Source organism: Halichoerus grypus, chromosome 10 (assembly GCF_964656455.1).
Source record: "Halichoerus grypus chromosome 10, mHalGry1.hap1.1, whole genome shotgun sequence".
Classification (NCBI taxonomy): Eukaryota; Metazoa; Chordata; class Mammalia; order Carnivora; family Phocidae; genus Halichoerus; species Halichoerus grypus.
Genome location: NC_135721.1, coordinates 48,138,052 through 48,416,754, shown reverse-complemented (window position 1 = coordinate 48,416,754; position 278,703 = coordinate 48,138,052). Strand labels below are relative to the sequence as shown.

General features: G+C 46.3%; 5 protein-coding genes, 2 long non-coding RNA genes and 1 pseudogene across 17 annotated transcripts; 7 read left to right on the top strand and 1 right to left on the bottom strand.

Annotated features, from left to right (window-relative positions):
- Positions 1-2,097: 2,097 nt before the first annotated feature.
- STAMBP (STAM binding protein) lies at positions 2,098-49,339 on the top strand. Of its 3 annotated transcripts, XR_013441734.1 has the most exons (11): positions 2,098-2,192; positions 4,076-4,293; positions 13,929-14,004; positions 14,292-14,387; positions 15,701-16,067; positions 18,249-18,373; positions 19,247-19,384; positions 24,326-24,438; positions 25,028-25,127; positions 26,487-26,653; positions 45,123-49,339. XR_013441734.1 is itself a non-coding variant. In XM_036084439.2 (10 exons), the coding sequence occupies exons 2-10, from the start codon at positions 4,091-4,093 to the stop codon at positions 26,541-26,543; spliced, it is 1,275 nt and encodes a 424-aa protein (XP_035940332.1). In that variant the 5' UTR covers positions 2,098-2,192; positions 4,076-4,090; the 3' UTR covers positions 26,544-27,147. The 3 variants fall into 3 exon arrangements, 2 of the variants coding, with proteins under 2 accessions (XP_035940332.1, XP_035940334.1); XM_036084439.2 differs by lacking the exon at positions 45,123-49,339 and having other exon boundaries at positions 26,487-27,147; XM_036084441.2 differs by lacking the exons at positions 2,098-2,192; positions 45,123-49,339 and adding an exon at positions 2,349-2,690 and having other exon boundaries at positions 26,487-27,147.
- A 4,774-nt stretch (positions 49,340-54,113) lies between these two features.
- ACTG2 (actin gamma 2, smooth muscle) lies at positions 54,114-78,080 on the top strand. The gene is made up of 9 exons (XM_078057446.1): positions 54,114-54,208; positions 63,228-63,389; positions 64,453-64,581; positions 70,201-70,311; positions 70,561-70,645; positions 72,077-72,238; positions 73,005-73,196; positions 75,104-75,285; positions 77,861-78,080. The coding sequence occupies exons 2-9, from the start codon at positions 63,264-63,266 to the stop codon at positions 78,002-78,004; spliced, it is 1,131 nt and encodes a 376-aa protein (XP_077913572.1). The 5' UTR covers positions 54,114-54,208; positions 63,228-63,263; the 3' UTR covers positions 78,005-78,080.
- A 5,124-nt stretch (positions 78,081-83,204) lies between these two features.
- Positions 83,205-111,895, top strand: DGUOK (deoxyguanosine kinase). Of its 4 annotated transcripts, none has more exons than XM_078056399.1 (7): positions 83,205-83,422; positions 94,330-94,442; positions 102,857-103,044; positions 106,020-106,167; positions 110,382-110,497; positions 111,127-111,258; positions 111,658-111,895. In XM_078056399.1, coding segments are annotated over exons 1-7 (882 nt in total). In that variant the 5' UTR covers positions 83,205-83,238; the 3' UTR covers positions 111,659-111,895. The 4 variants fall into 4 exon arrangements, with proteins under 4 accessions (XP_077912525.1, XP_035943551.1, XP_077912524.1 ...); XM_036087658.2 differs by having other exon boundaries at positions 83,207-83,422; positions 111,127-111,226; XM_078056398.1 differs by lacking the exon at positions 94,330-94,442 and adding an exon at positions 85,985-86,148 and having other exon boundaries at positions 83,209-83,422.
- A 10,235-nt stretch (positions 111,896-122,130) lies between these two features.
- LOC118532798 (uncharacterized) lies at positions 122,131-130,055 on the top strand. Its single transcript, XR_013442180.1, has 2 exons — positions 122,131-122,368; positions 129,776-130,055. It is a non-coding gene; the product is annotated as an uncharacterized LOC118532798 (long non-coding RNA).
- A 4,893-nt stretch (positions 130,056-134,948) lies between these two features.
- TET3 (tet methylcytosine dioxygenase 3) lies at positions 134,949-232,509 on the top strand. 4 transcript variants are annotated; one of them, XM_036087591.2, is made up of 12 exons: positions 134,949-135,140; positions 135,994-136,710; positions 151,006-151,062; positions 184,860-186,993; positions 203,287-203,377; positions 209,621-209,714; positions 214,520-214,728; positions 216,053-216,203; positions 218,745-218,834; positions 219,324-219,461; positions 223,886-224,222; positions 224,755-232,509. In XM_036087591.2, the coding sequence occupies exons 2-12, from the start codon at positions 136,408-136,410 to the stop codon at positions 226,530-226,532; spliced, it is 5,382 nt and encodes a 1,793-aa protein (XP_035943484.1). In that variant the 5' UTR covers positions 134,949-135,140; positions 135,994-136,407; the 3' UTR covers positions 226,533-232,509. The 4 variants fall into 4 exon arrangements, with proteins under 4 accessions (XP_035943484.1, XP_035943486.1, XP_035943488.1 ...); XM_036087593.2 differs by lacking the exon at positions 151,006-151,062; XM_036087595.2 differs by lacking the exons at positions 134,949-135,140; positions 135,994-136,710 and adding an exon at positions 150,577-150,693.
- A 14,414-nt stretch (positions 232,510-246,923) lies between these two features.
- Positions 246,924-249,071, top strand: LOC144379321 (formin-binding protein 1-like; annotated as a pseudogene).
- Positions 249,072-262,578: 13,507 nt separating this feature from the next.
- BOLA3 (bolA family member 3) lies at positions 262,579-271,710 on the bottom strand. Of its 2 annotated transcripts, XM_036087571.2 has the most exons (4): positions 271,573-271,710; positions 269,089-269,212; positions 267,206-267,294; positions 262,579-262,824 (listed from the first exon to the last, which is right to left on the bottom strand). In XM_036087571.2, exons 1-4 carry the CDS (start codon positions 271,624-271,626, stop codon positions 262,759-262,761), a joined length of 333 nt encoding a protein of 110 aa, XP_035943464.1. In that variant the 5' UTR covers positions 271,627-271,710; the 3' UTR covers positions 262,579-262,758. The 2 variants fall into 2 exon arrangements, with proteins under 2 accessions (XP_035943464.1, XP_035943465.1); XM_036087572.2 differs by lacking the exon at positions 267,206-267,294.
- Positions 271,711-271,713: 3 nt separating this feature from the next.
- LOC118532797 (uncharacterized) lies at positions 271,714-272,927 on the top strand. 2 transcript variants are annotated; one of them, XR_004915900.2, is made up of 3 exons: positions 271,714-271,956; positions 272,079-272,184; positions 272,391-272,927. It is a non-coding gene; the product is annotated as an uncharacterized LOC118532797 (long non-coding RNA). The 2 variants fall into 2 exon arrangements; XR_013441733.1 differs by lacking the exon at positions 271,714-271,956 and having other exon boundaries at positions 271,964-272,184.
- The last annotated feature ends 5,776 nt before the right edge of the window (positions 272,928-278,703 follow it).

Sequence of the window (278,703 nt, the reverse complement as noted above, 5' to 3'; positions counted from 1 at the left end):
AGTCTGTGACACTGAACTTTGCAAGAGGTCATTTGGAAACTGTTACATTCAGGGAAAATGTACTGACTAGGTGTGGGCACCAGAAAGAAAGAGCACCTCAATTCCTAGCTTAGCTTTGACCCACCAGGTGAGCTGCTGAAGCCTATCTGCTGACAGAATACCTTGATGCTTAGCTTCCAACCTTTGAGGTGGGAGTAACTAGAATATTCTCTTCAGTTATGCTAAGAGCCAACAGAATTCTTAATTTCCTGGTTGCACATACAAAAGTGTCCAGTTTTCAACTTTCCCAATTAATTAGGAAATGAAGAATGTCAGATGTTCACCTTGGCCAGTGTTTTCTTGCTTGTTGTTTCTGGTTCCTGTAAAGCCAAGAGTGCTGATCACTTGCCCCAGAGGCCAAAAACTCTTCAATATTTACAAATTCCCTCCCTGAATGAACCAGATCCTGCTTACTATATCCTCTTAGCCATTATCTTAAGAACTGCCATCACCTGGGCATACCTCCTTTCTAATATCCAGGACAGCCTGTGTGTGATGGTTGCTGTGTTTATGATTATTCACACCCCTCTTTTATGTGTTTCCCACTCATAGCTTCTTAAAGGCTTCTCATCATAGTCTTAACTTCTAGCATGTTCGTAAATTCTGTTAACTTGTTATATTAAACATTACAAAGAAGAGCTACTTTTTGGAAACTGTGCTTAATGGGAGCAGGTGTCTCTGTTCCCCCCACCAGCTCTGTTTCTGCCTGTACTTGCAGAATAACAATATCTACCTGCTGGATTTGTTCACGGCTCTATCCCTAACACCTAGAACAGAAACTGGCACATAGTAGATGCTCAACAAGTATTTACTGAGAGGTTGGATGGGTTGGATTTTGTTCTGTGTTGACTTCTGCCAGGACTTTGACTGCATTGTATGCCTTCCCTATGACCAGCACCCCCAGTGCCTCAATTCTTCAGGCGCTACACACTATTTTTACATTCTGAAGGGAATGAGTCAGTAGAGAAATATTGTGAAGACCCAGTAGGGTGCCCTTCCCTACACAGTGCCCCCAAACACTGGTCCTTTACAACTGTCTTGCCAGGGTTCTCTGCATGGGATCCAGGAGAATTGATAGTGGATCCTTGCACTGACATGCATACTTATGCTTGTAGGGGAGAAAGAATTTGGTAAGTGCTTTCAGCGTAAGTCTGAAAAGCCAATGACCACATAGAATCACTTTGGGAAAATCCCAAAGACAGATACACAACAGAGAGTCAGAGAAATTAGAGATCTGGACCCTGATCTAGCGGAAGGGGTAACACCAGTGCAGGGGCTTTAAGCAAGATCTTGAAGGATAGGTCATGTCATCACGTTAAGGAACTTACAGGGAGGGTCGCCAAGTTTGGTGGGTAAAGTATCCCGGAGAGCAGAAAGTTTCAGAGTGGTGACACACAAAATCTCCTGAGATAGAATTAATAGCAGGCTTGAAGGACCTTTTTGGAAAGAGTCTGTGCGTATATTCATACACACACCCATACACAGAATATGCCACTGTTTGTACTTGGTATAAATAACCGCCTGTCCTGGCTGCAGGGACGGGAACTGCATCATACAGATTTTTGTGTCTCCATTGCTTTGCACAGGGGCCCTTAGAAATTAAACACTCATTTTTAATAAATTGTATTGGTGTTCTAACATTAAAAGTTAGTCTTAAGTTCTTTTCTAGGCAATAGAAGCGATTGCCGAATACCTCAGGCTATCAATTTTGTGTAGGAATAAACATGCTGAAATTTTCAGGAGTTTTTTTTCACCGATTTAGAAACCCTGGTTAGTTCAGTCAGGTACTTGCATCACCAATCCCTTCTTGAATGTTGATTTGTGGATTTGTGTGAGTGTGGTATAGGGGTTATCTGGCAGGAAACTCGACTCCAAATCAAATTAATTCTAAAAATGTAAGTTACCTTGACCGTCGGTTCCTTTAACTACTTGCTTCCCCTTCTTCCTTGTTGCTTTTCCTTTACCAAGATGGCCGCCGTGGAGCTCTCTCCTCATTGGTCGGTTTTTTCGCAGGTCGAGGTTCTAACCCCGCCCACCAGCTTGCCACCCCGGGTCCTGTATTCTTGAGTGAAAGGGGTAGACCAGCTGGAGTGGGCGGGGCGCGCGCCGGATGTGACGTTTCCGGAGGCTCCGAGGGTCGTCCGCGGGGACAGGTGGGGAAGGGTCCCGGGAATGTGGTGGGCCTGGGGCCCTGAGCGTGGTCGGACTCTGAAGGGGAGCGGCCGCCGTGAGTGTGGGGCCTGCGGCCTTGTCCTCCCCCGCGCCCCTTGCCCGGCCCGCCGCGCGCGAGGCCATTGACGGCTCCGGTCCCAGCCAGGCCCAGCGCGTCCCCGCCTGCTGCTCTCTAAAGACCCGAAAACCTTGGATAATTTTGCTCTGGGTTGGCAACTTGGGCTTGAGGGCCTTCAAGAAGGGGGCCTGAAGCAGGTGTCAGGAGGTCCCTCGCCACTGAATACACCCCCTCCGCTCATTCCTGCAACTTCCTTTGACCTCCTCCTCATCGTTCCTCCTCAGTCTTTTATGCCACCTTCTCCCTTTTTTGCGGATGCCACATCTCCTCGGGAGTCTTGCTCAGCCCTCTAGTACCGGGCACCGCTCGCTGGCCTTGGGAGGGGGTTCCATTCTCGACCCTACAGATCCTCTCCCCAGAGGTACAGAGGCGCAACAAGCTTCTGTTAGCTTTAATGGGCTCTAGATCGAGTTTACTAATTAGGCAACCTGGGGAAGTTTTAGATTTGCTGAGCGGCTTTCTGAGCCTCTAAAACGGCTTTGGGGGAGATGGAATGCTTCTGCATCGCTCGTAGTCCGCACAGCTTTTGTACTATTCGTGAGGGTGTTTAGAGAGGAAGCTTGGGAGAAGTGTGACCTAGAGATAGAATTGGCCAAGGGAAGCCTCTCTGAGGGAGGGCTTGGAGTGGAAAACAGAAAAACAGTGGATAGACAAATGAAACACATGTGAGGATTTCTGGGCAGATCAGAATCCTGACTGAAGCAAAAGATCTCTCTTGGGAAGGAGTAAGGTTTAAGACTGAAAAGACAAAATGGGACCAGTTGACATGGGGCTTGAATTCCAAAATGGATTCTACTCTAGTTTGTATATTTTAGAGCATGCTGGCTAGGGTGTGCTGTAATTCGATGTGTAACAGATACCCAGATTCTTTTTAAAAATGATGTAGAGTGATATCTGATTGGGAGTTGGAATCTGATTCTAACAGCAACAGTATCTAGAAAGATTGTAGAATTACTGCAGTTTGAAACACAGGGAGGGAAAACTCTTAGGTTTTTTGTTGGTCTGTTTTTTTTGCGTTTCAATTTACCTTTGTGCCCTTTTGTTATTTGAAGAGTGCTTAGTCTTTGAAGATAGATTTGAGTAAGTTTTTTTAGATCTAAATTCCTTACCCTGATGTGATGAATGATGTTGTGGATTGAGTGGAAGAGTGGTTTAGTGAGCAGAACTGGGACTGTGAACATTCATTCCCAGACCAGTTCCCCTCACCTTGTGATCAGAGATGAAAAAGTACACCACAGAAAAATGTCATTTACTCTCATTATTAAATAAAAATGACCAAACTTGAAACCGGTTTACAATCATCAAGAAAGTTCATTGAGTATACTATGCCAAGTACTGGGATAGATGGAAGTGGGTAGCTGGTAGGAGAAATAATGCAAAAAATATAAGATACCTTCCATCCTTTTATGGTGCTGAGGGCAGGGCCCCCTAATGATAGGGAATGATTAATATGAAGGGTAGATCTGAACCCCCATTATAGTTTTACTCCCTGTACCACCTAATTATGGCACAGGTATTGTGGGCTTTTGAGTCAGCCAATGTTTTTATCTTTGTGATATGGACTTCCTCGAGGGTCTCAGCCTTCTTGTGGGAAAGAGACCTCATTTGATACAAGCCACAGCCTATGGTATTTCTCTCTTAATTTCTTCGTAAGGTAGAAGTTCGGCGATAAACCATACTGTGTGCTAGGCTGTGCTAGGGTGATGGGGACCATGGTGCTGATGCCACCTGTTTTTTCTGTCTCAGAACTTCTTGGTCCTGATGTCTGACCATGGAGATGTGAGCCTTCCACCCGAAGACCGGGTGAGGGCCCTCTCCCAGATGGGTAGCGCAGTGGAGATAAATGAAGACATTCCACCTCGACGGTACTTCCGCTCTGGAGTCGAGATTATCCGAATGGCATCCATTTACTCTGAGGAAGGCAACATTGAACATGCCTTCATCCTCTATAACAAGTATATCACGTAAGACACCTCCAGTTTCCTTTTTCTTTTCCGATGACTGATGGCTCACTCATTCTGCTCTTGTGCTCATTTATGCCGCTCAGAATTGCTAAAACTAGAGAACTTTACGACATCATTAGCATTAATCATTTTTGCAGGCAGCTCCTACATACTGACTGTCCTTGACATTCAAAGTCATGAGTACTGAAAGTGTTATTTTCATGACTCAGTGATTTCATGAGTAAGAGACCTAGCTTTTTGGCCTGTGCCCACATGGCCCAGCTGTTAGGCAAGAGAGAGGATGGTTAAACTACACATGTTTTGTATTGATGAATGTTTTTCCATCATCTCTTTATTAAGGAAGCTAATCATAGGATTATTGTTGAGGTTTAGCAGAGCCAAAATTCCTCACCTCTACTTCTTTTGTCACAAATTGAGTGATTCAGGAAAAAGGTTTTCTTCTTAACCTTTATCATAATCATGCAAATCATCAAATAAGTATTGACCACCTACAGTTTGTGTGGCTCACCATAAGACCTTTCCCTTGAGTTACTTAGCATCTTAGGGTAGGCAGCATAAATAGAAGATGGCGATGCATCTAATAGGGAACAACTTCTAAAGCCCCAATGATAATGAAATGATGTGTAATTTAGGAAGGGAATAATGTTAAAGGGTCTCATTTATAATCTCTAGCCTTGTTCTTTCATAATACCAGGACTTTTAGAAAAATAATGACTATAATGTGTTTGTATGACTCTTAATAGTTCAGAGTATTTCACCTGCATTGTTTCATTTGATGTTCATAGTTCTAAGTACATGAAGAAGGGCATATTGTCTTTCCATTCTACATGTGAGGAAGCAGGCTTTGGGTTTAGTGATATGCTTTGGTCCACACTTTAGAGTGAGAAAACTCAGATCTAACTTTTTTTTTTTTTTTTAAGTAGGCTCCACACAGGGCTTGAACTCAGGACCCTGAGCTGAGATCAAGAGTCGGATGCTCAACCAACTGAGCCACCCAGGCACCCCTAGATTTTCTGACTCTTAATTCAGGATTAATCTACAACATAGGTCTTGTTTTTTGTTTGTTTTCTTTTTGGTAATGTTCTGTGAGTTGAAGCTAGAGTTGAGACCATAGTTTTGAGCCACACTGACTATTTTTTGGTTATTTTTTATTTTGAATAAGTAACATGTACATATGGTAGAGAATTCAGAAGGTACGAAAAGGTATATATATTTAAAACCTAAGTCTCCTTATCCCTCCCTTTTCCCCACACTCTCAGTGCCCTTCCCCAGAGGCAGTCCCTCTTATTAGTTTCCTACGTGTTCTCCCAGAAATGATAAATGCATTTCAGTTGTATCACATTCAGTTTTTGATCACATGCTCTGCAGCAGGGTTTGTCAACCTTGGTATTGTTGATATTTGGGGCAGAATAGTTCTTTGTTGTGGGTGCTGTCCTGTGCATTGTAGAGTGTTTAGTAGCATCCCTGGTCTCTATCCACTAGATGCTAGTAGCACCCTTTACCCCCTCCCTGAGTTGTGACAACCAGAAATGTCTCCAGACATTACCTGATGGCCTCTAAGCGGCAAAATTGCCCAAGTTGAAAACCAGTGTTCTAAAGAAAAGTAGCCTAGAAGTGGACTTCCTGGGATTCGTACTGTGATTTTAGAGTCCCTTCGGTAGAAAAGGGACTGCTGTTGTCTCTTTATTTTTTAAGTTTAAAAGTAGTGCCTGTTTCCTCAGATCGTGCAGTTCATCCATGCCGTCATGCCTTGTTATGTGACCTCGGTGTTGATAAAGTTACATAGAATTATAGTTACATTTTTGCTTCTCTTTGCTGTTATGAGTTTTTCATTCCTCAGCACAGTGGGCACAAAACTTACTTTCCTGAGAGGTTTCTTTGACTACTGTCCCTTTCTTCTGCTGCTGGTAGAAATAATATTCTTGTATATTTCCAGTAATCTTGTAGAGAGTTCTCCCAGAATGAGCCCCCAGGGCACAATTCTTCAAAGAATCATGGTTGAGAAAGTTAAATAGAATCATGGAATCACTCTATCAAGTATTTTCTGGAGGACCTTCTGGGTTCTGTTGCCCCTCATAGAAAGTGCTTTGAGGGCAAGGACCATATTCATTCAACAAATATATATTGCGTACATCTGCTCTCTATTTGGCACTGCTCTAGGTCCTGGATGTATAGGAAGTAAAATGGCCCCTGCCCTTCTTAGTGTACCTTTCTAGTTATGGGAGAAGACAATAAACAGGTAAGGAAATAAATGTCACAGAGTAAAGCAAATGCTAGGAAAGCAACAAAGAGAGTGCTGTGACAGAGAATAACCAAGGGTATCAAATAGAGTAAGGTCTGTCTGAGCAGGTAAAATTTAAACTGAAACTTGAAGGATGCCACCGAGTTGGTCATTCCAAGAGCCTGGAGCAAACAAAGTGTTTAAAACAGGTGTTACTGTGTGTTCAGAAGCTCTTAAGTAGGAAATACCTTAGTGTGTTCTGAGGATTGAAAGAACATCATTGTGTTTGGAGTGTAGCAAGTGAGGAGGGAGAAGAAGATGAGGCTGGAGAGGCAAGTGGGGCCAAATCATGCAGGCCACAATTAGGAGTTTGCATTTTATCTTGACAGCATTAGAAAGCCATTGCAGAGTTTTAGGTGAGGTAATGACTTAATTTTACTTATATTCTAAAAATATAAATTTGGGCTACTATGTGGTAAATGGTGGAGGGTGTGTTAAGAGAAGGCAGGGAGATTAGTTAGGAAACTCTTATGGCAATTCAAGGGAGAGACCGATGGCAATGGCGTGAAGGAGTGTGGCAGCATGGAAAGAAGCAGGTGCATTGGGCATTCTGGAGGTAGAGTCCATGGGACTGACTGATAGTTTGGGAAGGATGATGGTGTCAATGTTGACCTCAGGTTTCTGCCCTGAGTAACTTCAGGATGTGCTGGCCCATTTACTGAGATGGGGAGAATGGTATAGAAAAGGGGTTGAGTAGGGAGGAGATTCAAGAATTCAGGCCTGGCTTCTTTGACATGTTAAGGTGTTAAGTTTAAGATGCCTGTGAGATATCCAGTAGGAAGTTGGACGTACCAGTCTGAATTGAGGAGAGGTCTGGGTTGGAGACACAAACCTGGAAGTCCTCGGCATTTGGGTGGTTCTGAAGCCACGAGAGCTGCTGAGATCTTCTGGCAGATAGGTCTTAATTGGGGGTCCAGGAACCCCACAGGGATTCATTGATGGAATGTAGGCTCCATGAACTCAGTTGGGAAAAACTTTTCTTGTTTACTAACCTCTAACTGAAATTTAGCATCTTCTTCCATTTTGCACAGTAGTATTAATAATATTTGTAATGTCACCAATAGGAATCGATATTTTTATATCGCATTATGATTGATGCTGATATCCCAAAATAGCATTTACACTTACCTCTACTTCTGAATTACAGTACAGTTATTAAAGCCACAATTAGATCCTGTTGTGTAATGTATTAACAATGTATCAGTAAAGAAGCACATAGTACTGTTTTTATATTTTGAAAACTGTATTTCAGGAGTATTGGTTTCTTTTGTAATCCTTCATATTTTATATTATATCTTTAAAAAATTATTCTGAGGAGTCCATAGGCTTCATCAGGTGCTAGGAGGATTCATGACACATTCAAAGATCAAGAAACCTTGACAATAAGACTGTAGAATGAGAAGAGCCTCGAGGTTGGTTAGGTAGGGAGGGCCAGCAGACGAGACTTGAAGGGAGATTTGAGAGTCAGGAGGAAATCCAGGCGAGAATGTTGTCATGGGAGCCAAAGGAGGCCAGTATTTGCAGGAGAGTGGCCAGCTGCGTCAGAATGGGTCAGATGGGGTGGGTGAGGTTTTGAGGTTGGTGTCGTGATGTCACTGGTGATCTTGGTAAGCAGTTTCACTAGAAGGACTAAGAAGACGTTAGATTGGAGTGGGCTGAAAGGTGAATGGACAGTAAGAAAGCAGAGACCATGAGTATAGTCCGGGGGTCAGCAAATTTTTTCTATAAAGGGCCAGATAATAAACATTTCTGGCATTGCAGGCCATTTGATCTGTTACAACCTCTGTAGTGTGATAACACACAAATGAATGGGTGTGGCTGTGTTCCAAGGAAACTTCATTTACAGATACAGATGGCAAGCCAGACTTGACCTACTCGTTGTACTTTGCCAAGCCCTGGCATAGATAACTCTTTGGAGGAGTTTGGGCAGAGAAATAAAGTAGAAAAATGAGGGAGTAATTGAAGGGGGACAAGGAGTGCATGAATGTGTGGTGTGTATTTTGAGATGGGAGATTCTAGAGCATATTTTTTGCTGATGGAAAGGAAGCTGTGGAGAAGGAGAAGCTGATGGTACAGCACAGAAAGAGAGCTTAACTGTAGCAATAAACTTGAATAGGCAAGAGGAGGTAGGATTAAGAGTACACAGATACTTAAATCGATTTTGTTCTGTGATTTGGGGTTACTTTGAGTGACACGAATATCCATGTTCACAGGGAGATCAGTATGGGAATCTGTCCCTGTATATGGGGGCCCACTGATGGGACATTTAATACGATGAAGTGGGCCTGCAGAAGAGCTCAGTGAGAAGGGGGTGGGATGTAGCAGCTCATTTATTTACTTTGTTAGATTTGGAGTTTAATTTGGGACTTTGTTGGATTGGCTTGACCTGAAGCAATAAATGTAGTTACTTCCATTTTTTCTTGCAGGTATCTTTAAGACCCTAATTCTGGTTTTGTGAACTGACAAGCCGTAGGAGTTGCGAAAAAGTTCTGGCTTAATATTCTCAGTCTGTTTTTCCACCGCATTTTCCTTGGTATATTCTTGTCAGTAACAGTGGCTCACTTACGCAATTATTACAACTGAGGAGAGAGGAGGGAGGGGAGCAGGCATCTACCTCACCACTCCTCTGCCTCCCCCACTATTGCAAGTCATTGTTCTAGACCTTTTGTGGATACTTTAATTCCGGATTTTAAAAGGCATGTTTGTTCTTTTCCTGGGGCAATTCAGGCATCTTAATGATCTGAAGCACATTTCCCTCTCAGAGGTTTTCCCTCCTGTAGGAATGCTTTGCCTTTTGCAGACCCCAGTATAGCAGGATCTTCAGCATATTAAATCAGTACATATTTTCATGATGAGCACAGACAATAATCCAGGCCGTGAATTCTTTCACAGCTTTTTATGGTCATTGACTAGGCTACATAGAAGGGAGTTACAGAGGACTTAGGCAATTCTTGTCTGCTGTGTGAGCCTCCTATAACAGAGACCTGCTTTCTGAAAATGGTCTGTCACCTGTATCAGAAATGTTTTCCTTGGGGCGCCTGGGTGGCTCAGTCTTTAAGCATCTGCCTTTGGCTCAGGTCATGATCCCAGGGTCCTGGGATTGAGCCCCGCATCGGGCTCCCTGCTCCGCGGGAAGCCTGCTTCTCCCTCTCCCACTCCCCCCTGCTTGTGTTCCCTCTCTCTCTGTGTCTCTCTCTGTCAAATAAATAAAATCTTAAAAAAAAAAAAAATGTTTTCCTCTGAGATTAGGGCTTATAGACTAGGATCTGTGATCATGCTCACTTTGCTGATAATTTCCAAGATTGGAAGAAATGAGAGGAGAGTCCTTCATCCATCCATGTTAGAGAATTTCTGCTTGACTCTTTGAATTAGTTATTTGTATAGAAAATTAATATTCATGATTAAAACAATTTTTTTTCAAACCATCCAGCAAGGGAAATACTAAAGTGAAAAGAAGAGTCACATCCACCAGAGATAACCACTGTTAATTTCTTGTGTGTACAGGAAAATGTTTATGTCCGTGCAAGCACATAGGCTCATGTGTTTATTCTTTTTTTTCTTAAAGCCTGAATGAGATCATACAGTATATTCTGTTCTACAACTTGCTTTCTTAACAGTCATATCCTTCCATATCAGGACATACTGATCCATCTCATTCTCCTCAGGGCCATTTCTTCTGCCTGGAACAGTTTTGTTCCAGATCTCTTCATGGTTTCCTCTCTTCCCGTCCTCAGTTAAATGCTATCTTCTCGGCGATGCTTTCCTTAGCTGCCCGATCTAAAATCTCACTCCCTCCCCTGTCACTTCCTGTTCCCCTTCCCTATTAATGTCTTTCTTCTAGCACTGATTATATTTTTTTCTTTTATTGTCTTTCCCCCCGCCACTGTAACACATATCCTATGGGGTGGGATTTATGACTGTTGTTCACTGCCCAATCCCCAGCCTTTACAAGAATGCCTGATCCCATAGTAGATGCTCAATAAATATCTGTTGAATGAATGAGTGAATGATTATGTTGTTTTTCGCATTTGGGTGCAACATAATTTTTTAAATAATCCCCTATTGATGGACATTTAAGTTTTTAGTTTTCTCTATTTTTATGACTAATGCTATATTGAATAGTCTTATACACATGTCTTTGTATTACTGTGTAGGATAAATTCCCAGAGGTGGACTTGTAAGTTTAAAGGATATACAGATTTTAAAATTTGAATAGTTGTCTCTCCTCCCCACCCCCAGCAAAATTGCAGTCCTGTGATAGTACAATGTATTATCAAATTACAGTTCTGTTAAAAGTGTATAAGGACACCCATTTCCTTACACCCCTGTGTACATTGGTTAACCTTTAAGCCTTTGCCAATCTGATAATATGGAAATGGTACCTCATCTTAATTTGCATTTCTTTTATCGTAAGTAAAGTTGAATACCATTTCGTATATTTACCTTTTGTATTTCCTTTTCTGTGTATCTCTTTTTATTTAGTTGAATACCATTTCATATATTTACCTTTTGTATTTCCTTTTCTGTGTATCTCTTTTTATCCCCATTGTCCTAAATATTGTTTTGCTTTTGTTTTTCCCTTTGCTTTGATACGTTTACCCTAAGTTGCAACGAGATCTAACCCCAGAGAACAGTATACCTCTGGGCCATGGGTATTCTATGCCTACAACGCTTCTAGCCCTGGTGTTACCATCTTCATCTGTTCTTGCTCACACTTTTTTATTTATTAGTAAAAACAATCATATAGCATACAAAGCAGTCATAGCAGATGGCTATGTGCTAGGCACTGTGCTCAGCACTTTTTTTTCTTTTTCTTATTTATTTATTTATTTGTTAGTTAGTTAGCCTATAATGTATTATTAGTTTCAGAGGTAGAGGTCAGTAATTCATCAGTCTTATATAACACCCAGTGCTCATTAAGCACTTTTTTTTTAATCTCTTTAAGTGTCCCAGCAACCTTATCAGGTAGTACTAGTTTGTCTCCATATATATAATATATATATGGAAACTGAAGGGTAATGAGACCGAGTAGCTTGCTGGAGTTCACACAGCTAGTCATGGCCAAGCCAGGATTTGAGTCCAGGCAGCGTGGCTCCAGAGCCTGCCTCCTCACCGCTGAGTACTTGCCTCCAGTACGGACAGTGGGTTGTGTTGCCTGTTCTGGTTTCAAGAGACCCTTCTGCCCATATGTTCCCCATTCAGAAAATTGACTACAGCTGCTGAAACAAGAGAAAGGTATTCATGTACACATCTAGAAGTTTTCCCTGTACTTAAAAACTAGATTCCATTCCATGGCTCGAAATCAAAATAATAGAAAGAAGTGTATGATGAGAGGTTTCCCTCCCACTCTTGTCCCATCTACTCTTATTTCCCCTGCCCTCTACTTCCCTTGGTTTCCTGTATTACTGTGTACTTAAAAGTAAAAGTGTATGGGGTTCCTGGGTGGCTCAGTTGTTAAGCATCTGCCTTCGGCTCAGGTCATGATCCCAGAGTCCTGGGATCGAGCCCCGCGTCGGGCTCCCTGCTCCGCGGGAAGCCTGCTTCTCCCTCTCCCACTCCCCCTGCTTGTGTTCCTGCTTTCGCTATCTCTGTCTCTGTCAAATAAATAAATAAAATCTTTTTTAAAAAAAAGGTAAAAGTGTATGTACATACACACATAGAATTGTCCCCCTTTCTTACATATCAGGTGGCATACTATATGCACTTTTGTGTACTTTGGGGTTTTTTTTTACTCAGCTCATCTGAAGGTTTTAAGACCATTTTATTCCTCAAATATTTATTGAGTGCCTCTTCATACAGGCACTATGCTGGCTTTAGAGGGACTTGCAAAGAAGCACAAGACACAGGAATCTCTGGCCTCGGGGACTTCACAGTTCTTCAGGTTGAGAGCACAAGTGAATATAAAGTGTGGTGGTCATGTGACATGGTACTGTCTTGGCTGATTCAGGCTTCCATACAAAGCACATTCAGCCTGCTAAAGTTACAAACAGGTACCTTGGTCTCATAGAGCCAAGAGAGAGTTACTGAATTATGGGTCTCTTGAACATTAAGAACTAGTCTTACTTATCTTAATATCTTCTTCAGGGCTTGATGGGTGGACAAATGAATCTGAATTTTAAATATAGACTTCAAGGAAACTGTTTTCTTTTTCCATGAACCCAAAGGGAAGAGGTTTAAAATCATTTTGATTTAAGAATTCATCCCTGCCTGAAGGGTCTTGTCAAATTGGATTGAAATGAAAATTTCATGTGCCTAATATAGAACCAAGGGAGGAGGCTCATTTAAAAAGAGTTTGCTTTGGTGGGGGTCGAATTCTTTCCCCTTACTGAGGCTTCCTCCTCCATTTACTCCTACCCATGGGCAGAAAGTGGAAAAGAGTCAGTTAGTCCCAACTATGGTATGGTATTTTAGAGCTGTGGGTAAGCTCCCCTCAATTGATTTGTTTTGGGTCTCAGCTTGTATTTATTACAATTTAGTTCTGTTGAAAGACATCTTTGTTCGGTACCCTTCCAACAGTCTGGGGGCATTCCAGGAGCCATATAGAGGCAGAATGATATAGTGGTGAGAAGAGTAGACTCTGGAACTGGCCTGCTGAATCTGCCACTTTGGGCTGTGACAAATTACTGAACTTCTATTTGTTTTCACTGTTCCCAAGTAGACATCATAAACGTTAGAGATCTGTGAATTGATTCAGTTTATTTTTCCCACTATGTTTTACAGCCATGGATGAAACTGAAAGAGAAAATCTAGCACTTAGTTTCTTTAAGAACTTTTCATCAGGACCATAATGCACATCACACATGGAACACGCACATACTACACACATACAACACATGTACTGTCTAAGCATCTCAGTGTTTAGTATGATGCAAGGAATATTCTGTTTTGAAGGCAAATGAATCCCAAAGAAAAAGAAGCCAAAGTTAAGGTCACAGGGCTAGAGTAGTCCTGGAACATGGGTTTTCTCAGCCTCCTGCTCTTGGTTGCCAAACCGTTATTTGAAGAAGAATTTGTGACCGAGGCCCTTTCCTTTGGAAGCCTGTCACGTCATAACAAGAAAAGAATCTCTTTGGAGGAATATTTTTGGGCACAGGGTAGGTTTGCTTTTCTTCCCCCCTCATCTTTTTAGTTGTGGGAGTCTCGTGCTTCCTGCACACCAGATTTGGGCGAGGAGGGAAACACACGGTTAGAGGTGGGTGGGGAACATGGTCACTGGGTGTGTGTGACCCCTCCCCTGCATGTCTGGAAACCCATCTCGTGGTGGCTGCAGGACAAGGAAGTTGCTTTTCTTCAGAGTCTGTTGGATATTTGGACATTGTCTTTGCATGATAATGACTCTGATCCGTTCTTTTAGGCTCTTTATTGAGAAACTCCCAAAGCATCGAGATTACAAATCGGCTGTCATTCCTGAAAAGAAAGACACAGTAAAGGTGGGTCTTCATTTTCACTGTTGCCCATCTAAAAGCTTCAAAGCAGCACAGACTAACTTCAAGGTAAAAGTAGTTGTGTCCGCATCTGAGCTTCAAATCCTGCACCGGGAGATAAGGCCATTTCACCAGATCAGTTATGAAGTAGCGGGTATGGTACAGTACGGGGTATTTTACATTGTTTTTAGAAACATTGTTGCCATTGCCAAGTTGACTTAAGTCTTTTTTACTTCTCTACTTAATTAGCTGGGAATTATTCTAATTCTCGGTTTTCTACTTTTGTGTCTCAGAAATTAAAGGAGATTGCATTTCCCAAAGCAGAAGAGCTGAAGGAAGAGCTATTAAAACGATATACCAAAGAATATATAGAATATAATGAAGAAAAGGTAAGTATATAAGGGCAAAAAAGAAAGAAAGAAATTATTTTGGTTTCTTAGGCTGTGCCCTGGCGTTGCAATACAATATTTTAGCAGATCCTGTGATTTTAGTGTCATATTTTACTTTTTTCAGCAAAGGCCAGAAACTCAAAAGAGGAGAACACAAGTGTTTAGGCTGAGGATTCTTTTTTTTTTTTTTTAAGATTTTATTTATTTATTTGACAGAGAGAGACACACCGAGAGAGGGAACACAAGCAGGGGTAGTGGGAGAGGGAGAAGCAGGCTTCCCGCGAAGCAGGGAGCCCGATGCGGGGCTCGATCCCAGGACCCTGGGACCATGACCTGAGCTGAAGGCAGACGCCCAATGACTGAGCCACCCAGGCGCCCCTAGGCTGAGGATTCTAACACAGATTTAGCCTACTTGTCTTACAAGGTGACTTGAGGGATAGAAAATCTTGTTTGCTATCTCTAGAGTGAGAACCTAAGAACAGTGAAAATTGTCACTAAAACATAAGTTTTTAGGTCAGCTAATTTTGGGGTGTTGATTCACATTTGGTTATACCTGTTTATAATAACTGATTGCTCTTCAATCTGTTTTCAAATGATTCTTGTTAGGGAGAGTTAGTTAAAGCACGTGGAGAAACTCCCAAGGCACGTCTGTGGTCTGTGTCAGATGTGAATACTCACTGCAGGTTGCAGGCCCTTCCACGTTATTTTGTAGTGCTCTGCTGAGCCCTGTTCTGAACTCTGATGCTGAAAATCAGCAGAGAGGTAAACAGCTATGAGGTGTCTATTTCTAAGGGACTGAGTGAGTGAAAACCTTATTGAAGGAGATTATTGCTTGATATTTCTTGTTAGTTTAAAATGTCACTCTGTATTGAACTAATCACCAGGACAATTTTGGAGGCTTCCTTTTGGGTTAAAATTCAGTAAAGACCCCCAATACAGCAGGGTCAAGTTTGGATTTGGTTCTATCTTGCAGCCTTACTTGGGATAAAGAAATGTATACACAGCACAGTTAGAGAATAAAACTGTAGGATACAGATTATGAGGTGCAGACGGTAAGTTGCATCAAGATTTCAGTAAAGACGAAAATGCATTAGTAAGAGCCATCGGGGAAGGGTGGTGAGGGGATTGGGACCTTCGCTGTCCCTGCAGAGTCGGGCTGCGGTGGCCGGCTAGATACAGGCAGTGAGGGAAGCACGAGGGCCGTGTCGGGAAATGGGGCCTGAGCAGTCACTCAGCTGCAGAGCCTTGTCCTCTGGAGGTGGGAAATCGCCCGAGTGTCATGTGTAAGCCTGACTCCTCTTCTTTCTTTGTAGAAGAGGGAAGCAGAAGAGCTGGCCCGGAGCGTGGCCATCCAGCAGGAGCTGGAGAAGGAGCGGCAGAGGGTGGCCCAGCAGAAGCAGCAGCAGCTGGAGCAGGAGCAGTTCCATGCCTTTGAGGAGATGATCCGGAACCAGGAGCTGGAAAAGGAGCGACGGAAAATCGTGCAGGAGTTTGGGAAGGTGGACCCTGGCCTCGGCGGCCCCCTGGTGCCGGACTTGGAGAGGCCCTCCCCAGATGCATTCCCCCCGGCCCCCGTGGCGTCCGCGCAGTCTCTGGACTATAATACGGCCGTGAGGCCTGCCAAGCCGCCCGTGGTGGACAGGTCCTTGAAACCTGGAGCATTGAGCAACTCAGAAAGTAGTGAGTCTGCTTGCTGCTGTCCTCTTCTGTCTCAGTGCCAGCCAGGCAGAGTGTCATTCTGGGGGCTTCAGCCCAAGATCACCTCCATGATCCCGCTCATTAGACCCTGGTCACAGAAGCCCCTTTGGTCAGTATTGTCATGCTGGGTCCTGTCACACTGGCTGTCGTGTGAAAGTGGCCGTTGCTTTAGCCATATAATTTACCTGGCGCAGGTTGCTTTTCTGAAGAGCTCATAATATCCTTGAAGGTCAGACCGTCAACTTTTAAGGATTATACAGAGATTCGAAATGTTCAGTGAACTAGAGTCCACTGTTGGCCCTGAAATTTATAGTACCACTTTATAATTCAACAATTGACTTTTAAAAACTGAAAACGGGCTACTGAGTTGCGCTTGCCTTGAAAATGTTCCCAATCCTTAAGGAGCTTGGTCAAGGGAAATACTATATGCAGTCGGTGATGATTCAGGCTAGCCATAAAAACTATTGGCAGTCTTTCTTCCTCTCACCACTGATAGGCCATCTGAGACAGTAACAGTAGCAGCAAAATGATGCATATACCTCGATGAGTAGAATAGATCATTTTGGGAGGGAACTGGCCTTCAGGTAGCATTTAAGGAAGTGAGCTTTGCAGAAGATCCACTTACAAGGACAACGTAAGAGTGGGCAGGGGGTGCCAGACTCTGAAGCCTGGCCTTTAGGATTTCTTCCCATGGACTTGGCAGGCTTGTCTCCCACTACTCTTCCTTCATCCATATTCTGTGCTCCGGTCAGATTGGGCTGTCACGTTCCCAGAGCAGCTCCTGGATTATCCTATCCAAGGAGGTTTGTTAACGTTTGCCCTGAACCTAAAACCTCTTTTCTCTATCTCTGCCTTCCCCTGCTTTTCTTGAAGTTTTGCCAGATCCCTTTCCTTTCGTTCAGATTGATGCTGTTCTCCCTAAGACTCCCAGAGCTCTTAATATCTGTAATGCAGTTGAGATCATTTCCCTGATAGTGTAGTCATTTGCCAGTAACTAGATTTTAACTTTTTCCTGTTTGGGGCTTGAGTCTTACTCATATTTGTGTTTCCTGTGATCTGAGCACGGTGTGCACACTGGTGTGCACTCGGGGAGTGGTTGTGGAATTGCAAAGAAAGGACTGTGCCGAGCCTTCCTTCAGAATCCTCAGATACCGCCATTAGACTGCCACGTGACTGCCTGCTCCCCGGTCTGTTACCTCCCCAGCAATTCAGAGCTTGCTGTTAAATGTGCAGAAACAGAACATCCTTTTCCTTTTTTTTTTTTTTTTTTTATGAAAATGTGGCCACGAAAGACACCCCCTAACTTGAGCCTGTGGTCTCTCTTGCAGGGCTTCTCCCTGGTGTCCAGCAACTGGGCCCATTCTTGGCATTCTGAACCAGGCTTATTAGCTGTTCTGTGCATTCATGCCTCTTTTGAGGACCAGAATGTGGGGGGTTTTTTGTTGTTTTGTTTTGGCATTTTAACGTTCTTCTAAATTGATAAATTCAGAATTAGTTACCCAAAGTATTTTCTGTTACCCAGAATGTATCTGGTGTATTTCTTTGAAAGTCCTACTCTCCAATATTCTTATCCGAGATAAAAGAGATTTTTTTTTTTTTTTTAAAGATTTTATTTATTTATTTGAGACAGAGAGAATGAGAGAGAGAGAGAGAGAGCACATGAGAGGGGGGAGGGTCAGAGGGAGAAGCAGGCTCCCTGCCGAGCAGGGAGCCCGATGCGGGACTCGATCCAGGGACTCCAGGATCATGACCTGAGCCGAAGGCAGTCGCTTAACCAACTGAGCCACCCAGGCGCCCCAAAAGAGAGATTTAAAATAAAAATAAAACTCAGTTGAATGAGGAGGCTATTTTTTTTTTTTTTTTTATCCTTTGTATAAGATTGTGATAGAGAATTCCTGAATAGCTCAGGAGCTTGTTTTAAGTAGTAGTTTACTCTTGTCTTAACTTGAATGGTTAAAGCCTCTTTTCTTAAAGTAATGTACTTGTAGTGGCTCTGGCCACAGCCCTCCTCCTTCTCATCCATTAGGATGAGATTCCCCACTCATTGTCCATAGTTCGGGAACCCCAGTGACTTGGCATTGCTCTCCCAGGGCTGCCAGCTCTGGGGTCTGCTTGGGAATGCTCTCCCCGTGGTCTCAGACTGCTCTCCTTTCTCCACGACAGCTCCTACGATCGATGGACTGCGCCATGTGGCGGTGCCCGAGAGGCTCTGCCCGCAGTTTCTCCAGCTAGCCAGTGCCAACACAGCCCGAGGAGTAGAGACATGTGGAATTCTCTGTGGAAAACTGGTAAAAAACAAGCACTTTCCTTAGCTGAGACTGTTCCTTTCCCCTTGGCTTCCTGTGACTCTCAGAGAAGATATCCAGGGTCAGTTACTGTTGGCGACGATCCCTCTGCAGAAGGAAGCGGGGATAGCATAATGCAAAGTTACTTTGAGTTTGGTGACCTTGCATTTCGTTGATTTTCACAGTCCCTTGAATTGAACGGATTATTTTCATGCTAGTAGTAAGAAATAAGTAATTCTAAACTTGGTAGGAAGAGCCAGCATTACCTGTATGTCAGTTTTTGAGTACCTCCTTTATGGTAGGCCTGGGAATATACAATATGTAAGGCACGTAACGTGTGTCCACAAAACGTACCGGAGCATTTTGGAGAGATGGGAGATATACCCCCAAAGATAAATAACACGCTGAATGGTATATGCGGTAGAGCGCTAGGAATTCAGAGGAAGGAAAGGTCATTGAATAGAGGCACTTGAAGAACTCATTGCTAACTGCTGAAGGCAGAAATGAGTGAAATGTAATAGACTGGAACTGAGCCTTAGAGAATGAGAAGGGCTAAGAGAAGCAGTAAGAGGGAAACTAACTTAGATTCGAGCAAAGGAAGAGAAATGGTACTATCCCAGAGCTTCTTGGTTTGGCTGCAGCTGGAAATGAAATTCCCACAGGGCTGTGGGTGCCGGCGGCTTTGCAGAGCACCCCGAGTGCGCATGAGCAGCCGAGGTTGGGAAGCACTGAGTGAGGGACTCGGGCACGAGTCCTCGTGCTGGCAAGGGAAGGGCCTTCGTTGTGTAGATGTTTACCTTGCCACCGCTGTGACAGAGTGGGGTTGCACAAGTGCCAAGGAGTGGTGACAAGCTGTTCTGTTTTCTCCTTTGACAGATGAGGAATGAGTTTACCATTACCCATGTTCTCATCCCCAAGCAAAGTGCCGGGTCTGATTATTGCCACACCGAGAACGAAGAAGAGCTCTTCCTCATACAGGATCAGCAGAGTCTCATCACACTGGGCTGGATCCATGTAAGCAATCCCGAGCTCCCCGAGCTCCCCGAGCGCCAGGCTCCTCCTCTCTCCCCATGTTATAAACACACTGCTTATTTCTTTCTTCGAGCAAAGTGAACTATATCCAGATTATTTAGGTAATTGTTTTTCCCTCTGTCGGATACACACTCGACTTCCCTAGCATACTCGACTGCTTCTACTCCGGTATTGATTTCTGGGAACTACTTAGGGCTTTTTAATTTTTTTAATTTTAAAAAACATTTTAATCAAAATGAACTTGTTTCCCTGAAGTCCCAGTTCCCCTGTGAGTGTGCGTGGCGACAGGACGCTGGCCTAGAGTATACGTGGGTAGTGACGGTACAGGCTCTGCCTGCTTCATACAAAGGATATTCCTGGAAGCTATATAAATCAAAATATTTTAATGAGCCAAGGAAGTTAATTCAGATGCTTGCATTCGGTCTTTGTTAAAGCAGCATACACCTTTATGTAAACCAGTTGGGTAACCAATATGGCGAATTTTCAAGTGTTTATTTATTGTGCGTAACCTTCTGGTGATATTTAGGTAAAATGTAATTCCATCCCTAAAGATCATTCTGCATTTTTCTTTCTATTCCTTTTCAACCCCTCACTGCACAGACCAAGCTACTTTTCGTGCTGTGTGAGAGGCTTACATACAAACGAGTCCGCTCGTTTCTGGATTTGGGGAGATTACACATACTTGTGTGTTAGACTCGGGAAATACTTACCCAGGAGGCAGTCCCATGTGCCTCTCCTGTCTGCATTCCATGACCTAAATGTTTGCCTTCTATTGGGTGCCCCCTATTATAGTATGTGGGAGGTAGAAAACTTGTTTCTTATCTGCCAGAGGATACAAATTTGAGTAAGATATGGTTTTAGTCTCATAAAGGAGATTAGACAAAGAGACAAGTAATCACTCTTCACATGAGGCAGAATGTGCCAAGTGCCTCCAGAGGTGTGAACAGCACTATGGAATTCAGAGGAGGGAAGGATTGCCCCTGGCTTGATTTACTAGAATTTTGACAAGATAGGCTAAGGGAGAATTCCATATGCAGGGAGCAGCATTGGAATAAGCAGACTGTGTTCCTGAGACATTGAGAGGTCTGGTTTGTTGGGGTTTACGGTTCATATCAGGAAACCGTTGTCGATAAGCTTTAACGTGATACATTGGAGCAATGTTCTGGGCGGGTCTTGGGTAGATAGGCAAAATAGTTCTGCTTTTTAGTAAGTGGAGAGCTTTTAAAGGTTTTTGAATAGAGCAGTGATATGATCAAAGCCATCCTTAGAATATCTAAAATAAAGGCAATTTTAAAGTAGGTCGAGGCAGGGAGATCATATAAGAGGTTAGGGTGGTGATAGAATCTACTGATGAGAGCTAGGGTGATGACATTGCATTTGGGAAGGAGATGAATGTAGGATTTCAGAGGATGTGAGGAATGAGTAAGAGGAAGATGAGTAAAAGCCACTGGTGACTTAGAGAGAAGGCCTGACTCATGGGGGTGGCAGTGATCATCCCATAAGCAGAAACAGGGGCTTCAGGAGGATAACTTCCTTTAGAAGTGGGGGAAATTGTGGGTTCAGTTTTGAGCATGTTGAATTTAAAGTATGTATGAGCATTCTGGTGGTGGAGGTAGTTATCAGGAAGTTGGAAATGTGGCTGGGACTTGGGAGCAAGGTCAGGGTGGGAAAGGGATTTGGGAGACCTCTGCATAGAGCTGACCTGGGGGGCCTTGGGACTGGAGGAGAATGGAGAGCAAGAAGAGATTCACCAGTAGTTGGGGGCAGGCTGCCCAGGGGAGCATAGGGAATGAAGCAAAGAGGTGGAAGAGCAGGGGGAGGGCAGTGTTACGGCACAGAAGCCAGAGGAGGAACGCTGTAGGGGTTGAAGAACTAGTGGGGATTGAGGTTATGCTGATAGTGAAATGTACACTATTTTTGGAAGAGTTTAGTTCACGGGGAAAGGGGGAAAAAAATGGGACGGTGATTTAAGGAGTAGCCAGGTTGAGAGAGTATTTGCTTGATTTATGGCTTAGCATGGAAGGTTTGAACATGTGTTTTGTTTCGATTTTGGTTTTTCTGAAACCTTTATATTGGAAATATATCACATAAGAAAGGACATAAACATAAATGTACACTTCAGTGAATCATGAAGCAAACATTTGTGTGCATACATGACCCATTTGAAGAACGAGAACATTGTAAGAGGCATGCTCCCACCCCGATGGTCTTGTCCTGTCACACTTCCCCTCTGATACAGGTAATCTCTCTCTTTTCTGGCTTTTCTGGAAATCCTTTGCTGTCTTTACAGTTTTACTACCTACATGTATATCCCTGAGGTAGGAAAGTATTCAATCAAAAGTACAAAAAGGGGGCTCATCTTCATATGCAGTAGAAAACACTCATCCTTCTGAGACAGAATCGAAGGAAGAATTCAGAAAGATACAGAGAGATTTTGGAGGTTCTGTGTGGAGGGGTTGATGAAATTCATTTGATTCAACACGGTTGCCATCTCAATGCACTGCCTGGCCAGAGGGGAGACAGGTGGTTTTAGGAACTGGAGGAGATGGGGGAATGTTCGGGGAATTACTGTTTAGACTGCAGGTAGAACTCAGCCCCAAATGAATAAAAGGATTTCTAAAACTGTGAGGTCCAGCTAGGAACAAATTTAGAGCTGAAGTTGATGGTATTTCAGCTTTTTTCCCCCTGTGATATTGCTGTACCATTGCTTCCTAACTGGGGATTAAAAACAGAAAAAAGCAGAGGTTTGCTCAGATCCTAAACTTGGCAAGAGGATTATGCAGATCAGTTCTTCCTTCTGTACTTTGCCAGCTATAAATCAGGTTCCCTGGTCCAAAAGTTTATATGGTCATGTATTGCTCACCAGCTACCGGGTACTGGGTGACCCTCCAGCCCAGTATTCGAGGCCGTCCTTGAACTTGCCTCAGCCCTGCCTTAGCCCACATTGCTGTCCCGTGGCTGGTCCGCTCCCATCCAGGCGCCGAGGCTGCCCCCAGCATTCAGTCTCCTTGTTCACTTCTGCTCCTTTGGTTTATTGTTTTCTCTTCATAAAAATGCCTTCCTCTGTCTCCAGCATGACAGACACAGCTGTTTTTTCAAGAAATTCAATTGTGAAGGGAAGGAGAAAGAGAAAGCACAATAGAAGGGAATAGAGGCTCAAGACAAGGTTTTTTGATTTAGTTTAACAATTATTTATTGAGCTTCTGCTGTGTGTCTCTATATTGTCTTTCTAGCTAAGCCAACTTTAGAAATCAGAGGACTAGATCAGCTTGTGTAGGCCTCGTTTATTCCCAGTTAAAATTCCTTGTTTTAACCGTGGGATGAAAGGTGTTGGCATAGGCCGTTTGTCCTGTAGGATCCTATAATTAGGTAGACACTATTTTTCTCTTGTGGTCACCAAAGTTCGTACTTGCCCCGCGAGGACCTATGTGTGGATTTGCTGTCAGCACTCAGCTAACATGTTCCTGGCCTGCAGACCTCTTCCACAGTGAGCTGGCCATGGCTTTCTGTGGAGGGGTGCTTCTCAGATGAGGCTGCATATAAGAATCATTGAATCAACTTCATTTCTATTATTATTATTATTATTATTGTTATTATCATAGGTGGGGAGAGGGGCAGAAAGAGAGAAAGAATCCCAAGCAGGTTCCACGCCCAGCATGGAGCCCAATGTGAGGCTTGATCTCACAACCCTGAGATCATGACCTGAGCCGAAATCAAGAGTCAGATGCTTAACTGATTGAGCCACCCAGGTGTCCCTGTATGAGCTTTTTAAAAAAAAAGTGTTTCAGGATGGATATTTCTAGGGGTGGGGCACAGGAGCCAATGCTTTTGACAGGCTCCTCGAGAGCTTCATTTTGTACACAGCTGTACAAAATTTGAGAACGCTGATCAAGTACACTTATTTATGTTTGGCCTTTCTGTCAGTGAAGGTTGGTAGTCTTTTTGAGTCCTACTGGGGCTGTCTTTTTCCATTCTTGTTATCTGTACTTACAGCCCTCTAAGATGAACATAAGGCATTATGCAACTCTTCATTTGTGTACAAACAGTGGTGTGCTCAATAAAACATTAAATGATTGAAAACAAAAACATTAAATGATTGAAAACAAATGAGATAAATTGAATGCACATTTCGATGGTGCTGTAACAGATTACCCTCAAATTTCAGTATCTTGGTCCTTTCCCCAAACAAGATAGGGTCTTTTGTGTGATTTAACTACCACTGTGCCCCCCTGCTTCTTACATCCTTGTATGGTATGCTTTAGCCATAGGACAACGTTTGCCATTTTTGTCTGTAGAGCTGCACACTCATGCTTGACCTTTTTTTTTTTTTTTTTTTTAATATTTTATTTATTTATTTGACAGAGAGAGACACAGCGAGAGAGGGAACACAAACAGGGGGAGTGGGAGAGGGAGAAGCAGGCTTCCCACAGAGCAGGGAGCCCGATGTGGGGCTGGATCCCAGGACCCTGGGATCATGACCTGAGCCGAAGGCAGACGCTTAATGACGGAGCCACCCAGGCGCCCCTCATGCTTGACCTTTTAACACCTCTCAGGAAGAAGAATCATTCACCCAACTGTGGTTTAAGTCCTTGACTTCCACCATGTTGAAGTATTGGACGGCATCTACCATCTATTCCAGAATGGATGACTCTCCATTGCAGAGAGAGAGCTTGTGAGGGGCCAAAAAAGTCTTGATGGTCAATTAGAAATGATCATTTCTTCACATACTCCTGTTAAGCTATACTTGTTTACAGTGCTCAAAAGTAATGAACTTCAGGCATACCCCGTCGTGACTGCCAATGGCTTTGTGCTGGAGAAGGGGATTGTGGCCAGCTGTTGAGAAGTCTTTGGCTCTGTTTCCTTCATGGGGTAGGCTTGGCTGTCTCCCTGAGGGGGATCTCAGACATGTTTTCCTCTTCTCAGACTCATCCCACACAGACTGCCTTCCTCTCCAGCGTTGACCTACACACTCATTGCTCCTACCAGATGATGTTGCCGGAGTCAATAGCCATTGTTTGCTCCCCCAAGTTCCAGGAGTAAGTCCATAGATGCGGTTCGGGGCAGTACACGGGGCTAGTGGGGAAAAGCCTCTGAGGAAAAGGTCTCTGTTTGGAGGACCTTGTTCTCGGTAAAATATGTAGATTGTGGTATTCATTGGCTGTTTTAAAAGGTTGCCTTTTAAGCACCATATCCTGATACACCTACTATGCTTGTTTAATGAAGATAATCGAAGCAACAATTTCGATGCTTTTCTAAGAAAAGGACATAAGAAATTTGAAGTGTTTGACTTGAAGCAAAAGGAATTTTAAGACTGATGTCAGATTAAAGAATTTCAGTCAAACAGATTATCTCAGCTAACTTCTTTTTCATTCTAAATCCTGTTATTTACTATGAATTCTCCCAGCACAGCTAGTGTGGTGGCAGTGATGAGTCATTCTCTAACTCTGATTCATTCACCAGAGAAGAGACCTATGTGCCAGCATACTTTTGAAGCTGTCTCAAAATGAACTCCGTGTGTGTGTGTGTGTGTGTGTGTGTGTGTAAGTGCACACGCATGCATCCATGTGTGTTTGAGACTAGGGAAACACCTTTGCTTGATTCTGGACCTGCTTTTTCTTATTGCAGAACTGGATTCTTTAAACTAACTGACCACGGACTAGAGGAGATTTCTTCCTGTCGCCAGAAAGGATTTCATCCACACAGCAAGGATCCACCTCTCTTCTGTGTATGTATCTATATAGAAGAAATTGGGGCTCTGCTTCAAGCAGGGAAGACAGTCTGAGCTGATGAGGTGCATTGTCCTTTCTGACCCACATAGAGGATCAGCCTTGTCACTTATCTTTGCAAATCTTCCTAAAAATGACATACGTGGGAAGCAGTGTGGGATAGGAATGGATTTGAGTTGTAGCTCTGCCATTTAAGGACTATCTTGGATTAGACTTAATCTTCCTGGGCCTCAGCCTACTCATCTGGAAAGGGGGATGATGATGATAATACCTACTTTATAGGGTTAATGAGAGGCTTAATTGAAGGAATATACAGAAAGTACCTGGCTTATTAAATGTTAGTATTTTTCCTTCATCAACACCAGTTGCTAAGCCTGTACTTCAATAAGAGATTTGAATTCAAAGGAAAAAAGCCACTTAAGATTGATAAGGTATATTTGATTCTGAAATTCTGCTTAAATAATAAGGATTTATTTTTATGACCTTCTTAGGAAGTTTTTTTTTTCCTAAGTTATATTCCATGAATAAAAAGTTTCAGTTGCTGATAAGATCAGTATGTTTCAATTTGCCCCTCAAATCTAGTAGATTGCTTCACTCCATGCTGGCCATGGAGTGTTATTTCTTTTGGGTTCACCAAAAAGTGACCAGTATAGAAAAGGGACTCAGAACCTTGTCACATGAAAGGAACTGGGGATGTTTAGAGGAGAAACCTCAGGGAGGATCTGAAAACCAACTTTAGGTATTAGAGGAATTATTGTATGAAAAGGTATCGAGTGCATTTCATAGGACTCCCAGAACTAAAACTAAGTCCTGATGGAATGACAGTTTTCAGCTGAGTTTTGAGAAAGAACTTCCTGACAGATCTGTTCAAAAATAGGTCAGTCTGCTTGGAATGTAATAAATGTCTAGGTATCAGGATGTTGAAATAGAGGCTGCGAAAGAAGTGCCCGCGTTTTCAGTTTTTCAGTTATAAAGGCCCCTTTTGCATGCCAAAACTGAGCATTCCCCAAGTGACAGTGGGTGCACTGTATTAGCTGGTTGACACAGTGACCCACCCCCAAAAAACTAATGAATTCAGCAATTCTTTCAAATAAATGTAAATTTCGTGACCGACTCTAGGATATACATCCAACTGAAAAGTAAATGAAGCTATGTGGGCCCACATTGATTGAGGCTACAGGTAGGGATTGGGGAGTCACTGATTCCCAGGCCCCTCACTGTAACTGCCATGTAAGTAGCAGTCTGGCTTCCAAACTGGAAACCACTAGCCAGAATAAGCATGTTAAATAAGAAGGTTTAAAAAGTGACTTCTTAGAATTTTCCAGGACTTTCCCTTTCTTTCTTTTCCCCCGTTGTAGAGCTGCAGCCACGTGACCGTTGTGGACAGAGCAGTGACCATCACAGACCTTCGATGAGAATTTGACTCGAACACTTCCCAAGAACTATAAAACCATATCAGTGTACTGTAGCCCCTTAATTTAAACTTTGCAGAAAGCTCTGGAAGCTTTTTTAGACAGAATTGAAAGTGAGTATCACCTGGGGGGGAACTGATTTTATATTTCTGGTTTAAAAAGGAATAATTGGCTGTATTTTTTAGGCAACTGTGGAAAACAGCATGATCATGCTAGACAACTTTTCAGTCTGTCTGCAATTATAACTTGAAAGAATGGTATAATGAACACTTAATCTATACCCTTTGTTCTAGATTCACCAGTTGTTAACATTTTTTTTCCTCTAAACTATCTTTCTAATTTCTCCATCAATTTGTTTATTGCTTACCTCTGAAATTATTAAGGGCATCTATGCAGAAATTTGGAAGCCATTTAGAAAATCTTTGGGTTTTCCTGTGGCTTATGACAATATTAATGAAGCTTATTACAAGGGTGAAGGGTAGCTCATTATGTCTGACCAGATGGTGAGGCCCGAAAACCCTAAAGAATGATTTTGTCAGGAAGTATTGTTATTTAACAAGTATTTCAGGATATTTTTTTCCTCTACAATAAAATAACAATTAACGTATTTTGTGTGTGTATGCTCTAGAGTGATCTGTTTGATCAAGTATTGTGGAAACAGGCTAACTAAAAGGTCTGGTTGTTTGGGGAAAGGTGAGGGAAAAATGGAATTTGAGCTGGGCTGACATTGAAGGTGTGTCCCAGTTCACTGTTAACTGCTCAGTGTCATTTGTCTGCCTGTTGCCATCTTCCAGAGCTGTGAAGTTCTCTGTTCTTTTGGTGTTGTCTCAAGTGGGTCATCCCATTCACTTCCTCCTTATGCCCTAAAACCTTTCAGCTAACGATAATAGAGCCTTTATTTGCAGTGCCAGGTTACGCTCCAGATGAGTGATTACGTTCCCTTGCCACCCCACCCTACCAATGTTATTATGTTGACTATGTTTTTCCGACTCAGGCAACATCTAGGAAGGTGTTTGAAGCTGCAGTTGGTTCTATATTTCTCTTTCTATGAGCTGAGCCTAGCGTTCTAAGGTGGCCTGGAAATAATGGGATTGTTAGTGACCCCTCAGGTGAGGGCAGGAGAGTAAATACCTTGTATAGGAGAAGAATGAGTTTTTATATTAAAATTCTATGGGAAAAAGTCTGCAAATGTATGAAGTTTTGCTTCATTTTGAAGTTTTGCTTCATTTTAATGTTTTGTGTCCTTGAATATATTATGTTCTTTATCACTTAGGTTAGTGTCCTTGAACTTTTCCCCTGGAAGAACCAAGTCTCTATTCTTCTCCTCGTGGGTTCTTAACCCCTAAAGTATCAGAAATTCTTTCTTCTGCAGTTCTGGTGTAGGGAATGTGGGGCCAAGGGAGTCTGGGGAGGAGTCTGGGCAAGAGTGCCTCTCCTCTCACTGCCTTCCTTTCCCTACTGTGGCCCCAGAGGCAGCCTGGACTGTCCCACCTTGCCTTAATAGTCCTATAACTGCCCCAGTCTGGGACTTTCCAGGAAATTCATCCTTTCTTTCCATGCTCAGGGCTACTGCTTAGTGTAGGGCCTTATTACCCCTTACTTGGACTAGTGCAATAATAGGCTTTTACCAGGTGTGTGTCTCTCTCTCTCTCTCTTTTTTTTCAGTATTTCTTGACTCTAGTCTGTTCTGCCTTGTACAGTCAGGAGAAGCTTCCCACATTACAGCCATGCTCATGTTTCCTGTCTTGCTCCAAAACCTGTAATAGCTTTGCATTGCCTAAAACTTAAATTTAGCTTTTATTCAGAACTTTCTGCATATGACCACATAACACTCTTGCCCCTGACTACACATTCAAATGCCTGGGGAGCATTTTAAAAAAAAAAAAATACTGATGCTTGTGCTCTACCCCACACTGATGAATTCTGAATCTCTGGAGTTAGGGCCCCAGACAGTGTTGTTGTTCTGTTTTCGTCTTTGTTTCCAAAGCTGCTAGGGTGCCGCCAGGGTTGAAAAGCACTGCACGGAGTCAGAGTTCAGGGAACACTATGCCTAAGAATTGTGAGCTCTCTCATCCATCTCTGCACTTCAGAGACATTTTGCAAATGTTTGTCAAACCAGAGTGAACTGAATATGCCATGTGTCACAACCACATCGGTCATTTACTTTTTACCAAACGGCCACACCTTTTCTGCCTCTGCACCTGTGTGCAAGGAATCCCAGAGGCTGCCAGGGGCGGGGAGCGGGGGCAGGAAACCAGTCTGCAAATGCTCTCTTTGCACCTGCTGCAGAGGCCGCTCTGCACGGGGGAGTTTCAGTGTCTCTTTCCCCGCCTAGCTCTGGGGGGAAAGCTGTGGTAGTAAGCCAGCCCACAAGGAAGCAGGGAGACCCTTGAAAGAGAAAAGGAGCCAGAGTTATAGGGAAAGGAGGGAATCGTTCCATATTGTGAATAAAAGGGAATCAGACCATGAAACATGAAGCAGCTTATACTGAAAGAGTAGCAACTGCTCAGTAAAGAGACCGATTCCTGGGCTCCTGAAAGCCTTTCTGCCTTCCCAAGCCACAGGAGCACCATGCTTACTGGTCTGGGCTGAGTGGAGAGAGAGGCTTACTCGTCTGGCTGCATCCCAGTTGGCTTCAGAGGCACAGACCTTCCAAAGTGCCATGGGCCGGGTACAGAGAGACTCTGGGGCAGCTGCTGGGTTTCTTCAGATGATCACTTTCACATACTCCAGTTAAATGCCACCAAAGAGGAAGAAGAAACCACGTGAGCCTTTATTTTGCTTTCTCGGGTAACAGACACTTTAAAAGGCAGCATGGGGAGAAGCATTCCCTAGTGGGGCTAGTGTGGTGGATATTTGTTGCTTGAGAGGCGAGGGTTTCAACTTTGATTCTGGCACCCCTGATTTTAAAATCATGGTGCCTATCCCCTTTGCCTGCTGATCACTTCTTCTGGGTTTCAGTTGCCCCAGGGGAAGGAAAAATTTTGCATGTGGGGGTTGGGAGGAACGGAAACCCGAGAGCAAAGCATGAATGACGTGAAAGCCCAGTGAATCCCACAACGTTGGGCTGTTTCAATAGCTTTTGAGAACAGTTTTTGGAACAGACCAGTTTTTCCCTAGAAAACAGTTTGTCAGTTGGTATTGTGCCTCCTGACCCCTCTCTCCTGACCCCCATATCTCAGTGTTTTAACCCCGCCTGGGTTTGGAGACCAGTTTGTGACCACGGGTGGAATTTCTGAGTCAAGGCTCACTTCATTTTGTGAGGAGCTTTGCCTGGGGCACTGAGAAAGCCTGTTTGGATCAGGACCACAGGAACATTATCCTCTAGAGAGGAAGTGCCAGATTGAACATGTAAGACTTTGCTTTTAGGCCCAGCTGTTTATTCACCCACAAGTCACTTAACTTCCCAAACTTCTTTAAAAATCTGTAAAATGGGATCTGTCTGATATACCTACCTCAAATGAGGACAAAATGAAATCCATGTGCAACTGTGAGAGTTGTAAAATGCTATAAAGATTGAAGGCACCTGTTATTTGTATCTCTGGAAATGCTAGAGATGAGGTGCCATTGCTCCTACCTACTAGACTTTTACAGCACCCACCTTCCGGCTACAAGACTCTTGAGGCAGATCCACTTTCTTTATCACTAGCTGGGCCTCAGCTCCAAATATCTTACCTGGTCTGTTCTGATATCCTGAGCTGGAAAACTGAGAATCTCAAGAACCAGAAGAAACAGTCCAAATTTCTATTCATTTCCCCTAAGATCGAGAGCAGAGCCAGGACCCAAGGAGATTGCGCCATATCTTTTATCTCTTGATTCCATCCCACTCCTCTTTGAACCTCCCACTCTTGTTGTTCCAACTACTTTTTGAGATGAAAGAAGAGGAAGAGAACCTTGACCCTCTTCACAAAGTCGCCACTCCTTAACCCAGGGTTGAGTTTTTTGTTAACCTTAGCCTACTTGGGGTTAGAAGCGGGCCATACGTATCATTGACTGTGCCTGTTAGATCCCGAATCCAGCCTGGTTGCAATGCACAACCACGGGCCCTTGTGTCCTTCTTTGGTGACCACACCTGCTTCCCTTAGGGTTTAGCTCAAGTTTCACCTCCTCTGGTGCCTTCTCTCACCTGTAAGTTCACTCTGGGAGCTTCCTTCTTTGAACTCCAGTGCCACTTTTAGGCAGTTTCCCGCAGCTTGATGAGTTGTTTTTTGCCATTTTGCAGTGTTTTCTCATTGTCTTCTTACATGGGTCGGGTCTGAACAATCATGTAAATTCTGTAAGGGTAGGACTCATGCTTGTTTTCCAGCACTATGTTGAGTGCCTTTCAGTCAGCATGGCACTTCCTTACTTTCTTCGGCTTAGCCCTTCTTGAAATCGAGTCCTTGGTGTTGAATTGTGTGTAAGGAAGCCAGCTGGACCTGTGTCCTGATTGAGAAGCTCTATCTCCACTTTGTGGGAAGCCATCTTAACGCCTTGCCTCAGATGTTGCTCTTTGGGCCTGTGCTGCCACCGCAGTGTCACCTTGTGCCAAAGGTCTGAATGTGAGCAAGCGCTCTCAGCAGAGGGAGCCAGCAGTTGGGCTCTCTTCCAACTGCCAGGACAGATGGTTATCCTGCCCAACAGGCTCATTCAGTGGATAGTCAAGAGAAGATGTGATGGAGGCTGAAAGGGGGGAGTTCAGAGAGGCAGGAGGAGACCAGGGGACAATGGCACCACTATCTTATCACAGAAGCCAAGGAAGGCAACAGTTTAAAACAAGGGGAGAGGAGTGGTGCCAAATGGCTCGGGAGAGGTTTTCTGGGCTAATGACCAAGATGAGTTCATGGGAGGTGGCCGCTGACAATGCTCTTCCCTGACACCCCATCACTCTACCACACCTCCTTTTTACTCTCCGAATAGCACTGTCATTAGCTAAAATCATACTGTTTATTCCTAGCTTCTGTATCCAAAGTATACTCTTGAAAACAACAACTTGGTCTTGTTCACTCTTGTGTTCTCAGCTCCCAGAACAGTGCCTGACACTCAAAAAGATAGGAATAAAGGCACAGACTTGTCCAAAGTCATCCAGCTAGTAAGTGGGAAATCTCTGGGGTTCTGGCGGCAGGGAATAGAATGGTAAATGTGTACACATTTTGAATAATGATTTTAAAGATTGTATAATTTAAAAATTAACAAGTTAGTCATAGACGATTACCTCTTAGAAGGTAAAAGAAGGAAAGCATATGAGAAGCTAAAAACTGCCTATTTACTTATTCAGAGATGAATGATAATACAATATCACAGACTAAACATCTGAAATTTCTACAAGCTGTACAAAGAAGGAAATTTAGAACTTTATTTATTTTTTTTATTTATTTGACAGAGAGAGAGACAGCTAGAGAGGGAACATGAGCAGGGGCAGAGGGAGAGGGAGAAGCAGGCCTCCCGCTGAGCAGGGAGCCCGACGCGGGGCTCAATCCCAGGACCCCGGGATCATGACCCGAGCCAAAGGCAGACGCTCAACGACTGAGCCACCCAGGCACCCCGAAATTTAGAACTTTAAATGCTTTAACTATTTAATGAGAAAGACTAAAAAATGAATTAAGCATTTGACTCAAATTAGAAAAAAAGAACAAAATATATAGTAGGAAAGCCAGGAGGAAAGAAACATGTATTAAAGTAGAAATTATTGAATTTTAAAATAGAGTAAATTCATAATATCATTTTTTGAAAAAGGAATAAAGTAGTCAAAGAGGAAAAAGAAAAACATATCCAAAATTAGAAATGAACAAGGGGATACAACAAATGTATAAGAAAGTACTACATGTAAGTAGGCTAATGAATTTGCTCCTCGGTGAAATAGGAGATTTTCTGGGAAAAAAAATTATATGTGTGAATGAAACCAAAATTCTCTTAATTATCTTAAGCTAAGTGGAAGACCTGAAAGATCAATAATCAATGAAGAAATGGAAAAAAGCATATGAGTGTTATCTCCATATGCTTTTCTGAATGAGTTCTTTCAAACTTTCAAGGAACAGGTAATTCTCATACCATTTTCTTTATCATATCACCATTCTGATTGTATGTAAGTATGTATGTATTTATTTATATTGAGTATAATTGACATATAACATTATATTAATTTCAGGTGTACCACATAATTATTTGATATTTGTATATATTGCAGAATGATCACAATAAGTCTAGTTAACATCCAGCGCTATATACATAGTTACAGTTTTTCCTTGTAGTGACAGTATGATTAATTATAGTTGCCAGATTGTACATTATATCCCCATGACTTATTTATTTTGGAAGTTTATACCTGTTGACCCCCTTTACCCATTTCACCCACCCCCGTCCTCCTCTGGCAGCCACGAATCTGTTCTCTGTACCTATGAGCTTGTTCTGTTTATTAAGATTCTACATATAAGTGAGATCATATGGTATTTGTCTCTCTCTGTCAGACTTATTCCCCTTAGCATAATGCCCTCAAGGTCCATCCATGTTGTTAAATGGCAAGATTTCATTCTTTTTAATGGCTGAAAAATAATCCATTGTGTACATGTGCATGCACATGCGTATCTCACAACATGTATGTGATTATATATATATATATATAAACAATTTTAAAATTCTGTCTTATGGCTGAATAATATACCATTGCATGCATATATATATACACATATATCACAATATATGTGTGATAGATATGTATCTATCACAATTTTTTAATCTATTCATCCATCAGTGGACATTTAGGTTGTTTCCATATGTTGGCTATCATAAATAATGCTGCAGTGAACATGGTGGGTGCATATATCTTTTTGAGCTAGTGTTTTCATTTTCTTCAGAAGTGGCTGCACCAACTTATATTCCCTCCAACAGTGCACAAGGGTTCCATTTTCTTAACATCCCTGGAATAAATCCTACTTGACCATGGTGTATGATCCTTTTAATGTATTGTTGAATTCACTTTGATAATATTTTGTTTAGGATTTTTGCATCTATGTTTATCAGGAAATTGGCCTTTAATTTTCCTTTCTTGTGGTGTCTTGTCTGGTTTTGATATCAGGTAATGCTGGCCTTTGTAAAATAAGTTTGAAAATGTTCCCTCCTATTCTGTTTTTTTGGAAGAATTTGAAAAGAATTGGTATTAATTCTTTGAAGGTTTGGTAGAACTTACCAGTGAAGCTATTTTGTCCTGGAATTTTGTTTGTAGGTAGTGTTTAAATTACTGATTCAATCTCCTTCCTAGTAATTAGTCTGTTGAGATTTTCTATTCATGATTCAGTCTTTGAAGAGTGTATGTTTCTAGGAATTTATCCATTTCTTTTACGTTGTCCAATTTGTTGATAGGTGATTGTAGTAGTCTCTTGTGATCATTTGTATTTCTGTGGTAGAAGTTGTAACATCTCCTCTTTCAATTCTGATTTTATTTATTTGAGCCTTTTCTCTTTTTTTCTTGATGACTCTAGCTAGGGGTTTGTCAGTTTTGTTTACCTTTTTTAAAAAAAAGCTCTTGGTTTCATTGATTTTTTTTCCTATATCTTTTTATTCTCTATTTCTGCTCTGACGTTTATTTTCTTTTTTCTAGTAACTTTGGACTTCATTTGTCTTCTTTTTCTAGTTCCTTGAGGTCTAAAGTTAGGTTGTGTGAGATTTTTCTTGTTTCTTAACATAGGCATTTTACCACTGTGAACTTCCCTCTAATAACTGCTTTTGCTGCATCCCGTAAGTTTTGGTATGTTGTATTTCCATTTGTCTCAAGGTGTATTTTGATTTTGCTTTTGATTTCTTCATTGATCCATTGGTTTTTCAGCAGCATGTTGTTTAATCTCCACGTATTCGTGAATTTTCTAGTTGTCTTCTTGTAATTGGTTTCTAGTTTCATACCATTGTGGTTGGAAGATGCTTGGTATGATTTCAGTCTTTTTAAATTTGTGAAGACTTGTTTTGTGGCTTAATATATGATCTATCCTGCAGAGTGTTCCATATACACTTGAGAAGAATGTGTATTCTGTTGCTTTGGGATGGAATGTTCTGCATATATCTGTTAAGTTCATCTGGTCTAAGTTTTGTTTAAAGCTGATGTTTCCTTATTGATATTCTGTCTGGATTTTATGTGTGTATTAAAGTCCTCTACTATTACTGTATTTACTACTATTTCTCTTTGTGAGGTGTGTTAATATTTGCTTTATATATTTAGATGCTCCCATGTTGCTGACATGAATATTTACATATGTTATAGTCTCTTGTTGGATTGACCCCTTCATCATTATGTAATGCCCTTCTTTATCTCTTATTACAGTCTTTGTTTTTTTTTTTTACAGTCTTTGTTTTAAAGTCATTTTGTCTGATATAAGTATCACTACACCAGCTTTCTTTTGGTTTCCATTGGCATGGCACATCTCTTTTTATCCCTTCATTTTCAATCTGTGTATGTCCTTACATCTGAAGTGAGTCTGTTGTAGGCAGCATATGGAAGGATCTTATCTTTTTATCCATTCAGCCACTCTATGTCTTTTGACTGGAGAATTTTGTCCCATTTACATTTAAAGTAATTATTATTGTGGCAAAAAAATCACATAACATAAAATTTGCCATCTTAACCATTTTTAAGTGTACAGTTGAGTAGTGTTATATAGTGTATACTCATATTCTTGTGAAACAGATCTCCAGAACTTTTATATCTTCAAAACTAAAACTCTGTACCCATTGAACATCTCTCCTTTCCCCCACCCCCCCACCCCAGGGTCACCACCCTTCTATTTTCTGTCTTAATGCATTTGACTTCTTTTGATACCTCATATAGATGGAATCATACAATATTTGTCTTTTTTGTAACTGGTTTGTTTTAGTTACCATAACATCCTCAAGGTTCATCTATGTTGTAGCATGTGTCAGAATTTCCTTCCTTTTTGAGGCTGAATAATATTCCATTGTATGTATATATCACATTTTGTTTATCTACTCATCCATTGATCGGCACTTAGGTTGGCTCCATTCTCAGTTCTTGTGAGTAGTGCTGCTGTGGACTTTGGTCTATAAATACCTCTTACTGTTTTAACTGTTGTAGAGCATAGGAAAATAAGAAAACCAACATAACTCATTTTTATGAACACAACCTAATAAATCATGTGGACACACACATACATACACTTCACACCAAGCTCAGTAATAGAGATACATAAATCCTAAATAAAGCACTAACAAATTTATCAATATAGTAAAGGAACATTAACTACCAGCATTTGTTGTCCATGCCATGATGCATTAGAACTTAGAACATATTAGTACTTTCGGGGCCCCTGGGTGGCTTAGTTGTTAAGCATCTGCCTTAGGCTCGGGACATGGTCATGGGGTCCTGGGATCAAGCCCTGCATCGGGCTCCCTGCTCAGCGGGAAGCCTGCTTCTCCCTCTCCCTCTTCCCCTGCTTGTGTTCCCTCTCTCGCTGTGTCTCTCTCTGTCAAATAAATAAATAAAATCTTAAAAAAAAAAAAAAAAAAGAACATATTAGTACTTGCTCATGATGCTCAGGTAGTAAGTGGTAGGCTAGGATGGCAACCCATGTCTGCCCAGCTCCAGAGCCCTGATGCATTTGGTGAGTTTGTTGAGAATGTAACAATGGCCCCATAAAAGAAATCCGCTAAAATCATATTTCGCAGAAGTAGGTCAAAGGAAAAAAACAGACCTAAGAGTCTCTACCTAATAAAGAACATTTGTTCTTTATTTTTGAAACTCCCCTAATAAATTAGGGGGGAAAAGAAGCTTCATTAACATGATAAATCTGAAAGAACACCCAGCATCATTCTTTTTTTTTTTTTATTCTATTGGAGTTAACTCATTGTTAAGTGTTACATTATTTTCAGGTGTACAATATTGTGTACAATAGTGATTCAACACATTCAGCATGCATCATTCTTTTTAAGATTTTATTTATTTGAGAGCGAGTATGAGTAAGCAGGGGAGGGGAGGAGCAGAGAGAGAGGAAGAAGCAGACTCCCCACTGAGCAGGGAGCCCGATGCAGGCTGATCCCAGGACCCCAGGATCACGACCTGAGCCAAAGGCAGATGCTTAACCAACTGAGCTACCCAAGCACCCCCAACATGCATCATTCTTAACAAAGAAATAATGTCAGGGATAAGGCAGACCCTTTCTAACCACTATTATCTCACAGTGTCCTGAAAGAATAATGTAGCCAATGTAATGAAGTGGATAAAGAGTTTACTGTTGGAAAGGAGACACAGTTTTTGGTTGCAAACTAAGTATCTACCTAGAAATCTAGAGATAATCAATCCTGAAAAATGGGTAGACCTAATAAAGAGCAGCAGTTGTCCACTAAAAGACATATATAAAACTTCTGAAATAGCTTTCCTAGTTCAAGAAACAACCAGTTAGGGGTGCCTGGGTGGCACAGTTGGTCGAGTGTCTGCCTTCAGCTCAGGTCATGATCTCAGGGACCTGGGATCGCCCTGTGTCAGGCTCCCTGCTTAGCAGGGAGTCTGCTTCTCCCTCTCTCTCTCCCTCTTCCCCTTCCTCCCACTTGTGCCTCATGCTCGCTCTCTCTCTCTCAAATAAATCTTAAAAAAAAAAGAAAGAAAGAAAGAAACAACCAGTTGCAGTTGGGGGAAAAAAATCTCATTCATCCTAGCAACCAAAACTATAAAATACCTTGGAACAAAATGAACAGGAAATGTGCAAGACTTAACAGGAAGAAAACTGAGCTTTACAGAAGGACATGAAGAAAATAAACGGGTAGGCAGATACGCGATATTCCATGAGGGGAAGACTTAGTGCTTTAAAGATGTTAATTCTTTTTTACTTGATCCATAAATTTAAATGCAAGTCAACAAAAATCTCATTTTTTTAAAGCAGGCTCCACGCCCAGCATGGAGCTCAATGCGGGGCTTGAACTCACCACCCTGAGGTCAAGACCTGAGCTGAGATCAAGAGTCAGATGCTTAACCAACTGGGCCATCCAGGCACCCCTCATTTTTTTTAACTTGGAAATATTATTCTAAAACTAATCTGGAATAAGTAAAATAACCATTTTTTAAAAATTGAAAGAAGATGAATGTTGGGGGAAATTTTATTACCAGATAGCTCTTATTATAAACTTGTAAGTTAAAATAATACCATACTGGTGCTACACTAATTTAAAAATTAGCAAACTTTATTGTTGAAGGAGTTAAGACTTGAAGAGATGAGTTGCCAAAGACCACAGAACTCTGAATGAGTGGTGTCAGACTTCCAAACCCACACTCTTACCACAATGCAACACTGCCTTCCTGAAATATACATAGATACATGTATTCATAAAACTATGAGAAAGAAGCACACCTAAATATGAATATTAGTTATCTGCAGATGATGGAATTATGGTGTGATTATTCTTTTTTTTCCCCTTCTATACTTTTTTTGAATTTTCCAAATATTCTACAGAGAACAATATTGCTTTTATAATTGGACAAAAAGGACAATGCCTGCTATTTTCAGAACCCAAACCTCCACTACCCCTTCAATGTGGGAATTCGGCCAAGATCTTATTCTTGGACAGCATCAGTGAAAGGGCCTTGGGAATGCTCTTGGGCGCAGCCGCAGAGGCATGTCATATATGGAAACCTTCCATTAGGATGACCTCACCACTGGAACCCATTCAACATAAAACTTGCCTGCAAGAGCTAGCAGAGATCTTTGGACAAAACCTGGAGGGTGGAGAGCCGAGAAAGAACTGACCTAAAGAAGAGAGAACTGGGCTCTTGGCCTGTAGAAGTCCCTGTATCCATCTGGGCTTAGCAGGTCTCTGTGATCAGTTCCTAGGGAAGGATTACTTTCCCCATCTCACTCTCCTCCAAAAAAGAACTCCCACAATGGCCAGAGGGTTATTTCTGTCTTTTTCCTGGGGCCTGAGTGAGACCTAGGTTGTTACTTGTGTTGGAGAAATAGTAATGGGTTATTAGTGGGTGAAAGAAGTGGAAACATCACCTAGACTAAAGGAAGTAGGACTATTCTTAGATATTCCTCAGTCGGTCCCTGTAGTTAGTTTCCCGATTCCTGGCAGTCTCCTCTCTTTACCTCACTTTGTCTTAAAAACAGCACTGGCCCCTTTGCCACCTTGAACAGCTCTTAACAGCCCTGCTTGCCATGCTTAAACATCTGTGTCTAGAACTCCTCTCACTCAGCTTAGTGTTCTATACTTCCCCCTTGGCTTTGGAGTTTTAAATTATTCTTAATTGAACCATGGTAGACTTGGGATAAGTTTACACAAATATTTTAGCTCCCAGTCCTAGTGTTGTTCTGTAAGCACAAAGCCTCTGATTATGACCCTTAGAACTTAAACGTGGCCTAGGAAGAGACCATATAACGAGAATAGAATGCTGTGTTAGTTTGAACTATTTTCATTGCACTGACAGAAAATTCAATTCAGATTGGTGTTCAGGCACAGCTGGATCCAGTGCCCACTGTCATCAAGACTCATTTTGTTTTTTATGTTTTGTTTTAAAGATTTTATTTTTGAGTAATCTCTACAACCCACGTGGGACTCGAACTCACAATCCTGAGATCAAGGGTTGCATGCTCCACTGACTGAGCCAGCCAGGCACCCCAAGACTCATTTTGTATTCCTCTCTTGGCTCCTATATACTCAGTGTTTGTTCATTTATATTTTGTGTGTGTGTGTGTGTGTGTTCATTTAAATAAGTTTTTCCAATAGAGTAGTTTCGTTGGCTATAGGTTTATATCCTATTGTCTTGGTAAGTCCAACAAGAAAAAGAGAACTTCTGTATCCAACAGTTCCAAAACAAATTCCTGGAATTGAGTTGTTCAGTCATGGCTTTGGTCATGACTTCATCCTAGGACCAGTCACTGTGGCCAGGGGGATAGACTGCTCTGATTGGCCAGGCCTGGGCCTTGTGCCTATACACCAACTGAACCACATGCACTGAGAGTGGGGGAGAATTCATTCTCCAAAGAAAAATCATGATGGCATTAAGAGCAGAAGGAGGAGTGGATGCTGGGCAAGCAAAAGGAACAGATGTCTACAATAGGTGCCGAGGAGGAAAAAGCGAGGTCTTACCATCGCCACTGTGGGCAGTATGACCTAAGGTGAGCAAGTTATTAAGATAGAAATGATACTCCAAGTACTATTGGCTCTAGATAATAACACCGCGTTATGGGGTAATGACCCCTTCACTCCCCAAAACATGGATCACACATCCAGGCCAGGGTCATTCATTCATTTAATTTGCATTTATTGAGCACCTATTGTGTGCAGAGCACTGTTCAAAGTACACAGAAGTAAATGCTGTGCTTTCTGTCTTCAAGGAGTGAATAGTGGCATTAGATAAAGGAGCCATGCTCTCATGAAAGAGCATAAGAGTAGGTTCTTCCTAAATGATGAGTGTACACAGGATGAGCAACAACTTTACATATGAGTGTTGAGGGAACCCAAGTAAGGGAGAAATGAATGTTTTCACTTCAGTTATACTCCACGTTTATAATTTCACTTATACCCTTTATAGTTATAATTTATTTGTACTCCACTTTAAATTCTTTAAACAAATATTTGTGCCCACTAAGTGTCAAGACCCCAGACTCTGGATACCTAGTAGAAAGGTTTTCCAGGATATGTGAAATATTAGAAAGAGAAGATAAATTGATTGAATGTGAGGGCAGATGAATCTAGAATACATTCCCACTATGGATGAGCCACATGATGTGTGATGTCATAAATAATACAAACATGTATATAATGAACCCAAACAACACATAGAGGGCTCTATTTTGCCATGTAAAAGTTGGCACAATATATAGTAAAATATGTATATATTATATATAACATATATAATATAGTGAAGTACAATATGTAGTAAAGCACAATATATAGTAATAGTAATTCTGCTGGAGCTCAGGTGGGTGCAGGCGGTGGGGCAGTATCTAGTTCAGCTCAGACAGCGAGCTGTCTGCTAATCCAGCTGAACCTAGATGCTGGACCGCATGGATTTTAAACAACTCCAAGTTCCTTTTCAGTGACAGTGAACTTGGAATTGTAATTTTTGGCAAGTGCTTGGGGTGCAGCTGCCAATCTTTATTGGTGGCTGAGTAAGGTCCGAGGCTCTCAACTTTCAAACTGTTTTTGTTTTGTTTTAACACAGCTCACCAAAATTTAGTAAGAGAGCCCGTGGGCCACTTACTACATCGATTCCCACTTCACAGCAGAAAAGGAACTTGCAGTAACCACAAAGGGTTTCTGTACAAGCAAATTTGGAGAGTCAAATTTTGGACAATGTGGTTGTCTCCTTATTTATGAGCTTGGGAATAACATGGGAATACCTACCCAGGTAATCATTTCAGTGTTCAAGGTTTTGATCTTGTAGCCCTTCTTTCTGTCCATAATTGGCTAGCAGAGTCTGTTGTATATACAAACCATTCTTTGTCCAGGAAAATAAAGCCCTATCATCAGAGTAAAAAAGAATATCTTCCTTCCTTCCTTTTTTTTTTTTTTTTTTTTTTAATAGCAAGGAGCTGTGCAACCAGCCCATCCAAAGATAGTATCAGGGGCGCCTGGGTGGCTCAGTTGGTTAAGCGACTGCCTTTGGCTCAGGTCATGATCCTGGAGTCCCAGGATCGAGCCCGCATCAGGCTCCCTGCTCAGCGGGGAGTCTGCTTCTCCCTCTGACCCTCCCCCCTCTCATGTGCTCTCTCTCTCTCTCTCATTCTCTTTCAAATAAATAAATAAAAAATCTTAAAAAAAAAAATAGTATCAGATTTTTTTTTTTAATGAGTGGAAAAGTACTGGTGTCAGAATTCAGCCTGGATCAGCCCTCAGGAAACCTGCACACCACCCCCCCCGCCCCTCTCTGGCCCATGAAGTAGAATAGCAGCACCAAAATCAATTCGTCCATGGCCCAGACTGAGGAAAGGTCAATAAAAGTTGCAGACAATTTGATATTATTCTTGCCACTGCAGGGCAGAAATTATGGCAGTGACCTGTGGTAGAATTGCTTTTGAAAGCCCATCTGTTCCTTATGTCAAATGTTCATCTGAGAATCCAGGGTTTTCACAACTTGTTAAAGAGCTGGCATAGAATTGGGGTAGAACGATCAATAAACAGACTTTTAATTTGAGTTAGAGGAGGCACAGGTTGTTCTTACTCAAGGGAAGATAAACTGGATTCTGGGTCTAGCTGAACAGAGCTAAGTCCAAAGAATAAAAACACAAATAATAAGCACAATCAATAAACAAAACTGGGGATGGGAGCCCACCATTCAGGAGAAGCATTAACAACTCCAGAGGCAAAAAGTCGCCCCCCGGGTGCTTTATTTAGATCAAGTTTTAAAACTGGGCAGTGAGTTGGGCTCTAGTCAGAGATCGGCCTCATATTTATAAAAATTGGGGCAGTTGACCTTGTTCTGTGAGAGCCAGAGGAAAAGAACTTCCTAGGGGTTTGGTCCCACACAAACTCACTTTCCAGGATAACAGCTCAAAAGCCTCTTCCCGGAGTCTGCTCTTGCTGCCAGATTCCATTCTCACCACAAGGTGTTATTGAAGTCAAGTATTTTTAAGACAGTGAAAAAATGTATTCTAAACTTTAACTTTTATGAGGTCTTGAGTGGCCTTTTTCTATTTTGGGCTTTCACAGTTTCTTCAGTTGATGTGGTCAAGGTTATTTTGGCGAGCCAAGACTTAAACCAAATGTAGGAAAAGAAGGACCTGCGTTTGCTGTAACATTTTGAAATTAAGACTCATTCTAAATTATTTGCCCTATGTTGTTATGGGAGAACCTCACCTTCAGACACTGCAAGTGATACTTCTGGTAGTTCTCAGCTGATCCCAAGTTGCAAGTATATTTTTCCCCTCAGCACTAGGGGAGGGCATAATGCTGAGGTCACGAGTGGGCTCCAGAGCCAGACTGACCTGGGATGGATTCCTGGCTTCCTCACTTACCGGCTATGTCACTTAACTAAGTGCCTTTACCCTCTCCAGCTTCAAAGTCCTCAATTTCATAAAATGTGAATACCAGGAGTAAATAAGTGAATGCATACACAGGGCTTAGTACAATTTGTGACACATAGATACAACTCAGTAAGTGGCAGTATTGATAATAGCAATCATAGTAATAACAATGAGGCCTAAGGCCAGTACTTTGCTGTGAATCACCCTTTGGGGACTCTAGCTCTGCAGAGGAAACATCCTTCTCTTGCCTAGAGAGATGGACAGAGGATCCTAACAGCCCACGGAGACCACAGCCCCTACTCACAAAATGAAGGTGGATGGTTCCTGCTTTCATTTAAAAGCCACCCTTCTGGGGACACATGGGTGTCTTAGTTGGTTAAGCATCTGCCTTTGGCTCAGGTCATGATCTCAGGGTCCTGGGGTCAATCCCCACGTCCAGCCCCACGTTGTAAGGCTCCCTGCTCAGCAGGGAGTCTGCTTCTCCCTCTCCTTCTTCCCCTCCCCCTCTACTTGTTTTCTCTCTCTCTCTCTCAAATAAATAAAATCTTTAAAAAAATGCCACCCTTCTGGGTGGGCAGGCCCAAGTGTCAGGTGGATCTTGACTTTTAAAATAACCGTCTAGCAGGGAGGCTATCAACCGTGCTTTTAAAGCCCTCTAGCCCCCCTTTCCCCTATTATTCTCCTCCAGCTTTTCCTGTCTGGGGATGAGGGTAGGGATTGATGGGAACGACAGGATGACTGTGGGAGTCAAGGGACTCTGTCGAGGGCACAGCCTGAAAATAAGTAAGGGAAAGAATAGGGATCCTGGGATACCTCCCAGGCCAGCCCAAGGTTTGGAACACTTAGAAAGTGGAAAGGGGTGTCATCTGTTTCTATCTCCTCCCGGATTAGGGTCATCTCAGAGGGCTGGAGGAAAAAGGAAGGACATGTGTCTTTTTACTTAGATGTATGGTAGATTTCAAAGTTCTCCCCTTTGGCTGTTACTTCATTTAGCACTGACTGTCAAATGCTGGCTTTCTTGTAGCGATCACGTGTGGAGTTTTCTGTGGGTCCCATGCAAACTGCACCTCCCTACCCAAGCTCACACTTCCTTGATATGGGAAGTCTGGCCTGGTTCAAACACTTTCATCCTCCCTTGTCCCTACCCTCTCCAGTGGTACAACCACAGCCTTTCTCTTGGGTGGAGTATTAGCAAGAAGGCTCCAGCCCAACCACATTCCCTGTGCCCATTGGTCCTATGAGGACACCCCAAAACTGAGGGTGTCCGGTCTACTCCACAGACTTCCCCACTGGCTGCTGTATTACTGTCTTCCCCCAGCACCTTCAGGTGGGCTCAGGGCAGTCCAGCACAGCCACTGCACGGGCAGACAGCCAAATGGAGAGTGAAAACTATTCTGGGCACCTAGATCTTCCAAACTGTCCTCTTGGAATCCCCCCTTACTTGGCGGGGATGCAGCCCTCTCTGCAGAGTAATAGGAAAATCCCCTCTCATTACAACACTGCTCTCCCCCAAGACTGAGGACTCGGCTGGGAAGACTCCGTCTCCCTCTCTCTCTGGCTTTCCCACATAGACACGTGTGGGGAACGAAACCAGAAAGGTGGCTGAGCTGCCTCTCAGTAAGGCCTGGGGGAGGGGTTGCGCTCCAGTTTTGGCCATCTCCTAGAGCCTGTTGTTTGCAGTTGGGGCCATAGCGACGATTTCAGGGAAACAAAAATGTTCACTCAACATTCTGTACCAGATAAGATTTAATCCTGTTCAAATACTCTACATCTTTCTTGGTTTTTGTGCCTTCTTCTTCTATCAGTTACTGAGAAAATTGTGTTACTCCCAGTATGATTGCAAATATATCTATTTCTCCTTTTTGTTTAGTTAATTTTTTCTCTCTCTCTGTCCATATATATATATATATATATATATATATATATGCTATTCGGTGCATACAAATGTGGAATTGTTATATCCTCTGGTGGACCGACCTTTTTATATTATAAAATGTCTCTTTCATTTATGACTGCTCTTTGCCTTAAAACATACGCTGTTTGATGTTGGTATGACTTTGTTTTGACTAGTGCTTCTTTCAGTTTTACTGAATCTTTGTATGTAAGGTGCATCTCTTATAAGTAGTGAATTGCCAATTTAATATCATCAAATATCCAGTTAAACAATCTTTATCTTTAAATAGGGATATTTACTCAGTTTAAATTTAGTGTAATTACTGATATATTTGTGTATAAGCTCACCACCTTACAATTTGTTTTCTACTTTTCCCTCTTCTTCCAAGATCAGTCTTTTCTGTTAAGGTCATTGCTGATTGGCTGGGACCCACCCCTCTTGTGGAGGATAATCTGCATTACTTGAAGTCTACTGATTTAAACATTAGTTTCATCTTGAAAATTCCTCCAGAGAAACACCTACACTAATGTTTGGCCAAATATCTGGGTACTGTGGTCTAGCCTAGTTGATACATAAAGGTGACCATCAGGTCCCAGTGGACCCAGAGTGTTTGACAGGCCCCTCCCCACAGTGGCTCTGATTTCCAGTGGTTTTCTCCCTTGCCCCAAAATTCTGCTAAAAGCACTTGTAAGCTTCTTAGTCTCTTAGTTACTACTTCTTGCTCAACTTCTTCTTTTTTTTTTTTTTAAGATTTTATTTTTAAGTCATCTCTACACCCCACATGGGGCTCGAACTCACAGCCCCGAGATCAAGAGTTGCATGCTCCACCGACTGAGCCAGCCCGGAGCCCCACTGCTTGATCAACTTCTTGGTCTCTGCCCTGTGCTGCTATAGTATGGGAAGATGTCTCAAGAGGAAGATGGCAGAGAATATCAGATTTACCCAAATGAGTTTCCTCTCTCTAGAAACCTGGCCTCTTATGTCCTACCTGCTTTGGTAGTTCTGGGTGCCTTCAAACAGGTACGCTTTCATATTTTATCCTAGTGGGAGGGTCATTGAGATGCTGAAATGGACATTTTAGGAAATCCAACTCCCAATGAATAACTCTTAAACTTAGAATGGAGCGATACTTCCTTAAGATGAAAAACAATGCAAATTATATTGAATAATACTAGAATAGGGTCCTCAGTGGTGTATTGGGAAAGAACATGCTTCAATATTACCTGTGTAGCTAACAAAGCACAGTCACCTGGATCCCCCTCAGATTTAATGAATGTGGAGGTTAGAGGAGATGGGTTGAGAATACCAAACTAGACGCATTTTCATTAAACACAAGGATGCCTTTTGTAACAAGGGCAAAATGTTAAACATTGTTCTGGAAGTTCTAAATAGTGTAATAAAAATAAGAAAATAAATAAAATGTAGAAATATTGGTTGAAATAAACATTTTCAGATGATACATTATCTAGAAAAAAACTTCAAACTAATGAGTTTAGTAAGATGACTAGATATATGTGTATATGTGTATATAATAATATACACGTGTATATTATAAATGTATATATTTCCTATACATCAGTAATGAGTTAGAATATATAACAAAAATGTCAATATAGCAGCAATAAAAATATAAAAAACCTCGTTAAGAAAACAGAACTCTGCAGAATCTATGTGATGAAATCTTCGTGATGTTATTGAGGAAGATAAAATTTTGAATAAGTGGAAAGACATAAATGAAGTCAAACAGCACAAAGATATAAACATTTTATCAGTTAGTATATAAATTCAATGTAACTCCAGTTAGGGGTCTCAATTTTTTCAGGGGATTTGGTGCAAGAATTTCACAAAATGATTTTAAAGCTTTTCTGGAAGAATAAATGAACAGTAACAACCAAGAAATGTTTGAAAGAGAGTAACAATACAATATTTATTTCTGCAGATATTAAAACCTAGAGCTATAATTAAAATGGTGAGATACTGGTACAGAAATAAGTAGGCAGATAAAAGAAGAGGGCAGAGTGCAGAAAGAGAGAACATTCAAATCATGGAGATGGTGTTGACTGGTTTATAAGTGATATTGTTTAGTTAACAAATAGTGTTTGGGTCGTAGCTCTTGGGGGAACAGGGAAGACAGGGAACCTTGAACCTATCTCATAGTTTACATTAGAATAGATTTCTGCTGGATTCAATAAAGATTTCAATATAAGAAATGAAATAACAAAAGTGCCAGAATAAAATGTAGGTGAATATTTACATAATTATGAGTTGAGGAATGACTTCTTTAAACATGGCCCAAAAATACATACCATGAAGGGTAAGACAGATATTTTTATGTCAAAAGTTAAAACTTTATCGGGATAGCATTTACCTTGGGAAGATTATTGACTAGGAGAAGTTACATGGAAAGTGGTTATGTGGGTATAAAGACTCAGTGCACACTTACAATATGTTTACTTGTCTGTATGTGTGTTATTCTTCAATTAAAAAAAAAATTTCAATAGAACTTCCAGTTGGAAAAAGATACCAAGAAAATAATTTTTGAAAAAATAACAAACTAGGAATAAAAATGTCAACATTCACAACATATAAAAGGTTAATTAATATCTTTAATATAGCAACAGTTATCGTAAATCAGTAAGAAAAGATTAAACACCCTAATAACAGTGAAAAATGCACAAAATTAGTACATATTGACAATAAACAAGAAAAGACGTGTAATGCACTAGTAACCAAATAAATGCAAATTTAAACCCCAGTATGACAATATTTTTTACCTATTAGATTACAAAGATTTAAAAGTTTGATGCTCTCTAGCTAGGTTGTAAGGAAAGTAGCAATCTTGTACTTGAGTGGAAGAATAAATTGCAATTACGTTCTGGAGGTCTGGCTTAGCAAAATGATTTATAATTAAAATGTGCATTCTCCTTGACCAAGAGATTTCTCTTTTTGGAATGATCTAAGGAGAGAGAATCCCAGAGGTTCACAAGCATAAGTGAAAACATATGCATTACAGTATTGTTTATAATAGTGACAAATTGGAAGCTAGTTAGACAGCCAGTCAGTAAAGGACTGGTTCAATAAATACATTGACATATATGCAATCCCAGGCCCCTGGGTGGCTTAGTCAGTTAAGCATCTGCCTTTGGCTCAGGTCGTGATCCCAGGGTCCTAGGGTCCTAGGTCCTGGGTCCTGGGATTGAGCCCTGAGGGGGGCTGCCTGCTCAGTGGCGAGTCTGCTTCTCCCTCTCCCCTTCCCCCCCACCCTGCTCTCTCTCTTAAATAAATGAATAAAATCTTTTTTAAAAGTTTAAAACGAAAAAAAAAATGAAATATATGCAACCAATAAAATAGATGTTGGTGAAAATATATATTTATGGACACAGAAAAAAGAAATTCCAAGACATTGTGTTAGGTGATAAAAATGGGGTTTCTTGATTTCTTCACGTAACTGATATTGAGTGCCCACGTACGTCAGGGCCTCCCCTAGTCACAAAGGGATACAGCAGTGAGGGGAAAAAAAGTAAAAGCAACTCCTGCCTTCCTGGAGCTAACGTTCTAGTGGCAGATGAAAGATGATAAAGTGAAATAAATTATGTAGTTATAAAGCTGTGTATGCAGGACAATACCATTTTTCTAAATGTGTATTTGTATTGAAAATGTCTGCAAAGAGTTTAATCCATAGTGACTTTTTGCATGCTGGGGATTTTTATTTTCCACTTCATACTTTTTTTCCTGAAGTGTTTTGAGTGAGTATTCCTTTTAAATCAGAAGAAAATAACTGAATTTCTATTTTGACAAAAATAAAATGGCAAAAAGAGTGAATAAATGGTATTAGCTGTTGCCTTCCCTCAAAGAAATTAAAAGATCAACAACTGTCAAGTGGAAGAGATTTTTTGACATTAAAAAGAAGTGCTCGGGGGCCCTGGGTGGCTCAGTCGGTTAAGCCTCAGACTCTTGATTTCAGCTCAGGTCATGATCTCAGGGTCATGAGATCCAACCCCACCTCGGGCTCCGTGTGAGGTGTGGAGCCTGCTTAAAATTCTCTCTCTCCCTCTCCCTCTGTCCCCCATCCTGCTCGCATGTGCTCTCTATCTCTCTCTATATATATAAAATAAAAAAAATAAAAATAAAAATAAACACGCAAATACAAATCAAAACCACAGTGATGTGGAGTAGCATTGCTGGTGGAAATGCAAGATGGTGCACCAATTTTGGAAGCCAGTTTGGAAGTTTCTCGCAAAACGAAGCATACCCTCACATATTACCCAGCAGTCGCACTCTTTGGTACACATATGGGTTGAAAATTCACAGCTACACAAATACCTGCTCAAGGATGTTTGGAGAAGCTTTATTCATAATTGACAAAACTTGGAAGCAGTGGGTGAATGGATACATAAACTGGTACATCCAGACAGTGGACTGTTATTTAGCACTAAAAAGAAATGAGCTATCAAACCATAAAAAGACACGAAAGGAGCCTTAAATGCGTATGACTAAGTGAAAAAAGCCAGTCTAAAAAGCCTAGAAAAAATAAAAATAAAGAGGCTACAGACTGTGTGACATTCTGGAAAATCAACACTATGGAGACAATGACAAAATCAGTGATTGCCAGGAGTTGGGGTGCGTGGAGAGAGATGAATGGATGGAACGCAGGGGATTTTTAGGACAGCAAAACTATCCTGACACTGTAATGATGGATACATGTCATCATACATTTGTCAAAACCCATAGAATGTACATCAAAAGTGAACTCTAATGTAAACTGTGATCTTTGGGTTATAATGACATGTCAGCATAGGTTCATTGATTGTAAAAAATGTACCTGTCTGGTTGGAGATGCTGATTGTGGGGGAGGATATTCGTTGGCGGGGGGGGGGGGGTAAGGTGCGTGTGGTAAATCTCTGTACTTTTGCTCAGTTTTTCTGTAAACCTAAATCTACTCCAGAAAATAAAGTCTACTTAATTTTTTTTTTTTTTGGAACACACAGAGCTACCACCTCACACCCATTAGGATGGCTACTATCAAAAAATGTCAGTGAGGATGTAGAGAAACAAACACTTATACACTGAATGTGTAGCTGCTGTGGAAAACAGTGTGGTGGTTCCTAAAAATACTTAAATACCGCGTGATTCACGAAAGCCACTTCTGAGTATATACCCAAAAGAATTGAAAGCAGTGCCTTGAAGAGGTATTTGTTCATATTCATTCGCAGCAGTATTCACAGCAGACAAGAAGTAGAAATAACTCAGGTGTCCTTCCGTGGATGAATGAATGAATGTGGCAAATGCCTGCAGTGGAATATTATTCAGACTTAAAAGGGAAGGAAAGTCTGACACATGCTACCACATGCATGAATCTCAAGGACATGATGCTAAATGAAATGAGCCAGACACACGAAGACAAATACTGTATGATCCCACTTACAGGAGGTGCCCAGGATCGTCAAAGTCACACAGACAGAAAATAGGTGGTTGCCAGAGGCTGGGGAAAGTTGTTGTTTAATGGGTACAGAGTTTTATTTTTGCAAGATGAAAACATTCTGGACATGGTTTGCACAGCAAAGTGAATATATTTAACATTAGTAAACTGTACACTTAAAAATGGTTAAGATGGTACATGTTATGTTATGTGTAGTTTACCACAATTAAATATAAAAAGAGAATAAAAAAAATAAGTGCTCAGCATTCCTAAGAATGTTTTGAAACACAGACACCAAAAAAGAAAGACCTTTGATTAAACTTCAATAAGGCAAATGCTCCGAGACAAAATCAAAAGGCAAATGTTAAACTGGGAGGAAAATACATATTTGCAACCGTTGGGATAGGCAAAAGGCTAATAGTATCACTAATGAAACATACCAAGAACTCTTTTAATTCAAGAAGATTAAAATGAACCATCCAATGGAAAAATAGACATGAACCAGCCATTCTCAGAGAAAGACCAAAAAAAAAAAAAAAAAGTTAATGCCAAATGTGTTCATTCTCATTAGTTACCAAATAATTATACATTTTAATTAAATTTTATTTTTTTTTCTAAGTAGGCGCCACACCCAGCGTGGAGCCCAACGTAGGGCTTGAACTCACGACCTTGAGATCAAGACCTGAGCTGGGATCAAGAGTCGGATGTTTAACTGCCTGAGCCCCGCAGCTTCCCCTGAATTTTAATTTAAGGTACTGGGTACCTGGCTGGCTCAGTCAGTAGAGCATATGACTCTTGATCTCAGGGTCATGAGTTCAAGCCCCACATTGGGCATGAAACCTAATTAGAAAAAATAAAAAATAAAACGAGAAGGTGCTAAGTTTCTCCTTTTGAATTAGGAAAAAGTTAAAAGATAGCTAATTGCCACATGGTTCTTTCGGGCACAAGGAGAGACAGACGGCTCAGTTGAGCAACTGCCCACTGAAGCAAACAACTCAAGATGCAAACACCTATTTCTAATTTTTCTTTTTTTTAACCATTGTGTGTATTACTTTTATAATCAGGGAAAAAAATGAGTCATATGAAAATTAGCATGTTTCCAAATGTAATAAAGAAATGTAATGGACAGAAAAATCATTGAAAAAATCATTGCTATTCAGTGTCTGAAGTGTGTGAAGGAGGAGGTGGTCTCATACACTATTGACAGGAGTGTAAACTTGTACAACCTTTTCAGAAGACAATTTGTCAGTTTCCACCAATGTCTCAAATGTTCTTGCTTGATCAAACAATTCTGCTTTAAGAAAATTATCATATAGACACACTCACACATGCACACAAAAGCACATATATAAAGTTTTATTAATTACAACAATGTTTACATATGTAAAAAAATTGGAAATGACCCAAGAGTCCATCAATAGGATATAGTTTAAATAATTTATAATATATCCCAACTATGGAAAACTATGCAAGGGTTTAAAAAATGATATGAACTGGTTTGGAAAGACATCCAAGAATATTATTAAGAGGACATGGCAAGTTTCAGAACAGTTGTAAAAACATATGTTATAATTCCATCTTTATAAAGTAATATACAAATTGGTAGAAAAATCTGGAAAAAATCGGAAAGAATACACATGATACTGTTAACAATGGCCATCTCTGATTCAGGTTTGTGTGAGACTGCAGGAGATGTCTGCTTTCTAAAATATGCATTTTTGTACTCTTGAGGTTTTTTTGCATTGATTTTTGAAACGGGGTGGAGGGGGAGACAAATCTTAAGGGTGGGTTTCCTCATAGTATAAAAAATCGAGTACCTCTGATACCTGGTTTTGCCACCTGCCTCCCCCACCCCTCCTTCTCTCTGTTATAGTCAAGGTAGACTGCATCTCCTAAGAATTTCCTAAGAGCTTCACTTTATTCAGATAGCTTTCCTTTCTGATTTCTGGGCTCCTTGGACCCTGACTCAGGACCAAACCCCTTTGATTACAGGCTCTTTATTGTTTATCAGCTGACTGTGCCAACAAGGTGTGAACCTCCTGGCCTCAGTGCTGAATGCTTGGAAGGAAACGGAGCCAACCCCACGCTGTGAAGGGAAAGAATGCCCCCTTTATTTTATTTTTTTAAAGATTTTATTTATTTATTTGTCAGAGAGAGAGAGAGAGAGAGAGCACAAGCAGGGGGAGGGGCAGAGGGAGAGGGAGAAGCAGACTCCCCACTGAGCAGGGAGCCCGATGCGGGGCTCGATCCCAGGACCCTGGGATCATGACCTGAGCCGAAGGCAGACGCTTAACCGACTGAGCCATCCAGGCGTCCCACGATGCCCCTTTAGATTCCTGATCTGGGTGAGAGAGACTGGCGCCCTATCCCCACCCGTGGAGGGAGACTCAGAGGAAAAGCACATGACCCAGGCACTAGCTCTTCGTTGCCTCGGCCAGTGAGGACTGACAGCAGTCTGTCCCTGCTGGACAGCTCCCACCTCATCCGCTGCCTTGCATGCCCCACCAGCTAGTGAGGGCTTTTGCAGGGACCTAAAAGGCTCCGGGAAGCTTCCCATGAGGCCTGGAGTTTAGGCTTCACACTAAGCACTCAGGTCAGTTGTCAAAAGATAAGTATACCTCACGATGGCTACAGTGTCCCTTCCCCACGGGGACAATCAGAAGTCCTCATCTAAAGCCTTCCCTAATCTATCCTCTGGTTTCCATCACTCCTTATCCGTACTCCTGTTAATCCTCAATTCATAAGGAAGACAGACCTGCACCAGGCCATTGCTCCAGGCCACCAAAACCATGTAGAACTCTCATGCAGGGTCCCCAGTGTGGGTGCAGTTGTGCCTGTCTGGACAGCTCAAAGCTGAAGGGAAATACCATTTATACCTGGAAAAGAAATCCCACGTGCCCTGTTCACCTGCTGCCCCCCACACAAGCTCCTTAGTCTTGGGCTGAATCACGGGTGGAGGTGGGGGGTTCCCAGGACACCTTAAGCAGATATTCAGTGCATGCTTCTTCTGGTGAAGGGTAGGTATCCTGGGCACCCCCGGAGTTTCTGATTCCATCCGTCTGGGTGAAGCATGAGAATGTGCATTTCTAACAGGTTACCAGGTCATGCTGGTGCTGCCTTCCGCTCAGGCTGGGGACCACACTTGGGAAGCGCTGGATGGGGCAGAGTCAGGAAGGTCAGTCAGGAAGCCGTGTCAGGCCAGAGTCTGAAGCAGAGCGGGGCTAGCAGGGGTGGAAGGGAGGCTGCAGAGCTGAGGGGCATCTTGGAGGGGAGGGCCACCAGGAAGGGAGCCCAGCTGGTTGCGGAGCATGAGGGAGAGGGAGGGGTCTAGACTGACTTGGAGTTTCTAGCCTGAAGGGCCAAAGGGAAAGACTCTGAGGTAGGGAACCCAGGAGGCACAGTAGTGTTGAGGGGAGGGGACAAAGGTTCAGGTTTGGAGGGTCATCTGGGTGGGGATGTCCAAAAGGCACTTGGTAATTTCAGTCTGGATTAGGCGTCAGGTGTGAGGACTGTGGGAACGTGGAGCTGAGAGTACTCACCACAGAGCTGGTGGCTGATAGTGTGGGGAATGAAACAGTAGCCCAGGGAGAGTACACGAATTATGAAAAGAAGAGCAAGAACCACAGGACTGTGGAACATTCTACAAGCTGTGAGTCTTGTTAGGCGTGTTAAGGCAGCTCCCTCGGTCTGTAATTCCCCAAAATTAGGAACTGGCAGAGGGAATCCAGTAAGGAAAGGAAAATGGCAGGGGACAGTGAAGTTCCAGAGGTGGCTTAAGGTGTCCAGGTTGGACTCGGCCCAGCATTTAGAAGCTTGTGTGAGGGGCAGCGGGTGAGTGGGGCACATGGGATTTCTTTCCCAGCTATAGATGGCAATTTCCCTTCAGCTTTTAGCTGTCCTGGGCTGGTACCAGACCAGGCACAATGGCACCCACTTTGGGGCACAGCGTGGTTGTCCCAGGCCGACCCCAGGGTGGGGGGGCTGCAGGCAGCAGGGCCTGAGGAGGGAGGTGTGGAGGGAGGAGGCCCACTGCCATTCTTGGTATGGTTCTCTCTCCAGGAGCAGAGCTGCATCTGGCCTCTCTCTGGGCAGCTTATAAGGCCTGGTGTGAGTTTTGTTGATGCAAGTGCAGCAAAAAAGGAACAAATCCGCCAGCACCAGGGCTGTTGCCACTGGAGTCCTTTTGCATACATTTTTCAAATGATAATTCACTCTACCCAGCCCCCTTCCCCACCCCCCAAGGCCGATTTATTGAAAAAACCACCTTATATGGTAATATTGTTAACACACCGTCAGCTGGCCTTTTTAGGGACTCTGTTTAAAGAAGATCCGCCTCTGGGGTTTTATATTGCTCTGGTATTTGTGCCAAAGACACAGCAGCCCTCAGTCCCTGGGAGAAGGACTTCTCGTACACTCGGTGAGTACTGCACCGCTTCTGACAGCCCTTCCTTTCTGAGGCCGCCTGGCCCCCTGGGTGCGGGAGGCGCCTCCAGATTGGCCTGGCTTCCGTGACGCTGGCCCAGACCACGCGTGAAGGCATCGGTGGGCAGTGGTGCCTGCAAGCACGCTGCTGCCTTCCGGGAAAAGGCACTTCTGGCCACGGGGCATCCTGGCCAGCCCTTTGCTCGGGGGGGCGGGCGGGATAGAACACCTGTGGCCTCCCTCACCCAGCTCACCAGGGCCGGTGCAGATCTGTGTGCTCATGTCCTTTGTCATGACTCCGAATGTCTGGGAGGCTGTTTTAGGGGAGCAGATGCTTTGCGGGGAAAACAGCTTCTTCGCGGGGTTTTTGAATCAAAGCCAACAATGGTCCCAGTGTCTGTGAGATGTCTGTGTTGGGAGTAGGAGCGTCTTTTCTTCAGTCCCCTTGTGGGTCTCACCATCCTCTGCTCCATGCTCGGCTGAGATGGAGAATTTTTTCAATCCCTGAAGGCTCCAGGGTCACTGGGGGATGCGGAAAGTCAGGGCTGGAGCAGGGGCAAGTGTCCTGTGGCATCCAGCAGTTTTAGCTCTGGCAGGAACGAATGAACGAATCTGAGAGCCATCCAATTCATTCTGAAGACACTGAAGCCTAGAGAAGTTAAGTGTTGCCCAAAAGGCTCACAGGCAACTGTGAGACCGCCCGCCAATGCCCTGGTCCACCCTTCCCATCCCCCCAACACACACACACACACACACACACACACACACACACAATTAAGAGGGAAATGAGACCAAGGGGCTGTTTCCACTCTTGTGACCAGAGTCCGCTAACATCTGTTTATGGCTGAGGCAGCGTAGTGCAGTGCTGCAGGCCTTGGAGGCAGACTGCCCAGCTGCCAGAGTTACTGAGTGACCTCAGTTTTCTCACTTGGGAGTACTCATAATAACATCTACTCGGCAGTGCTGTTGTGGGGATTAAATGAGATGATACATTGACAGGGTGCTCAGCTCAACACTGTCAGGGCCCTGGCCCTGAGTGCTCAAACTTTAAGAATCACCTGGAGGACTTGTTAAAACATAGATTGTCCTACCTTCCAACCCAGATTCTGATTCAGTAGGCTGGAGTGGGGCCAGATAATTTACATTCCCAATAAGTTCCCATGTGATGCTGAGGCTGCAGGTCTGGGACCACACTTTGTACATGGAGGCTCTAAGCACTTGCTTTTACTATTTGAACAAGTTTAAACTTTGTGGCTAGCCCTTAGGGCCGAAAAGAGACGGAGCTTCCTCTGGCGGAGAGGGATGGGCACTGGAGAAATTGCAATGAACAGTGGACAGGTCCGGGACAGGTCTGGGACACCAAATAGGCAGTATGACATCATGACTTGAGGCTAGAGTTCTTTGCTCCTTCCCTTTGTTCATTCCACCAACATTTATTGAGTACTTACTATGTGCCAGGCACTGTTCCTACTCCTTAGGGACAGCGAAGGGGCATCTGCCATCACTGGGGAAGATGAACACACACACAAAGCCCAGGAGGAGCCCTCACCTAGCCCAGGAGTTATCAGGGAAGGCTTCCTGGAGGAAGGGGTACCTGAGCTGGGTCCTGAAGTAGGACTAGTCTCGGTGTCAGGGAAGCATGGTCTTTGGACTGTTTCAGTGTCTCAATTCCATTGAATTTAGATTTCAAGGCAGAAAGCATGGAGAACTAAGATCAGAGGGGCAGGCAGGGCGGGATTATGAGGGCTTCATACACTAAAGGATTAAGCAATGGGGGACCACAGGAGGGTGACCGCGAGAGACCTGCCCTTCGAAAGGACCACTCTCTGGCATCTGTGAGGAGAGTGGACTGGAACCGGACGAGAGCGCTCCCGCGGTGCGCGGGGGGGCCTGAGCGGCGGGCCAGGGGTGGCACCGAGGTAGAAATAAGAGAGCCTGACGATTGGTTGGGAGGGAGGTGGGAGGAGTCGGGTGTTGGGCGTGGCCTCCGGGGTGGGCGGTGCGATTCCAGGTGGAGGCTTGTGATGAGGGAGATGTGCCGGAGGTGGAGTGGAGGTGCCAAGGGGTCTGCGGTGCAGATGCCCCGCAGGCAGTTGGTTCTGAGGGTCTGGAGCTCAAGAGAGGGGGTCTGGACTGGAGCGGAGCCGGGAGAGCGAGTGAGAGGCCCAGGTAAAAGACAACAGGCCCAGATTCCTGCGGATCAGAAATACTACTAAACAGAAGTCATTTTTAATTTAATTAATTGTATATCAACCAAGTCAAGATAACATGATGTTGATTAGAGATGCTGCTAGAATTTTTCCACCGCAGGAGTGTTTTTAAATAATTTTCTCTATGCCAAGCTTTCTAATTGTGTGAATATCTGTGTGTATGCGGATTATTATAGGCGGCTGCTTAATGTCATTTGAAGCCCTCACTCCAAAATATTTCTCCAACTATTGCTTGAAGTCTCACCATCTGAGAGGCCTTCCTTTTAGGGCTTAAACTTTGCACTGAAATGAAGATGTCTTTGGAAGCTGGCATAAATTCAATCATCCCTTCAATAAGCATTGATTTGTGAAGTGGATGGTTCAGCTCCTTCCAATATGACAGACTTCATCCTGGGAACAAGTTCTGATGGAGAAGGGTAAGGGAGATCATAAGAACTATTATTTTTGCAGTCCTGTACAGCAGGGGTTGGCAAATTTTTTCTGAGGAGGGCCAGATAGTAAACATTTTAGGCTTTGTAAGTCTAAAGGTTTCTGTGGCAACTACTCGAGGCTGCCATCATAGAAATAGCAGCCATAGACAATATGTACATGAACAGGTGTGGCTGTGTTCCGATAAAACTTTATTTATAGGCATTGAAATTTGAATTTCCTGTAGTTTTCTTCGGTCATAGAATATTATTCTTTGGCTTTTTTTGCAACCATTGAAAAATGTCAAGGGGCGCCTGGCTGGCTCAGTCAGTAGAGCACACGACTCTTGATCTCGGGATCCTGCGTTTGAGCCCCATATTGGGGATGGAGTTCACTTAAAAAAATAATAAAAATTTAAGAAAAAAGAAAAATATCAAAATCATTCTTAGCTGGTGGGGCGTACAAAAACCAGCATTAGTTTGCCGGCCCCGATTTACAATTTATAGAGCATTTCCATTTCATTTCCATTACTTCATTTGCTCCATCATCCCAGGAGATAGATGTTACCCTTTCCATTTTCCACTTGAGGAAACTGAAGTCCAGAGGGGGAGACGGGGGACTGGGCCATGGGAAGGGGGTACTCTGAGAGAGGAGAAGGGCAAAGAAAGGGGAGCTGGAGGGAACTCTGAAGTCAAATCTTGTCTCCTTCAGAGTGACATGTTGGGGAGCTAACATCTCTGCCCTCATATTTGCCTGAGGGTGGCCAGGGAGATGAGCAAGTGAACAAATTCCTTGCACTCATTATGTCTTTCGGTTTTGGCCACTTTGAGGGGCGGAGGTAGAGCTGTGTTTGTAACTCTGTGAAGTCTTCTGTGAAGACCAGATGTAGTACGTGCTGAAAGAGCCAGAACAATTTGATTGAATTTCTCAGAGCAGAAAGTGGTTGTGACCCCAGGAAACCACAGTGACTTTGGCTCTGGTTCAGCTGACACGCTCGAGCCTAGCCACAGATTACCAGCAAGCAGCTGAGGAAAGTCTAGAATTTCTCCTGGCAGAGACATTCCAGGAGAGCCTGGCTCCACAGTAGAAGTCTCCTTCCCAGCCAGCGTGGGGACCCATGGAGGCCCCACTCCAGGCCAGCAGCCCCACCCCTGCCTTCACCTCTGTCACTTCTCATTTAGTTCTGACTCCAAAAAAGCAGATTTAAATCCACCTAAAGTGCTGCAGAACAGCATTGTTGACTTGACAGCTTCAAGTTGCTTTGTGGCTTGTCCCAGCCGCTGCTCTGCTTGGGAAACAAAGTCCGACCCTCTCTTTCTGTGTGGGGGGAGCTCAGGGGGAGACAAAAGGGTTCATTGAAAAGCCAGGCAGGCTTGAACTATAAATCACACCAGAGAGAGATGCTGAGGGGACCCTCGAGGGAGACAGTCCCAGAGGTGCAGCTTTGCCTCTTGGCTACCTTCGAGCTTTTGAGGTTGTTTTCCCCTCACTGCGGACCACCTGCTAGAACAGGGAAACACAACAGTCTGCTGAGCAGCTTGTGAAGAGAAAGAAAACTGCCCCCGTGTGATTCTAAATCAGGTCCGTGTGAGCGAGCTGTCATGAGACTGGACTGTGGGGACACAGGGATCCCAGGGGCAGAGCAGACCAGGTCGGGAGGGGGCCACTCAAGTGGTGGGATTGTCACGCAGCATTTACTGAGCACCTACTATGTGCTAGACACCAAGTTAGGTTTGGGGGCTATAAACATAAATCACAGACTATCCACATAAAACACAGATTTAGTCCTGGCATAGGAGGGGTGCAGGGGCTCAGAGAGAGAAATGAACACAGACCATTTTGTTTAGGCCTTTTGCTGCCAACAGCTCTAGAGAGACAGAGAGGCAGAGGCAAAAACACCAAACATGGAATAGTTAGGACAGCTTCACTAAGGTGGTGAGGAAGGTGTAGGCTTCAGGCTTTGGAACCTGTGCTGGTGGATGCCGGCCCTGCCTCTTCCAAGTTCTTTCACTTCTCTGAGACTGGGTTTCCAAATCTGCAAAATAGAAGTAAATATATCTTCCCTTGGGTTTTTTTTGTGTGTGTGTGAGAGAGAACTAAATAGATAATCTATGTGAAGAGCCCTACATTTTTCAAATTTAAAAATCATTTTTCCAAAAATGGAGACATGGGATATTCTGCTATGTTTCACCTAGCGATGCACCTTGCACCTTTTCTGTTGCATTAAATATTCTGCTCTCTCCTTTGTATGAGGGCCTCTGGCAGTTAGTTTACAAACCAATTTATTATGCAACAACTTCTTCTGTTTCTAATTTTGGTTATTTTAAGCTGTGATAAACTAGCTCTTAGCCAAATCTCTGTACTTGCCCGTGAGTATTCCCCAAGAATGAAGAGGGTCCTGGAAGTGCCTTTGTGGAGTCAAAAGACATGTACATTTTTAAGACTTTTGATAAGTTTTCTCGAGTTCCCCCTCTGAAAAGTAGTACAGTTTGACACTCATGAATGCAAACCCACCTCCCCACACCTTTGCCAGCAAGGGTGGCCCCAAGCACCGGACACAGTAGTCCAGCCAGAGGTGAGGTTGGCTTTTATGCTGGTCAGCAGAGTACTGCTAATCGTCCACAAGCTCACAGGTCCTGCTCACAGAGGCTGAACAAGAGCTCTCACAGTTTGCTCATTTAGACTCACGTACAGAACCTTGTATTTACCCTGTTCAATTTAATATTATTTGATTTGGTTCATTGTCTCTGTTTCTTGAGATCTTCTTGGGTTTTGATTCTTCCATGCACCATATTTAATATTACATTCTCTTCCAGCTCTGGAAATTTGATGGGCATGTGCTCCATATTCTCATCCAACATATTTATAAAAATGTGTGACAAAGGACCAAAAGTGGAGCCCTGAGGCCTATCACTGCCTCCAGGTTGATGATGACCCATTAGTTGACACCTTTCAGTGACAGTAACTCAGGCAGCTGTAAATGTGCCTAACTGATTGATTGTTCAGCGCACATGGCTTTGTCAACATGGATATCACAGGAGACCTTGTCCGATGCCATGATCAAGTTAAGCTCAATGCCTCCTACCCTCTCCTGCATTCCCAGCCCACAGCGGGAAGGAAAGGGGAGGCTGTCACTCTGCCAACATTTGTTCTTGGTAAACCCTTACTGATTATAAGAAATCACTGCTTCTTTAATAATGCTTTCTTTAACAGTGCCTTCTGGAAACCTGCCTAACTTGCATATCAAGAGCATCTGAGGTTTTAGAAATCTGCTTTCTTTCCCTTTTTGAACATTGGAACAAATTTGCACATCTTCAGTCTTCTGATATCCCTTCATCTTCCACTCTTCTAACATGGTAGGAAGTTAGGGATCTTCTCTGCCATCCAGAAACTGCTCAGACCAGAAACAATATTGTTTTAAGCAGCTAGGTAAAGGTGTTTTCTTTCAGTCTCCACATGGTCACAGACCTTTATTTCTCCTTACCAATGTTTGCTCTGTTTTTGTTCTTCTGCAAGTCCTTCTCCTCGAGATCCATTGATTCACTCATTCATTTTGATGACAAAGGTGTGTTTTTTTTTTTAAGATTTTATTTATTTAATTGACAGAGAGAGACACAGCGAGAGAGGAAACACAAGCAGGGGGAACGGGAGAGGGAGAAGCAGGCTTTCCGCCGAGCAGAGAGCCCGATGCGGGGCTCGATCCCAGGACCCTCAGGTCATGACCTGAGCCGAAGGCAGACGCTTAACGACTGAGCCATCCAGGCGCCCCATTAATGACAAAGGTTTAAGAGCCCACTCTGTGCCAGACATTGTGTTGGGCACACTGAGGAATCACTGGGGAACAGGACAGACCCAGCTCCAGCCTTTGCAGAGCTGCAAACGAGCTGGGATATGCAGAGTTGATCATGGCTTGTGCAAGTCCAAGGTGCTGGGGGCAAAGAAGAGGGGCCGCTGACAGACCGGTGGGCCAGAGGGGCCCCATGAAAATGCAGTGTCCATGCAGAGGCCGGGCAGGTGATAGGGGTTAGAGCAGCAAGCAGGTGGGGGGAGGGTGCTCCAGACCCTGCGTCTAAAAGTCCAGCAGGGAGAGAAGAGGACACAGTTCAGAGAATGGAAAGAAAAGTCCACATAGGCAGAGTAAGAGTCAAGAGGGGGCAATGGGGAAAGTGAGCCTGGAGACGCAGGCTGGGCCACACCCTGGGGGGCCGTGTGGCCTGAGTCAGAGAGCTGGGACTTGGATCCACGGCCATGGGGAGTCCTGGGGGGAACAGGGACAGAGGCAGAGCTGGATTCAGGAAGTCGCAGCGGCCTCTTCCTAGTGTACACTCTGCTTTGAACATAACAGGGAGAGCTCCCTTTGAGCCTTAAAGTTGTGTTACGAAGATTCGCTCAGCCTCGACTTGGCCTTTCTGACCTTGTGTTCACAGGCCTCTGGCTGTCTCCTCTCCGCTCTGTCCACCTTCAGCGTGAGGCCACGGAGGGGCCAGGGTCACAGGTCTCTGTAGCGCTTATCTCCTTCCACCTGTGGTCAAATATTCTGAATGAAGCTTCCACATGCCTTCCTCCTCGGCAGCCACCTTCCCCTTCCTCTGGACTGCTGAAAATTGGCCTCCCTGAGTCCTCGGCCAGCGCCTTTCCCATTTCCACCCTGTCCCCCCACCCCCACCCCCGGGCTCCCCAGGCTAGGAGGCTTCTGTTTTCTCCGTGGGGAGAGGATTCTTGCCTCCTTCCTCTCAGCCTGCCCTTCCTCCCCGAGGGGCTTCTGCCCTTAGGATTGAACATTTCACCTGTAACTACTGCATGATTTGTCCCTTAATGACATGTTATATTGTTTATTTTTATTATAAACTATACATGAATACAGTGTCTCTTGGAAAAAAATGAAAACATCACAGCTATAAAACCCCGCACGTCCTCTCCCAGGCCCCTGCCTCCTCCAGAGGTAATCAAGGGTGATCAGTTGGAGACTTGGTTTTTCAGAACTTTTTGCTGTAAGTTCATGTCCACAAAAAGAAAATGATGAAAAATACACAATATTGTTTTGTACTTTAAAAAGAATTCAATGTAGGGGTGCCTGGGTGGCTCAGTCAGTTAAGCGTCTGCCTTCGGCTCAGGTCATGATCCCAGGGTCCTGGGATCGAGTCCCACATTGGGCTCCTTGCTTGGCGGGGAACCTGCTTCTCCCTCTGCCTCTCCCCACTTTTTTTTGTGTACTCTCTCTGTCAAATAAATGAATACAATCTTTAAAAAAATAAAAAGAACTCACATAAATTGTTTTATGTTATACATTCTACTCTGCAACTTGTTTTGTTCACTCAGTAGAATGGTTTAGAAACCTATCCACCTTAATCCCTGTAGATCTGCCTGGCTCCTCTCCTGACTTCAGTGCAGAATCCCATAATTTGGAATAGTTCCAAGGTTTAAGTTTGTGTGTTTCTTGAGTCAGAGTGCCAGTTTCCCCCACCTTTGCCAACACCTATTGAATCTTAACAGTATGATGGGTGAAAATGGACTTATTTCACTTGTACTTCCCTGATAACTAGTGAGGCTGAGCATCTTTACATAGAGTTGTGGGGTATTTCTATTTCCTTTTCTGTCAATTAGCTGTTCATACCCCTTGTTTTTCTTTGGGCTGTTTACTTCTTTCTTATTGATTTGTAAGTGTTCATTTATTTTGTAAATAACCCTTGCTATATATACTGCAAATTTTTCAACTCCTTTCCTAAATTTCATGTCTTTAGAGATTCTTTCCATTTGATTAAAGCTTCATAGTCATTTCAGGCCCCTAAGAGACAGGTGAATTCATTTGCTAAGGGCTGCCATAACAAAGTACCATAGAGTGGGTGGCTTAAACAACACACATTTGTATTTTCACAGTTCTGGGGGTTAGAAGTCTGAGTTCAAGGTGCTGGCAGGGTTGGATTCCTCTGAGGCCCCTCTCCTTGGCCTGCAGATGGCTGCCCTCTTGCTGTGTCTTCACATGGTCTCCCTCTGTGCGTGTCTGTGTCCTTATTTCCTCATCCCATAAAGATAGCCATCCTATTACATTAGTCATATTGAACACCAGTCATGTTAGATTAATGACTTCATTTTACCTTAATTACCTCTCTAAAGACCCTATCGCCAAATACAGTCACACTCTGACATACTGGGGGTTAAGACGTCAACATATGCATGTGGGGAACGGGGTGGGGAGGACACAATTCAGCTCATGACAACAGGGTAGAGGGAAGAAGTCCACCTGCCAGGGAGTGGGAGTCCAGGTCCATGCCTGTCCCTCGTAGAACTGGGCCCTGGCTGGAGGTAGACTGGACTCAAGCTCCCAAACCAAGAATCCTGTCTCCAACATGATTTTGACAAGTGGCTGACTACTTTTCTTCTCCCCCTGCTCCCAAGGTGCTCCAGCCCCTGGTTCACTTGGCCACACTCACCATGTGTGAAGAGGAGACCACTGCACTCGTGTGTGACAATGGCTCTGGCCTGTGCAAGGCTGGCTTCGCGGGAGATGATGCGCCCCGGGCCGTCTTCCCCTCTATCGTGGGCCGCCCTCGCCACCAGGTGTGTGCTCATCTGGACCCAAGGCTTTGAGCCACTAGGAGAAAGCGCCGCATAGTGGACACTGGACTGAGCTCTGTGTGTGTGCACATGTGTGTGTGTGTGTGTGTGTGTGAGTTGTATTGAGTGTGTGTGTTGGGGGTGGGGACTCTCTTCTGATCAACTAACAGAGCAAGACCTTTCAAATAGCAATATCCAGGACCAAACCCAACACACTCCAGGCATGCAGGGATGGTATTATATCTGGCTTAAGTCTGTGAGATTGCTAGGTTTGGAAGAAACTTTTTTTTTTTAAGATTTTATTTATTTATTTGAGATAGAGAGAGAGAGAAGCAAGAGCAGGGGAGCAGAGAAGGAGAAGCAGTCTCCTTGCTGAGCACGGAGCCTGATGTGGGGCTCGATCCCAGGACCCTGGGATCATGACCTGAGCTGAAGGCAGATGCTCAACTGACTGAGCCACCCAGGCATCCCTGGAAGAAACTTTTTAAAAATACATGCAAGTAAACAAGACCCTTGCCTTTAAGAAATGTATACTCTGTGAACTAACTTGAGATCACAGTCTAGCATAGAGACAAAAGACTTCACCATGGGGAGTGCAAAGGAGGGAGAGATTAAGTCTGAGTGGAGGGACCTGGGAAGAAGAGGCTTTGTAGGAAAGGGATACCTGGGGATGAGGATCTCCACATATGGTGGGGGAGGGGGGGAGAGCAAGAGCCAAGATTTGGAGACGTAAAAATGAGAGCAGAGGGTATTTGAGGAGGACAAGTACAAGTCCTGTGTGTGTGAAGTAAGGAAGAAGTGAATGGAAGGCCCCACTCTCTCAGAAAATGATGTCATCTTAGGAGAGAGAAGAGAGCCGAGCCCACAGGAAAGTTTCCACCTTCTCTCCCCGCTGCCTCCACAGTCATGGGTGTCTGCCTCACCCTTGTCTCTTTCTGTCCTGTCTCCAGGGAAGACGGATGTCTGTCCTATCTGTATCCTTCTTCAGAGACCCTCTAATTCCTGGATCCTCCTAAGTGGAGCCCTCAGCCAACTCACTTCTCCTTCCTTGTCTTTTGCTTTGCAGGGTGTCATGGTGGGAATGGGCCAGAAAGACAGCTACGTCGGGGATGAGGCTCAGAGCAAACGAGGGATCCTAACTCTCAAGTACCCCATTGAGCACGGCATCATCACCAACTGGGACGACATGGAAAAGGTATTGGTGGACCCCCCTTTTAGTATAATAATGCATCATCATGACCCTCATCTTCCCCAGGCCTCTGCCCTGTCAACTGCCTCTAAAATGTGTCCCACGTCCTTCTTTCCTTCCTGTCCATCTGCATGGCTACTCTCCATGGGGCTGCCAACAGCTCTCATTGGATGGTTGCAATGGCGTCCTGATTTCCTTGTCTCCTGCCTCACCATCCAGTGAATTCTCTACGCTGCCACAAAGCTTGTCTTTCTAGAAACAGATCGTGTCACTCACCCCCTTGGGAATCTTCCGTAGCTCCTCATTAGCTGACAGTAGGTCCCTAACTCCCTGTCTGGCATCGGAGGGCCTGTCCCACCCAATGCCCAGCTTCATCCTCACAAGCAGCTCGCGCCGGAGAAGGGCTTGAGGCCACGGCTGCCTCTACAGTGCAAACAGCTTCTCTCCTTTCATTTCCCCTGCGGGACCTCAGGTAGGCGCATCGATGCCAGGTTGTTATGCTGATTCTCTAACGAAAATTCTAAGTAGGACTCTCTAGGGGTTTCTAGAAGCTTGTGTGTGTGTGTGTGTGTGTGTGCAAGAAAATGCGGGGGGGGCAATTTTTAAATGGTAGCTGGTGATCAACAAAATGATGTGTGTGCTAATAGAGCCCTCCTGATAGTCTTTTGCTAAATTCTGCTCACATTTGTGTGAGAGTCCTTGTTTCTGCAAGGAGTGCCTTTTGAAGTATAATAGAGTGCTTATCGAACAGACTGCAACCAGAAATAAAGAATGTTGCTGTGAAATCTGTAATGCACCCTGCTTTTCTCTAAATCCCAGACTCAGTCACTCTGGGTGTGAGATAGACACAATACCATAGCTTTCGCTTCGCACCATGGAGTGGCTAAGAGCACAGACCCCCGAGTCAGGGGCAGGGAGATCTGCGAGTGAGTCCTTTCTTCTGAGCCATTTGTGCAGATAAAAATACTTTTTTCATTAGGTTGCTTTGGAAATTGAATTTGGTACTCAGTATAATCCCAAGGCATGCTACATACTTCATGCTCAATAAATAGCATATATTATTCATATAGATCTAACAGTATCTAATTCAAAAACATAACAGACAAAATATTTTAGTATATATTTTAGCACAGTAGTAACAATGTATGAAGTCTTTATTTCTTAAAATATATTTTATTTATTTTAAAGATTTTATTTATTTATTTGAGAGAGAGAGAGAAAGCATGAACTGGGGGAGGGGCAAAGGGAGAAACAGACCACCCCCTCCCCCCCACAGCAGAGCAGGGAGCTGGACGTGGGACTTGATCCCAGGACCCTGGGATTATGACTAGAGCTGAAGGCAGACGCCTAATGGACTGAGCCACCCAGGTGCCTCATGTGTGAACTCTTTAAAGAAATTCCTAAAAATATATTATGTGCCTATGGCACCTGGGTGGCTCAGGTGGTTAAGCATCTGACTCTTCATCTCCACTCAGGTCAGGATCTCAGGTCATGATCTCAGGGTCATGAGATAGAGCCCTGCCTGGGGCTCCACGCTGGGTGTGGAGCCTGCTTAAGATTCTCTCTCTCCCTCTGCCCCTTCCCCCACCTCAAGTGCTCAAACGTGTGTGCATTCTCTCTCTCTCTCTAAATATATATATATGTATCTGTATATATATATACACATACACATATATATATATTTATGTATACTATGTGCTTTAAAGAAAAACACTATAGGGGAAAGCTGTCAAATCTTCTCAAATTAATTTTTAAGCTCATTGCCATTCCAGTAAAAAAACTCACAATTTTTAAAATTGTATATATTTAAGGTGTGACCTGATGACCTGATATACATTTATATGTGTAAGAGTCACCACATTCAAGTTCATTAATGTATCTATCACCTCACATAGTTACTTTTTTTCTTGTACTGAGAACACTTAAGATTTACCCTCTTAGCAAATTTCAAATACACCATGCTATACATTAAATCGCCAGAATATATTCATCCTGCATAGCTGAGACTTTGTATCCCTTGACCAATATCTCACTATCTCCCCTCCCCCCAGGTCTTGGTAAATACCATCCTATTTTCTGCTTCTATGAATTCAAATTTTTAAAAAATCACAATTTTTAATTCTGCAAAATAATCATAAGGTATGTCTGGAGAAATAAGGCAAAATTTATGAGAACAAAATGAGTGAAAAAAACTATGAGAGGAGACTTGCCATACCCACATATTAAAATATAATATAGTTATAAAAATTAAAACAGGTTGGGGGCACCTGGATAGCTCAGTCGTTGGGCATCTGCCTTCGGCTCAGGTCATGATCTCAGGGTCCTGGGATCGAGCCCCGCATCGGGCTCCCTGCTTGGCAGGAAGCCTGCTTCTCCTTCTCCCACTCCCCCTGCTTGTGTTCCCTCTCTTGCTGTGTCCCTCTGTGTCAAATAAATAAATAAAAATCTTAAAAAAATTAAAGCAGTTTGGTATCAGCACAAAAGTAAAGAGGAAATACATGATAAATGAAACTTTGAACACCAACGGGAGAAAAGGATTATTCAAGGAATTATTCCAGGACAACTGATGAGTTATTTTAGGGATAGGGAGTCTTCATTGCCTTTACCTCATACCATTTCACCAAACACATATCAGTTGAATATAAAAGTTAAATATAAAAATTCAAATGGTAAAAAAAATACAATATAGTAAGCATGAGCATTCATCAAATTTCTGGTGAAAGAAGTCTTAAAGGAAAAGATGACAAATGTGATTTCTTAAAAATCATGACTTCTAGTATGTGAAAAAAATAACCAAATTCAAAAGACAAACAACAAATTGCAAAAAAATTCATGAGTGAAATGAAGGTTAACATAAACAGCTAGTGTAAAGTGATCATTAAAAATACAAAGTCTTCACCAGACAAATAAACAAAGGCTATGATCAGATAATTTGCCAAATGGAAATTATAAAAAGTTGCAAATCTGAAAAAATTTAAACTCATTTGAAAGAAATGTAAATTTTCAAAGTGAAACAATGTTTCCCTATCAAATTATTTCATATATTAAGAGCAAGAGCCCTGAATGCAGGTACGGGTAAAACAGGCTTTCTTATTCTGGAGTAAAGAGTAATTTAACCTCTTTGTCGGTGATAGAAATCAGAAAGTCTTCCAATTGCCATGCTCTTTAGCCTAGTAATTCCACTTTAAAAATTATTTTCTTCGGAAACGTCCTGAATAGAAAAAAGAAAATGTAATATGCACAAAGATAACTATGACAGGATTATTTATAAACAAAAATCGAAGATACTGTTGATAGTAATATGAGTAAATACATGATGGTATATGATGAAATGTGTAGCATTAAAAATAAATGTTCAATTTATTAAACATAAATATTTACTATGGAGAAGGAATTTTTTTTAAAGATTTTATTTGAGAGAGAGAGAGTGAGCGAGAGAGCACAAGTGGAGGGATGGGGAGAGGGAGAAGGAGACTCCCTGCTGAGCAGGGAGCCTGACCCAGTACTCGATCCCAGGACCCTGGGGTCATGATCTGAGCTGAAGGCAGATGCTTAACTGACTGAGCCACCCAGGCGCCCTGGAAAAGGAAATCATTTATGTTACACTAACTGAAAAGTGGCAGGAAACAAAATTGAATATAAAAGTATAAAAATAACATAATAAATAAATACAAGCATATGAAATAATAAATGGTGATAGAAATAAATTTGAAAATACTTAAAGGTGAAAGGTTAGTAAGAAGAAAAAGCCAAAATGTTAACTATTTATTACTAGGTGATGGAAATGTGGGAGATTTTTACTCCTCTTAAAAATATTTTTTGGGGCGCCTGGGTGGCTCAGTCGGTTAAGTGACTGCCTTCGGCTCAGGTCATGATCCTGGAGTCCCGGGATCGAGTCCCACATCCGGCTTCCGGCTCGGCAGGAAGCCTGCTTCTCCCTTTCCCATTCCCCCTGCTTGTGTTCCCTCTCTCGCTGTCTCTCTCTCTGTCAAATAAATAAATAAAATCTTTAAAAATATATATATATATATTTTTTTCTAATTTAAAATTATCAACACCTTTCACTTTTAAAGCTCTAAAAAGTGAAATGAAATGTAGTGCAGGTGTTTGGGCCCAACGCCTAAGATTCTGGTTCACGGGTCCGGGATACAGCCTGGGGGCCTGCACCTATGACAGTCATCCCAGGTGATTCTGGTACAAAGCATCTGGGGCCCACATTTGAAGAAGTTCTGCCATCACTCAATTAGGATTAATTGCCATTCACATCTCCTATGAAACTTTCACAGACAGGACCTCTGCTTGCGCCATTTTCTCTGCCTCCGATGCCCTTCTCAGCTGCTGGAGACCCTCCTTTGCCTGCAGAGCCCACTCAAACCCCCCAGATAATGAACTGCCTCTTCTTTTACTCAAACTGTGAATGTGTTTTTGTATGTTGTCTTCTTGGGTGTTTTTCTCCCCTCCGGACTTTGAAACCAAGAGCAAGGGGCCATATCTGATTCATACCTGCCCTCATCACAGCTGGCGCCATCCTAGCCCAAAGCCAGGAGCCCACAAATATATGGGTACAACGGAGGCAGATGATCCTATGCCCCACCTCTGAGGAAATCAGAGCCCTATGTCCCTGCTGCTTTGCTGAATCCCTCTGAAATACAGACTCCTGTTGGGTCATCTTGGATCACTGGACACAGTGGGAAGAAATTACTTCCTCTAAAGCAGTGATTCTCAACAGGAGCAATTTTGCCTCCTGAGGGGGGAAGAGTTGGTGATGTCTGGAGACATTTTTGCTTGTCATTGCTGGAGAGGTGCTACTGGTATCTAGTGGGTGGAGGCCAGGAACGCCAAACATCCTAGAATGCACAGGGCAGCCCCCCACATCGCAGAATTATCCAACTTAAAAGTGTCAAAGTGCTGAGGTTGGGAAACCCTGCCCTAAAGCACCGGTCTGGCCAGTAATGAACAGCGACATTGGTTCAAGCATACCTGTCAGGTTCCCAGCAGGAGACAGCATACACTCAGCGGGTGTTTTGAAATTAAGAAAGGACTACTTAGAGAGGTGTGAGCAGAGTTATGGAACCAGAAAGGGAAGTTGAGGCACCCAAGTACTAGGGACAGCCTGAAGGATGGGGGTGAGGGAACGTCACTACAGCTGGAAGAGGGGCCATCCAATAGGAGCAGGGCTCATGGAGGGCCACACCATTGCTTGGAGAATTGCTTGACCTCTCTCCCTCTTCCCACCCTCCAGCCTCTTGCTGGTGACTTCTATCAGCCAAACATAGCCAGAAGCCAGGAAGCAAGGAAATACTGAGAGATACAACTGGCCTGGCCCCCCAGGGCAGAAAGTGGGGGAGAGACAGAAGAAGGGAAAAGACGGGGGGAAGTTCAAATAGAAGTAATCAATATGCTAAGTATATCGGCCCCAGGTCTGAGTCCTATCTGGGGCCCTGTTGAAAAGGAACATAATCTCTAAAGGTCAAGCAGAAATTCCCAGGACTCCAATCCGGGGGAGGTCTCTTCTCTAAAACCCAGCCTGTGCTGTGGACATTGTGTCATGCTCTCCCATCATGAGCATGCCAACTGGAATTTTCTAGGACTCTCCTTGGCTCATTTGACTTTTGTCTCAACCAGATCTGGCACCACTCATTCTACAATGAGCTGCGGGTAGCACCTGAGGAACACCCCACCCTGCTGACAGAGGCCCCCCTAAATCCCAAGGCCAACAGGGAGAAGATGACCCAGGTAAGAGACCAGGAGCTCTTAAACATGGGTACAAGAATGCAGCATGGATCCCTTCTCTCTTTCATGCATCAGTACAACAACAATTTTTGAAGACATGCTATGTATGCAGTCTATGCCAGGCCCTGTGGGAGGTGGGAGCGGGGTAAAAAGGCACAGCCCTTACCCTTAATAAGGTTACAAACCATCCTGGGGGCCAAGAGGTGCTGTGATTTCTGCCAGATCATCCTTTATCCTGCATTGTCCTTTCAGATCATGTTTGAGACCTTCAATGTCCCTGCCATGTACGTCGCCATTCAAGCTGTGCTCTCTCTCTATGCTTCTGGCCGCACAACAGGTGAGCAGCCTGTAATCTGATCCCTTCCTGACTCTGGGGGGCAGAAGAACCTGCAGAGGTTCCCGCTTAGGAGAATCAAAGGGACGGCCAAAGTCCACGGAAAACCCTGCATAGGGGTAACAGAAGGGAAGCCCATGTGGAATGTATTCGGGTCTACCTGGTAGAGCTGGCAAGAATTGATATGAGCAAAGCATGACTGGTACATCCAGCAGTCAGTCCCCAAGCTTACACACACTTTCCAACAATACTGGGATGTTTCTGCTCATGAACCTGTGATGGTGGCTATATATGTGCCCTTGGTATGGAAAGGTGCTCAGGGAAACAGAGGGAACTTCAAGATAAAGCAATTTCTAATGGGGACTTGACAGCTTCCATGAACATAGTTCAACATTCATTCATTCAAGTATTCATTATTCATTCATTCATCGGATATTTTTCCATTACTCCCTACCATGTGCCAAAGACTGCACAGGCCACGGGCACACACTGACAAGCAAGACAAGCCTACCATCAGAGAGCTAACAGTCTAGTGGGCGGGGGCAAACGCAAAAGGTGATTTCACTGCTGGTGACAAGGACAGTGATGGGGAATGTATGATGGTTCTATAATTTACTTATTTGTTTTACCATTTCTCTACTGCTGGACTTTATGGTTGTCTCCAGTTTTTTATTTTTTATTATAAAATATGCTGTGATCAGCATCCTTGTACAAGTATAAGCTACTGGTCCCTGGATATTTATTTTGCATCTGGCCTTTACTGAGCCATGTCTCAGTTGATTCTCTTGGGTCTTCTAGGTGTACGGCCTCATCATCTGCAAACAATGACAATTCTATTTCTTTTGATAATACCTCTTTTTCTATTTTCTGTCATATTGCATTGGCTAGAACATCTAGGACAATATTAAATAATACAACAATAATATTATACTGTTTCTCCATCAATTATGATATGGCTGTTGGATTGAGAGAGATTTATTATCATGTTGAAAAGCTCATTTCCCTCCATGGTTTAAGTTTCCTCAGTAGAGAATGTTAATTTTTTTTTCAAATTGGCTGGTTTTTATAGTCCCTTCCAGATCTAACATTCTCCATGCATGTGCATATGTGTTAGTTTAATGCCAGAAGGATATGCAAATTATCCAGCCTCCCTTAAAGAATGGGCAACTGAGATGCACATTGACAAATATGCGGTACTGTGAAAGTGTTTTAAGGAGTACAAGAAGGGAAGATGTTTTACTTGCCTTCCAGAAGGCTACAGTCTCATTTGGGAGAATAAATGATGTACACAAAAAATATTAGTGATGATCCTTAAGGTGGGTGAATTTTCTCAGCTGCTAGAGAAAAATATGGTAGTTGAAGACCATTTGGCAACTGGTCCCAGAAAGATGAAAGACAAGAAGTTTTCATAGGTCCTATCCCCTCTCTCCATAGGCATCGTGCTGGATTCAGGGGATGGTGTCACCCACAATGTCCCCATCTATGAGGGCTACGCACTGCCCCATGCCATCATGCGCCTTGACCTGGCTGGCCGTGACCTCACTGACTACCTCATGAAGATCCTCACAGAGAGAGGCTATTCCTTTGTGACCACAGGTATCCAGCCCCTTTCCTGATTCTGACTTGAGCTCAAACCAAATCTGCTAGGACCAGATGTTCTCTGATGAAAAGTCTGTGGCCCCCTGTCCTCAAACTCTCTTGAGATAGATGGGGAGGATTTTGGGCTGGGGCTGGGCCTCAGGACAAGACCAGATAGTCAAGGCTGCCTTACTTATGGAGGAAGTTTCCCAACTGAGATGCTCTCGGGATGGGGACAAGGCCTCCTTAAGTGCCCTTTCACAGCATTCCCTCCTTCCCCAGGGACCTGCTATCTCTGTCCATGTCTGCACCAGGATCCGAGCTGGTTTTTACAGGGTTAAATGGTAGAAAAATCTGATGATGCATTTTGTAACCGAAGGGCATTTATGGTTTGTCTGAGGACACATGGAATAAATAAGGTCTGAATTTCTAAGGAGAAGTTGTCATGCCTCAGTGCCCACCCCGGGCAAGAGATTTTAGGCAGGGGCTTTCCTAGATTCTGTAAGATCACAACAAATCCTCCATCTATACCGGAAATGTGTCCTGTGAGGCCCTCAGGAAGGCCTGTAGCTTTGTCAGGGCAGAGTAAAGACAGCAAGGAGAAAAACCCATGCAAAGTTTTGCCTGGGAATCAAGATTTTGAACTTGCACTTTAGGAAGAGGAATGAAAAATTAACATTTGTCCTAAAAATGAACCCAGAGTAGAAGAGGTTTTCATGGAGATCAAAATAGGACAAACTAACAGAACAGAGTATCTACTTTCTGTCATTTCTACTCTTTCTAGCTGAGCGAGAAATCGTGCGAGACATCAAGGAGAAGCTGTGCTATGTGGCCCTGGACTTTGAGAACGAGATGGCCACAGCAGCCTCCTCTTCCTCCCTGGAGAAGAGTTATGAGCTGCCAGATGGGCAGGTCATCACCATTGGCAACGAGCGCTTCCGCTGCCCCGAGACCCTCTTCCAGCCTTCCTTCATTGGTGAGGTGCTGCCTACTGTCCCTGCTAACTGGGAGGGGAGGGGAGAGGTACAGAGGGGGAAACACCGGGAGTCACGCACACTTTGTTTATAATTTATACACAGCCCATATTTTTCCAGGAAGGGCCAAAAACACATCAACAATACAACCAGATAAAATCTATTTATTTTTAAGATTTTATTTTTTTAAGTAAGCTCTACACCCAGCGTGGGGCTTGAACTCACAACCCCAAGATCAAGTGTCACATGGTCTACTGACTGAGCCAGACAGGCACCCCCGGTAAAATCTAATTTAAAATAAAAGGATAGGGAAATCAAAATAAAAGCAGAATAGGGAATATAACATAAACTAAGAATAAGGTTAATACACAAAACATTTCTTGGATCACTCAACATTTAGGTCACTGGGGCCAAAACCCACAGCGGTAAGCAGGATGGGTATGGGGTCAGACCTGGCCTCAGGTCCTGATTCTTCCCCTTTAAAGCCTGTCACTTTGGACATGTTGTCTTCTTCAAACCTCAGTTTTCTCATCTATAAAGTGGAAATAACGATTGGTGCCAACTAGATAGGGTTGCAACAAAGATTAAATAAGAGAAGATTTAGTACAGGACAACTGCTTTCTTGAGGAGTGTATAGGTATAGTTGGGCCTGCAAACAAATGTTAATAGACAGTGTAGTAGTTCACAGCAGCTGTGCAAAGTGATATAAGCCTAAGAAATCAGGAAAGGCTTCTTAGGGAAGGCCAACATTTGAACAGAATCTTGAAGAATGAGTATCATTTGAGGGTATCTGGGGACGGAAGGAGTGCAGGATAGGGAATGGCATACGAGGCAGATGGAAGGGTCCATGTAAAGACATGGAGGTGTGAAAGGTCGTGGTCTACTTGGGACACGATGGCAGAAATGTGGTGTGTGTGTGTGTGTGTGTGTGTGTGTGTGTGTGTGTGTGTTTGCACACAGGGGAAACTGGAGAGAGTGGCTGGGCCACACCAAGAGCATAGTGGTTAATCGTATCAGCAATGAGATCCCTGAAAATTTTTAGGCAGTAGTGTAGCAAGGTCAGGTTTGTATTTTAGGAAGGTTCCTCTAACCTCAGTGTGAAATTATGTCACATGGAGGAAAGACTAGAGGTGGGGGAGGCCAGGAAGCTGGGCATGAGCTGGTTTGGCATGCAGGCCTTTCACTGTGGAAGGCCCTGGGGCCAGGCTAAGGTAGCTAGATGTAACCTGTAGATAAGGGGGGGGTGCTGTCAAAGATGACGTGGTGGGTAGATCCATGCAATAGAATTTTTTTTTACAATAAAAGAGATTAACGCACCGACACACGCTCTAACATTAATGGACCTTGAAAACATTAGGTGAAATGTGAACATTAACATACCATTAAGTGAAAGGCACCAGACACAAAAGGCTACATATTGTAGGATTCCATTTATATGAAATGTCCAGAACAGGCCAATCTATAGAGATAGAAAATAAATTAGTGATCACCTAGGGCTGGGGAAGGGGTGAAGGGGAAGTTCGCAATGTCTGCTAACGGGTACAGAGTTTCTTTTTGGGGTGTTACAAATGTTCTAAAATTAGATTTTGGTAATGATTGCACAATCCATGAAACTACTAAAAATTACTGGACTTTAAAAGGATGAATATTATGATATATGAATTATAACTCAATAAAGCTTGGAAAAAGATGACTCATTGAAAGTGTTCCCTTAGAAATATACCCTCGCTGATCAGTGTGAAAGATCAATCAGAACAGGAGGAACCAAAAGCCAGTTAGAGGTCTGATCCTGTAATCCGTTTGGGAGGTGATTAAGGGTCTGAACTAAGACAGAAGGATCACTTGAGGAGCTGGAGGTGTGGGTATTTATGAATTAACAGGTGTTGATTGACCCTATGACCTGCACTAGGCATGGAGTCCGCCGGGATTCATGAAACCACCTACAATTCCATCATGAAGTGTGACATCGACATCCGCAAGGATTTATATGCCAACAATGTCCTCTCGGGGGGTACTACCATGTACCCTGGCATTGCTGACAGGATGCAGAAGGAGATCACAGCCCTGGCCCCCAGCACCATGAAGATCAAGGTGGGTTCTGCCCCAGTTCCCTCCATTCTGTTCTTTGGACAAACACCTGCCTACTTGGGAGATGCTCCAAGTCAGTCTGCGGGGCCCGTAGATTGGTGGTCTCCTGGTCTGGGACAGATTTCATCTCGGGGGATTATGTTCCTTGGGAACTGATGAGCTGGAGACATGTTTAGCATGAGATCTCAAATGTAATCATATGATGTCCTATGAGAAGGGGGTGAAAGAATTTGGGATGAAGAGAATATTGAGGGGGTTGAGGATGCAATCAGGAGGAGGGAAATAGAGGGGAAGAAAAGAAGGAAGCAACACTACAGCATCTTTAGACTTTAAAATGGATATGGGTGTTACCTCAGAGGAGGATGAAAGTTACAGAGAGAAAGTTTGGCAGGGGGCAGGCTGCTGGTTCAAACTCACAGGGATGGCACTTGATTCCTGGACAGCCTGTCATCTGTTGTCTGCTCTTGGCTTACGTCCTCCCCACGCAGCTGCTCACCAAGGCAGCTCACCTCACAAGCCTCGTCAGAATGGAGGCCCACTTGTCTTCCGCCTCTCTCCAGCCTCTGGTCCCCAAGCAACCATACGGAGCTTTTATTTATTTATTTATTTTAAGATTTTATTCATTCATTTGACAGAGAGAGAGAGCACAAGCAGGGGAATGGCAGGCAGAGGGAGAAGCAGGCTCCCCACTGAGCAGGGAGCCCAACGTGGGGCTCGATCCCAGGACCCTGGGACCATGACCCGAGCCAAAGGCACAAGCCCAACCGACTGAGCCACACAGGCGCCCCATACAGAGCTTTTTAGGGCTTCTAGGAATTTTGCTGCTAGCAGGTTTAGAAAAGGCGTTGGGAATCGAATAGAGATAACAAATAGGTTGAAAGTTACAAAGTCTCACAATAAAGTTGGTCTCTGGGAGTTGGCTTCATCTGAGGGAGTGTGTTATAAGAAACTTTTTCACAAAGGACGGCTGCCCCGGGCCTTCCCCCTGCCTAGCAGATGGTGCTCAGCAAAGGCAAGCAGAGCAGGTTACCAGAAAACAGGTGGGAGCCTGCGGGCCCTTCTCACCCAGATCCACTGGAGCAGCATGGCGGGGCATGGCGCCAGGCCCGAGGCAGGGGCTTTTTACCAGGACCATTTACCACATCTTGCCTCACCCCCAGATTCTGGCTCACCAGATCAGGGGGGCCCCCATCACCTTTACTGATAAACAAACTCCAGCGTTTTGATGCATATCCCAATTTGTGAGCCACTGCCCTGAGTTTAACAACATGTGCCAGCCTTTAAGGAGTTTAGAATCTAATCAGTACACATGCTCACTGAGAGGACAACGTAAATAAGACATGAGGAGGGGAAAGGGCACTTGAGGCAGGGGAAATAGAGCGAGCAAAGATGCCCCAGTGGGTATGTGTGTGCAGGTACGAACAGCCCAGCCAAACGGGACAGCCGGATTTGTGTAGAAGAACTGGGGAGATAAGACAGGTGTCGAAGATATGGAAGAAGAGAGGTGACGTGGGGTGGCATTGAGACGGGGGACCCCAGCCCAGGGAAGCCCAGACTCTTCTCACAACCAGAGCAGTACAGCAATAACGTGGCTGGGCTGGTCCTTGAGGTATCAGTCCAAAGAGTGACCCAGTGCCTCTGTCTGACTGAATAAAAAGATAACTTCTCAAGACTCTTCTTCTTCTGCAATTCCACGATCTCCACAATTTAGGAAAGATGTAGAGAGGATCTAAGGAGACAAAAACAATCAATTCAGTGTCTGGTTTATTCTGGCCCTGAATCCTTAGACCCTTTAGTAGCTGTCCCTCTGGATCCACTTGTAGGTGGAGTTGAAAGTTGTTTGACAGGACAACCAGCTTCTAGAGGCTAAGCTCAGGACTCGTGAGCTACCAGTGGCTATTGACAGATGAAGCTCCACACAGGGTCTGAGTGCGCTGGCTGACTCGGGATTGGAAGAAGCCCAGCCTCAGCCGCGCGTGCATCCAAACTCCAGGCAAAGACAGAGCGGCACTTTCCCTATAGGTGTTTGTATTGGTCATCTATTGCTGAGGAACAAGCAACTGTGAAATCTCAGGGACATAACTAAGTATTTTGTGTGTGTGCGTCTGCAGGTCAGTGGGAGTCAGCTGATCTAAGTCAGGCCTGGCTCAGCAGCTCTGCGGGTCTAGCCAGCTCAGGTCGGGTCTGTAGCTTTCATGCTGGGGCCCAGGCTGAAGGGCCAGCAGCTTCTCCAGGGAAGCCCTTGTCATCAGGATGGCAGAGGCTTAGCTGCAGGCCTGAGGCACATGTCAAGCTCCTGTTTGCGTCACGTCTGCTAACGTCACATCGGTCAAAGCAAATACAGGGCCCAGCCCAAAGTCACAGGGCGAAACAGTGCATCCTTCCCATGGGGGGAGGACGAGGCCGAGAGTAAAGATTTGGGCAACAATCTAATCTAACACAAGGTTTACCCTGTTTGTTTCTGACCTGGAGGCTGTCCTTATCTGGGGCAGCCCGGCACTGTGATGAGATGATCTCCTGGACCACCTCCCTATTCCCTTGGGTGCTAATTATGATTCACCACATTTATTCTTTGCAGATTATTGCTCCCCCAGAGCGGAAGTACTCGGTCTGGATTGGAGGCTCCATCCTGGCTTCTCTCTCCACCTTTCAGCAGATGTGGATCAGCAAGCCTGAGTATGATGAGGCAGGGCCCTCCATTGTCCACAGGAAGTGCTTCTAAAGTCAGAACAGATTCTCTGGGGATCCCCTGGAGACTGCTCTTACCAATCATGAAACATTAAAACCTGCAAGCCTTACTTCTCTGTGTGGGGCTTTTTTTCCGCCCTGGGCTTGTACACAGTGCTAAGGGCTTTTCACACCTTATTTCTCATCCACACAATGATCCTGTGAGATGCATATATTCCCACATTACACAAGAGGAAATTGAGGCTCAGAGAAGTTAAGAACGTGCTGAAGAGCACAGAACCAAGATTAAAAACCAAGTGTGTCTGACTCTAAAGCTAGTACTCCTACTGTACCACCCTGTTTCCCTTTCCTTGAACGTGAGTAAGAATGAGGGCTCGATGGCGCTTGGCGGGGGCGGCAGGTTAAGACACAAGGGCTTTCAGAGATCTAAGTCCTTGTACTCAAGGGCCATGCACAGAGAACATGACCGGAAAGAGAAACACAAGGTTTATAGGCTGCGACATATGAGTGGCTCAAACGCAATGTTTGAATTTGGGTGGTGGAAGGTCACAGTAGGCTCAAGATCTCTATGAGGGCTTTTGTTATTGAGGATTAGGCTGTATCTTTCCCCAAAACTAACCAAGAAAGGAGCAGCACCCTAGGAAGAATTTTTTTTTCTTTCCCTCCTCTCCTCCTCCTTCCTCTTCTTCTTCTTCTCACTTCTCCCCCTTTTGTTCTTGCTCTTCCTCTTCCCCTTCCTCTTCTTCTTCTCCTCCTCCATCCTCTCCTCCTCCTTCTTCTTTTCCTTCTCTTCCTCCTGCTGCTTCTTTTTTTTAAAAAGATTTTATTTATATATTTGACAGAGAGGCACAGTGAGAAAGGGAACACAAGCAGGGGGAGTGGGAGAGGGAGAAGCAGACTTCCCACCGAGCAGGGAGCCCAAAGCGGGGCTTGATCCCAGGACCCTGGGACCATGACCTGAGCCGAAGGCAGACTCTTAACGAGTGGGCCACCCAGGCGCCCCTCCTCCTCCTGCTTCTATCTCCCTCTCAGTCTCTCTCTTGTTATTTGCTCCCTACTCCCTGCCCTTGGTCAATTCTGTTAAATTTCACAAGTATTTGCTGAATTTTTGGCATCCATTATTACTGGGTAAGGCCACACAGGATTTACACATCCAGTAAAGATGATTCCTGCCCATCAAAGTCTCACTGCATAAAGCGGGGGGAGGACACAGGCAAGACAATGATTTGAGGTGAAACAGAAGCATCCACAAAATATGATGAGAAAACAAAGGGTAATAATAATAGCTAGCATTGGTCGAGTGCTTACAATATGTGAGGCCTTAGGTTAAGAGTTTTCCATGGATTTCCTCACTTAATCCTCACCCTAACCCTATTAGCAGGTACTAGTATCATTCCCATTTTATAGCTAGTTTACAAGTTAACTTGTTCACCCAGCTAGTTAATAGCAGAAGATTCCTACTTTTGCCTGGCATACCCTTTACTCTCTCTACCTACTCAAGTCCCAACCCTGATGCTCCCGAGCAGAACCCACTTGGCTGTGAGCCTTCCCAGACACACCTATTTGGAGACAGTGGAGCCCAGTGGAAGTGCACAGACCTTAACATCAAACATACTTCCTCTGCCATCCCTGCACTTGCCCTTGGGGGTAGGGTGGAGAAGCATGTTTTACAAAGATCCCTAGTGGACTTATGTCTTAAGATGGGTTTCCCAGAAGCAGACCCTGAAGTGAGGATACACAGGCAAGTGATTTAAGGAAGTGCTTGCAGGGGAAACCAGAGAGCAGAGTAAGAGAAGCAGCACAAGAAAGGGGAGGAAGCCCAGCAGGGGACCTCTCAGACAGAGTCCCACAAGGGTGGCTTCACCCTGGTCCCCAGGCAGCTCTGGTGTAAAAGCCTGACTGGATGCAACTGGGCTTTCACGCTGACCTATCAGTGATTGGAGAAGGCACACTCTGGGGGGAGGTAAAGTCCCATGCTTTCCACAGGGGCTGGGAAAGGGCTTCGGTAGGCCGAGGGCAGTCTTGCAAAGAAGAGCTTCAGTCACAGGCTGTTGGGAGAGAAAGCATGGGGAGGAGGCCAGAGGACAGCCACACACACACACACACATACACACACACACACACACACACAGGATGGGAGGAAATGTGGAGCACTGACAAATCCCTGCTGTAGAGGGGTGCATCAGAGTCTCCATGTGGGGGAAGATGGGGAGGCTGACCCATTGTTCCTTGCCCTGCCCCCACCCAGTCTTACCCCATTTTAAGAAGTGCGGTCCTTGAAGTCTTCAGGGGAAGTCAGGTCATACGCTGACAGTGGGGGGAGAGGGGGGAAACATGGGTAGGTTACAGTAGCTTGAGGAGAGAGGAAATACAACAGGCAGTCAACTAAAGATAAATAGCAAAAATGTCCCAGGCACTGAGGGTCAAGCTGAAGGCAGCCATTACTGATGATGGAAAGTGTACTGGGTGGTAGCTGTGTGGCAGGCAGTAAGTGCTACTTGTGGGTTATCTTTCTCAACCCTCACCCCCGGCTCTCAGGAGCCCACACTCTTAACTACTCCTTAAATGCTTCCCTTCATGATTAGGTGTATCAGTCAGAGTGCATTCAGGGAACCTCTTTAAAACAGAGGTTACTGAAATAGCCAGTAAACATATGAAAAAGTGTTTTGCTTCATTAATCATCAGGAAAATGCAGATTAAAACTATATATGGCAGCCTGGACAAAATGAAGAGCTGACAATACCAACTGTTGTTAAGAATGTGGGACAACCACAGTGCCCGCTCACGATGGTGGCAGTGTCGATTGGTACAAACACTGTAAAACTGTCTACTGCTTGGGAATGTTTACTAAAGCTGAACATACAAATAACCAATCACATAATTCCACTCACAGGTATTACCCAAGAGAACTGCATGCATAACTTTACCAAAAGACATATTCAAGAATATTCATGGCCACCGTCTTCATAATAGCCCCAATTTAGAAACTCTTAAATGTCCGGCAATAGCACAACAGATAAAATACATTGTGGTATAGCAATGTGTTGGAACACTATACGACAACGAGGATGAATTACAGCTATATATATAGCATGGATAAATTTCATAGATATAATATTGAATGAAAGAAGTACCTACTATATGATTCCATTTATATAAAGAACAGGCAAAACGATTGCTGTTAGAAGTCAGGCTATTGAGGGGCGCCTGGGTGGCTCAGATGGTTAAGCCTCTGCCTTCGGCTCAGGTCACGATCCCGGGGTCCTGGGATCGGGTCCCGCGTCGGGCTCCCTGCTCAGCGGGGAGCCTGCTTCTCCCTCTGCCGCTGCCTCTCTCTATCTCTCTCTCTGACTCTCATGAATAAATAAAACATTAAAAAAAAAAAGTCAGGCTATTGATTACTTCTTGTGGGTAGTAGCTGGCAGGACAAATGGATGCTGGAGATGCTAGCAATGCTCTATATCTTTATCTGAATCCAAGTAACGTACAGTTTGTCAAAATTTCATTAACCTGCATACTTATGATGCAAGCTCTTTTCTTCACTACATACTACACTTTACTATAAAGTCTAAAAAAAATAATAACTTTTAGTAACTCTAACTTTAAGGAGAAGTTTAGTTACCTGTCTGCACCTAACCTTCCTAACAACTTCCTCATTTAACCTTCACAATGACCCAGATGGCAGCAAAGGCAGAGAGACCTTCTGGGTGCTGAGAGCCTCTCTCAAACTTTTTTTTTTAAAGATTTTATTTATTTATTTGACGAGAGAGACACAAGCAGGGGAAGTGGGAGAGGGAGAAGCAGGCTTCCCGCTGAGCAGGGAGCCCGATGCGGGACTCCATCCCAGGATCCTGGGACCATGACCTGAGCCGAAGGCAGACACTTAACGACTGAGCCACCCAGGCGCCCCATCTCTCAAACTTTTTTTGATGAATATTTTCCAAGTCTGAGTTCACATTGATAAAGGAATATACGCAGTATTTTGACACGAAGGTGGCTGTGAGAATGGGAGCAGAGGATGGGACAGACTTTAGCTGTTCCAATATCCATTGGTGCTCCATCTAGATTATCCTAAATAAATTTATAACCTATATTTTTTAAAAATGTGCTTAATATACGAACATCACTTCAGCCATCCCATATAAACATCAGTATAAGAAAAAGGTCTTGTGCTTTTTATGCAAGACAGGTGTCCCAGCCACCGACCCCCCCCCCAACCCCTTGCAATCAGGTCCCTGTTTCCTAAAACCTCCCACCTCTGAGTGCTGCCTGAAGGCCGGTTTGACTGTTGGACTCCTGCTTTGACTCTTGTGGTTTCAACAGTGGAAGGTGGAAATACCCTCTAATAACATTTCATAAAGCGTTAGTTCTGAGGTCGTTATGACAACGGGGTGTGGCAGGACAAAGCCAGTCAGGGCCTCACCCGGGGGCAGCAGCTCAGAACTGTCCCTGCCCCTCGGCAGAGCAGAGCGCAGCTCTCCACCGACAGGGGGACTCCAGTTCTAAACACCAGCAAGTCTCTACCCGGGTTCTGCTCAGCCTTTGACAAATCCCATTCAGAATCCTCACCGCCCCAAACTGGCCCGCTCCTCACCCCCGCCGTGTTCACGCCCACAGGACCCAATCTATCTGGTTTAAACGAGTTCCACTCATGTCCTGAGCCTCCACCCACTTTAGCCTAATAAGATTTTTGGCTACTACGCAAATCGAGCGAACGTTTATTTATTCATTCAAAAGACAAAATAAGAGGTGGAGTGTAATGAACTAATTTGATTTATTCAGTAATGTGCCAGCATTGTGCTGCACGTCGCAGTGAATGGAAAAAAGTTAATTTGCGTACATCATCAGATTGTGTCATTTTCCTACTTAAAATAGTCCAGTTGCTACCCATATTAGAATAAAAAGCAAACACCTGGAAAAGCCTCGCTTACAATTACAGTTATTTTGATTTGTCTTTAGTTATGACTTAAAAGTTACACAAAAATACAAAGGTGATGAGATTGGTGAGTTTATGCCTCTTTTACGATGTTGCTGTTCGACAAAAACCGAGAGGCTTAGACCCCGTAACAACCGCAGGTACTAAGTCTCCCGCACCCCCCACACCGGAAGTCTGTCCCATCTAGCTTCGCTCATCCACAAACATCGCGAGAACAGAGCCGTCCCTTTGGCCCCACCCCCAGCCGGCTCGACCCCACCCACTTCTTGCCTGGCGATCTCCTGACGTCATAGGCGCGCCGGAGCGCTGGAACGGCTGTACCGAGGGCGGAAATGCTCTCGGCGGAAGTGGTAGCTGCGCAAGTTGTGGGTGGAATGACCGGGGGCCGGCTCCTTCGAAGGCTGTTGCGAGCACCTTCCAGCTCCATGGCCCAGAGCCCGGTCGGTGGCGTGTGCCCCTTGAGGGGCTTGCACGCGGAGCGCGGGCCTCGAAGGCTCTCCATCGAAGGAAATATTGGTAAGGGCCGGAAAGTGGCTGCAAGCCTAAGAGGCTGAGAAAGGGAGCTGGGCCCAGACCCCCCCCCCTCCCCCGCGGTCTGATGCCGCGGGGCCTTTCCCCTCCCAAAGAGGCCTTTGTTTCTTTGATTTTTAGGATGTCAGGCCTCAGTACTCCTCCACATCCACGAAGTCTGTAGCTAGGACAAGAGTTCTACCAGCTTGTTCTGATCGAAATGGATGCGAACAAGGAGCAGGGTGTAATTTCTTTGTTCTCCTAAGATAGGGTTGCCAGATTTAGGGGGGGGAAAAAGGTGCTCATTTAAAATAGGATTTCAGATAACGAATACTGTTTTAGTGTGTGTCCTATGCAATATTTGGGACATAAACTAGAAAAAAATTATTTATCTACAATTAAAATTTAACTAGTGTCCTGTATTTTCTCTGGCAGCCCTACCTTAAGAGTTCCTAAAGTTCAGTCATTAAAATACCACTTAACACTAATTTTACCGTGTCTCTCTTCTAGTCCCATATAATTTCTTATAAGAAACTCACTTTTTAAACTTAAAACATGTATTAAAAGTAACTTATAACAGTAGAGACCCAGTATCTTAAATAAAAAGTAATCATAAAACAAAATGAATGCAAAACACTTCAGTTTAATGTTACCAAATTCTGACTTGATGGTTTTACTAGCTAAGGTGCTGAGCCCTAAGGAGATTAGCAAGTGTTGAGTATTGAAGGCATTCTAGCAGCAAATTAAGAGTTTCTTATTTTATTCATTCAACAAATAACCCTTTGAGCAACTTCTGTTTGCCAGCACTGTTCTTGGCCCTGAGGATACAGCACCAAACAGAACAAATAAGAATCTCTCGTGGCACTCTAGTAGTGATAAATAATAAACAATATAAATTAAGTAAACAATGTATTAGATAGTAATGAGTGTGATGGGGAAAATTCAGGGATGAGTGATTGAGGGAAATGGCAGTTTTAAATAGGGTAGTCAAGACAGGCCTCACCGAGAAGGTGACATTGGAACAAAAACCAGAAGACAATGAGGGAATGAAACCATGTAGGTAACTGGGAGAAGAATCTTCCAGGCAGAGGGAAGACCAAGTGCAAAGGCCCTGAGGTGGATAGTGTGTTCCGGGAACAGGAGGAAAGCTGTTGTGGCTGGAGCAGAGTGAGCAAGGGGGAGAATGGAAGGAGATGAGGTGTGAAGGTAAGGAATGGCTGGATTGTATAGGCCTTTAGCCCGTGGTGGATTTTTACTTACCATTGGAAAAGGTTTGAGCTGTCAAGGGACATGATTTGACTTAAATTATGAAAAGGTGATTCTGGCTGATATGTTGAAAGTAGAAGGTGTCAGGAGGTTATTGCAATGATGAGTTGCCGTGAGTTGGAGCAGAGTGGTAATGGTGATGGTAAGAGGCAGTTGGGTTCCAGTTACAGTTTAAGGCAGGGCAAACTGGATTTGGTAACAGATGGGTGAATGTGAGATAAAGAGATCAATCATTTTGGCCTGAGCAACTTGAAAAATGGGAGTTCCAAATTTTCTTAAATGGAGAAGCATGGGAAAAGATACTCGGGGCAAGGGATGGTTTCAAGATTCTATCTTTAGGCATTTTAGGTTTTTATGTGCTTATTAGATATCTAAGTGGAGATGGTGAAGAGGCAGTTGGATATATAAGTCTGGAGTTCAGAGTCTCCCTGGACTGGAGGTATAAATGTAGATGGTATTTGAAGGCAGGAGACCTTGTGTGTTGATGGAAAGGAGATTGGGGAAGAAACCAGGCAAAAGAGACTGAAAGGGAATGACCACTGAGGTCAGAGCAAAACCAAAAGAGAATGATAACTTGGAAGCCAAATGAAGAAGGTGTTCAAGGGGTGGGAATGTTCAACTGTGTAATGCTGTTTAAGTAACAGAGCTTTTTGGTGAACTTGAGAAGAACAGTTTTTAGGGACAGTAGGGGTTAACGTCTGATCGGCATAGGTTCAAGGAAAATGGGAAGTGAGGAACTGGAGACAGTGGATTAAGACAACTGTTTGGAAGTTTTCCTAAAAAGGGAAGACATAGGGTGGTAACTGAAATGGGGAGGGTTTGAGGGAGTTGTTTTCAGTTTTTTCTTTTTGTAAGAGGAATTAGATCATGTTTGTAAGCTGGTGAAAATGGTCTAGTAGAGAGGGGAAAAAATTGGTGGAGCAGGAGACAGGGTATAATTACTGGAGTGATTTTAGTAAGCAAGAAGGAATGGAGTCTGTTGCCGAAGTGGAGAGAGGTTAGCCTAAGCTAGGAGCGCAGTCTATCACTAGTTAACAGTGTGAATGGCAACAGAAATGAGTACTGACTCGAGTAGGCGTGGTGGGAACATGGGGAAGGTCTTTTGGTTGTTTTCTCAGTGAAACAGGGAGAAGGCTCAGCTAAGCAGAATGAGCATGAAGAGAGAGGAAAGACATGAATTAGTCTAGCGAGTGAGCAAGAGAAATGTAGAGCTGCCAGTTAGCATTAAGGACCCACTTGGACTTAGTGGTCATGAATTTAAAGTGAGACCAGTCACCACATCTGTTTTTTGTGTTTCTCCAGCCAAATCAGAAACATCAGAAAGATTGAAAAGGGAGGGTCCTGCTCCCTGCCTCATGGTGTTAAAGATGTTCTTTGGGAAACATGCCTCTAAAGGAAGCTCTGTTCTCAGAGCCCAGAGAAGTACCAAAGTACTTCACACAATAAGTACTTGGACAGGCCATCAGGTGAAGTTTGAGCTCCCTCTCCCAATTTTCCTGACGTTTGCTTTTTAACCTTTCTAGATGGATATACTTCTTCCTTGCTTTTACTCGAATCAAGACTGACTGAGTACCTGCTATGAGGGTAGACTCCCTTGTGGTACAGTTCCTGTCCTTTAAGGAGCTCATAACCAGATGGGAGGAGCAGACTTCTAAATACAATTCCTATACCATGTGATGAGTGCCATAGTCGCTTGGGTATGGGAACTCAGAATCTCTGGGGTAGGAATTCTTGAGGGGGAGATGACGAAGGAATGTTCCAGGTACAGGAAGTCACATTTGCCAAGGCAAAAGCCTGAAGAAACATGCAATCTTAAGAACAGGGTTGTGCCTGGATGGCAGAACAAGAGGCTGGAAGGGTAGACTTACTAGATGTTGAACAGCCTGTGCAGCATGCTAGGAGTTTGTTGTGTAGGTGGTGAGAGGCTACTGAAGACTTGAGGCCGGCATGTGCCATGACCAGATTCATTTTTGTTTTTAAGATTTTATTTATTTATTTGAGAGAGAGAGAGAGTGAGAGAGAACATGAGCAGGGTGAAGGGCGGAGGGAGAAGCAGACTCCCCGCTGAGCAGGGAGCCCGATGTGGGGCTCGATCCCAGGACTCTGGGATCATAACCTGAGCCAAAAGGAGACACTTAATGACTGGGCCACCCAGATTCATTTTAAAAAAGAAATTGGCCAGAAGGAACAAACAGAAAGCTTCAAAAGCAGGCACTTTCTTTGTATGTCTTGTTTGCTGCAGTACCCATAGTACCATGCATCCGTTGTGTGGAGTGAATGAGCAGGAACAGAATTTGGAGTAGATAGTTTTGTGGCTGTCGTTGTAGTTGGAATGTGGGAAGATGCAGGGCTGGACAGAGGGAATGGAAGGACAGAGAAGAATGGAGGTTTGAGAGGGATTTTAGAAGTGGGATTGACAGGACTAGGTGGCCACTTGGAGGTGAGGGATAGAGGCATAGAGAATGACAGTGAGGTTATAGTTTGGACACTGACTGAAAACTGAGGATGGGAATAAAGGAAGAAGTCTGGGGACGTTAGAGTGATAGATTGGTTATCAGGTGCCTCTGAGACATACATAGATGTTCTGAGGTAGATTAGGACATGTGCCTGAAATCGAGAGAGATGGGACTGAGATTTCAGATATGGAAGTTGTTGATTGTGGGGGTAGTTGTTGAAGCCTTGGAAGTGAATGCACTTGCCCAAGGAAAATGTGACTAATGGCAAGTGGACTGGGGGCCCCTAATCTGGCTGTTTCTAGTTTTACCTCCTACTACTCTCCATCACCCCACACACCGTGATGACTGTCCTCAGGCAGAATTAGTCACTGCCTCCTCTGTGTGCTCTCCTAACATTTTGTACCCACAACTGCTGCAGCACTTGAGTTCTGTGAGGATTGTTTGCACATCCAACACCTTGCCTGGGTTGGCCACTTAGTGTCTTGCTCATCTTTGCATCAGCAGCACCTAACCCCCTGCCTGACCCGTTGTAGTTTTTCAGTGTTTATCAGATGCTTGACTCCTGTGCTGTGATACCATGTGGAAGTTAGTCATTGGTGCCCACGGAGGGAATATTTTAAGCTGCTTTAAAATCAAGGCAGGAGTGATCTTGTTCTCTAATCACAGGTGGCATCCCCAAACAAATCAGTACCCCTCCAGGACACCTGAATAAGGGAAGGTAAACCCCTGTCCTAACTGAAATTAGATATGTTTAGAGGGGCTTTTCTTGTAGTCATGCTGCTCTGAGTCCTGTTGATCTGATTCTGTAAGTGCAGACCACAACACGTAAGGAAAATGGGTCAGTGAGGTGGCACCTAATGGCGCCCGGTATGAGTTAAGAAGCCATATGCCATGTGTGATGGAAAATGAAAAGTTTGGTGCCTAGAATTCCTTAAGACCTAAGAAATAAAATACTTAGTCTATCTTCTAAGTGTATTCATGGCTACAGTGTATTATTGCCTTCCCAAACCAGTTATTTTATAATTACAGACCTCAACTGAAGAAAGGATTGCTGTATGAGATACTGGCAGTGAGTCATCTCAGACCATTCTCACTTTGATTTTCAAAGACCCAACCAAAAAAGAAGAAACTTTGTCACTTTTACAGTCTAGAGACTTCTACATAAAGTAGAGAGAGCTTCCCTAATAGTATGTTCCATACAGTCTAACGTTACTAATGTGCAGCTATTGCTTTTATTGCATATAAACAATTGGGCAAAGAATCCTAGGGGAAAAAAAGGCCTATTTATTCTAAACATTGTATATTGGAGTCTTTGTTTCTGTGATTCACCTCATTCCATCCATCTCCATTCCTGGTATCTGGCTGGATACTCAGGATGCAAAGGGAACAAGGTCAGTTTGTGTCTTCAAAAAGCAAGTGGAGAGAGTGACGGGTCACAAATAATTATAATGTAATACCTTGGTAAGTCAGGGCAGGCAGTGGTTACCTCTGCCCCTCGGGGTGAAGTGGACCAGAGAGAGTTCAAGAAGGCCTCACTGAGAAGGTGATAGTGAAAGGATGAATCGTATGCTGGGAGCTGAGAGCAACTTTTGTTGTTGTGAAGCATAGTTTCCCATGGGAAAAACAGTAAGAGGAATCAGAGCAAAAAGGTATTAAGTTTCTTTTAAGCCTGCTGAGTGATTTTTGTTAAGTTTGCCCAGAATGCTTTTGGGCTCAGAGCCTTTCTGATCCTGGGTACTTTGTTTCAGCGGTGGAGTATAAGCTCCTCGAGGGCAGGGTCTCCGCCTAGTTCATCGGTTTAATTACAGTACCTAGCACCTGGTAGCTCTTCCATAAACACCCAGTAAGTGAATGAGTAGATGGATACAGCATCAAACGTAAAGCCTAAAATACAGGCTTCACATGTTCTTTGGAAGACTTTTTTTTTTTTAAGATAGTTTTACATTTACTGCCTTAGTTTGCTTTTTGGTACAAGGTTTCAGAATTGGATTTTTGTCATGTTTTAAATTTTGTTCAGGCTAGGAAAATGCCTGGAGGTGATGGTACGTTTAAGAGGCTCACACAAAATACAACTGTATTACATTGAAAGTAATATATTATTCGGGGTGTGACATCAGATACTATCTAATTGCTCGGTTTTAGCAGAATGTAGCAATAGCAGGCATCATGGTTTGTAGGAACATTTGTGGAGAGAAAAAAATCATGACTTAGGAAAGGATGGAAATTAGCGACAGAACTCTTTGATGTAGCTTGTGGAATGACCGTCCTGGTGCTAATAAAAATCAACATGTTGTACTAATATACTCTAAGAAAGTACCTCCTACCCTTTTCCAAGTCATGGCACATATAATAAAGTTCAGTAAGAGCTAAGGTCTGAAAGGAAGGTTTGATTCTGAGATCTGATACCTCCCAAATCTCATGATATTAAAAAGTATATTGAGAGATAACAGTGAACCTGAGATCTAACTAAATTGTGATAATGATACCATAAGAAGCTGGTGCTCTGCCGAGAGACCAAAGGAAGGACTTCGTCTTGTTTGCCCAGTGCTGCATGAAGAGGAGTGGCTTTTGGTGGACATGAGTGTTCTGCTCCCTAGGAGGAGGCCAGTGTAGCAGGAAAGAAGCAGGCAGGGATGCCTGGGTGGCTCAGTCGTTAAGCGTCTGCCTTTGGCCCAGGTCATGATTCCAGGGTCCTGGGATCGGGTCCCACATCAGGCTCCTTGCTCAGCGGGGAGCCTGCTTCTCCCTCTGCCTGCCGCTCCCTCTGCTTGTGCTCTCATGCTGTCTCTCTGGCAAATAAAGTCTTAAAAAAAAGGAAAAAAGCAGACAACATCACTCTTAAGAAGCCCCTGGGAACACTTTAAAACACATGTCTTAAAAAATTAAACAAAAAAACAGGGGCGCCTGGGTGGCTCGGATAGTTAAGTGTCTGACTCTTGATTTTGGCTCAGGTCAAGATCTCAGAGTTGTGAGACAGAGCCCTGCATTGGGCTCTGTTCTCAGTGGGGAGTCAGCTTGAGATTTTCTCTCCCCACCCCCCTTTGCTCCTCCCCCCTCAAATAAGTAAATCTTTTTTTTTTTTTTTAAGATTTCATTTATTTATTTGACAAAGAGAGATAGCGAGAGCAGGAACACAGGAGGGGCAGTGGGAGAGGGAGAAGCAGGCTTCCCTTGGAGCAGGGAGCCCGATGCGGGGCTTGATCCCAGGACCCTGGGATCATGACCTGAGCCGAAGGCAGACTCCTAAGGACTGAGCCACCCAGGCGCCCCTCAAATAAGTAAATCTCAAACAACAACAATCAAAACCCAAGCAGGAAGAAAAAACTTATGCTTAGGTATTATGGCACTAAAAAGTGTTATGCTGTGTGTGGTTTTAATATGAATATATAACTTTGAATTATCTTTTAAAATTATTCCATATTTGTGGCTGGTGCCTGGCACAGCTGAGTTCCATTGGAATACAGCTTAAGAAATACTGCCCTATGGCAAATGACCCAGGCTCTCCGAGCGCAAGAGCAACCTGGATGGCACAGCACTTAGGACCTGCCACTACCATTTACTGTCATTCTTTGCTGAAACTGGCTCCTGATTACTAAACTGGCTTTCCAGAAGCTTTTGAATGGGCAGTGGGGTGCAGGGCAGAAGTATTGTCCTGGTGTAATTGTTCCAGTAATTGGAACTGTATATTTCCCATTACATCAAATTTGTTGGCATTCCGGGTTTTGTGTGTTTAAAAGGCATGAGTCGGTTCCTCAGAGTCCTGACTGCTTTTAGATGAACTAATAGTGTCTGATCTCAGAGGTGAAGCTGGCACTCCCTAACCCTCAGGGCCCTTCCTTTCCATCTGCAGTAGTTTCTTAGATTGTTTTTAACATTTAAAAAATGTAATTCTAACGATCATTCAATCCCAGCGATCTCAATTGCCTTAATCTTTCCCTATTAATTAAAATAGCTTTTTGACTGGTAGGCAGGGACCACGTTTTAGATTTAATCAACAACCTGCAGTCTAAATTATTTTAAAATAGGGGCTACTCAGAGCAGGCAGGCATATGATAATATATAAACTCAACCAATTTGTAATTCCTGTCAGTCTGTTAGGTACTTCATGGCAAGCCTATAGGCTTTTATTCAGTAGTCTGGTATATGGTTTTAAAACCTATATATATATTTTTAAAAACTACTTCTGTTGATTTTGATCAGATTGTTCTGGATAGCAACCTCAAATAGAAGTATGCATTAGGGGGCACCTGGGTGGCTCAGTCGTTAAGTGTCTGCCTTCAGCTCAGGTCATGATCCAAGGGTCCTGGGATCGAGCCCCGAATCGGGCTCCCTGCTCAGCCAGAAGCCTGCTTCTTCCTCTCCCACTCCCCCTGCGTGTGTTCCCTCTCTCGCTGTCTCTCTCTCTCTGTCAAACAAATAAATAAAATCTTAAAAAAAAAAAAAAAGTATGCATTAGGATCACTTGGGGCATACTTACAAATGTGGATTCCTGGGTCCCAACCCCAGAGAGTCAGATCCTGTTAAGAAACCAAAATTAAGACCCATGAAGCAATCAAAACACTTAAATGCTAAACATGTCATAAGCAGTTAATAAATATTGTTTGATTCAATTGCCCAGTGTGGTAGGACTTCCATGTGAGCTAGAGACATTCTAAACTTCATGGAAGAGGTGGGGCTTTAGGCTTGGTAGGGGGAAGGGGTTTAGACGCAGGCCAGGAAGAGCAGGGGAAGGCATTTATTCACTGATGTATGGGAAGAGCAGAGGCTGGGTGGATGTGCAAAGGCACACATGGGCTGGGTAGAGATGGAACTGAGAGAGGAGCATGACTGTACAGAACACACAGACTCGTGTTGTTTGTTCTTAGCTTCTGTTGTTCAGACAGGGGCTGGAGTGCTGTGTAATCAATGGCACACATTGGATATGTGGGCTCTTCGGAGACCTCCCCTCATACCTGATCAGTAGCTGTAAGTGGCTGATAGAATTGACTTGAAAGGTGCCTCCCTTCCTTCTTTTGGTTCCATTTGGGTTCCTCCTTAGGGTAGAACTTGCTTGAGAAAGACCATCTCTCATAGAAGGGATTGAACTCCAAACATACTCTTAAGTCATTTTTTGATTTTTAACAAATGTCAGTTTCAGAGGGAACCAAAATTAGTAGTGTATTAAGTGTTTTATTCAGTCAGGTCATTGTGCTGGGCTCTGATTCCACCCTGTGTGCCCTAGAGGAGCCCCATCTTCTACCTGGAGAAACTGAGTTACAATTGCAGTGATGAATTCTTACCCAGAAAGCCAGGCCAAATATAAAGGATGATTAGCTGATCCAGCTCAGAGGCATCAGGATCTGGAAAAGCTTTATACAGGGAGCACATCTGAGCAGAATCTTGAAGATTGAGTAGGAGTTGACCAGGTGAGGAGAGGAGGTGTTCCAGGAAATGGGAATGCATAGGCAAAATCACATTTGCAGGAAAGAACATGGCATGATTGGAGTTGCAAGGAGTTTGGTCAGCAGGAGCTCAGGGTTCCTAAAAGAAGCTGAGGCTGGAGAGGTACACGCAGGGGCCAGATCTTGCTGTGTCTCATAGACCATGCCAAAGGGTTGTATTTTTCGTGAAGGCAATAGGGTTTTAAGCAGTGTTATTTTGTGTTCACTGTGGCTGCAGTATGAATGATGGATTAAAGAGGGCAAAGCCAGAGTCAGAGAGGCAAGAGATGAGAGCTTGATCTTGAGCTTGGAGGTGGGAATGGAGAGAAAAGGACAGATGGGGGAAATGTAGAAGGCAGGTGCAAAAGGACTTGGTGGCTACTTGAGGTTTGGCAGAGGAAGGAGAAGTTCTGACAGTGAGCGATGCTGCTACCGTCCCCTGAGGTCTGGGGTATGGGAGGACGTTCAGTTTGCTGGGGACGATGATGACTTCATTCATGTAGGGAGCAGATTGACTTTGAGGTGTTTGTGGGACATCCAAGTGGAGGTGTTTGGAGAGCTCTTAGATAGTGAGTCTGGAGCTCATGGAAGGTAATGGGCCAGACATTGGCGTAAATGGGAAGAGATCATTTGTTGTACTAGATTGGTTTCATCTCCAAAATATTCCTCAAAGCAACCACTACTTTCCACCTCCTCTGCCATCCGTTGGTTCAGGCTGCAATTATCTTCTAATTGCTTTGCCTGCTTCTGTGTCAGTCTATTCTTACACAGCTGGCAGAGTGATCTTTTAAAAATGAGATGGAATCTTATCATTCCCTGCTTAAAATCCATTGCCACTGACTTCCCATTGCTCTTAGAATAGATTCAAACTTCTTAGCATGCTATGAGGTCGTGCCTGATCTGGCCTGGCCTGCCTACCTGCCTCTGCACACATCTTGAGCCACTCTCCCTCACTTGCCCATGCCTCTTCTAGGCCCATGCTTCTCTTCTGTCTCGTCCCACACCAGGTTCTTTCTCTTTTCCCTGCCTTTGTTTATGCGGCTCCCTCTGCCTGGATTACCCTTCCCCCTCGTCTGGCCTGGTTAACTCCTCACCTTTCAGATCTTACCTCAGGTAGCATTTTCTCCAGAGGAACCTTCCCCAGTCTCCTGAGCTGTATTAGAGCCATCCTGCATTTTTCTTTCCTAGCACTTAACACTTTGTTATTAGTTATTCCATGTTTGTTTAGTATCTCCCATACAAGCTCCATGAGGGCAAAAATCTGTCCTATGTTTGGTTTACCATTGTACCCCCAGTGCCGGACAGTCCTGAGCCCATAGTAAGCACTCCAATAAATACTGGTTAGGTTTGTTGAATGAATGAGGGTCATAATCTCAAATTTTCTTTCCTGAAAAACTTGCAGTTTTTACACTGCCACAGAATAAATATGATTCAAGCCTTACAACTTATGTAGCTGATTTCCTCTACATTGGGTAGTCCTCTTACATTTTCAGCTCTCATTAAATACTTGGCCTCTGGGAGGTTAGGGCAATAACATTGCAAGTTAGATCTTAAGGGTATTTTTCCTCCCTGTTGGCCTGCGTTCATTACGGTGACTGGTTAGTATGGCCTGCCCCATCATCATTTGGACACTGGTCTGGTGCTGAGTGTGGAAATTGGGAAAACTGGTACTTGTTGCCTTCAGTTGGGCCTCTGTGCCAGAGTTTAGTAGCAGCCTTCTCCTGCAGCCCTGATGTGGGAAGGGTCCCGATACATGCTGTTTGCATTGCAGCCGTGGGAAAGTCCACCTTTGTGAAGTTACTCATGAAAACTTACCCAGAGTGGCACATAGCTACAGAACCTGTAGCGACATGGCAGAGTGTCCAGGCTGTTGGCACCCAAAAAGTAAGTTTTCAGTTGTGGTGGGTAGTTGGCCAGCATGGGTGAATAAACTAATTGTCATAATCTGATTTGCTCTGAGTAGGTGAAACAGCCCAGTTTGAGTCTCTTTTTTTTAAAATCTTTTCATTCCAGAAAGCAGACCACATATGCCAGAGAGGATATGACTTGTTTGAATATGTTTAGTTTTGATTTTTGTGGTTTTTACATGTCTACATAAGTGACTGCCTCTGTTCTTTGTGGTTTCCCAAAGTATGTCCAGCTGTCCTGGCTTTGTCATTCCTACCCTTGAGTATATTACTGAAGCTGACCTTCAGGATTAAGAGCTAATTATAGTGATTTTAACTTATTTATGAAGTGTTAGAAATTGGAAGGGACTTCGCGAACATCTTGTCACACTCTGAGTCAATGCAGAAATAATAGCTAACGTTTATAAAGCACACACTTTGCCACATACCGTGCCAAGTGCTGCACATTTCACTTCTGCCTCGTGGCATAGGACCTAGTGTCAGGTCTACTGCTTTGGGAAGGGCCATCGCGTTGGTTTCAAAACCAGCCATATCCGTGTGAGTAGGGAAGGACCAGTTTGGACGTGAACCTTAGGGGTAGCTGAGGAAATGGCACTAAGTTGCCTCAGTCTCCACACACTCCTCCCGCAGCCACCAAGAACATTTCACTAAGTGGCTTGTTCTGGTTTTTAACAAAACTCTAATTGTTAGAAAGTTCTTGTATCAGCCACTTTGCGTCCCTGTGACTTTGAGTCATTGGTTTAAGTTCTGCTTCTTAAGTTTTTATCTTCTCTACATGACAACCCTTCGTATAGTTGAAGGTAATTCATGATTTGTTTGCTCTTTCTCCTCCTTGCGTCTTCTTTCAAGCCAAACACCCATTTTCCCCTAGACTGTTCCTCATTCTGAAGTAACTTTGTCTAGGTGATAAGCTCCAGTTGGTTAGTTTTCCACTTAGGCTAAGAGTGGTACTCTAAATCGTAAAGAGTATCATAGAACCTGTTCTAGGTGGCATTTTTCTGTTATTCCAGCTCAAAATTGTGCTACCTCTTTTGGCAGGCACATCATGCTTATTGTCATATGTTTTTTAAAATTGTCTCTGTGTATGTATGTATGTGTTTGTGAAGTTAATTTTCCATTTAGAAAATAAATTACATATCTTTCTCTGAGTATGCCATAGGTCACCTGTTGTGGGATTTAAAAATATGTCCACAGATTGTTTGTTGAACTTTCTTTTAAGAGGTAGACCCTAATTCTCTCCTTGAGTGGCTAGACTTAGCGACTTGATTCTGATGAATAGAATGTAGCAGGAATAACAGTGGGACTTGCTAGGGTAGGCCAAAAAAGACATTGTATCTTCTACCTTGATCTGTCTTGATCACTTCTGGCTCTGGAGATGCCAGCTGCCATGTCATGAAGCATCCTTTTCTGTGAAGAGGCCCATGAGGCAAGAGATTGAGTCCTCCTGCCCACAGCAGTGTGAGTGAGTCTTCTCGGAAGTGGATTCTTTGGCCCCAGTCAAGTCTTCAGATGACTGGCCTCAGCCAATATCCTGACTGAAACTTCATGAGAAACCCTGAGGCAGAACGAGCCAGCTAAGCTGTGTCCCGATTCCTCACCCATAGAAACTGAGATAATGAACATTTTTTGTTTAAGCCACTAAACTTTGGCACAATTTGTTATGCAGCAGTAGATATAGATAGCTAATACTCCCACAGTCCCGTTATCCAGAGGTAAATAGTTAACATTTTTGTTCTTTTGGATTTCTTTCTACTTAGGAGAAAATGTATATATTTATATACACCTGTATGAATGTATAAAACATATATACATTTACTTTTTTTTAAACAAAAATTGTAATTGTTTCCTGCATGGTTTTTGATATACAAGGTCTTCCCTTTGTAGTAATTTTAATGATTGCAGTATACTGCATAATATGATCCTTTAATTAATGTAATTGATATATTTAATTTAATTAATATATAATGTTACATGTACTATATGAATTTCTTCCTGTTATAAACAATGTTACAATGATGAATATCCTTGTAGCTACATCTTTTTTCTTGTTAACAGCTAAATTTTGTGTACTTTTGTATTTTCTTAAGATAATCTACAGTTGGAGTTTTAATGTCCAAAAATTGCACATCTTGTAGATTGCTGACACCTGTTATACTTCACAAACTTTTCCTTCAGAAAAGTTGTACCACTTTCCCCATACTTTTGGCAACACTGGGTACTGTTTTTCATTGTTGCTAATATGAGGGGCAAGAAAACAGTGTGTTATTTTGTTTTACATATCTTTGATTACCAATGAATTCAACATCTTTTTTATATTTATCAGCCATTTATTAGTATTCTTTAGTGAATTGCCTATTAAGACCTCTTGTTTTTTTCTCCCCCCTACTGTGATCTTCAAACTTTTGTAATGGCTTTATACGAACTCATTGTATGTTAAGTATCTTAAGTCTTTATCACATATTGCTGATCCTTTCCCCAGTTTGTCATTTTTCTTTTGTCTCTGTATATGATATATTTTGCAGTATAATACATTTAAGTTTTTATGTAGTCAAATCTGTCTTTTTCTTCATAATTACTGCCTTTGGTATTAAAGTTTTAAAAAGACTCTCACAATCCAAAATTATAAAAACATGCGCCTACATTTCTTTCTCTTGCTTTTATGGTTTTATTTTGCTCTTTATGTGACTTTAAAAGTTACAGGAGGCTAATTTTCCCCAAGTCATTATTTACTTTTCATAGTAGTATTCTTGTTTAGTTTATTCCTGAATGGTTATTTGATTCTTATTATTGTGACTGGGATCCGTTTTCCCATCATCTTTTCCAAATTGACTGTTTTAAAGGAAAGCAGTTACTTGTTATGTTTGTCTTGTAATATTATTGTTATTTTTTTTTTGTTTTATTTGCTTGAGGTTTCAGAAAATAACAGTTTTCCCTAAATACTTATCATTTGTAAGAGTTTTCCAATATCCATACTTCACTTCTATTTTCTTGTTTTATTGGGTGGAAGTTCCAGAGCAATACTAACTATAATAGCACTGATGGTAGTCAGCCTTATCTTGTTCTGTCTTTAATGAAATACCTCTAATGTATCAATGTAAGTTCTGTGATTGTTAACCGTTTCAATAGATCATGTGGAGGAAGTACCTTTCTAATTACTAGGATAGGAACTGTTTTCCTCAGGATCAGATGTTGAATTTTCATCGAAAGCCTTTTTAGTATCTAGTGAGATAACCATGGGGTTTTTCTTTTTTAATCTCTTAGTATTAGTCAGTAGATTTGATAATGGTGCCATCTGTACATTCTGGCATGAACCCTTTTGATCATGGTACACTATTCCATTAATTTGCTAATAGGTTGTTTGAAATTTTGCATGTATATTTATATATTTAATTGGTATTACTATTTTTTGACAGGTTTTACCATCGGGGTTATAAAATGAATTGAGAAGTTTTACACTTTTAGTGTAAGAATTATCTATTCTTTGAAGTTAGGATAGAAATCATTTTTTAAATAATACGGATTCAGTGCTGTTTGGGTGGAATAGTTGCTGGACAACTGTTCCTTCCTCAGCTATTATTCAGGGTTTGTGGTTTTTTGTTTTTTGTTTTTTTTTTTACACCTTCTTGAATCAATTTTGATAACCTTGTTTTCTTAGAAAATTGCCCTTCTATTGAGATTTTCAAATTTAATTGTATAAAAGTAGTACCTGTATTTTTTTAATAGTTTAATCCAGAATTACTGTGTTTTTTGTCTGATGTTGCTTGTTTGTGTTAATATTTGGGGAGGGATAGATTTGATAGATGATTGTTCTTTTTTAAAGACCCAGTTAATGGATTTTATTAATTCTGTGGGGACTTGCATTCTAATTCATTAATTTTGGCCTTTAAATTTACTCATTTCTTTCTAAGAACCTCTGTATTTTTAAAGCTCTTTAGGTTGAATGATTAGTTTGTGTATTTTTCTTTTTCTCTTTCCTTAATAATAAAAGCATTTGCAACTGAAAGTTTTCTTCATGGAATAAGCTTTGGCCTTGTCTTTTAGAGTTTGACATATAAGATTTTAACTGAAATACCGAATTTGTAATTGTAGTTTTTGATTTATTTTTTGCCCTAGAATTATTTTTAAGGTATTTTACATTTTCTTTTTTTTTTTTAATTTTTTTTTTTTTAAAGATCTTATTTATTTATTTGACGGAGAGAGACACAGTGAGAGAGGGAACACAAGCAGGGGGAGTGGGAGAGGGAGAAGCAGGCTTCCTGCGGAGCAAGGAGCCCGATGCAGGGCTTGATCCCAGGACCCTGGGATCATGACCTGAGCCGAAGGCAGCCGCTTAACCCACTGAACCACCCAGGCGCCCCAATTTTACATTTTCTGAGTAGATTTTGTGTGTGCATTATTTTTTTACTCTAATTTTATTTTGTTATGGTCAGACAGCATGGCTTATACAATTTTAATTGGGGGAACTTACTGAGGTCTTCTTCATGGCTTACGTATGATCGATTTTTGTGTATGACCAATTTTGGTAAATGTGCCATGGACTTTTAAGAAGAATATATATTATCTCTAAGGTATGGAATTGGTGTGACATATATTACAAATTCTAAGATGCCATTGATCGTAAGACACATAATCAATTTAATAATACTTCTAAGGAATAATAAAAATGTCTATTAAAGTTTAACTTAAACATTGTAAGATGTACATCAATTTCAGATATGTGAAAAATAATAATGACTTAATAACAATTAAAAATGAGCTCTCATTATTGGGGTCTACTTTTTATATTAAATTATGAGAAAAGTATGTTAAAGTTTGTGCTTTTTGTCCATTTCTCCTTGTATTTTTAATCGGCTCTGCTCTTATATTTCTAAATTTCAGGGCTTTATTACTGCACGTAAAAAGGTTCATGACTCCTTTGTGTAGTCTTTATTGGTTTATTAGTATAAAAAAACCCTCTTGTAGCATATAATGCTTTTTTTAAAATACAATTTTGCCACATCTGCTTTCTTTTTATTTGCATCTATTTGGTGGATTTCACTGTCCCTTTGTCCTTAACTAATACATGTCATTTTGTTTTAGGTATTTTTCTTACAGGATTTTTAGTTTTTACCCAGTGTTAGGGTTTGCCTTTCCTGGGAATTTTTCTCTTATTATAATTGTGTTTAACTTATTTCTATCACCTTATTTTGTGCTTTCATCTCCTTTTTTTTCCTTTTTTGCTATATTTAATATTTTCTTTCATTTTTCTCCCTTTCCTTATATGGTAAACTTACTATTTTTATCCTAACGGGAAACATGTAAATTAAAAATGTACATGTTTAAACCTATCTTTCAATGTTAATGGAGCCTCTGTGAAAGAGAAAAAGAAGCCAAAACAGAATTCTACTACTTTTTTATTACCTTCTTTGCCAGGTATATTGAAATTATCTGAAATTTTGTAGATCCAGAATGTTTTTACATTGTGAAATTTCTTTTTTAACAATAGAAATGTGGCACTCAATTTCATAGCCACATAAATAATAGTTCCTTAGTTACACCCTTAGTTATACTTCATTCTATTCTCCTGGTTGATCACTGACCACTGTTTTCTCATTTCCACATCTTCCCGTTTCTTAATTTTTCAGTTGGTTGAAATATATTTTAGAGATTTTTTTCAGAAAGGGCATGTGGGTGGTATAATTTGAGTGATTGCTTGTCTAAAAATGTCTTCCTTTTGCTCTGTAATATAAAAGGTAGTTTCTGTTGTAGAGAAGTATTACATGGTTCTGATCTTTTTTTTTTTAAATAAGTAATTCATGTGATTTCCCTGCTGTTAGATTTTTGTTTTGTTTTTTTGAATTGTCGGTATTTTGGTAGGATAGGTCCAGTTTTGGGTTCTTGTGTGTGCATGTGTGTGTGTGTGTTTATGAAAGCTGTATATATAAATATATATGAAATCTTTTCTGGTACTCTGAATTTTTCTGGTTGAAAGTCTCACATCTCAGAAATTTTCTTTAATTTTTTTCTTTTGTTTTAGCTTTTCTATCAGATCAATTCCTTCCTACTATAGCTTCTAGTTTTAAACTTTGTTCTTAAATACTTAGAGCTACTACATGGTTCTATTAGTGATTCTCAGTGATGATGAAATTTGATGAGAAGGAGACACACGCCTTATGAGTAATGGTCTTCCTCTGCTCATCTCTTTGCTGGGGGTGGCATTTCCCCTCTCTGTATTGGACTTTTGTCTCATGAGAAGGAACATCATTTCCTTAGGTACCTTTGTGTGAACTACAGGTACTGTGGAGTTGTGGATCATTTTAGCTCTTGTTTGGAAAGTTGTTTGTGATACAGAATTATATTAATTACTGTGAGGTGGAACACAAGTGACATTACATCTTGATATATCTTTCCAGAGGAAAGAAAGGAAAGGCAAAAAATACCCTAGCACGATACTACAGTGTACATTGGATCTCCTCCTTCTAACCTGTATGTCTTCATTTCTGTCCTAATTTTCTGGGTTTTTTTTTTTTCCTCTTAGTTTAAGGAAAATTTCTTGAGCTGATGTTCTGTATGACATTCACTAATTAGGTTTACTGCAGTGTACAATCTGCTAGTTACTGTCTTCATAGGGTGCTTTGTTTTGGCAATTGCATTTTTTTCTCCTCTAAGAATGTTCTTTTCATATTATTCCTGTTTTTATGACAGCCTGTTCTTATCAATGTGGCAGTCTCTTGAATCTCATTGAGATTTTTCTGTTTTCTTTTGTTTCTGGCAACAGCTCTGTCTCTTAAGGGGCTGCTTGTCCTGAGCAGATGCATTGGTTTTCTCCCTTTGAATTGCTGAATATTACTATATCCAGTCATTGTTCCTCTCTTTGCTTATATGTTTGAAGGGATGTTTGCATTTGTTCTGTAGCTGAGATGGGTTCTTTCAGAAATTGTGTAGGCTCTGAGCAGAGTTTTGTTCCAGAACAGTTTCCCTTTGGTAGCCCAAAGGCCGCTGATGGAAGAGCTCCCACCTAGTCAACCTAGTACATCTGTACACAGAGCACCTCACTCCCTTCCTGGGGCTTCCATACAGTCTCGTAACTGCGCTGCACCCCAAGGGCTCTCTACTCTCTCTGCTGACACCGTCAGAGACTCAAGTGGATTTAGATTTGTCCCCCTGCCTCTACTTCCAACTCTTAACCGGGGGTCATTTGTGAGACTGCTGTGTGTTTGCGGGTTGGAGAATTGGAAGGAGGGAAAACATCTTGTGATCCATTCTGCTCTACCTGCATTGCTCCCCATGAAGTCTTTCAAAGGGCTGGGATCCTTCTTTGGAATCTGTGGTTGATACTTGGCCAAACTGGACCACTTGTGGTTGTCTAACCTAGTTCCCCCTCCGTCTTTCCCTCCACCCCATATGTGCTCTTTGTCCCCATTTCTATCTGTGGAAATTCTATGCATCATTTACTTCCCAGCTTGTCTTTATATGGAGAAGCATTAGAATGAAGTTACAGGAAGCCAGGTTTGAGTCCCTGTTCTGCATTTACTCATCTTGAAACCTTGGACAAGTAAGTTACTTAACCTTTATGAGTGGATTTGCCCCTCAGGAAAATGAGCATGCAATAGTGCCCTCTTCATGAAGCTGTTTTGAAGATTAAATGACATAACAGCACAGTGAACACTGAAAATAAAACCCCTTACAGCGTCGAGCCTATGTAGCGCCTCATCCGTGTAGGCCTTCAGTTAATGGAGAGTGAATGGATTCACCTTTGTGCTGAGTCAGTGGCAGAGCCCAGGAAAGAGTCCAGGGCTCCTGAGTATCTCACACATGTTCCCACCTGCACATGCTGAGTAAGTGGGTCTTCAAATACATTTCATAAAGTCTCCAGAATGGAGGAGGAAGGTTTTGTTTGTTTGTTTTCATCCCTTCTTTGAGAGAGAGAGAGAATTCTATTTGGTTGGTTAGTTGGATTTTCAAATAATCTGTTGCGTTCTTGTCTGAGTTGAAGTTTTGTAAAGAAATAGCCACAGATGGAAGTTCAAAAGAGAGGCAACATAGTGTTAAAATGGGAAGATTTGATTCCAAGTAGTCTTAGATGGTTGTTGGTTAACTCCTCATCAGACAGACTCCACAAACCAGTCAGTGAATGTGCTGATTGTATGTGTGGTTCTTCCTCTGCTCTTCTCTGGTGTGTTGAAGGTGGCGTGTCCTCTCCCTCTCAAATTCTCATTTTATCAGGTAGGAAAATCTCTTCCTTGATTATATAGCTTTGACTAAACTGGGGGATATGATTATATCTCTTTAGTAGAAGGAAACTTTTGTAATTGCTTCCCTCATTGATTATTAAACCATGGTGTTGGGGACTAAACACCATGGGGTAAATATACCTTCTAGGAAATGCTCCTCTTTGTAATTTCCCTGTAGGCCTTCACTGCCCAAAGTCTTGGAAACTTGCTGGATATGATGTACCAGGAACCAGCACGATGGTCCTACACATTCCAGACATTTTCTTTTATGAGCCGCCTGAAAGTACAGCTGGAGCCCTTCCCTGAGAAACTGTTACAGGCCAAGAACGCAGTACAGATCTTTGAGAGGTCCGTGTACAGTGACAGGTAAGACCCTGAGCCCTTCACTGGCCACAAGCCCCATGCTCAGTGCTGCATGTTGTCCCTTCTTGCTCCGCTGTGGTTATTTATTTATTTTTTTTTTTTTAAGATTTTTATTTGAGAGAGAGCGTGAGAGTGGGGGAGGGTCAGAGGGAGAAGCAGACTTGCCGCTGAGCAGGGAGCCGGAAGCGGGACTTGATCCCGGGACTCCAGGATCATGACCTGAGTCGAAGGCAGTTGCTTAACCAACTGAGCCACCCAGGTGCCCTCAGCTGTGGTTATTGATAATTGTACTTTTTCATCATCCATTTACTTTTGAAGATGCTAAGTTGGTTACCCATTTACTTTCAAATTAGACAACCTAGTTCTATTTCTTAGTGTTCCCATAAAACCTCCTGGAGGGAAAAAAGAAGGGTACACTTGTAAGTGTCATGTAATTTTTTTTAACATTATCTCAAAACCATGCAAGATACATAGAACAAATCCTATAGGCTACATATTCCTTCTCTACCCCAAGAGACAGTTTACTCTTTATAAAAGCTGAATACGTGAATTACAAGTGGTTGAGCTGTAGATTTTGGTTCTTTTACAGTTGTTGGGTATACTACTGCATATTTTTCTCTCCGCTTTCCCTGGCCATGCCTCCTGGACTAGGAAGATGAATTACATATGACTGTCCTGGTTACTTGGAAATATAATCACCATGGGTTTTTTGATTTCCAGCCCTTTAGTGAATTAGGCATGTGAGAGACCCCTCAGAAAAAGAAACACTTTGTTTAGAAGCTACAAGATCTTAACATTTTCTTGTAAAGGAAGATATGAGAATTGATTTTGCTATAGGCAGCTACACATTCTAGATGTTTTCTTCAGAGGGGGCATTTTAGAGATAGAAAGGATAATTCATTATACATTCTAATCGTGATGGTAATTTAGACCCTTTCCCTTCTTTAAAACATTCATTCATTCATTCCTTTGTTCAGCACAGATTTGTTAAACCCCAAATGTTCAGGTACCGGGCTAGACCCTGGGGCTGCAGCAGTGAGCAAGGCAGACCCAGTTCCTGCTTTCAGGTCAACCCTAGTGTAACGGGGACTATGAGACCGCACACGTGCTCATATGTGTGTGATGTGTGTCCCAAAGGAGGAACACAAGTTGTTTGGGAGAGTGGATGACTAGGAGGAAGAAATCTAAATCTTTTCTGGTGGAGTTAAAAGCAACAATAGTATGTGGTTTTAGAACAGGAGCCCTGATGACTGGGTCCGTAAGCTCATTCTCTGCGGCACCAGCACGCAGTCTGCGGTTGTTCCCTCCCCATAGTCCTCTGCACCCCAGCTTTCTCCCACCCCGTCACCACCAGCTGTGGGGAAATAAGTGCTCATCCTCAAGAAAGGGGAGGGCCCCTCTTATAGGGCTTCTTAACAGATCCGTCATTTTTCTTTATAAAATTTTCTTTTTTTTTTTTAAGATTTTATTTATTTATTTAACAGAGAGAGACACAGCGAGAGAGGGAACACAAGCAGGGGGAGTGGGAGAGGGAGAAGCAGGCTTTCCGCTGAGCGGAGAGCCCGATGCAGGGCTCGATCCCAGGACCCTGGGATCATGACCTGAGCTGAAGGCAGACGCTTAACAACTGAGCCACCCAGGCGCCCCAAGATTTTAATTTCTAAGTTGCCTGTGAAGAAGCTGAAAATATTTTTCAGAAATTGAGTTACAAAAGTCATCTTTCCATGTTGCCTTCAGCTAGACGATAGCTAACCCATTCCAGACTGAGAAAGTTGACTTCGGGAGCTCCTAGATTAATTTCTTCACAGCCTAGCAAAGAAGTAGGTATAGTAACAAAGATGTCTTGAATACTTTGCACCAGTTACTCTTCCGAGCACCTTGTGAGTACTACATACAGTCCTCACAACAATGCTATGAGTCCAGTTCTACTGTTACCTCTTTGTACAGAGGAGGAAATGGGCTGAGGGAGTTTGATGACTTGCCCATGGCAACACAGTTTGTGAATTTGGGGGCCAGGTTCACACTCAGGAATGTGACGCTGCCACCCATTCTCTTAATCGCAACACTTGCAGCCTTGTGGTGTATACTTCCCTGGGCCATTTGTACACAAGGATTCTGAATTTCATTTTCCCAGAAGTGGCCAGTTGCTAAGCGTTGCCTTAGAAACTGGAGTTCATTGTTTAGGATGTAAATTGTGTTTTGTATCAAGATGCCTTAGGTTTGAAAGCAGAATTGACCCTTCTGAAGCAATGGGTTCTTGTTAGCTCTGATTTCCTATTTACCAGATGCTCCTTTAGTTGTGGAAGTAAGCAAGGGGCAAGCTCGTTTGATTTTTAGATTGAGCTTTCTTGCACCTGGATTAGAAGCTCAGCAGCAGACGAAGCAAGTGAGTAAGGGCTCCTGTGCGCTTTGGGGGAGGGTCTGCTTTCTTGGTAACGCTGCATTAAATAAGAAAGGCATCCCCTGCTCTGTAGGTGACACCACTTCAGTACATTTCCTTCTCCACTTATTGACCACACGAGAGGATGGATCAGCAGCCTGGAGACTGGGACCTCATAAGCCCGAGATGGTTTTTTTGGGTTAGGGGCTGGCTGCAATAATAAATAAATCTCAGAAGTGTGAGTTTGCATACACCGAATGCTATCTGTTCTCACTGGCCTCCAGCAGGGAGAATCGCTGGCGACCGAAGATTGTCTTTTCCACTGCCCCTCTTCTTCCAGTAGATTAATCCAGTTGGAGAGCTGTGATTTTGGCTTCTACAGTTGACATGCTATTTCCCATCTTACTGTTGAACAAGGAAGGAGATACAGGTTAAGAATTCAGATTTCTTAAAGATTGATGAGGAGCTAGAAAGGTTAAGTGGCTTGAACAGTCATGGAACAAGTTGGTTATTGATTTTTCTGCTTCTTTCCCTTTTGCTTTTCATTCCATTTCCCATTCTGATCCCCTCCCCCAATCCCACCTATATTTCCAACCAGGTATATCTTTGCGAAGAATCTTTTTGAAAATGGTTCCCTCAATGACATCGAATGGCATATCTATCAAGACTGGCATTCTTTTCTCCTGCAGGAGTTTGCCAGCCAGCTCAGATTACATGGCTTCATCTACCTCCAGGCTACTCCCCAGGTAATGCAGAACATCAAGCCTTAATCTTCAGGGCTGTCTGAAACCTAAGAGGTGACGTTCTCCAACACCCGATTTTCCGGTTGAAGAAAGGAGATGGCGGGTATTATGTGGAGCATGGAGAGCAGTGTGGGTCACACCCTCCCCTTTTGGCATCGAGCACCCTGTTTCCCACAGGCTTTCTGTGGCAGAGGGCTAAAGCGGATGACTGATAGAAAGGGTCCCTCTCGATGTAACAACAACATAGAGAAAATCGGGCATTGTCTTTTTCAGCCAGGGTTTGCAGATTGGCTCCTCTGGCCAGGTTACCTGTAGCCAACTGCCTTGGCTTTCCCTTTCCTCCAGCTGGGTCCTCAGAGTCTGATGGTCTTGATGGTTTCCTGAACAGGATGCCGGGAGGAAGTGGAGAGTTTCCTTACCTCACCCTGATACTAGCATAATTTACAGCTAGCTGTCTTTTGAGCCTTAAGGGTGCCACTGGTAAGTCAGGATGGACTACAGAAGTTACATTCCTTGACTTTCTGACTTGGACCCTGGAGCCAGCCTCATACAGAATAGGGTGATGTCACGGAAGAAGTCTCTGACTGGCAGTGACCGTGGACAGCCCCTAGCAGCCTTTCCCATGGAAGGGTCCTTGCTGTCAAATCCAGTGGCTCAGGCTAGTAGTCTCTAAGGGCTCTTCTGGAGTGGGATTCTGAGTCAGGGCTGGAGGTATTTTTTGAGAGGTGTGTTGCTCCTGGCTTTTGAGACCTATGTAATGGGTGGTCACGTGTCAGGTATACTGCATAATCTTAGGAGGAAAGCTCCCTTCTGACGGGAGGCCACGCTTTTTAGAGACAGGCCTGAGCCTTGTGGATGGAGCAGGCCTGAGAGCAGCCCAAGCAGGGCCAAAAGATAGTGGGGAGCCCAACACATGGGCTTGTAGTAGCTGGAGAGGAGAAGGCCGGCAAGAAAGTCTTCCTCACTTTTTTGTGCACTTGGAATGACTGTGAGAAGGGGACAGTGATGATGACAACAGTGGTGGCGATTATGATGACGATGAGGATGTGACTGATGTGTCTTCACGGAGAGACTAGCTGAGGTCTTTCAGCTGGGGTAGAATGAGGGGGTTTGAAGGGCTCTTGCAGCTTAATGGTAGAAAAAGCAAAAAAGCTTTAAGACTGGATGGGGATTTTGATGCTCTTTTGACGGTTTTAGAGCCAGAGACCCAGGAATGCTGATATCCTTGCCCAGAGTCACCCCTGACCCCTTCTGGGAGATTCAGAGGTAACGATATCCAAGGGAAGAGCAGAACAGAAGTGAACCACATCTCTGTGTGAAAAGCCATGCACTTGCCCCCATATTCTAATACAGAGCCCTGGAAAATACTGAGTTTAGAGCTTGTGAGATGGACCTAAGGAGGGCATTTTGCTCCTTTCTACCTGCTCTTCCCTAAGTTCTAAAAAGCAAGCAAACCAACATAAAAAAAATCAGTCAAAAGAGAGATGTCTGGGCCTCAGTGTCCCCACCCAGCCCCATGGAATCAGGAAGACTGCGCAGCCAGCCAGGCCTTGCCGGGGACTGTTGGCGACATGGGGTTTGGGCTTGGGAAGCACAGTGGCCAGACCCACCAGTAGAGTCACAGTCCAGTTGCTGTCCCAGCAGCCACTCCTCCTGGGCTGGTTGGTGAAGGGGGCAGGTCAGCAGGAGGGTCCCCCCTTATCATTCATAGCCCCACTGTCTTTCTTAGTCACATTCAGGTGTGTCCTCCCCATGACAACTGATCACAGCACACACAGGACTAGAGTACTGCTTGCACAGGACTTGTTAAAGAATTTGTTGTAACCCTACCAGTAAAACAAGAATTTTGCCAAATGCTCAAAATAGGAGCTTACCTATTAATCCTGCTCCTTGGAATTTACTCCATAAATATGCTCCCACACGGGCAAAGTGGCTCCTATGCAAGCCAGCACTGTTTGTAATAGCAGCTCATTGGAAACGCCCCAGGCGGTCACCGTCGGGCCGGTTGATTGTATTATGCTCTGTCCATACACGGGAAAACTCTGACGCCGTAAAAATGGGAAAGCACTATACTAACGGAACAGTCTCTAAGGCATTATTAAGTGAAGAAAAGCTGGCACAGTGTGTGTGATGGGACACCTTTTACAAGTGTGGTGTTTTTTTAAAAGGTGGGGTGAGGTGTATATGCATGAAATACTTCTGAAGGCACGCAAGGAGTTCCCATCGGTGGCGGGTGGCACGGAGGACTGCACTGCCAGAAGTCGGGGCTGGAGGGCCGTGTGCTGGGGGGGGGGCAAACAACGGGAAATGTTTTGAAGCCCTCAGCAGTGAAGGTGGGGTGTGGGGGCAGAAAGAGAGGGAAGAGAAAGCAGGTTCATGGTGAGGGAAAGTAGAAAAGGAAAAGATGAAAGCAGGAGGCAAAGGTGAATGGAGCTGGGGGACGAGGTCAGAACTGCAAGCCATGAATGAAGGCGGGCAACAGACACTTACTGACCACGGGCTCTGCCGGCCTAGTGCTCAGCCCCAAACAAGACAAGACTGTGGCCCCCAGCCGCCGTGCCCCCTGTGCACACCTCCCTCTGTCCCCTGCTACAGTGGAAATGCCACCGGTGGCCTGTGTTTCCCCAGGGCCTACCGAGGTGCTCGGGAGCTGGTACCAGAGATAAAGGGGGAGCTCCTGCCTCCTCCGGGGAACGCCTCTCTGACTGCTGGGGCCCAGTGGCTCCCTCCCTTATCTGGACTGCTGCCCTGAAGGTCCAGACCTCACAGTTTAGCACTTGATGCACTGTTCCGCATATTGTTTTATTTATTATCTAACTAAACTGTGAAGTCCCAAGGATAAGGACTTGATCTAAGTTTGGGATGATAAATGATTAGGGGAAAAGATTAGTGAGGAGTTAAGTGCTAAAAGTATTAACCTGTTAGATCTGTCTCCGTTAATCAATCTGAAAAGTTGGACATAAGCTCATAAATGAAATTTGTTTACATGATTTTGTCTCCTTAGAGGAAAGGTGGGATGCACAGCACGGACTCTGCATCTTCAGGAATATTGTGTGCTTCATTTGGGCCTAAAGTTTACATTGGGAATAAAGTTAAGTGTTTGAAAGAGGGTAGTCCTAGATCAGTGGATTAATCTACCTGTTCTTCCCAGGACAGATGACATTGAATGATGAAATGTTTGCCAGTTGGAGAGAGGAAGGGAAGCAGTCAGGCAAAAGAAACATTGGGAGCAGAAGTCTCAAGGCGGGAAAGAGGTCGGCCTGTCCCACGGGTCCAATCTGGCTGCCGCCCTGAGTCCAGGCAGGTGCTAAGGAACTTGAGGGTGGAGGGGTAGGAGAGGTGGCCAGAATCCGGGACAGCCTTGTGTGGCAGGTAAAGGAGAAGATGGCATTCTCTGAGCCAGCGTGCTTCAGACTTTTGTACCAGGTGAAGGCAGAATGGAATGATGCCCTCTTTGGAAAGGGGGAGGGAAGGAGAGTTAGTCTTAAGCCTCGCTTTTTTTTACTTCTTGGTTTTATCTTTGACCTATGTAGGGTTTGCCTTCTGCTCCAGAGTCAGTGAGTGACAGGCTATGAAAGACATGTTTCAGATTACTTACCATTTTGTAAATGTGATGCTCCTCATACTTCCTTGAACCTGGGGCTTTATGGCTACAGGCAGTAGGGAGCCTGGGAGGTGTTTGCAGCGAGGAGAGTGCTGCGGTTCTCTTGGATTGATGTGGAAGGGTGGGTGGAGGCGGCTCACTGGGAGGGGAGAGCTGCTGTGGCCAGGAACTTGACACACCTTAACCTTGGTGAGTCCTCTCAGCTTCCCGTGGGGTGAGTGGAGGGGAGGAATGGGAAGCCCATAAAGATTGCACCACTAGTACATGGTGAAGACAGGAAGTGAATCGTGGGTTTTTTTAAGGCCTGTGCTAATCCCATGCACTCACCGCCTCCAGAAAGAGAGCCAGAGGCTCTTGCCATGGTCTAGGTGAGAGGTGATGAGGACCTGAGGAAGGCAGAGGTGAGAGAGATTAAAAGCAGGGTAATTACAGCTTCCCAGGGTGGATGAAGTTTGCAGTTAACCTGTGATTGAATAAGGAAACAAGACCGGAGAAGCAAGGTCATGGCTTATCATTCCCAGATGTCACGAGTGGGTCCCCGAGCCCCCGAGGACCACATCGTCACAGCCAGGATAACACATGAGCTCAATGTGGCCTGGGGATTGTCTTTTAGGTTTGTTTGAAGAGACTCCACCAGAGGGCCAGGGAAGAGGAGAAAGGAGTTGAGCTGGAGTATCTCGAACAGCTTCACGGTCAGCACGAAGCCTGGCTTGTTCACAAGACAACCGAGTAAGTGGAGAAGACAGTACCACACAGACACCTGCCTCCCTACAGCCAGGTGCTCAGACACCAGCTCAACAGGCAGCCCCGTAAGAAGGTTCAGATGTACCAAGTGGTTAGAAATCCAACTGAGAAACTCAATATGAGATACAATGTGTATATTCTAAGAGGCATTTTATTAGGTTCTGTTTCTCCAGCTTTTTTGTTTTTTAATGTTTCCCTAGATTGAACATTGTGATTGATGATGGTGATAGAGTTGACCCAGGGTGAAGGGCTGAAAATTTTTAGAGAAATTGTCCATTTTACTAAGTTGACAGTCCTGATTTTGGCCTTTCCTCCCTTTGGGCTTGGTATGTAGTCCACTTAAAATGTTTGGGGCTCTGACCTTCAGTATCCATCTCAAGGCTAAAGAGAAATTTCAGCCTTCCTCTTTGCAGCCAACTTTATTAAGTTCTTTTTTTTTTTTAAACTGTAATTTACATGCAATTTCATTGAGAAGCCATGTGACTTTAGATCTGCTCTATGGATTATTAAGATGTCGTGAGTATGTGAAGGTTGATTGAGCTTTCTTTTTTCTGTCCGTGAAGGTTGATTCAGCTTTCTTTTTTCTGTCCCCTAAACTTTCATGCTTCTTACAGGCTCCACTTTGAGGCTCTGCTGAACATTCCAGTACTGGTGTTGGATGTCAATGAAGATTTTTCTGAGGAAGTAACCAAACAAGAAGAACTCATGAAAAAGGTGGAGGAGGAGGACCTTAACTCCTGCTTCTAGTGATTTTCCTTTATTGCACTTTTATCTTTGCTTCAGACTTCAATGTAATGGGTCTTGTGCTTTGTGCTTCAAATTGCATTTCACACTCCAAAGCCCGCGGGACCTTGTACAAGTTACAAATATCCCTATTCTCTAAAGCATTTTGGGCTAGTAATTGTTAAATAATTGACTTCCCAGCCAACTTCTCCTCAAAGGTATTTTTGAACTGGGGAAATGCAATTTCTGGATTCTCTTCCCAGCTCAGCCACTTCCACAATATGACCCTGCGCAGGTCCCATTTCCTCCCGATTTTTCCTAACTCATAACACCTGGGCGTGGTTGCATACCAGTGTGGGTGGACTATTAGAGAGTCTGCCGAAAATGTGAAATTTAACTTCTGGTTTTTCTCTTTCCCACAGGTAAACACCTTTGTAAAGAATCTGTAGCCAGTACCAGCTGTTCTTGCTGTGATCTGGGCTCTCTGACTTTCCAAAGCTGGAAAAATCCTGAGTCATGCACCTTGCCATCTTCTTTTACCCCTGGAGTCCTCTCTGACACTCAGGTCCATGGTTTGTGTTAGCCTTCGACTTTGCAATTACTGTCTTTTATATCTCAAGGACTTCTAAAATAAAGTGGAAGTTTTGCTTCTTTTGCTAATCCAGTTGTCGGTTTATCTCTTGGTCCTTGCTCTGAATTCCGCTCTAGACGAGCCATTTTCACCTGAGGACAGCCATAGCTTTTCTTCTTGACTCCTTCGCCACCCAGACTTCCTGTGTGCTCACTTGTTCCCTCTGACATGCCCGGGTAGGAATTGTCCCCAGGATTCCCAACCAAGCCCTGCCCTGGGCACGAAAGGGAAGTACAGGGGCTCAGGAGAGGGTGGACACTCGGTGCGAGCCCCCAGAGCTACGGAATGGAACCTGAACTCTAGGATGTTCTTTCTCTCTTCCCATCCAGCACTCTTGCTAGGGGGCATGGGGTGCTCAGACCTTTGTGCTAGAGCTGAAGAACCTGGGCGCCTGGGTGGCTCAGTCGTTAAGCGTCTGCCTTCGGCTCAGGTCATGATCCCAGGGTCCTGGGATCGAGTCCCACATCGGGCTCCCTGCTCGGCGGGAAGCCTGCTTCTCCCTCTCCCACTCCCCCTGCTTGCGTTCCTGCTCTCGCTATCTCTCTCTCTGTCAAATAAATAAATCAAATCTTTAAAAAAATAAAATAAAAATTAGAGCTGAAGAACCTGGACCAAAGGGAGAAACCGAATCAGGAGCCCCATAGTCCAGCATCTCGTGTTTAGGGTTCGGTCATCCTGGCACTCTGGCCTGCCCTAAATACTGTACCCAGTGAGTGTCAGGTGATCTCAATGGAGTGACTTCTGCAAAGACAGTTTTTCGTGCTGCACTTCAGGCTCCAAGGACAATTCATTGTTACGAGAGAAAAATGCATGGCTCTATAGAATTGAAGTGCTCCATTGCAAGAAGCCTGCAGGTCCATGATTCCCCAGGAGCGGGATTCCTGCACTGAGCCCTTGACAGTTGTGCAAGCACACAGGAAAATGAATCAGCTTGGGTGTCAGTGTCCCGGAAGACAGGAACCTGTGTCTTTCTTTATGTTTGGGAAAACAAGTGTGAGATTAGCTTCTGACAAATGCATGCCGTTGTGAAACAAAAGCACGGCATTTCTTTACTACTTAAATTTTTAACAGCTTTATTGAGATATAATTCATGTACCATACAATTCACCTAAGTAAAGCGTACAGTTCAGTGGTTTTTAGTATAGTCCATAGAGTTGTGCAACCATGACCACAATCAGTTCCAGAATGTCTTCAGCACCCCAAGAAAAATTGCCACCCAACTAGCAGTCACTCCCCGTCCCGTCACCCCCCTTCTCCCACCCCCAGTCCAGCTCGAGGCAGCCACCAATCGATTTTCTGTCTCTAGATTTGCTTCTTCTGGATATTTTATATAAATGGAATCACATAAGATGTGGCCTCTTATGAATGATTTCTTTCACTTTCAAGGGTTTCAAGGTTCAGCCATGTTGTACCATGCATCAGTACATCATTCTTTCTTATGAATAAGTATTTCATTGTATGGATATACCACATTTTGTTCATCCATTCACCTACTGATAGACATGTGGATTCTACTTTTTGGCTGTTATGAATAATGCTATGAAAATTCATATATAAGTTTTTAGATTTTAATTTTTCTTGGGTATATACCAAGGAATGGAATTACTGGGTCAAATGGTAACTCCATGTTTAACTTTTGGAGGAACTGCTAAACTTTTCCAAAGTGACTGCACCATTTTACATTCTCTGGAGCAATATATGAGGGCTCCAGTCTCCCCAGGTCCTTGCCAACACTTGCTCTCATTTTGATTATAGCCATCCTAGTATCCTGTCATGTTTTGATTTACATTGCCTGATGGCTAATGATGTTGAGCATCTTGTCATGTTCTTCCTGGTCATTTGTATTTCTTCTTTGGAAAAAACCTCTTCAAATCCTTTGTCCTTTTCTCAGTTAGGTTCTTTGGCTTTTTACTGTTGAGTTGTAAGAGACTTTAGATATTCTGGATACAAGTTTTTAGCAGAGACATGATTTATAAATATTTTCTCCCATTCCGTGGGGTGTATTTTGATAATGTGCTTTGAAGCACAAAAGTTTGTAATTTTGACGAGGTCTAGTTTAATCACTTGTGCTTTTGGTGTCATGTCTAGGAAAGTTTTGAACAACCCAAGGTGACAAACATTTGTTCCTGTGTTTTCTTCTAAGAGTTGTGTAGTTTTGGCTCTTAACATTAGGTCTGTGATTGATTTTGAGTTAATTTTGGTGTGTGGTGTAAGGAAGGGTTCAGTTTCATTCCTTTGCATGTGCATATCCAGTTGTCCCACCATTAGTTGGAAAGAATATTCTCTTCTCCCACTGAATTATCTTGTTACTCTTGTCGAAAATCTGACCCACTTGTTCTTGCGTCTGTTGGCTGCTTCAGGCTTCGGACAAGACCACGGATGAACATAAGATGTTAGGTACATTTTAGAAACTCAATGGTTTTGGTTCTTTAGCTTTGAGGGGCCCAAATGTTTAATTCCCATTTTCCAGGAACCACTAATGTAGAAATCACCTATAGACCCAGGATAAGAGCACGAGGCCCCCACGCTTCACTCAGTTAATCGGTCGTCAAACACTTGTATCTGCTGTCTGCTGGAGACCGAGGAGATAACAGTGAGCACGACAGAAGGCAGACCTTGTCCTTACCCTACAGAATTCATCATCTAATGGCGAACGTGAAAGACACTGAACAAGTAATTTCAGGTGTGGTGGGCAGTCCAAAAGGAGAAGTACAGGTGTTGGGGGGGGGCCTAGGACAGAAGGAACTAACATAACCTGGGACAGCCCCCCTAAGAAAGTGACAGTTGAGGGCGCCTGGGTGGCTCAGTTGGTTAAGCGACTGCCTTCGGCTCAGGTCATGATCCTGGAGTCCCTGGATCGAGTCCCGCATCGGGCTCCCTGCTCTGCAGGGAGTCTGCTTCTCCCTCTGACCCTTCCCCCTCTCATGTGCTCTCTCTCAAATAAATAAAATCTTTAAAAAAAAAAAAAAAAGAAAGTGACAGTTGATCTGAATTCTGAGGAATGAATGGGGCAGGGCATTCAGGCGGAGGGAAAAAGTCACACGCCAAGGCCTTCGTGTGAGAATGAGGCATTAGGCCCAGGTTGTCAAAACCAGATGAGTCTGGTGGTTTATAATTTAGGAATACACTGCTATCCTTCACACTCTCCACTTAGCCTGAAAACCCGGAAATCCAGCGTTTCTTTCCCTGTGTACACTTAGCCCTTTAGAAAGTGAATGTTCTGTAAGATAGTGCCATCGACAGTCTCACCTGGGTGAAATAATTTGCCATTTTCTAGATTGGTAGCTGAGAAAGTGGTTTAGTGATGAGCTGTAGTTCTGGACCTTAAGCATCCAAGGAGGGGTGGGTCTGGGAGGGGTGTTTAAACACAGAGACCAGGGCGCCTGGGTAGCTCAGTCGTTAAGCGTCTGCCTTCAGCTCAGGTCATGGTCCCAGGGTCCTGGGATCGAGCCCCGCATCGGGCTCCCTGCTCGGCGGGAAGCCTGCTTCTCCCTCTCCCACACCCCCTGCTTGTGTTCCCTCTCTCGCTGTGTCTCTGTCAAATAAATAAAAAATAAACACGGAGACCAGCTCTGCACAGTCAGGCCGGTCTGGTGGCTGTCCCCCTCCTCTTTTAGGCTGTCCACCAACGTCGCAGAACTTGGATTAATGCATAAAAATAGCTAGATTTCATTCTCGTTTATGATGTGGTAAAACCAGCTCTTCTGGAACCAAAATATTACCTTGATGGGTTTATAACATGAATTGAGATCGTGAAAGTTCTCAAGCTCTCAGGCTTTCAACACGAAGGGAGAAGGTGATAGTTCAGATAGAAGAGGCTCTTTGTTAGGGGCGCCTGGGTGGCTCAGTCGGTTAAGCGACTGCCTTCAGCTCAGGTCATGATCCCAGAGTCCTGGGATCGAGCCCCGCATCAGGCTCCCTGCTCCGCGGGAAGCCTGCTTCTCCCTCTCCCACTCCCCCTGCTGTGTTCCCTCTCTCGCTGTCTCTCTCTCTGTGTCAATTAAATAAATGAATAAAATCTTTAAAAAAAAAAGGCTCTTTGTTGAATGCAGACACTGAAGCAAGGGAAGAACAAGCACTTCAAACTGCAAAACTACTCAACTTTCAGCTGTCACTTTAAGGAGTGGGCAGCTTACATCTGGACCATTCTCCTTTGTTGGTCTCTTCTGGCTGTTCCATTATGTGGTGTCTCCCTTGGTTCATTTCTGTCTTTACCCACTGTTCTGAGTGATCTCTTACTCATTTTTTTTTTGCTGCCATATCAAGTTGCCACAATGTGGCTTAAAGCAGCACAAATTTAACTTCTAGTTCTATAGGTCAGCACGCTGCCTGAATCTCCTGAGCTAGAATCAAGATTATCAGCAGGGCTGCGTTCCTTTCTGGAGTTCTGGAGGAGAACCTGTTTCCTTGCCTTTCTTCTCGAGGCTGCCCACGTTCCTTGGCTTGTGGCCCCTTTCTTCCGTCTTCAAGATCAGCAAAGTCTCTGACGCTTCTTCTGTGGTCACAGTTTTCTCTGACCACAGCCAGGAAAGGTTCTCTGCTTTTAAGGACATGTGATTATACTGGGGCAGAATACTGTCCGCATCTCAGGATCTTTAGCCTTAATCCATCTGCGAAGATAACATATGTACAGGTGTCGGGGATCAGGATGTGGATGTCTTTGGAGGGCTGTTATTCACACTTGCAGAGATCTCAGTGTCATGGCTCCTACTATTATCATGGGGTGAAGACTTCTGAAGCACTTGCAAACATGGGAAATGTGAGTCATTTGTAATAGTGGAGGGGAATAGTACAAGAAACCCCTGTAACCCTATTACCCATACCCTGCCTGGCCCAATCAGCCTAAGATCACCAGGAACAAACCTGTAGTTTGACAAAATCCGATTCACTAATTCATTACGATGAAGGAGACCACACCAGAGGAGCTAGGGGTGTCTGACCAAACAGGAAAAGCGAGAATTACAGGATTTGGGGGAAGGATAGAGTTCAGGTCAAAATGTAAATGAAGCAGTGCTTTGATAGGCTCAAAGCAAAGCAGGTCTGTGTACAGGAGTCAACACCGGTCTGAACTGCACAGTAGACCCAGGTTCATTTCCGGCAGAAATACAAAGTTAAGGTAAATGTGGACTGTTGTGTTCAGAAGCCCCTTATCTGAAGCTCTGAACCGGAATTGCAAATCAAGACCGCTTCTCTGTGTCAAAGTGACTTAGATCCTCCTGGCAACAGAGGGGGTTGGTTTCATTTTTACTGATAAAACTTCAAACAGCGAAGTTTCTGATGGTCCATCATTTTAGAGAACAAGGTTTCTCAGTGAGTCAGAAAGCAGTAGTTTCGCAAAGAAGGGGGTGGTTATGACACTAGCCCTTGGGAGGAGTATTGTTCCGCGGTAACTTTGTAGCTGGCCTTACCTAGGGTCTGCCCTCCCAGCTTTGGTTTTCCTAGTCTGAGCTAAATTTTACTTTCTCACCCACTTCAGTTATCTATTCAGAGCCAATTTTGTGTCACCTAGGGCCACCTCACCCCTCTCAGATTGTTTTGAAGCAAATCCCAGACAGGAGGATGACTTTGAAAGCCAGCTCCGTCTGGACCTCTGGGCATCATTACCTGGCTATTCCTTCTGCTCAGCATGTGCAGAACAGTTCCCGCCTCCACCCCCCTCCCCCACCCCCCCACCCCCGCAACAAAGCCTGTTTCTCTGGCTTCTCCATTCACGTGAGGAGTCCTCTTCACCCTCCAGCTCTCTTCCTACACTCTTTCTCGCCAAATTCTGCTTGTTCCTCTCTGAAAGCTCCCAAATCTTCCCTGCACCTCAACGTCTGCTTCTCTGGCTGCAGGTGTGTAGTGGACGTTCCAGTCCAGTCTCCCGAATTCCTCGACTCCACGTCCTCTTCCATAGCAGTCGTAGGGCTCCCTTCCTAGCACGGCCGTGCCCGCCCCGTACTACCACCGGCAAGCCGCCTCAACTCAGCCATGTGCAGTCATCCCCCCTTATCCGCGGTTTCACTTCCCCGCAGTCTCGGTTACCAGCCGTCAGCCGTTTTCTGGAAGCACACGATCTTCCTGACGAGCTCTGGGAAAGTCCACAGTAGCCTGACGCTGCGTCACAGCGCCTACGTCATTGCCCTCACTTCACCGCATCGCGTGGGCATTTTCTCATCTCAGTGTCACCACGAGAAGGGTGAGCACAGCACAATAAGGTATTGTGAGCGAGAGTGCATTCACAAAACTCACACGGTTATAATTGTTCGATGTTGTTACTCACGATGAATTTGTTGTTAATCTCTTACTGTGCCTAATTTATAAATTAAACTTTATCAGAGGTACGTACATGTAGGAGTAAAAATAGTGTATGTAGGGTTTGGTACTACCTGTGGTTTCAGGTTTCCACCGGGGGTCTTGGAACGTATCCCCGTCAGACAAGGGGGAGACTACTGTACAAAGAAAACTGTGGTTTCTCTATAAAAGCGCAGCTTCCAGTCAGGTGTTCGGCGGCCCCTGCCACCCGATGACCGCCCCTCAGCCCTTTCTGTGGAGAGGTGTGGGAGCTGCCCTGTTATAACCTCACCTGCCACCCCTCCTCCCATAAACCCCACAAGACTACCTATGCTTCCAGAAGACATCTTGTGTTCCCCACATAATGAAATGCTTCTCTCTCCTCTTCTCCCACTCTTTTTTACTGAAAGAACTACTGATTGTGTCAGCCCCCAGTCTACTCCTCTCTCTCTGAGGCTCTACCCTGGCCCCACACAGGAGCCAGTGTTTGTGCTCTTGGACACACTGCTGACTCAGCTGTGTCCGACTCTGTATCGGACCTGAATGAAAGTTGTCTGGAGACCTCTCTTCCCTCCTGGGCTTTGCCATTTTTGACACAGACCCTGTCTTGGTGGCTTTAGCACAGTGCCTGGCATTTATCTATTTACTGCTATTTGGCGAGTGCCTAATATAGACTTGCTAAATAAATGAGTGAGGTAACTGGAGACATGACCTGCCCTTTCTGGGGTCATTGGGTTCGTGAGCTCCATGTTATAATCACCAAGTTACGAAGTGCCTTCTGCGTGCTGAGCACTACAAGGATGTGCAAAAAAACTACGAGGCCAGACCCCATCCTCAAGTTGTCAAGGGAGCCGATGATGACTGAATGCCTACTGTGTGCAGATACCCTGCCGAACACTTTCTAAATGGGATTTCATCCGCTCAGTAATCTTAGGAAGGAGGTTTAAGATGCCAGTTTTTACCAGTGAGGAGATAGCTCAGGGAAGTTAGAGAACTCACCTGGGGCTCCTGCACTAAGTGGTGGAGCTGGAGCTCAAACCCAGGTCCACCCTGATTCCAGAGTCTGTTCTGTTCCCACAACAAACTGCTTGTTAAGGGAGACAAAGCTAGACTTTCAGAAAAGAAGGCCAGCATGCATTTCTTTGGCCCCCTATTTAGATTTATCAGTCCACTTGGGTTGCTCAGGCAGGCAGAACTTCTAGCTTGCTAGCACTGCTAGGTGGGGCCCCCCAGGTGCATCCTAAATAAGCCTTTGGCCCCGCGGGTCCTGAGCAGGCAGACATGCTTCCAGTGGCCCAGATCTCCTCTTCCTGGCAACCGCACTTTCAAGGTGCTGAGTCCCTTCAGGCAGCAGGCATTGAGGTGCATTTGGAAACTCGGTGAAGATTCTGGGATGCCTTTACAAATGCCATTCTACCCAACTTCCTGGTCCAACCTGGATGTTGCTATCAGACAATTCTAAAACAGCTTTAATCATGTTCAATCTTCCCCTTTAAAAAGATTGGCATCTAAATGCAAAGTGGTATCCTGGATTGGAATCTGGAATAGAAAAAGGACATTAGTAGAAAAACTAGCGGAATCCAAATCAAACCTGGAGTTTAGTAAATAGTAATATCCCAGTGTCGGCTTCTTAGTTTTGACAAATGTAGCATACAATGCAAGATGTTAGCATCAGGGGAAACTGGGTGAGGGGTATATGGAAACTCTCTGTACTATCTTTGCAACTTTTCTCTCAATCTAAAATTATTCTAAAACTAGGGCACCTGGCTGGTTCAGTCAGTAGAGCATGTGACTCTTGATCTCGGGGCTATGGGGTCAAGCCCCACGTTGGGCATAGAGCTTACTTAAAAAAATTATTCCAAAATAAAAGTTTATTTAAAAAAGTGTTGGTGCCTCTTACAAGGTGATGACCAGGCTCCTGAACTGAGCTTTTGGGATCCTCCAACCTTAATCTTACCCTACTCTGTGAAAGAATCCTCTGTTCTAGCTAAATGGTTTTACTCACTGTCCTCTGCACAGTTTGTGCTCCCCTCACCCGTGCGTTGGCCATAACCATGCACCCTGCTGGACTGATAAACTGCCAAGGACTCGTCATGGTCCTTAATTGCAAACAGAAGCTGGTTACGATGGATCTAATGAAGCTCAAGCTTCAAGGCTGTCATTTGCAAGGTCCTGGAGTGTCCAGCGTGGCTGTTAGGAGAACGTGATCTCCCATAACTGCTCCTGCCACACAAAGTTCCTCACGGACCTGAGACTCTGGTAGGTATATCTTAGTTGCAGTCTCAGCCACATGCCCTTGACGCACCCGGCAGCTGCATGGGAATCTGAGAAAGTCAGTATCTGACTTTTCATCTTCACCGTGCCCAGGCTGGCTCTCCCTCCAACCACAGTGGGAAAGTCCCCGAGCACAGGAAGGGGATTCATTCACTGATTCGCCACAAAGTGGCAGATGTTCACTACAGGTGGGTTTTCTAGAGCTCTACACTAGGGACAGTGGGCCCAGCTGACACTTGTGAAACCAGCTTAGTTTGGCCCGGAGGCTGCATGGTCCACACTACACTCCTGCATTTGATTCATGAGGCCAGGGTCAAGGGGACTTCATCTCCTGAGAGCACTTGAATTGAAACCCTTACAGTGGAAAGGGTCCCTGTGCACAACTTCGGGAGCAGCAATGGAAGAGAGCAGCACTGGGGAGGCACAGCCTCCTCCGAAGCTGGGGGCCTTCCCCAAGGCAAGAGAACACCTGTGTTCTCTGTCTCCCTGGTGGCCCCGTCCCCCCTCCGGCCACCGCAGCTAGAAAACTGGGGGCAGCTGACTCCTCCCTCTCACTCATCCCTAACAGCTGGCTGATCATCTGGGGCTAGCAATTGCCCCCTACTCTTTCTCAGCTCTGTGTCACCAGCAAGCGCCACCTTCAGTGGCTGACCTCCTCCCCAGCTGGGCCAGGCGCCTTTGCGCTCCTACCGAGGGCCCTTCGCGTGTATCTCATGGTTGCCCTTGCCACCAAAGCATCAAAATAGTCTATTTCCCCGTCTCTTCAGTAGATCACTGGATACGTCATGCATCTTTGTATCTCCAGTGCCTGGCACATAGGAATGGGCAGCTCAATAACTATTAGACAAAAAGAAAGAAGGAAGACGGGAGAAGAGTAGGCTGAGCTTGAGGAGGGTCCCTGGACTAAGCAATGAAATGTCCCCGCCACTCCTACCCCTTTATGCTGCAAGCACCATGCTACATGCTCGCCAGGTCCCAGGCCAGCTCCCAGCCAGGCGCTGAGCAGCCTCTCCAGGGTGAAGGGTACAAGTAGAAGACAGGCAGGGAGCCCTTTGAGTCTGCTCTCGGACTCCCCCGAGCCAGGTGATCCTGGGGCCGCTGGGCACCAGGTAGGGCCTCATGAGGAAAGAATTGCAGGAGGCAGAAGAGGCCCCAGGCCCTGACTGGGTAAAACTGCAACATTAGCCCCAGATTGCCCTCCTCAGACTTCTTCTACACAAGAAAGATTTAAACCTAAGTCACTGTGGTTTGGGGTTTTATCATTGTATATAGCTCAACTAATAATCCGGGGGCTCTAAGCTTGCTGTGACATTCTCTCTTGCCTCCCTCTGGGGCCCTGCTTGCAGGACAGATGTGTGTCAGAGGCCTTGCAACTAGAAACCCTGGAGAATGTTACCTGGCACTGGAGACCCCCTGCAGTGGATAGATGGTTCCAGGGTCCCCGGTGCCAGAACGTGGGAGGAATGAGGAAAGAGGGTGGAGAGAAGCCATGTCACCCTGGGCAAGTCATCAGGCCTAGTTACTCTTTGGTTCCTTGCTTTGAAAACAAGAACGATGTTCTTCAAAATTCTTATAGCCTCAAGTTCAAAATTTTTGCCTTCCGAAGGAAAAAGTAGTACGGAAGAGATGGAGGGCTTGGGTTTAGGCGTCACACCTGGGCTCCAATCCCGGCGGGGCCGCTAACCGTTTGTGCAACTTTGACCAGTTCAGGAACCTCTCTGAGCCTCTGTTTTCCTTAAGTCTGAAAGTGAAACTATCTTTGCTCCCACTTTGCAGGGCCGTTCCAGGATTAGAAATACTGTAGACAAACTTCTGGGCACAGAGTAGCCACTCAGTAAGCGGAGCTGGTAGGTCTGTGTGGGTGGAGAGTCTTTCAGAGCGGCTAGCTGAGCTGAGCCGCGGCGGTGAGGCGAGGAACGTGATGGGAGGCAGGATGGCGAGGACAGACCAGGCAGGTAAGCAGTGTGGGCAAAGGAAGGAATACGTATGATGTGATGGTGAAGAGGGGCTACAGTGTGGTCCCAAGCGGGGAGAGACGATGTGTGCCTACGTGTGATGCCAGACAGACCGTACCCGGAGCTGCTTCCAGCAAAGGGCGCTGCATGGGTCCCATGGCATGTGAGCTGGGCACCACACGGGAGGAGGAGCTGTAGAGCAGAAGCCGGGATGACAGTGGCTGTGGAGTTAAGGCCATGGACAAAGGCAGGGAGCTAGGAACGTGTCCGGTGCGTTCTGGGGGCGGGGAGGGCAACGGCGGATGAGGAATGCTCAAAGGCTTTAAATGGAGCACTTGGGCCCCTCTTCTCTGCAAGGCCACGGCAGGCCGGCGAGCCTCCGATGCTCACGCTCCTACCTGCTTGCCCTCAGCACCGCTGTGTGGGCTGCGTCTGTGAGGCCGAGCCAGGACGCCTGGGGCTGGACTGAGCCTCTCAGGTCCCCCGGGAGACCCGGCAAAGGGGCTGATAGAGGACTTGTGTTCAGAAGGTGAAGGGCTTGGAGAGCAAGCAAGCAGGCATTCACTGCAGCTTCCTTCCCGCCTGGCGGCTGGCTGCGTGCCCTGAACTTGACCTCAGACGACCTGTGTGTTCCCTTCCTGGAAACGGTTCCATGGCCAGAAGCAGTGGAGCTTCGGCTTTGGCTTTGGCTTGCTTTCTCCTTCGGAGCAGAGACTTTGCCTCAGCCGGGACGGGCTGGGCTGTGGAAGCCTCCTCGTTACCTGAGCAGGACCTTGCTTTCCTCTCCGTCTCCTGCCTCCCAACCTGCCCTCCCTGCCTCCTGTCAGCCGGCATGGTTCTCCCTTTTGCATCCGCGACTTTAAGAGTGTGAGATCACTGCATAGATAAGGACATAAAGACCAAGGGGGAAGTGTGAAATGTCTTCCCCAGGCTCCTCGGGCGAGTTGCGAGTTACTACAGTTACTAGGGCGGAGCCGGGACCGCCTGGAGTTCTGACTCGGGCCAGTCTCTCCGTCCGGGCTGTGAGCTGCATAACTCCATACTCCTCAAATTCATTAAGGCAGGAGGTGTGGACCTCAGCTAATGTGCAAATCCAGATTAACGTCGGTGTCTCGAAATCCTTGTGTGAAAAAGCGAGTTTTGTTTCAGGCATTGTCCTTGTTAACAATACCTGATTGGTTGTTTTGTGAATTGGGTTGGCATAAAAAATAATTCCAGAAATGTTTGGATTTGTCCAGTGTCACTGATTAGTGTTGCCTTAGGAAACTAAATCCAGTATTAGCCCCACTAAGGGGAAGGAACCGCAAAATTTTCTCTTTAGTCAAATGCATAAGGTGTATATATAAGAGAGAGAGAGCATACTTAGCAAAGAAAGGGACTAATTTCTAATCAGCATACAAACTAGAATTTATTAATCCCAAATAGACTGCTTTGGTCCAAAGCCTTTTCAGACTTACCTTTGCAGCCAGTTTATAGGTCCCAGTAGAGAGCCAGGCTGTGTTCACCATTCAACAGGAATATGTTGAACATCTGGGTCCCAGGCACAGGGCAGGGTGCTGGGAATACACTGGGTAGGAAGACAGGCACACACGTATTTCACGAGTGACCTCTTCACTTAAAAAAAAAAGGTCTTATCTAGGCTTGAATACCATCTTAATCATCAGGTTTGGTTCTGAAAGATATTTTTGACTGTTTTCTAAAATTAAGCTCCTCTTCAAAGGATACAGAATGAATTCACTGATTGAAACGAAACTACCCAGAAAAAAAAAAAAAATGTAGCTTAGGCAAAGGCAATCTCAAAAGAGGAATTCCCAAGACATTTTAAGCAGTGGCCACGCAACCTCCCAAGGAGACGGTTAAATAGGAGCACATATTTGGAAGCGGTATGTATTTAAAATGCAAAGGTACATTTTCGTGAGAACAAGGTTTGGGCTTCTGGAAGCCAGCCACCTCTCAAAGCAAGATGACCAAATGGTCTGAACCAACTCAGATCTATTGGCTGCCGTCCACTGGCCATGAGCCCTTAGGCTAGGACTGTCCTGGGCACCCACATCTGACAGCACCTGCCTCCAGAATCTCCAAATCAAGTCAAATTACAAGACTGACAGAGCTTAGAAACAAACCTGCTTATTTGCATGGGTTCCCATGTTGCCAAGGATATTTCATTGATCAAAGATAATTGTTATCATCTGAGTTTCCAGGTTCTAACAAAGAGCTCATTCTATATGCTTTCTATTTCACACCGACCTTTCTCATTTGCCCTCTCCTGGAAGCCATACCCCAACTCTTGCGGTAGGCACCAAACATCCCCATTTTACAGATAGACAAACTAAGCTTTGGTTAGACGGTTTGCCTAAAGCACACAGCTACAGAGGGCCATTGATGGGGCTTGAAATCAGGTCTTACAGTTCCTCCACAACCAGACAGAGGCCTAAACTTCTGCCTAAAAGTGAGATGGCTTGGACAAGTGGTGGTTCCCCGCCTGGCTGCACGTTAGACCACACCCAGGTGTGGTTAGATGTTGCCAAGCACATGAGGCTTGGGGCCCCCACCCAGCTCCATTCAACCAGAATCTCTGGGTATGGGGCCTGGGCACCAGGAGTCCTGGAGTTCTCCGGGTCGCTGCAGTGTGCAAAGCCGCAATCATTCTGTTAGTAATCAGACTTGGCTTCCTTCTTTCCAAAGAAACTGCTTTGTGTTTGTCTTTTTTCAAAAATAATTTTCTATTTCTTGATTATAGGAATAATACTTTTTGTAGAAATTTTAGAAGAAAGGTATGAAGAGGAAAACAAAAAGCATCAAGAGATCCATTGTTAATACGGCAATGTATTCTCTTCCGATCTTTGTGCATATCTACTTACAAATGTATATGATTTCATATATTTCGTAAATGTTTTCCAATGTTGCCAAATATTTTTCAAAAACACTATTTTAACATTAAAACATAAAAGATGTTTTTAAGATTTATTTATTTATTTTAGTGGGGGCAGGGACTGGGGGAGAGAGAGTCTTAAGCGACTCTGCACTGAGCTCGGAGCCTGATGCAGGGCTTGATCTCATGACCCTGAGCTCAGGACCTGAGCTGAAACCAAGAGTAGGTCACTTAACCAACTGCGCCACCCAGGTGCCCTAAAACATAGGAGATTTTTAAAGATATGGTCCATGACATTAATAATGATTAACATTGGACTGCGGGTTCTTTTCAGATTTTCTTTTTGCTCATTTGTGTCTTCCTATTTTTCTATAACCTATAACCTATGTTTGTTTAACTTTTAAATTAATAAAATCATTATAATGGCTGCATCATGATTTAATGTACTCACATCCTATACCTTAATCATTCTTTAATGTTGGACATTTAGGTTGTTTCTCATTTTCTGTTCTTATAAGTAAGTCTTACATGACGATCCTTGTACCTAGATTTTTGTGCACCACTTTCTTAAAAGTGAAATTATTGAGCCAAAGGGTATAAACATTTTGAAAGTTATTGATAAACATTGCTAAATTGCTTCCCAGAAGGGTACACAAGGTGATGGTCCCCTCAGTGGCATACGTTGGGAAAGAGAATTGTTACAGTCTTTGCAAAATTGAGTATTTTCATTTTGTGATTTATCAGTTTGCTATGATTATTAATGAGGTTGGGCTTTTTATATCTTTATTGGCCATTTGTATTTCTTCTTTTGTGAATGTTCACATCCTTTGCCTTTCCCCCTCCTTTTGGATATTCATCTTTTTCCTTACACATTAAGAATACTAAGTATAGGGGTGCCTGGGTGACTCAGTCGGATGAGCATCTGCCTTCGGCTCGGGCCCTGATCCCAGGGTCCTGGGATCGAGCCCCGCATCTGGCTTCCTGCTCAGTGGGGAGCCTGCTTCTTCCCCTCCCTCTGCCTGCTGCTCCCCCTGTTTGTGCTCTCTTTCTGTCAAGTAAATAAAGATCTTAAAAAAAAAGAATACTAAGTATGTAACACTTTTCCTGTTCATTTGTTTTGTAAATATTTTCCCTAAATTTATCATTTAATTTATCATTTATCATCTCCTACAGGAACCTGACTTGAAATGATCAAAACTATAATACTTTTTAGTACACATTCCTTGAATTGCCCTACCTGATACATGATAATATGAGAAATACGTTGGTAGGCCCCACCTTCATAGGACAAAACATTTAAAAGCAAACAATATGGCATAGCCTCTCATAAAAAGACTGCCTCACCCCAAAATTAACAAAGAGATTTAGGGAGTCACGTCAACAGGGTAGGTCTTAGGAAGGTACCACTGGGCCTTAGGTGGCTGCCTAACTCCCAAACTCCCCTGGTCGCAGGCCTTGGGGACAGACTCTAATCCTGAGTAGGGTTGCTCCAGAATGTAGCATTTGGTATATACATATGCTAAAAAATAATATGTTGTTTCTCTGACATTCAAATTTAACCGGATGTCCTGTACTTATATTTGCTAAATCTGACAACCCTAATCCTGAGGTTTTCGTTCAGCGTTGATATCGGGCCCTACGTCCCAGATGTGCCCCGAGGAAGCAGGACACAGACCCTGCATCTCTGGCATATCACGTAAGGAATTTACCTGCCTGCCTCCAAGGAGGCTCTCATGGCCAAGGGGCAGCCTCCTCTCTGGGCCCCAGGGATATTTTCCAAAAAACCCACTGCATCAACTGTTCTCCACCCATTGGCACATACTTATAAACCTCAGCTCTTCCCCCAGGCCCTGTGGGTTGCTTCCAGCTTCCTGTGCATCATTGTTCTTCTCCCTCCTTTTTCTAGCAGCTGTGAGGTTCTCCTGGGGCTGGTGGATCTGGGCAGGCCCCACTGAGTGCCCATCATCCCCTCACTCAGGCGCCCTTTGCCCACTGCACCTTCCTGTTTGAGGGGCTAATCTGTTCCCTGTGGCCTCTCTCTGCCTTCACACCCCTTTTCTGTCTGAAAGGCTTTGATTCACTATAAATAATTGGATTGTTTTCCAAAAGCTAGATGTTCAAATTCATGCTTTATTGTGGTTTGAAATGGCCAAATGACAGGGGGATGTGGGTCATGGTCTAGTCCTGTCTCCGTTAGGACAACCCTACAGAATGGCAAGAAGAGGGAGGCATCAGCTCATACCCCGCCTCCCTGGCTTAGCAGGAACGATGCCAGAGTGACCTTGAATGACTCAGTGCATTAGTGCAGGTGTTCCCAAGAACGCCTCTCCTGCTCCGTGGGGAACCGCGGCAGCCTTTTTATCTCTAGCCCATTTATCCCTGAAGACTTCTAAAGCAGAGCTTCTCAATTTGTAGGGCGCCCAGGAATCACCTAGAAGTCTTGTTAGAACACAGAGACTGATTCAGCAGCTCTGGGGCCTCCTGAGATCTGCCCTCCTACCAAGCCTCCGTGCTGCTGCTGCTATGGACCCAAGACCACACTTGGAGTGGCAAGAGTTTGAAGCTTCTTCTCCCGCAGCCGCAGGATGGCCCAGGTGCCTGGTCTTTTCAAGTCCAGGGCTCTGGTGAAACTACCAGGCTCAGGAGGTCCGAATCCAAGGCAATGCGGTCCATGTCTGTGAGGAAGGAGCCCGCGGGGTGAGGGCAAGGAGGGCAGCAGGGGTGAGAGCTGGGTCACCACCCGAAGGCTGAGAGAGGGGACAAGCTCAGGACCGTTTAGAGTGGAGGTGGCAGGCGCTAGGGCTGCTTGAATATGTAGGGAAGGACGAGTTTGGAGGGCTCCCGTCTCCAGCTGGGAGGCTGCGGAGGGGCTCCCACTCAGTGCCACGTCTCATCCTGGGCACCTGCACATCATTACCTCCATTCTCTTAGGTAATACATAATATCCTCCCTGATTATTGTATAAATTTTAACTCTGGTTGTCATGGCTACATGTGGTTAAAATATTGTAAGACCCTTTCTCTGTGAAGGGAGAAGAGGAGGCAGGGGATGGGACGGGATGGAAGGAGGGGACCATCTGAGCGCCTACGACACGCCAAGGTCCGAGACAGGACATTGCCATAGCGTGGCTCCTTTGACCCCCTGCCAAGGACTCTGCAAAGGAAGGAGTATAAGTAGCATTTCGACAGATGGGAAGGAGGCTGGGAGAGGGGAATTACCTCGCCCACAGTCACAAACCAGTACACAGAGGAGCTGGAAATGGAGCCCAGGCACCCAGAGGGAGCATCTCAGGGTTTGGGGAAAGGGAAGGTGTGGGGGAGGGGCACACAAGGGCCAGGTGGAATGATCGGGTTTGGTAGGGGCTCTGAGGATGGGTTTGCCTGCACTGCACAGTTCCTGCAAATGGGGGCTGGACCCTCACCCATGAGGGATACAGGGAAGGGGAGCCTCGAGAATGAAAGGAGTTGATATCAAGTTCAGGTCTCAGATGGGACAGGCTCCTGCTCAGCGGAGATGGAATGGGCTGCATATGGAAACAAGGCAATGGGACAAACAGGTTGAAGTTGAAGCCGTCTTGTAAGGATGCTCAACTCTTCCTAAGAAGGCTTTGCAGCGCTCTGGCTGGATTCTTAAGATTTGTAGCTCAGGAATTTCATGATTTTTATACTACACATTTTCTATGCTTTCCTCTCCCCAACTCTCCACTTTTTTTTTTTTACAAGTTCCTTTTAGAAAGGCTGACCTTGCTCTTCTGAAAACCTCCTCTGTAAGCCCCCATGTAATCGATCCCTACCCTGTTGACGTGACTCCCTAAATCTCTCTTCAGTACTTCTCTCTACCCCACCTCACAACCCTCATAGAGGCCACCACCACTTTTTTCTCACCTGGGTTCTGGCAACAGCCTTCCCGCTGGGTTCTCTGCCTTCCTGCTGAGACTCTAATACACCCCCCATAGCTCAACCAGCACTGACCAAGATGTGGTCTCTCCACAGCACGGTACACGGGACAGACCCGGTGTCTGTCCCTGACAGACAACAACGTGATGGCAGGTGCAGTCTCGAGAGACCATCAAAGGCTTCCTGGAGTGTCACCTGAGTTTAGCCAGGAAGGATGAGTGGGAGTGAATGGCGAGAAGGCAGGAAATGCTTCTGCCATCATTCTGCTGTTTTAGAATTTTCCTTTAGCAGGCAGGCCCCTGGTGACACATATACCCTGAGTCCTTTCCTCTGCTGGATTCTTTCTCAAGTCACACATTCATTTCTACTGAGTTTGTCCCACTGCCACTCATCTCTTCCACATGCTTCCCTCCGCTCAGATTTCTTTGTCCCGGGTCTGAGTGTCTGAATCCTCTCTAGTGGGAGAAGTGACAACCCAATAGAATGGGAATCTCAGATACACATCCCCAGGAGGCGGAAGCACTCATGAAATGGGCAGAACTGATTGCACCCCTCAGATATCCACATCCACCTCCCCTGCAGATACTATTCCCTGTGTGTTACTAGTGCTGTTAACCAAATGTTTGCTTCTCCTTCCAGGCACATGGGAGCATCGCACCTACTGTGCTTCCTCGCCACCTTGTGACTTGCTTTGGCCAGTGAAATGAGAGCAGAAATGATGTGAATTGCTTCCAGGCAAACACTTTGGAAATTAGTGCTTGATTTGCCCCATCCTCATTTCCTGCCTTCAGGGTCGAGGAGGCAACATGTCCAGTTGTAGTTGCCCGTGTCCCCGAGTAGCTATGGGAAACGGAGCTCCTATTGACCCCCAGTGGACAGATTTCATGATTGAGAAATAAACGTTTATGTCAAACACTGAGACGTGGGGATTGTTTGTTATTATAGCGAAACCTAACAGGTCCTGTTACATCCGGTCAAATCAAGGTTTGGGGGGAGGTGTACCAAGGCCTTTATCCCTGTTGGGTATTCAGCAGCCTGAGTCTCAGAGTCCATCAAAGTTCCCACCCTCCTGCCCAGCCCCCTTAGGTTAGAAGGTTAGAAGATTTCCAGGTTATTTCATCTTTTTCCTATTATGGTGGGGGCCTCGCATTCTCCTTGCAAGTTATATAGTCTATTTGATTCAGCCTAAATTCAAAATGAAGTCACAGAAATAAAACACGAAAGCATTTGCTAAGCTACTCAAAAACATAGTCTAGATACCCTACACATGTCACACTAACCAATGCATGTCCAAAAGGAATCCACTGATGAATCTCCCTTCTCCCAGGAGCAAAAGGCCAGCTTCTGCCCCATATCAGCCCTGGCCCTGATAGGAGAATCACAGAGGTCCCGGATTATAGGCCCAATTGTGCCACCTGGTAGTGAATGACCTCGGACAAATTACCTCTCTGAGTCCCAGTTCCTTTATCTGTAAAATGGTGATAATAAGAAGAAAAGCTATGTCACAGAAAGAAAAGGAAAGTAACACTTGCCCTTGGTGTTATTAGCCACTATGCAGACAGAATGATAATGTATGTGGAAGTGCTTTGCAAAGGGAAAGCTCTATGCGAACAGTAGCTGATAACATTTTAAACCAATACATGATCAAAGAAGAAACACGTCCCCAAATAAACCTCCCAATGCCTTCAATCTTGAACACGAAGCCCAGGCGTGGACCTGGCTGTCTATTTACATTTCTGCAAAAAGTTCCATAGGACAAAGCTCCTTCTTCAAACAGAACAAATTGCTTATTAGCTAAAGAGAAGGAGCAGGGTCAAGCATCTCAGAGGTGAGGGACGCATGATCATTTGCAGGTTCCGCAAACAAGCAGCAGTGCTGATTCCACCAAGTGACTTCCAGAAGAACCACGCGGGCACATCCAACTCAACTTCCTGTGCTCTTTCGCCTGGTGCTGAAGCCACCGCAGTTCCTCCGTGGAGCTGGAAGTCCTCATTATTTCCCAGCCCCACCTCCATCCCCAAGCAGGGCAACGCCCCCTGCCCACCCTGCAGAGCGGGCAGCCCACTGGGCTTGTTTCCTTCGCGACGGGATTTCCCTTTCTAACCCTTGGGGCAGCTGCGGCAGCCAGGTCCTGACCTCATCGGAGCCCTGGCCTAAAAAGGCTCAGTCTTCGGTCGCTGGGGGGTGGGGCCCGCCCCGCTGCTTAATAAAGGGAGCCTCTCTCGGTCTCCCTCCTCTAAGCGCCTCGGGCCTGATCCCGGCCGCCGCCGGGGTGCTGAACTGGCTTCTTCTCAACCGCTGGCTTCCACGAGTCCAGTGCTTCCTCAACTTCGGCGGGCATCTCCCGAAGGGCTTGTTAAAACACAGCGCTGGGCCCCACCTCCAGTTTCTGCTCGAGTAGGTTTCGGGTGGGGCCCGAGAGCTGGCATTTCTAACAAGTTCCCAGGTGCTGGTGACGCTGCGTCTGGGGACCACGGTTAGCGAACCACTCACTGCCTCTAGCTTAATGCGGCCGCGGGACAGAGAGGCTCCGCGCCGTCCCAGCTGCTCTGCCGCCCTGAGTGCGAGGAAGGAGTAAGCCGGCTGCGCGCGAGGCTGCAGAGCCCAGAAGGCCCGCTGGAAAAAACCCCTTGGAGGCCTGTGGGTCTTCCGTGTCACTGGGATATGTCATTAATCAGGTTCTACTGACCTCGTTTCTTCATTCAACACATATTGATCCAGCGCTACGTCTAGGGTTACAAAGGTGGAAAGACGAGGTCCCAGCCCTCCAGGAGCTCATAGTAACTGGGAGGGAAATGTGCAAACAATTACAATGCTGATAAGATAACTGTGGCAAAGGGAGGGAGCTTCAAACTTCTGGGGTAGGGGTGGGGGTGGGTGGGGCTCTGGAATCCCAGGAGCTGGAAGAAGTTTCGCGGGAGAACCGGCATTTATGCGGAGACTTGCAGGATGAGTGGAAATTTGGCAAGTAGAAGGAGTAGCTGGAAGGGGGTTGGTGGTGAGGGGCGAAGGGGTTTCCCTAGGCACAGGGAATGAGCAAATGAGACTTGTCCAAGTGCAGGGTTCCAGAGGGAGAAGCCGCTGGGAAAGCACAGGCAGGTGTCGGTCTGGGCCCCGTTTCCCTCCCACCTCTCTGGTGGCTTCTTCTCAGTCTCTCTGGCTGGCCCCTTGTCAGCCGCTGTTCGTTGGGAGCTGGCGTTCCCTGGGGCTCTGTCCTGGCTGCCTTCTCCTCTCACACTCCGTGTCCACTACCCGTGAGCCCCTCCACATCTGAGGCCTCACTTACACGGTGCTCAGCAATGGGGCCCACGTGTGTGTTTCCAGCCCAGGCCCCATCCCTCAGCTCCACACGGACGCCTCCAGGTATCTCTCCTCCGGTACTCTGTCTTGGCGAATGGCACCAGCATCCACCTAGCTAGCTAAGCCAGGAGGTTTTGTGAAACAACCCCCTCATAGATAGCTGGTGGAGAGTACTTTGGCACAGGAAATTGCTCAGAATACGGGAGGAAAGATGCCAGGCTCAAATTCTGAACCTACCATTTACTAGCTGAGTGACCTTGGGCTAGTTACTTAATCTTTCTGTTTCTTTATCTGTAAAATGAGTTTCATGATAGTACCTAGTTCACAAGGTTGTTCTATGGATGAGACAGTAACTGTTCTCATTTATTATGCCCTATGAAGAAAAAAAAGAAGTAACTGATTTCAAGTAGCGCTGTCCAGAGAGCGGTAGGCCAAGTACTTGGATTCTCTCAGAGATGGTGAGTACCTTGTCCAAGGTCACTCTGCTAGCAAATGACACAGCCAGGTCTAGAACCCAGAATTTGCTGTCCCTAAGCCACCTGCCTCACCCCATTGTCACGCTATCTGGAGATTGTGTAACAAATAGGGAAATGCTTATGGTATAATGGTAAGTGAAAAGAAGGCAAGCAAATTGTGTAATCAGAGTGCGTACAGCCATGTTATTTAAAAACAAGGAACTAATCTACAAATAGAAAAGGCTAGAAGGAAATATACACATGGTTAAATGTGGTTGTATTTGGGTGATGTTTGTCTTCGAATTCTCTATATGTTCTACATTTTCTTTTATATAATTTTTATTAAAATAAAATTACTTAAAACATTAAACATTTATTACATTGACAACAATTTCAAGTCCACAACCTGTTCTCATATTTGGTTGAAAATTACACTAAGTATCTCTTCTCAGTTCTAGACTTACTTCCCCGAACAGAAACTCTTTAGTCCTCTCACACACCAAGGTAGGAAGTAAGTATTGCAGCCATGTTCCCCACCCACCCGCGGCTGACAACCTGGCCACTGGCGCACGCTGTCAAAAAAAGGCCTGCGAGGAGGGAAGTTCCAGGCAGAACCCCGGCTTCTCCTGCCGCCTAGGGCTTTCTGGACAGCGCTACTTGAGATCAGTTACTTTTTTTGTTTCTTCTAAATAGCCGGCCGAATGCTCTTTTTCCAGTTCTGGCTGAGTTGTTAGCTTCAGCCGGGCGGGGATGCCTGCCAGGTACCTGGCTCCCCGAGCACCGCCCAAACTGGTCAGGCCAGTCCGCCCCAAGGTTGTTTCTGCCAGGACTTGCCCGCGCGCGAGCGTGTGTGTGTGTGTGTGTGTGTGTGTGTGTGTGTGTTAGAGACCCACCCTTCTCCCCAGCAACCCAGGTAGGTGGAAGGCAGCTGCGGACAGCAGCCTGGCAGTCAGGCCAGATGGGTGGAGCTGAATTAATCTAACCTGGAATTTCAACTTGGCCTGCACAACAGGTGAGGGAAAAAAAAAAAGCAGCAGAGAGAACGGGCAGTTTGGCAACTTGGAAATATTCTTGTGCCTTGCTCCTTGTCCTCTGTCTGGAAAATAGCCCAGGGTGACTTTTCAAAGTGTGTGCACCCGCTAATGGGGCTTGGTTGCGCCACGGCCCCGTCGGAGGTTCTCTGAGCCCCTCCTGAACGCTGTCCTCCTCCGTTACCCTCCGCGACGCGCCCGTTCCCCCTCCTCTGGGAGGCAGGGCGGGGGTATCGGATTAGTCTTTGTTTTCGACGCGAAAGAGCCGAGCGCGGCGCGGGGGAGGCTCGCGATGGCAGGGCCCTGGGGTCCGCCTGAGTACGGCGCTCGGCCGTGACCCCTGCGAGGGTGCCCCGCAGCCGGCCCGCAGCCTCTGTCCCCGGGTAACCCCTCCTTGCCGGCCAGGCTGACTCGGTACGCAAACGCGCGATGTCCCCCATTGTCCTGCCTCGGAATGAGCGAGCGGCAGCCGGGAGAGGGGGGTCAGTCAGGCCCGGAGCTCAGTGCTCCCGGGGGCTCCGGGGCCGTCCCAGACCGCTCGGGCCCGCAGGGAGCGGCAGGAAGTGGGGACACCGGGGCCGGCTCGGCCGAGGGCCTAGGCTGGGAGGTCCGCGTGCCCCACCCCGCGCGGCCCGCCTCGCCCGCCCGGGCTGCAGAAGCGCCGGAGGGCGGGGGCCGCTAGCCCGAAGGGGGCAGCCGGGTCCTGGGAGGGCCGACGCGGGGGCGGGGAGGTACTGCAGGTGCAAAAGCGCGGTGGCGGAGCCGGGCCCTGCCGCCACCCGCTCGCGGGCTGCCCGCTCCGTCCCCTCCCCCTCCGCGGGAACAAACCCCCCCCCCATTCGAGCAGCCCCGGGCCGGGCGGAGGGGCGGCGGGGCCGGCGAGGCCGGCGGGGCTCGGCGGGGCCGCACGTGCGCGCCCTCCCGGGCGGGGGAGTCCCCGGGCGAGCACGTGCCGCGGCGCGCGGGGGGCGGGGAGTCCCGCGGACGCCTTCATTGCTGCTGCTGCTGCCGCCGCGGCCGCCGCTGCCTCTTCCTTCCTCCTGCGCCGTCCCCTCCTCGGCCCGGGCGGGGGGCTCCGCGCGCCGAGCTCGGCCCGGCCAGGCGCTCCGTGAGGCGGGCGCCCCAGGCGGCGGCGGCGGCCGCGACGGTGGTGGCGGCGGCAGCGCGGGCCGGGAAACTTTGCCCCTTTGTGCGCTCCGCCCCGGAGGCGGCGGGCAGGTCGGTGCAGTCGGTGCCTTTCCGGCTCCGGGGTGGGGGAGGGGCGGCGGGGAGGCGTGAGGGGGGGGCCCCCGGCCCGGGGAGGGGGGAGGAGGGGACGGCCCGGGGGCCGGCCGGGGGGGCCGCTACTTTGTTGCGGGGGACGAGGCGGGGGTGCTACGGGTCACAGTGTAGCGGAGCCGGGCGGGGGCGGCGGGGCGGGGCGGGGGCTGCGGAGCCGCCGGAGCCGAGCGGCCGAGGCCCCAGAACAAAGGAGCCCGAGCGGCGGCGCGCGCGCGGCCCGGCCCGAGCTGGAGCGCGCCCCCCCTCCCCGCGCCCCCTCGGCGGAGCGGGCCGCCCTCCCCCGTCTGGCCGGCGGGCGGGAGGGGGGGCGCGGCGGGGCGGCCGGCGCGGGCTACCCCGGGCGCGCCCCCGTCCAGGCCGCTTCCGTGCCGGGGGCGCTCGGGCAGCCCCGCCGAGTGAAGCTCTCAGCAAACTTTATTTTGAAAGCTCTGCTCCCTCGGGGAGGGCCCAGCGACCTCCGGTGAGGGGTGTGTGTGGGAATTTTGGTGAAACTCTCCCAAGCCCGTGGGGGTGGGGCAGAGGACAACTTTCTTAGAAATCTCACCTTGATCACCCCTTTAAATTCGTCGGGCAGGTTCCCTCAGCACCCCCATCGGGCGCTAGGCCTCCTCCCGCAGGCGGGGAGGGGGGGTGCTGGTGCGCCCCTGCCAGAGGTTCTGGGCAGGACTTTGTTTGAGCAAGCCCTTTCTCTTCCCCCATTTTCTCTTTTTCCAGAAGCAGGAAGAGGTAACATGTGAAAGTTGTCCCTGAGCTTCGAGTGATGCGCTTCCCCTTTCTGTCTCTGTTTTAGGCAGCGCTGCCTCCTCCATCATCCTGCCCCCGGAGGACAAGTACCAGGAGAAACTCCTCACCCTGCCCAGCCCCCACCACACACCCACCTGCTCACCTCATGCCTGGGTCCAGGGTGGGTGAGGGTGAAGAACCCACCCAGCCAAGATGATCCTTTCTCTGGGGACCGCTGCTGGTGTCCTGCCCCAGATCCTGGGCCCCAGCAGATGGGAGAGTGGCCCCCAACTGAGCCCTATCAGACTGCTGCAGAGGAGGTGAAGAGGCGCCTATCCTGGAGACTGGAGCTACTTGCCTTCATCCTTGTGCACTCTCGACTGTTTTAGGAGAGAAGGACCTGGTGGGGGCCTCGGCAGGCAGGCGGGAAGCTGGACCGTGGCTCTCCTCCGGCACCTATGCCCCTACCTCTGGCAGCAGCATGAGCCAGTTTCAGGTGCCCCTGGCGGTCCAGCCGGACCTGCCAGGCCTGTATGACTTCCCTCAGGGCCAGGTGATGGTAGGGGGTTTCCAGGGGCCTGGGCTCCCGATGGCTGGGAGCGAACCCCAACTCCGAGGGGGTGGAGATGGGCGAAAGAAACGAAAACGGTGTGGGACCTGTGAGCCGTGCCGGCGGCTGGAAAACTGTGGGGCCTGCACCAGCTGCACCAACCGCCGCACACACCAGATCTGCAAGCTGCGCAAGTGTGAGGTGCTCAAGAAGAAAGTGGGGCTTCTCAAGGAGGTAAGCTGGCCCTTGCTTGGCTGCCCTGCCCTTTCCACGAAGCTGATGTACTCTCAGGGTCTGGTCAGACGCCGGTGGGCCCGTTCTTCCATTCTCATCCTTTCGGTCTAACTTTGAATGGGGCCGTGGGTCGGAGCTGGCTTGCTCTCCTTTGCCGGGCTGACAGTTGGTAGGAGAGAAACCGGGTAGCAGGGGTCTCCGGCTAGCACTCTCATCTCCGATGTTTGCGTTTGATGCATCCAGCCTTATTTCTAGAAGTTTTTTGTCCTGCGTGAAGCCTCAGATGTACTTCCAGGTCACACCAATGCTTGGGTGACGTGGGGGAGTGATGGTGTCAAGTAAGGGGTGGAGACTGAGGGATTTGGAAAGAAAGATTTGGGGTGACAGGGCGGTTTTATGCTGCCCTGATGGAATGGGATGTGTCTTTTCCTAAGCTTTTTCTTGGGCACCATCATTCTTCTCAGAAAGACAGCAGGAGCGCCAGTTGGAACTGGGAATTTGATGACAACCCACGATTTGGGTTCCCCTACTGGACTGAGGTACTTCTGGAGGTCAAAGACTTTTCCTTATCTCTTGTGTTCTCAGGACCTGGCTCAGTTCCTTGACGTGTAGTTGGCACTCAGAGACTAACTGAATGAATGAATGAATGAATGAATGAATGAATGATGTGCTTTCGAGACACTGTCAAGCCCAGGAAAGAGTACTCCCTTTATTTGGAATAGGGGGATGGAGGGAGGAAAGGAGGAGCGGGGATGAGATGAAAGGGGGAAGTGGAGAGGTAGTGACCCTGTACTGGCCATCTTTCCCTTCTATTCTGGTGGCGGGCTGCCAGCACGAGGTTGGCGGCAGCCTGGATAGCGGAGAGTTGGCAGAAGTAGGGACGAGCGAAGCTGAGCAGCTCGGGAGGAGCGTGGAGCAGCTGAGGTCGCTGCAGGCAGCGGAACTGGCGCTGGACAGAGCCGGCGGCCTGCGCGGTCTGCGGGGCTCCTCTGCTCTGCCACTGATTTGTCCAAGGGCTCAGGCGCCTCGGGCCCCCTCTCCGGGCCTGTCTTCTCCCTGGGGAAATGGAGGGGTTGTGCTTGATGGCCTTTGAAGCCCTTTCCAGCTGGGCTGGGAGCCGCTGCGCTTCTGAGGGCTAGGGCACCTGTGGCTTCCATGGGCTGGCGGCTGGCGGTCGGGATTTCCCTGACCGCTGAGCGCCCAGCTGTGCCGTGAGCTTGGTGGGGCTGTGGTCCCGTGGCTGGGAAGAAAGCTCCAAGTGTTGGGGGCAGGGAAGTGGGTGTTGCTGGGATGTTTTTTACTCCTTTTCACCTTCTCTTGTCCACTCCCTGTGGAAGCTGCATGTCATGGCCCAGGACCACAGACTGTGCTCTATTTCCCCGGTTTCTGGTTAAAGCAGGCAGCTCCCCACCCCAGCCTGGGAGACAGTGTTCAGCCCCTGTGTGTTGCTGGTGTTGTGGGGAGTTGGCATCCTGCTGGCCCAGGGCCCTGTGGGTCATTTCTGAAAGCAGGGAAAAGAGCAGGGGTAGGCTTCACTCCTGGGCATGAGATTGGTGTTTTGGTGTAAGGAAGACCTGCTCAGTCTACTTTTAAAGCTAGGTTCCATTGCTTGCTTCTTTCAGGCGTTCACCGCCCCACCCCGCCGCCTCCCACCCCTTATGTTTCACTCCACTTCTCCCGTGATCAAACCTGAGTAGGGGGGTTGATCTTTCTAAGCTGGATGTTCCTGGAACCAGAGGCCCTGGTGAACCGTGTTTGAGCTTTTCTTAGAGCGGCACCAGTGCGGCCTACCTGAGTGAAAGGGGCAGAGAATGAGGCCAGGGTCCTGTCTTCCTTGTGCATAAGCTGCTGGCCTGGGCTGCCCGGTGATCATGGGTAAGATACAGGGATCTGGCTTGGCTGAGGCTTACAGACAGCCCTGCTGAGAGATCTGTATCCCTGGGGACGTCGCCGTGGCCAGCTGTCCCTCTAGGCCCCCAGGGTCTATGGCTGGTGGCCCGAGGTGTCCCAGGACAGAAGGTCCGCATACTGGCGTGTAGACCAGTGCTGGCCCACAACAGAGTTTTCCCAGTTTCTAGAGAAACAATGGAAAGGGGACAATGGAGTGAGCTAACTTTTTTGACCTGTTTTAAGGATAGGTCCTTTCTATTTGATGTTCAAAAGGTGCTTTCTTTTACGAAATGAAGGTGCTGGTAGAAAGTAGATCTATTTTTTTAAAAAAGTCTTTACTTGGTAAAATACAAGATGGTAGCTACTAGCTCTAGATCTACGACTTTTTTTTTTTTATTGGTTTGTGAAAGCTGAAAGCATGGGAACCACTGTCCAGGCCACGCTGCATTTAATGAACGCATCTCTCGCGTGGTCACGGAGCTGAGAAACGCCCCGAGAGGCTCCGCTTGAGTGATGGAGCCCGAGAGCCAGCCCAGCATTTACCAGCCCCAGCGGCACTGCTGGGACCTTATGCATCAGATGTGAGCAGCCTTGTAGCAGAGGGAATGTGTCCTGGGATTGGGGAGGTTGGGAAAGGGGGAGACATGTTACTGGCATCTGAGGGTGGTTTTTGGTTTTGGCTCAGGAATAGAACTTTAGAGTTGGGTCCTGATTCTTCAGGTGGGGCAAGACCCAGCATCCAGGAGTCTCTTGAGAACCAGTCCGTCTCCTTGTATCCCTGCTCCCTGGCATTTCTTCTTCTAGGCACCTTTTCCTTCTACCCGTCTCCACCTCCCCCTGCCTCCTTTGAGTTGTCTGCTGACAGCTGCCTTGTATCATTCTGTAAGCGGGGAACGTTATCTTGGGTTTCCCATCTTTCTTCCCTGCTCCTCACTCTTTATTGCTGTGTGTGTGTGTGTGTGTGTGTGTGTGTGTGTGTTTGTGGAAGGGGAGGTGCCATGGAGCCCCTTCACTCAGAGAAGAAGTTCAGCGTTTTAAGACTAGAGATAGCTCCCAGGGACGGGTCCTCCCGCCAGAGCCAGGTGACTGCCTCTCTGGGACTGAAAGTGAGGCCATCCACCTTGATGTGGTTCATTCCTGGACTGTGGTCTTCCTTCCTAATGGCAGGAAGGATTTCGATCCTAGGTTGATGTCTGAAGCTGTTAGTCTTCACATTCTTTTTACCTGAGTGGTGACTTGTAGCACAAAGGAGATGCCTAATTAGAAAAGTAGGGTTTGGTGGGTGTGGAGACAAAGTAGGCCTCAGACCCCAAAGCAAGCACTGTACTGCTTACTGTCTTGAGCATTGGTTTCTCTTTCTCTCGTTCTCTCCTTTTTTTTTTTTTTTAAAGTATGCTCCATGCCCAGCATGGAGCCCAATGCAGGGCTTGAACTCAAAACTCTGAGATCAAGATCTGAGTTGAGATCAAGAGTCGACACTTAACTGACTGAGCCACCCAGTTTCTCATTTGTCAGATGGAGCATCTGTTTCTCATTTGTCAGATGGAGTGACCCTTCTCTGCGGGGTTGTTGTGAGGATTAATGGAGATTAAAATATGCATAATGTCTGGCACATAGTAGGTAATCAATAGACAGTGACAAAACATTTCTAGAACACCTAGAGAAGATGCCTGGGAGTGAACCCCAACTCTGAGGGATGGCGATGGGTGAAAGAAACGGAGACAGCGTGGTATCTTCATGCATTAACAATTGTGTATTAGTCTCTGAGTCGTAATTGTAGAGATATAATAAAAATTAAATGTTTATCTCAAGACATCTTCTAGCTTGCTCACAGAAGAACCATGGAGCCAGGCAGAAGGAAGGAGGAGTTTGCAGCCTCTCTGCTGGGGGAGGAGGCTAGACACCCAGGGGCCAGGCGCTGCTGAGGTCTTGGGCCTGACTGAGAAGTTGCTCGTGGGTGAAGGCAGTAAACACCTGATAGGAAGGGTAGGAGAATAACTCTTAATGGAAAAAAACAAACAAATCCTGCTTAGAAAAACATACGTGTAAGGTGGGAAGCTTGACTGAGAACATTGTGGGTGAAAAATGAAGAGAAATGGGAATATATATATAGTGTGAGAACACTGTCTAGCCCTCAGCCAAGTGGATTCAGTGGCTCTCTCTGCCAGTTTTGAGACAAGATACCTCAGAATTGGGGATCCCTCCACAGTATCAGAATACCTATGAATTCTTGCCTTGCCTGTCGGTAGTTCTGTGTTTCTGAAGACAGAGGCTGTGAGGAGGGGTGCTTTCAGGCTGGCACCAGTTTGCACCAGCAAAGGGAGAAATGGTAGAAGAGAGGTGATCAGATCCTTCATAGAGAAAGGAACCCCATCTTAGCGTTTGGGAAGCCAGAGTGAAGGCTGGGCAAGAACAGGCATTTGCCACAGACTTTAGAAATTGTTTTTCAAATGCAAACGGTTTTTAACCCCATGGCCACAGACTCTAAAAGGGAAGTTAGCAGGAGGGATAGGACTGCTCTCTGAAAAGGAAATGCTGACAGTACAGCCCGGAATGGTGCCCCAAGGAGGGAGGTGGTGGGACTCAGGGAGAACTGAGCCGTCTGTGTGGCTACATGAGCTCTGTTCAGTGAGCGCAGATGGTGGAAGGCCACGCTCCGTATGTGGAAAGGGGGTGCGTGTCGCCGAAGGCAGATTCAGAAGTGGCCTGACCCCTGAAGAGGAGTGTCAGGAAGTCCAGTGGCCAGAATGTGCTGAGGCTGGTGGAAAATACTCAAGACAATAAATGTCTTTTATGTATTCCCAGGGCAAGAATGAGAAGGGAAGAGTAGGCTTACAACTTTGGGCGCATAACTGGGGACAGAGAACAGCCCCTGGACCCTGTGTTGTTGGGAGGAGTGAGCTTGGGGAGGACCCCAGTGGGTGTGCTTAGGAAAGGAGGGCCCTTCAGTTGCCTCAACCTGAGCGTGAGCCCTTCGCTCCCAATGTACGGAACCCCGTCACCCACGCTCGCAGAGTGACAATCTTTATGCAGTTATGGTGGTTGAAAGAGGGCTAAAAGACCGGAGACAGGCAAAAAGTCCCAATTTTTCAGAGAGATTTTGGAAAATTTAAGCACATAAGCTTGACATCAGTTTTCCATCGCTCTAGAGCAGGTTGTTAAAAAGGTAGTTTGTGAGACTAGAAAGGCAAGTGGTGAGCTCTGGTGAGGGGGTGGTCCTTGTGACTCTTTATAAAGCAGCCCGACCAAGTGAATAGATGTGGGTTTCTGCAGATAAACGATGGCATCTCCTGCAGCTTCTTGGACAGATCAGAGGGCCAGCTTTTTATTTAAAGTCATCCTGAAGAGAGGTCACTGGTGTAACTGCCTGGTTCAATCTTTTTATCAACCATGTGGATCAGGGATTCCACATTGCGATCCCCTGGGTTCCACTCCCAGGGATTCTGATTTAATTGGTCTGTGATGAACCCAATTGGGCTGGGGCTCCCCAGGTGTATCTAATGTGTAGTTAGGGTGGAAATTTGATGCAGATGAGAGACCGAGGTGATGAGCGCCGACCTGGGCTCTTCTAGTCAGGTTGCTTGCTCGCCCTGAGTCTCAGAGTATCTGAATGGTTCATGACCATGCATCCTTCTTGCCTATCCGCGGACCAGCAGCATCGGCATTACCTGGGAGCTTGTTAGAACTGCAGAATCTTGGGCCCTACCTAGGACATACTGAATCAGAATCTGTACTTCAACCAGATTCCCAAGTGATTTGTATGTCCATGAGAGTGTGAAGAGCTGATCTACAGCACTTGTGTGACTGGGAAAAGGGGGTGGAGCTTGGAGAAGGGGACAGAAGTAAGTCTGGATGAACAGGTAGAGAATTCCAGTTGCCAACAAGAATAAAGAAGATAACCCAATCCATTTCTTTTCTTTCTTTCTTTCTTTTTTTTTAAGATTTATTTATTTATTTTAGAGAGCGTGCATGCGCATGCACATACACAGGGTTGGGGGAGGGACAGAGGGAGAAGGAAAGAGAAACTTAAGCAGACTCCGAGCTGAGCGTGGAGCCCCACGGACACGGGGCTCGATCTCACGACCCTGAGATCACGACCCGAGTGGAAACCAAGAGTCAGACGCTTCACCAATTGAGCTACTCAGGTGGCCCCACCCCAACCCATTTCTTTACCCTGCAGGTCAGGGAGACAATAACCTCTTGAGATTTGCTTCAGGTTTATTCTTGTTCTTCTGGAGCCCATTAGCTTCTAGTCTAGTGAGTTATCAATAAAATCTCTTAAGAACTTGTGGAACTTGTGTGTGTGTTTTGAGAGTAGTCAGGAAAGGGCTCTCAGAAGATGTTTGCTGGTAAGTAGCCTGACTCAGGATCTCGGAGCCCATGAGCGAAGTAATTGGTGGTGGTTGTGAAGAGGAGTGGTATATGTTTGTAGAACCTTGGGTCTTATGGGAGGGTTTGGAGACTTACGGAGCAGAATGCATGTGTACCATCTTCCTAAGCTGTAGGTAGGGAGTAGGTGTGTCAGATCTGTGGGTGGGGTGGGGTGGTGATGGTGGTGGTGCAGGTATTAGGTTGAATGATAGAACAAGGGGCTAAGGAGATTGGGGTGGTCTGGAGCATTGGGCCCCAGCCAAACTTGATGGAATTTAATCAGTAAATCCAGAGTCTTGTACTTGTTTAAAAAAAGAAAAACTAATGCACAAGTAAGGAACCCTGGTTTCCTAGCAAGTAGGAAGAGCTGAAACTCTTAAAAGGGTTGTTGACAGCCTATCTCGAGATCCGTCAGAATGGTCACATGAAGGATAATTGAAGGAAACAGGGCTGTTCAACTTTGAAGTGAAGAATGCTAAGGTGAGTCTTATGTGAAAGAGGGAGTCAGTTTCCATGTGCACAGGAGTGTGCAGAACCTTTAGTAGTGGGTGGAAGTTATAAGCAGGGAGATTGAACCTATGTTAGAAAAAAGAATCGTCTAGGGGCGCCTGGCTGGCTCAGTCGGTGAGCATGCGACTCTTGATCTCGGGATTGTGAGTTCAAGCCCCACTTTGGGTGTAAAGCTTACTTTAAAAAAAGAAAAGAAAAAACAATTGTCTAACATTTACAGCTGTTCCAAAAATGAAGAGCCAGCCCTGAGAGGGCGTGTGCCTCCTGTGCCTGCGCGTGTCTGGGAGAGGCTGGGTGTTGACTGGTAGGGATGTTACGAGGACATCCTCTATCAGGTGCGGGCTTCCACGCGTGGTGTCTTCTGCTGAGGCTGTAAAGTATAACATCAGGTCTGTTTTCATGTTACTTAGACAATTACATTGCCGCAGAAACCTCTCTCTTAGGGCATAAAAGTTTTTGGTCAAGTTCTAGATGATCTTAGACCTGGACCTAATCTCAGACCTACGTTGGAATAGAGTGTGAATTTTCTGAAAATTTCTGCCAAATGATATGTGAAGGTTCAGGGGTGTGTTTTCTCAGGGGAGAGGGCCCATGGTTTTCAGCAGATTCTCTATAGTATTCGCGGCCTCCCCAAATTTAAGAAATGTTCTCTGTCTGAGCTGTCCAGTATGGTAGCCATTAGCCCTGTGTGGCTGTTTAAGTTTAAATTAATTAAAATGAAATAAAACCAAATTCAGTACCTCAGTTGCACCGGCTACCTTTCAGTTGCTCCATACCCACATGTGGCCGGCGCCTTGTGCATGGGACAGTGCAGATATAGAATGTTTCCGTTACTATGAAAAGTTCTGGTGAATATGGAGCTTCCCTGTGTGATCTCTGAACCCTCACTGAAACCTGTATCTGGGTTGGGGAAATAGTTGTTTCTGTTGGCTGCTCTCAGAAGAATATTTTGGACTGGGATCCCTGTCCCCACCCCACCCCCACGGTAAGCGGGGAGGGGTTTGGAGGGGGCTGGTGCTTTCCTAGGCTCTAACACACCCTGAAGCTCCTTGCCTCCCCTTGAAGGCATGGGCTGTGTTCTAATTACCTGCTATGGAGAAGGAATAACAACAGGAATGAGGCCTGGCTCCCCACCCAAAGGCTATCTCTGAAGCTCGCTAGAGGGAAGTGGCCTCTCCCACCCCCAGTCTTGACCAGTGGCCTTGGGGAGCCCTGCCTGTGTTTGCATCTAGCCCTGTTGTCTCCTCTTTGCCTTGGGCCTCTCATTCTGGAGAAGGCATTGTGGGGACCGACCGGTTGAAAGACCACATCAGGGGTCTCAGGAGTTGTCACTAAGCCCGTCCCCATCACTTCTTCACAGCTCCCTTGTGGATCGAAGGCAGCACGCTCAGGAAGAGAGGCACCCCTTCATCTCCCTTGAGCCCTACTCGGGCCTGGCCAGGCGCTCCTGGGGGAGTCGTTGAGAGCTGCAGGGGCCTCTACCTGAGGGTGGCCGAGCAGGGCAGAGGCTGCTGCCACACCCACGGTGGACACACCCTCTGGGGCCCTGTCTCCCGTCGTTTGCATAAGAAATCCGATAACCTAAGTTTTTCTTAGTGTTTGAGGGAGAAGAGAAAGCTGGCAGCTCAGTTGTGGGGTGACTGGCTGGCCTGCGGGTGACCACAGGTCTGGGGATTGCTCGCTGGCTCTTCCTCCGCCGCCGGCTCTGACCCGTGAAGTCCCCAGTCCAGTGTGCCCACCTCCGCACACCCAGCCGGGGAGCCTGCGGACGGAGGGTGTACCTGCCGCTGCCGGCAGGGCAGCACCTCGGGATCCTCCAAACGGAAGGGGAGCTGCACACGGAGGGGCTCGCTCTTGTCTCCTTTTCCTCTCTTTATGGGTTGCTCTGCTCGTTAAGGGTATGCATCCATGCCCCCAGCAAGGTGCGGGGCGGTGGGAAGTCCTGGTGCTAGGATGAGGAGGAGAGGCACCTTCCCGGAGTGTTTCTTTGGTGCTGGGACCGGCAGCGTCCCCGGTGCTGGGGGAGGGCTTTGGCTTCAGTGTCCCCGAGCAGGACGTCATCTGCTTTGACTTGGAGACCCGCGAGTCGCCTTCCCAGCCTCATTCAGCGAATCTCGCCTGGGACTGGCTGTGCGCAAGGCGCGCTCCGAGCCTCAGCGGCGGGGAAAGCGGAGGCGGCGCTTACTCGGTCCTTAATGAGCTCGCAGTCTGGGGAGGGAGACGAGCATGGAAACAAATAATTACAGTACAGTCTGTCAGGTCTGTAAGGGAGGGACGCCTCGAGGGCAGAGACCAGCCTTACTCACCTTTGGGCCCAGTGGGGAAGGGAGGGGACGTACTCTGAGAGTTTCAGTGTAGCCATAGGTGAAGGATGAGGGGGCTTCCAGGAGGAAGGGGGCATCTGCCCTGAGTCTGAGGTGTGTGGAGACGCTTCTCGAACGCTCAGGGCTGGTGGCAGGATGTGGAAGGACATGGACAGACTGCAGGGGGCCACCCGAGGGTACGCCCAGATCCTCCAGCTGGTGGGGAAGACACTTTGTGTGAATTCCTCTTGGAAGTCTTCCACGGGCGCTGTCCCCAGGTCTCTAAGCCACTCAGCATTCCTGTCCCACTTCTCAACGACCTCTTAAGGTCCCGTGTTGTTTGCTTGGATCCTGGGACATTTGGTGGCCCAAGGCTGTTGAATTTGGGGTGGGGAGATAGACTGTAAGACTTTCTTACTAGCTTCGAGGACGGCATGCGGGGTATGGGCAGAGCTCCAGCTGCTGCCGGGTAGCCTGGGGGGCCCAGGTGCATTCTGTTGGTGAGTTCGGAAGCAGGGGGCCGGCCGAGTTGTTGGCAGCCTCTGACTACATTCCCTCGGACATTGCTGGGTGCCTGGGTTCAGTCCATCTCTGCTGCGTCTCCAGGAGAAGCACCTTTTCTCCTCCTCCTCCTTCTCCTCCTCCTCTTCCTCCTCCTCCTTGTGATTGCTGTTGACACAGACTTCCGCTGCCAAAGCTAATTGTGAGGCCTGATCAGTGAATGAAGGCAAAGGCAGTTCCCATGACAACCGCAAAGAGTTTCAAATATAGGGGATGATGTGTGTGATGGGCTGCAATTACTTGGGTGGAAATTGATGCGTGGACACCGGGGACTTCAAACATAGGCTCTGAAGGTGGAGGAGGTATTGGGTTTCTTTGGCAGGATCCTTTGTGTGATGGAGAGGAAAGGAGAGGAGGGTATGACTTCCCCCCCAGTTGATTTCAGGGGCCTTCTGTGTGTGGTATGTTGGGCAAAACCCCGAAGGGGCTTTGGGAATGCATGACTCCAGCCGTTCTGGTGGGGGAGGCAGGACACCCAGACAGACAAATAGCAGTACCGAGTGTCAGATGAGAAACGTTAGAAGTGCTGTCGGCTGACAGAGGACTGGGGTAACCCTAGAAGGCTTCCTGGAGGAATCGGGTCTTGAACTGAGCTTTAAAGTAAAGCTTTGTGGGGAGTGACCTCATTCAGGACACAGCTGTGCCGGAGAAGAGAAGTTTGTCTATCTTCTGCCAACGTTAGAAGAGGTAGGTTGACATGAAAATCCTAGAACTACACAGAGCAGTCCGACTGTATCAGTGCAAGTGAGGGGACGGCAAGAGCCCTGCTCAGTCGTTTTCTCGTCGTGTGACCTTAGGCAAGGTGCTTAGTCTCCCTGTAAATGGATTTCTCTATCTGTAGAATAGGTGTGAATAATTCCTATTTCACTGGTTTGTTTTGAGGATTAAATAAGATATGCTACGTCATGCTCCAAGTGTGGGGCCCTACATGGGGTTGATGTTTGGTTGTGTTCCCGCACATGCTCCTGAATCTATGTCTGGATGTGTCCCCACCCCCCAGTCTTTGTATATCTGTGTGGTTTCTGGCCTGTGGGTACCCGTGTTACTGAAGTTCTCAGTGTTGGGGTAATTTGTGTGTTCTGAGAGTGAGTGAATCCATCTGCCTCTCCTCAGTGGGGATGGCTGTGGCCCTATTCCTCTTTTGGGAGTACGGTGGGACTGGGGTCATGACAGAAAGTAGGGAGGGGCCCCTCAGCCCCCAGAGGTCCCAAGTACCTCTGGGTCAGTCACTGAGAAGTCCAAAATGTCGAAAGAGAGGCCGGTAGAGAGGGAGAGGGTTTGTTGTGGGGTGTGGAGAGTGTCTCTGCTAGGAGCATGCACCTCTGTGACTCCTTGGAGCCCTGACATTCCAGGTTCCTCAGGAAAGGGCAGGAGGCCCGTGTGGGACAGAGACGGGGGCAGGTAGACTGCCCTGGGGACCATAGGCTCTTCTAGGATATCCCTGGGCTGCTTGGCGGAGCGGGGGGAGCCAGGACCTGTGGGTAGGGTAGGACTGAGTTAGCAGTGGAGTTGGGGGGGTGGGTCAGTCAGTCAGGGTGGCTCCTGCAGGCTGGGGAGGAAGACGTGCTGGTTGAATGAGGCTAAGGCTCAGCTGTAGTTCAGTTCGAACAGGTCTGCCCTCTCCAGAGAGCAGGTGTCCCTCTGATCCTTAGGGACCTCAAAGAGAAGGTCAACCAGGAGATTGGCCTCCACATTTCAGTGCCCAACCCCCTGCCTCCCCACCCGCCTTGCCTAGAAACTTAGCACAGCCTAGTAAAGTGGGGAAGATGGGGCCCCCGCCCACATGGGGAAGACCGCCGTGTAAATAAATAACTGCGCCTGGTTGTGACCGGTGCTCTGGGAGAGGCTGTGAGCTGCGCTGTGAGGCCCCGGAGGAGCGGGGGATGCCCGTGGGGGCTAGAGGAGCTGGGAGAGAGGCAGAGGGAGGGAACAGGCGGAGGAAGCCTAGCACCGGGCGGGGGAGGGGAAGGAGGAGGGGAATCCAGTCAAGGAGCAGCTTCCCGAAGTCTCTGAGGCATGAAAAACGTTACTATTCTCAGACCCATAGCTTGAAGGGAAGTGGTTAGGTTCAAATGACCCTATCCCTTTTTGCATTTCCCTGGGGTTGGCAGAGAGCGAGGGGGGTGAGAGAACTAGAATGAGCAAGGCCTAGATTGGAATTCTAGCTCACTCCTCACCAGCTGTGTGTTGCTGGGCAAGTGACTTAACATCTCTCGTCCGCTTCCCCATGAGAGGCAAGGTTGTGTGTGGAGTAAGTCAGACGCTCAGTCAGATGCTCCTACAGCGTAACTGGCACAGGGCCTGGGACGCAGCAGGGGCTTGATAAACTGTGGCAGCCGCAGCGGCAACAGTGTTAACTGTTACTGTCCAAGCAGTGTTAGTCACTCTTATCCAGCAGCCGACCGTGTGTGTGTCTGGGGCGGGGGGGCAGGGGTGCTGGGGACCAGAGTAAAGAGGGGACTTCTCTTGGCCTGGCCAAGGTAAGAGCTTTGGGGGTGCAGAAGCCGTTTCCCATCTCGAGCCGTGGTGTAGGACCCTGCTCCTTGCCTCGCCTTGTTGCCTACCCTGGAGAGGAGCCAGCAGGGCTGCCCTTTGTCCCCAGGGGTGAGGCAGGTGTGGGCCCTAGTGCTTCTTGGAGTCTCCTCACCAGAGGCCAAGGCAGCTCCTCCCATTCTGAGTATCAGCTTGGGACCCCATGGAGGGGGCAGCAACTGGGCAGGTCACTGAAACAGAGGCTCCCACACATCCTAACCAGTTCTACCAGTTACCTCTTCTCTGTGGCCTCAGCACCTTCATCTGTGAGATGAGAAGTAGCACACGGTGAGCTCCCCCCCGAAATTCAGAGTGATGGTGGCTCGCTCTGCTCGGTCATGTGGCGGGCGCCATGCTACCTTTCTTTGTAGAATCCTCCTGACTGTGCAGGGCTTAGCTGGTGTTTGTAGTTCCATTCTACAGAAGAGCCAAGTGAGGCTAAGAGAGGTAAAGTAACACGACCATGGTGCTGCCGCTGGCTGGTGATGGAGCCAGGAACTCAACCAGACGTGCGAGCACCAGAGTCTGTGGCTGTCCCCTTCCCAGGAGGTGGTAACTTCGGGGGTATTCAGCTACAGGGAGTGGATAGGGTGCAGCACGGTGTGCCCAGGAATGCCCAGGAAATGAAATCGAGGAGTGGTTTGTTAAGACCTTCCTCTCCCCATTCTCTTCTTTCTCCTCTTGCCATTCTTCTCTTCTCCTGGGTGTTGTAGCGTTCAAAGGCTCAGAGTCTGGGAGGTGGAAGCCAGACCTCTTGGGGTCTGGGTCACCTCTTCTCTTCAGCCTTTCCCAGGGATGGGAAGCCCTGAGGTCTGGGGGGCGCTGAGGACCTGGAGGGCCACCTTCTATGGCCTTTCTGAGAGAGGAGGAAACATCCTAGTGGTGGTGGCAGAGGCTGTCTGGATAGGGTGGGGTGTGTTCAGGCATGAGCGATGAGGGATCTAGGGTGAGGTGTGGGTGTTTGTGTGTATGGGGAGGGCAAGGCTGACTTGGTGAGGCTTTGAGCCACAGCAGTGTGGGCTTCAAGCAGTCTGTTTTCCGAGGTGGGCGCTAGAGGGAGGGAGGAGCAGGACTGTGTGTCATAGTTAAGAGTCTGGTCTGTAGAGCCAGATGGATCTGGCTTGGAGTCCCAGCCCTGCTGTGTTCTAGCTGTTGTCACCTTGGGTAAGTTCCTTTACTTGTCTCGCCTTGTTTCCTCATCTGCAAAAATGGGGTAAAGGTTCATACTGCCAAGACTTTTTTTTCTGTTTCTCCTTCCTGGAAGATGACGGAGGTTGTCAACTCCTCCTGCTCTTATCCTAGCACCTGGCACTGTTTTCGCTGCTGCTAGGATGAGGCAGTATGCTGGTGTCCTAGGGTGACAGAGGGGCTGGAGGGGGAATCCCACCAGTCCACCCCAGCTCGACCCCGGGCGCCGTCTGCCCTCTTTGACCCTGGAGATGCAGAGGACGCCCTGGGTATTACCTTCAGGGTCCCCTGCTCAGGAGGAAGCGGGGTGCCCCGGGATCCCCGGCCTGCCAGGGAGCGGCGGCAGACCTGGGCTGCAGCCAGCGCAGCACCGCGGCACCCTTGGCGGCGCCCCCGCCTCCCGGCTGGGCAGGTCCAGCACCCCCCGGCGGCCCTGCCCCCGCCGCCCGGCGGGCCGCGGGGATTGGCTGGCGAGCGCGCCGCCCCCTCCACACCAGCCTCGCCGGCGGCGGGGAGGGGAGCCAAGCCGGCAGCTGGCCGCCGCCTCCTCTGCAGTGCCTCCCTCCGTGTGCTCCGGCGGGGATAATGGGAGGCCCGCCGGCCGATGCACCAGAGGAGGCCGGCCGAGGTAGAGCGGGCAGGGCGGGGAGGGACGAGGCCAGACAGGACGCAGGAGGAGGGCCAGTGCCCTCCTGGATCTCGGGAGGGTGGAAAAAGGAGAAATGAAAACAAAAACACGGGAAGGCGAATGAGCCCATCCACCAAGAGCCTGGGCGGCAGCTGGAGCCAGGAAGATGGTCCCTGCTATCCTTTCTTTCCGCGGCCCCCTCCCTCCCGTTCTCCTCCTTCCCCGCCGCGGTGCTGGGGCTGTGCAGCCGAAGGACTTTGCTTCTTTCCTGCTGTCTGCCTGGCTCATCAGTCTTCCTGGCTTCTTTTGCAGGTGGAAATAAAGGCTGGTGAAGGAGCCGGGCCGTGGGGACAAGGGGCTGCTGTCAAGGTACCTTGTGTGTGTGTGTGTGTGTGTGTGTGTGCGCGCGCGCGCGCGCTTGTGTGTCTGCGCGCGCGCGTGTGTGTGTGCGCGTGTGTGGTGGGGGTGAAGTGTTTGACTGGATTGGATAAAAATAAAGGGTCTCCTCTGGTGATCCCTTAATCTCCCACTGTGTGTGTAGCAGCAGCTGAGGGGGAGGGGTGGCGGGGGTGTGGGCGACCAATGAATTCTCAGGCCTGTGTGGGTTTTGTTTGGATTCTTTTTGCTTTCTCAGCTGGATGGTTTGGGTGCTGTTGGGATTGGGTTTGTTGAACTGTTTTTTTTTTTTTTTAATACATGCAACCCACTCCCCACCCCTTGCCTCTGGAAATCTCTAGAGAATGTCCCTGGTGCTGTTGGTTTGCATCCAACCTGCAGAAATCCCGGGGTGCCCTGGGGGGGGGGGGTGAGGGGGGATTGTGCTCCTGAGTCTGAAGCTGATAGGGTGTCATTAGTCATGCTGCTGTCACCATGGAGATGGCTGGAGAGGAGAGGAGGTGGTGGGGGTGAGGATATTTTGGGTAGGGTGGGGGCTGATGCAACATCATGACTGGGAATCCGTCGGGCGGCTGTTGTTACTCTGTGCAGCTTGGTGTCTGGGGGACTGGGAAGGGAATGTTACCAGGTGCGTGGGAAGCAGAGAAGGGGGCACTGTGATCGTCTGAGGGCCGGGACTGGGGTATTTGGGGCAGAGCAGGGCAGAATCTGGTGGGGTCTCAGCCATTACTAGGGAATACAGATGTTCCTCTCGCCTTGGCAAGGACCAGGTTTCCTTGGGCTTTGCCCCTCTTTTCAGGGCTGGGGACCCGCTGAGTGTTTGGGATTACTCAGCAGTATCCTCTGCTGGCCCAGGGTGGGGAAAACAGAGCGGGAGGCAGCTTCATGTGGCTGCCTCTCAAGTTGAGAGCAGAGAGGCTGGAGAAGGAGTATGGGGACTATCAGGGCAGGGGCAGGATGGGGGGAGGGAGCCTGTCCCTGCCCCTGCCTCAGCCCTACTTTCCCCTTTGGCCCTCGGAGCCCTCCGGAGCTGTGGGAATCAGGTGGCTTGGGTAGCAGGTGGGCAAGCTGCTGAAGTCCCCGGAGGCTTTTAGACTTTGGTCCTTGGCAGTCCTCCTGCCGCTTCCTGGGAAAGCTGTGGGAAGCTCTGTGGAGGTGCTGGAAGTAGCACCCTGCCGCCTCACTGACTGGGTGGGGACGCTGGCGGGGAGGGGCTCTGCTTCCCCACGTGGGATGGGGGCTCCTGGGCGAGGCGGCTGCTGGGTGGGTCAGGAGCCGGGGTGGTTCCCTGGCCTCCTCCCAAGGAACTTGAGGCAAGGAAGTGCTTGGCAGAGGGCATGAATTTTGCTTCTGAAGCCCCGTTCTGGGGGAAGAAGAGCCAGGTGGCATTAGCTCCCCTGGGGAGCTGGGCAGGCCTTGGTGAGGCTGGGAGCAGTGGGCGGCCCCTGAGGGAAGCAGAGGGTGGTTGGTACTGGCGGTGCTGTGGGTGGGAAGGAGAGAGCTGTGAGCTCACTCGCTCCCTTCTCCAGAGCAGAGCCCCCGGTTCCACCTCCACTTCCTTCCCTGGCCTCCCACTGCTGCCTGGGGGAGCTGTAAGCAGTGTGTGTGCTGTTGAGGGCTGTGGGCACAGAGATCATGCCGTGCACCTGTTCTGCCCCCCACCCTGGGGAGAACAGGACAAGGGGATGAGGACAGATGGGCTCAGGGCGGAGGCAGCTCCCTCCCTCTCTGTGTTTCCGGCCTTGTCAGCCAGAGCTTCCCTCTCTGCTGGAGGAAGGCCTGCTGGCAGGTTTGTTTACTCCCCAAAGCACCCCCTCCTGCCTAGCGATGGCTTCTCTTCAGTTCTGTCCAAGCCCGTTCTCCATCTCTCCCTGCCTGTGTCCTGCTGGCCCTGCAGTGCTGCCGGAAGCTCTCAGCCTGATGCCTCAACCTTTGGTGCTGTGGGCATGCGGCAGAGGCTCCTTGAAAAAGCAGAGGAAGCCTTCTAAGCACATCTTCCTCCTTCCCCCTTCTCAGCGTAGGGCCTGAGCCGGCTGTGTTTTTGAAGTTCTGAGATTGTGTCTGTGCTTGTTTTTATTGTTGAGTTGTCTGTCTGAGAATCCTAGCCTCCTCTTGGCCTGGCTTGGGCATTGCCAACAAGCGCTCAGATCTGACACTCCCCCGCCCCCGCCTGCCCCCCCCATTCCTGGTGCCACCTTTCCCTCACATGGAGTTTCCTTAGGTGGCCAATCGGGTGTCGTGTCCCACATACCCCGATGAGGCAGTGTTACCAGATCCTCTTCCCTCAGCAAGTCGTGGTGTAGGAAGATGTGTCTGGTGCGTGAGCTCATTCTGAGATCAGGCCAAGACTCTGGGACACGGGACAAGGGGGCGTCACTTGTCCCAGTCTGTGTTCCCACAGGATGGGTGCAAGATGGGTAAACCTCATGGGTGAGTGGTGTGCAGCACGCAGTGGGAATACGCTCGTCTGCTGTGTGCAGTCCAGCCGGAGTTTCAGGCACATCCGTGCCGTAGGGTTTGTGTAATGCCTAGCACAGGCACAGAGCTGAGCTTGATAAACGCAATTTGTCATTTTGCTGGCTAGTGTGTTATGTGTCTACCCATGATAGCCCAAGGAACATGCCATAGCACACACTGTTGCCACCGCCTCCTTCTTGGCAGCCTGGACAGGAGTGAGTGCCCAGTGCCGAGAGCTCCAGGCCACCCCTGCTTTCGGGCTCCCACGCTGCTCCCACGCTCTGCCCCATGGGAATCCTTGACTGGCTGAGGATGTCTGGAAACTATTTTGGGACTGTGCCCGGGATCTCTGCCTCCTGTCTCTCCTTTGGACCACTGCAGAAATGCCCCTTTGTCGAGGATCTGTGATCCACACACCGTGGGTGACTCCTACTAGTTCTTCCTTGCCTGTTCTTCCTACTCTCCAGCCCTTGGTGAGGGTCTAGCAGAAACTCTTTTTCTCTGAGGTAAGTTTTCAAGCAGCAGTGAACTTGGGGAGATAAGGATGCAGGTGAGCGTGTCAGGCTAGAGCAGGAAGGGAACCAAACACAGAGTTGACTTTGGGAATGCTGAGAGAGAGAAGAGAGAGAGAGAGCGAGAGCTCGCTCGCGCTTCCCCCCCTCCATGCGTGATAAGGACAGTAGTTAGAGTCCCAGAGTTCAGCCCCACCTCCTTAGTGACCCCAGTGCCTTCTGAACCATTGAGAGGACAGTGCACGATAGATATGTGAGCGAGCCAAAGGGAGAGAGCCTTCCTGCCTGCCACAGTGCAGGGGCCCGGGAGCCGCCCGCAGGGATCACAGTGAGGGCTCCAGTGGCTCACTTGCTGGGTTTGCTGGGGAGGGGCCTAGGCTCCGGGCTCCCCCCCAGCTGCTAGAAATGATCTTTGTGGTCCTGCCAAGTCCCCTCCCATACCCCTGAGGCTGTAGCAAGGGGTTTGGCTCAGTGGAGGTGGGGGCAGGGAGCATGGGGAGGGGCTTTGGTTTGGCTCAGCTTCCGGGTCTCCCAGCTCTCTTTCCCACCCTGACCTCTTGGGCCTTTGGCCTCATTTCCTCTCGCACTCTTGCATCTGGCAGTCAGCTGAGGACTCCCCCTTGTTCCCAGCATGTGTGCAGCTTCTGAGAAGGAGGTGGCTTCCTTGGGGGTTAGTTTAGGAAGCCTTGGGACAAATAGGGGACCAGCATGGCCCAGATGGTGAAAATCTATTGATTATCGGGCGCCTGGGTGGCTCAGATGGTTAAGTGTCTGCCTTCGGCTCAGGTCATGATCTCAGGGTCTTGGGATCAGCCCCGCATCAGGCTCCCTACTCAGCGGGAAGCCTGCTTCTCTCTCTCCCTCTACTACTCCTCCCTGCTTGTACTCTCTCACTCTCTCTGTCGAATAAATAAATAAAATCTTTAAAAAAAAATCTATTGATTATCATGCTATCCAGGACTGTGATCCTACTTGTTTTATCTCCCCTTTTCCTCTCCCTTTGTCTTTCAACATTTATGAGCATTTACCATGTTCCAGGTACAGTACTAGATCCTGAAAAATAAGTCCTTATTTGTTCTTCACAGTACCACAGAAAGCAAGAGACATTGACAAAATTAGCAAAAATCCTAACTCAGACTGGGAAAACCAGCACTGGCAAGTTTTGTTTTTTATGCAGCGAAGGCTTTTGATCTTTGTGTTTGGGGCTGTGAACTTGCACGTGGCGGACCAAACCCTTTGCCCCCAGCTGTGCCTAGCTTCTAGCTCTTTATATTTGCTTTCATCACTGGCTCAGTGGACCTCAAGGGACTTTGCAGGAAGAATCCACATGCCAGCCTTGTTTTGAGTAAGTGTTTCTGGAATCTGGTGCTTGCAGATTAGGGTAGTGGGGTCAGGAATGAAATAGTTGGGAAGAAAGTTTAGTTTTGAAAGGAAAAATTGTTGGTTATAGATGTGGTGTGTCTGAGATTCAGGTAAAGCAGGACGGAAACACCATGCCCTGGCGGCCCACCTTGAATCCTGAATCACCTTCTACTCAGTGCGAGTGTGTGGGTCCTGCAGCCCGGCCTGCCTCGGGGTTCCCATGGAGACCACTGGCTAAAAGGAGGAAGCTGGGAAGTGCAATTGTCTAGTTTCTTCTCCTCTCTGTTCCCCACTCTGCTCCTGTGCATTAGGTGTGGGGGCACTTAATGTTCCAGGACTTTAGTTTTCTTTGTGAAATGAAGGGGTTACCAAAGTTAGTTTTTCTCAACCGAAATGTGGCAAAGTGCCAGTTTTCTTTTTTTTTTTTTTTCCTTCATTCCCAAAATGTTGCAGATGGAAGCATAGCCTTACTTTGTTTGTACAAGGAGTTTGCGGCTTGTGCCAGGCATGGCTCACCTTGGGAGCTCAGCACCATCCAGACCGGTCTGGGAGCCCCCGGGTGAGGCGTGTCCGGCGAACACGCTCTTGCTTGTTGTGGCAGGTGCAAATAGCTGGGATGGCTTTAGAAGTTGCGGTGGACTGGTGATCCACAGTTTACGGGCCATGTCTTCAACTGCATTATTTCTGAACTTTGCTTCTGGGAAAGCAGAGGGTCTCTGTTTTGACCCCCTCCTCCTGCCCCTTTCTGGACAGGACTTCCCCTCTCTTCTGTACCGTCCATCTGGAGGACGCGTGGAAGAGTAGAGATCTTACTATCCCAGAGATTCTTTCCAAGGACCTCGAAAGACTTACCTGCCTCTCAGCTTCTGTAGATAAGGATGCCTGCAGTTTGCCCTTTCTTCTCTGCGAGTCTCAGATTCTGATGGAGAGGAGTCAGAGCCTGGGGAGCCCCCTGAAGGGGCAGGAGTGTGTGTGTGTGTGTGTGTGTGTGTGTGCGCGTGCGCGCATGTGTACCGCGGGCCTTAGAGGAAGAGAACAGTTAAGGAGAGGCCAGGTCTCCTGTAGATGCCAGAGTGGACTTGGGCCCTACAAGATGCTAAAGCTCCATTGTCTCAGGCAGGGTACCTTGACTTTTGAGCTTTTTCCATGTGGCGGCTCTCAGTCTTCAGAGATCTAGCTCTTCTCATCTGGGGGCTGATCACAGACTGCGCTAGTTTCTGTGAGGACAAACATCCCAGTATTTTTGATGGCTATAGTTTGGACATTTTCCTTCCTACTTTATCCCGCTTTCCCCCTACACACTCTGTAAAACTTGTTTTTTTCTGTTGAGGATCTTTGGTCTTTTCATGTAGGATGCTAAAGACTAGACAAAAAATAAAAATAAAAATACCAATTTCCTACTACCGCAGCTGCCTCATCCTTGAGGAGAGTAGGGCAGGGGCTAAGGCATAGGTAACACTGTCCTGCCGCAGAAATATTCCTTAGGAGGCAAACATCCCAAGGACGGTAAGATTAGGGTCTGAGCAAATCCTGGTTACCTCTGTGGCCTGCAACTCTTGTGCCCTTGGTGCTTAAGTAATTGGATTTCTCAACCCCGCCTCCAAGCATTTTTCACATGTAATCCTAACCTCATGGGCTTTGCGAAGGAAACAAAGACATTGAAAGGGTTTGCAACTTGTCCCTGACAGTGAGCTCCTAAACTCCCTGCCCTATTGACTGAGTTTTCCTGCTTTGCCTCTTCCGCAGCAGGCACCCACGTCCCCTCCCCCTCAGTGTTCTCCTCCCCCAGAGTCTGCTCTTTTAGCCTGTGGGCCTTGGTTCCCAGCCCTGCTACACAGATGGAGTTTACTGAAGGAGCTATTTCTGCCCATCCACCGTCCTTTATCTTAGGAAGTTTTCATCCCTGATTCCTGCTGGTTCCTCTGCATAAGGTGGAGGGTATAGGGAGACCAGTAACTAGAGCAGAGGCAGAGACCCTGGAAGGGTTCTGGGCTGAGAGTCCTGTCTGCATCCCCAGACAGATTCTCTCTGCACCACCTTCTCCCTTGAGTGTGGGCCAAGGCCCAAGTCCCCTGGGCCAAATCATTTCTCTACTGGCTTGAACAAGTTCAAGCTGGGTACAGGGAGCACCCTCTGACCCCCAGGCTCTGCTGGACCCAGAGAGGGGAGGCTGCCTTTCCAAGTGGGATCGTTGTTACCCTACACCCTGAGCTGTGTGGGGGGGCACACAGAGGTGGATTTTCAGTGGAGTGGGGGAGGCTGTGCCCCAGAGATGTCCATTCTGTTTTTCCTGGTGCAACACATCCCTTTCTCTTCTCCTGCTGTGTTCTCCATCCTAGAACACTGTTCATGGCCTCAGCCTATGCCCACTCTCACCCCCTTGTGCTTTGAGCTTAGCCCTAAGTTCTAGACTGAGCAGAGGGGGCCTTTGAGGGGACTGCTTTGTGGGGTATAGGCCAGGGACTCCTTATGTCAGTTATCTAGGAGCTTATAAGATGCTGTGGGGCTGGCTGCTGGGCCACGATAGCCATCTGCTTTGGTCAGACCTGTGGGTTCCTCTCACACATTTAGGTAGAGTGGATGCAAGATGAGGGTGGTATGGGGTCCCAGAGATGAGTGTTGGAAACTCTGGGCAGGTGGTCCGTGTGGCATCCCTACCTCACTGGCCCTGCCACTTCTCCCTGATGTGATGGTTGAGCTATACGCTGACCTCTGCCCTGTGGCCTTTCTTCTCACTGTTATTTTTCCTCGGTTTCCTGGTTTCCAGCTGTGGGTTCCCGGTGGTGTCATTTGGACCCTGAGTAGTAGTTAGGGCTTAGCTCTGGGGTTGTGTGGTTGGAGTGGTACATGTTTTGGGGCTGTACTGGCAAGTGGTCCAGAGCACTCTGAACACTCGGCTGGGAGCCAGCGCCCAGGGCTCTGTGTCCACCCCTTGGGAAGCTCCTCTCCCACCCTTCCAGAGGCTGCCTCCTTCCTGTGGGGGCATGGGTCCCCCCTGGTCTCTGCCTGGCGTCTGGGGGTCATGGGACGTGGAGGAGGACCTGGGAGGGTGCCAGGGCACTTTGGCCCTAAACGCTCGCTGCCACCCCCACAGCCTCCACCTGGACAAGCACGCTGAAGCTTGCTTGAGAGAGTGCCTGGGGCCAGTCCCTCCGGTTCAGCTAGTTCAGTGGTTCTCCGTGCCGCTGCATACTAGAATCATCTGGGCAGCTTTTAAAAAAGAAAATATCAGTGCCGGGGCGCAGCCCCTGAGAGGCTGATGTAATTTGTCTGGAGTAGAGCCCGGGTGCTAGCATTTTTCAGGACTACTCAGGTGATGCAGGTGTGTGCTGCTTCATCCAGTTTGGCTTTCCTGTGTCTCCCTGATGCCCCAGAAGTTTTTTCTTGTCCATTGATAATTTTAGTAGTAATCGTAAAGAGTCGGGAAAAATGAAGACAGCAAGACATGTCAGGCAAAATACCGGATTGAATGTTCTGTTCCATGAAACTGGTCCATGAGTTCATATTTATCAAAACCAGAGTTTAAGAGGGAAGCTCTGTGGCAGAGGACAGAAACTGAGTGTTCTCCTCTGAGTTTTTAATTATTAAAAAAATTTTTTTATTGATATACAGCATACACACAAAAGGGTACATACTGTATGCAGCTGGGTGAGTTTTCACAGAGTAAACACACCTGCATAACGAGCCCCTGGCTCAGGAAACGAGGACTCTCACCCCATTGCCATCATCCAGGATTTCTGTGTCATTTGCACAAAGTCAGGTCAGGATATGCAATAGTACAGCACTGTGTGCTGGCTTCGGCCCCAGAGGGCTTCAGCTCATCCTCCGCCAGGAGCTGGGCTACGCGCTGTGTGGGGGTGCCTGAAGCTGAGTGGGTTTCACTGCCGAGAGGACACAGGGCCCAGGAGGCCCGCAAGCCCCTCCCCTGGGTAACCAGCTCCCCCCTCACCTGTAAAGTTCCTCCGCCACCTTGGCCGTGAGCCTTGCCCAGTCCTCGATCTTGGCTGAATCCAGAACTCTGTTACCATTTTTTGGCTTTTTAGTCTCTTTTTGTATTTTACAGATAATACATGTTCTCTGGAAAAATTAGAAAATAGAAATAGACAGAAGGGGAGGAATTTGCCCATAATTTCACAACCCAGTTAACCACTGTTCAGTAGTGTTCCTCCAGACTTGACTCTGTGCACACAGTTGACCCTTGAACAACATGGGTTTGAACTGTGTGGGTCCACTTATATGTGGATTTTTTTTTTCAGTAAATACATTATGGTACTGTCCATGTGTTTTTCTTATGATTTTCTTAACATTTTCTCAGCTGTCTTGTAAGGATACAGTAGGTCATACATATAATGTATCAAATATGTGGTCATCAGCTGTTTCTGTTATCAGTAAGGCTTCCTGCCAACGGTAGGCTATTAGTAGTTCACTTTTTGGGGAGTCAGAAGCTCTATGCAGATTTTCAACTGCATGGGGGTCAGGGCCCCTAACCTCAGGTTGTTCCAGAGTGAACTACTAATTTTCTGTTGTTTATAAAAACGGAGTCCTGCTGCGGTATAGCCCGCTTTACCCTCCATATTACTAGCTGTAGTGTTGTTGCTCGAGCACTTAACGTGTGTGTGGTGCGTGGGGCCAAGTTTCCATAGTTCTTGTGACAACTTCAAGGCAGGTGGTAGTAGCCCCCACCTTTCAGATAAGAAAACTGAGATTCAGGCCAGTGGTGTGACTGATACTTCTCCAGGAGGTGGAGCTGACTTCAGAGCCGATCCCCTTGTCAGTTGACTACCGCCTCTCTCCTAGGACTGTCCTTCCATGTTAAATTCATTTGGCAAATATTTAGTGAGCAGAGGCCATTGTTCTCCTTAGTGATGCCCCCCCCCCCTTTCACTCTAATATGAATGTCTCTAGTGTTTTACCCATAAGCATGGTATTGCTGATTGTTTGGGGTCTTTATGTCATGTTAGGGAATTCACCTCTTGCTTCATTTTATTAAGAAGTTTTTCCCTATTAGTAGTGGATGCTTCATTTTGTCACATCTATTTAACATGGTTTGAAGGTGAAACATTTCTCCTTTGCCTGTTAATAGGATGAATTGTGTTAATGCATTTCTTAATATTGCACTATCTTTACATTCCTTGAATATTCCATACTTGGTAATGGGGTTTTTTTTTTTTTTTTTTTAGCATGCTGTTTGATTTGTCAGCGTGGGAGTTTTGCATTTATTTTTGTGAAGGAGATTGACCTATAATTTCTGTGGCTGTTGTTACAAAACATTTACTTTGTGTTTTCTATGAAAGTGATCTCTTTTCAAATTTAATAGCATCATGGGTATAGGGTTATTGCCCTTAAGTTCCCTCAGTAGCTGTGATTTCTTTTCACTTTCTTAATTTCTAACATCATACATTAATTTCTTTTTTTATGTAACTTAAAAGCACATAGATTTGTCAGTTGTGCTTTCTGTTTTCTTTTCTTTTCTTTTTTCTTTCCCCCATGCCCAACGTGGGGCTTGAACTCACGACCCTGAGATCAAGAGTCACATACTCAACCGACTGAGCCAGCCAGGAGCCCCAGCTTTCTGTTTTCTAAAGCATGAATTTCTGCTTTAGTCTTTATTGTCTTCTTTTCCTTAGGTTTATTTGGTATGTGCTTTTTCTAGATTCTCTGTTGGATCTGTAAGACACTCTATTTTTTCTTTTTCTACTTTTTTTTTTTTTTATCATCACAGACACATTTAAAAATATGACTTTTTCTCTAAGTTCTCCTGTGGCCTCTTTTGCAGGTTTTGCTATTTCATGTGGGCTCGTGCTCTTGAGGAGATGCTGATGGCACACCCAATATGAGAGTACCATGTCCTGGTGCAGCCCAGCTCCCTCTCCTCCCAACAAGGGGGAATCACTAGCTGTGAAAGAATGGCGGGGCCAGAGAAGGCACTTGATTACTTTTAGGGGCTTTGTCTCCAAACCGCTGGGCAGGGACCTAGTAATAGCTTACCAGCTTAGCAGCCAGACCTGTGGGGGGAAAATTTTTTTTTTAACCTAAACAAGATCAGTTTGAATTTACTGCCTAGGACCAGAGAATATCCTAGGCCCATATAGAAGTTTTAGTAGTATTGAGAAAAGCCTCATGCATTAGCAGCAGAGGAAATGACAAGCTAAGGACAGTGAAGGGGAAGGGGCAGGGGGGGAGGGAGATAAAATTTTGACCCAGAGCTCATGGCCTAGCTGAGCTGGTCAAGGCTGCAGGTTCAAGTCTTGCTCTGTGCTTCTTTGATGCAGTTCTGGAAGATAAGGCCCAGCTGGTGCCCTGAGGCTGTGAAGAGTGTGCTAGGATGGACAGGACAGTAGGGTAAGAGCGAGGGATTCATAGCACCAGGAAAAACAGCATGGGCATCTCTGGGAGACAGTCTCCAGTGCTCCCCTGCAAATCCATTTCTTTATTCCCCCAGAACTCAGGGTATAGGGCAACAATGATCCCAACGGGGAAGGCACAGTTTCCCCTCTGCAGGTCCAGCAGAGTCTGGTGTGGTGGGGAGCCCTCTGCATTCCAGCCTGAACTTGTTGAAGCCAGCAGAGAAATTATTTGGCCCAGGGGTCACACTGGAGGGAGAAGGTGCTGCACATCGGGGGATAGATTTTCTTACCCTTTACCTTGACTCCATGGAGAGCAGTAGTAAAGGCCAGGGACAGAGAGATGGTGGATTTTGAGTTCAACCTAGAAACCACTAGCAATATTATTCTTTCTTTTCCCCAAATGGGCAATACATTTTTGGACTTTAAATAAAAATAAAAATAATACATGCCCATTTCACGAACTCAAAAAATATAAAAGTATATAAATTAGAAACTGAAAATTGCTATTTCTTCTCCATCCTGGTGTAATCTCTATTACCAATTTATACATATCTTTGCAGACTTTATTTTTTTTTTTAATATTCACACATACACACACACATGCATGCATGTACTTTTTTTTTTAAGATTTTATTTATTTATTTGACAGAGAGACACAGCGAGAGAGGGAACACAAGCAGGGGGAGTGGGAGAGGGAGAAGCAGGCTTCCTGCTGAGCAGGGAGCCCGATGCGGGGCTCGATCCCAGGACCCCAGCGACTGTGCCACCCAGGCGCCCCTCTTTGCAGACTTTAAAGTGAGTATATGAACTTACTTTTCCTGCAGTAATGTGTTTGTACAATCCTTTATTTTGGGTATTCTTTGATTTGCTCATTAATGTGTTGAGGGCATCTTTCCATGTCAGCACATCTGTCTTAGCCTTTTAAGGGCTATAGAGTCTTGCATTTTATAGGTTTATTGTAATTAAACTGATTCCCATTGATGGACATGTACAGTTCCAATTTTTGTGTAATTATAAATGATGTGGTAATTGACATATTTGTACATATATTTTTTGGCTATTTGTTCAAGATTTATATTTGTATACGATTTGATAGGGATTGAGTTTTTCCTGGATAGAAAGCCTATTATTTCCAGTCTGTTTATCAACTATTTATAGTTTCCCAAATGGTTTATAATTCTACCTTAAGCATTTTATAAATACATATTCATGGGCATCCTAGAGCCTCTCTTCAGTTCCATTGAATTGTCTGATTCTGTGTCAGTATTTTATGGTTTTCTTTTTAAGATTTTATTTATTTGAGAGAGAGAGAATGTGCACGGAGCATGGTGGGGGGAGGGGCTGAGGGAGAAGAGGACTCCCCACTGAGCAGGGAGCCTTACACGGGGCTCAATCCCAGGACCCTGGGATCATGACCTGAGCTGAAGGCAGAAGCTTAACCAGCTGAGCCACCCAGGCGCCCCAGTACTTTATTGTTTTAATTACAGCAGTTTTTATATAACAGTTGGGTTAAAAAAACCCAAAACTCATTTTTTCCACTTTTTTTTTTTTTTTGGCTTTTCTTTTATATTTCCTTTTCCAAATAAGCTTATAAACAACTTGTCAAATTCTGTGAAAAATATTGTGATTTTTCAATTGGAATCACATGGAATTTATAGATTATTTGGGGGAGAATGAGAGCTTTACAGGGAGTCTTCCTATCCAGGAAATGGGAAGTATATCTTTCCATCTCTTCTAGTCTTCTTTGTGTGTCCACCAGAGTTTTAAAGTTTTGGCTCTTACACATTTCTCATTAGGTTCATTTCTAAGATGTTGTAGGTCTTGTTATTACTGCGGTGAATGGGATCTTTTTCTGTTACACTTTTTTTAAGTTTTATTTACTTAAGTAATCTCGACACCCAACTTGGGGCTCGAACTCACAACCCCCAAGATCAAGAGTCATGCGCTCCCCTGACTGAGCCAGCCAGGCGCCCTTGTGTTACACTCTTTAACCTGTTCCTGCAGGTGTATTGGAAATGCTCTGGGTTTTGTCCCTGGCACTAGGCCCCAGCAGCCCCTCCTTCCCTCATCCCTGTGCATGAAGTCTGCACTTCCACAGCAGTACTTTAGGGCCTGGTATGAGTTCCTATGGGGAGGTGCTTGCTCCTCGTACTCCATTTCGTTTCCCAGTAGCTGGCACAAGGCCCGGCATGCAGTAAATCCTTTTAATAAATGCTGTAGAATCCACCTGATGAGAGAGACAATGAGCTTCACCTCCTCAAAGTGTGACAGCCTAGGCCAGTCTGAGGAGCAGAATCTAAAGCAGGCCTGGCTGCGAGCCTGGAGGCTGTGAGCCGGATAACAGACATGGGGCACTGGCCTGATCCCCACTGTAGAAAGAAGGTCCTGGGCTGTTTTCCCACAGGCAGACATCCGGGAGGAGCCCTGTGAACCCACACCCTGTCATTACCTGGGGACTAACAGCCCACTTGTCATTAACTCTCATTAGTACTAACTAGTAGGGAGCGTTGCCTTCTCAGTTCCCAGACACCTGAAGGTGGCCTAAAACACAAACTTACCTGCAGCTGCTCTTTGGGGATGAGGATTCTTGGAGGCTGGAAGTAGAGCTTACAAAGGCCACTGGTGAAATTGGTTCCACTTCTGTGTGCCCGGTTTCCTTTCTTGAGGCAGCATCTTTGTTCGTTGCCTGGCTATTCTCCGGAGTCTAAGACTCCCACAAGTGTCTTCTTAGGTAGAGCCTATCAACGCGCTAATCCTCCCTGTTGTGTTTGCATTTTATTTTTATTTATTTATTTTCTAAGTAGGCTCCATGCCCAGTGTGGAGCCCAGCTCGGGGCTTGAACTCATGACCCCGAGATCAAGACCTGAGCTGAGATCGAGAGTTGGGCGCTTAACCAACTGAGCCACCCAGGTGCCCCTGCATTTTAAACTTGTAATTGGGGATCGGGAGGCACTAGTTCTCGATGGAGCTGTCCAGTGCAAGCCCCTCTGTCCTGCCCCCCTGCCCCTCGCCCCATAACTGCAGGTTCCCGGTCTCTGCTGCCCCAAGAGCTGGGATGGAGTTGGAGCTGCCTGCCTGCCTAGGAAGGCTGTGTCTGCTGGGACCCATGAACAAGACCCCCCACCGACGCTTCCCTGGGAGATGTGGGAACCCCTGCTGCTGTTAAGCAGGGGCCAGATGCCTGCCTTTTGCCCTCCCTGAAAAGAAGGTGGGGAGAGGGGTCAACTTGGCTTGGGTTAGAGGTGGGCTGGGATCCGCTTCCCAGTCACCGTGAGGTCGTCCCGCATCTGTTTCAGTGTGTCACCAGGTTGTATTTGCAGCAGCAGTGAACAGTTCTCATTGAGCTGGCGGTCTGTGCTCCTTCTCCGCTTTCACGTTCAGGTGGCATAGCAGACGCGAGGGCTTTCTCCCGCTCCTCTGCTAGTGTATCCAAGTCCCCTGGGAACCAAGAGGTCGAGGAGGGAGGGGAAGTTCTGCTCTGGATCCCTACCCCACCCGCACCGTACTCCCTCTGCCCCTGCCCACCTGGGGGAGGGGAACAGCCCCAGGGCCGAAGGACATCCCCGTGGGCCCCGCCAGTACCAGACCAAGTCCTTGGGCCCCTGGTGGCAGCCGCGCTGCATCTCTGCCCGCTCTGGAGGAGCTACCCTCTCAAGGTGCCGAGCAGAAACTCTGACAGATGGACCTCCATGAACCTTCGGAGCGCTTCCAAATGCCTTCTCCTGGAGCAGAGCGCATTCTGGCAGGGAGGCTAGGACACAGGGCTGCTCAGGACTTCAGCTCCCCTGTTGGAGAAAGCCTTTTCCTACCCCTGCCTCCCCTGCCCACCTGTTGCCCTCTTTAAAGAGCAGAAGCACTGACCACTGACTGGTCGAGCCTGCACGTGCACATAGTGGGGGGTGGGTAGAAACAGACGGCTGTCCCCCTGCCAACCTGTAAGACCCCCAGTTCACCCAGTTTCTAAACCAGTCAAGACTTCCCTTTTTCTGCACTGACTCTCACTCCCATAGGGTTATCGGTGGGGTGGAGGCTTCTCAAAAGGTAGTTCGGGTACCACCTGGTTCCAGATCCCCTCTGTAGCCACACAGGGTTGATCTCTGAGGGTAGGACCTGGGGGTCTGCATCTGCAGCCAGCTTCCTCCAGGTGATTCCTGTGCCAGCTGGAGTTTGAGAACTGCCAGGCTGCAGAGTAAGGTAAAGGGGCTCTGTTTATTTGGGGCTCCAATACTTTTGACGAGGATTGAAAGGACATGCCTTTAAGACTGTGATTTGTGGAAAGGCCAAATATTATGCAAGGGCTTTTGAAAATCCAGGAGAGACTAAGCATCAAAGCTGTTAAATTTCAGATAAGGTCAAACCTGGAGATAGTTAAAAACTTTTTTGTTGTTGTCTGTTACAAAGAATGCAAATTCATTGCTGAAAAACTAGGAAGTTCACATAAGCACATAGAATAAAACATCTAGAATTTCACCACTTTAGAACTCTTGTTAAATATTTGGGTCTTTCTAGAACAATCATTCATATATATATATATATATATATATATATATATATATATATGGGTTTTTTTCATGTTAAATGTCTTTATTGATTTTCCCCCTGATTATCAACAAAATAATATATATTTATTATAAAATCTTTATTTTTAATTGGTATAAAAATTGGCGTAACATTTGATTTGCAAATCTCTTATTGCTATGTTTAGTTGGATCTGTACTTCTGTGTGAATATATTTTTATTTCCTTTGCCTATTTGTGTGTTTTTATGAATTTGTAAAAGGTTCATATATTAGGGGTATTCTTTATCAGACCTTGATAAATATTACAAATTTCTTTTAATTTTTTAATGTTTTATTTTGCTACACTTTTTTTGTACATGGTTATGTGATCAAATCTCATTCCAGTTCATCGGTTCATTTGTTTTGGTTGTACTAGACAGAACAGGCACTGCTTTTGCAAATTTTAAAAGGAATTGAAGGAGATGGGGCAGATAGGTACAGGACAGACCAGAACATTTTAATGTTCATCCACATCACCTGGGGATCTTTTTACGATGCATTTTCTGATTCAGCAGGTCTGGGGTGGGGCCTGAGATTCTGCATTCCTCACAAGCTCTCAGGTGATGCTGCTGCTGCTGGTTATGGGACCAGACTTTAAGTATCAAGGGCCCAGAAGTTTCTAACCCTGGCTGATCACAGAAGTACTTGAGCATTTTGGAATACAGAATTCTCTGGGCCTCACCCCAGAAATGTCAGGCTGTAGGACTGAGTCCCAGGTTGGCCACGTGTGGCTGGGTGACTTAGAGACACTGCTTGAGCCCCTCTGAGCCCTTGGATTCCTTGTCTGTGAAACAGAGAGATAGTGCTTACCTCATAGGGATCTGGGAGAATTAAATAAAAGAATAAAACCAATCATTTTTATGAGCTAGAAAAATAATGTAATAACTTTTGGGCCTGGTGCCCTTTTTGGGGGGAGGGTAGTTCTCTGATACATTTCTGCTTGTCTAGTGATTGATATTTTTAATATTTCTACCCCTTCCTAGAAAATTGTCCTTTCGTTAATATTTTCAAAGTTTTAGTAATGCACTTCATGCCTTATTCACTGATAATAGTTATATTCCTTTTCACATTTCTAATATTGTTTATTTATGTTTTTCTTTTTCAAATGATCAGCCTTGCCAGAAGTTTGTTTATTCTATTGGTCTTTTGGAGAGCCATCTCTTAGAATCCAATTATAAATACCACTACATTTTGTTTTCTAATCAACTATTTCTGTCTTTACTGATTCCTTTTTCCTACATTTTTATTTACTTTTTATTTTTTTTAAAAGTTTTATTTAAGTCATCTCTACACCCCACATGGGGCTTGAACTCACAACCCTGAGATCAAGAGTCACATGTTCCTCCGACTGAGCCAGCCAGGCATCCCTTTCCTACATTTTTAAAGTATTTTATTTTCTAGCTTCTTGGATGGAGACTTAATTTATTTTCCTTCATATTTAGTTAAAAGTATTTATAGAAGCAGCTTTAGAAGAATATAAAAGAATTTTTCCTCTGTTAATAGCTATTATTTTCATATGGACATTACTCCACACTTCAAATCTGTTAAGTGTGACTTTTTTCCACAGAAACAACTCTATTTTTATACTCAAATCAGTTTACATATTAATGATATTTCAAGTACATACTTACCCTGACACGGACAAGTAGCATACATAAATTGGAAATAAATGTAGTTGTGATTTTGATTTCTATTTTCCCCCTTGACCCTAGAGTTATTTGGGAGACTGACTTAGGATTTCCAGATGTCGTGTTCCTTTTGGTCAGAGAGGGCTGAAGGCTGCCCTCCCAGGGCTGTACTGTGTGTCTAGGCTGTGTTCTTTGTTCCTTGTGGGGCTGCGTGTTCTGGTGGAGTTCATGCACGCGTGTTGCTGAAGCTTCTGGTTAGCCTCTGGGGTGTGCAGGAGAGAAACCATCTGTGCCCTGTGCATGTGGAGGGAAGGGGACTTGGGAAGAGGAGAACAGGGTGGTCTGTTTTCTGAAGCTTTCCATTTCTCCTGACAACCTCCCGGACACTGTCCAGGTGGCCCCTTTCTTTCTTGCCTTCTGCTCTGAGGTTCTTGTCCGGTATCTGGGGTGGTGTCTGGGGCTCACTGTCCCTTGCTGTTTGGAAGATCTGGGGTCTGGGTGGAGGGAGGACTTGAGTCAGAGACCCTGAGTTCCAGAGCCCTCCTGCTGCTGCCGAGGAGCTGTCCTCTTCCTGTTTCCTGTTCCTTTTCTGTAAAATGTGGAGAATGTTATCTTCTTACAGAGACTAGGAGAGTCTTAGCAATCATCTAGTAACATAATTCTTTTAAAAACTATTTTATTTTTGGCATACTTTCAGAGTTTCAGAAAATTTGCAAGAATAGTACAAGGAATTCTCTTCACTCAGATTTCCAAATGTTAACATTTTACTACATGTGCTTTGTTTTCTTTTTCTAATTTTTATTTGAACCATTTGAAAGTAAGTAGCAGACATGCCTTTTCCTTCTAACCACTTGAGTGTGAATTTTCTCTTTTTTAAAAATTTTTAAAGATTTTATCTTTTAAGTAATCTCTACACCCAATGTGGGGCTTGAACTTACAGCCCCGACATCAAGAGTCGCATGCTCTACTGACTGAGCCAGCCAGGTGCCCTGAGTGTGGATTTTCTAAAATCACGTAAATAACTACAGGGCCACGACCAAACTTGGAAAATTAACATACATACAATATTGCTACAAACCTGATCTATAGACTTCACGAACACTAACATTATTAATGTACAGGTGTTATTCAGATTTTGCCCATTGTCACAACCCATTTTGGAAGGGGAAAAAAAACCCCACCAAGTTACACATATTCATTGCTCAGGTTTCTTAGTCTCCTTTATGTATGTATGTATGTATTTATTTAATTTATTAAAGATTTTATTTATTTGATAGAGAGAGACACAGTGAGAGAGGGAACACAAGCAGGAGGAGTGGGAGAGGGAGAAGCAGGCTTCCCGCTGAGCAGGGAGCCTGATGCGGGGCTCGATCCCAGGACCCTGGGATCGTGACCTGAGCCGAAGGCAGACGCTTAACGACTGAGCCACCCAGGCGCCCCGCGCAGCTATGTTCTCTTGTTTCTGCTTTTGTCCTAAAGCTTCTTACACAGATGGAGATACAGGTTTTCTCTAAAGGATTTTTTTAAATTACAATTTTATTGCAATGTAATTCACATCACATACTATTCACCCATGTAAAGTGTATGGGAAACACTATGGGAAAATACCTAGGATACAGTCAGGGAAGAAATGAGCATTTAAAAACCCCGAATAGGGGTGCCTGGGCCGCTCAGTCAGTTAGGCGTCTGCCTTCAGCTCAGGTCATGATCCCAGGGTCCTGGGATGGAGCCCCGCAGTGGGCTCCTTGCTCAGCGGGGGGCCTGCTTCTCTCTCTCCCCCTGCCTTTCCCCCAGCTTATGCTCTCTCTCTCCCTCCCTCAAATAAATAAAATTAAAAAGTCTTTAAAAAAAAAAAACCCCGAATATACTCAGTGACCCCAGTTTTATAAACTATATGCATATTGCGTGGGGGAGAAAAGGCACCACATGTAAACTGTAGTCCTCTCTGGGAAGTGGAAGCTCCTTGTTTTTACTTCTTTATTTTCCACTTCGCAGGGAGAGAGCCTCCTGTTCTTCCATCTCTTGCGGCCTCTCCTATGGAAACTCTTCTTTGCCTTTCTTGTCATTCTATTCTTAGGACCTTGCTTTATTCTTTTGGGTCATCCACCAGAGTTTTCCTTGGCTCTGTAATGACTTTTAGTGTGCCTGGGATAATTCTATCAGTAGCTGCACAAAGGCAGCTTCACTCAGAGATAAACTCGTAATTAATATCAGTTTTCATTGCTTTCATCACATTCTCAAAGCCACAGAGTCTATAACATAGATTTATGCTGCCGTACACATTTTAGAGATAGTGGTATGGGTCTGTCCGAAAGGAACTTTCCTTTGAATGAGATCTAGGATGAATCCAAACGTCTGTAGTAAAGTCTTTGCTCGTGAGGCAGAGATTGCTCATTCACTGTGGCCTCCCCAGTGCCTAAAAGTAACATTCATGTAGTAAGTTCTCAATACATGTTTGCTGGAAGCATACCTGTACATACGTATGTACGCTACATATGAAAGGCATGATGGTTATGATGTGCTGATAGCATCATTAGGTGAGATTTTAGTATTCTAGGGGGCCACTCTAGCTAGAACCTGCTTTTTAAAAAAACTAGCTTCCATCTTTTGTCCTTTGCCTGCATTGTTTTATGTATTTGTAGTCATGACTTTCATACAGCATGGTATTCTGCTGTTTCTACTGCTCATTTTATCAAACATATTTCCTTGGCATTCATAATTTATGGTTTTTGAGGACTATCTAATATTCCGATGAGTTGTATTATAATTTACCCAACTGTTCCCCTCATCCAGAGTTTTCAGTTTTCACTAATGTGTAGAAAAGATTTTTTGAAAAAAATGCCAATTTATAAACCTAAGTTCCTCGGAGCAAGATGGCAGGATCTATATTGCCTTTGATACATGTATCGGTCTACCTACCTACCTACCTACCTACCTACTTACTTGCTTATTTTTACCATTTGAACCACAAGAAAAGATTGAAGTAGTGAATTAGGCATGCTGGCCTGGGAGCTGGGGGCCGTGGGTTCAAGGCTCAGTGGATTGAATATGACTGACAGTGTGGGCTGGGGTGAAGGCAGAGGTGTGCTGGCCACTCAAGGAGCCTTGTACTGCAGTTATCCCAAGAGAGAAGTGAGGACAAAATGGAAAGAAGGCATATCTGAACTACTGTCAGGAGGAGCCGTTGACAGGACTAGGGTCTGCTTGCATATGGAAGCATAAAGGGGATGACATCAAAGGTGATGGGAGGTTTGAGCCAGGATATCCAGGAGAATAACTTTTCACATGAATTTTTAAAAATCAGTATTCAGAGTAGGAGTTGCTGGGAAAAAGGGGACAGGTGCTGTTAGGTTTTTTTTTTTTTTATGACTTTATTTTTAAGTAATCTCTACATCCAATGCGGAGCTCTCACTCAAGACCCCGAGATCAAGAGTCACATGCTCTTCAGACGGAGCCAGCTGGGTGCCCCCTCCCCCTGCAACCTGCCCACCAAGTTAGGTTTTAAATGTGTTGAGCTTACATTGCATCCAGGTAGAAATGTTTCTTGGAGTTGGAGAGCAGGCTGGGAGCTTGAGGAACAGTCCAGGAAAAAGGAAGCTTTAGGGTTATTGGTGTAGGCTGAGCTGTGGAGCCTTAGGCGGAGGGGAGGTTTCCAGGAGAACAGAGGGTGGAAGGGTGGAGAGTAGCTCTGTTGAGGGGATAAAGGAGGAAATGGAGAATGGAGGACCAAGATCTAGCAGCGTCACAGAAACTGGGAGGGAAGTAAGTGGGGGTGTGCCACAGGAAGGCCAGAGGGAGGAGGACTCCCACGGTCTTCCTCATCACCCCTGATCCTCAGAGAGCAGATCACGGATGCGGAGGGCCAGGGTTTCTATGCCCTTTTCTCTAACACTGCAGATAGGACTTCCGGATGAACATGTACAAGAACCCAGATACTGGCACCTTTCAGTTATCTGGGCTAACAGACCAGTAGTGCCTGTGGATAATGAGACTATACTGAGATGTGTGATTGTTTTTTTCCCTAGGAGTTTAGGATAAATAGAATTTATTCGATTTATTCGCACTCCCTAATTTCCTGTCACCAGGCTTCCCAAATGGCAGTTTCTCCCCCATTTCCAGTTCCTAGCCCACGGTGTGAAGTCGGTCTTATGACTGATGTTGGAGGCCCCTCTGCCACAAATTACTTTTCCTCCAGATTTTTGGGTGCTGGCTTAAAGATTCATTTCTTTGAATGAAAAAAAGGGTAAGTCCTCTTGAGTCCTTGAGAAAGGAGGAAGGGACGGGGGTAAACTCACCTGACGGGCGTCCAAGGGAGATGCTGAAATCCATGGTTTGTGAGACTCGCCTGCACGTGTGGGAGCTCATTCTCCAAAAGATGAGAAGCTTGGCCGCTGGGAGGCCGTGGGCATCTACACTCCCCTCCCATGTTCCATTGGCTTTTGCCACTCACCAGTGTTGAGCCTTGGAGTCTGGTTAACTGTCCCTCATTTATTTGCCCATCCACTAAAATGGATGTTGGAAGACTCGAAAAGGTTACATTTGAACATGACATTGCTTGTTTAATCCAGGATTTCGCCCCGGCCTCTCAAAACTGTTAGCTGCTCTCCTCCTCAGGGTTGTCCTCTGGCCCTCCCGAGGGGCCAGGAGGTTTTGTGGGCTTTGGGCACCTTTAGGGAACGTGCGTGGGGCCATTGGTCAGGGGTGGTGCTCAGTGGGCTGCGGTGGTGGCGGGTTTGCTTTCTCATTTGCTTCGCGGTCAGACTCGGGGGTGGGAGGTGGGTGGTGAGAAGCGGGTGTGGGCAGTCGGGTGGGTGGAGCCGTGGGAGTGCCTGGCCTCGCTGGGGGGTGATGGGGGCTCTTCGGGACGTGCACTGCGTGGCTCGGGCGATGGCCCCAGCGGCTGCTGGAGGGGTGCGCGCGCGCGCTTTCGTGCGTGTGTGTGTGTGTGTGTGTGCGCGTGTGTGTGTCTTGCTGTCTGGCCAAGGAGCCGCCTCTGCGTCCTGACCTGGTTCTCGTGCGCTGGCGGCTTCGAGGCAGCTGCTGCGCCTTTGGCCAGGCGGCTCAGTTTCCTCCCGGCTGACCCCGGCCGGCCGCCACCGGCTGCTCGAGGCGGGGGCTTCCGTCGGGAGAGCTGGCCGCCTTGGCCGAAGATCAGGAGACGGCGCCCGGCCTAGGCTCCCCACCACGCCACCAGCGCGCACCCCCTCCGGCTGCCTGCCGGGGTCGCTGGGGGGACGGGAGGGGGGAGGATCGCGCTGCCGGGAGAGGCGGCTTCCGCACCGTGCGCCTTGCAGGGCTTTACCTTGGACTTCGGGTGGGAGCACAGCGAGCCGTAGAGAACTTTTACTGGGTGGGGAACTTCAGCCTCTGCACCCCACTTCAACCAAACCCTGTCTAACCCCTCCCCCTCCCACAGTGCCGCTCATCTCGTAGGATTTTTCCTACTCTCTCCGTGTGTGTGTGTGTGTGTGTGTGTGTGTGTGTGTTGGGGGGATGGGTAACACAAACAACTCTCCAGCAACAGAAATAGCAAAAAGAAACTTCACCCACAAATTCCTCTCCGGGAAGCTCCCCGTCTAGTCTTGTTCCGAGGCCTGCATAGTGTATGCAAAGTTTCAGGTGTGTTGTCTGTACCATGTTCTTACACCTTCCCCTTAAGTAAAAATCTGATGCCTACAATAAAGTCTGGAGACTAGGAACAAGGAAATATTCCCATTCTGTACCACCCCGAGATGAGCATTGTTAACATTTCTGCATATTTTCCTTTGGTGTTTTGTGTGTACAAGCGTGTGTTGTGGATGGAATTGAATTCTTAAATTGGGCAATATTTTTAATCTTGTTTCTTTTCTCCACTTCAAATAGTGTATAAACACTTCCCCTGTCATAAAAACCCTCAGAAAGCATCTATTTATGAGTACATTCTTGAGTTTCTTTTTTCGTTTAAGACATTTTATCATTTTAAGCAGTTATACATCTACTGATAAAGTAGTATGTATTGTAATTTTTCTTATGTATTATTTGAAATGCATATTTGACCTAGTGTTTTATGTACATTAAACAGATAAAGCATGATAATGCACACGTGAAGTACCTACCCAAGATAAAAATTAGAACATGGCCAATATCGTTGAAATTATCTGGGTGTTTCCCCTAACCCTATACCCTTTCTTCACCTCCAGAGGTTACCACTCCCTTGAATTTTGTGTTTATCATTCCCTTGCTTTAAAGAAAAAAAGTTTTAATTACTTACATTTAGTTAAATCTTTTACAGTACATTTAATTTTATTTTTTGATTGATCTTTTTTGAATTGGTAGACTTTCAAGGCTTGCTTTTTTTTTTTTTTTTTTAGCTCAGTTTAGTCTGAGATTTGTTTGTGTTCCTGTGGTTCATTTGTTTGCACTGATATATAATATTCCATTGTCCCTCTGTGGTTGGTGGGCACTTAGAATATTTCCATGATTTGGCTTTTATGAGTAATGCTGCAGTGAACATTTGTGTACATATCTCATGCACATTTGCAGAGTTTCTCTGGGAGTGGAATTGCAAGACCATAGGGTAAATGTATGTTTAACATTAAAAGAAAGCACCACACACCTTTCAAAAATATTTCTTCTGTTTTGCCCTCTACCAATGGTATATGAGAAAAAAATTCCTGCTAACCTCCACCAGCACTTGGTATGAAACTAAAGTTTTCACCCCTTACTGTGTACCTGGTACTATTAAAAGTGTTCTTCATATGTTAATTTGTTTAATCATGACAACCTTGTGAGGTTAGGTACTATTATTAACCCCGGATATACAGATGAGGAAACAGAAGCACAGAGAGGTTAATTTTTAACCCCAGATTTACAGATAAAGAAATGAGACACAGAGAGGTTAACTAACTTGTGCAAGGCCACACAACTAGTAAGTGGTAAGGGCAGGATATGAGCTAAACATTCTTTTTTTCTTCATTTTGAGATCTTGTTCGTTTTATTAAAATTAAGTTATTAAAATAAATAGAGTAAGCTAGAATCCAGTTAACCAAGATTGTATTTCAAATGATATCTTAGCGTCCTGCTATACCATGAGTAAAATAAAGAGGTATGTTAATACATGTACAAAATAACACTTAGAATGAAAGAATGCATATTTATATGCTTTATTTTCCAAGGAAAGGTTGCCCATGGAAGAAAAGGCCTGAGACAAGTATTCATAAGAGAAGCAACAATATATGCTATGGACATCATACCAGTACTTATTTCAAAAATAGCCAGTTAGACCAGGAACAATTGAACATTGATGATTTTGCTCTAGTGTATACCAGGAGAATCGAACTAAACATTCTTGCTCTTAAATTATATATAGTGGATATAAAAAGAAATCTCACGGTGATCTTATTTTGTATTTCTCTGATTACTAAGAAGTTGAGTATTTTTTCTATGTTTATTCCCCATTTTCTTAAGAAGTTGAGTACTTTTTCATATGTTTATTCCCATTTTCTTTTCATGAAGAAAAACCAACATAACATTTTAAAACCATTTCCCTATTGTTGGGGCACTTAGGTTATTTGAATTCTTTATTATTAATGCTTCAGGGGAAATCTTTAGCACATGTAACTTTTTAATTTCTTATGTTGTCTTATTTATTTTGTTTCCATTTCCTGAAGTGAGATTAGGAATACTTAATGGTTAAAAATCACTGTGCTCTTCTGGATTGCTGTGTGATCCTGGGAAAGTTACTTAGCCTCTCTGTGTTCAGGGTCCTCATCTGTGGAGGTATATCTCTACCATGTAGGAGTTTATGATGATTGGAGGAGATAAGTGAGTGTGCAGTTATTAGCATGATACTCTAGGAGTGTTCCATCAAAGTTACTAGACTTTTCCTAGTTCCTCTTCTTTTCCTTTCTTCCTTGAAACCACATCGGTTACTGTTGGGTCAGAAGGCATGAACAGTCACAGCCCTGTGCTTCTGCCAGATATGGTGACCTCAGGAATTCCCTGAGGTCATTGGGTCTAATTCAGCTTTTTCCCAAGCATCACCCCAGCCATTGAGAGATCTGCTACATCTGTATCCAATTTGTAGTAGAAAAAAAATTAGATTTTAAAGTGTTTTATTGATATGTACATACTAACCACAAGAGCCGCTACCTCCCCCCACCTCACACAAGAACGCTCTTCGCCAATACATGACAGTCTCTAGAACTTAGACATAGCCCCCCAGGATTTGCTGTCTGCAGAGAGCGTGGGTGTGCAGAGTGTAGACCTGGGACAGGGCTAGCCAGCGTACACACCCCCACACTCAGACACATGCAGGCAAATGAGCACATCCCCTGAAAGGGCTCCCCTAAGAGTCTCTTTCCCCTCTCACAGATTTGTTTCATCAGTAAATCCCAGGAGAGGAGAATCCTCTTAAGAGATGAATAATTGATCACCTCTAGACAGAAGGTGCCATAAATACAGCCCCTGTGTTGAGAGGCGGTGGGGCCATCAGTTGGGGGAGGGGGAGGGGAGGAAGGACTTGGCAGCTGCTCTCTAGGACTGGGGGGGAAGGGCTTAGCTGGGAGGTCCAACCCCTGGAACAGCTGCTGGAGGGCAGAGGAGCTGAGCTGCTGGTGCGGGCTGCTGGGAAAGCGCTGGGTGGGATCTGCTGGCCAGCTCGGTGGGGAGCAGCCGCTACTATCTTGGAATCCCAGAAGAATTCATTCTTGGAGATTCCACTGTAGAGGATGCACCCTCGACCAGCCCTGCCTCCCAGCCACTGGCCTTCAGTGGAGGTTGACTGCAGACTCATCTGTCCTGGCTGGAAACACCTTCCCAGACACGTTTCTTCCAACATGGTGACCGGTCCGCAGAACAGCCCCCTGGACTCTGCCTCTTCTGACTTCCCCTTTCCTAGAGGCCCTAAGACGGTGTGGCCAGCGAGGACTTTGATCTCTCAAGATAGTAGTCTTTAACCTCCTTCCTTCTGTCTCCCTTTGATAGGGGATTGCTGATTTGGTTTCAGTGTGCTGATACTCTGAGAGCCAGGAAGGACTTGGGAAATCTGGTGTCTTTTCTGCCCCGCTCCCTGTGTTCTAGACAAAAATGAGATGTTTGGTGGTGGAGTTCCACACTTCTCTGGAGCCCCTCAGGTGGGGAGGGTGGACTGCTGTTGTTGAATACCCCAGCTGTGGGGGAGTGGGAGCAGAAGAAGGGAGTTGGCTGTAGAAGAAGAGATGCGTGGGACCTTGGGAGTCCTGAGCAGGCAGGGTGCAGGGACCAATCCCATTAGAGGTTCCTGGACCCTCAGAGGAAGACCTGGAGTCCCCTTAGGGTGAGAATCATGACTGGGATTGGTGTGCTGTATGCACGTGTCAGCTCTTCATGAAGTGGGGTGAGACATGGAGTCTCTGCTTGGATCCGAGAAGGGCATTTACTCTGCCTGTCTTCCAGTAACAAGCCCCTGTTGGCCCCCCATTGAGGGGAGAGCACCCCCAGCTTGGACAAGGCTCAGCCTGGGATGGGTCAGAGCCTTCCTGGTGACACTGTGAGGCAGGGAACCGACTGGGTAAGGTTGGGAGTGTGGATCCCAGTGAGGCCAAGGTGCGGTTTTGTACCTGGAAAGTGGCTGTAAAAAGGGACCCACTTTCGGTGAGCCTGTGCATGGAGGGGGCATTCGGGGCAGGCTGATCTGGGGATCAGTTGTGAGGTTCTCCAGTCACGTATGGCAGAGGTATTCGCCATGGCGCCGGCAGCCTTGCAGACCTCTGCGGCGCATGCTTTGTGACGGGGCCAGAGCAGAGTAGCAGCCACCAGCTCTGCCCAGAATTTCTCGGGCCCTGCTCTCCAGGGACAGGGCTGAAGAGGCGGGTACCAGCCAGGTCCTGGGAGGAAGAAGCAGCAGATCTTTTTGAACATATACTGAGTACTTGCTGCTAGGTCCTGAAGGTGTGATGGAAGCTTTAGTGTAGGAGCTTACAGTGTAGTTGGTCATACTCACAGGAAAAGATCCCCCACCAGAAGGGGGCTGTGTGTGGTGACTGTAGGATCTGGCTCAGACCCTGTGGTCAGCAGGTCTGGTGAGGGAGGACTTTATCAGGAGGCAGTTGATTCCGTTTCTTGTCTCAGCCCCTACATTTAATCATCTGCTTCCATAACCATGGCTCATTCTCATCTCTCGGCTGTTGCCTTAGTTCAGGCCCTTATCACTGATTTGGACATCCGTCTCCTAACTGGTCTTTAGGCCACCAGCCTTGTAGTCTGCAGTCTGAATTCTACAGGGACACCTGATTGCCCCTCCTAAAAGGTAAATCTGCTCCGTTTTGTTCATGCTGTGAGCCACACACCTGTCCTCCCATACTTTATACTCAAGCCGTGCTCAACAGCTTACCTTTCCCTGGGCCTCCACGCCTTCTCATGATTGGATGCTTTTGCATATGCTCCTCCCTCCATCTGGAATTCCTCCACCCCTCCCCCCTCCCAAATACCTGCCCATCTTTCAAGCCTTGTCCCCAAGGTTACTTTGAAGTGAGACTTGTTTTGTTTTGTTTTGTTAAGTAAACTACCCCAATGTGGGACTCGACCTCACGAGATGAAGAGTCTCTTGCTCTACCAACTGAGCCAGCCAGGCACCCCAAAGTGAGATCTTTCTTGACACACATGTCCACCTGCCCAAATAGAAATGACCCTCACCCTACGCCCTTGTGTAGACTGCTTTCACAGCACTGATAGGCTTTAGGGCATTTGTTTATAGTCTGTCTCTTTTCTTTTATTAACGTCTTGATGTTCCTGAAATAGAGTCTGGTCTTTATGCCACCCCAAAATTTAGTGGCATAAAGCAGTCATTTTATTATGCTCATGGAGCCTTTGGATTCAGAAGTCAGGAAGGACACAGCATGGGACACTTTTCTCTGGGCCTTGATGTTTAGGGCCTCAGCTGGGGAGGCTCAAAACCTGGAGGTAACTCGACCACTGGGCTTGAATCCTTGAAGGGCTCTTTCACACACACATTGGGCAGGTGATGGCAGCTGTTGGGGCTGGGACTTCCATTGGGAATGTCAGCTCAGACACCTACATGTGGCTTTTGTATGTAGTCTGGGCTTCCTCACAGCATGGTGGCTGAGCCCCAAGAATGTTCAGCTTTGAAAGCCATGTAGGGTCACTTCCATCACTCTCCCAAGCCCAGCCAGGTTCAGGAGAGGGAGCATAGACCCCACCTCTCCATGGGAGAAGTACATGTGGGATGGAGGGGTATAATATAGTCTGCCACACGCGCTAAGCACTTTGTGTGTGCAAATGACATTCTTCAATTCTGGAGGCTGAGCGTGGGTGGAATGGGAGGAGGAGTTACGAAGTGGTGCTGGGAGCCTTGAGGGAAGGTGAGGCATCATCAACAGAGGTAGTGGGTGGGGTGGGGCTGGGGGCACATGGAGTTGCTTGAAGAAGCCCTTGGCAAATTGACAATTAGAAAGTGTGCACACACACCAAGACTCAAATTAGGGGGGCAGGCATGGAGAGGGAGGAGATAGAGCAGAGGTGTTCTCATCTAGAATTGTTTGGGGTCACCTGTTTGGGTCTGGTGGTCAGGCGCATTGGAAGAACACAGGTGATGCTGGGGTCGGGAACATTGGCGAGTGTAAGAACGCTGTCCAGAATAGGAAATTGGAAAGGGGGCTGTTGCAGGTGGGGAGGGGACTTCACGTCTGTTTGAGACACTCTGCTCCTCAGTGGGCTTGTAGCGTGTCCCTGGGGGTGGAGCTAGCTGGAGGTCAGCTGAGAGGTCCAGACAAAATGCAAACATTGGGGAACATCCTTGGATGGCATTTGCTGGAGCCCAGAGGGGATCGAGGATTGAGGGAGATGGCATGGAGGGGTTTAGAGCTGGGGCATTTCTGAACTGAGACTTTGAAAGGGCCTCCCTCAACTAGCCTCCATCCTGTAGCATTGCCAGTAATCACCTGATAACTACCTTGTTCCTTTTTCTTTTTTTTTTTTTTTTTTTAAAGATTTTATTTATTTATTTGACAGAGAGAGACACAGTGAGAGAGGGAACACAGGCAGGGGGAGTGGGAGAGGGAGAAGCAGGCTTCCCACCGAGCAGGGAGCCCGATGCGGGGCTCGATCCTAGGACCCTGGGATCATGACCTGAGCTGAAGGCAGACACTTAACGACTGAGCCACCCAGGCGCCCCTACCTTGTTCCTTTTTCAAAGTCTCCCTTCGTAAGAACTTGCTGCCTCCTGCTTTTTAGGGGGACAAGGGTTGGTGCGTTAGCATTTCTAAGTGTTAAAAGTCTTCCCTAAATTGAACCCACGTGTCCCTCTCTAAAGCTTTACCCATTTTCCAATTCCATCCCTTGAAACGAGTCTAATTCTGTGCCAGACTGACAAACTTCAGGTGTGTAAAGACTTTCACGAGTTTTGTCTTCTTCAGAACCTAAAGGGACCTGTTCCTCTATGGTTTTGCACTGTCTTGCTTGCTCTGTGTCCCCTCAGGGGCAGCCCCGAGGGAAGCCCGGGTTCAGGTATGGTCTGTCTGGGCAGAGAGGGGCCGTCGCTGCCTGTGCTACGGGTCCTGTTCCAGTCAGGTCATGGCTGTGTGTGTGTCCAGCTATGGCTTGGGACCCGTTAGCAGACTATGAAATCAGCTTACAAAGTTGCAACTTACAAGAAACAGAGGGAGGGAGGGATTTGTGTATCTAGTAAGGGGAAATAGTATTTTGCCAACTTGTCATATATATAAATACATAACGGATCATGTTGTAAGATATATTTCTTACTGTGGATTATAGTAAAGAAGTTGCAAAAAACCCTGGGTTATAGGACCCTTTGAAGCTGCCAGATCATCATATTGTGTGTATCATCAGCTAGTCTTTCACCTCTCCTGATCCCTAAGACATTTTTATGTGCACTACTGCCATCTTTGATTTGCACATATATGGTTTGGGGACTAAGTATAAGACCCTATTTATCTTGTTAGATTTTTTTCTCTCCAGCTGTTGACCTTTTGGCACCTGGTCCTTTCATTCAACATGGCTTTATCCCTCTTATTTTCAACATCTGCCTATTTAATAAGTGTGCCTTGTCTATCATTATTGGTAAATAATAACAGGACAATTCTGAGGACAGAGCCCTATGGCAGACCACTAAAGACCCCCCCCCCCCCCAGGGGCGCCTGGATGGCTCAGATGGTTAAGCGTCTGCCTTTGGCCCAGGTCATGATCTCCAGGTCTTGGGATTGAGCCCCATGTTGGGCTCCCTGCTCAGCAAGGAGTCTGCTTCTCCCTCTTACGCTGCCTCTCCGCACTGCTCCTGCTCTCTCTCTCTCTCTCTCTCTCTCTCTCTGTATCTCTCTGTCTCAAATGAATAAATAAAAAATTCGTTTAAAAAAAAAAACTCCTCCCTTCCCCGCACCCGGGTTGCTACACCACTTGAGTTTGAGCATGGTCATTCTGCCAGTGGTGAGCCAGCCTGCCTGGCCTGTAATTCTCTACTGCTGGCCCTCAAAGGGGTCATGGCAGGCCTTAGGAAACGTAAACATCCATAGCCCAAGTCGCAAATGCAAATGCCTACAAGGGCTTGGCAAGTGACACAAATGAATGAAGTGATAACTAATTCAGGCAATTAATAAGTAATCTCTGACCCCTGGCCTTGGTGTCAAGAAAGCAGCATGGAATGGTGAGGCTGGGGACAGGCCCGAGCAGTAGCCACGGCTCGTCAGCCAGGTAGAAGTGTGGACCTTCAAGACAATCTCGGTTTCATGTAAAATTTGGTTTTTTAATATTGGCAAGACAAACAAGAATCTAACACTATGTAGGCCAAACAAAACAGATCTGTGGCTGATTTGGCTTATAGCCCTTGAGTTTGTGATCTATCAGACAGGACGTCTCCCAGTCTCCTGGTCCAAAAACCATACGACACAAAACAGTGAGGTTAGTTGGATGTTGATGGGTTGATGGCCTTTGTTGAACCTGGCTCCTTGTGGTTCCTTTAGTTACCCTCTCAGGAATCTTACTGGGGCTGGTCTTGCTCGGTGCACCAGAGTTGGGAATGATGCTTGCTCTTTTCTTGCTGGTGGCACCTTCTCTGGATGGCGTTTTTCTTCCAGGATCCCTGGCACATGTTGAGGAATGCATCAGTGGGATCCCCTGGCCGAGAAACTGGAATTTAGCATTTCTTAAAATCTCCCCGCACCCATCCTGGCTTCACTTCCCTCGTTTTTGTGTCCACTCTTCCCTTTCTTCTCTTTTTGGTCTAAAGAGCATTTTCTTTCCCAGGGAACTCAGAGGCCCAAGCGCCAGCCTAGCCCTTCCTTGTTCTTGTTCACAAACCAAAAATAACTTTTTAAATCCTTTTAGTTGTCTTGACCATTTTGGGGAAGCCTCAGCTCCTGCAGCATTAGTCTTCCTGACACTGTTTTTGTAAATCCACGCTACTCCCTCATGTTTCTTCAGGGTTATGCATGCTCCTTCTGTCTTTTACACATAAGCATGTAAAATTTGGCCACTTCAGACTTCGTTGCCTTTGCTGTCACCGTGGTTTAGGTTTCTGAGAAGGAAGGAAGGGACGACTGGGTGATCAACCACATTCCTAGAGGAAAGGTTTCGTTCCTAGTTCCACGTTCGGAGAGACAGTCAGGGAAAGGCAGCCTCGTCTGTGGCCGGTGGGGGATGGGAGGACTTTCACCGGGCTGAGAGAGTGTTCGTGCAGCAGCTGTGGGCAGGAGACGCCGAAGCGGTTAAGATACGGACCTTGTCATGAAGAAGCTCCCATCTGCTCGGGGAGGCAGCTGCTTGAATGATAGCAGGGGCCTGTGGAAAGTGCTGCTAAGGCATGTACAAGGTGCTGCAGGAGCCCAGGGGACAGGAGCCACAGGGCAGTCTGCCAGCCAGGTCAGGGAGGAGGTGCCATTGAGCTGGTACTTGAAGGATAAGCCAAGGTGGCCCCACAGAGGCTGGGAAGGGCATCCCAGGCAGTGAGCACCGCATGTGCAAAGCTCAGAAAAGCATGTTGGAAAAGCACAAGGGTCCTTTGTGGCCAGAATGGGGCAGCGATGAAGATGAGGTGGGAACCCTAGGCTAGGGTCTCTGCTCACCTTCCACTGGGCTGATCCCAAATCCCACCTTCCCACCGCTGCTTTGGAGCCCATGCATGATGGGCACCTTCCACAGTCTGGGGACTAGTATCAATTTAACCATCTGTTTAATCCACTCTATGCTACACCTTATAGAAAAGTTACAAAAAGAGTACTTGGGACTCCCACATACTAAAATTGTTCACATTTTGCTTTATTTGCTTTATCATTTTCTCTCTGTATGTATATTTTTTATATGCATATCATATTTTTCTGAACCACTTGAGGTTAAGTTAGAAATACTATGTTCCTTTATCCTGAATACTTCAGTGTGTGTGTGTGCGTGTGTGTGTGTGTGTGTGTGTCCTGAGGACAAAGACATTCTTTTACATAATCAGAGTAAAATGATTCAAGCCAAGAAGACTGAGATTGACACAGTGTGATCTTATCCGCGTCCATATTCAAATTGCATCAGATGTCCCATGGTGTACCTTCCAGCTGTTGTCCCCAGTCCGTGATCTAACGCATGAACGTGCATTTCTCTGTCTTGTCTCTTCAGTAAGCCCAAGATGTTTGCAGAGATGTTTGTCTTTCTTGTCTTTGAAATTTTTGAAGACAACAATCCAGGTGCTTTCTAACATGCCCTCCAGTTTGGGTTTATCTGATGTTTCCTCATAATTACATTTGGGTTGTACATTTTGGCTGGAGTTCTGTGTGAGTGATGTTATATCCTCAGTGTATCATATCAAGAGTCTCATGATGTTGGCCACAGTATTGGTGATGAGGAGTACTCTGATCATTTGGTTCAGGTGGTATCTGCCAGATTTCTCTTTGCTGTTTTAACTCGGTGATTTTCGAGGAGATATTTTGAGACCATGTCTATATCCTGTGCCCCATTAAGCTTTCACCTCCTAGTTGTGGCATCCACTGATGACTTTCCAAATCTATTGTCCCTTCTATATTTTTTTGTTGGCAGTCTACTGTAAGGAAGAGCTTTCCTTTCTAGAGGGATGAATTCTGCAAACTGAATTTCGCATCTTCGTATTAGTTTTTAACTTGCTGGGCTGAACACCCTGGCTCCTTCCTTTTTTTGCCCTCCCCCATCTGTGTGCTTTGCTGGACATCAGGTGTATAGTGGTGGTTCTTGGGCTTGAGAAGAGGCCTGGATCTTGGTCCAACTAGCAGCTTGCTTGTGACTGGCATGACTGGCTCGGCAGGGGGCTGAACGCACGTGATGTCCGATCATCAGGGTTTCTCTCCAGCCTGGCTGGGGCTGGGAGTGGGAATGTCATCTTGTCACCAGCTCTCAGAGCTCGGCCAGGGCTTAAGTGAGGACAGTAACAGGCAGAGAAAAAAACTGTGGGTTCCTTCCCACTGAAAAGCTCTGGCTGACCTCTGGTCCAGGCTGCATATGTCCCTCAAAGCTGCTCGCCCCCTCCACATATACCACACACTTAACGGCATATTGCTTCTTGGGGTGTTTGGTTAGCTTTCTCCCGACAAACACCAAAATCAGCATGGTCCCGGTGTCACTTTGGTCATTGCGAGTTAAAGATCTTTTTTGTGAGTCCTTAATAAATGCTTGGTGTCTGGGGAGCCTCGTCCGTATGATCGATCTTAGGCTCTAAAAGGATCTGAGAACATTCAGAATTCTGGATTAGGACATCTTAACGATCTGCCTTTCCTTTCTGTTGGTGCAGCTAGCTGGGCAAGGAGACCTGAAGATGAAGATGAGTTCAGGCTCGAGCTGTGTCAGGGCAGAGTGTGCAAGAAATGCAGGGTTTAGGTATGCATCTGCGTGGTGTGAAGCAGGACAGTGCTTCTCTACTATCATGGCTCATCTTTTTCCTTTTTTCTCTCTTTCTTTCTTCAGACAGGCTCAGAGCTCAGCCCAGTTGATGGACCTGTTCCAGGTCAGATGGACTCAGGGCCAGTGTACCATGGGGACTCACGGCAGCTAAGCGCCTCAGGGGCGCCGGTCAATGGTGCTAGAGAACCCGCTGGACCCAGTCTGCTGGGGGCTGGGGGTCCTTGGCGAGTAGACCAGAAGCCCAACTGGGACGGTGCCCCGGGCCCAGCTCACACTGCTCGCCTGGAAGATGCCCACGATCTGGTGGCCTTTTCGGCTGTGGCCGAAGCCGTGTCCTCTTACGGGGCCCTTAGCACCCGGCTCTATGAAACCTTCAACCGTGAGATGAGTCGCGAGGCTGGGAACAACAGCAGGGGAGCCCGGTCAGGGCCCGAGGGCTGCTCTGCTGGCAGCGAAGACCTGGACACGCTGCAGACGGCCCTGGCCCTCGCTCGGCATGGCATGAAGCCACCCAACTGCAACTGCGATGGCCCGGAGTGCCCTGACTACCTCGAGTGGCTGGAGGGGAAGATCAAGTCTGTGGTCGTGGACGGCGGGGAGGAGCGGCCCAGGCTCCCAGGGACTCTGCCTTCTGCTGAGGCTGGCCTCCCAGCGCCAAGCACCCGGCCAGTCCTCAGCTCTGAGGTCCCCCAGATACCTCCCCCCGAGGGCCTGCCTCTGTCCCAGAGTGCCCTGAGCATCGCCAAGGAAAAGAACATCAGCCTGCAGACGGCCATCGCCATCGAGGCCCTCACACAGCTCTCCTCTGCCCTCCCTCAGCCTTCCCACTCCACCTCCCAGGCTTCTTGCCCCCTCCCCGAGGCCTTGTCCCCTCCTGCCCCTTTCCGGTCTGCCCAGTCCTACCTCCGGGCCCCCTCGTGGCCTGTGGTCCCGGCTGAAGAGCATGCGTCCTTTGCTCCTGATGGCCCTGCCTTCCCGCCAGCAACTCCTAGAACAGAGTTTCCTGAAGCCTGGGGCACCGACACCCCACCAGCAACTCCCCGGAGCTCCTGGCCCATGCCCCGCCCGAGCCCTGACCCCATGGCCGAACTGGAGCAGCTATTGGGCAGTGCCAGTGATTACATCCAGTCAGTATTCAAGCGGCCCGAGGCCCTGCCCACCAAGCCCAAGGTCAAGGTGGAGGCGCCCTCTTCCTCCCCAGCCCCGTCCCCATCCCCCATGCTCCAGAGGGAGGCTCCCGCACCATCCGCAGAGCCCGACACCCACCAGAAGGCCCAGACCGCCCTGCAGCAGCACCTTCACCATAAGCGCAGTCTCTTCCTGGACCAGGCCCACGATGCCGCCTTCCCCGCTCCCACGGAGCCTCCTGCTCCGGGCTGGTGGGCCCCACCAAGCTCACCTGCCCCACGGCCTCCGGACAGACCACCCAAGGAGAAGAAGAAGAAGCCCCTGACACCAGCTGGAGGTCCTGCGGGAACCGAGAAGGCCGCTCCTGGGTTCAAGCCCAGCGTCCGGAAGCCCATTCAGATCAAGAAGTCCAGGCCACGGGAAACGCAGCCTCTCTTCCTGCCTCTGCGGCAGATCGTCCTGGAAGGGCGGAGGTCCCCAGCCTCTGAGGATGCACAGGCACCTCCACCTGCCCCTGTCCCCGCCTCACAGGGCTCTGCTGTCCCCCCGCCCCCAGAACCTTCTCTTGCGCTATTTGCACCTAGTCCCTCTGGGGACAGCCTGCTGCCCCCTACTCAGGAAATGAGATCCCCTAGCCCCATGGCGACCCTGCAGCCGGGCTCCGCCGGCCCTCTTCCCCCTGCCGATGACAAGCTAGAAGAGCTCATCCGGCAGTTTGAAGCTGAATTTGGGGATAGCTTTGGGCTTCCTGGCCCCCCATCTGTGCCCATTCAGGACCCCGAGAACCAGCCAACGTGTCTCCCAGCCCCCGAGAGCCCTTTTTCTACCCGCTCCCCCAAGCAAATCAAGATTGAGTCTTCGGGGGCTGTGACTGTGCTCTCAACCACCTGCTTCCATTCAGAGGAGGGGGGCCAGGAGGCCACACCCACCAAGGCCGAGAACCCCCTCACACCCACCCTCAGTGGCTTCCTGGAGTCACCTCTTAAGTACCTGGACACACCCACCAAGAGTCTGCTGGACACACCTGCAAAGAGAGCCCAGGCCGAGTTCCCCACCTGCGATTGTGTTGGTAAGTCCGCCCAGGGGTCAGGGAAAGCGGAGGCCTGGTGGGCTTGGGTGTCTAGGCTCAGTCTCTTGTCTGGCAAACATTTACTGTGTGCCAACCCCGGGCCTGGGGACACTGAAAAGTTCTCACAAGCTAGTGGAAGAGCCCGCGAAGGAAGCAGATAGTGATGCTACGTGGTGTGTAGCACGTCGGTGGAGGTAGGCGCTGGTGGTTTGTCACACACAGGGAGGTGAAGGCCCGTGGAGGCCTGCCTGTGCCAGATGGTGCTGGTGTTGAGGCCTGAGCTGGGTGGCTGTGAGAGGGCAGGGCTTATTTGGACTGCTCTTGGTCTAGGGGGAGCAGAAGGGGTGGAGTGCATGTGGGTATGAACCCAAGGTGGCCTGGGGCAGGCGGGGGCCAGATCTTGCAGGGGCCCAACAAGTTGGGGTCAAGAGTTTGACTTGATCTTATCGGTATAAGTGAGCTCTGAGAGTTGTAAAGCAAGGAATGATCTGTCACCTTGTGCTTCTGAAAGACTTTTCTGGCTGGTGGTGGGGAAACCTGTAAGAAAGGTGTCATGAGCCAGGCAAGAAGGAGCGCAGGCCTGACTGAGAGAGCGGGCGGGCGGAGGGACCTCTTGGGAGGACATATGGGGTACGGACAGCCCGGGGTCTCTGCCTGGGTGGTGCTGGTCCCCGAGAACGGGCCGAGAGCCTGGAGCTCTGAGTTGTGGGTTTGGACACAGTTGGCGTCCAGGCCGTGGCTGAGGCTGTGGTGTGGGTAAGAGAGCGGAGGAGCCTTGCCGTCCTGTGAATAATCAGGAGCAAGGCTGCGAGGACTGCGCCTGGGGGCTCCTGTCTTGGGAGGTCACTGAAGCGTTGGGAAGCCCCAGGTCTCCTCTAGGGCTGTGGTTCTCTGCTGTGTATGGTGTGTTCCATTAAAGACGTGTTTCACGTGTTGCTCAGAAAGCACATTGATGCTAGTGAGGAGCATGTTGAAAATCTTGCGATTTTAGGATACACAAACCAGGCCTTACAAAAAAGCTGTGTTCTCTGCTTGTTAAATTAATGTCGGGTCAATGGTGTGATTCGTTGGGATGCTGCGTCCTTGCAGTGAGGAGGAGCTGGGCTGTCCCGCTCATTCCAGCTACCCCAGACTCCTGTACTCCAGACAAGGAATCACTTGGGGAACAAGGAAACGTTGGCCCCAGTGTTTCTGTCTGGGGGTGAACAGAGGTGCAGGGTCCTGCCAAATGCTCCCAGACATGTTCTGGGATTGTGGTTCCCTTTGAGGGCTAACCCTGTTCATTCTTGGATCTTAATAATGAGATGACATTGAGGGCCTCCTTATTTCTCAGCATTTTGGAGAAGCTTGTTCCGATCATAGGAAGTGGGCCCTTCCCTTTGCCCCTTTCCCTCCTTGCATTAGTATGAATCTGTCCCATCTGCCTTGTGTTTAGTACACTGTCAGGTATTTCTCCCCCCTGCAGTGTAAGACCTAACCTTACATAGTGCTTAGGCCATAGTTGGTCCTTACTAAATATTTTAGTTGTTGAATTCAACTATTTGGAGGTGATATTTGATCAAACTAGTTTTTAAAATTTGAGTTCTAATTCCATCACTTCCTCATGCATAAAATGAAAATGATAATGACATCCCCTCACCAGGGCTGTTGGAGGGAATAAATTAGCTAGCATGGGTACAGCCCTTAGACTGGTGTCTAGCACACAGTAAGCACCCCAAGAGTGCTGGCAGTGCCGACGCGTATTGAGTGCAGTAAGGCAAGAGAAAGAAGTAAAAACATACGTATTAAAAAGGAAGAAAAGTGTTGGCTATTACTTTATTCATCAGTCATTTATTGATTACCAGCTCTGTATTAAGTACTGTAAAGGATAAAAATTAGGAGACATGGCTCATCTCTGAAGGACCTTGCAGTGCGCTCCAAGCGGCATCTGAAGCCACAAGATACTCAGTCGGCCCTCTGGCAGGTGTCAGCCAAGTCCCTGTGTGGTCACGCGGATGTGGCTGGACGGTAAGAGTGCTCTGAACCCCCAGGCCTGGTTGTCATTACCGAGGGCAATGTTTTCTTTTGGAAACTCTTGTTCCAAGCTGGGTGTTGAAACAGCAGTGAACCCCAAGAGCACGCGCGCCGTCTTCGTGGCAGCAGGGGCCAGCTGGCAGGGGTGAGGCCGGCAGCCCAGGCCCTCAGCGCTCTGCATTCCCCCGGAGAGGACTAGCGAGGAGAGGAGAGGAGCGGGCAGGGGAGTGTGGGCGTCACACAAACCCGGCAGCAGGGAAGTGTGCGCCTCAGCCAGGGAAGGGCCAGTCCTTTATTGCTCCAGTTTGTGTTTTCTCTGTATCCGGTCCTAAACAGAGAATTCAAACCGACCCTACCTCGTGTGGTTAAATGTTAACTTATGGGGACATGCTTAGTGGGAGACAGTAGACACAAGCAGTACATAAATGATCATCTCAGCTATGTTACAGAAGGAAAGGAAGGAAGGGAAGGAAAGGAGAGGAAAGGAGAGAAAGAAAGGGGGAGGGGAAGGAAGGAAGGAAGGGAAGAAAGGAAGGAAGGAAAAGACTGGAAGGAAATATGTCAATAGTGGTTGTCTCTCTGGTCAGTGGGTGACTTTTCTCTTATATGTTTTCTGAACTTCCTGTAATGAAATACGTATTTTATAATCAAGAAATGTTTTGAAAGTGTATCCTGGAAGTAGCCTGGAAGACAGATGGGTGAAGGGTGATGACCTTGCGGCAGAAGACTGGTTAGGGAGCTATTGAGAAGAAGAAGAAGAAAAAGAAGAAGAAGAATTGTAATCATAGTAATAATAATATTTATGAAACACTTGCTCTGCTCCAGGCACTGTGCCAAGTACGCTACAGTTACCAACTCATTTAATCCTCATAACATCTACATGAGGGGAGTACTATCAGGAGTTCCATCTTAATGATGAAGGAAGCAAACCTAGATTCAGTAATTTACCCAGGTCATACATCTAGCACACCGTAGAAGTGAGATTTGAATCTAGGCAGTTGGACCCTTAACCAGCACACGATACTGTGATTGAAATTGTTGAGAAAGGAGTCCTAAGTAAAACAGTGGTATTAAGAGTGAAGAGGGCCAAGGAAGAAGGGATTCACATGGCAACAGCTTCTTGAGGTGCTGGGGTTTGTTTTAGGGAGAGCCATCCTGTTTTCCAGAAGTATCTGCAGATCCCACCTCTGGACAGTTGCTTCCATCAGTCAGTATGGCAGAATTTGTCTCCGTGAACTCGGGCTCAGGACAAGGTTTAGGAGTAAAGGCTGCTCACTCTGGGATTAATGTCAGATGGGGACCGTCTCATGTTCCAGAAACTCACCCTCTCAACAGTGGCAGGTAGAGAGGTGCAGATTGCAGGTCAGTTTAAGGAAGAATTTTCCATTGAAGTGACAGTGAGATTTGGAGATGCCATTATGCGCTAATAATAAACAACTTTATAAAAGCATAAAAAGGTTTTATAGCATAGCAAAAGAAACTTAATATTCAATATGGTGACTTTTGCCAAATCAGCAGTTTTGGCCAATATGGGCTTCACTGAGGAACCAAAAACCCGTACACCAAGAGCACTGTTTTTCTCTTGTATAAAGACTTATGAGTTTCTGAAGGTATGGGTGGCATTCATATGGACTTATTCTCCAAATCTTGAAATTCTGGAATTAAAGGCACCTCTTGAAGCTTCAAAGAAATAAATTTAGAAGACATGAAAGGAAATGCCTTTCTCCAAAAGGTAGTGTGATATGTACAGGTTTGGGAAAACTTAACGCAAGTGGAAGTTTTATTTTAGATTATTGGAGGAAGAGAGTATTGATATATTTCTAATATTTTGCGGCACACATTAGAGATCCCCTTAACCGTCCTGTAATACCATTGTCAGAGACTGGACAGTGAGCTGCTATGACTAGGCCTTCTATGTATTTTATCTATTCCTAGAAATGGGGAGATTCACAAGTGAGCCAGTTTAGGACAGAGAATGAGTTCAGATGACATTTTAGTGGGAAAGCGTCCTTGGAGGTCATCTGCTCATCCCTTTATCGTTAAGGAAACAGGTTTGTGTTAACTTTTGAGTCTTGTCCCCCTGTCTGTGAGGAGCATCCCACAGGCAGCTGTGGACATTAAACCATAAGAAAAGCAGATGAAGAGACAGATTTTAGGAGGCACCTTCATAGAAATGACGTATTTTTATCCAGTTGATCATTTGCCTTAAAGAAGTAGCCAGAGGCCAGTATAAGAAAAAAACATGTACTTTTGCCTGGAGCATGGTGAAAGTCTGGGTGAGAGAGGTGTTGTCCAGCAAATGTGGCCGGTAGCAGTGTCCACTGGGTAACTTCAGTCCGGACCACAATTCTGAATGGGGGACACAGAGACTTACCTCTGTTTACAATCATGGGAAGTCTATTTCCTGTAGTTTTTATGAGAAGGTATCCCCCCCCACCCCCGCCTCTCATTCAGTTTGAGATGAAGAGGAACTTCATGTGTTTTAAATATTTTCTTTAGACAATGGAATATTTGGATCCCAGCATAAAGGTGGGGAATCTGACTCTGGGGAGGGTATCAGAAGTTCCTGGAGGAGGTGATGTTTGAGGTGAGAAGTTTAATGGATTAATAGGAAGAAGATAGAGTGTTCCAGGCAAAATGACATGAAGATTATGGAGATGAAAAATACATGAAAAACCACATGAAGACATAGAGGTGAGAAAACATGGAGAAATGCAAGTAGTTCTTTTTTTTTTTTTAAAGATTTTATTTATTTGACAGAGAGAGACACAGCACGAGAGGGAACACAAGCAGGGGGAGTGGGAGAGGGAGAAGCAGGCTTCCTGCCGAGCAGGGAGCCCGATGTGGGACTCGATCCCAGGACCCTGGGATCATGACCTGAGCCAAAGGCAGCCGCTTAACGACTGAGCCACCCAGGCGCCCCCAGACATGCAAGTAGTTCTGGTGTGACTGGTGTATTGGATGAAAGATTGGGAGTGGCCAGAGAGGGGAGCTTCAGGGAGACGGGGACAATACTGAAGGCAGAGAAGCCAGTTTGCAAGCTCAGGCATGGTTCAGGCGAGAAATAATGGGTGCCTAAACTCAGAGAATGACATTGAGTGGGAGGAAGGAGAGAAGTGGATGGATAAGAGAAAGATTAGGAAAAAGAACTAACTGTTGGCTGTAGGAATAAAGGAAGAAGCATGTCAGGTGGCTCCTGAGGTTCTAGGTTGGGTGACCGGGTGGACAGTAGTGCCATTCACCTAGATTCAGAATCCTGGGAAGGGAGCAAGTTTGGACATCCAACTTTTGAGATATCTGTTGGACCTGAAGGTGTGCATCCAGGTGGGTCTGTGAGTTGGGGGTTCTAGAGCAAAATGATGGTAGTTGATGTTTCAGTTATGGTCATTCCCCCAGGCTGAACGTGTAGATCGAGAAGAGGCCCGAGAAGGGAGCATACTAGCATTTAGAGGGTCTCAAACAGGAGACTGTGAAGGAGGGTGTGGAAGAGATGTGGGAAGGCTAAAGAACCAGCAGAGAGTTTGGGACGTTGGGAAGGCTGAGAGCCCAGTTCTGAAGAAGGGTCCGGATTTAATGCTGGATTCTTCTTTGTCTCACACGGTTTGTTATTATATGTGCACTAGTCTTGTCGATTAAACCCCAGGGACTGAATGTTGTATTTCTAAAACATTTAGACTGGTGCTGAGCACTCTGGTAAGTGCGCTTCATATTTTTTTTGGTTAGCTGGTCAACCTTATTCTGCCTCCAACTCTACAAAGATGTCAGATGAGTTTAGGCACGATCTCCTTCCCTTTAATCTTTGTCCTCAGTGAGTGTGCCTATGTTATAAAGGTATTTGTGTCTACTACCAGCAGGCCTGGCATGCTGCCCATGGACTCACAAGCAGCTGACCTGTGATTTTAGTTTTAAAAAAACTCATCTAATCTACACCTAATCCAGGGTAGGGCCCAACCATCTACCTACCCACTGTGTGGATTTGTGACTGCCAGGAGGCAATGAGCTAGCAATTGGTGATTGACTGTCATGGAAATAGAGTCTAATTAGTTATATAAGCTTAAGCTGTTCAGCTTGAAGTCCACGGAAATGATACCAGGAAACTGAGGCATTTATATAGGATTGTTTGGACAAAGAAGGTATGGTACATAAAACCTTAGTGTGATCTTGACACCTATGCATTAATTATCCCAGTTATCAATCGTCTCTGTCAATGTCATAACGAGGAGAAATGCCTCAGCTTGTGCTCCCATGTCTTCCGCTGGTCATCATATTTCCCACTGGGAAAGTGTGGGTGCCTTAGTCTCTGTGTAGAGAGGGGTGGGGGGGGAAGATGGGAGGTTCACTTAGAAATTAAGGATCCTTCTTGCCGTTAGGCAGTCATGAGTAGTTTCTTGTGTTTAGTATCTCTTGCTGATAGCAGGAAGGATACATTTTATTCTTTCCCTAGCCTAGTGCAGAAGTAGAACAGAGCATATTTTTCTATCTTAATGAGCATAAAATTAAGTGCACAGGACAAAGAAAAGCACCTAGAGCCACATAACCAGCATTTTCTCAAAAATTGGATTTTTCTCTCCTGAGCTCTGCCCCAGAGCTTATTTTAGGGGGAAAAAAATCACTTCTGTCTGCTCCAGCTGCTCAAAGCGAGACATAAAACAGATTTTTCTTCAAGGAGAGTTGAGCCATTCCCTTGCTCTGTCACTTTACCTCTGTAGAGGAGGAAGACACACCCCACTGGGGACTAACAGGAGAATCAGTGACTTAATAGCAAGATAGCAAAAGAACCCTTTCCTGAAGCCTGGTGAAGGGAACAACAACCAAACAGAAGAGAAAATTCATCTGCTTAAGTTTGGAAATAGCCCCATTCTTAAACCATGAATGCCAGGGGCTGTCTACTAGCTTAAGATCAGTTGAATTAAAATAAAGGATGATATGGGGTATACAGATCGCAGTGTGGGGAGAAACAATAGTGGACTCTCAGAGGGACACTGAAGCTTGGAGAGATGGACTGCATGCTCTCTGGAAAGTGGGGAATGCAGACAGGCCCCCTTTCCCTCCCTATTCCAGTTTCTGATGGGGGTGAGGTATAGGGTGAGGACGGTTGGCCTGAGGGCCTGGAAACCATATCCTAGGAGCCAGCTTTGTAGCCGAGGGCCAGCAGCACCAGACAAAGGCCATTGTGCACAGAGAAATATTTGCTGAACCACCAAACAAAAATCCTGCAATCTGTGGGGCTTTATTTTAACTTGATGTTAACTTATCAGAGTGACCAGCTCACTCCCATATGAGGAAATAAACCAAAATCCTAGCATCAGGACAGAGCATAACCCAACCCTCAACACACAAACATACATCCGTATTTAGAGGTGTTGGCCCAGACAGACAATGCCTGAAGATGAAATTTCCTAGTTGTAACAGTCCACAGCCAGCCCCAATTCCTCCCATCCCCCTTCAGGCTGCTGAACTTTTGAACTAATAGTTGAAATCTCTCCACCATCCAGTTCTTCAGCTTAATTTCCAGTGATACACAGGACATTACAACACAGGGTTGTCCAGTCCAACATGTAGTACCAGAGGGTAGAAACCCTAGAGATAAACTTTTCCGTGGAAAGATTAATTAATAAAGAATCCAACATGCAACCCATTCAGATTCTGTGGGGAAAGTAGAGGGATTGATGTCCAACATTTAGAATGAAAATTTACATTAGAAAAAAACGAAAATTTGAAGAACTGATAGGTGCCGTCAAGGAAGGTGGGGGAAAAAAAAGGTTCCCTTTGAAACAGGAAATGAAAGATGAGGTGCTAGAATAAAGTTACAAAGAAGCCACACGAGGTGCAGATTAAATTCCAGAAGCATGCCATTGCACAAAGCACGCACAGCTGCACCAGAAGCTGGAAGAGGCGGCATCGGAGTTACAGGAAAAGCAAATCAGTGAGGAAGAGGGACTTGGAGGTCACTGCAAAACAGGAAAAGAAAACAGAAATGGTCCTAGCCAGAGTGGGGAGATAAGGGGACCCGAAGAGAGGCGGGAGGAGGGGTCCTGGATGCAAACTCACTGTCAGGGATGCTGGCAACATTCACTGGGGAAGAGCCTGGAACAAACTGAGCAAAGGCAAGAGTCAAAGGATAGAAAACTTTTCTGAAATGAAAGAAAATGAATAAAAATGGATAAATCATGATCCCAACCAACTTACTGAATTTCAAGGATGAAGAATCACCTACAAATATATTAACCGAAAAATTAAGTCACACGTATTCATTTTTTTTATAATTTTTTTTTAAAGATTTTATTCATTTGAGACACAGAGAGCATGAGCAGGGGGAGAGGCAGAGGCAGAGGGAGAGGGAGAAGCAGGCTCACCGCTGAGCCAGGAGCCCGATATGGGGCTCGATCCCAGGACCCTGGGATCATGACCTGAGCCGAAGACATACGCCCAACCATCTGAGCCACCCAGGCGCCCCTGTGCTCATTTTTTTTAAACTTAAAAAAATACTTTTAAAAAACATTCTTTTAACTGAAAGACATATAGGAAGGTATATATACCTGAAGTGTACAGCTCAGTAAGTTTTACAGAGGGCACATCCTTTTGTAACCACATCTAAATCAAGAAACAGAGCTTTTCCAGCCGCTCAGGAGCCCCACGCCCGCTCACCTACACCTGAGTCGCTAAAGCGCACTGTAGCCTGCAGACCAAATCTGGCTCTCATCTATGAGCTAAAAACAATCTTTATGTTGTAAAATGGTCCCCCCAAAAAATCAAAAGAAGAATAAGGTTTCATGACTCAATGGAGATTAGATGAAGTCCAAATTTCAGTGTCCATAAGTTTTCATGGAACATAGCCATGCTCATTTGTTTATGTATTATCCGTGGCTGCATTTCACCACATCAGCAAAGATGAGTACTCGTCGCAGAGACTACATGCCTTGCAAAGCCTTAAATGCCATGTGGCCGTTCACATAGAAGGTTTGCCAACCCCTGTCCTAACGTAACTACTTTTCTAACTTCTAACCACACTGATCCGTTTGCCTGAATTGCATATGTATCCTATCATAAATACGTATGTGTTCCTTTATATTCTGACTTCTTTTGTTCTGCGTTGTGTTTGTGAGGTTCATCTGTGTGTGTGCAGCAGCACCTGTAGTTTCTTCATTCTCATTGCTACATAGTGTTCTGTTTTATGAATATACCGCAGTTTATCCATTTGACCATTGGTAATCGTTTGGATTGTTTCCAATCTGGGGGTTATTATGAATCATGCCGATAGAAGATATTCTTCTATATGTCTCTCGGAACATGGATGTATAGATTTACATATTTACATTTCAGCTTAAGTTGCTACTATTCGTTTTCCAAAGTGGTTGTGACAGTTTAAACTCCTACCAGCGGTGCTCCACGTCCTCACCAGGAAATAGGATCAACGGTCTTCCTGCCGTTGTGGTAGGTGCGGCAGGTGTATCTCATCATGGCTTTAATTTGCATTTCCCTCATGACTGACGAGGTTGAGCACCTTTTCATACCTGTTCATACTTTTCTATAGAGGGCCCATTCAAGCCATTTGCCCATTTCTCTATGTGTTTGTCTTTTTCTTACTGATTGGCAAGGGTTCTTTATTTATGGTGGATATGATTTTGTTGTTGTTGTTGGATATGTGTATTGCAGTTCTCGGAATATTAGAAGTTTGACCTGAGAATTCTGTACCCAGTTATGTTGCCATTCACATGTAAAAGCTTCATTAAAACATTTCCAAATATACAAGAACTCAAATTTTCTAGCGATGAATCAGATAAGTAATGGATTGGGGAAGTTATATATATGATGGGACTGGTAGTGAACGCTAAATGTATTCAAATGTGAAGTTTGCATTTAAATAACTGTGATAATTGTTTTTCTAAAACAAGAGTAATTTATATACTTATATTTGAGATTTTATATCAAATATCTCTTTGATAACAGAGAGGAAAAAATATGTTCATGAGGATACCCACAAAAAGCAGGAGACAAGGTGAAGGAGGAGGTGGGAGAAATTGTAAGGGTGCTAACTTCTTTATCTGCAAAAGTACAATGAGCATTACTAAAGACATACTATAGATTTTTCTAAATTACCAGGGATGGGGGGTGGGGAGTAAAAGAAAATATAAAACCTGTAACAAAAGACAGGAAAGAAAAAAAACAAAGACACAGCATGGAAAACATGTCCTAAAATGACAGAAGACCATACATATGTTATGGCAATAAATGTAAATAGGGTAAACTCACATACTGAATTTAAGATGAATAGCATTAAACAGCACCAAAAAGGGTTAATAAACCTTATTTTACTACGAAAAAACAGAAGCATGTATTGCTCGCTGATTCACAGTATGTACTGCATTCTATAGAACATTACCCCAGCCTTGCAAAGTATTGTCACTTGTCTGGCACCATAACCAAGTACAAACCCATTGCTACAGAGAAGATACACACACACACACACACACAAACACACGTATGTATACACACACGTGTATATATACATGTACACATGTATACACACATATAAATATGTATGTGTGTGTATGTATATATAATGAGATGTATTTTCTCACGTCTATGTAAATATATATGAGATACATAACCTTATGGACATATAAACATATACATGAGAATAATTAAATTTGTAAATGTATACTAGTTTTATAACTGAGCATACTTGGTTGTAAGTTTAATTTTGTTCCATAGAATATCTTCTCCCGGATACAGACATATAATCAAGGAAAGGGATCTATCTCTATTATTTTAAATCTATCTATCTTACATGTTTTTATAGGTGTAGAATCAGGAAAAGGGATGTAGTTAAAGGAAACAATGCTTCTGAAGGACTCTTTGGGCTGCCTTGTAAACTGCCAAAAGGGAAAGAATGACTTTGCTTTTGTTTGGCTCTCGGAGCTCCGTCTGCCTTTGCGTTTTAGCGGCCTTCCCCAAGAAACCTGACTGTCCATTGTGGAGCCTGGCGTGGTTTTGGATCTGTATCTTTTTTCCTAGCTGCTGGGGTGAAGTGGCCAAGATTTGGTTTGCATCTTCTCCTTGAAAATCTCCTTTCTCTGCCTTTAACTGGGTAAGTTTTGAGCTTTTTCTGATTGGGGGCAGAAGGTAGTCACTAAAAGCTACATTATGTTCCAGTTCCAGTGGAAGATCCTGCAGTCAATCCATTACTTTGACTTTTCTCCAGACAATAGAAGCTGGAATAGAGCCCAGAAGTTCTGGCATCTTCTTGTATTCTATTTTCTATATACCATGTAGTCTCCCAGCGCCTATAAAGAGCTTTCAGACCACTACTTCCAACACCCACATTCTTACATTTTCTTTCCCTAGCCTCCCCTGGTCTCCCCTCCCTCCCACCCCCACTCCATATGCTTCTTTCTGCAATCCTCTCTGTGTTATGTTCAAAATAGTGTATATTTGGAGCAAGTCATTTTTAATCCTTCAGTTGAAAATATTCATTCATTCATGAAACATTTAAGCAATTGATAGGTTGAGAACGGTGCTAGGTGACATCCCATCTCATCCTCAACAATTCTGTAAGGTAGGAACATTGTTTTAACTGCTTTTAAGGCTCGTAAGGGTTGTGTAACTTGGCCACAGTCACACAGTTTGTTTGGCAGAGGCTGGACAGCAGCTGCCTATTGAGTTCGTATGATGCGCCAAGGACTGCACGGAGCCCTGTGTGTAGTTTGCGCAGGAAGGCATGAGGATTGGAGGCTGGGAAGGTAACTCGTCGCAGTTCCCCAGGGCTCTGCAAACTCCGTGTTCTTTCTGCTGTGCCATGCTAACAATAAAAGCGTGCTGTGATCCATGCCTTGATGTTTCTGTTGTCTGCAAGGTGCTCTGGGGATCCGGAGGGAAAGTGGACCTGAGAAGTGCACTGGCGTTTCAGAGAAGAGGTGCCATTTAAACCAGACCTTAAGAGAGGAGCTTTTCCAAAGAGCGGAACGAGGGAAGGCAGTGTTGTCAGTGAGGAAGCCCGTGTGAAGTCACGGAGGGCTTGCCCGGTTGTGTGACAGGAGCTGTGCTGGCCACTGCCGCGTACGGGGCTGGGACATGTGCAGGGGGGGCTCCACAGGGGCCTTGTGGACTCTGCCCCGGAATTTGGGTTCTTTCTCTGGTCTGATGTGGGGTCATCAGTGCGAAGTGGTGTGATCAGATTTTTGGGGAGGGGTGTATAAACTGGTGGAATTGGGTAGGATAACCTAGGAGGGCTGAGATCAGTGAGATCATGCCCATAATTCAGGCAAGAGCCTGACCCCGGACATTAGTGGGGGATGAAGAGCCTCCAGGAGCAGAAGCCAAAAGAGGCAGGCACGTCCCGTCAGTTCATCGGCTGAACTGCAACACACCATTGCAAACCTTTTATTGAGGGGCTTCAGGGAAATGTCAGAGGGCTGGGAGTTCAGTGAGATCAACATCCTCAGCCTGGTCGGGACCTCCCCAGCTTCATAGTGGCCTGAAAGCTCTGCAGACCCTTTCTTGTTTGTTTTTTATTTTATTTTATTTTATTTTATTTTATTTTATTTTATTTATTTTATTTTATTTTGAGAGAAATGGGAGGGGTACAGAGGGAGAGGGAGAATCTTAAGCAGGTTCCACACCCCATGTGGAGCCAGACACGGGGCTCAATCTCACGACCCTGAGATCGTGACCTGAGCCAAAATCAAGAGCCGGATGCTTAAGCGACTGAGCCACACAGGCACCCCTTCTTGTTTGTTGTTAAAGCCAGGAACACAACTGAACTCATTTTCACAAACTTGCTCTTATTCTCAGGGTCGGCAGTGACCCAGACACCGTTTTGCTCGCCTGTAGTGTGTGTGTGACGTATGTACACTACTGTATGTGTGATTGCACGTATACACGGACTACAGTGTATTATACATGTGATATTGAAATTTGCTTTTTTTTCCCCACTTAAAATATCTTGGAGGTCATTTTTTTGTCAGTAAATCTGGAGCTACCTGATTCCTTTTGATACTGCTTAGCATTTCATTATATGGATGTGCCATAGTGTCTTTAGAATACATAATGAATCGTGATGGACATTGAGGTTTCTGATATTTTGCCATTCCAAATGATGCAGTGAGTGTTCTTGTATATATATATCATTTTCACATATCCAAATTTCCAGAAATGAATTCTTATAAGATTTGAAATTCTTTGAAATTGCTGAGTCAAATGGACTCATGTGCATTTGTAATTTTAACATATTGCTAAATTACTTTCCATACTGCCTGTTTTCCTATACCCTCACCAACACAGGACATTGATGGTGACTCCTCCGAAAGGGAAAACTGTACCTTATTGTAGCTTTACAGATGTTTGAGCCATTTGCATTATCCTTTTTATCCTTTTTAAATTTTTCTCTTGAATTATTGACCTTATTTAGCTATAGGAGCTCTTGATATTTTAAGGAAATTAGCCTCTTGTCTGGTATGAATTCCAGATATTTCTCCCCAGTGTGTTATTTGTCTTTTGATAGTTATTACTATAAATTTTTTTTTTTAGTTAAATTTATCAGGATTTGTATGTATGTGCGGGGGGCTTTAGAATTTCATGTTATACTTAGAGAAGATTTCCCTTTTTATGAATATTTTTGAAACTCTCCCATTTTTTTTCTCTCAGAACTTGTATAGTTTAACTTTTTTTGTATTTAAATCTTCCAACTCTTTGGAATACATTTGGGGGTAAGGTATTAAGTATGGATCAGACTTTTCCCCCGTTGTCTCAACACCATGCATTGAAAAATTAATCTTTCCCCATTGATTTGAAATGCCATTAGGTATCTTCTTATGTGTGGATCTTATCTACCCAGGTAGACCATAAACTTTTAAAAGGCAGCAATCAGATATTATCCTATCTTGAATTCACCCCCATAAAGCTGAGCATAATGTTCTGTATAAAAGAGGTATGACAGTGTTTTTACATTTAAAGAATTGTGACTTATATATATATGGGGAAAGTACGCAAAACATTCACATACAACTCAATGAAAATTTATAAAATGAATGCCTGGGTAACCACAACCTAGATCAAGAAATAGGCCATTTCCAGCTCCTCAGAAGTCCCCTGTGCACCCGTCCCATTCACATTCCTCTTCCATCCCCCAGAGGCAACCACTCTCTTGACTTGTGACAATGATTTTCTTGTTTTTCTTTATCATAAGATTGGACCATACAAAATCACCATTGTTTGTAGGTAAAAAGCCATTGAATGTCTGCAATTTCATATTTCAACCTAGTAATTTTTACCACCTCTGCATGTGTCTTTAAACAGTATAGTTTAGTGGAGCCTATTTTTTTTTTAATATTACTTAAATGTAATCTTATTGTATTTGTTCTTTGCTATGCTTCTTTCCTTTACTGTGATGTTGTGGTGTTCAACCATGTTGTGGAAGGTTGTCAGTTCTCACTGCTAGATAGATCCTGTCATACGACTGTGCTGCACTTTATCCGTCCCACTGTTGCTGGGTTATAGGTTTCCAGTTTTGACTATTGAAAACAAGGTTACTATGAAAATCTTTGAACATGTGTTTTGATGCACGTAACAAAGGTTTCTTCTAGGACAGAATCGGCAAAGTAGGGCCTGCTGCCTAGTTCTTTATTTTTTTAAAGCTTTTAATGTTGAGATGATTTTACATTTATAGAAGAGTTGCAAAATTGGAACAGAGAGTGTCTGTATACCCTTTATCAAGCTGCCCCTAATGTAAACATCTTACATGGTTACGGAGCATTTAAAAATCAGACACTAATGTTGGTACAATACTATGAACTGCAGACTTTGGAATTCATCAGTGTTTCCACTAATGCCCTTTTTCTGTTCTAGGACCAGTGCGGGATACCACATTGCACTTAGTTGTCACATTTCTTTAGACATAAAACAAGCTCCACTACAGTATTCGTGTAAAGTTCTTTTTGTTTTCAGCCTTATATAATAGCCAGTCAAAACTGTTTTCCAAAGCTACTATTACATAGTCATTTGGGTCTCCTTTCTTTCCCTGAGAAAAATTCATTTAAAATTCATCCAGGTTGTGTGCATCAATAATTTGTTCCTTTTGTAAAAAAAAAAAAAAAAAATGCAGCAAACGTCCTATAACATAAAATTAACCATTGGAAAGTAAGCACTTGAGTGGTGGCATTTAGTACATTTACAGTGCACAACCACCACCTCTGTCCGGTTCCAAAACATGCTCTTCGCCCCAGAACAAAACCCCGTACTCGTTCAGCAGTTACCCAGCGTCTGGCAGCTGTCAGTCTGCGTTCTCACCATTCTGGGTATTTCCCGCGAGTGGGACCGCACAGTACGCAATGGTTTGTGTCTGGCTCCTTTCACGCATCCTGGTTTTGAGGTTCATCCGCATTGTACCACATGTCAGTACTTCCCTCCCTTTTTTTTTGTTTAAATTGTGGTAAAATATATATAACATAGCATTTGCCATTTTCACCATTTTTAACTGTACAATTTAGTGGCATTAACTACACTCATAACATCATGCAACCAATCCCCACTACCCATTTCCAAAACGTTTTCATCCCCCCCCCAACCCCACGGAAGGGCAGTACCCAGTAAGTCCCCTTTCTCCTCTCCTGCTAGCCCTGGTACCTTCTAGTTTAATTTTTATCTCTAGGAATTTGCCTGTTCTAGGCATCTCGTCTAAATGGAATCATGCAGTGGTTATTCTTTTGTGTCTGGCTCCTTTCACCCAGCATCATTTTTCCCAGGCTCATCCACATTGTAGCAGGTGTCAGAACCTCATTCCTTTTTATGGTTGGGTAATATTCCATCGTGCGGCTACCCCACATTTTGTCCATCTGTTGATGGACATTTGTGTTGTTTTCACCCTTTGGTTCTTGTGAATAATGCTGCTGTGAAATTGGCCTACAAGTATCTGAGTGAGTCGTTATTTTTTATTCTTTTGTGTATATCCCTAGGAGTAGAGTGGTTTGCCTACCCCGGTCTAGAACGCGTGCAGTGGTAAACTGAATTCCAAAGTGGTTCTACCGCAATCTTGACAACACTTGATCTTACCAGATTCTTCAGTTTTTGCCAGTCTGCCCGGTGTGCCATGGTGTTGCACTGTGATTTTAATTTGCATTTCCTGATTCCTGAAGGAGTTGAACACATTTTCACATGTTTATTAGCCATTTGAATTTCCTGTTTTGTAATGTGCCCATTAATGTTCCTATTGGTGGTTTGCCTTTCTAAATTGATGTTGATGAACCGATGCCTCCAAATAATGTTTACTCTGTGTTTCTGCAGAACAAATAGTGGAGAAAGATGAAGGTCCGTATTATACTCACCTGGGATCTGGCCCCACGGTAGCCTCTATCCGGGAGCTCATGGAGGAGCGGTGAGTGACGCCCAGGTGTCCAAGCAGAGGTGGGCAGTTGTTAAGAGAGCATGGCATTGAAGCGCCTCTCATTGTCATTGCCTCGTACCGGATGATGTACAGGAAGGAGGTCATGATACCCAGACTGTGGAAGGTTGACTACGGGTTTCTCTCTCTCCGTAGGTCTGCCCTCTCTGTCTTCCCCTCCCCTGCTCTTCTCTCTCTCTTGAACTATTTTTTTATTGATGAAATGTGGTGAAATGACTCTGTGTCCCATAGTGTTTCCCGAGGTCTGAATTTTGCTGCTGGCTTTTCTACAGTATCGTTCACTGTGTCCTTCTGCCCTCGCTATGGCCTATAAATTCGCAGCTAGAGCTAAAGACGTCATGGGAATCGGATAATTTTTTTTCTTTCTTTTTTTCAAAATGACTTCATAGGTGGTATTTTGTGCCTCCGCTAGGCAGAATAGAGTATCTCCTCGTTGGCCAGTGGGTGTCTATTCAGGTTGTGTCCTGAGTCGTTCTGACGCTGTCCCAGGTGTCTTTGATAGCTTTCTCGATTCCTCGTACGGCATTATGCTTGGGGCGCGCATTCTGCATTTACCCAAGAAGTCCAGGTCCTTTCTATTGGGGGAAGAAGTATTTAGGAAACAAACTGTGGTACTAGGTTTGCCCGTGACTTCTAGGCCATTTCAGTAGAAAGAGCTAAGATGTATGGGTCGGATTTTTATTTTTGGTTATTGATTAGTGATCAGATACATCGGAGGTTACATTGACACTTAGAATTCAAACTCAAGACTACAGGGTTTTTCCTTAACAGCCCTGTTTTGTTTTTTTAAGCAGTTTGTATAGATAGAGACTTTAAAATCTACGTACGTGTCCACAGCAGATATTAAATGCCACGAGTTCCAGTGTACAGAAGGGTAAAATAGCTTGGTGATTGAGAGCATGTGGACACTGGAGCTAGACTTCAAGGTCTAATCCTGGCCCTGCCCCTTCCTGCTGAGTCCTTGTGTAAGTTGCTCTACTTCTCTGTGACTCGGTTTTTGTATCTGCAAAATGGAGATGATAGAAGTACACGTGTGTTGTAGGAGAATAATGAAGAGAAGCTGAATCGATGTCTGGAAAGCACTTAGTGCTTACAGGGAAGGACCACATCCGGGGGTCTATCTCAAACACATATGTACTGGTGGAAATTTTATAACAAGCATTAGTATTTTAATAGTAAAGGCAAAGATTATGTAGACAAATATGTTTGCGTGTACATATACATACAGATGTGTGGAAGGCTGAGTGGCTCAGAGTTCCCACAGATTTGGGAACCATATTTTGTCTGATCAGGGGAGCCAAAAGAATCCTGTCATTAATGTAGCAGGGAACGTGATTTTGAACTGAAAAACTGTAATGGCATCCCTGAATAAATAAATGGTAAGATGGATGGAGGACTGTGATCTCCTGTAATGACTCTTAATTGTCCTGTACCATCTGGAAACATTTATATTCAAAGTAGCCCATCAGAAAAGCATTTGATCAAAGACCCGATCTGCACATTTGAGTCTGATTGAAAGGGTACCTCCGAGTCCATGAGAACGAAACGTTTAAGACAGGGTGTGTTTTGTACATGCACCGCCTGCATGGGCTGACACACATATGCGTTGCAGCGCCAAGGTTGGGGCAGCCAGCATTTTGGCCAGTGATTTTTTTTTTTCTTGTAGGAAATCTTGACATTATTGTTTGCAGGTTGAGGGCTGCAGGGGAGTCCAATGTGCACATTGATCTGGGACAGTTTTTGTTTGTGTTTGTTTCTTGGTAACAATTTTACAAAATTTCTAGACAGCTCTCTAAATAACTTTTAGTTACAGAAGAGTGTGTTTTGAAACAAGGATTAGGAGATAGTGATAAAGTTGAGATTTGTCCTTTTTTTTTTTCCCTCATTGCTTTAAAAATAACAGCCAACTGTAGATTCTTCAGAAACTGATCCAAGGGAGGAATTCCTGTCAAGACCAGGAATACTTGTGTTTTTCCTCAGCAGCTGGTTTATTTTTATCTTAAGGACCTTGTAAATTATGTAACAGATTGCGTTTCCATCTTCGTTAGCTGCTGGTAAGCTTAGAGCCAGATTTGTGTACCCCTATTAGGAGGAATGTAATTTCTCATCTTTGGCCCATGGGAACCTAGTCAGGTTCACTTCTGAGTCCTTTTGATATGACCCAAAGGAGTCTTCATTAGTTTGCTGGATTTCTCATACAATGAAATTTTCTAGGCCCATCTCTCAGAATACACACAAGACCCTACTGCTTGCATTTTGCATACCAACATGATGTGCATCTTTTCCCCCTTTACTCTGATTTCATCACCTGTTATTTTTATCTTATAGACCTCTTTTTAAAAAAGTTTTCTTGTGGAACAAGGAGAGGAATGAATGATCAGTGAACACCACCAGGCTGGGGGTCTAGTTTGTGAATGGTCCAGGCTGTCTCTTTCCCTAGACCTCTCCCCCGACCCTCTCTCTGCAGGACCACTCTACCACCAGAAGTTGGCCAAAGTCAGGAAGGGGAAGCGAACTGAAATCAAGGAGACGTTGGTGCTTTTAGCTTCTCTGGTAAAGATTTGGAAAAAGGAGGGGGAGGTCAAAACCAAATCCTAAAATATTTTCCCAATTTATTTATGGGTTCCACACATGGGGAACCCAGGTCCCCATTGACATAGGTAATTGTAGTCAGTAGTTCAACCTTATATCTGAGAAGGGTGTGCTGCAGAGCCCCGTGTCCTCTAACTGGAAGGGGATTCTGTGTAGCCTAGGAGTTCATTCAATGTTTATCTGAAAAACAGAGAACCAGGACTTGCTGGCAAAGCCTCTGAGTTTAGGGGAACTAGTCTCATTATTGTGTGATAAAGGTAACCCCAAAGAAGTCCAACTTTAGATCAGTGGTTCTCAAACTTGAGCATGCTTCATAGTCTTCCGGAGGACTCGTGAAAGCACAGATCCCTGGCCCCACCCCAGAGTTCCTGACCCAGCAGGTCTGGGATGGGACCCGAGAGTCTGCATTCCTCCCGAGTTCCCAGGTGATGCTGGTCTCAGCACCACCCTTTGAGAACCACTTGCTAAGATGATCAAGTTATCCCTCAGAATAAGGTTTCAGCCTATCCTTTCAGACTTTGCTTAGGGTCTAGGAGTTCATCTGTCTACGGGGATGAACATCATCTAGACGTTCTAGAATATCATCTTAAGGATAGGCCATCGAGTGAGACATTTAAGAAAAAAAGAGCCAAATCCAGAGTTGATTGGTTGTCTTTAAGCACAGACATAGTTCTGATTTAAAAAAAAAAAAAAAAAAAGGTCTAGCTGTTCAGACAGTGCTTGGCCCTTTTATTTGCTCTTGAATATTCAGTTCAGTGCAGGAAGTGTTTCTCACACGGGCGGGATGGTGGGGAAGGTACTGGTCAGAAAGCTCGCGTCAGTGTCCTCAGCTCACCCTCCTGTGGGGAACATGATATCCCGTCTGTTTCAGTGAGAGCAGCATGGACACCTCGGGCTGTTCTTCCCACAGCGACCCCAGGACACATCAAGTACCCAGGCTTTGCACTTGGGGGCCACTTCCTGATAAATGTTTGTGAAATTGAAAGTTTTCCAGGAACTGAACAAAAGCGGCACTATCTGGTCTTTTCCTCTGGAGCCAGGCCATACCATGTCAACTCCCCAGAGTCCTGTCCCCAAACACATTCTATAAGGGACTCACATAGCCATAGAATTTTCACGTGCTAATTCTCAGAAACCCTTTCTCTGTTTCACTCAAGATCTCCATGAGCTCAAAGAAACTGTACATCAGTATTTTAAAAAATAATTTGTTTTCTTTCCCAATTACAAAAATAGAACCTGTCTATAAAAGTCTTTCTTTAAAAAGCTAAGAATGAATAAAGCTCTCCAGCAATTATCCAGAAGAAACATGCTTACCCTTCAGTTTTTTCTAAGCATTTATAGCTATACATATGTATATAAATTTTAAACGAAATGGGATTACTGTTTGCAGCTGCTTCCCCCCCCATCGCTTAATTTCTTCCATGTTAGTTATATCAAATCCTTTTTGATGGCTACATGGTTTTCCATTATATGGAAATTTATTATATTTTATTTAGCCAGTCCTATACTGGATATTGAAGTTGTTTCTAATTTTTCAGTTGATGCAACAATGACTATCTTGTTCCTAAGTCTTGGTGTATTTGTACAGTTATTTCAGAGGTGTAGAGAATCCTGGAAGCGGAGCAGATGAGATAAAGAATACAGGTCTCCCTCACTATCCAGAAGTAGAGCATCCCTTGGAAAACTTTCCTAAACCAAAAATGGCAGTAAAGTGAAGAAGCAGTTACCTTTAACTTATATGGAAAAATGTTTGAGCATTCCTGGACCCCCCCAAAATAACCTCTTTTAGGCTTTTCTGATACCTTAAGACACATCTGGCTAATGGATACACAGAATAAATCAAGACAAAGCATAGATGCTCACAGACACAGTTCAGAGCTCTGGCAACTGGGTACTGGGATGTTGAGTGGATTTCCTGGGGAAGGAGCTCAATGGGGCCACTCTTGCCCCGGTGCTCGGGCCTCGCGCTGCCTCCATAATGGCTCATTGCGAAACAAACGCTGAACGCAATTTTCGCTTTTTGCCTTTCTTTGTAAAAGCAGAAATTCTCTTTGGATTTCTTCCAGTTACCAAAAACTAGGGGCTGATGTACGTGTTCGTAAGAGCAAAGTGGTATAACATGAACTTCTGAAAAGTGAGGGATACCTGTATGTGTAACTGTGTGTGTGCGTGTGTAGAGAATATGTAAACTGGAGCAGGCATGATAACATTGCTCTCTATTAAATAGTATATTAAAAATAATAGGGCATGGCCAACTCGGATTCATTACAGAAATACAAGGATAGTTTGATTTAGACAGTCTGTTAAAATACCGCACCGTATCAGTTGATGAAAGGAAAAAAAAAAACATTCAGGCATCTATGTCCTTTGATGCTAGAAGTGCTTTTGATAAAAGTAATAATTCTTGATTAAAAATCCTTAGAACAGGAGACCCTTAGTAAGTGCCTTCAAAGTAAGGCAGTCTCTGTCTCTTTCCCGAAGTCAGCTGGCTTCACACTCAGTGATGAAGAGTCGGCAGCATGTTAGTGGAGGCAAGAAATAAGGAAAGGTGCCTGTTGGCACTTCCGGAGCCCTGGCTGGTACAGAGAGACAGGAGCCTGAAATGGGGCGTGAGGAGTAGACAGGAGGAGGTGACAACGGACCCTGCTTGCAGATGATAGGACTTCGTGCCCGAAACTAAAAAGCTATTACAAATAAGACGGTTCAGTCAGATGGCTACTTACGTTGTTGAGAATTAATATTCAGTGAGCCCTTCCCTCGTGCCAAGAACTTCAAAGCACCTGAAACCGTGCACCCCCTGGGGACGATCTTTTTTGTTCTCTTTCCAAATCTAAGACTTGGACTTTCAAAGTCCATTTTACAGGTTAGGAAATGGAGGCCTAGAGAAGTTCAGTCACGTGGCTACGGTCCTGTAGGCAGAAAGTGGCCGGCCGGCACTGCGGTTGCCGTTGCCCGTGGCACCGGAGTTGTGTGGCCTTGCGCTGGGCCGCTCGGCTCCGGGGACCGTGGTTTCATCACCTCTGGAGGAGACGGCCTCGGGATCCTTGCGTGTGCGCGCGCGCAGACCAGGACAAGCGTGTGTGCGGGATGTGCGTGCTGGATGTGCGTGCTGTCCGGGGCTGTGGCACGACCACAGCTGGGGCTCGGGAGGGCCCCTTCCCCCGCCTCAGCTGTCTGTCCTCCTCATGCTCAGATGTCCGCTGGGGATTGTGGAAAGAAAACAAGGCTTTCCCTGTTTACCTTCTTCTGCCTACTGAATTTACAAATCACCAACTCTCAGAGTGACTCAACTAACAGGACTGGGTACCAAGGCCCATGTTTAGCCGCTGGCTTGAGCACCCTCCTGGAGGCTCGGAGGTAATCCTCAGGGACGCTGTGCTTGACGGCCCCCTCTGCCCTGGGACAGAGCTGGGCCAGATGGGCCAGAGGCCCTGGGAACCCGTACGTGGCGGCTGCATCTCCAGAGGCTCTCAGCACACAACAAACATTTAAACTCTTCTCCTTCTCTGTCGACCCCACGGTAACAAAACCCACGCTGAAGCACACTGAGGCTTGCCTTCTTACCATAAGCTGCTCTCCTCTGGGCTCCACTGTGCTGATGGTGGCTTCTGTCTCCGTCTCCAGGTACGGAGAGAAGGGCAAAGCCATCCGGATCGAGAAGGTCATCTACACTGGGAAGGAGGGCAAGAGCTCGCGCGGCTGTCCCATCGCCAAGTGGGTGAGTGTCGAGCCCCTGCGGCTAGGGCTGTGCCTTGCTGCCCTCGCCACAGGCCAGGCCAGGGCTGTGTAGAGCAAGTAGACACGCTTCCTGTCCAGGGGAACTTTGGAGCCGGCACCTGCGCTCGGTTAAGGTCATTTTCCCCCAGCCTGAGCTATCTGTCCTCGTTTTGTTTAAACGCCAGCCCCTGGAATCCTGGGCTGGCCTCAGACATGCTCTAGTCCATATGCTTAGTTCATACTCTCCCCGTGGCTCAGGGACGTGGTTGAGGGGAGGCATAGAGATGTCCCCTCACTCCAGGCTGGGCCCCACTGTGGACCATTTAACTCCTCTGCCCCTGCACGTGCTACTGGCGTTCCCATCTCCCGTCCAGAAGAACTAGGCCTCCAGGCAGGGTCGGGGACAGTCGTACATCTGCGTGACTTCTGAGCCGCTGTTGCCTGTGAGGCAGCCTGAGTGTCTCAGCAGGGGGAACGGCAGTGACGGAGACCCCCACTCCCCCACCCCCACACACACACACAGTTTTCTGACCTTGCCTTTCTAGTCCTCCAGGAGATCTTTAGCATCACTGCAGAATCTGTCCTTGAGAGCAGCCACGGGGTCATCAGGTAGCCGTGAGCTTAAAATTTTGAAGAGGGGTGGTGCTGAGTTGTGTGGTGTTCTTTTCTAGCCATCTCCCTTAGTGCAGTGGACGTCTCTGGTTTGCCTACACAGCCACCAAATACCCTATCTGTTTTGGTGGTAGAGCTCATCCACACCTCCCTGGAAGTTGGCAAAGGGACAGGTGTCCCCTTTCCCTGCCCCCCTCCACGGAGAGGCGACCCATAAATGCGAAGAAGGGCAGATTGTTCTTGGTGGCAGCATGGCTACGGGCAAGTGGCAGCATGTAGCTGCCTGTGGTGGAGGACACTTCCCGTGGTGCTCCCTGCCCACCGGCCCCTCTGGTCTTATGTCTAGAGCCTGGGTTTTCCTTTCCAACCAGGTTCATGTCTTTGCTTACCGCCAGAACCCCTAACCAGTACGTTCATCTAAAAGTAGTGTGCCTGGCAAATTCGGGGCTTGACTGGCCAGGACCTTGGGGACAGAGTTGAGGCTCACATGGGTACCTAGTAAATGTGTGTTGAGGGAAGGATCTAAGAAAGCAGTGGGATGGCCCAGGGAGCCCACTGGTAATTGTCAGTTTTAAGGTGGCCTGCACAGGGTATGGAAGTCGCCAGGCGTGGGAGTTAAGGGAGTGACCCAGGTCTCATTCCTAAGGCTCAGTGTAAATGGAGACACGCCAGAAGCAAACACCACGGACAGCAAAAGTGGGCTTTCGGTAGAACTATGACCCATGGAGATGCTGCTTGGGCCCGCCTGTACCGATGACCGGGGGCAGAAGGCAGGTATTTGAAGGCCCGTTGAGGGCACAGTGGAACAGACCTCGTGGGGAAACCCAGGGCTCAAAACTAAGTACCAAGAGTGGGAGCTGCGGGAAGACAGATTTGGGCTTCTGTTGGGTACAGTGACCAGGGAGTTCCTGCGCAGAATCTGAGCGGGCTGTCTGTGGTTCTGTGGTGGCTTGTGAGCCATTGGTGTTGGCATGCTCAGGTGTTGGTGTCCTCCTGCCCTTCCATGGGCCCTTCACGTTTGCATTTTGTGCGTTCAGTCCTGCTGGCTTCCTTCATAGTGCGGGTAGGGAGCTCCACTTTAGTTAGTTTTCTAACGGTTTTTTTGAGTGTAGCCATAGGCCTGTGAGGGTGTGGCCACAGAGAGCTGTCTGCTTGTGCTGGTCGTGTTTATGTGTTTGCCACTTGGGAAACCAAAAGGATGTGGCCTCAATGTCCGCTTGGACTGGCAAATGTTTGCGTGCTCTGAACACACATCACACGTGGGCGCCATGAGCCAGTGCCCTGCCCTGTGCGCTGAGCAGACATTGACAGTGGTGCCTCAGAAGCTCCGGTGACAGGACTGCTGTCTTGTGTGTGTGTGTGTGTTTAAGAGTGTTATTTATTTATTTGTCAGAGAGAGAAAGAGAGTGCATGCACACACAAGCAGGGAGAGCGGCAGGCAGAGAGAGAAGCAGACTGCCCGCGGAGCAGGGAGCCCGACACGGGGCTCAATCCCAGGACCCCGGGACCATGACCTGAGCCGAAGGCAGACGCTTAACGACTGAGCCACCAGGCGCCCCTAGGGACTGCTGTCTTACCAGTACCTGGGCCATGCACAGCTGCTCACGGTACGGCCGGCTCAGTCTGCGGAGGCCGGGCAGTCACACAGCGAGTCCTCTCACGGCATGACTTAGTGACGTGGTCATAGGTTACTTTCCCCCCCCCCAAAAAAAAAAAATTTAAAAAATAATGATGTCACCGATGCTTCCCTAGGTTGGCTCAAAGTAGGAACTCGTGGGCCAGAGATGTGTTTTGTTTAGCATGCAAGGTGCCCCTTAAAATTTTGAAGGAAATTCTGACACCTGCTGCAACATGGATGAACCTTGAGGCTGTTACACTAAGTGAACTAAGCCAGTCCCAAAAGGACAAGTTCCGCGTGATTCCACGTGTATGAGGTTCTGCGCGTAGTCACACTCCTCGGAGGGTCAGCAAGTAGAGTGGTTGTCACCATGGGCTGGGGCAGGAGAGAGGGGAGAGAGTGTTCCATGGGTACAGAGTTTCTGTTTGGGACGAGAGGACGTCGTAGAGGCGGACGGAGTTCTGGTGGCGGCTGCGTACTTAGCCACTGAACTTTACATTGAACGATGGCCACCGAGGTCAATTTTATGTCCTGTATGTTTTACCATGGTTTAAAACGTTGAATTAGATGCTCAACTCTTTAAAGGGAGAGGTTGCATGTAAAGTCTGGATCTCTGTTTTCTTGTTAAAATGGGGAGAGGTGGCTGTACGAGGCTGAAATTCTCCCCAGGCAGTGGCTGATGGAGAGGAGGCCTGGCTTATTTCTTTTGAAGGGGCAAGTGCTTTTTTCACATGGCCATGGTCCACACCGCTCCCCAGTTGTCCGGCTGGCCCACTCTCCTTATTTGTCCTGCCTGGCTGGCTGCCTCTTTGGATGTCTCCCTGCACTGACATACTCAGGACCGAGTGTGTCCGCAGCCCAGGCACCTCCTGACCCCCAGACCCAGGCTACTGGGGTCTACGAGAACTGGCCACTCTCAGCCCCGGCACGTTCCCAGTTAACTCGCCACGAAACAACCCACAACCTACCCACTCTCCCCTGCCACAAAAGTGGAAATCCATTTAAGACTTTCTCCTCTCCCTCAGCCCCTAGTCAGATGGTCCCAAAGCCACCTTTCTCCTCAGTGTGTCTGAATGCATTCCTTTTCCCATGTTATTCCCCACTGCCCTAGTTCAGCACTTTATCCACTTTTGCTTGTGTTATATTAGTGGTCTCCCTGTCACTCTCCCCCACCCCCAACCACCTACTCCCCTTCTAGAGCAGGAAGCTACTTAGGAAAGCCCCTTGTGTAGACTCCTCTGTGGAACCCCCACCTTGAGTCCTTGTCCCCTCAAAGCCCTTCCCAGTCTGCCCTCCTCCTTCCCCTCTTCATGGGCCCTCATCAGCTCCCAGAATTAGTTGGGGTTCTTAGAGGAGGTCAGCCACCTCATCCCCCAGCTCCCGGGCCCTTCGCCGTGCCATATCCTTTTGGGAGCCAGGTCAGAGTTCTGGGAGTGAGTGAGAGTGGGGTTGGGGGAGAGCCTGGCTGAGGAGCCATGCAGCGCGGAGCCCCAGGCCCTTGCTTTTTGTGTTCTTCAAGAGCTTTATTGAGATACAATTCATATACCATACAATTCATCCATTCAAAGTATACAGCTCACTGGTTTGGGGTATATTACTAATTTTTAAAAATTGTGTTGAATTATACATAACCTAAAATTAGCCATTTTAACCATTTTTAAGTGCACAGTGGTACCAACTACATTCACATTCTTATGCAGCCATCACCACACTCTCTATTTTTAAAACTTTTAGAATCCAGAAACTCTGTACCCCGTTCTCTGCCCCCCCCAAGCCCCTGGCAGCCACCATCCTTGCCGTCTCTGTGAATCCAACTGTTCCAGGCACTCTTTGTAAGCGGGATCCTATACGGTATTTGTTCTTTAGTGTCTGGCTTATCTCACTTAACATGATGTTCTCTGGGTTCATCCATGTTGTCGCCATGTGTCCGATGTTCCTTCCTTTTTAAGGTTGACGACTGCTCCACTGTATGGAGAGGCCACATTTTGTTGATCCGTATCTGTTGATGGACACTTGGGTTGTTTCCGCTGTTTTGCTGCTGTGAATCATGATACTCTGAACACGAGTGTACAAACCCCTGTCCCGGGCCCTGCTCTCGGTCCCCTTGGGTATATTCCTGGGACTGGCACTGCCTGGTCATATGGTAATGACATGTTTTGAGAAACTGCCAAAAACTTCCACAGCACCAAAGCCCTTGCTTTGTAACTAAAATCATACAGATAAGCAGCATTTTCTCTGCAAATATTTTAGGACTACATAAAAAAAAAAAATCTCAATATATTTTGGCTCACAATTTTATCTCTCTATATTTAGTGCTAAGCCTGTGCAGCTCATCAATAACTTAGATTTTGTAGTAATTGTTTTTTATTTTGCTCTTAAAAAAATAACGTTTGCGTTCATTATTCCCTAATGATAACGGTCTCTTAGTCTGTATGATTGCTGTCGACACTGCCCTAAAGACCTGCACCCCCTGGTCTGGTCGGCAGAGGTGAGGGGGGTGTGGCGTCCCAGGCAGAGGAGCGTGGGGTCCAGGCTCTGACAGTGAACAGTGGCCACCCCGCCCCGCGTCCTTGCAGGTGATCCGCAGGCACACGCTGGAGGAGAAGCTGCTGTGCCTGGTGCGGCACCGGGCGGGCCACCACTGCCAGAATGCGGTGATTGTCATCCTCATCCTGGCCTGGGAGGGCATCCCCCGCAGCCTCGGAGACACTCTCTACCAAGAGCTCACCGACACCCTCCGGAAGTACGGGAACCCCACCAGCCGGAGATGTGGCCTCAACGATGAGTACGTGGGGAGCGGGGGGTTGTGGGGTGGGGGGTGGTCTCCACGTGCAAGGGTGGGGGCGGCTGGGCCAGGTGGCCATCGGCAGGGCCTTGGGCAGCAGATGCAGGGAACTCTGCCCCCCCCTCCACTGGGGCCTGTCTGTCCTGCAGTCAGGACTGTGATGAAAGCAGCTGCCCCACAATCCTGACCTGGGTTCTTCCGGTGCTGGCGGGAGAGGGTCTCTTGCCTTGCCTTGGCTTCGCTGTTGTTGAACCTCACGTGGGCTCTGGGGCTCTAAATGGTGGAGAAACTGTGAAAAAGTATGTGAGTGTCCCGCAAGTGTAAGGTGTCAGTGGTAGTCATGAAACCTGCCCTTCTACGGTCTCTTCCCATTTTTTAAATTAAGGTATTTTTACTAAAAAAAAAAAAAAAAAAAGTAAAAATTCATCCTTTTAGGTATATGGTTTGAAGAGTTTGGGTTTTTTTTAAGCTTTTATTTAAATTCCAGTTAACACACAGCGTAGTAGTTTCAGGTGTACAAGTTTGAAGAGGGACAAATGTTTACAGTCCTGTAGCCACCACCACCACCATCAAGATACAGAACGGTTCCATCGTTGCCCCCAGTTCCCCCGCACCCCTTTAGAAGCAAGTCCTTCCTTCTGCCCTTGGCAACCACCTGTCGTGCTTCATGTCCCCATAGGTTTGCCTTTTCAAGAATGTTCTATAAATGGAACCAGACCGCGTGTAGCCTTTTGGGTCTGGCTTCTTTCCCTGAGCACAGTGTTTCTGAGCTTCACCTGTGCTTGTGGGCTAGTAGCTCACTCCTTGTTGCTGCTGAGTAGTATGCCGCTGCTGGATGCATCACCGCTCGTTATCCATGCCCCAGCTGAGGGGCCTCTGGATTGTTTCCAGATTTTATTAGTTGTTGAGTTATGATTATATGTCTGTGTTTATTTGTTTAAAGGCCTGAAGCACCTGGGCCTGAAGGAAGCGGGCGTGTTCCGATACGTCCCTGTGTGTGTCGAATGTCTCGGAAGCTGTCATGATATTAGAGTTAAGGCAGAGGATAAACCTTACTGGGGTTTTGATTAGATTCTTCCCACTTACCTCAAACAACCCATGAGCTTCTCCCAACAACAGATTCTTAGACCTTCAGGCTCAGGGGTGGGAGCTGATTCTCCACCCCAGGACATTTGGGAAAGGAGTTGAAGGCAGGGAAGGATGTGGTCCCAGTCACTGGGAGGCCATGGATACGAGGCCTCAGCAGGACCTCCCCCTGGAGAGGGAGGAAGATCTCCGAACCAAAAACTGTGTCTGCATGCCTACCATGTGGCGTGTGTTGCAGCCGGACCTGCGCGTGCCAAGGCAAAGACCCCAGCACCTGCGGTGCCTCCTTCTCCTTCGGGTGCTCCTGGAGCATGTACTTCAACGGCTGCAAATACGCTCGCAGCAAGACGCCGCGCAAGTTCCGCCTTGCAGGGGACAATCCCAAGGAGGTGAGCAGAGCTCCACAGAGCAGCGGGGCCCTCCCGCTCGTCCCCTTCCACCTAATGCCTTTCATAGTCCAGCGGGGAGGGTGGATTAGCACGCGTGAGACTCAGCTGTGCGGAAAATGCAACTTGCTTTATTTTTTTTTAACTGACCTTATCTTGCTGTGAAGTAAGGTATGTGGGGTGTGGTGTGAAGGGGTGTGGGGAGTTAAAAACGTAATCAATGACAGGTACCTCAGACTCTTCCAGCTTTAAAACAGTCTCTTTATGGTAAATGTTCAAATTCCTCATCAGAATGTGACCTCCTTCATAGGTCATTTCTTCCCTTCATTCTTCCCAAGACGTCTTTCAGGGGCTGGGAGGTTTAGCAGGAAGAGGAGCCTTGAGGCCGTGGGCCATTTTCTGGGGCAAGTTTAGACTTCCCAAAGTGGCCCTCGTCTTGCCTGGCTGCCAGGTCACCTCTTTGTGAGGTTGTCCACCTGTCCAGGCCCTTGCTATCTCCTCCCGGGAGCCTGGCCTGGCCCTTAGCCACTGGCCTGCTGTCCACATAGTATGGCCTTGCGGTAGCCTCCTCGTCAGGTCAGGCTGCCTTCTGCCTTGCCCCTTCCCCTCTGTTGTCCTGCTTGTGAAGGCCATCCGGAGAGGTGGGCTCCCCTCTGAGTTCCAAATGCAGAGAAGGTACAGGCCTGTCTGGGCTCCCCATCATTTCCCCTTCAGCCTCCCCCCTCCCTCCTGCCTGAGCTCCTGTGAGGTAGGGTACTGGGTCCTTTTGTGGGGGTCTAGGCAACATCTTGGTCCCTGGCTCTACCTTCCACATCTCCTTAAGCTCCTTGTCCCGAGGGTTTCCCCCTTTTCCACGGGGCTTGGGGACTCCCCTTGGGCCTATGTTTTTCTACTGTACATATAATAAACTTCTCAGAGTTCTCAGCCCTGCTTTTCAGAAGTAAAAGGAAGCATTTTCAAATGCAGAACACTTTTTCCCTCAAAGCTTGGCTTTTATTTTTTTAAGATTTTATTTATTTATTTATGAATGAGAGAGAGAGAAAGTGCAGGAGTGGGAGAAAGAACGAGAGCAGAGGGAGGAGAAGCAGGCTCCCCGCTGAGCGTGGCTCAATCCCACAACCCCCAGATCACGATCCAAGCTAAAATCAAGAGTCAGACGCCCGACTGAGCCACCCAGGCACCCCCAAAGTCTGGCTTTTAGACTATTGCACAAGCTAGTCTAATAGTGTGATTTGACACTGGACTTTTATTTATGGTGGCATCTGCCCTCCCCTGGAAGCAGCGAATGCAGCTATTTCAATAAGAGAGGAGCCCCAGGGCCCCAGGAAGTAAGAATTACCAGGAGTGAAAATGCACTGCTTTAGTTTCTGTCACTTACTCGCCCTGTTCCCTCAGCCAGCATTCCCATGAACTTACGTAGGGCTGCGCACTCGGGCCAGCGCCTCACAGGTGTGCTTCTCAGCCAGGCTCATGATACCCCAGGCTCTGGGCATTACTGCTACTCACTTTACGGAGGAGGCAAGTGGCTTGCCCAAGGCCATATGGCAGTAATGGTGAAGTCAGGCCTGGGTTCCCCCAGAGCTCACGAGCCTCACCCCTGTGCTGTGCTGGCCTTGGGCCCACTGTGTCGGTGGCAGCCTTTGGACTGCAGCCAGAGATTGGGGGTAGCTGCCCGACTGGACGGACAGCTGAGCCATTGGCCGCGATCTAACATTTCTGCTTCTATAAGCTTGGTTCTTTTTCTTTTCCGTCGTCTTCCTCTTTCTTCTGTGTAAACTCTTCATGTCTGTGCTCAAGGCCTTCTAGGAGGCCCCCGGTCCCACCCCGGCCGGCTCTACTTGCCACCGCCGAGGGCCAGGCTGTGGCTACCTGAAACCCTGACCAAATGTGGCTGGGGTGCTGCTCTGAGTGGTGCGCACTGGCCAGTGGGCCTTCTGTGAGCAGGCAGGTGTTCTCTGTAAAAACACAGCACGGGAGCCACACGGAACCACCAAGCATTTGAAACGTCACTAGGAAAACAGGGAATTTAATTAAAATTCATATAAATTTCAATAGCAGCACGTGGCTCATGACTACCACATACGATGGTGCGGGTCTGGGGAGTTCCCAGCACAGACCTTCACCACCCCTCTCCTCTCCATCTTCCTCTGTAACACTGGAAGAAAAAGCCACACGTGTTGCTCCTGTTTTCACATGCCTACCACACCACCCTTCTGCCCTAGGATGCTGAGCACTTAAAACCAACAACCTGCGGTATGGGTTGTGAGTGGCACTGAGCTAGAGCCTGGAAGAGCAGTAGCTGAGCAGTCCAGGTGGCTGGGCCTTCAGGCCGAGACTTTTCCCGAGCTTCCATGTCTCCAACTTTAAAACACACATGGTACCATGCCCCTCCCAGAGGGAACTCTGTAAAGACACCTGATGGCACCTTACTTCCTACCTTCCCAGCAGCCCTGCAATGGTTCTAGGATGGAGGTTAACTTCCAGCGTATAGAGTTTGCCAGGTGGGGATGCTCTGGATACGTGTGACTGCTCTTCTCTCCACAGGAAGAAGTGCTCCGGAAGAGTTTCCAGGACCTGGCCACCGAAGTCGCTCCCCTGTACAAGAGGCTGGCCCCCCAGGCCTATCAGAACCAGGTAAGGGGTCTTGGGCCTTTCTCTGCCCACATGTCATCCACATCTCTGCCCGTGCTCCCTGAAGTCAGGAAGTGGGAGACTGAGCTCCTCCCATTGTGCTCCATATGGGAAAAGCTCAGCTAGAGAGAGAGTAATGATGTAGGTCTTGAATAAGATCCTTTCTTTACACTGAGCTAACTGCTTCCCAGACTATCTGTCCTCTATCCCTTGCTTTCATGCCTCTCCCCCCTAGTAATCTCCCACCTCCTCTGGTCTGGCTTCTCCGGGGGAGGCTCGAGTTTCTCTGTCCTGTCACCCCTGCATCTTCCAGATGAGGTGAGAGGGACTTGAGATAACCCAGAAGGAAGTCATTCCTACAGAGGCTTCAGCCAGAAAGCCTACCTTCTGCAGCCCATGCACAAGGCAGCCGTGGTCCTTAACCTCCCCAGTGCAGAATCCAGGCCACTGACCTCAGGTCACACAAGCAGTTGTCCTTGGCCGTCCACACAGGTGACCAATGAGGAAATAGCGATTGACTGCCGCCTGGGGCTGAAGGAAGGGCGGCCCTTCTCGGGGGTCACGGCCTGCATGGACTTCTGTGCCCACGCCCACAAGGACCAGCATAACCTCTACAACGGGTGCACCGTGGTAAGGAACCCTGGGCCTGTCACAGTGCCCCCTGTGGGATGATCCTGGGAGGGGGACTGGTTTGTGCAGACAGGTGGGCTCAGAGTAGGGAGGGACCTGGAAACAAGAGTCTCAGATCTCTGGGAGGTGCCCTGCCAGACTGCTCCTGCTCACTTCTCTGAGAAATGCACGGACCAGAATGCTTGGGCCAGGTCGGCCTTGTCTCTGTGTCTCAGGTGGATGCTGCAGAGTGCAGTCTCTTAGACACCTGGAGGCCCTCAGTTACCTAAAGACGGTTCCAGGTCTCCGTGAACACTTGGATTTAAATCCAAACAATCTCTTGATTCACCCATTGAGCGAATGTTTATTTTGCCCCAGGTGCTGGTCTAGATCTTGGGGAATAAAATGGACCAAGTCCTGTCCAAGTATGTGATACAATTCATATCTGGTAGCGATGGAAATGGAGTCACAATTCATATCTGGTAGCGATGGAAATGGAGTCGGGGAAGGGGGAAAGTGAGAGCAGATGCTGTTTGAAACGCCGTGGGCAGAGAGGCCTTTCTGAGAAGGGGCAGCTGAGCTGAGACATGAATGAAGCGAGAGAGTAAAGGATTGAATGTCTGGGGGTGGAGCGCTCCAGGCAGAAGGACCAGCACCCACAAAGGCTCGGAGGCAGGCAGGGATCAGGTCCCAGGGAGCCTGGAAGGCAGGCGAGGCTGTGGGCTCTGCTCCAAGTGTGATGGGAAGCCCTGGAGGGCTCTTCAGCCTAGAGTAGTAGGATCTCATTTATGAAGTCAGAAGCACCCTCTTGCTCCTGCAGATGGAGAATAAGTATGTGGAGGTGGGGGGAGGGGGTGGATGGGAGAGAACTGGAGGAGGAGGCCACTTGGAAGGCTGGGACAATGTCCAGGCTAGAGGTGATGGGGCTGGGGCAGGAGGGAGGGTGGGGAGGGGGGTAATTGGATGACTTGGGGTGATTTTGAAGGTATAGCTAAGGAGGGTTGCTGATGGACAGATACAGGCTAGGAGAGGGAAGGACAAGAGAACCACCCAAGTTGTTTTGCTTGAGAACCAGGGCAAGTGTTGGGGTGATGTGCTGAGCTGTAGACTAGCAGAGAAGGCCAGTTTGGGGGGAAACTGTTTTGAGAGGCCTGCTAGATGTCCAGGTGGACACGCAGAGCAGGCAGGGGAGGGGGGTATCTGGAGAGCCTTTGGCTCCCAGTTACAGCCACAAGGCCGGATGCAGTCACCGGAGGAATGAGTACAGTTGGAGAAGAGGGGAGGTTTGGCCTTGAGTGGGGACCCCCTCGAAGGGATGATGCCAGCTCTCTTCTTTGCTTTTTAACTGGGTCCTGGGCAGGCAGGGCTCCCCGAGGAACTAACTATGGAAGAGGCAGAGGCCCTGGCGATTCATTTGAAAGGGGGCTCCCAGAGTCTGGGTGTAGCTTGGGTCTGACACAGGGATTGATGGACCAGCCCTGAGATTTTATTTCTCTGCCTTGTCCTCCTTCCTTATGTCCAAGGCTCGAAGCAAGGTGGGGCAGGCGCCTGTCCACACTGCACTGTGAGGGTTTCTAGCTGAAACAGAGAGAAAGGGAGGGAACTCCAGGATGTAGGAGAGGGTCAGGGAAGGAGGAGGAGACAGCAGGAGGTAGGAGCACAGTGAGGTTATTCCGGTCCCAGAGCTTGTAGAGTTTGGAGTGAAAAAAAGCAAACTTTTTTCAAAATGAACAGTATTTTTTCTAATTAAAAAACTATTTAAAAAAGTAAAGAATATAAGAAAGTATAAAGTAAAAATTGCGTGAAATCTCATAGACATAACCAGTGTTAGCATTGGGATGACTGTCCTTTCGGGCACCTGATTGTATGTGTGCGTGCGAACAGCTATATATGTTTTACACAAACGTGATCACATTATGTGTATGTGCTGCTCCGTGCCCTGCCTTTCTCAAGACTACGTGATGGACAGCTTCTGTGTCCCCGGATGTAGGCTTACTTGAGCATGTGGTCAGGCTGCATGGATGCCTCTGCCGTCGTTTGACTGTCCCCCTCTGTATGGACAGTGAGTGTGTCCAGCCTCCCCCTCCAGAAACCAGAGGGAGGGTCCAGCCTTATCACATCTCGGTGCAGTGGTGGAATAATCTCCTTGAGATCCCAGGGTAAGGACATTTAGAGGCTTAGAGTGCTGCTTACTTGCAACATAGGGCGTTCTCAATTTCTTGAGTCTTCACCTGCCTGAGTGGCAAGCATAACGATCTCATTGCAATTTGTTTCTTTTATTATGAGAGACGTTGAACATCTTTTTCTATATTTCTTACCCATTTAAATTTTATCTTTGTGACTATCCTTTATGTCCTTAAAAAAAAAAAGGATAACCACATCTGTTGACGTTGGTAAGTTATCTGTGTTAGGGAGAGAAACACCACTTCTGTCATCTCTCATTCTTTGCTGTTTTATCTATCACATTGGGTTTTAGGGAATGATTGGAAGCAGGGCTGTGGTCAGTCCAACCCAAAAGGTATGTGGGGGTCTGGTCAGAGCAGATTAAGTCTGAAGAGCCACACATACGCTGGGAAGAAACATACTTGGTAGAGCATGACACCAAAGGAGAAGCTATAGAGGGGAAGATGAACACAGCTGACTTCATAAAAATGAACCGTTTCTGTTCAATAATAAAACACTACGATCAAAACAAAGTCCAGTCCAAACTGGAAAACAGTATTTATAACAAGTGACAAAGGGAATAATCTTCACAAAGATTATTTTATATGAATGATTAAAATGGATAATCCAATATAAAAATGGGCAAAAGGCATAAAAGTCACGAAAAAAGGAAGACAGAGAGTGGTATTAAAATATACCCAGGCTTTGTTTTACTCAAGTCTGATAAGACAGAAAGACACAGACATGAGTGTCAAGAGGACAGAAGTTTGTCCTCAGCCTTCAGGAGCACATGCTGGGCCACGCGGAAGCACTGGGATTGGTCAGGAGGCAGGGGGGAGAGGGGAGAGTGTGGCCCAGAGCCTTTATTGGAGATTCTGTGGAAAGGAGTGGGCAAGGCAAAGTAGAAAGCTGAGTAAGCTGAGGATTGGAGAGTTTGGATAGTTTCTGGGGGCTCTGGGCCATAGGGGTGGTCCGCAGTTGTCTTCCCTGGCCCTGGGTGATATAGGGCAGTGGGAATATTGGCTCAGTGTGCCAGAGTTTGGTAAAAGAGAGAGTTGGCTGTGTGGGCTCTTGATTGGTTGGTTTGTATATCAGAGTGCACCCAAAGGAGGTCATTTGCTATCTCTAGGCATTAGCTAGTCTTTGGGGAAGGACAGCCCCTCCCGGGTCAAGGTCCCAAATGCCAAAACATCAAGAACACAGAAAATAAAATCTAGTCAACACAAGAGTAAAGAGTAAACTTGAGAGGGAAAAAAAAAAAAAATCAAACCTCATTAGTAATCAGAGAATTGCAGACCAATAGTGAGATACATTTCGATAATGAGCAAAATGTTTTTCAGAAGTGAATGGCAAAATTACAAGCAAAAGTGTAGGAAAATGGAAACTCCCCTTCTGTCAGTATGAGTGAAACACTGAGGAGAATCATTTTGGAGGGCAGTTTGGCAACATGTAGCCCTTTACTTCACAGAGTTTCTTCTAAGGAATTATGTATCTTAGAAAATCTAGCTGAAAGTATAAAAGTATTGTTTATGATAGGAAAAAATTGGCAACAAGTTTTAATGGTGATGACGGTTTAAAAGAATACATTGATACAGTAGAATAATATGATGCAAGTTTTTAAATCACATTGGGGGAGAATAATGCATAAGAAAATACTCATACTGTGTTTAAAAAGATGTTATTATAAAGTTACATGCATAATGCGATCCTATTTCATTATCAAAAAGCGAGTTTGGGTATGTGTGTATGCAAATATGATCAACATGTTTATAGTGATTATTTCTAGATGGTGGGATTATGGAGATTATTATTTCCTTTGTGCTGGCCTAAATTTTCTATAAGCAGCACATGTAGTTTTTAATACAAGGTATTTTAAGAGCACAAGGAGGCTGCGTGTTCAGGGCGTGGAGGATAAGGGTGTGGGGTCTGAGGCTCGATGAGGTGATGAGGCGTAATGACAAGAATGCCCCGCTGGAGGGCAGAGCATGGCTGCCAGTCCCGACCGGGCCCCCTCCCAGCCCCCTCCCAGCCCCCTAAGGGTCGCACGGGACAAAGTGAATGGATGTCCTTTGAAAGCTATAGAGCAAATTCTAAATGCTGATGATACTGTTACTCTGTGAACCAGGGAGAACGTGCTTTTAGACACTCTAGAAAGAGTGGCTGGCTGGTGTTGGGACTGTGTGCGGAAGGGGGGGAGGTCTTGTCTGTGGATGTTCAGCCCCTTGCCCCCAGCGCTCGGCGCCCCCAACCCCATGCACCCTCCCTCTCTCTGCGTGGGGCAGGTCTGCACCCTGACCAAGGAAGACAATCGCTGCGTGGGCAAGATTCCCGAGGACGAGCAGCTGCACGTGCTCCCCCTGTACAAGATGGCCAACACGGACGAGTTTGGCAGTGAGGAGAACCAGAACGCCAAGGTGGGCAGCGGGGCCATCCAGGTGCTCACTGCCTTCCCCCGCGAGGTCCGGCGCCTGCCTGAGCCTGCCAAGTCGTGCCGTCAGCGGCAGCTGGAAGCCAGAAAGGCGGCGGCGGAGAAGAAGAAGATTCAGAAGGAGAAGCTGAGCACTCCCGAGAAGATCAAACAGGAAGCTCTCGAGCTGGCCGGTGTCACCACCGACCCAGGTGTGTGGGGAGAGGGTGCCCGCCAGAGGTGGCCCCGTCGGGGTGGGGGTGGAGGGGGTTGTGGCCCTGGACAGCTCCCTCCCTGCCCCTCTTCCTGCCTCGAGATGGAACTCCAGACCAGAGTCCTGGGGCCTCTCTCAGCCCTCTGAACCCCACATTATCTTAGCTTTCAGTCAGCGCAGTATCCGCGGCAGCCCTAGGACACCAGAGCTGGGGGGGTCCCCTCTTCCCACAGAGGAGCTGGGCTTCTCCTCCAGCTTGCCTAGCGTCCGCACAGTGTGCCAGGGCCTCAGGCGCATGGTCTGCAGGGGCGCGTGGGCTGCTCTCCCGTCGCCTGAGCCCGTGAGGACCCGTGGGGTTCGCCAGGGAAGGGAGGAGGAGGAGTGCTGCAGGGGGCTCCTCCCGGGGCTTCCGTGGGGCTGGGAACCCCTTAGGGGAAGAGGGAGGTTCCAGGCCCAGTCCTCTTGCTCTGGGCCCCTGTGGGCTGTGGTTCTCTCTGCTCCTTCTTGGTCTTGCCTCCTGTCTTCCCCAGGCCTGGCTCTGAAGGGTGGATTGCCCCAGCAAGGCCTGAAGCCCTCCCTCAAAGTGGAGCCACAGAACCACTTCAGCTCCTTCAAGTACAGCAGCAACGCGGTGGTGGAGAGCTACTCGGTGCTGGGCAACTGCCGGCCGTCCGACCCCTACAGCATGAATAGCGTGTACTCCTACCACTCCTACTATGCACAGCCCGGCCTGACCTCCGTCAACGGCTTCCACTCCAAGTACGCTCTTCCGTCGTTCGGCTACTATGGCTTTCCATCCAGCAGCCCCGTCTTCCCCTCACAGTTCCTGGGGCCTGGCACCTGGGGACACGGTGGCGGCGGCAGCAGTTTTGAGAAGAAGCCAGACCTCCACGCTCTGCACAGCAGCCTGAGCCCGGCCTACGGTGGTGCTGAGTTTGCCGAGCTGCCTGGCCAGGCTGTTCCCACGGACACCCACCACCCCACTCCTCACCACCAGCAGCCTGCTTATCCAGGCCCCAAGGAGTATCTGCTTCCCAAGGCTCCCCAGATCCACCCAGCATCCAGGGACCCCTCTCCCTTTGCACCGAGCTCCAACTGCTACAACAGATCCATCAAGCAAGAGCCACTAGACCCACTTGTCCAGGCTGAGTCTATACCCAGAGACCCTGGTAAGATGGGCAAAACACCTTTGCCCGAGGCTTCTCAGAATGGGGGACCCAATCACCTATGGGGGCAGTACTCAGGAGGCCCAAGCATGTCCCCCAAGAGGACTAACAGTGTGGGTGGCAGCTGGGGTGTGTTCCATCCTGGGGAGAGCCCTGCCATTATCCCCGACAAGCTCAGTTCTTATGGGGCCAGCTGCCTGACCCCTTCCCACTTCCCGGACGGCCAGTGGGGGCTGTTCCCTGGTGAGGGGCAGCAGCCAGCCCCCCAGCCTGGAGGGCGGCTTCGAGGCAAACCGTGGAGCCCCTGCAAGTTTGGGAACAACACCTCGGCCTTGGCCGGGCCCAGCCTGACTGAGAAGCCGTGGGGGATTGGGGCCGGGGATTTCAACTCTGCCCTGAAAAGCGGTCCTGGGTTCCAAGACAAGTTGTGGAGCCCCCTGAAAGGAGAGGAGGGACGGCTTCCAACCCCGGGGGCAAGCCAGCTGGACAAAGCCTGGCAGTCCTTCAGCATGCCCCTGGGCTCCAGCGAGAAGCTCTTCGGGGCCCTGAAGTCAGAGGAAAAGCTGTGGGATCCCTTCAGCCTGGAGGAGGGGACTGCCGAGGACACCCCCGACAAGGGGGCGGTGAAGGAGGAGAAGAGTGGTGGGGCGGAGGAGGAGGAGGAGCTCTGGTCTGACAGTGAACACAACTTCCTGGACGAGAACATCGGCGGCGTGGCCGTGGCCCCCGCTCACGGCTCAATCCTCATCGAGTGCGCCCGGCGGGAGCTGCATGCCACCACACCCCTCAAGAAACCCAACCGCTGCCACCCCACCCGCATCTCGCTGGTCTTCTACCAGCACAAGAACCTCAACCAGCCCAATCACGGGCTGGCCCTCTGGGAGGCCAAGATGAAGCAACTGGCGGAGAGGGCCCGGGCGCGACAGGAAGAGGCCGCCCGGCTGGGCCTGGGCCAGCAGGAGGCCAAGCTCTATGGGAAGAAGCGCAAATGGGGGGGTGCCATGGTGGCCGAGCCCCAGCATAAGGAGAAGAAGGGGCTCGTCCCCACTCGGCAGGCGCTGGCCATACCCACAGACTCAGCAGTCACCGTGTCCTCCTACGCCTACACGAAGGTCACCGGCCCCTACAGCCGCTGGATCTAGGTGCCAGGGAGCCAGCGTACCTCAGCGTCGGGCCCGGCCCGAGCTGCTTCTGTGGTGCTTTTGCCCTCACGCCTGGGGGCGGGTTGGGGGTGCAGAAGTCTTTTTATCTATATATACATATATAGATGTGCATATATATGTATTTATGGTCCAAACCTCAGAACTGACCCGCCCCGCCCCTCCCCCCTCCCCACTTCCCCAGCACTTTGAAGAAGAAACTACGGCTGTCGGGTGATTTTTTTCGTGATCTTAATATTTATATCTCCACGTTGGTTTTTTTCTCCCCCCCCCTTGTCTGGGGGGCTTTTATTTCCTCTTGTTTTTAAAACTCTATCCTTGTATATCACAATAATGGAAAGAAAGTTTATAGTGTCCTTTCACAAAGGAGTAGTTTTAAATTCCATTTAAAAATGTGTATTTATTGGGTTTTTTAAAAAGCGACAATAGTAATGGTAAAGGAGCGGCAGGAAAGGCCAAAAGCGCTCATTCCTGCCCAGTCTTGCTGGGCCCAGCGAGCCTGGCCGTCTTGGGAGCTGGCAAGGTTCTCTCAGCCATCTGCCCCTCATGAGCCAAGTGCAGACTGTAGCCGCCCTGGTCCATCCCTTCTGACAGATACGCCTTCCCTTCAGGGGAGGGAGCCCTCAGGACAGCTTCTGTCCTCTCCAGTAGGATGGGAGACTCTGTAGAAAAACATCTGGGGTCCCTTTTCCAGTCACCGGCTTGGAGTCGGGGACCGGGGAGGCAGGTGCACCCCCAGGCCAGGCAACAGAGATGCTGGCGTAGATTTCCCCCAGAAACCAGGTTGGAAGTAGACAGCTTCAAGCTTGCTAGTCTCCACACTGAATCCTCTCTGTCCGTTATCGATCAAGTCACATGATGTCACGGTTCCCTAGGCAGCACCTCCTTGATGGAGCTGGAGTTGAGAGGCTCTTAGGAGCCATTTCCACCGGGTTGACAAACCAATGAATACTGGGCTGAAGGAATTTGTCTTAGTGGCAGTTTATTTTTTAAAAAATGCCCCAAAGCTTATGCTGATATTGAAAAAGGGCTACTGTATCTCTAAAAATAAGAAGTTGAACCCAAGCTGTGAAAAGCCAGTGTCGCCCCGTCGCTCGGCGCTGTGCAGAGCCTGGTGCTGTAGTATCGTGCTGGGACTTCCTCGACCCTGGGGCGGGTCGCGTCCTGTGGGAGCTCAGCACACCAGTGTAACAGCAGTTAACGCATCTCTCTTCCTGGATTTCCACATTGGACAATGGTGCAGGCCTCACCACCCAAGCCCACCCCCTCCACGCTATCCCGGGTGGGGGTGGGCTCGCACTCAGCAATCTTAAAATGCAGGAGTCCAACGTTTTCAGCAGGTAGCTATGATTTCCCTCCCTAATTGGTGCCATTTCTCTAGTTGATCATCTTCTCCTTTCCCCTTCCCCCCACTTTAACTTGCCCATTCTAAAAATCTGGTGCATTCGTTCAGTTCTTCGAAATGAGAATGTGGTGCTTCATTTTTGCAACATTGTGGAGAGCAGTTGGGCCTGACTCGTAGAAGCAACAGTCGTGAACAGCAAGTCAGACTTCCTGGCGTGTTTGTTTTTCCCGTGGTGTGAGTGACATTTCCATCAGGTTGCCCGTGTGGATGTGTGTGGTGAGTGGGAGGCTTCAGCAGGGCACATAGAGGGGAATATGGCCACACAGTGAGTGACAACCAAGCCCTGAGATACATGTCAGATATTTATTGAGCAGTTTTATTCAGATGTGGGTCTTCGTAAAACGAGTTTAACAATCAGATGACGATGCTAAAGGCAAGTTCCTGAGCTTCCAGGTGCCTTGTGTAAGAGCTGAGAACCGACCCGCTGGGTGTCTGCCGTAACCGGTCAGGAGCACTGGCGGAGAGTCGCTGTAAGATGTCCTGAGCATTTATGTGGTCTGGTTTTAACTGTACATAGTGAAAGATTTTTTTAAGCACTTTTGCCTAGATTTAAACAGCAACTTGAAAAAAAAAAAAGTATGTTTTAACATGTAATTGTGGGAGAAATTGTAAATAGTAGCTCAATATTTAACGTGCTTTGTCTATCCTTCACTTTTACCATATTCTGTAAAGTTGCATTTATTTTACAGGACAAAAATGAAATATTATTGCTTTTGAAATAAATACCCAAGAGCTTATCAGGATTTAGAATTATTCAGAACTCAGATTTATAGGAAAACCTCTGACCTTCAGTTTGACAAGCTAAAGGAAGCAGAGTCTTTAATAAGCATGCTAATTTTCTAGTTTTGAGGAAAAGTTGGGTCCTTTAAATGCTATTTTGCTTATCGCATCAGTACTTTTATGCAGGTCTCATTTGACTCCGTGCTTAGGTAGATGCGGGGGTGCCTTGAAAACTTCATTTTAAATGATCTTAAGCAAGAAATACAATATTTTACGAAACATTTGGAGAATGTGACCGTCTGTATGACCCGGGAAAACCCCAGGTTGGCTGTTGGTTTGGAAGGTCCCGAGTGTAACCCAGGTGATTCGGATACTTGGCATGTGTGAATCTTCCTGATGTCTGTTAAATATACTCTTCCCCTCGTCACCCTTTGGTAGCAAAAGCCATTAGATGAAAGGAGAAACCAATAACAAGCTCAAAGCATGTGATGTCTGTCCCGGCAGCCCCAACAGCCTTTGGTCCGTAACTTTCTCGACTCGCATATAGGCTGCTGAGAGGTGAGTCAAGAGGCAGTCTCCATTGGATGTTCCCATTCCCCTCAGAATGGTGTTTCAGAAATTAGGTGGTGCTGTTGCCATGCTCGAGTCCATGCTGATTGTTACACACTACATGTATAACCTACCTCAAATCTCAGTCATTAAAATTAGCATGCTTTAGACGTAGATTTAAAAAGTAACTATGCACAGCTCCTTATTGCCCCCCCTTGCTGCTGAAGGTTTCTTAAAGAGAAAAATCAAATTTTTATTTTTTACTGGTACTATCATTTTTTAAGTCCTAAAGATGATTAACAGACATTTTTATCATGAGAAGAAAAATAAAGCCATTGCAACTAAAGAACCTAACAGCATGACCAAGTTTTAGAGTAATATTATAGCAAGGAGAAACGGTGGAGTCCTGGAGCCCTCTCCCCAGCGTGCCCTGTCCACAGCCATCCACATGCAGTGCGAATGTCTGGTTCTCCCTTTGTTTGGTTTCCCCTGCCTTTTGCACGCAAGGGAAGTGCTTGCAAAGTTCTGTGCTAAGAGATTTTTTAAAATAATCGCTTTGTGGCAGGTTCTCACAAAATAACTGGTGCTAGCTCAAGAACCCATCATCAGAAATCTCGACTAAAGTTGTTTCATGGATTTTGAGGTTTTGTTGTTTCTGTTGTCGTTCGGGTTTTGTTTTTGGGTTTTTTTTTTTTTTTTGCCAGGGCCTAAGTTTCCCACACGCCGGCTTCGTGGTTACTGCTGGCCCGCTTGCCGGGGTGGCCGTGGTGCGCGTGGAAAGAGATCATACCCTGCCCCGTCTTGGTCCTTCCGCCAGCCTCTTTTGGAAACGGTAGTTTACAGAGCAAGGGGTTTTTAAAGTGCTAAAGCCAGGAAAGGAGCAGAGCTCAAGTGCTTTGTACCAAACAGCGCTAGATGTGTGAGGATGCTTGAGGAGGAGGAGATGGTAACCTGATTTCACGGAGAGAAATCCAGCCAGACTTTGTGACGTGGAACCACCGCCAGATCTCAAAACCAAGGGGATGCTGGTGGAATATTTAAGTGATATCCCTGACGTGCCTCAACCAATCTCTTTCCTTTTGTTACTGAAGTGTGTTTTATGGACTAGGAAGCATTTTTATGAATTGAAATAGTCTAAATAAAATGGTGCTATGGTGTTTCAATGTGACTGTCCCTGATCCTGTCCTGCTGAGGTGCTATCAAGGTTCTGAAACCACAACCAACCAAAAACAAGGTGGGCTCCAGTCTCTCTTGGCTTCCCCCCATCCCCCGTTTGGTGCTGTCTCCTTAGACCTCTGTTTACCGTGCTAAAACCTGCTCTGAGCAGTTTTTCTGTTTCGTTTTATTCTTCTTCCCTTGGTGGCCGAACACAGAAAGGCAAGTTCTGAAGGCAGCTAGCTCCCTAACCATGACGGGAGTGGGCCGGCCTGGCTTGGCAGGTGCTCTGGTGACTCATCTGTCCTCTCGGGCCTGATGAGAAAGGAAGGGGAGTCTGGTACTCCTGCCCCTTCCAACATGGCAGGCATTCTTGTAGCCAAGGACTCATGTTTTCCTCCTGCAGCCCAGGGTGCCAAGTAGGCACCTCTGAGGGTCTCAAAGGCATTCCTCTTGGACCTCGGTCCTCCCCTGGCACTGGCCAGGGCCGCGGTGGGCAGCAGGCTCGTTCCTTTGCTCCTCACAGCCCTTGCCCCAGCGTTGCTCCTGCCGGTCCCTCCTCGTGTTCCAACTGAAGGAAGGAGCTTGCTTTGCTCGCTTGATGCCACTGAGGCTGCTTTTTAGTTGGTGCTACTCTACATTTCCTCTTGGGTCCACAAAAGTTAATGTTTGAGAAACGTAACAGGAAGCTCCATTTTGTGTCATCCACTGTCACAATAATTTTTTTTAAATACCTCAAAAACAGGACATTGTGACAACTTCAGTAAAGTAGATTCCGTGAGGGTCTGATACCTGCAGGTTGTCCATCTGATGACTGACTTGACCTTGAAGATTCTGGGGTCATTTTATTTTTCACTCTTCAGCAGTTAATCATGGCAGAACATCTAAAGGAAGGAGTGTGGTTGACTTTATTTTCTTTGTAAGTTTTGCTTTCGGATAAAATGTGAATCTCCTATGCCCATCTCATTGAGCTTTTTCAGGCATCGTTGCTGTCATTTGAAATGACTTCCTCAAAACCTACTTTATTAGCCAGCGGCATCTGCTATAGCACACGGCCAGCTTCGACATACCCTGGACCAAAATGTTGGGAGGTGCGTATCCCAGCGTAGGTTATCCAGCCCCACACCCACGCGTGCATAGAGTGTTTCCACTTGAGACCCTGTCTTGGCGCTCCCGGCCCTTCCCACAGAGCCAAGCAATAGGCTTCTCCCCTGAGCAGAGACTGCAGCACAGAAATGCGAGGTCTGAAGTTGCTTTCTGCCTAAGGATCAGTGAGTGATTTGGCCTACTTCCTCATTCGCTTCTATTCTGATATCAGGGATGCTTTTTGTAGCGGTATCATTTGCGCTCTTCTCATTTTGACTACCCGTCGTCATTCAGGGAAAACTCATCACTATTCACATGGGAATTAAAAAAAAATACCATTGGGCTCATTTGAACATCCAAATTTTCTTGATTCCAGTACCTTTTTTTTTTTCTTTCTTTCGAGGGGAAAAAGGAGGAGAAAAACAGGAGTGATGTCATTTCTTTTTCGCATATTCTAATTATAAAAGAAATAAGGGCAGGTCATACTGTGGCATATTAATGCATTAGACTTAATCTAGAACCCCTGTAGCTTTTTGATGTGTTTTATTTCTTCTCTCTTTGAATTCCTGTTTGGTTACTTGGCTTCCAATGGAGGTGAACTTAACAACCATACTTGAATATTCCGTCTTGACTTTGTAACTGTGGCTACTTGAAATGAAGTTTATCTGGGGTTGATGGATGAATGGTAGATTTTTGCAATGTCTCAAGGCAATAGGATGTGTATTATTAAACTGTAGATATTCTTAGTACAGTAAATTTATGCTGATAATTTTATTTTGTATAATTTTTAACTTTTTGTTAATATTTTTTCCTCCCACTTTATTGGTTTGCCTCCTGAGCTACCCCTCCTTACCCTCCCTTCTCCCCCAGTGTTTCAGTAAATTTAATTTAGGGTGCCTAGAAATTGCAAGTATGTATCCTTTTTTGATTTGTATTTTATTATAATTTACACAAACAACTGGGTTTGTGAACTGTATTACTCCTGGTATCTTTAAAATATTGTGGGTGTTTTAATAAATTTTATATTTATTTTTTGCACTCAAATTCAGAGTGGGTCCTTTTTTCCCCCCTGCCCCCCCACCCCAAGCCAGGCCCAGACTGTGGTATTTAAGGTTCCCTATAACCCCGCCCTCCCACTGTACGTGTAGACGCACCACTGAAGCCCTAACAGCAACAGTAGAGCCTGGCCTGGTCTCCTCCTGCCACCTGCATAATGTTCAAAGGCCATCAGCTTTTAGAGCTGCATATGCAGGGGCAAAACGGAGATGGCCTTTTTTTCATCTATGTTTCTGCTTCCCCCCCCTTTTGTCTTATTATCCCGTTTTTATCATTCAATTTGGAGACACCCCCCCCCCCCACGATTAAGATTTTTCACTTCTGATGGAATATTTGCTAAAGAACGTCTGAATGTATCTTCATTCTGATTACCTGAATACCAAGTGTAGTAGGAAGGGCCAAATATGGAGCCCTAGACCTTGGGGAGGGGAGCATTCCCATAATTCAGATTGCCAGGCCTGCTGCAGCAAACGTGGTTCTAAGAGGGAAGTTGATAGCAATACAGGCCTACCTTAAGAAACAAAAATCTCTAACTAACCTTACAACTCAAGGAGCTAAAAAAAAAGAAACAAAACCCAAAACCAGCAGAAGGAAGGAAATAAGAGATTAGAGCAGAAAGAAATTATGTAGAAACAAACAAAAGGAACAGATCAATGAAACCAGGAGCTGATTCTTTGAAAAGATCAACAAGATTGATAAAGCTCTAGCCAGACTCATTTAAAAAAAAAACTCAAAATCACTAGTGAAAGAGGAAAAATAACAACCAACATCACAGAAATATACTTGTAACAGAATATTATGAAAACATATGCCAACAATTTGGACAACTTAGAAGAAATGGGTAAATTCCAGGAAACATATAACCTATCAAAACTAAAGAAGAAATAGAAGATTTGAACAGAGCAATTACCAAAAATGAAATTGAATCAGTGATCAAAAAACTCCCAACAAACAAAAGTCCAGGACCAGATGGCTTCATAGGAGAATTCTACCAAACATTTAAAGAAGAGTTAATACGTACTCTTCTCAAACTATTCTTTTTTTTTTTTTTTTTTAAGATTTTATTTTTTATTTATTTGACAGAGAGACACAGCGAGAGAGGGAACACAAGCAAGGGGAGTGGGAGCGGGAGAAGCAGGCTCCCGGCTGAGCAGGGAGCCCGATGCGGGGCTCGATCCCAGGACCCCGGGATCATGACCTGAGCCGAAGGCAGACGCTTAACGACTGAGCCACCCAGGTGCCCCTCAAACTATTCTTAAAAAAATGGAAGAGGAATGAAAACTTCCAAATTCATTCTATGAGGCCAGCATTACCCTGATACCAACACCAGATAGACACTACCAAAAAAAAACACACAAGCCAATATCTCATGAATATAGATGTAAAAACCATCACCAAATATTAGGAAACCAAATCCAACAATACATTTAAAAAAGTATACACCACGATCAAGTGGGATTTACCCCCAGGATGCAAGGTTTGTTCAATATTTGCAAAACAATTAACATGATACATCACATCAATAAAAGAAAGGATAGGGGCTCCTGGGTGACTCAGTTAAGTGTCTGCCTTCAGTTCAGGTCATGATCTCAAGGTCCTGGGACCAAGCCCCACGTTGGACTCTCTGCTCAGCGGGGGGTCTGCTTCTCCCTCTCATTTTCCCTTTGTGCTCTCACTCAAATAAATAAAACCTTAAAAAAAATAATAAAAGGATAAAAACCATAAGATCATTTCAACAAGTGCTGAAAAAGCATTTGATAAAGTACAACATCCATTCATGATAAAAGCCCTCTGCAAAGTAGGTCTAGAGGGAATATGCCTCAACATAATAAAGGCCATATATGACAAACCCACAGCAAACATCATACTCAATGGTGAAAAACCCAGAGCTTCTCCCCCTAAGGTCAGAAACAAGACAAGGATGTTCACTCTCACCATTTTTATTCAACATAGTACTAGAAGTCCTAGCCACAAGCAATCAGACAACATAAATAAAAGGCATCCAAATTGGTAAGGAAGAAGTAAAACTTTCACTGTTTACAGATGACATGATGCTCTATTTAGAAAACCCTAAAGACTCCATCAAAAAACTATAGAACTGATAAATGAATTCAGTAAAGTCACGGGATACAAAAACAGTGTACAGAAATCTGCTGCATTCCTATACACTAATAATGAGCAGCAGAAAGAGAAAATAAGAAAACAATCCCATTTACAATTGCACCAAAAACAATAAAGTACCTAGGAATAAACTTAACCAAGGAGGTGAAAGACCTATACTTTGAAAATTATAAAACACTGAGGAGAGAAACTGAAGATGATGCAAAGAAATGGAAAGATATTCCATGCTCATGGACTGGGAGAACAAACAGTGTTAAAATGTCTATACTATCCAGAGCAATTTTCAGATTTAATGCAATCCCTATCAAAATACCAACAGCATTTTTCACAGATCTAGAACAAATGATCCTAAAATTTATGTGGGACCACAAAAGACCCTGAATAACCAAAGCAATCTTGAAAAAGAAAAACAAAACGGGAGGAATAGCAATCCCAGATTTGAAGTTATATTACAAAGTGGCAGTAATCAAAACAGTATGGTACTGGCACAAAAATGGACCCATAAATCAATGGAATAGAATAGAAAACCTAGAAATAAACTCATAATTACATGGTCAATTAACCTTTGATAAAGGAGAAAGGAATATATAGTGGGAAAAAGGCAGTCTCTTCAACAAATGGTGTTGTGAAAACTGGACAGCTACGTGCAAAAGAATGAAACCAGACCACCACTTTCTTACACCATACACAAAAATAAACTCAAAATGGATTAAGGACCTAAATGCGAGACCTGAAACCAAAAAAAAAAAAAAAAAAATCCTAGAAGAGACCACAGGTGGTAATTTCTCTGACATTGGCCATAGCAACATTTTTCTAGATGGGTCTCCTGAGGCAAGGGAAATAAAAGCAAAACAAACTACATCAAAATAAAGAGCCTCCGGACAACAGAAGAAACAATCGACAAAACAAAAAGACAACCTACTGAATGGAAGAAGATATTTGTAAATGACATATCCCATAAGGGGTTAGTATCCAAAACAGACAAAGAACTGATACAACTCAACACCAAGAAAACAAATAATCCAATTAAGAATGGGCAGAAGACATGAACAGACATTTCTGCAAAGAAGACATCCAGATGGTCAACAGACACATGAAAGGATGCTCATCATTTATCATCAGGGAAATGCAAATCAAAACCACAATGAGATATCACCTCATTCATACCTGTCAGAATGGATAAAATAAAAAACACAAGAAACAAGTGTTGACAAGGATGTGGAGAAAAAGGAACCCTTGTGCACTGTTGGTGGGAATGCAAACAGGGACAGCCACTGCAGAAGACAGTATGGAGGTTCCTCAAAAAATTAATAATAGAATTACCATATAATCCAGTAATCATACTACTGGGTATTTACCCAAAGAAAAGGAAAACACTAATCTGAAAGGATACAGGCACCACAATGTTTATTGCATCTTTTTTTTTTTTTTACAATACCCAAATTATGGAAGCAACTGAAGCGTCCACTGAGAAATGAATGGGTAAAGAAAAAGTGGTGTGTGTATATACATATATATGTATATATGTATACACACACACACATCCATACACAGTGGAATATTACTCAGCCATAAAAAAGAATGAAATCTTGCCATTTGCAACAACATAGACGGATATAGAGGATATAATGTTAAGTGAAATAAATCAGGGAAAGGCAAATCCATCTGATTTCACTCATATGCAGAACTTGAGAAACACAACTAATGAATGAATTTTAAAAAGGAAACAAAAAAAACCAGACTCTTAACTATAGAGAACAAACTGGTGGTTCCCAGAGGGCAGGTGGGTAGGTGGATGGGTGAAATAGGTAAAGGGGATAGAGAGTACACCTAGCGTGAAGAGCACTGAGTAGTGTATAGAGTTGGTGAATCACTGTACTGTACACTTGAAACTAACATAAGACTATGTTAATTATACTGGAAATAAAAAATTAAAAAAAATAAATAAAGTGCTGTCCTCTGTGCACCAGTCATCTCTAGTAGTCATCCAAAGTGGAACCCTCTATGCACCACTTTAGGGAAGATCAGAATAAGCCTTCCCACATTCCAGTCGGAGCATACACTAACCTCCACAAGGCCTGCAACACACAGTCCAGAAGGAGGTCATTGTGCAGGAATAAACAAGATGGAGGGCCAAAGATGGAGTCAGTGTTGTCAGCACTCCCACAGTTGCGTAGTACTTCATTGTATGGATGTAGAAGCATTTAATCATCTTTTATTATTATTATTATTATTATTACTATTATTATTATTATACTCTAAGATCCCAAATTTTATAATTCTAAATGGAACTGATCTAAGTCTGCCCCCATAAGTCCCACCTACTGAATTTCTTTCTACTCTAAGAAGCAGCCACAGGACTACATCCTTAATTCCCTGAAACTCCTGGTGACATAGCTCTAGATTCTATCCTACCTGCCCCTACTATGCCCCATCTGTATGGACAGTGCATCGTTCTTTATAAGGGGATCCTGAGAAATAAACACGTTGTTCCAGATGTGATCCAGCTGACCTAAGCCAAGCAGAGACACCAAAGAGTCCCATGATCTGGACATGCCATCCTTATAATAATGCACACCAAGGTTTATTTACTTTTCAAGCAGTTTAATCAAGCTGAGGGCTGTGTGGCTCAGTGAAAAGAACATGGATGGCCCTTTAACGTCCCAATTGTGTAAGGGGGAGATGAAAGGGCTCATCTCCTATGTCATTTTCTTTGTCTATAAAATAGGCTAATGATACCAGATAAGATTGATATGAGCATCAAAAAAATATTATAGAAGTAAAGGTACCAGACATTTGGGACATGTCGGGTAATAGAACCTATCATTATTACTCTTGGCATATTCAAAGCCTTAGGTCACTAAAGAATCCAAGACATAGTGACCTCTTACGTGAACTCCTAACAAGTCAAGTCCACCAACCTCCAGACTTCCTAATCCATCCTATGTTTTTAACTCTACACACAGCTCCTGAAGTTCAGCTGTCTTAAACAGACTGCTTAACTCATCCTTCCTGTGGGTATTGAATCCTAGATTTGTCAATATTGATTTATGCTGCCCAGCTATGCAAACTTGCTCAACAACCTTATCACAAGCTCATCTGCTGATGCTCTTGTGGGCTTCTTAACCTTGGAGAGCTGTTAGTCATCTTTATGTCTCCCACTGTACTCAAAATAATTGGCACTCACCATCCTATAAGAGGAAATGAATCCTTTAATACCCCCAGGGCATGGTGGTTCTGCCAAAAATACATTCAACACAGATAAACCTCACACATTCCCATCAGAGCCACGAGGTCCCTACAAAAGATGTGATCAAAGCTTCTTCAGAATCTAGATCCTTCCAACCCCATCCACACTCACACGTCCAGAAGCTTTGGCAGAAGCCTACTTTTCTTATCCACTGAGGAGCCCAATCCCAGGCCCCATGAGCTTGCCCAGTTCCCCATCCCTATACTCCAAACATCTTCCCGTACTTCTTCACACACACTGACCCCTCCTCCTCAAGGCTAATCCCCTACCCCCGATGTTTTCTCTCCAGGTGCACCCTTTGCTTCTGCTCTAGGGCCTGCCTCAGCAGTTACTCTCCTTTATGCTGCTCCTCTCCCTTATGTGCTCTCAGGTCCCTGGCTTGATCCTGCTCTGCCCTCATGCTCACCACCTTTCTCACTTCTTTCTATCACCACCACATTTCTGCAGGTGTAGATAACATCCCAGCTTCAACTTCCACACCACCCACTCACTCCAGAAAGAGCTGTCTTTTAGGCCAATGCTTTTGTCCTCACTGATTTCTCTGAAGCCTTGATTTTGTGAATGCCCTCAAAATCCTCAGCTCCTTAGCAGTACCACCAGTGACATTCCACTGTCCCAAGACCTTGAAGCCATCTGGCCCTCTCCTTAGGTGGCTCTTTGTGCCCTCATGTCCTTTCAACACATATGACACACACACCCCACTGCTGGAAAGATGGCAGAGTAGGAGGACCCTAAGCTCACCGCTCTCAGGAATACAACTAGGTAACACTCACATCAGTGTAAATAACCCGGAAAACTATCTAGGAGAACAAACTCCACAACTAAATGTAGAAAGGAGGCCACATGGAAGAGGGTAGAAAGAGCAGAGACACGGTGAGAAGTTAAACACCTGGGACTGTCTGCAGGAGGGAGGGACCCACAGGCACAGAGAGGGAAGAGAAACATGATTGCACCAGGGAGCCCACATGGGGAAGACAAATTCCCAGAATATTTGGCTTTGAAAACCAGAAGGGCCAAATTTCATGTTGGACTTAAAACCTGAAATTTTAAAAATCAGCAGGCTCCACACTCTCTGGAAGAGCCAGGAGCATGAAAGGAAACTACCCACCCTTAAGGAGACAACACAAAGAACAGCTCATGGAGATGCATCACAGAAGTAGCAGCTGGAAAAATGCCTGGGGCATATGGGAGGGAGAGGTACCTACTCATCTGGGAGCGTCAGAGGGGCAGAGATTACAAGGGGGGGCTCCTCCAGGAACGAAGGAAGTGGCAGGCACCATTTCCCTCCTCCACCCCCCAGCATAAACACACAGCTACCTGTGGGATCCAGCACAATGTCAACACTACCTAACCTTCTAACACCCCAATCCCTCCCTCCCTCCACACCCCTCTCCTTGCACTTCAGCAGATCTGCCCCCTCCAGCCAGGCCTGACTCAGTTCCAGCACTGCAGGTCCCTTCCCCGAGGACAGTTGTGCAAACCTTGCAAACACTATGCAGCCTGCCCCCAGGCATGTTGTGGATCCACTCCCTCCAATACACTCTTAGCCAGAGCCCATCCAAAGGGGTACCACAAGCCTGGCAATGTGCCAGCAGCCCCAACAAGAACCAGCACCACTCCAAAGTGACTTCTGCCCCAAGGAGAGGAAAAGATAAACACACACACCAGTCAGACTGTGCGCTGAGGAGTGGGCTGGGGGCAGACATCTGGTGTGACTGCAGGCCCCACCCACCAACAAAAGCTTCTCAGGACACAACACAGGGAAAGCACCCTGCAGTTCTGATACTGCATCTCTGGCAAACACCTGATCTGACTCAACTAAAGCCCAAGACGGCCCCAGACTGGCCCACAAACAACACGGGGACCAAACCCTGCCCACAACAGGCAGAGAGCCATTACAGATGACTGGACTGAAGGCAAAAGCAGCTCAGCCACACAGCAGGGCACATGCAACACAAATAAGAGATACCCGTGAAGTGCCAGGTTCTGGTGAACAGGGGACATTGAATTGCATGGCACTACAGGACCTCTTCTTTATAAGGTCATTACTTTCAAAAGCAGGAGATGTAGCTGACTTCCCTAACACAGAGAAACAGACATAGAGAGTTAGACAAAATGAGGAGACAGAGGAATATGTTCCAAATGAAAGAACAGGACAAAAATCACAGCAAGGGACCTAAGCAAAATGGAGATAAGTAATATACCTGATAGAATGGTCATAAAGATACTCCTTGGACTTTAGAAAAGAGAAGACATTAGTGGGACCCTTAACAAAGAGATAAGAAAGAACCAATCAGAGATCAAGAACACAATAGATAGATTAAAAATACTCTAGAAAAAGAATAAATACTAGACTAAAGCAAGCAGAAGAATGAATTAAGGACCTGAAGGACAAAGTAATGGAAGGTATTCAAGCTGAATAGGTGAGAGAAAAAAATTGTGCAAAATGAGAACAGACTTAGGGAACTCAGTGACACCATCAAGTGTAATAACATTCGCATTATAGAGATCCTAGAAGGAGAAGCAAGAAAAGGGGGCAGAAAATATATTTGAAGAAATAGTTGAAAACTTCTGAAATCTGGGGAAGGAAACAGAGATCAGATTCAGGAGACACAGAGATCCCCCAACAAAATCAACCCAAGGAGGTCCACACCAAGACACATAGCCATTAAAATGGCAAAAAGTACTGGTGAAGAGAGAATTTTTTAAAGCAGCAAGAGAAAAGAAAATAGTTACATACAAGGGAAACTCCATATGCTATCAGCTGATTTTTCAGCAGAAACTCTGTAGGCCAGAGGAAAGTGGCATGATATATTCAAAGTGCTGAAAGGAAAAAATCTGCAGCCATGAATACTCTATCCAGCAAGGATATCACTGAGGACAGGAGAGATAAAGACTTTCCCCAGACAAAAGTTAAAGGAATTCATGACCACTAAACTAGCCCTACAAGAAATGTTAAGGGTACTCTTTGAATGGAAAGAAAGATCATAAGAGTAAGAAAAGTAGGAAGCACCAAAGCAGTAAAAATAAGTATATCTGTAAAAATTGGCCAAGGGACTCACATAATAAGAGGATGTAAAATATGATACCACATACCTAAATTGTGGGGAACAAGAGGCGTAAAGAATGCTTTTGAACTTTCTTGATCATCAACTTACTATAGACTGCTATATGCAGATGATGTTATATAAAAACCTAATGATAACCACAAATCAAAAACCAGTAATCGATATGCAAAAAATAAAGAGAAAGGAATCCAAGTATGTCACTAAGAAAGCCAACTAATCATGAGAGAAAAGGGAAGAAAGGAATAGAACTACAAAAACCCATAAAACAAGCAAAAAAATGACAATAAATATCTATCAATAATTGTTTTGAATGTAAATTGACTAAACACTCCAATTAAAAGACATAGCTTGACAGAATGGATAAAAAACAAGACCCATCTATATGCTGCCTATCAGAGACTCATTTCAGACCTAAAGACACCTGCAAATTGAAAATGGAGGGATGGGGAAACATTTATCATGCAAATGGGTGTCAAAAGAAAGCCAGGGAGGCAATACTTATATCAGACAGACTATATTTTCTTTTATTTTTTAAAAGATTTTATGTATTTATTTGTCAGAGAGCGCGTGCATGTGCGTGCACACACAAGCAGGGGGAGAGGCAGACAGAGGGAGAAGCAGACTCCCCACAAAGCAGGGAGCCCGATGTGGGGCTCGATACCAGAACCCCAGGATCATGACCTGAGCTGAAGGCAGTCGCTTAACTGACTGAGCCACTCAGGTGCCCCTCTACCAAACATTTAAAGAAGAATTAATACCTATCCTTCTGAAACTATTCTGAAAAATAGAAGGAAAACTTCCAAATTCATTCTGAGGCCAATATCACCTTAAAACCAGATAAAGACACTACAACAAAACAAAATGAAACTACAGGCCAATATCTCTCATGAATATAGATGCAAAAATCCTCAACAAAATATTAGCAAATTGAACCCAACAAAACAAAAAAATCATTCACCATGATCAAGTAGGATTTATTCCCAGGATGCAAGGGTGGTTCAATATTTGCAAAACAATCATCATGATATATCAACAAGAGAAGGGATAAAAACCATACAATCATTTCATTTGATGCTGAAAAAACATTTGATAAAGTACAACATCCATTCATGATAAAAGCCCTCTGCAAAGTAGGTCTAGAGGGAATATGCCTCAACATAATAAAGGCCATATATGACAAACCCACAGCAAACATCATACTCAATGGTGAAAAACCCAGAGCTTCTCCCCCTAAGGTCAGAAACAAGACAAGGATGTTCACTCTCACCATTTTTATTCAACATAGTACTAGAAGTCCTAGCCACAAGCAATCAGACAACATAAATAAAAGGCATCCAAATTGGTAAGGAAGAAGTAAAACTTTCACTGTTTACAGATGACATGATGCTCTATTTAGAAAACCCTAAAGACTCCATCAAAAAACTATAGAACTGATAAATGAATTCAGTAAAGTCACGGGATACAAAAACAGTGTACAGAAATCTGCTGCATTCCTATACACTAATAATGAGCAGCAGAAAGAGAAAATAAGAAAACAATCCCATTTACAATTGCACCAAAAACAATAAAGTACCTAGGAATAAACTTAACCAAGGAGGTGAAAGACCTATACTTTGAAAATTATAAAACACTGAGGAGAGAAACTGAAGATGATGCAAAGAAATGGAAAGATATTCCATGCTCATGGACTGGGAGAACAAACAGTGTTAAAATGTCTATACTATCCAGAGCAATTTTCAGATTTAATGCAATCCCTATCAAAATACCAACAGCATTTTTCACAGATCTAGAACAAATGATCCTAAAATTTATGTGGGACCACAAAAGACCCTGAATAACCAAAGCAATCTTGAAAAAGAAAAACAAAACGGGAGGAATAGCAATCCCAGATTTGAAGTTATATTACAAAGTGGCAGTAATCAAAACAGTATGGTACTGGCACAAAAATGGACCCATAAATCAATGGAATAGAATAGAAAACCTAGAAATAAACTCATAATTACATGGTCAATTAACCTTTGATAAAGGAGAAAGGAATATATAGTGGGAAAAAGGCAGTCTCTTCAACAAATGGTGTTGTGAAAACTGGACAGCTACGTGCAAAAGAATGAAACCAGACCACCACTTTCTTACACCATACACAAAAATAAACTCAAAATGGATTAAGGACCTAAATGCGAGACCTGAAACCAAAAAAAAAAAAAAAAAATCCTAGAAGAGACCACAGGTGGTAATTTCTCTGACATTGGCCATAGCAACATTTTTCTAGATGGGTCTCCTGAGGCAAGGGAAATAAAAGCAAAACAAACTACATCAAAATAAAGAGCCTCCGGACAACAGAAGAAACAATCGACAAAACAAAAAGACAACCTACTGAATGGAAGAAGATATTTGTAAATGACATATCCCATAAGGGGTTAGTATCCAAAACAGACAAAGAACTGATACAACTCAACACCAAGAAAACAAATAATCCAATTAAGAATGGGCAGAAGACATGAACAGACATATCTGCAAAGAAGACATCCAGATGGTCAACAGACACATGAAAGGATGCTCATCATTTATCATCAGGGAAATGCAAATCAAAACCACAATGAGATATCACCTCATTCATACCTGTCAGAATGGATAAAATAAAAAACACAAGAAACAAGTGTTGACAAGGATGTGGAGAAAAAGGAACCCTTGTGCACTGTTGGTGGGAATGCAAACAGGGACAGCCACTGTAGAAGACAGTATGGAGGTTCCTCAAAAAATTAATAATAGAATTACCATATAATCCAGTAATCATACTACTGAGTATTTACCCAAAGAAAAGGAAAACACTAATCTGAAAGGATACAGGCACCACAATGTTTATTGCAGCATTTTTTACAATAGCCAAATTACAGAAGTAGATTAAGTGTCCATCAATAGAAGAATGGATAAAGAAATTGTACAATATATATCTGATATATATCTCAGATCTTCTTTACACACACACATACACACACACACACACATACACACACAGGAATATTATTCAGCCATTAAAAAGAATTAAATCTTGTCATTTGCAACACCAGGGATAGATATAGAGAGTATAATACTAAGCAAATTAAATCAGACAAAGACAAATACCATATGATTTCATTCATATGTGAAATTCAAGAAACAAACAAAGGAATAAAAAAGAGACAAGCCAAAAACAAAATGACTCTTAACCACAGAGAACAAAGAGATGTCTACCATGGGGGGAGCAGGAGGGCAGGAATGGCTGAAATAGGTGAAGGGGATTAAGAGTACATTTATCTTGATAAGCACAGAGTAATGCATAGAATTGCTGAATCACTATACTGTACACTTGAAACTAATTTAATGCTGTATGTTTATTGGAATTAAAATAAAACAGGGGCACCTGGGTGGCTCAGTTGGTTGCATGCCCCACTCCTGGTTTCGGCTCAGTTTATGATCTCAGAGTCATGAGATTGAGCCCTGCCTTGGGATCCATGCTCAGGGGGACGTCTGCTTGAGATTCTCTCCCTCTCCCTTTCCCCCTGCTAATGCGCTCTCTCTCTAAAAATAAATAAATCTTGGGATGCCTGGGTGGCTCAGTTGGTTAAGCATCTGCCTTCGGCTCAGGTCATGATCTCAGGGTCCTGGAATTGAGTCCCGCTGGGAGTCTGCTTGTCCCTCTGCCTCTCCCCCACCTCATGCTCTCACTCTCCCTCATTCTCTCTCAAATAAATAAAATCTTTGGGTGCCTGGGTGGCTCAGTTGGTTAAGCAACTGCCTTCGGCTCAAATCATGATCCTGGAGTCCCTGGATCGAGTCCCGCATCGGGCTCCTGTCTCAGCGGGGAGTCTGCTTCGCCCTCTGACCCTCCCCCCTCTCATGTGCTCTCTCCCTCAAATAAATAAATAAAATCTTAAAAAAAAAAAATAAAATCTTTTTTAAAAAATTAAAAAATAAAAATAAATAAATCTTAAAAAAAATAAAATAAAGCAAAATAAACGTTAAAACAAAGTAGGATAAATACAGATGCTCTCGAGAGGGGCAGTCTCAGTCTTCCCTATGGCCTATAGGCTTTCCTTCTGAGGCCTCAGACAGCCACCTGGTCTCAACTATGATCCCAATACAATGATTTCCAAAATCATGTCTAGCTCTGACCTCCCTCATGAGTTCAGGCTGCTGGGTAGCTCTGGGTAGCTGTTTTGCAGGGCCAAAGCCTTAACACACCAAACACTGACCTCTTCACTTCCTGCCATACTTTCCTTTGGCTGTTGATGGCACCATCATTCTCCTGGTCTTATCCTGACACCTACCAAGTCTGGATTTTACCCCCTCAGTGTCCTCAATCCTGCTCCTCCTTGCCAATATTATTAGCAGCTCACACCTTGCAGTTGCACAGGGTGTGCACTGCACAAGTCTGGGCGGGGGTGGGGGGTGAGCACCATTAATATGGACTACCACGTGGGCCTCGATCATTGTCATAGAGTCCTCCCACCATGGGCAGGGGTGTGCTGGAAGAGGACCACAGCAGGCCCCTCTAAAGCTGGTGGCGCAGGGCAGAGGCCTCTCATAACTTGGTCTAAAAATGAGACCTTTCAGAAGATTGAGTGACTCACCCAAGACCATCCAGCTAGGGAGTGGCAAAACCCAGACTCAAACCCAGGTGTGTCTGACACGAAAGCTTGTGCCCTGTCCAATTCTACCCCCGCTTCTTCTTCACCTTAGGAGCCGTGTACTCAAGGGATACCATTGTTCTACTGGCAGGAACCTACCCCCAAGCAGAGCTTAAGGCATGGCCGGCAGCCCGGGGGCCTGGGGGCACGAGAGGCACAGGCTGCAACAAGGGGCTCTGCAGAAAGACGTGCTCTTGCACTTTTTCAACAAGTGTCAGTAGCTGAAAGCCTGCTGTCCTGTCTCTATTTGATCTCTCTGCCCACCTCACCAAAACCAATCTTACCCAGATAATAGTCATAAAAACCAAATCAGATGATACAATTTCCCTGTAACATCCTCACTGCTCCGCATTTGGTACAGCTCTCAGGATAAGTGCATCAACCCAGCTTTGTCGCGGGGCCCTGCAGGACCCGGCTGGGCTCGCACCTGTAGACCACCGCAGGCCAGGCGGGGTCTTCTGGTTGGCGGATTACCGCCTCAGCACCCGCCACTCCCAGTGGCTTCTCAAATACCAAGGGGCTTTCAGGCTAATGGTAGTGCAATACCACCGAGAACTCATTCCTTTTAAAATCTATTAAAATATTACATAAACTATAAAACTACTCCAAATAAGTTATCAATAAGAACAAAAAGATCAACAAGATTTTACTCAAAGAAGTCTGAATAAATAGGAAGACAAGTTATCTGAAACAAAACAAAACAAAAAAACCTTTTGCCGCACAAAGAACAACATTAGGAATTCAAAGCAGCAACAAGTCCTTTGCAAGCAAGACACAGGTTAGATAGTGACTGCAATCTATTTTCAAAAACATTAAAAAGAATATCTCACCTACTCAACAAAGTCAAGATTACCTGATGACAGACCGAACAGCGTCTATGCTGAAAGCATAACTGATGTGCAGAGAACAGAATAACCAAAGCAGATTAGCAAACAGCTATTTAACGGGAAGGAATATACAGGATGACGCACGAGGCCATAAAAGACCATGAGAATAGAGGGCTGAAGGGCCTCCTGAGAACCCGGAGAGTCCCCATACAGGACACAGGATACATGGTTCCGAATCAGTAATCCAAGGTCGATGGGAACAGAAATATTCTGAACGAGGTCAGATGAGAACGGGCACCACAGGTTGTGGCTCATGCCAGAGAAGTGAGAGTCCCGGAAATTCACGTCCTCCTGATCACCTGAAGACACATTTCTGCAAAGACCTTTGGACTCTTCAGCATGTTCGCATTCAGAACCTGGAGCAAAAGCTGCTGTCCCTTGTCCCAGACCCGCTCACCCCGTAGCCGGCATGGAGCACGTCGCTCTCGGCAGCTGCTGTGCTGGGTGCTGGGCACATGGGGCCAGGCCCACACAACCAAGCAGTTGCATGGATATTTTAATATTAACATGGACCGTATATTTTAACAGCTAGTGTACCCTCACTGCTCTTCCCTTTCGGGAGTTTCCTAGCTGTTCTTGCATGTTTATTTTTCTATGTGAACTTTGGAATGAACCTGCCTAATGCCAGGAAAGAAATACTTGTTGACACTTTTATTTGACTCACTCACATTAAATTCACAAGTTACTTAGAACTGACGTTTTTACGTGGTTGAGTCCTTCTATATAAGAACAAGGTTACATTTGCCATTTGTCCAAGTCCACTTCCTGGTCACTTAGAAATTAACGCACACGGAGTGCAGGGCAGGTGTGTAGGTGAGGAGTGATGGGGGGGCGGGGGGCTGGAGGAGACCCAGGAGGCAGCCCCTGCATGACGTGTGACAAGGGGATGAGATGGGGGGTGGCCAGGGAGGGACCCACAAGGAGCCGTGCCCCTGGGAAGCACCCTTTCCCCCCGCCACCTGGCCTGGGGCATGGAGGGATCAGTTTGACTTAGAAAACCACACACAGTGAGAAATTGCTATTCTTGAAAAATATATCCCATGCGTCAGGGAAGGGACAGAGATCGACTCAGCTATGCAGAGCAACTCAGGACCATTTGAAGAAATACCAACCTCGGGGCACCTGGGTGGCTCAGATGGTTAAGCGTCTGCCTTCGGCTCAGGTCATGATCCCAGGGTCCTGGGATCGAGCCCCACATCGGGCTCCCTGCTCAGCGGGGAGTCTGCTTCTCCCTCTCCCTCTGCCTCTCCCCCTGCTCATGCTCTCTCTCTCTCTGTATCTCTCTGTCTCAAATGAATAAATAAAAAATCTTAAAAAAAAAAAATTAAAAAAAAAGAAGAAATACCAACCTCAAAAGAAGTCAAAGGAGGAAGAAGAACACAAGCACACATCACGGAAAGCTTTCCCTTCCACCCTGTGAGCTGAATGAGTGATCACGCGGGGCAGCCCTAACCGACCCGCCACAACTTGACATCACAGACAACTGTGGAGTGCGCGGGCTGTGGCCAAGACCTGTGCGGGGTGGGAATGGCACTCTCGTGAATCACGGAAGACACATGCTCACCGGAAGCAACTTAAATCAAGTCAAAGACGATTTGAGCAAGATTGCAAAAAGACTGGCAGAGCTCAGCAGTGTTTTGAGAAAATGATGCTGACAGGAATGTTTTAAAACGTGGATGGTGAAAAGGCACACCACCAAGCTCGAAGGCTTGCCAATGGCAGAGGACAGCAATGCAGAACACGCCCCAATTCTCCAAGAAATGCTACCATGTGCTGCGTGAATATTAACATCCTCATAGTTCGAACATCTTGCAGAAAACATGAAGGGTGGAGGCAAGGAGGAGAGTGAGAACAGGAGAATCAATGAAGACGTGCAGAGATTGATCAGCGGGCGATAGCAATCAATGAAAAGTTCTCGGAGAGAACAGGAAAAGCAGCTGAATCAGTGATCTGGAAAATGTCACAGCTGGTAATAGAAACTGTCAGGTCAGAGTCTGAGCCTTGCAGAGACACCTGAGGATGACACTCAGCCAAAGAAGTTACTGTGTCTGAGAACAGTTTTTCCAATTCCAGAGAAGGCAAACCAGAGGTCAAATCTGTTAGCAAATCCAAAAAGAAGTTATGGCTGTTTATAAGAATAAATAAGTCTCCCGAACAGAAAAAGGAACTCACTGCTTCAGTGAATTCATGATCTTCAAACTCCAAATTCACTGTTTCAAAAGCCTCAAATGGAGGGGCTACAATGCTAGAGGATTTCAGTAATCTTCTGCCTCAACAAAGAAGGAAGAGGCTATAAAAGAAAGTCAATGAATTAAATAAAGAAATCCAGATGGAGATGGATCAAAGAGATGGCATAACAAAGATGAAGAATGACTCTCTAAAGAATCCTCAAATAGGAGACCCAGCCAGTTTGGGTCAGAGATTAACAGAAGTTGCCCCAAAATATAGAAAAACTGTGACAAAGTCTGGCTGGCTGAGGTTTAAGGCAGGCTCCCAGCACCAAGTGAATGGGCCTGACAACAGAGGAAAATGTACAAAACCCCCAAACCCCAAATAATGGTGTACAAGCCTGGGGGGCCACAGAGGAGCCGAGTTGGGAGAGTGAGGTGCAGGTTCTGGGCATGGATTTTTTTTTTTTTAAGATTTTATTTATTTATTTGACAGAGAGAGAGACAGCGAGAGAGGAAACACAAGCAGGGAGAGTGGGAGAGGGAGAAGCAGGCTTCCCGCTGAGCAGGGAGCCCGATGTGGGACTCGATCCCAGGACCCTGGGATCATGATCTGAGCCGAAGGCAGACGCCCAATGACTGAGCCACCCAGGCGCCCACTGGGCATGGATTTTAACAGTGAATTTGAGGACAAGGAACCCCTTCCCACCATGGAAACATGTAAAGCTCTCTGCCTCTGTGAAGGGCAGAATGAAGGGGGCATCCCGGCCGCTGGGGCAGAACCACCGGACGGTGGAGAAAGGAAGTGAGCAGGGTTATGTTCCTACTTTCTTTGTCAGAGTCTGTTTGGACAAAAATGCCAAAGGTGCTAAGACATAGATTTATATCTCTTTTAAAACTTAAAAAAAAAAAGAACTGGAATTGTTTCTCCCCACAACTGTGATTGTTACAGGCAGTTCTTCAAAACACAGGATGGATGGATAGCGCCACAGTCTATGTTTTTACAGACCACCATAGTAGGCTTTTAGGCATCATACACCTGAGTTTCCCTCATTTTTTTTCTAGCTAGACAATGATTTTATTGCTTGAATACATGGACAAATTTATGCCACCAGGGCAGAGGCTGTGGATGACTCAAATTTCCAACTGGGGGCGAGGTGGGGGGGGGGGGGGGACTTGTTTGGTCTTCAAATACCGAGCCATCCAGTGATTATGGTTCTTGATCAGAATATAGTCCGAATTTAGCATCCCTATCCTTTCTGTTCCTCTCAAGATGCTTGTAAATAGCAACAGCTTTCTTAATCACATGGTAGAGATCCTCAGGAGCATCAGGAGAAAGTCCTTTGGCCTTAAGAACTCTCAAGATCATATTGTCTGTCACAAGACATGCTTGTGCAACACCATGCGAGTCTCTCCAGATCACACCGATTTCCCGGCAGCGTGCACGCGACCCATGACAGCAGCGTCCACATAGCGGAAAAGAGCCCAGCTACTTTGGACTCTAACCCAGTCTCTCTTGCTAAGAGGAAGCTTTACACCAAAAGCTGCCAACTGCCAATTTACAACTGTACCATTCGAAATCTGATACACCTTTTTTCTTTTGGCAGCATCTGTATACAACAAAAAAGTTGGATTCTACCTTCTAACCATTATTTCTTAACCAAAAAGGATAGCCTCGCGGGGGTGCAGAAGACTTCAGCTCTCTTCTGCATGTACAGTGTCTACCATGTAGCGCATCATCCACTCGCCACAACTTGACCTCACAGCATGTGAGCAGGGTTATGTTCCTACTTTCTTTGTCAGAGTTGACATCAGAATGTTACATCTTATAACTTAATAAATTGACCTAAGCTAGTTTGTTAAATTTACTTAGTAAATTTACTAAGGGGAAATCATGAACAAAATAAAGTCTCACCCTTCCTGAGTAAAGAAGTAAATAAAAAAATACTTACACTGGTAATAAACCTTTATATTTTTCCTTAAATGCAGTTAAGATCATGGGCAGTTCATCGTGATTATGCTAGCATGTCTATTTGATCCCACATAACCAGCTGAAATCTGGGAAAGTTTGGACAATCAACCTGTTGACTTTTACACATGACATCAATTGACCTCTCTCCACAGAACTAACACAGTAGATCAGATGTTCTCATGTTGGATAGACATGTTTATGTGCAAATAGTGCTTGTCTGCTTCTCAACCACCTCGGTTCTGATTCAGCAGGTTTGGTGGCAAGAGGAGCTGCATTCAGCTCCGACTCCCCTAGGCTGGCCTCCACCCAGAACACAGTGTGGTCGTAGCTACGGTCACACACGGATGCTCAGCATAGTGCTTCTCAAAGGGCGGATTTTTAAAATCATTGGCATCTTTACAACTTCACTTTCAAATTGACTGGGATTTTAAAAACATTTTATTTATTTATTTGACAGAGAGAGAGAGAGCAGAAGCAGGGGGAGCGGCGGGCAGAGGGAGAAGGAGAAGCAGGCTTCCCGTGGAGCAGGGAGCCCGATGTGGGACTCGATCCCAGGACCCTGGGACCATGACCTGAGCCGAAGGCAGATGCTTAATCAACTGAGCCACCCAGGCGCCCCTTGACTGGGATTTTTAAAAAGCAATACAAGTAAAGGCTCATTTTAGAAAATAGTATGATTAATTTTAGCCAGAATAAAATAAAATTTTCTCACCAACTTTAAAAACCTGCCCACGCAGGATTTGCATTCTTAAATTGGCCCTGAAGCACGAGGATGAATAGTGAAACTAGTCACGTGCATAGACAGCTACCAAGCCCAGGGTTTAATCATGCTCAGTAATGAGATCTACCCAGAGATCAGAGAACCAGCTATTAAGTTAAATGGGTCAGAAGAGAGGTGTCAGGTTGAGATCTTCTTCTTATTATTATTTTTTTTGAGAAATATTTATTCACGTCCTTCCTACTTTTAGACAGGAAAATTAGCTTCTTGTTTCTACATTATGGGCTCATTTCATAAGGTCAAATCAGAAGATCAGAAAGTGGCAGGAAGGGAGTCACGCTTGCTGCTCCGGCTGGCCCATGTTGCAAGGTCCCAGAAGTGAGGTGGCTGACATTTTATAAGGGCTACCAAAGTGAAATGTTGTGGACTTAATGACAGCCTGACTTACAACTATACAGTTTTCTAAATTTTGTAATTAAAAGCTCTGTTGAATTATGCCTTTACTGACATGATATTGATAACGCCGCTCATTTTGACCCAGACCTCTTCAGGGGAATCCAGTTCTCTTTTTTCATGCATTGTAGCAAGAAAATCAGCTGATCCTCAAACCATGAGGATTTGTTTTAATGAGCCAGAAATGCTTCTCCTCACTGCAGCACCAGTAGATTCCTAGCTTCAGACATTTAACCAAATGAAGAGGAGAACAAAGATATAAAAAAGATCCAACCTTCCCATCCCAGATGAGGAGCTCATTTCCAAACTGTTAGCTACCAGAGAAGGCAAAATAAACACCGAAAAAGCCTAAAACGGGGCAAGTCAACATTAGCTTCTAAAAATCCTGCCTTGAAAAACATCCTGTTCTTTGAACTTTTTTTTCTTCTTTAGAGTTGTGCAAATTTGATTCAGAAAATAGCTCAGTTGGTTTTTACAGGGCGGGGCAGGCGGCTGTGTGCATAAATGTATGAGCCTTAGTGTACGTTGTAAGCCTCAGCTCCGAGAACAGAGGAAGATGTGGGGCAGGGGTGCAGCAGTTTAAGATATTTTGTATTTTCAGTTCCGCTAGTCAATGGCTGAAGTATTAGAAAAAGTACAATTTCCAAGGCATCAGAACTTTCTACTTCCATCCGAAGTATTCTTTTTCTTCCAACAGTTCTCTGTTAGATAAAAGAAGGACAGTCTCAGCTTGTTTATAAAGTTTTCTTCCTTTGTTTCACAAGTTACTAATTACACGCTTACAGGTAATAATGTGCGTGGAGAAGCCTTTCCTACCTAACCTTGTTTATAAATCTACCAAACCTCACCCAAGACAATGCCTTCCTTTAAACCCATCCTGTCTGGGGGAAGCTGCTACTTTCTGATGCCTCTAACTCAGGGCACCTGTTTTATTTTTAATACTGCCGGTGCACTTTTTTGGTGTGATGTCTAAGATGTGACTATTTCATGTTTGCCAAAATGTCTAGAATAGAGTAACTTTCAATTGGCCATCTGGATGGTGACTTCTTTTGCAGTTTTGTCTTTGTTATAAAAATTGCTTTCTGTAGCAAAAACCAGTAATAGATATGCAAACAATTAAGAGAAAGGAATCCAAGTATATCACTAAAGAAAGCCAGCAAACTGTGAGAGAAGAGAACAAAAGAAGGAACAGAGAAGGGGGCGCCTGGGTGGCTCAGTCGTTAAGCGTCTGCCTTCGGCTCAGGTCATGGTCCCAGGGTCCTGGGATCGAGCCCCACATCGGGCTCCCTGCTCAGCAGGAAGCCTGCTTCTCTCTCTCCCACTCCCCCTGATTGTGTTCCCTCTCTCGCTGTGTCTCTATCAAATAAATAAATAAAATCTTTAAAAAAAAAAGAAGGAACAGAGAAGAACTACAAAAACAACCATAAAACAAGCAACAAAATGGCAATAAATACATTCCTATCAATAATTACTTTGAATGTAAATGGACTAAAAACTCCAGTCAAAAGACAAAGTAACAGAATGGATAAAAAAGCAAGACCCATCTACAGGCTCCCTACCAGAGATTCATGTCAGACCTGAAGACATCTGCAAATTCAAAGCGAAGGGATGGAAAAGCATTTATCACGCAAATGGAAGGGAAAAGAAAGCCTGGATAGCAATACTTATTTGGACAAAATAAACTTTAAAACAAAGACTGTAATAAGGGACAATGAAGGACACTACATAATCATAAAGGGAAAAATCCAACAAGAAGATACAACAATTATAAATATTTATGCATCCAACAGGGCAGCACCCAAATACATAAAGCAGTTAAAAACAAATATAAAGGAAGTAATTAATACAATAATATAGGGGACTTTAACACCCCACTTACATCAATGGACAGATCGTCCAAACAGAAAATCAACAAGGAAACATTGCCTTTGAATAACACATTGGGCCAGATGGCTCTAAGAGATATTCAAAACATTCCATCCTGAAACAGTGGATTACACATTCTTTTCAAGTGCACACAGAACATTCTCCAGATCACATGTTAGGACACAAAACAAGTCTCAACACATTCAAAAAGACTAAGGTCATACCATGCATCTTTTCTGACCACAGTGCTATGAAACTAGAAGTCAACCACAAGAAAAAATTATGGAAAGAGCACAACTACATGGAGGTTAAATAACATGCTACTAAATAATGAATGGGTTAACCAAGAAATTTAATTAATTAATTAATTAATTAAATAAATACATGGAGATGAAATGAAAACACAATGGTCCAAAACCTTTGGGATGCAGCAAAAGCTGTTTTAAGAGGGAAGTTAATAGCAATCCACACCTACCTCAAGAAGCAAGAAAAATCTCAAATAAACAATCTAACCTTACACCTACAGGAGCTAGAACAAGAAGAATAAACAAAACCCAAAACCAGTAGAGGGAAGGAAATAATAAAGATTGGAACAGAAATAAACAAAACAGAAACTAAAAAACAATAGAACAGATCAATGAAACCGGAGCTGGTTCTTTGAAAATTGATAAACCTTTAAACAGACTCATTAAGAGAGAGAAAGAGAGAGAGAGAGGACTCAAATGAAATCAGAGTGAAACAGGAGTAATAACAATTGACACAACAGAAATACAAAGGATTATAAAGAATATCATGAAAAATTATATGACAAAAAACTGGATAATCTAAAAGAAATGGATAAATTCCTAGAAACATACAATCTTCCAAAACTGACCCAGGAAGAAATCGAAAATCTGAGCAGATCAATTACTAGTACAAAATTGGATTGGTAATAAAAAAACTACCAAAAAATAAAAGTCCATGGCTTGACCATCTGGTAAATTCTACCAAATATTTTTTTTAATATTTTTATTTTTAAGTAATCTCTACACCCAATGTGGGGCTCAAACTTACAACTATGAGATCAAGAGTTACACAATCTGGGCGCCTGGGTGGCTCAGTTGGTTAAGCGACTGCCTTCGGCTCAGGTCATGATCCTGGAGTCCCTGGATCGAGTCCCGCATCGGGCTCCCTGCTCGGCAGGGAGCCTGCTTCTCCCTCTGACCCTCCCCCCCCCATGTGCTCTCTCTCTCTCTCATTCTCTCTGTCTCAAATAAATAAATAAAATCTTTAAAAAAAAAAAAAAAGAGTTACACAATCTACCGAGTCAGCCATGCACCCCCTCTACCAAACATTTAAAGAAGAGTTAATATCTATACTTCTCAAACTAGTCCAAAAAAATAGAAGAGGAAAGAAAGTTTCCAGATTCATACTATGAGGCCAGCATTACCCTGATACCAAAACGAGAGAAGACACTACAAAAAAAGAATGACAGGCCACTATCTCAGGTGAACACAGACACAAAAATCCTCGACAAAATATTAGCAAACTGAATCCAACAATACATTGGAAAAAAATCAATCATTTACCACAATCAACGGGAGTTACTCCTGGGATGCAAGGGTGGTTCAATATATACAAATAAATCAATATGATATATCACATCAACAAGAGAAAGGATAAAAACCATATGATCATTTCAATTGATGCAGAAAAAGCATTTGACAGTGTACAACATCCATTCATGATAAAAACCCTCTGCAGGGGCGCCTGGGTGGCTCAGTCTCTTAAGTGTCTGCCTTCAGCTCAGATCATGATCCCAGGGTCCTGGGATGGAGTCCCACATCTGGCTCCCTGCTCATCAGGGAGCCTGCTTCTTCCTCTCCCTCTGCCACTCCCTCTGCTTGTGCTCTCTCTCGCTCTCTCAAATAAATAAATACAATCTTTTAAAAAAAACCCTCTGAAGAGTAGGTTTAGAGGGAACACACCTCAAGATAATAAAAGCCATATATGAAAACCCACCACTAACATCATATTCAATGGTGAAAAACTGAGAGCTTTTCTCCCAAGATCAGGAATAAGACAAGGATATCCCCTCCTACCACTTTTATTCAACATAGTACTGGAAGTCCTAGCCACAGCAATTAGACAAGAAAAAGGAATAAAAGGCATCCAACTTGGCAAGGAAGAAGTAAAACTTTCACTATTTGTAGATGACATGATACCAAATACAGAAAACCCTAAAGACTCCACCAAAAACCACTAGAACTGATAAATTAATTCAGTAAGGTTGCAGGATACAAAATCAATATATAGAAATCTGATGCATCTCTATACAGTATAATGAAGTAGGAGAAAGAGAAATTTAAAAAACAATCCCATTTACAATTCCACTAAATATAATAAAATACCTAGGAATAAACTCAACCAAGGAGGTGAAAAACCTGTACTTTGAAAACTATAAAACATTAATGAAAGAAATTGAAGAGGATGCCAAGAAATGGAAAGACATTCCATGCTTATGGATTGGGAGAACAAATATTGTTAAAATGGCCATACTACCCAAAGCAATCTACAGATTTAATGCAATCCCCATCAAAATACCAACAGCATTTTTCACAGAACTAGAATTTGAATGCAGCCACAAAAGACCCCAAATAGCCAAAGCAATCCTGAAAAAGAGCACAACTGGAGGAATTGCAATCCAGATTTTAAGATACACTACAAAGGTATACTGATTAAAACAGTATGGTACTGGCACAAAAACAGACACATTTAATTAAAAATAGAATTACCATATGAACCAGCAATTCCACTACTGGGTATTTACCCAAAGAATAAGTAAATACTAATTTGAAAAGATATATGCACTCCTGTGTTTACTGCAGCATTATTTGCAGTAGCCAAATTATGGAATTAACCCAGGTGACCATGGATAGATGAATGGCTAAAGAAGATGTGGGGTGTGTGTGTGTTTGTGTGTGTGTGCACGTGCCCATGCGTGTGCACTGGAGTATTACTCAGCCATGAAAAAGAATGAAATCTTGCCATTTGCAACAATGTGAATGAATCTAGGGAATATAATGCTAAGTGAAATAAATCAATCAGAGAAAGACATACTATATGATTTCACTTGTATGTGGAATTTAAGAAACAAAACAAATGAACAAAGGGGAAAAAAGACAAACCAAAAACCAGACTCTTAACTATAGAGAACAAATTGATGGTTACGAGAGGGGAGATGGGGGGTGGATCACAAAATGGGTGATCGGGATTAAAGACTACATGTATGATGAGCACCAAGTAATGTATAGAATTACTGAATCACTATATTATACACCTGAAACCAATATAACATTGTATGTTAATTACACTGGAATTAAAATTTTTTAAAGATTTTTTGTTTTTTAATTGTTTATCGTTATGTTAATCACCATACATTACATCATTAGTTTTAATTTATTTGACAGAGACATAGCACAGATAGGCAGAGCGGCAGGCAGAGGGAGAGGGAGAAGCAGGCTCTCTGCGAACCAGGGAGCCCAATGTGGGGCTCAATCCCAGGACCCTGGGATCATGACCTGAGCCGCAGGCAGACGCTCAACGACTGAGCCACCCAGGTGCCCCAGAATTAAATTTTTTTTAAATGATCAAATGAAATCAGGGATATGAGAATATTATACAAATTGTTTTAAGCTTAAAAAACTAAGCTCTTATTTATGCTCAACTCCAAACATTTTCCCCAGAAGGGGAAACACACTGGAAATCTGAAATCCCTAAACACCCAAGTGTTTGCTAATATGGGTACAGTTCCAGGGTGCCCCGAAAGAAAAGGTTTCCTGTGACCACATGTGGTTGAGGAATATGTTTTTGGCGTCTAAGGCACAGTTCTTCTTAAATCTAAAATAAGCAGAGGATTTTTTTTTTTTTAATTTTATTTAAGTAACTCTACACCCAACATGGGGCTGGAACTCACTATCCAGAGAACAAGAGTCGTATGCTCCTCCGACTGAACCAGCCGGGGGCCCCAAACAGAAGCTTGTCTTTAATGACAAAAAAAATTGCTTCTGTCAAACACATCCATAATTTGCCCCCAGAATATATTGGTTTGCACTGCTATTTAAAAACTAAAAGGTCGTCGAAAGCAAGGAAATTCTGAGAAACCGTCGGGGCCAAGAAGAGACGAAGGAGACAGGACAATGACATGTAATGTGGAGTTGTGGAGGGGACACTGGGAACAAGATATTAAGGAAAAACTAAGGAGATCCGAATAAACTATGGGCTTTAATTTGTAATATTGTATCAATATCGGTTCGTTAATTGTAACAAATGTACCACACTAATCTCAACCGTTAAGAGGAGGGGAAACGGTGTGGAATACACCAGGCACTCTGTACTCTCCTGTCCATTTTTCTGTAAATCTAAAATAGTTCTAAAAACAGTTATATAACTGTTCTAAAAACCGTTTACTTAAAAAAAGCTAACATTATTACTTGAACTTCAGTTGTTCTCACTTTTTACTTTTTCATCCATTTGTTTAGCTGGCTATTCGGCTCCCTGAGGACCTCTGGGTTTTTATGACTGCTGGGGAGGTGGCTGAGGCCAGAGACCATTACAGACACTCGGGTTCTGAACAAAGGGCGTTTGAATAAAGGTCAAGGTGATTGAAGAAACTGGCATCTTTTACTTGTACCCTCTTACCTGCCTCCCTAATAAGCATTATATTTTTCTAAAACAAAACAAAATTAAAGTGCATAAATGTTCTTTGAAATTCCCAGTGTCAGGCCATCTCACCACGACCTGAGAAACGCGCTCAATTTCCTGAAAGGAGGCGCCTAATGACAGACTTGATCCTACCAGCGTTATTAGAGCAAATGCAAGGAGAAAAGATGCAGAAGTCGGGCTCATTCGGTAAGGGGTGAACTGCAAGATACGGATGGCGTGGCTTAAGGCTCTCTGGGTTGCAAGTAAGAAACAACTCTGCTGACTCAAGCCAAAGGTTTCTGACACGCACGCGGGCACATGCGGGGGCGTCCTACCTTGCGGGCCGGAGGGAGCGCAGGGCAGCGACGCGGTGCGTGGTGCTGCTCCGGAAAACTCGGGAAACTCCCAGCTGCCAGAGGCCTGGCTCCTTTTTCCTCGGACCCACAGGCCGGATTCCGCCTGGGGCAGCTGGGGGGCCTGGGGTCCGCCCCCAGCTCGGGTGGCATGGGCGCTCTCCCACTGCTCACCCCGTGGAGTTAGGGGGTGCAGGCAGCCCCCCCACCCCGCCCCAGCCAGCAAGGTGGGTAGGAGATGGAGGGGAGCTGGCAAACTGACGCAGGCGCAACAGCTCCCTGGGAGGAAAGGGGGTGGGCAGGACAGGCCTCACCCAGGTTTCGGGGCAGAGGTAGGGGGTCCGGCCTGACTCTGGAGGCTCTAAGGCGTGCAGGGCGGCTCACGTCTGTTTTTAACTGCCTGGTTTCTGCCTCGTGGTCCTGGGAACGCCCCAGCTGTGAGTATTTTAAACACCCCGGGTGGTTCTCATTTGCAGCAGGATTGAGAATCACTGTCTTCTTTATTCCCCAGCGTCGGCTTCCTCTCAACTCAGATTTGCCAATGCCCCCCTGGCATCTCCCAGGCCATTTTTCCAACTTCCGTTTCTCCTAGACGGATTCTCTCCGTATTTCTTGACTGGAGTGCCCTTATTTGTTTGCCCAGAGCTTTCCACCAGCCATGAGCTGTCCTTGGGTCATTTACTCTCGCCTTTCCAGTTTGGATTCCCAAGAAAGACGACTGGATTCCTTCGCTCTTTGCCAGCACCAGCATATAGGTGGGGCTTCGTGGCCCTGGGTCCCCTCCCAGGCTGCAGGCCAGCCAGTGCCCTGGCTGCTCATTCGGTGGTCTAATCAGGGGAGAGAGGGGCACTACATGAACCCACGGGACCAAAGGGGCCTGGGGGAGGGCTGTGCATGGGGCAGTGTCCCTTAGATTGATTGATCTGGTCAGCAAGCACCTACCTCAAGATGCTTTGGATTTTCCACTGGAAAACTGGACACTGTTTTTAAAAGGACACATGACTCAGAAACTGTGCCCTCTCCTTCCACAAGTAGCACGGAAGCAGCAAGCTAAGAGTTGGCTGTCAGATTCAACCTTATACTCTGGCCACTCTGATTAAACAATTTCTTCTTGTTTAATCAACTAAAAAGAAAGTCTGATTCCTCCAACTTTCCTTTTAATTTTGGAGGAAGAACAACTGCAGAGGGGGTAGGGGAGCTCCTTGAAGAAGTTCTTGTTGCCAGATTTGGGAACAGACATGCGGCCGCGGTAGGGCTGACACATTTCTCCGGGCCTGGAGGGTTGCCTGGGGTGGGGAGACGGGGTGAAGCCAGGGAAGACTCCGAGTTTCCCTGGTGTCCCCGGACTCCTAGCGGGCCTGCTAGGCCCCATCACCTTTCCCTCCGCTCAAGAATACCTGTTGTTTGTCCCCAGCCTCTTCTTGGAACAGAACCCCCCACTTTTTGAGGCGATTGCTCCTCCCTCCACTCTAACGCCGAGTCCGGAGAGAGGCTGCCGCGTCACCTGCCTCCTGGGTGGCTCCTGATTCAAGGCGGGCTGGTCGGAGGCCTTCCCGGGCATTCTTTGGACTGGAACTTGGAAGGAAAGTCTGCCCTTCTCACGGCTTGGACATTAAGTATAAAAATTAAGAGCCACGGGCAGGACAGTGAGTCATACCCTGGCAGTATATGGTGAATGCCAGTCTACAATAAATATATCTACGATAAAGCTGATCTGCAGAGAGAAGCAGACAGATGCGGAGACCCAGGGGTGTCGTGAGCTCCTGACCTTGCGCTCCTTTCTGCAGTCCGGCCCTCCCACCTCTCCTTCAATATGTGAAATGCCCCAGCGTCCTGCCCATACTGCACACGTGTACCAGTGTACACAGTTATCTGTTGTTCTAGAACTTACCCTGAAACTTAGTGCCTTCAAACAACAAATATTTATTACCTCCCAGTTTCTGTTAGTCAAGAATTGGGAGTAGCTTAGCTGAGTGGTTCTGGCAAGATGCAGTCAAGATGTCAGCTGGGGCGACAGTTGTCTGAAGGCTCAACGGCGACTGTGACTTGGAAGGACCCACTTCCAAGATGGCTTACCCAAATGGTTCTTGTTTTGGCAGAAGGTTTGGTGCCCTGCTGGCTATTGGCAGGCCCGTGTCATTGGCTGTTGGTAAGAGGCCTCCGTTCCCCACATGGACGTCTCCACAGGCTGCTTGAGTGCCCTCACAACATGGTGGCTACCTTCCCCCAGAGTGAGCAGTCTGAGAGAGAGCAAGGAGGAAGCCACAGTGTCTTTTATGACGTAGTCTCTGAAGCGGCCCCTTGTCCTTTCTACTGGATTCTGTTCTTTAGAAGCAGAGGACTACGTCCAGCCCACCCTCAGGACAATTAGACTCCACACAAGTAACCAACATGTGTCTAATTCTGTGATCTCTCTGTCCTCACTGACCGCTACCATCTTCTGGCCCCTGGGACTCCATTCTTCGGTGTTTCCCCACTACGCCACCTAAAAGCTGTCCTCTGGGGCGCTCTTTCAGAGGTGCCCCTGATCCTCAGTTCTGTTTTATCCTGGCTTCTCAGCTCTTATACAACTCAGTGAATCTCTTCCATGTAAAAGGCGGCTCTGCCTTGGCAGGACACCAATCCCTCCCCCTTACTGTGGAGTTAGAGAATATTTTTAAACCCCAAAATGGGGGCATGGTATATGAACAGATTATTTAAAATTTGTGCTGCTCCAAAACTCGGGCCCAAGGTTGTTTTAACCACATACTTTCATTACTCCGGGACATACTAGGGAATCTCCAGAAATGATAGTGACCACAGGTTTCCCCGGTGAGCAGCTCCACGAAAGACAAAGGAGGCATTTGAGGAAGGAGCGGATGGTCAGCCTGGCGTCACCATGGTGACTGGGGTGCCGAGGACTGAGAGCGGCAGTGGACACAGTCTCTCAGACAGCTGTCCAGGAGGGAAGTGGGGGCGGGACGGCAGGAGCCCCACTGTGAGGGGCGGGTGAACCCATCAGGGCTCTCTCTTGGTTGCAAGCAACAGACACTGACCAGACTGATGTGAACAATAAAGAATTTAGTGAAAGGACATGGAACAATCCCAAAATTTCTGGGAAGATTGGCGAACCGGCTTCTGAAAGTGGGCAGGAACAGGAAGGCTCTGTTACCAGAGCCCGGATCATGCCGCAGACCCAGACACGGCGACCGCCACCACGGACTCCAGAGCCCCGCAGCTTGCGACACTGACTCTGTCACTACCAGCAGCCGGAAGGCCGGATCCGCTGCCTCGGCGGCTGGGACGGGTGCGCCGCCACCCCTCTTTCTCGGCTCACTTGCTCCGCGTTCAGAGTCCACGTCCGTCTCATGGGCTGAGTCTAGACCTACCCGTGCCCATATGCAAGCGAGCTAGGAAAGCAGACCTTTCCCGCTTCTGCTGCGGGAGATGGGCTGCACCTCCCTCCAAGATGTGGAGGGCGGGGCATCTTCAAGCACGAAGAAGACCTTAACCCTGGCATCCCAGACTCCTCAGAGTCCGCTCCAGGGAGTCAGAAAGTGAAGGTCTAAGATCATTCTTGTAAGAAGTTTGGAGGGGGAGGGAAAGCCAGGCATTCGACCGAGGGAACAGCAAAACCAAAGGACATATTTTTTCTCTTCTCTTTTTCTCTTTTGGGTAAGATTAAGGGGCCTTAAGAGCAGTTTATCCTAGAGGAGAAGAAACAAGAAAGTCTCTTGACATGACAGAACGAGATGGCACTCCCCTCCACATGTGTAGCAACAGGACACAACTGACAAGGACGAGACCTTTGGACAAAGGACACTGCCTCCGAAACAGAGGAACCAGACGCATCACCAATGACTCTTCGAAGGTTTCGGATATCTGTTGCCTTTAATTAAACTCTAAATAGAGAACATATTCTTCTATGATTATAATATGGAAATGTCTATGAACAAAATAGATAACTTTTTTGGCAAATGCCTAGGAAAGGATGGTGTCAGCCAAGTTCATCCAAGGCGTTAAGCAGCAGCATCTACGCGGCCAGGACGTGGTCAGTGTTTGGGGACGGAGGTAAATATCCGCAATCCGTGCATCCCTTTGATTTCTTCTTTCAGTGCCTAAGTAAGGAGAAGAGCATCACTGTTTTGCATCCGACACCGAGCACAGTAAGCCTCTCTGAGAGTATCTGTATATAGCTCTGTCTCCGTAGGAGGCGCTGCACGTGCTTTGTCTGAGCAGTTTCCCCTTTTTTTTAGAAAACAGTTTTTTGTTTTTTTGAATCAATACCTAATGAGGCTCAAAAATCAAAAGTTATAGGAAGGCATGCAGTGAAGTTTCCCCCCTCCACCTGCCCTGCACCACCTCCCATTCCCACCTCCATCCCCAAAGGAGAGAAGTGGTGTCAATTTCTTGTATGTCTTTGCAATGATTGAAAAATGCATGTTTAAGCTAATATGAACATATATCCACCCTGCTACCTTTTATTTTTTTTAAAGATTTTTATTTATTTATTTGACAGAGAGAGACACAGCGAGAGAGGGAACACAAGCAGGGGGAGTGGGAGAGGGAGAAGCAGGCTTCCCGCCGAGCAGGGAGCCGGATGTGGGGCTCGATCCCAGGACCCTGCGATCATGACCTGAGCCGAAGGTGGACGTCTAATGACTAAGACACCCAGGCGCCCCCACCCTGCTACCTTTTAATAACATAAATGGTAGCATGTCAAACACATTGTTCTATACCTCCCCTTCTCCACCAGCCACTGGAGATCTTAATCGTGTACAGCTGGTGGGCCCACCAATTTGCCTGGTATTTAGGTAGCTATGTGCCTCTGGCCCAGCCTGATTGGTCCAGGGGTGACACATGACCCAAACTGGGCCAATCAGAATCTCTGCTGGGATTTTTCCCTGTGGAGCCTTGTCTCTTGGGTCACTATACTTGCACAATGTCAATTGGAGGTGGCTGGGGGCCATGTTCTCCAACAAAAAGAGAAAGCCCATCTCCAGTAGGAGAAAATGAGGCCAAAACACAGAAGCCAAAAGCTCAGCGAGGGGGAGAGAGAGAACATGAAAAAGAGCAAGCAGATGAACTTAAGACCCTAAATCTAGATATGCCAGAAACCAGATAATTTAACTGCACAGGCCAATTAATTCCCTTTGTTTGCTTTTGCTAGCTTACAACAAAAAAATTCCTAACGTGCAGTCGGTTTACAGGGAAGGATCCTTAGAGATAATCTAGTCCTATCCCTTTCTTTGATAAAAGACACAGAATCTACCCCCTGTCCAAACCCAGCAAGTGAGGAGCAGAATCAGGACCTGACCCTGATGTTCTGGTGATCCCTCGTCCCCCTCGGGCCCCCGTCCCGCCCTGATGCTAGGAGCTGCTGTGTGCTGGGGGCCGATGAACTGCCCTGGCCCTTCCACATTCACCGGCAGCCCCCTCAACTCTGTAGACAACAGAAATACCCTGGGGAAAAAGCCTCATGTCATGTCACGGGGCGGGGGGGGGGGGAGGGAACACAGCCCCCTGGGCCCCAAGCTCTCTGCTTTCTGCAGGCACAGAATGCCCCCTAAAGGCTGTCCCCGTCCCTGTGTTTGGGCTGTCACCTGGGTCACAATCCTTAAAGCCTCCTTGGCTAGGCGTGGGCCCGGCCGCCCTTCACGTGGAAAGCCTTGACCCCTCATGCCCTGTGCACTTAGCCCTCCCAGTGCCTTCTACCAGCTCTCTCGCAGGCTTCTAAGGGCCTGTGACCCAGGTCACAGTATCTCCCAGCTACAGGGGGCCCTAAAGGTCATGCGGGTCACTTCACAGTTGAGGTCCTGGTCGGGAAGTGACTTAGCCATAGCCCCACAGTTCACAAGATGTAGTTTGGGTAAACATTTCTCAGCGTCCGCTACTGTGATGGGGTCGCAGGTGCAAAAGGCAAAGGGAAGTAATACAAGGGCACACAAAACAGACATGGCGCACAGTGACAGGCACTGCTGGACCACGAGGCTGCGGGCGCTGCTGTGGATGTGGGGACGGAGCCAGCCTGCACTGGCCGTTCGTGGAGCGGGGTAGTTGGGAGTGGGACGGGCAGAGGGACCAAGTACTGGGCCCAGGAGGGAAGGCCAGGGACCTGCCACGATGCACGGGGGGAAGCCTGGCTGTGAATCAGGAGCAGGCGGTGCGAAATTGAGGCAGGCTCCAGAGGGGAGGGTGGGGCTGGACTCCCTGGGCACTCAGGGCACCCGCCGCAGGGCTCTGGGCAGGGGAGGCATGGGCTGAGGCACCCTCAGGGGCAGGTGAACGGGCAACAGGCGGGAAAGAGGCCGGAGAAGGGGAGAGGGCGACTGCTATTGGCCGAATGCCTTCCACATGCGTCGCGAGGCCGGGCACGTGTGACCAACACCTCATGTGATCTTTGCCGACACAGACACTGAGGCTTGGGGCCCGCTGTGAAGCAGACAGCCAAGAAGGAACCAGCTTCCTCCAACACAAAAGGGAACTCAGTGCTCACTTCTCTCCCTGGGACTGTTCCCCAGGGCGGGAATAGGATGGATGCCATCCCTGGGGCCTGGCCCAAAGTCAACACCAATGATTACTCCAGAAGAGAAGGCTAATGAACCCTGGGAGCTGAACGAGGCCAGGCTACACGTCGGCAGGGTCCCTGACGAACCGCACATTCCTGCTGAGGGTGGAGCCCGTGTGAGTTGTGACCGCAGGGACGCCCGTCCCCAGGGAATCAGGCAGGGACTGTCTGACCAGCAGTGGACTCCAGTATCAGATGGACAAGGTGGCCTTTTCAGGGCCTTTTGGGCCTAAGAGTCTCGATTCTATTAGGGTGACTAAGCAAGATCAACGAGGAAAGCTTCACCCAGCCCAGGCCCACCAGGCCCCCACCCGGCTTCTCCCGCTCGGAGGGTGCCGGGGGAAGTCCGAGTTCTGCAGGGGTCCAGAGGAAGCCTTGAGCCCAGGACATTCCCCCAAACCCAGGGAATGGCCGCCTTCCCCCTCCCCCCAACATGGCCGCTGACGTTTACCGAGGGCTCACGAGCCGTCAGACTGCGTTCTGGTGCCACGCGTGTGTTCTACCACGAAATTTGCAAAACAGCCCTTTGAGGCAAGTACTGTTTCTCTCCCCGGTGACAGATTAAAGAACCGAGGCACAGGGAGGTTGAGTAAGTTGCTCAGGATCACACAGCTAGAAAGTAGCAGAGCCCACATGCGTAATGTGGGCAGACAGACTCCAGAAACTGCGTCCTTAACCACTTGTATCGGTGGCCCCAGGCCAGGGGATGCGCTCAAATTCACAGCGCCCCTCAGAGCCCAGGCGCACCAGGCAGCCTGAGGAGTTCTAGGGACAAAACCCAAAGTCCTGCTGTTTGGGGACGATTTGGGCCCGTCAGGTCTTCCCTGTCTTGCCTTGGCTCCCACCCCTGAGATCCCACGGGACAAGTACTTTCGGGGGAGCAGAGAGGCCGTTCTACCCCAGACCTCCCAGCAGACCCGCAGCACGCCATATGGCCGAAGGTGTCCGCGTGCAAGTGAAGGACTGGGCTCCTTGAGGAAGGCAAAGATGGATCCAAAAGGGAACAGCCCACAGAGGGATGACAGGGCCAAGGGACAGACAGCAGGGACCTAAGTATCCAGGACACAAGGTAGAGAACGCTGGAGTCAGAGGGTGCGGGAACATTCGTTTCCTGCCAGGCAGGTGGAGGTGCGGGGGGGGGGGGGGGGCTGATCTGAGCAAAGATCCAGAGGCACAGACAGAACAACGGGCAGGGGCCAAGGGAGGCTTCGTTCGGGGAAGGGTGGGGAAAGGTCTGGAATAGCAGTCTGGGACACCTGAACTGGATACACAGGGGCCACAGAGGGACTCTCATGACCAGAGCTGTGCTGGACAAAAATGAAACTAGTTTCACAATGTGCAAGACCTTCCAGAACGATGTAAGACACACCCCCTGTGGGGGTGACTGCAGAGACAGGCCAGGGCCCAGGCTGCTGTAAATCCCAAGTAAAAGAAGCAGAGATCATGAATAAACTGGACCTGAGTCTGGTTAAATCTGATGTTCCAGACCCCCAATATCCTGTCACTGGGTCTGGGGCAGCTGGGGCAATTCTCAATCGTGCCGTGCCTCAATATACCCATCTGTAAAGCAGTCCAAAGAGACGCTAAAAAAAAAAAATCTTCAAATCTACAAAAATATCTATTTTTTAGTACTTGTATGTTTACAAATATATACAGTAAACATTGGTAGCATTATACAAAAAAATACAGAAGGAAATGCAAAATAACTATTGGGTGGCTTCTTTTCAATTCTGAATAAAATTCCTATTTGCCCACTGTCTGATTCCAGGTAAGTTCCAGATTACATTTTGCTCAGGTCCTGAATGCTGTCTGCATGAGCGTGGTATTGCCTTATTCTTTCCCAGGGCTGACAGTTAAACACCATCCCCGCTCGTCAGGCCCTTTAAGATGCTGGAGACCGATGGCAACGGAGCCGTGTTGCTTCTACTGACCTGATTTACCATCTGGTGCTGCTGGACAGTTCTCTTCTCCTTAAATTCTTCTGACTCGATCCGGATTTCATACATCGCCCCACAGCCGCCTGAAATAAACATGACTCAAAAGTGTTTCAATTATTAACTTACGGCAGCCACTGTCCCATATGTCCTCAAAGTACCGTACAATCCAAAGAAGGTCTGAATATTCTTATTCAGCAGAAAGTTGCTAATACGGTTAGAAAAACCTCACAGCTGATGACCGGACCACACGCTCCCCGCGGGGCCGCCTTGATCCAAAATGTGCTCTTCCTTTCGCAAGTCAGCTGCACGTACCCAGGATTATGCCTTGTGGGGCATGAAAGGTAAGGCACAGAGCACAGAAAGCCTAGGAAATGTCGGTTTGCTTCACATTTCTGTTGAGTAGGCCAGGAAACCTCCTAGAGGAGGAGGGGCGGGAGAGGCTGAATTCCCGCGTTCGACCCCACCACAGGGGCAGCAATCAGTATTTGTAAAAATGCAAAAATACACTACAGTTTGGTTTGAAAAAAACCTGTGTAATAGAGCTGCGTGGGTCTCTCTCTCTCTCTTTTTTTTTTTTTTTTGGATTTTATTTATTTATTTGAAAGAGAGAGATCAAACACAAGCAGGGGGAGCAACAGAGGAAGAGGGAAAAGCAGGTTTCCTGCTGAGCAGGGAGCCCAACGTGGGGCTCGATCCCAGGACCCCGGGATCAAGACCTGAGCCGAAGGCAGCAGCTTCACCGACTGAGCCAGCCAGGCAGCCCTGCACGGGGCTCTCTTCAGCCCCTCCTGGTCTGTGAGCAGCCTCAAGGGTCTCATCCCGGGCTCCCTCGGGGAGGGAATAGCTTTCTGGTCAAGCTGTCTGTGGTGGACACATCCACACGCACCCACATGGCCGGCGAGCTCGTGCCGATGACCGACAAAAGTGTGCTGCCCTAGCATGAACCGACGCGGGCAAGAGAGAACATGTCCCGTGTGCTGGGAGCACCTGGCCAGTTTATGAGAAGTGCAAGTTACTCAGCAGGCTTTATGCGCCCCAGGAACCGAGCTGCCCGGCCTCGGTTCCCTTTCCACACTCTGCTCAGGGCGAGGCAGAGCCAGACGGAAGGTCAAGTTCCAGCTCTGCCTGACCTGGGCCTGGGGCAGGTATAGGACTGAGAACATCATGGCAATGCAGGGTGCCAAAGACACATGTGGGTATGGAGAGATGCAGGTGGATGGCCACCTAACTGCCCCCGCTAAGCTGTTCCACACGTGCGTCTGGACAAAGGCCCTGTCCTCCTGGCCTGTGGGTGCAGAACTCGCCTCCCCAGCCCGTTCCTAACACGCAGCCAGTCTGAACTTTTGAGGCGCCTGGGGCTGGCAACTGGACTCAGGACAGAGTCTGCCTGTGTCCCCCTGTGTCCTGGTGCTGGTTCCAGTTCTGCCACCTCCTCCCTGGGAGGGGCTGAGCAGGTTGTTTGGCCTTTCTGGGCTCAGCTCCTTGTGGGGAAAGTAAGGAAGTTATTTTCAAAAGGATAAAATCCTTCTGGGATCCGCCCCAGCTCTAACATTCTAGGGTGTCAGAGAATGTGGCAAAATTAATGTTCATCTGGAAGTCAAATTAAAGACTGTGGGCCTGAGCCCCAGGGAGACCGAGAGCCAGGCCAGGCTAGCAACCACGAGTCCTCCCAGCCGGGCCTTATCCTCACACAGTCTCCCTCCGACGCCTGCACATCCACACCTCCAGCCATCGGCTGGGAGAGACTGAATTCCATCTGTCCAAAAGCCACACGTACTGAGAAGCGGCTGATGGCGAGTGCGCTCTGCCCAGCGCCCTGGCCCTGCGGAGGGCAAAATCCTAGCAGACCCTGTGGGAAAGATGAGAGAAAACCTCACCTGAAATGTCGGTGACTTGGATAGCTGTAGCTCCAGGAAACCTTTCTTTGAGAATTTGGGTCACTCTGAGCTCCCCCTCAGTTTGCGAGGCAAACATTCGCTGGACACAGTGGAGAAGAGGAAGCTGCCACAGAACAGAGGAGAGTCATGGCCGAGCGAGACGATGGTGCCCCCAGGCCGGGCCTGGCCACTGTGCAGGTCCCACCTGCCACTGCCCCGCCAGCCAGGGCCCAGGCCCCCCGCCAGCATGGCCATGGGCTGCATCCCAGGGACTGCGTGGCATCGCATGTCCACTGAAGCTCCCCCAGCATAAACTTCTTGGGGAGTTGGTGGAGTCAGGGAGTGGAATTGTAAATAACTCACTTTGACTCCAGAACAAGACAAACTTAACAGATCTTGAACTCCTCACGATAATGCTGTCAGAGAGACACCATCATGGTATCAATTTTGGAGGTGAAGAATCGGGGGGACTGTGGCAAGTGCTAAGGTTGGGTCCACTGGTGAGATGTGGAGCCAGAGGCCAGGCAGCCCGCCTCAGACATGCCTCCCCGGGCCAGCGTGCCACTGACCAAATGCCACCTGTCCTTTAGGCCTGATTCACATTGCACACCCTCCAGTGGGATGTGGCCTTGTGACGTACTGCTCACTAAGCACGCTACACTTTGCTACATGTACTAATTCTTACTGGGAGAAGCAGCAGAATTCTGTTAAAGGACCTGAAGGAGAAACATTTTTAGATTATTTACCACTGGCAACAACACTCCCCCTGCCCCCAGTGGCTACCATAGGAAGCCAGTGCTTCTGATGGGGACATGTCTCAACCCTTATGGGAGACAGAGCAAAAAACCAGGTCTGCAGCCCTTTGACGGGGTTGAGCACATGCTAAAAGGGAGACTGAAAAGAGAGCATGGCAGGCCCTGAATGTCAGGCTAGAGATCTTGGCGTTTGTTAGGCCTCTTGGCGCCAAAGTAACCTGCACCAAACAGTGCCTTTTGAAGCTGGTCAGGAAAGATGCCCAGCTGAGAGGTATTACAAAGGGAGTAGCCTGGGCATCAGACTGGAGGGGGGTGACAGATGGGACACACGGGCGCTGTTCATCTAGTGTTGGTGCTGAAGGGACCATCCCTTCACCCTTCAGTCCCACCTGTCCTCAGGCTGTTCCTGATGGCCCAGAGCAGGGTCCTGTGTTAGAGAGTCTCACAGCACTTTCTTCTTTTTTTTTAAAGTAGGCTCCACACCCAGTATGGAGCCCAATGCAGGGCTTGAACTCACCACCCTGAGTTCAAGACTTGAGCTGAGATCAAAAGTCCGACGCTTAACTGACTGAGCCACCCAGGCGCCCCTTGAAGCACCTTCTTTAAAATGACCTGTGCACTGGTTCTTTCACTAGCTGGTTTCAAAGGCCAAGACTGAGTCCATCCTGTTACTGCAGCCTTCCAAAGCTGGGCCAGGACAGGCCCTCTGGGAGACTTGGGTGATGGACGGATGAACGAATGAGCACAGTGAGCACACCATTCAGGGCATGCCTACTCGCACCTGCAAAGAAGTCTCAATTCTAGCAGGCAGTTGAAATGCAGGTCAGAAGAAAGATCTGGAGTGAGACTGAGTGCTGTGTGGAGGGACAGAAACTTGATGTTGGGGGCCTGGCTAAAATTGGGATGGAGGAGGGGGGGTGTGGAGCCTCCTCTGAGGACAGAGCCTTGGGGAGCAAAGGCAGAGGGTAACCAGGTGGCAGGCAGAAGCAGAAATCGCGAAGGGCTGAGGGTACTTAGCATTGCTGATTTCTTGGGAGGTCTTCCTCCATTTTAGCTAATCTGTAGGCAGTGGCCTTTACACGAGCCATCTACTGACAAAATCCCTAGAATCCTGGCTGTCCCGCTGAAAGTCACCAGCTCTTTATACTCGGCGGAGGCGGGTTCAAGAGCGGCCGGCGAGGAGGAAGAAGGGAAGAGCAAAGTGGATGAAGTGAGGAAAGGATGACTCAGAAACGAGGAGAGAAGCTTCGGCGAGCGCGCGGGCAGTGCCCTCTGCTGGGCTTCCACTCAGGGCGTGTGGGGCTTGGAGAGGGCGCGGAGGCTGGGAGGACTTGCCCGAAGCCCAGACCCTCGCACTCTCCGGCACCCACGCCAGGACTCCGGGCTGTGACTGCTATGTCTCCGGCTCAGTACCTCAACACCGCTTTCTCCGCGCCCGCGGGATCACGACGGTTTCTGTGTCCGGTCCCCTCGCCCCCCACCTCCGCCGGCTCAGGAGCTCCGCCAGCGCGCGCCGGGGCCTGACACTTCTCCGAGCCCCGCCGCCCCGGCCCCCTGAAGGACCCAACCCACTAGGAATGAATGAGAGAAAGGAAGGGGAGGCCCCCGGGCCCTGCGCCGCGCTCTACGGGAGCCGGTCCTCGAGCCCCGGCCGCGGCCGGCCCCGCGGCCCCTCGGCATCTCCCGCCCGGGAAGAGCCCGGGAAGAGCAGCCCGGCTCCGCTGCTCACCCCGCGGATCCCACGGAGCAGCGGCGCTGCCGCGGCCGGGCTCCACGCCGCCATGCCCGGCCGACGCGGCCCGCCGCCCGAGGTCGCCGCGTCCCCTGAGAGGCGCGGAGCCCGGGGCCGGGAGCCGCCGCCGTGGGCGAGGCCGCCCCCTGCCGCCCGGAGGCCGCGAGCCGCCCCGCTCGGGCCGCGTCCTCGCCCGGGGGACGCCTCCCCGGAACCTGCTGCTCCGCCCGTTCGCGACCCTCCCCGGCCCGGTCCGCGCCGCGCTCCGCCAGCCTCCGGGGGTCGTTCCCCCAGCGGGCCCTTCTTGCCCAGCCTGGGGACGCCCGGGGTTCTCGCCCTCCGATCTGAGCTGCCCACACGCCAGTGCCCCTCGCGCCCTAGGTAGGACATCTCCCTTGCTATCCCCACCGCCCGCAACCTGGCTTCCAAACTGGGGCGTGTGGGTTTCTCCCTCCAGAATGGGCGAGCCGTGGAGGGACATTAAGTAGGGGAGTCGTTTTCAGATTTGCGTTTTAGAAAGATCGTTCGGGCTCCTGCGAAGAGGAGGGGCTGTAGGGGGCTGACACTGGAGACGAGGACAGAAGTTCTGAGGCTACCGCAATGGTCCGGGTGAGATTTGAGGTCTCGACGAGAGCTGGGGCCGCAGGGATGGAGGAGTGGATCTGGATACTTGGGAGGGGAAGGGAATGGAGTGACTGGATTGGGCGGCGAGGGTGAGGAAGGTGTCTGGCGTGGACAGTGCGATGGGTGGAGGAGGGCGAGGTCTGGAGTGAAGGGGGCCGACAGACTCAGTTTTGGTTTTGCCTGGGTTTAAGGTGTCTGCTGGACAGGGCCCAGCAGAGAAGTAGCCGGGAACCACAGACCGTGGAGTCCTGAGAATGTAGTGGAAGCTGCCGCCTTGAGGACGATAAGATTATCCAGCCAACCTGCCTCACCTCTGAACTGATTGAGACAGACGTCAAGGCCGGAATTCGACAAAGCCCTTTCTCTCTCTAGCAGTATATTTGGGCAGCATGTGGTCTGGTATACCCTGCAGGCTTCACCAATTCCTTTTGCTATTGCATTCCCGCCTGTGCAATCAGTATGTTCAACATGTTCATCCAAGCGTTGCACTTGGATGAGTTGGACGGACCTACAGTTGCTCTTTAAAGTGATCACCTATATATATGCGTATTCGTTCCAGTATTGAGTGACTTCTATGTTTTGGGTCTCATAATTTCTCCTTTGGATTACTCTAATAACCTTTCTCACACTTATTGCTTGATTCCTTAAAACTCATGGTCGGTGGGATTAGGGATAACTTGCTAACTTTTCATTTTTCTTCACGGGAGTAATTAAAACTACCAAAAATATTTTTCCGGTTGTGTAGTAGTGAACCACCCTTTGCTCCTCATACCACATGGTTCAGATAAGGTCGAGCTGTCTCCAGCTCCGAGAGTGGTCACATGACCCAGGTCTGGCCCATCAGGCACGGATTGGTTTGGGTTGGTCACATGATCTGAGCCAGCCCAGTGAGAGTTGGTCTAGAGACTCGTCCGGCACTAAGGAAAAGAAACGGTCCTTTGCCACTGAGCGCCTGCGGCTGGCTGCCACCTTTGTAATCATGTGCACAGCACCCATTTTGGAAATGAAATAGATACAGGAGTTGTTGAGAGACAGATGTTTACCACTGTTTGTCAAGTAGTGCCAGAAATGAGCACTAAAGTCATTTTAGTTGGTTGGGTTGTTACTTGTAAGAGACCCACGTTAAACTCACTGATTTGTGTTTGCAGAATTCCTCTTTTATTGAAAATCAGTACTTTTGCTTATCTTCAGCCTTCCTCTTCTTCCTAATTTCATGATCGTTCACATTATTATTGTTATTTTGGACCATCACTCTGCCCTAGTATCCAGTATCCTCCCCTCCGTGTCTCCACACTGCTGTCAGAGCCCATCTGAAGTGCAAACCTGTCCATTATTTGCTTATCTAAAATCCTTCTGACCCTCCATCACCTACTGGCAAAAACCCAAGTTCTTTCATATGATTTAACCCCTACCCACCTGTCCAACTGAAATCCACCCTTCAGTAATACTGGACGGCTGGTACCTCCCCGTACAAACTACCCTACAAGCTTGCTTATGTGGTTACCCATCTTATAAGCCGGCTCAAGCCTTGTCTTCTCCAGGCAACCACCTCTGATGGCCCCACAGTAAACTCAGGGGCCCACAACTTATGCATAACTTTTACTGCACATATGGCAATCAGAGAACTCTACCAATTTATGTAGGTGTCTGTTTTTCCCAGTGGTCCCTGAGCTCCACCCCAGGCTCTTGATTTAGTCTTGGCAGCTGCCCAGCTTGGCATAGAACAAAAAGTGCACACACACACTAGGATTACTAAACAGAGCTGAACAGTGGTTTAGCCATTCTAGCTCCAGAGTGTGAATTTGAACCTTTTTAGGAAAGGATTTGCAGAACAATCTCACCAATCCTGGGCTTCCAAATTAGTTCCAATTTAACATTTCAAGTGTAACTTTTTATGATAGAAGCAAATAGAAGGCCAGTTTTACTTTCTTATGATTAAAAGTATAATAGCTTTAGTCCCAGTCCTAGGTGGCTGTAAGGATTAAATGAGATAACCTGCTGAAGCCCATTTACAATTGCACCCAAAACCATAAGATACCTAGGAATAAATCTAACCAAAGAGGCAAAGAATCTGTACTCAGAAAACTATAGAATACTCATGAAAGAAATTGAGGAAGACACAAAGAAATGGAAAAACATTCCATGCTCAGGGATTGGAAGAACAAATATTGTGAAAATGTCAATGCTACCTAAAGCAACCTACACATTCAATGCAATCCCTATCAAAACACCATCAACTTTTTTCAAAGATTATTTTAGGACAAATAATCCTAAAATTTGTATGGAACCAGAAAAGACCCCGAATAGCCAGAGGAATATTGAAAAAGAAAACCAAAGCTGGTGGCATCATAATCCCGGACTTCCAGCTCTATTACAAAGCTGTCATCATCAAGACAGTATGGTACTGGCACAAAAAGAGACACATGTATCAATGGAACAGAAGAGAGAGCCCAGAAATGGACCCTCAACTCTATGGTCAACGAATCTTTGACAAAGCCAGAAAGAATGTCCAATGGAAAAAAAACAGTCTCTTCAACAAATGGTGTTGGGAAAATTGGACAGCCACATGCAGAAGAATGAAACTGGACCATTTCTTCACACCACATACAAAAATAGACTCAAAATGGATGAAAGACCTAAATGTGATAGGAATCCATCAAAATCCTTGAGAACACAGGCAGCAACCTCTTCGACCTCAGCTGCAGCAACTTCTCCCTAGAAAAATCGCCAAAGGCAAGGGAAGCAAGGGCAAAAAGGAACTATTGGGACTTCATCAAGATAAAAAGCTTTTGCACAGCAAAAGAAACAGTCAACAAAACCAAAAGACAACCAACAGAATGGGAGAAGATATTTGCAAATGACATATCAGATAAAGGGCTAGTATCCAAAATCTATAAAGAACTTATCAAACTCAACACCCAAAGAACAAGTAATCCAATCAAGAAATGGGCAGAAGACATGAACAGACATTTCTGCAAAGAAGACACACGAATGGCCAACAGACACATGAAGAAGTGCTCAACATCGCTGGGCATCAGGGAAATCCAAATCAAAACCTCAATGAGATACCACCTCACACCTGTCAGAACGGCTAAAATTAACAAGTCAGGAAATGACAGATGTTGGCGAGGATGCGGAGAAAGGGGAACCCTCCTACACTGTTGGTGGGAATGCAAGCTGGTGCAACCACTCTGGAAAACAGTATGGAGGTTCCTCAAAAAGTTGAAAATAGAGCTACCCTATAACCCAGCATTTGCACTACTGGGTATTTACCCCAAAGATACAAATGTAGTGATCCGAAGGGGCACCTGCACCCCAATGTTTATAGCAGCAATGTCCACAATAGCCAAACTATGGAAAAGAGCGTAGATGTCCATCAGCAGATGAATGGATAAAGATGTGGTGTATGTATATATGTATATACATACATACACACACACACACACACATACATATACACAATGGAATATTATACAACCATCAAAAAACCGAAATCTTGCCATTTGCAACAATGTGGATGGAACTAGAGGGTATTATGCTAAGTGAAATAAGTCAGTCAGATAAAGACAATTATCATATGATCTCACTGATATGAGGAATTTGAGAAACAAGACAGAGGATCATAGGGGAAGGGAGGGAAAAATGAAACAAGATGAAACCAGAGAGGGAGACAAACCATAAGAGACTCTTAATCTCAGGAAACAAACTGAGGGTTGCTGGAGTGGAGGGAGGTGGGAGGGATGGGGTGGCTGGGTGATGGACTTTGGGGAGGGTATGTGCTATGGTGAGCGCTGTGAATTGTGTAAGACTGTTGAATCACAGACCTATACCCCTGAAACAAATTATACATTATATGTTAATAAAAAAAAAGATAACCTGCTGAAGGAATCCCCTAAACAGGTAGGCTCCCCTAAAGAAGTGGTATTTAAAGTGCTCATCAACCACAAGAACTTGACCAGAATCTGAATCAATAATTGACTTCCTTCACTTAGCAAATAGCTACAAAAAATGTCCGTTGAGCTGAACAGTGTGCCCAGAAAACTTACATTCTAGTGAAAACTCCCTTATCTTTTCACAGAGCAGGAACAAAAAGTTCAGGGCAGGAGCCAGTCCCAAGTTTTTTGAACAACAGCATCAATTTTGCTGTGAACTCTAAACCTACGGTAAAATCCAGAAACTTCCCCAGCCTCTCTAGCAGCCAGGACAGAGGTATATGACCTAGGGTCTACCAAATCTGAGGTGCCCATTATGTGTTTGTGTTTTCTGTTTGTTTGTTTGTTTTTGTCACCCATGTACATTTTTTATTATAAGACACAGGAAAGGAAGACAGTTCTAGGTAAAATTCTTTATTCTGGTCAGGGCTGATGCATCGGGCTTTTGGGAGGCGCTGACGCAGAGACTGACATCTAGTGGTCAGCAATAATGCTGCAGGCTGTAGTGTCCATTCCAAGGCCTTCAGCGTGAGTTATTAGCTAGAGGGCCTGAGACATGGTGTAGACACTGTAGCTTTGAAGCCTGACTCCAGCCCTCCCAAAGATTATTTGGGTTATTCTACTACTCATTTATAAAGTTTAAAATAGCTTTCAAACTTAGACATTAGACATCCTTACATTTTTGTGAGCGATTATAATCCTATTGAAATGTAACAATCAAAAAAAATCCAAAACTGATCAAGAGTTTGTATCTCTTACAAAATAGGAGTGTTAACCCATATTATTTAGCCATATTAACTTCTAAATTTTAACTCTAATCAAAAGGTCAAAACAATTCTAGCATTGCTATTTTGAATTAAAATTAGGCACCTGTAATTTGGACCTCTAAAAATCACTCTCGTATTTCTCCTACGAGAACAAAAACCGGCTATTTGGGGTGGGCGGTCTTATGATAAGCATTCAGTTCAAGGTCAGAAAATCATGAGTCCATTCTCTCCTCTTCCCTTTTCTCAATCCACAACCAGGAATATGCAAAAAAGAGATCAGCTTGGTTAGTGCAGGAGACTACTAATTTTTTGTCTGGGATGGGTTTTAGCCACTGTAATCGTAGGTCTAGTTTGTTTCTTGGGGGTGGGTCCTTGGTATTATAGTTTATTTAGGGACTTCTCTTTCCTCTAAGAGTTAAGGAAACATTTTAGCTACTAAATGATAAGCAAAGACAATCTTCTATAGAAGCAAAAATCTTAAGTTTCACATTTAAATAGAAATAAGTGTGAGGGGCGCCTGAGTGGCTCAGTCGGCTTTGTGTTTGACTTGATTTGGGCTCTGGTCGTGGTCTCAGGGTCAGGAGATCCAGCCAGTGCTGAGTCTGCTTGCCTCTCTCCCTCCCCTGCTGTCCCTCCCCCCTCGCTCAGGGGGATATGGATGTGCACTCTCTCTCAAATAAATAAAATCTTAAAAAAAAAAAGTGTTGAGACACATACTTTAATCAGTCATTTCTTTTAATATATTTTATTCTGATGAAGTTACAAAAGTAGATACAAAATACTTTCTTTAAAAGTACAATTAACTGACTTAGAAAAATAGATAAAGCCCCTAAAAGTTTAGAAATACAACATAAATTCTCATGTAAAGAACATTTAAAAATATTTTAGATGGTAACCAAGACTAACTTATGCAAACTATTGTTGATGTAGACCAAACCTAGAATGTTCTATAAAAAACCCTATAGCACACTGGTAATCCATTTGGATTTACAGACTACTTGTTTGGAATAGAATCTGAGAATGAGAGAAAACCCAAGTGAATTGCAGGGCAGTTGCTTCAACAAAGTCACTGCTATCATAACAGGTAATATCATCCCCCAAAGCCTTTTATAGTCTGAAATATCAAAATCTAATGCGAGCACACAGGAAGACTGAGGGACCACTATTTTCCCTCTTTGCCAGAAGTCTACAATAGTAAAACTCAAGTCCACTTACTGAACTGACCTCAGGAAGAGAGAACGTCCCTGCTGGAGGGGCTCAGTGTCCGGGGTCTCGGCCTCCTGTACCAGGCAGGTAACAACAGCACCAGGTCTGCTGCTCAGCAACAAATTTCTAAGACTTCGACTCTTGAGGGCGGATTTGTTTATGCTGGTGAGGTAATGATGTTCTGTTTAGAAGCTCCACTTCTACCTCACTGGTCCAAGAGAAAGCCAATGGTATAATCGGAAAACCTCAAAAATGTTTACAAAAGTTAAAATCACCAGCGGATTGCTCCTCTTGCCTCTGCACTACTAGGAAAGCCTTCCCTGTGTTATCACAGTCGTGATGAATACAGATTTGCATTTCTCAAGCAGGCAGCAGCTTACAGAAGCTAGGGCTCTGCAAGTCTAAGATGAAAGGAAATTTGTTAGCTGGCAGCCCTCTAAAAATCACTTTGTTCACAGTCTGGAGAATAAAAGAGACATTTGGCTATCAAAACAAAAACGGTAGTACGAGGAAGTTTCAATAGTTAAACAAAAATCTGCACACCATCGTCTAAGGTTTTTAAAGGCCTGGAAATTAAGCACCTTAGGACTACCTGCGTA

What these genes read in the sequence shown, in the direction of transcription:
- STAMBP (XM_036084439.2), top strand. Translation starts at nt 4,091, where the DNA reads ATGTCTGACCATGGAGATGTGAGCCTTCCACCCGAAGACCGGGTGAGG. An exon ending in ATTGAGCAACTCAGAAAGTA is followed by an intron (nt 16,068 to 18,248) that starts GTGAGTCTGCTT and finishes TCTCCACGACAG; the next exon opens with CTCCTACGATCGATGGACTG. An exon ending in GAATTCTCTGTGGAAAACTG is followed by an intron (nt 18,374 to 19,246) that starts GTAAAAAACAAG and finishes CTCCTTTGACAG; the next exon opens with ATGAGGAATGAGTTTACCAT.
- ACTG2 (XM_078057446.1), top strand. Translation starts at nt 63,264, where the DNA reads ATGTGTGAAGAGGAGACCACTGCACTCGTGTGTGACAATGGCTCTGGC. An exon ending in CTATTCCTTTGTGACCACAG is followed by an intron (nt 72,239 to 73,004) that starts GTATCCAGCCCC and finishes TACTCTTTCTAG; the next exon opens with CTGAGCGAGAAATCGTGCGA. An exon ending in CTTCCAGCCTTCCTTCATTG is followed by an intron (nt 73,197 to 75,103) that starts GTGAGGTGCTGC and finishes GACCTGCACTAG; the next exon opens with GCATGGAGTCCGCCGGGATT.
- DGUOK (XM_078056398.1), top strand. Translation starts at nt 83,239, where the DNA reads ATGCTCTCGGCGGAAGTGGTAGCTGCGCAAGTTGTGGGTGGAATGACC. An exon ending in AGGTCCGTGTACAGTGACAG is followed by an intron (nt 103,045 to 106,019) that starts GTAAGACCCTGA and finishes ATTTCCAACCAG; the next exon opens with GTATATCTTTGCGAAGAATC. An exon ending in CTTGTTCACAAGACAACCGA is followed by an intron (nt 110,498 to 111,126) that starts GTAAGTGGAGAA and finishes TGCTTCTTACAG; the next exon opens with GCTCCACTTTGAGGCTCTGC.
- TET3 (XM_036087591.2), top strand. Translation starts at nt 136,408, where the DNA reads ATGAGCCAGTTTCAGGTGCCCCTGGCGGTCCAGCCGGACCTGCCAGGC. An exon ending in CCCAGGCCTATCAGAACCAG is followed by an intron (nt 218,835 to 219,323) that starts GTAAGGGGTCTT and finishes CCGTCCACACAG; the next exon opens with GTGACCAATGAGGAAATAGC. An exon ending in TCTACAACGGGTGCACCGTG is followed by an intron (nt 219,462 to 223,885) that starts GTAAGGAACCCT and finishes TGCGTGGGGCAG; the next exon opens with GTCTGCACCCTGACCAAGGA.
- BOLA3 (XM_036087571.2), bottom strand. Translation starts at nt 271,626, where the DNA reads ATGGCGGCGTGGAGCCCGGCCGCGGCAGCGCCGCTGCTCCGTGGGATC. An exon ending in TGCTCCGTGGGATCCGCGGG is followed by an intron (nt 269,213 to 271,572) that starts GTGAGCAGCGGA and finishes GTTCTGTGGCAG; the next exon opens with CTTCCTCTTCTCCACTGTGT. An exon ending in AGCACCAGATGGTAAATCAG is followed by an intron (nt 262,825 to 267,205) that starts GTCAGTAGAAGC and finishes CTCCTTACTTAG; the next exon opens with GCACTGAAAGAAGAAATCAA.